Below are 286,593 nucleotides of genomic sequence, written 5' to 3' on the forward strand. Positions count from 1 at the left end.
CATGTTGCTGTGTCCTCACCTGGCAAAGGGGGTAGGAGAGCTCTCTGGGTCTCTCTTTCTTTTTTTTTTTTTTTTTTTTTTTTTTTGAGACAGGGTCTTGCTCTGTCACCCAGGCTGGAGTGCAGTGGCGCGATCTCGGCTCACTGCAACCTCAACCTCCCAGGTTCAAGCGATTCTTCTGCCTCAGCTTCCCAAGTAGCTGGGATTACAGGCACATGCCACCACACCTGCCTAATTTTTGTATTGTTTTTAGTAGGGACCGGGTTTCACCATGTTGGCCAGGCTGGCCTCAAACTCTTAACCTCAAGTGATCCGCCTGCCTCAGCCTCCCAAAGTGCTGAGATTACAGGCATGAGCCACCAAGCCTGGCCTGGGGTCCCTTTTATGAGGGTACTAATCCCATTCAGGAGGGTTCTGCCCTCATGACTTAATCATCTCCCTCTCCCATCTGACAAAGTCCTAATGTTCAGAATCTATAACTTAAATGAAGGAACAAGCAAGAAACAAATAACCCCATTAAAAAGTGGGCAAAGGACATGAACAGACACTTCTCGACAGAAGACATACAGGTGGCCAGCAAACATGAAAAAATGCTCATCATCCCTAACCATCAGAGAAAATGCAAATCAAAACCACAATGAGATACTCTCTCACACCTAATGCCACCACAATGGGGAGCAGGATTTCAACATACCAATTTTTTGGAGGAAACAAATGTTTATTCCATAACAACTTTTAAATTGTGTGACATATAAATACAGCAAATAATCATTAAAATACTATTTTTTAAATTACTACCTCCTTCATTGTCAATATAGCATCAAGTCCAAGCTCCCTTTTTTATAGAACAGTCACCTCTGTTATATTATCCCTAGTGATGGCTGAGTGTATTTCCTAAGAGTTGCTAGGTTTCTAATTTATAAGCTGTCACAATGCATAAACATAGTTATTGAAAATCTCGGCTTCTGCAGCATTACTTTGCTTATGTTGAGTTTAAATTTCATCTATCATTGTGTTATTCCAAAATCCTGACAGAGCAATCTGGAATTCTTTCAGTTTCCCTTTAACCTTCACTAACAAATAATTGTGTCCTCATAAAAATGCCAAAATCTAGTGTATACTTTTCTGTAATTTTCTCACAAAGAAATGCCAAAGATATAGCTTCACAAAATATTCATAAAATATCTAAATATTCATCTAAATTTGTTGTTTGTTCTGCCCTTAGTTTTCTGGTGTTTAAAAGCCATATCAAGGTGTTGCTTCCTTCTTCCCTCCCGCTGCCCACCCACTCTTCAACAGTTATACCAGAGACAGTAAGTAAAGTGTTGGCATCTAAATCAAATCATGTCTTTATTTTCTGTCCCTTTTATTCCTAGCATTTAAAAAAATTACTGCTTTTAAAAGTACTAATTCTTATCTAGACTCTCATTGCCTACAATAGCATTCTCATAAGATTGTCAGTGAGGGCACCTGAGAATACAGCTTTCTGAGGTTTCCAACTGGCAATCTGGCAATCTCCTGCTCTAAGAACTGCTCTCGGAGAGTGCAGAAGAGCTGTGGAGTCCTACATCATAGTTACTGTCTTTTTATCAGCCCTTCTTCCCTCTAGGTACTCATCTAGCTCATCTAAATGCATATGCGTAATCCCATCTATGAAAACCCACACATATCCCTCCACAGGACATAAGCTTAGGATAGTTTGTTTTCCCATAAACCTTCATACCCTGACAACCTAGATGTACTTTAAGAAGCACAAAAAAAGCTTCCTAAGCCATAGGGTTCATTGGCAACTCACTAGTCAGTCAAGCATGCTGATATCATGTCTATCGGGGGTCTGATGGCCTCCCATGCCCAGTGCAGCGGACTTCCACAGGGCCACTCTTTCATTTCTCCAAATTTTTCAGTCTCTCACATTTGTACCCCATTTCCTCACTCAACTAGACTAATTATCTGGGTGTCCCTTGCCCCCAGAATTGGGTGAGAAAAGACTAGGGAAACTAGAATGCTTAGACAGTGTAGTACTAAGAGTATTGTAAGTAAATATCCAGATACTACCCTGTGGCCTTTATTGGGGCTACAGATCACTAATACAGAGAACACACATGCTAGAGACAGGGACTCAAATCCATCAACACAGACATTTTTGAGGCCCAGTTAGGATAAAAGCAGTTAGTCTGGGACACCTGAATGTCTCCTTCTCAGTGACAGCACCCCTCGCCATAGTTAATTTCATTCTTTGTAGGCTTTTAAAGCACTTTTAAATTATATTTATTATAGTACTTACTGTTGCATTATGCTTCATATTTCCATGACTGTCTTCCCCATTAGACTGTGAACTTATCAAAGGGAGGGATATTTCCTTACTCCTGCCATATACTAGGTGTTCAATAAACATTAGTCAGTTGAACTGAGTGTAGAATAATGCCTATAACCAAGAATCATTCATGTTGTAAAGTAATTCTTCAGCCTAAAAGTGAATTGTGTTTTGTTTTAATTTAGACATACTAAAAATAAAAACATTTTTTCTTTGATTCTTTCCATTTAGAAAATTTTCATTCTCTTTACAAAATAAAGGTAACCTTTAAAAAGTTTCCTCCAAACAAGATAAATGAAAAATCAGACAACAGCTACATCCAAGAGCCCTTATTTATTTTATTAATCACTCAATTTTTCTTAACCAGGACTGTTTTCGAAATGTATGTGGTGCATGCATACCCCCTAGTGGGGAATCTATTCAGCAGCACAAATTCCACAGAGACAACTTTCATGGAAAGTTTTTATCAATGAACACATTTGACATTGTCAGCTCCCAATCCTTCCTGAAAGATTTCTAATGAGAAGAAAATTTAAATTCCTCAATTAAAAAATAGATTAAAGTAGCAATCATTCATTGAGTCAACATTAATTAATGAGTGTCTAATGCAAACCAGATATTGTTTTAGGAGCTCTGTTTTAAAAGGACACATTAAGTTTAAGATACTATTGGATTATTCAAGTGGAGATGTCAGCTATGCAGATACAATTTCAGGGGAAAATCTCCCAAGAGGAAAAGTAGTTACAGAAGAGTCCTGAGGATTTAACCGTGGGATGCACCAACATCCTGAGATCTTGGAGAGGAAAAGAAACCAACAAAGACTGAGAATGAGGGGGCAGTCAGGCAGGAGAAGAACCAAGAGAAATTGGATATTTAAAGTCAAGGAAAGAAAATGTTTCAAGGGGGTAGAAATTGACTGAGTTAAGTGCAAAGTAAGGCAAGAACTGTTTCAGTGCAATGGTAGGGGTAAAACAGATTGGAATGGATTCGAGAGATCAAAAGACAGAACATGGCAATTCAGAAGGTGGACAACTTTTGGAGTAGTTTTACTCAAAAGGGCAATCAGTAATTGGGGCAAAATCTAGAGAGATTTGTGGTATTTCAAGATAATCAAAATAGAAGTAAGGCTTTCATTGAAGAAGTGATAGGACACATCTTATTCTACAGTTTCTTTAGAATTTTATGAATCCTTCTATATTCAACAAAATGATATCTTAAAGTAAAATTACCATCACAGTCATATCCCATTTCTAGGAAAAACTATGCCTAATCCATTATTTTATTTGATTTGTTGCGACTTTTTTTCTCGAGATGGAGTCTCGCTCTATTGCCCAGGCTGGAGTGCAGTGGTGCGATCTTGGCTCATTGAAACTCTTCCTCCCGGGCTCAAGCACCTCTCCCTGCCTCAGCCTCCCAAGATGCTGGGATTACAGGCTCCTGCCACCACACCTGGCTAATTTTTGTATTTTTAAGTAGAGATGGGGTTTTGCCATGTTGGCCAGGCTGGTCTTGAACCACTGACCTCAGGTGATCCACCTGCCTTGACCTCCCAAAGTGTTGGGATTACAAGTGTGAGCCACTGCACCCAGCCTGATCCATTCTTTTAGTCATTCAATAAGCATGCCCTAGCTACATATTAATAGGCACTGTGCTAAGTGCTGGGGTCAATAAATAAGGCAGGTTCTCTGCTCTGCAGATGTTCATTGGTAGAAGAGACAGACGAGTAAATAATTACAGTACAATGTGAAAGTCTCCTAATATAGGTATGAACCAAAGGTATGAGAGCCCAGAGGAAAGAGGTATTAGCCCTGCTTGGAAAGACCAAAAAATTCACAGAGCTAACATATCAGCTCGAGTAGAAAGTTCATTAGAAGACTGAGGAAAGGAGAATGCAACGCTGACAGGGTCCATAAACACATGGAAGACTTGCCATAGCTGTGGAAAATGGCAAGGGTAGACCTTTGGGGAAGATCACAAAGAAACCTGTGTGCCATGCAAGGTAGGTATGAGTTTTACTCTGCGCAAGAAGGGTCACATTATTTTTCTAAAATAAGTTGTTGACTGACACTAATTGTTCAATAACACATTTAAATGTTTTTTCAAATACTTAAAAATCTAAAAATGATTCTTAGCTTGCGAGGCATACAAAAACAGGTGGCAAACCGGATTTCACCCATGGACCATAGTTTACTAATCTCCAATTTAGACTAATTACTGGCAAGATATTTGTAAAATTCTAGTGTTCCAATATTATCATTTTAAGTTCTCAATACAATGCACTGCTGTTCAAAAACTTCCTTTTGTAATTTTTATTCGCACTAGCAGTAGCAATTGAAAAAGGCAAATTAAGCAATATTATCATCAAGTCTAAAGGTTTAAATCAGAGTGTCTTTTTTGGATCATAGTCTTCGACTTCACAATTTGGTGCTGCAATAAAGGGTTAGTCCATAATTTTCATATCTGAAAACCAGTTTCAGTGCAAAAAATGGGCTAGATCATTCCTACCCAGATGAGTTTCCCAAAGATGTAATTTTGTTATATATGAATAAATCTGCTTATATGATTTTTTTAAGGGGCAGGGGTTATATCATCAACCACAAGAACCAAATCTTTGATTCAGCCATCACTGGTGAGCCAAGATGGATATTTTAACCTTGATGACATTAATAAGTAAATTTCTTTCAGCCGCTCAAAATTGAGTTCTCAACATCCACTGTAGCTATTTGGAGCATGAACTGTGTGGGCCATGGTTAGTGCCTTAGCTATTATTGGTATGGCTTTTAAATTTAGAGCTCAAAGTGGTTTCTTGTTAATGGTACAATAAATTGGCTTAAATTCTGTGTCTTGACAAAATCTTGTTACATCGTGCTTATATTTCATAAGTCTGATGGTAACACTGACCCCTACTGGAGTCCCATCCGTAGCCATGGTTACCAATTCTGAAAAGTGTACTTTAAAATTCTAAAAAAAACAAAAAACAAAAAAAAAAAAACCTCTTCTCCATACACAAAAATAAGCTACTTCCTAATGTGCCTTTTTGAAGCGCCATTTCCAAAAAAAATTTTTAGTCATTTCAAAATACTCTCCAACACAAATAGCTTTTAGGTTTCTATACACTTATCAGCTGCAACGAAAAAATGCCAGAAATAACTTAGGTTTTTTCATATAACTTGTCTTGCAAGCTCTAAGCCATATTTACAACATACTGAGCAGTAAAAGCTACAGATATTACATTTGTAAATGTTAGTTTCTGTTTAGGACTTGTGCTTTCTTTTGCCTCCAATAAACTTTCTTTTTAAACTTGCCTTTGATACAAAGTTTTTGTTGCCTGAGCAATTTTTTTTTCACTTAATATGTAAGCATTTCTAGACAGCATCACTGTGAAAGTTAATTTTATGTTTCAACTTGACTGGGCCATGGGGTGCACAGATATTTGGTCAAACATTATTCTGGGTGTGTCTGTGAGCATGTTTCTGGAGGAGATTGACATTTGAATAGGTAGACTGAGAAAAGCAGATTGCCCTCCCTAATGTGGGTGGGCCTCATCCAATCAGTTGAAGGCCTGAACAGAAAGCTGACTATCCCCTGAGAAAGGGAAGATTCCTTTGCCTGACTGCCTTTGATCTGGAACATCAGCTTTTCCCTGCCTTTGGACTCAAATTGAAATGTCAGCTCTTTCTTGAGCCAGCCTACCTGGAACTACACCATCAGCAATTCTGGTTCTCGGGCCTTTAGACTCAGACCGGAATGACACCATCAGCTGCCCTGGATCTCCAGCTTGCTGACTGCAGATCTTAGGACTTGTCAGCCTCCATAATCACTTGAGCTAATTCCTTAAAATAAATCTCTCTCTCGCTGTCACTCTACACACACACACACAAACACGTTGATTCTTTTTCTCTGGAGAATCCTAATACCATCATTTATTCTATTTGTTTTTCAAAAATCCTGTTGAAATTTCAGTCCTCTTCTTTACATTTAAGTCTATCATCATGCATCTTTTCCCTATACCAGTCATAATTCTTCCTTTGATTTCTTTCATAATGGCTCCTTAAATTGTATTTTTTTTAAAAAATCAGGCACACTTTACATCTTAAAGAGGTAGGACTACTCTTTATTTTCACAATCAAGCATGTTCTTATGCAAATTTTTGTAAATACAAGCCTACATCTGTCTCATTTTCCAATTTTTAATAGAAACATGAGTGTAAAAAAATTTCACTTTCATTTACCTGCACTTCAAAAGAAAACTAATATTGCAAGCAGGGGCAGATTACCCCAGCACAGAAAGTGGACAAATTTTTATGATATCAGGTCAGTAACAAGAGTTTCTGGGGGAAGGTAAGAAGATGAGGAAGGAATCACTGTGAGCTGTGAGCAGCTCCCTGGATTGGTGATGTCCTATGGAGTGCCACTAGAGTTCTAGGTTTAGCAATTAACCCCTCTGGTCTGCTTTATGAGGGCTTCTGGGAAAGGCTGGGCAGATGGTTCACTGCACAAACTTCCAGATATGTGATGAATAGGGCAACTGTAATATCAGCCTGGAGTTAAGGCATCTTCTTTTAGTCTCCCCAAGAGCTCCTATAAGTGTCCCACCATGTGGGACACAGAGGATGGTTCTGTTTCAGTTGCTGGTGTATCACACTAGTGCACCATGTGCACAGTTCAGTGAATTTCTGGCCAGGTGATTAAATAATACATCCAACAGTGCTACAATTCTGTTGATATGGGAACAAAGTCAAACAAGAGGCCATGAGTTCATTTATTCAATCAGTTACTTTTGGCTGAGTACCACCTACTTTGTGCCAGCTCTGGATATACCCTCAACACCCTAGATCTCTGTCTCATGTATGTTCCTCTTCCACTTCCATGTGTCAAAATTTAATTCAAGCATTACTCCCTCAAGGAAACTGCCATTTTTTCCCTTCAGATCTCCCAAACTTCCCTCTCAATCTGGGAGATAAATCTCTGCTTTGTGCTCCCAATACATCTGGCTAAATCATTTTATAATATGGTTTTCTTGCCTGGCTCCCCCTCGGCCTTAAGCTGCAAGAGGACAGGGGTTGGGTGGAGCATTTTTCAGTTCACTCAGGAGGGGTGAATGGAATAAACTTAGGATAAGGCCAAAGACTAATCAAGCACACACCCAAGCCCACACACAGCCCAGAAAAGAGAGCTCTTCTGGGAGGATGAGAAGGGCTCAATGATTGCGTTGGATGTGAAAAACCATCCTCTTTTTCTAGGCTTCCCGCAGAAGAAGAAATGACTCAAGAGCCATCCTATCTGAGCCCAGGACTTCTCCTTGATATAATGGGAATAACAATATCTCTCTCATTGGCTATTGTAAGGATCAAATCAGATAACTGATGTAAAATGCTTATCATAATTATACAGTACTTTTTTTTTTTTTTTGAGACGGAGTTTCACTCTTGTTGCCCAGGCTGGAGTGTAATGGTGCAATCTCTGCTCACTGTAACCTCTGCCTCCCAGGTTCAAGAAATTCTACTGCCTCAGCCTCCCAAGTAGCTAGGATTTTTAAGAGACAGGTCTCATTCTGTCACCCACACCAGGGTGCAGTGGTGCAATCCATAGCTCATTGTATAATAACATGGAACTCCTGGGCTCAAGGGATCCTCCCACCTCAGCCTCCCCAGTAATTCAGACTACAGGTGTGTGCCACCACTTCTGGCTAATTTATTTTTTGTAGAGACAGGGTCTCACTTTGTTGCCCACGCTAGTCGTGAATTGGCTTCAAGTGATTCTCCTGCCTCAGCCTCCCAAAGTGCTGGGATTACAGGTGTGAGCCACTGCTACCAGTCTTAAACAGTACTATTATCTTCCAGTCAGAAATTTCTATGGTCTTCTTCAAGGTGCAGATACTTGTTGCCACAGCCATCCCTTCAGGCCAACTTCTGACCCCTCTTCCCTGTTCATCTCCCCTATTCTGTCTTGTCTTTTTCTTCTCTCCACTTCTCTCTCCCCTCTTCCACTTCTTTCCTTTCCTTCCTTCTCCCTTCCTACTTCTCCTTTCCTCTACTCTCCTTCTCTCCTCTCTGGTCTCCCTTCTCTTCTTTTCTCTTCTTCTCCTCCTCCCTCCCAAACAACTCTAGTCTCTGCTTGCTTTGCTCAGGAAGCAGTACACTAGGCAAGAACTGAAACAAATTGCCTCCATCCACATGTAGTTCTACCACTAATAATGCCTTAGTTTTCTCAGATATAAAAAATGGATATTGATTTTAAAAACAAAATAACAAAAAGTAAAAAACAGTACTTCTGCAAGTCTAGATCTGAAAACAGTAATAAAACAAAAATAAAAAACAGCATTTAACACACAGCTGCTTTGAAAATAAGATACATACATAAGTACTTAGCAAATTCGCTGGCCCTCAGTATAGTGCTAAATACTGATTGTTATCTATTCCTATTCTTTCTTACCTCTTCTCTTCCTCTTCACCCAGGCTTAGGGTGCAGAGAAGAAAAGAAGTTTATATGGTACAGTCCACAGCAAAAGTTCTGTGACTTTCAAAGAAGCCCACTTTAGTCTCATACTAGCATCAGATAATTAAACAGTCTCCTAGCCACAGCAATTAGGCAAGAAAAAGAAATAAAAGACATCCAAATTGGAAAGGAGGAACTCAAATCATTACTGTTTGCAGACAACATGATCTTATACATGGAAAACCCTAAAGGCTCCCCCAAAAAAACTCCACCATTTAAAACTAGCAAGTAAATTCAGTGAAGTTGCAGGATACAAAATTGACATACAAAAAAACAGTAGCATTCTGTATGCTAATAGGGAACTATCTAAAAAGATCAAGAAAACAATTCCATTTACAATAGCTACAAAAAAAGATACCTAGGAATAAACTTAACCAAGAAGGTGAAAGATCTGTACAATAAAAAAAATTAAGGAAATAAAGATGACACAAATAAGTGAAAAGATATCCCATGTTCATGAACTGAAATAATATTGTTGAAGTAGACATACTATCCAGAACGATCTACAGATTCCATGCAATCCCTATGAAAATACCAATGACATTCCTCACAGAAATATTTTTTAAAATCCTGAAGTTTGTGTGGAACCACGAAAGTCCTCAAACAGCAAGAGCAGTCCTGAGCAAAAAGAGCAAAGCTGGAGATATCACAAAGCCTGACTTAAAAATATGCTACAAAGCTATAGTACCCAAAACAGCATGGTACTGGCAGAAAAACAGACACATAGACCAATAATGTAACAGAATAGAGAGACCAAAAATAAATGCATGCACCTATAGCCAACTGATTGGTATTGAGGGAGGGATTGAGGGAGGAGGATGGGGAGAGGTTGGTCAACAGGTACAAAGTTAGATAGGAGGAATAAGTTCTGATGTTGTATTGCACACAAGGTGACTATGGTTAACAGTAAGGTATTGTTTATATATCACGAAACAGCTAGAAGAGTTTTTTTTAATGTTATCACCAAAAATGCATGAGGTGATGAATATGCTAATTACCTTGATTTGTTCATTATACAACATATACATGTATCAGAACATGAAATTGTACCCTATAAATATGTATAATTACAATGTGTCAACTAAAAATGAAAAAATAATTGAACTATCACCTTATTCACCTTCACCACACATTGGTCATATTTCTGACCAATCTAGATTGTTATGGTCATAGGTGATGATGCCTGTGTGACCCTGCAAAATTAACACTAGATATTCTCATGAAAAACAAAGCGTTTGCTTCATATGACCTTATTCTATTTGCAGAAGTAATATTCTCTTCTACTCCCACTTAGGAAATATCAAGTACTGGAAAAGGCAAAATATCTCTTCTTTACAAAAGTTAACCAAGAAGAGAATTGCATGCTACTGCATGGAACAGATCCTTCCTCCCTTCTGAGACCGACAAGAAAATCGCATAAAGGAGTACTAGTTAAGGTGTGGTCCATAGACGAGAGACTATCTGTGAACTGTTTGTGATCAGTAAATAAGAGAAATTGATGGGTGAAGCATGTGGGTGGGCTCCTGTAATCACAGCTAGGAGAGAGGATTGCTTGCGTTAGAGTCCATCCTGGTCAATAACGAGATACTCTCTCTAAAAACAAAACAAAACGAAACGAAAACTCAGCAGGCCACCAACTAGGATACTCCCTAGGTCAAATGACCGAGCCTCTAATTCTGTGATTGTTGTTGCTGTGCGCACGTTAATAAAACAAACAAACAAACAAAAAGTGAAGATGTTTAGAAAGTTTACAGTACTTTGGCATTGTCCTGATAATCCAAGCTCCTGATCAGCAGATTCTATTCAGCCAGGTATAGGGCAGTTCGAGTGTTGTCAAATTTGTGATTCCCATGAGGCCAGGCTGCTTACTGGTAATGCATAAAGGACCACATCCTGGTTCGCGAAGAGTTTGGGGGTAGAGGAAAAGGAGGGAGAAACTGATCCTTCATCACAGGTAGTTTGAGAGCACTGATGTAAACTATAGTCACACTTTTGTAGTATAATTGATTATTATCCTCAATAGATCATTTACACTAAGTCGGAAAAAAGTGGAAACATCAGATATGTGGGATATGCGTCACCTTGTACATTTCTCAGCTGGAAAAGTGTAAAACATCTCAATTTTGCACCTCCCTTTTCAAACATGTCTTTGGCTAAATCAATGTTGGCTCTAACCGCTCGTCCTAGAGCGAGTCCCGCCATCTTGTGGTTGAAGATGTTGACTGCCACAGAGAATAGCGGGCTTTGACATCAACAGTTCTGATTGGGTAAAAAGACCCTCGTCTTGGGGTAGTTCTCTTTTGAAGTCCTAGAGTCCGTCACACACAAACGCCTTCTTCCCGGTAAGTCCATTGTAAACAACGGAATGGACTTTAGGGAAAGGAAAGGAAAACGTGTTCTTTAAGACTCTTTAAATAGCGTTTTCACCCATTAGCAGAATTCTCTGATTCATGAGCAGCACTAAGTAGATACCGTGTGCGTGCATTTTGAATGAATTCATTTCTACACTATTTTATAGGAGTATTGAATAGTTGGGAATTGGAACCCCTCCAGGGGGAACCAAACATTGTCGTTCAGAAGAAGACAAAGAGAGATTGAAATGAAGCTGTTGATTTCAACACACAAATTCTGGTGGTAGATGAAAGCAAAGCAAGTAAGTTTCTCCGAATCCCTAGTCAACTGGAGGTAGAGACGGACTGCGCAGGTTAACTACAGCTCCCAGCATGCCTGAGGGGCGGGCTCAGCGGCTGCGCAGACTGGCGCGCGCGGACGGTCATGGGACTTCAGCATGGCGGTGTTTGCAGATTTGGACCTGCGAGCGGGTTCTGACCTGAAGGCTCTGCGCGGACTTGTGGAGACAGCCGCTCACCGTGAGTTGCCCCGGCTTCGCGCCTGGCCAACCTCATGCCACCCAGACCATCGGGCCACACTCCGGAGTAACTATTTCCTGATGGGTCTCGGTCAGGTCTCCCAGAGTCTCTGGGATGTCCCTGGAGGCTGATGCCCGCCGAGGTGTTGGTCTGATTCCTAGCGCGGGAAACTCGAAGGTTCTGGGGGTTGTTATCTGGTTCAGCTACTTTCCTGCAATGAGGGAACTGAGGCCTAACGAGGGCGAGGGATTTGCATAGGGGCCTACAGCTGATAGGTGACAGAAGCCGGAGCTGGACTCCAAGGGTACAATCTTCTAAGCTTCTAAGTTACTATCAGCCCTTCCTGATTCTCACGACAGTGTCTAAACAAATACTGGAATTTGGGGCACGGACAGGAAGCGCCGTGGAGGCTCGGAGAAGGAGGAGGACGTGGGAGTGTTGGAACAATACTATCTAGACAGAGAGAGGGTAGGTGGGGGCAGAGGACATACACAGCGGAGTGGAGGTGGAGGAGGAGGATAGCATGGCCCAAATCGAAGGGAAGCGAAAGCCTTGAGAGACGAGAACCTGTTTTAACTATTGGAGTTAGTCATGGGTTCTGTATTCCGTAGACTGTAAAGTGTTGGAATAGAGAGATTAAAAAGAATCAAGAGGTTCGTGTAGTAACATCTGCTCCTCAGAGACAGTTTTCAGCTCATTGTGAGTTCTGATTACTGATACTGTTCAGAGGTGGTGCTAGAAATGACAACCACTTCTTGGCAAAGTGAATCACACCACTTTTTTATTGTTCTCTTTATGAAGTATCCGTGGCGAAATGACTGTCCCTTTCCACTGCTGCCACTAAATGAACGTTATCTCTGTGGTACTTTGCTCATCAGCACGAAGACGAAAGTAGACATGATGATCTGGGCCATTTGGCGCTAATGTTCTTTGATCCTGTAAAATAAGTTTTCCTAGGTGTAGTTTGTCGCAATTATTACCTCCTCAATGAGGCTTTTCCTGACGCCATCCCATTTTTGAATAAATCATGAGCTTCCTAAGAGAATTGCCATGTCTTATCCTTTTATTTACTGTGCTTAACACGTTCACTCTGCAGGCACCAGTACATGGCAGTTACTCAGTTAATGCTTGTGGAATAAACTGAACACATTAAAAAAATTAATACAAAAAAGAAAAGTTAATAATGATTTCTTTAGAGAATTTCCCCCAGTTTAAAATACACTTGGAAGAGGTGTGGTAATATATGTACATTGTTAGTGGTTATTTGTTTGTAAATTAAATGGAATTCATGGCATATAAAGTTGCCTCAACTTACAAGTCAAAGACAAAGGACTGCTCTGCTATTTGATGAGTCTGGAACTAAATAGTGGACATTTGCAAAGAATAGGAAAGACAGAGCCCTGGTTCTCAGTTTCTGATGTGATACAAGAAACCAATAATAAGCTTCAGAAATATACTGTGTAAATTAAAATACCCTAAAGCCTGATTGGGGAAGTAAGTACTCCTAAGCTGCCAGATGAGGAGTAGTCTAGGAAAAAGTTTTGTGGAGAAACAGATCCTAGTTGACATTTCTGTAGAACGGTAGGGACATTGTTTAGTAGCCAAAAGGATATCCTAAATGGGTATAACAAGGAAGTTTAGAGCAGATTTGGGAGTGTGGTAAAGAAGAATAGGGAGGAGGTGTGGCTGGTTGATTTGACTAACTGGGTGCAAGGTGAAGCCCAAGGTACAGGCATACTTGTGATTTTTTTTTTGTTTTTAAGGGTAACTTTCTTCAGGGAGCCTTTTGTGACCCCTACACCAGGTTTCACTGTGCTATGTACTTCCATAGAATCCTTACTTATAAAAAACATGTATTTATATACAATGACTTGCTTAATTGCCTTATTTGCCTTCGTTCTCCAACAGACTAGGCTGTAAATTTCTTGTGGAGAAGGATTATATTATTTATCCTGTATGCTCAACACCAGTTTAGGGCTTGTCAAGTAATGGATGCTCAGTAAATATTTGAGGGAGGAAGGGAAGAAGGAAGTTGGACAAACTGTTGAGAGTTTGGCATTGATATGTATTTTAATGTTAATATCCTTTCATCCCCATTGGTATTTTTAAAAATTAAAGATGGGAGTCATGATTTAGATTTTTTTTTGGTAGCCCAAATGTCCAGAACAGTGCTAACTGATGAGGATAATAAAGCAAGCCCTTGACCTCAAGGAGCTCCCAGTCTGTCGATGGTGTGCAGCTTAAAATGGGAAGCGGGCAGTGGTGTGAGGGAGTTATCACTCCATTTCTCCTTAGGAAAGGAGTCTCTGAAGGAAGTAGAAGGATAAAAAGCAAAAGAAATGAACGGGAATAAAAGTGACAGTGATAAAGTAGGAACTTGATGGGATAAAAATGAATATAGGGTCATGAAAGAGAATGACATTTGAAAAGGAGAAGCACAAAGTTAAGAGTCTTTAGTATCATTTTAATAATAATTCATAATGGTTAAACAAAGACCTGTGTGCCAGGCACTGTTCTCAAACACCTCATGTGTATTATTTCATTTAAATTTCATGACAGTGTATGAAGAAAGTGTTGTTATTTTCACCATTTGACAGATGAGGAACCTGAAACTTCATGTTAAGTAACTTGTAAGTGGTAGTGCATAGACTTTAAATCAGGCAGACTGACACTAGAGTTCACATTCATAACCACTCCTCAAATGTCCTCCTACTCTTGACATCTAGACTCAGGATGGACCTGTGTTACAGGAAGGAGAGGTTGTTATATTTAACAAAAGTGTTCAATTTTTCTTTTTCAGTTGGCTATTCAGTTGTTGCTATCAATCATATCGTTGACTTTAAGGAAAAGAAACAGGTAAAATAATATTTCTAAAGTTAATAAGTTCATAAATAAGTATTTGTAATTCTGTTTGTATTGGTAATTTGGAAGCTACAGATTAGAATATTTCTTAAATGCACCCCTTTGTGCACTACTACTTTTCTATTTTATATAGAAACAGTCGAGCTGATGCATATTTATACAATGATGATTTTTGTGAGGTAATATGACATAGTGTTCAGGATTCTTAAAGGTGATTTGAAATTAAGTTACTTTTCACTGTTCAAAAAGTGCATTGTTATTGGCTGGACTGTAATCAAAATATTTAGTCCTTTTTATTCTATTGTCATGGGCTTATTAACTACTTTCTCTCTTAAACATTACTAATAAGTATGTATATTTCTCTTTAGGCCAACAACTGTATCCTGTAGATTATTTCAGTCTAAAAATTAGTTTTCATTCTTCCTATTCACTGATGTTTACAGTTGCTTCTCTATTTAGCTTTCTTTTTAAAAATAATTTTTAAAAGTTTTTTTGAATACCAGAAATCACCTTGCTTTCTTTTTAAAAAAAATGCATATTTTTTCTGAGAACACCTCGTAATTTTTCCATTATGCCTTGTGCTATTAATGGATACAATCTGCAGTAACTATTTATCGTTTGTTGTAGGAAATTGAAAAACCAGTAGCTGTTTCTGAACTCTTCACAACTTTGCCAATTGTACAGGTAGGTGTTTTGTTGTTTACGAAGCATAATATCTATTTATTCAGTTAAAAGGTACCTAATTATTGTGCTATTCTCTAGCTTGAGCTGCACCTTACTCTGAGTACCAGTCTTAACGTTTTCCTCAAGGCTCAGCTCTTCAGGAAACATTCTTTTACTATCAATTCAGCATTGCTTTGATGATCTTCTTTCCTGAAGTCCTACAATTTTTAAATTATCTCGTTATGTAGTTTAAGATATATACATCTCTTTCTGTGGCTGTATTGTAAATTCCTAGAGAACAAGGACTGGGTTTTATTGATCTTCACTATCCCTTATAGCCAGTACCTTTTAATGAATACTTTCCACTGGTAAAAAGGAAAATCAATTATTGTCTTTTGTGCTTTTTTGACATCATGTCTTTTTTAAATAGGGAAAATCAAGACCAATTAAAATTTTAACTAGATTAACAATTATTGTCTCGGATCCATCTCACTGCAATGTTTTGGTAAGTTAATTATTTTTCTTCTCTCCTTTTGGCTTTGTGAGTTGTATTGATTAATGTTGAACAATGTTGCATTTTGTCTTCCCCATTTTACATTTTCCCTCGCCCCCGCCAAACCATGACACCTGCTTGCTCTCCTTGTCCTCAGAATTCACACAGTGTAATATGTCTGTTCCACTTACTCATGGCACATGTGTAGTGATACCACAATTAAAGAATCCCTTGGCAACTGTTACTCATTGAACTCACGTGCACCAGACTTAAGGTGGGTGCTGGGGGGTATTGCCATGAATAATAGCACAATCCTTGAACTTATAAAGCTTAAAGTTTAATTGGCAAGGCAAGCACTGAACAAATAATAATTACAAATGTAAGGAATGTTCCAAGGTAGGGAAGTGGTAAATAAAGGATGCTCTGGGAGTATGTAACCTGAGTAAGTTGATATTCAAGCTGGGAGACAGAAGAGTCAGTAAATGTTAAATAGGTGACAAGCAGGGAGCTAATGTTCCCAGATAGGATGGATTATGCATAGGTCCTGAAGCTAAGGAAAACGTGGTATTTTCTGGGAAGTGAAACAAAACAATAGGGCTAAGCCTAGTGAGCCGGTTACATGGCATAAGGTTAAAGATATAAATTTGGGTGAGGATTCCAAGAGCAGTTGGAAGCCCTTGAAGGTTTTAACTAAGGGAGTGAAATGAGGTTTGAATTACAGAGAATGGATTAGAGGGAGTTAAGGAGGGTACTTAAGAGGCATCCAGGAGGGAGAATTGATGGGATTTATTGGTTAATTGGGTGTAGGATGATTACTCCCTAGGTGGCCTGAGCAGCCAGGTAGGTAATGGTGTACCATTTCCTGAGACGGACCATACAAACCAGCAGGTTTGGGGGCATCCTGATGAGTTACTGTGAGAGTTTCAAAAGAGCCCGTCAAAAAAGATGTGCACAGTGGCTCATGCCTGTAATCCCAACATTTTGGGAGGCCTAGGCAGGCAGATCACTTGAGGTCAGGAGTTCAAGACCAGCCTGGTGAAAGTGGTGAAACCCCATCTCTACTAAAAACCCAAAAATTAGCAGGCCGTGCTGGCGGGTACCTGTAATCCCAGCTACTCAAGAGTCTGAGGCAGGAGAATCACTTGAGCCAGAGAGGCAGAGGTTGCAGTGAGATCACACCAGTGTACTCTAGCCTGCGCAACAGAGCCAGACTTCATTTCAAAAAAAAAAAGATGTGGCCTTCAGAAGAGTGATCCCAATTAAAGATGGTGCTTTGGAAGTGGTCACCTGCATGAGTAATTGAAATCACGGGAATGGATGAGACTCCCTGGCCAAAGTGCATTGTGGGAAGAAGAGGTTTAGTACAGAGTCCTAAGGAACTTCACTATTTAATGGTATGAAAGAGGATGAGCTAGGATTGGAGACTGAGAAGGGACTACCCTAGAAGTAGAAGGACAGCAAGCAAAGGGAAAACAGAAAAGGAGGAATGAAAGGTCAGCAGGGTCAGTATACCTGTGTGGTCAAGCAGACAGGCAAAAAAAAAAAAAGTCTGTCAGATTTATTGATGTGACAGTCCTTGGCTGCCTTAGCAAAAACCATTTCAATTGATATAATAGGGATGTGGAAAAATGCAGACTGTGCTGCTGACTTTGCTTAAGAAATTTGACTCCATAGGAGAATGGGAGGCGTAGGGTGGTTAGTGGATAAGAATCTGCTGCATAAAGAGATTTTGTTTCTTAAATGAGAGAGGTTTGGGTATGCCTACTATCAGGGGAGAGAGAAAGTGAGATTCCCTGAGAAGGTGAACTGTTTCATCTTTAGCTGGGATGGACATCTCCATCATATAATAGAAGTAATTAAGGAAAGACTCCCTTTATAACAGTTACTATTGCTAAAGAAATTGTGAAAAGCCAACTTTTGGTGTCTTACACACCTGCAAGGCAGCATTCTGGTTCCTTAGGCCCAGGTAGACATAAATGGAGCTGACTTTTGATAGGTTGTAAAGACTTTCATTTACTCTTGTTACCATGAACATCTTGGTGGTTCCTTTTTGTCTCCTTCACAAGTGGGAGTGGGCAGGTAAAGGAGAGCAAATCCCAGATCCTGGCTATTTCTAAGACCTGGACCCTGCCCTGCCTCAGCACAAGTCTGCCTAGCAGGCCCTCTTACCTGCTCAAGCACAGCACCTGCTGCTTCTCTTATACCCTCCTAACTTTTATTATACTTTTTCTTTTTACAAAATAAGAGATTGCAAAATTTTAGAAGATGCCAACAAGCAGAGAAGAAATACCACACTTTATTCCATAATTCAGAGATTGTATGTTTGTGTATAAATGTATTTTTTTCTAGTCTTTTCATATACAGACTCACACAATTTAGGTTTAAGATGATATTTTCTTTCTTCTTCTTCATTTTTTTTTTTTGAGATGAGGTCTCACTTTGTTGTCCAGGCTTGAGTGCAGTGGCATGAACGCGGCTCACTGCAGCCTCAACCTATGGGACTCAAGAGACCCTTCTGCTTCAGGCCCCTCAAGTGTCTGGGACATATGTGTGTACCACCACACCCAGCTAATTTTTAAATTTTTTTGCAGTGATGGAGTCTCACAATGTTTCCCAGGCTAGTCTCAAACTCCTGGGCTCAGGCAGTCCTCCCACGTCGGCCTCCCAAAGTGCTGGGTTTACAGGCATAAGCCATCATACCTAGCCTAATTTGATTTTTACATCTCAGACACAATGTTTGGTACATGGTTAAAGTATAACAAATGTAGGAAGGAAGGAGAATGATTGGTGAGATGGATATTTGTATCTAAATTCTCATGTGCTTATGTCTTTTCTGCCAACATACAAAGCAAAGCAGAAATGTCAGTATATTAGAAGTGTTCCATGATTGAAATATAAGTGTGAGTCAATCACTAGACAGAATTTCATGTGTATGGATTTTGTTATTGTATGATAACATTCTTTTTGTATTCCTAGAGAGCAACTTCTTCAAGGGCCCGGCTCTATGATGTTGTTGCAGTTTTTCCAAAGACAGAAAAGCTTTTTCATGTGAGTAACAGATAAGTAAAAGAAAGTAGTGTATATATGTTATATAAGAAGTCTGATGTTCTGACTTTGTAGATGACCTGTTTTGACTCATCTGGAAACTTTTAGGATTTGTTATTTATACTTGGAGTTTCTAGAACCCCATAAGGGTATATATAACTGGTATTTGTGGTTTTTTTGTTTTGTTTTGTTTTTTTCATGCTGCTAACCTTTGATAGGCTCAGTTTGAAAGAGCCCGTTTTCTTCTGTTTCTTTATCTCTGCTTCATTCATTCAAAACTTCTCTTAGCTAAGTGTTGATCCATCTCTTTCTAGCTCTAAAATCACTTCAGTTTCTGCCCTTCTTACCATTTGCTGCTCCTTGGGAGGGAAAGGAGCAAGGTTCTATTGTAGCATAAAAGTTTCTACCTCTGTTTCGGCTTCCTCCTTTGCATGCTCTGTGGTATAGCCCATATGCCAGCATGATTGTCTCAGCTTTTAGTCTTTCAGAAATTCTTCAAAATCAGCCATTTGCTAGTATAATCCCTCTTCTTATCTTGAGAGCCTTTATGAATTGAATTTCTTTTGTACTTGTAAAATTGCCATTTCATTGCCTTTGCAGAAGGGAAAGGAGCTTAACGTGTATGCTTGTTTGTCACCTTGAGACAGAACACCCTGGGCATTTTAAATGATTACAGTAAGGAAAAAACAACTGTAATGCATTTTACTGTGTAAAATGAGGTATAGCTACTTTTAGAAAGTTCAAAAGTTACCTTTATCTAGGTTCACTAAAGTGTCCATCCGCCAAAAGTATAAAATGAGGTATAGCTACTTTTAGAAACTTCTGAAAGTTGCCTTTTTCTAGGTTCATTAAAATGTCCATCTGCCAAAAATATAACCACCAAAGGTACTACTCTTTGATTTTTTTTTTAAAGACTAGTCAAGTGTCCTATTAAGAAAAGGGGAAAGAGTAGAACAAGGAATTCAACCTGTAACTGATTGTGAATAGTCAATTAAGATAACTGACTGTGAACAGTCAATTAAGATAACTGACTACCTTCAGAGCAGCCTGGTCTTTGAGGTTTTAATGTTACATCAGTTTTTTTTTTTTTTAAGCAAAATTCATTCTAAAATTGCAGAAAGATGTTTTTCCTAGATGTATCCAGTAGATGGAGCTGTTGACTAAGGATGCTAACGTGTGCGATAAACATTAATAGTTTTCAAGACATACTGTCAATTCTTAATTATTTATATTAACAGAGAAACAGCACAAATTATTTATGAGTGCCTACTCTTTTTGTTGTTGTTGTTACTTCCTTTAAAAAATGCAATTGTAGGCCGGGCACAGTGGCTTATGCCTGTAATCCTAGCACTTTGGGAGGCCGAGGCAGGTGGATCACTTGAGGTCAGGAGTTCAAGACCAGCCTGGCCAATATGGTGAAACCCCATCCCTACTAAAAATACAAAAATTATCCAGGCATGGTGGCACGCTCGCAGCTACTCGGGAGGCTGAGGCACGAGAATTGCTTGAACCCAGGAGGCAGAGGTTACAGTGAGCTGAGACTGTGCCACTGCACTCCAGCCTGGGCAACAGAGTAAGACTGTGTCTCAAAAAAATTTTTTTTAAATGCAATTATAGATATTCTCAAGAATTTTGTTTTAGTTAAAGGGGTAAGTAGAAGCAAGTGATTTTTAGTCATAAAAGACACCTGTAGAACTTTTTAAAATCAGGCACATTCAGCCCTCACCACTGGAGACTTTGTTCCAGTAGATTTGGGGTTGATTCTGGGTATCTGTTTTTTCATGTTCTGTAAGAAAGTATAATTCAGTGCCAAAACCACTAGTGTTTAATATAAGGAAGACCATGGGCATTTCCAAGTTTGTTACAAAACCAACAGCAACTTAGTTTGCTTATTAAATAATAGCAACTCAGTTGTGATTTAGAATAAAAGTTGCAGATGTACCAAGTATTTTGTTGTACATTTGATTTCTGGATTAATTTTGAAGATCATGCAACTTACATTTCCATATCCCTTTACTGATGATTAGAGAAACAAAAGAAGGTATACATTTGTAAAACCTTTCAAAAACGTTTACATATTTATTTCCTTTAACTTTTACGACAATCCCGTAGGATAATTGGGACAGATATTTATTACTATCCTCATTCTATAATGGAGAAAACTGAGATTCAGGCTGAGTGATTTGCTCTAAATCTCCCAGCAAGTTTGTTCTAAAGATAGGACTTTGGGTTTTAGACTATGTTGTAATTTCATATAATAGTTTTACTTGTTTATCTTACTGTTTTTCTCAGACTTAAAGTTTGAATTTGGTGAACACATGCTTGATGATAGTAGATGGGCCTGTCAAAAATACTTTGGAAGATGGAAGAAAGCACAAAGTATTGACTTTACACATATACTCAAAAAGTTAAATGAGAACGCAGTTTTAAAAATGGGAACATCTTCCTCTTCTCTATCCAAATATTACCCATTCCTTAAGATTAAATTGAAATTAGAGTTCTCCTTGTTTTCTATAGGAAATCAATTTTAAAAGACATCTTTCTTTTAAAGCTTTTATAGGTATATCATGGTTTGGAATCAGGTCAAATGCAAGCAGTTTGTGTCTTAAGTTACATTCTACAAGTGATTTTATTTATTTTGTTTGTAAGTTGATTATCTAGAATTCTAACAGGTATCTATCTCTGTAGGTATGGTATTCTAAAACTAAGTTAGGTCTCCAAGATGAGTCATCAAGCATACACACACAGACAGACACATGTTTATGTCAATAGTAGTATAAAATCGAACCATCTTAAATAGCATCATTTCCATGGGACATAATATACCATTATATTTTCTACTCAGAGTATCCGGAAGATGTCTCATAGAAACTCCCTCTCCATAGCTACTTAAGGAGATAAGGCAGAGATTAAAGATTTTGAGGGGGTCCATTGGTTAGGGCTCCTTGGGATGGGGGACAGCTGTGGAATATGACACAGAGAGAGAGTTGCATAGAAGCTTCTGGAGCTTCTGGACCAATTAATTATTCCCATTTAGGATTTAAAGCAGCTGAGCAGGTTGAGGAGAATTCAGGTTATTTAGTCCAGTGGTCTCTAACCTGCTTTGATTGTGCACCCTATCAGTTTAAAAAATTTTTGAGCCTGCTTCCAAATATATATATGTTTCTTATAAATTATTCGCATCTCTCATTATACCAGTGTGCCTTATAAAAACTACATACACACAAAACAGATCTTAAGATAGTGAATTAAAAATTAAATGGGCCAGGCATGGTGGCTCACGCCTGTAATCCTAGCACTTTGGGAGGCCGAGGCAGGCAGATCACGAGAGGCCATCCTGGCTAACACGGTGAAACCCCGACTCCACTAAAAATTCAAAAAATTAGCCAGGCATGGTGGCGGGCACCTGTAGTCCCAGCTACTCAGGAGGCTGAGGCAGGAGAATGGTGTGAACCCGGGAGACGGAGCTTGCAGTGAGCCAAGATTGCACCACAGCACTGCAACCTGGATGACAGAGCAAGACTCCGTCTCAAAGAAAAAAGTAAATGGAGGCTGGATCCAGTGCCTTGTGCCTGTAATTCCAGGACTTTGGGAGGCCGAGGCAGGATGACCACTTGAGGCCAGGAGTTCAAGACCAGCCTGGGCAACATAGTGAGACCCTGTCTCTATTTTTAAAAAATAAAAGTAAATGGAAATAAAAGTTTTATTTTCTTCCTGCTCCTGAAATTCATGCCTTTCCTTTGCAGAGGACTGTTGTAGTGTCTTGAGGAAGGGAGTGTCCTGGTGTTACTTGCAGTATGGTCTGGCTCCACTGGCTTTAGAATTACCTGGGATATTTATTAAAATGCAGATCATTAGGCCATACTTAATGAATCAATGGAGGTAGGGCCTGGTTGTCTCCATTTTTGATACATTCTTTAGGGGAGTTTTGTACACATTAAAGTTGAGTGCCACTGTTGATGGGCATCTCTCTTTTTCCTTGGTAAGCCTGATTGTCTCTTCACAATTTATCAAACTGATACCTTTGAAAGGGATTCAGGGAGGAATATGAACCCCTACAGTCCTATTCCTTTTGTGCCATAGAGGCAAAGATGTGTATATATGTGTGCATTTTTATGGGAATACGTTTTCTTTAAATTGTCATAGGAGTCTCTGGCCAAAAAAAAAAAAAAAAATTGGTATGGACAACTGATGTGAATTATTATGTAACCTACTAGTTTTCAGAGAAAACCATTATAAGATTCTTAACCCCAAGGCTCTATTGGGCATAATTTAATCTTCTAAAATGATATAGAAAGCGTTTCATTGTAGTGTGAACATTAACTTTTATTTTGTGGTTATCTAAAAGTATTGATTGAACATTTTGGTTAATAGAAAACTAAATAACAAAATAATTCAGTTTGGGGCATTCTAAGGTTGAAGTGTCAGAGGGAGCCATGTGGAGCTGTCCCTTGTAACTAAAAGTTTATTATAATGCATGTATTTGCACGTACTTAAACCAACATAGAGCCATTGTTTAATTGGCCACTCTTATGTAGGAAAAGGGAAGAAAGGAACAATGTGTAAGTAAAAAGTAACCTAATTTAGCTTTATTCTGGGGAGAATGTTTAACAGGCTTTTAAAGAATTAATCACCTTTTTAAACTGAAGAAATAATTTACATTCACAATGATTAATTTAAACAGTACAAAGGTACTGAAAAGTATGCCTTACTTCCACCTAAAATTCCTTCCCCATTTTTTCCAGAAGCAACCACTAGTAATAGTTTTTGTGTATCTTTTTAGAAATATTATTTACCTCGTCTTTTTTTCCTTTGTTCTCCCCTTTCTCCCTTCCTCTTTCCTTCCTACCTAACACCATGCTTCTTTTACCTTACAGTTTCTTAGAGGTTGTTCCATAATATCCATTAGAGATGTACATCATTTCCTTTAATGAGTTGGCATATTCCATCATATAAAGGGATCATAATTGAAGTAAAATTGAGGGATGTTTAATTGTGTCTAGTCTTTCATGATTGGTATTGCAATGACTGTCATTGTACTAATGTCCCCTGAGCCTTTGTAGGGTATATAGCTACGTAATATATTTTTAGAGTCTCTGCACTTATAGAGACTTCTCTATAGGAGACTCCACTTATACCTACTACATACCTATAAGTAGAATTGTTGGTGTGTGCATTTAAAATTTTGGTAGCCATTGCTAAAATGCTTTTCAAGACCTTATACTGATTTAAAGACCTTTTGAGTGCCTGTTCATTCATTCTCATGTCAGCAAGGTAGTACCAAACTTTTTTATCTTTGCCAGTATGATCGATAAAAAATGGTGAACAGAGCTGAATTTGTTTCAGCTATCATTCAGAGCTTTTCTTCATCCACTCTTATTAAATTTTCAGTGACTCTTTTATGAGTTGGACAGCTGTGGCAGTTGGGATGGGGCAGATTCTTTATGAGCCAAGTATTTCTGCCAAAACAACATTGCTTCCCAGGCTTACTAAGTTACTATGACTGTCTTAAAGCTAGCCAGCCTCTGATCTCTACTTCCTAAAGCCCTGGGGTTGGAGTAGGAGTGACTGAAGTGGGGATTCTGAAGAAAAAGGGCAAGATACGGTATTCCTGTCATTGCCGAAGGTTGGCACCAATCCTATAGGTCATTTTCTCCACTCTTCCTTACTCTGCCCTTTCCCCTGGTACATGCCACTGATGTTGTTTGTCAGCGTAGCCATCCTGGAAGTTTGAATTTGTCTGTCAAGCCTGTACACACTAGCATTGTCAGTAAGCTTTGTTTTTAATGTAATACATAACAGCCAAATATTTTTATCACTATAAATCAAATAATGGCAAAATCAGAGCCAGGTATGTTTCTTCCAGCAGTGTCTTCTGGCTTGCCCTCTACACTAGTAACCTTTTCCCAGCTTTATTTTTCTTCCCTGATTTTCCATTTATCCTGATTTTCTTATCTGTTTATTTTATCTTGTATGTGGTTTTCATAAACAGTTTCAAATCTCTTTGAGAAGAAAATGCAGAGTATTACTCAACAAGTCATAGCAAAAATTAAAACAACAGAAAGGGAAATTAAAAGTTGAGAAAATGCATTCATTATCATTTGCTTTGTAGTAGCTCTGCTTTAACTATTTATGTAGATTCCTTCTATTAGTATTTGAACAAATGTCATGAGGTGCTGTGTTCATATTTCTTTAGCTACTCAGTAGACTTGATAGGAGCCACAGCCCTGGGACAATTCTTGGCACAGAGTTGCTCAATAAATAGTGTGTGGGATAAATGGACTATGCATACATTCCATTTGGCTTATTTTTTCCTTGGGTTTTAGAATAGTCAGTTTCTTCTTTCTGGGACAGTCTGAAGTAACCTTCCAGAAACTGAGCCTCGCTCTGCAACCCATCCTTATGTAGAAGACCATATGAGTTAGAGAGTCTCCAGGCCCTATCTTTTGAGAAAGTCTGTGGACATATTCCGCTTTTGCTGGATTACAGTTAAACCATTTAAACCAAACCTAAAAGAGTAGCAAAACAGTTGACTTTGTAAAAGGTCAGATGTATTTCAACACAGAACCATCAAAACACCTATGGAGTGAACCATACTTTATATCGAGTTTGACCCTATCTCCCATTCTTACTTGTGCCAATTTTCCTTTTGGCCTTACCTATTTTTTTCTTCTTTACAGATTGCTTGCACACATTTAGATGTGGATTTAGTCTGCATAACTGTAACAGAGAAACTACCATTTTACTTCAAAAGACCTCCTATTAATGTGGTAAGTGTACTTTCCATTCTGTATTTGAATCTTAGAAACTTACATTAGCAAATTGGAAAAGAAGCAGAAGAAATCAGTGTTCTTAGAAGGAAAAACAAAGGCTAGGGAATAGGAGGCAGTTTTAGAAAAGAGAATTTTCGTTTTGAAAGCTGAACAAAGGGAGAAAGAAAGCTTAAAATTAAAAATATCCAGTTAATTATTAAGATGTTTTTAAAAGGCCATAGAACCCAAAATTTATAAAGGATATTTCTTAAGAGGATAGCTAATAATCATGGGTACTTATAACCTGAACATCAATTATTAAGGGAACAGAGCAGTCAAAAAAGAAGAGGAAGGGAAAAAATAAAAAGCAGAGGATCCTTGAGGCACCAGGAAGCTAAAGAGAGTCAAGAGGGAACAGGGCATGGCATCACATAGACGTGGTCTATGCAAAATTAAAATCTGTGTTGAAGCATGCTTATTCACAAAGAGCCCAGAGTTACTTTTATATGAACCTAATAGGATGGCCATGTGTTCAGAAAACTTTTTTGTTTCTCCCTCTGCTATAGAATTTTTCTCATTCCCCTTCTACATAGTTTTCTCTTGTTTTCCCATACCCTTCATCTTCTATCTGTCCATTCCTTCTTCTGTCTTAATTTCCTCCCATTTCCATCATAAGGTAATATTATTTCACACCAGTAACTATTTTAGTAGCAAAAGGTCAGCACAGCTGTTAACTATTTGCTTTGCCAGTCAGATCCTAGGAGGAGTTCAGATGCTATTTTAGAGTAGTGGCTTCCAAAACCCTAGTCTCCTGTTCTCAAAAACTGGTATCCAAGGAGAAAAAAAAGAGTTTAGCAAATACAGTCAAAATTACATATCCAATCCTGTCAGAATCAGAAGATTAATTTTTTTTAAGTTTTTCAAAGGATAATTCCCTTGCTCTTTTGCCTCTGTAGAATCATAACTTTCTCAATTTTAATTCTCTTTGGTGCTAAGGAATTGGCTTGAGAATTAGAGGGAGACAGTAAGAGGAGAAAATGGAAAATTAGTATGTGAAAATTCAGTGTGGCAAAAATTATTAGTAGTAGTAGTAGTAGTAGTAGAGACAGGGTGTCACTCTATTGCCCAAGCTAGAGTGCAGTGGCATGATCATAGCTCACTGCAGCCTCAACTTCCTGGGATCAAGTGATCCTCCTACCTCAGCCTCCTGAGCAATTGGGACTACAGGTGCATGCCACCACACCTGGCTAATTTTTTTATGTTTTGTAAAGTTGAGGTCTCACCATGTTTCCCAGGCTGGTCTCAAACTCCTGGGCTCAAGCAATCCTCCCACCTCAGCCTCCCAAAGTGCTCAGCTTACAGGCATGAGCCACCATGCCTGACCCACCCAATGGGGAAAAGTTTAAGTTAGCTTATGTTCTACCCCTAAAAATATGCTACTCAAACTAAAAATATATCATCATATATTTCAAGGGAAAAACATAAAAGCTCTTGTTGGGTAAATTTTTTTTTTTTTTTTGAGACGGAGTCTTGCTGTCACCCAGGCTGGAGTACAGTGGCACGATCTCGGCTCACTTCCACCTCCACCTCCCTGGTTCAAGCAATTCTCCTGCCCCAGCCTCCTGAGTAGCTGGGATTACAGGTGCACACCACCATGTCCGGCTAATTTTTGTATTTCTTTTTAGTAGAGATGGGGTTTTACCATGTTGGCCAGGCTGGTCTCAAATTCCTGACCTTGTGATCCGCCCGCCTCAGCCTCGCCAAATGCTGGGATTACAGGCGTGAGCCACCACACCCGGCCTAGGGTAAATATTGACAGTACTAGTGAACATAACAATATTGGCTGAGCTCAAATCATTGGTTCCTTGTGTTATTGCCAGTACTTATAAATAAATAAGTAAACAGTGAAAAACCACTGAATCACCACATTTTCGAGTTGGAAATCTATGTTGTGCAACAGTTCATTTGTCAAATGTGGGGAAATGAAAAACTACAAGAAGTCATTCAGTTCTGTAGTCACACAGGGTTAGGAAAGTTCTGATTGGTTGTCTGTCAAGATCTCTGATGTGCCCCAGGTACCTATGATAAAAGCCACAAATTAATACAGTACTCAAGGTTATGGCAGTCTTGTTGGCCTCACATATTGTTTCTCTCCAGAGGTAGCAATCTCTGTCTTTAGAAGTTTGCCTAACCTTTTTACCAGCCTCAAACTGCCAATACAGTTTCTGTGGAAGTAGCACCCCCAGAGTTGGGCACTATAGCTACTCAGCAAATTGCTAGTGAACTTGCAACTTTTTCACCTTTTTCTTCATCTTAATGAACTAGGAAGGTCATTTTCTAGATGGCTTTGCCTGAATAAGCCCACATACGATACTGTGACCTTTGATGGGAGGAGCTAGCATGTGATGTTAAGGCCAAGTCCATGGAATGGACAGCAATGCACAACAGATAATTCCTCATGTCTCACGACAGTGGTAAGATTCCCAGTGGCTGCTTTGGTGAGAGCTTTTAATTGGGGTTCTTAGGAACTTGTATTATTATTTAAACCAGAGTGTGAGCTCCTAGAGAACACCGGCTGTCATGGTCCTTTTTTAAGTACTCCACTATCTTGCGTATAATGAGTCCTCCTTACAGTTTGTTGAGTCAATAAGTACATGTTGAACTTAGCATATCAGGGTACAGCATAGGGGACCTGGCCAAATTCTGCTCGTTGTTAGTCACCAGCTGGATGTCCACATTCATCAGGAAGTATATGCCGTGAGGGAAGTGGGGCAGTGGGGCAACATGAGGAGGACAGTGGCACTCAAGACAGTTGACACCAGGACACCCCACCCCCTGATTCCATTGGGAAGTTCAGGAAAGCTCCTTTCGTTTGATGGGCATTTTTCGCTTAATTCCTACATTTTTCAATTTAAGAATTCTGAAAAGTAAAAAATTCTGTCAAGTGAGAGGGATATGCAGTTTAACATGGTGTCTGCTTTAAAAAAAATCTGGTGTGAACATTTTGCATATGTTGTTTAATAAAAACTAGATGATGGAGTGGAAAGAAAGGCTGCACAAGATTATTTTTAGTCTTCATCTAGTAGAAGAGTAGGCTGCACTGTGAATTGGTCAGGAAGCAGAAGAGTCCCTGTTAATTTATTCACCTATTTTTTATTAAAGAGAGAAAGTTGGAAACATACAGGTGTCTAGCTTGTTGTTCAGAGTAAATAATAGTTGTGGCATAGGTATGTATGTATTATTTGTAACATAATATCCAGTCTGGCTGTGGAGCTGTTTGTCTACATAAAGTATGGAAATGTATACATTGTGAGAGCACAGTCTTGGTCCTTGCATGTTCCCTTGGCTTTGAGTGTAAACTTGTTTTTGGCCTTGAGAAGTTCATAGATTGGCTTTAAAAGGATCACTTTATAAGGATTACTTTTTTTTTTTTTTTTTTTTTTGAGACAGAGTCTCGCTCTGTCCACCCACGCTGGAGTGCAGTGGTGTGATCTCGGCTCACTGCAGCCTCCGCCTCCTCAGTTCAAGCAATTCTCCTGTCTCAGCCTCCCAAGTAGCTGGGATTACAGACATCCGCCACCACAGCTGGCTAATTTTTTTTTTATTTTTAATAGAGTTGGGGTTTCATCATGTTGGCCAGGCTGGTTTTGAACTCCTGACCTCAAGTGATCCACCCGCCTCGGCCAGGATACTTTAAATTAAGCACAGATCTTAATTTTGTCACGATGTGGGCCCTTTTCTTTGGTTGTGGTGAAAAGCAGTATTAAGAAAGGTAAATCATTCATCTTTTACCAATAGGCCAGATGCCATGTGAGAATCATCAGCTTGGAAGGTTGGGATTGTGAAGGAGGGCCCAGGAGCTCTATAGCATACCAAACACTCCATTTGTGTACTTTGCAGCTCTTTTCCCTTTTGTCATCTTCACTGTATGCTTAGGGCACCATAATTTCAATTATGCAATTTCCTCTAAAATCTCCCACAAACCTCTTCTGGAGTCTAAGTAACTTGTCATCGCATTTCTGTCATGTGATAGATGTGTTTCTAAAAAATTGGATTCCACTCCTTTTCTTGAATAATCACATGACTTCAGATTATTTAGCATTTTATGACATAAGCAGTTTGATACCTGCTTTGGCCCAGCAGTTTTGGGATGGGGTAGATGTTAATTATCTCCATATGCAGGTAATACAGTAGAATCTTAGGTAGTTCATGGTTCACACAGTTAAATGACTCTCTCAAGGGGTTGACAAGGGATTTGTACTCAAGCTTTGATTCCAAATCTGCTGTTATTTCCTACTGGGAAATGCTTTTTAAAGTTACTTTACAGCAGAACTCTTTGTTAAGCACAGAGTAATTTCATATTTTAAAACATGAGCTTTATGAATTCAGGTTGTGAGAAGAAGGATGTTCTTAAAACAGCACGTATCTCTTTACTTTCCCTTTGATTTTTTTACAATGTTATTTCCATTTCAATGTTATTGTCACTTAACAATGACTTCAAGCTTATTGAGTTATTTTAAGGGATCTTATATGTTTTACACTCTCTCTGATGTTTTCCCCTCAGTCCTTCCTTTAACCCTAATCCATTTCTGTCTTCGTGGTCCGATTACTCCCCACTGAGAGATGTTTAGTAAGTAGTATCTAAACAGTGAGGTAGTTCCATGAATCATGCTATAAATACTTGATTTGGATGTGAGTGTTCTGTAAACTTTGTTTTATCACACATGAATCTAATGTGTTAAGTACTGTGTCCATTCAGTGCCAGCAAATTGTGCCAGTATTAAAAATTTCTGTGGAAAAAAAAAATGCAAACAACACCAGAAACAAGGTTAAAAGACAGATGACAAACTGATGGAAAATTTTCACTCATGTCATAGACAAAATGCTTATTCCCTTAACACATAAAGACCAAAGAGTGCCTAGAAATTAATAAGTTAAAAAAAAAGATGAACAATACCAAAAAATGGATTAAGAATATGAAAAAGGCATTTCACAGTAAAGGAAATGCAAACAGGCCTTAGACATATGAAAAGATGATTAAATTTATCATAGTAAGAGATTTCACATTAAAATCACCTGTGTGATTAGAGATACACTCTGTTGTAAGGCTGCAGGAAAGCAGACATTCTCATATTTTGCTCGTAACTGTGTAAATGAGAACAGTCCCTATGCGGAGAGTGGGTAATTTGGCAACAACTATTCAAATTACAAATACGTTTACTGATTTAAACAACAGTTTTAAACTGTATGATCTCACAGTTCTGAAGCCTGCAAGTCTGAAATCAAGGTGTCAGCATGGTCTTGTTCCCTCTGAAATCTATAGGACCACCTTCCTTGCCTCTTTTTAGCTTTTGGTGATTTTCTGGCAATCTTTGGTAATCCTGGGCTTGCAGCTACGTAACTCCAGTCTCTGCCTTTGTCTTCAGTGTGTTCTCCCTGTTTGTCTCTATGTCTTCACATGGCCATCGTCTCATAAGACACCAGTCATATTGGATTAGGGGCCTACCCTATTCCAATCTGACTTCATCTTAACTAATTACATCTACAGTGACCCTATTTCCAAATATAAGATTACATTCTGAGGTACTGAGGTTTAGGGCTTCATTGTATCTTTTGTGGATGAGGACGCAATTCAACCCATTATGCCTAGCAATCCCACTTTAGTGTTATTCTACAGATACACTGAAACCACCCAAAGGCTCTCAGTAGAGGTTTGGTTAAATACATGCTATACCTCTACAATATGATACTCTACAACTGTAAAACAGAGGAAGTTATGAGCTGACTTGGAAGAGCTTTCATGTCAGGACAACAATGCAGCAGACTACCTTTTGGATAGGAAAGAAAAATAGTATCTCTTCGTATTTGCTTATAGTTGTATGAAGAAACTCTGGAAGAAGACACAAGAAATTAATAAAAGTGATTATTGGAGGAAGGGATAGGGCAGATAGGATTGGAGATGCAAGTAGTACTTTTTATTGTTTTCTTATGTTGCTTTGTGAGTCATGTGGACAAATTACCTGTCTTAAACACTGAAAGGGTTTCATTCATTTGAATTGAATAAAGAACTAATTTTTATGAAATTAACAGGGAATCAGTATATTGTCCCAGTAATCAGCTCCTTACTTTCTTCTCGTCTTTCTCTAAGGCTTTGCTTAATACTTGGAATTTTAGTACCAATGTATCTTGATTCAACTGTCACACACCTGTCCTTAGTAGCATCTTTATGACCATTATTTTTCATTAGTAAAGAAATGTGATCATCCACCCATGCCAGAACCTTTGGTCAGACATGAGAACAAAAGCTAATCAGGCAGGCACTGTTAGGAAGAGGCTGTTAGGAACAATCATTTGATGAGCTTTAGGCAATTTGCATCAAAATGGTCTTACAGCAAGATCCCAGGTAATGAGTCTGTATTTTATCCATCTAAAAATTTAAAATAAGATGCTATGAAAGAAATATTCACAACCTTCAATAGCACATTATTTTTAATTTTTCTTTTTCAAGAATTCCTATAGCAGTTTTAAAGTGAACTTGATTAATGTACCAAGATGAAAATCAGAACTTTTTCCTTAAAAAATAATTATGCTGATAATATCCTTTTTTTCTCCCCTCCCCCCGCAAAAGTTGTTTTTATTTTGATTTGGTACCCACAAGGGTCTAGAAATTTAGATTCAGTCAATTAGGAATATTTCGAGATCTAAGCATCCAACTCTATATATCATTCACCTCTTTCATTTATTTCCCCTCTTCATCATCCTGTTGCCTTGTATTATCGTTCCACAACTAGAAGGATAAGGAAAAGAAATACAGGTCAGCCTCTTCAGCTAATTAGTAGTTTTGGTAAAATATATAGCCAAGGAGATGGCTGATAATATGGCTAAAAGGGATGTTTTTACTTATCTGTGGTTTTTGGTTAGCCAGGTGCACCGAGGTTCCTTTGATGATGGATCATCTATAATGAACAACGTTATCACAGGACATCTTCTCCATAAGCTGCTATTTATTCACTCAAAATATAAATATATTATACACCTTTTATGTAAAAGGCAGTCTAGCTCTCAAGAAGTGTGCAAGCTTGGCAGAGCCAATGAGATACACGTTCAACTAGGACAGAAATACTATCTTAACAAATGTCATTCCCAGAAATAATCAACACAGGTGAAAGAATTAGAGATGGGGAAAAGTCAAAAAATGAGAGAGGGAAAGGTTGCAGTGTGGAAAATAGCATTTAAATTCTAACCAAACTAGAATCAGACATATAGGAAAATCTAAAATAAAATCTGGGAGCCTTGAAGCCGGAGGAAGAATTAAGGAAATCTGTGTTCGGGAGGGAAAAGCAGAAGGGGCCTTCAAGTACAACTGAATTAAATCAAGATGGACTGCCAGTTCTAGAAAAAGACAAGTTTCTCCATTCCCCGTAAATGCTCAGGAGTAAACCCCAGTAGTCACAGCTGGGCCAGTCCCAACTTATACTCTGGGCAATCGAAACTCATTTGCCAAGCAGAGACTTGGACCATACTGCCTAGAACATGCCTACCATTCTTTCTTTATTCTTTTGAAAGAGTACTGCCACTCAAGTGACTTTTGCAATTGAGAGTCTGATTATCATCTCTATGCTGAAAATCCTTCAGATGTTTTCTCCATTAGGAATAATCCTCATCACCAGCTCTAAAGGCCTGCACAGTTGGCCCTTCCCATCCTCTTTAGCCTGTCTTCCTCATTATTTTTCTCCAGCATTTGACCTTCCCTACGTGCTGCCATGCTGCAACCTTGAAGACTTTTGCATGCTCTGACCTCCCTCTGAAAGTGCACCTTCCTCTACTATTTAACTGCTTAATTTCTTCCTCAACCCTAAACTTCTCCTTGATAGCACTTAACACAGTTGAAGTTTTGTATTTTTGTGTGGTTATTGATCATCTCCCCCACTAAAATGTAAGCTTTTAGAAGGGAGAAACCATCTCAGCTTTTGCACGTAGTGGGCTTAAAACATCTTTTGTGAATGGATGCAGACATTTAGGTGCTCATTAGGAAAGCTGAACAGTATGGTGGTTAATTTCAATATCATTTCCACTCATCTACTTACCTGTGGATCCCTCTGTAGTAAGAGTACATTAAATAAAGAAGTTTCTGTTTCTCATGAAAAAAGCCAAGCTTGTATGGTGAGCTGGGCAAAATCTTCAAGGGCACTTCCATCTTTTTTGCTGTGCGGCTATAAGCCCAGTGAAAAATCAGGGGCTTTATTACTAAAGAAAAAGGAGAGGACAGATATCTGGGCAATTTGCAGGCTTTGCAGTAATGCTTTATAAAGGTATTGTAGTAAGGATTAAATATTATATATAAGACTCTCTTAGCATATAGTCAGCACTCAATTAACTATGGCTGTTATTCTCTCTTCAACATATAGAGAATAAATTACTTACCTGAAAGACCTTCCTGCCCTTGGTTCTTTGGGCTTTTTTCAGCTCTTCATTTCTTTGTCTCTTTGTGCATTCATAGGTCAGATTACTTGGTTTACTATGTTTGTATACAGTTTACTGTAAATGTAGGGAGTACATTTCTGTTTTCCTTTTGATAGTTCATGGAGTAGTAGCCCCTCTCTCACGCCATTGGGACTTTGTTCTTCTTAGCCTCTTCATAATTCCTGTTTATGTAAAGTCAGCTTCCCCACAGCCAAGTTAAACTCTCTTAATCAAGTAGAGCCACGGATTTATTTTCTTCTCCTTGTGGGTGGTGCCATTTGAGTGTTGATCTGTCTTTCATAAAGCTGTACCTTGACATGTAAGGGGTCAGTAGTAGGGAGTGAGGAGGGATGTGAAGAGAGAATCAGTGAAAATGAAGTAGGCCAGTGCATGCTTATCTCTGACAGTTCTCTTTATTTCCTGTGAAGGCGATTGACCGAGGCCTGGCTTTTGAACTTGTCTATAGCCCTGCTATCAAAGACTCCACAATGAGAAGGTATACAATTTCCAGTGCCCTCAATTTGATGCAAATCTGCAAAGGAAAGGTATGGTTCTATAATTTTAGGATGTTTTTCGCATCTGGCAGTTTATTATTAGTAGTACACTGGAATTGTCAAACTGACTCCTTTTCCTTAAAGCAGAATGTTCTCATAGCATAGGAACAAATTCTGCCATTTCAGTGAGCTCTGCAAATTTTAAGGGAAAGAAAAATACCAAGGGAAGAATAATGTAAGGGAGAAAAAGATGTGTTGGAAGCCATATCTTTTGATAAAAATTTGCAATTTACATACTGTGAAAGAAAAGTCTAGAATAACAATGGTCCTCACTGAGTTGAATTAAGATATGTGACCTTTTCATCTTGTTTTTTAAACTTAATTCACCTTTACTAAGATCTGTTAGGAAAACATATTTTGTTTTTTATTACAGATTGCCTTTAGTTTGACATGAAGTCTTTTCATTTTTTTCACCTTAATTATTTACCTTATCTTTAAAAGAAGTTGGTATTTGAGCCTTAAATGTTAAAATATGATTACTGGCTATTTATATTATGAAACTCCTTTTTTTACATTTATCTAAGATTAATATTAGTCACTTTCTATTTTGTAGAATGTAATTATATCTAGTGCTGCAGAAAGGGTAAGTCTAGCATGAAGTACTTTGTTTTCATCTTTCAGGTTATAAAACTTTTCAGTTTCTAGGGGATAAATTAAAATAGTAAATGAATATTTGTTGCATTTTTTTCTATTTTAACTGCATTTGCTCATTGTAATTGCTAAATAGTAAAATTTATCCCCACTTTCTTTAGGCTTCAACTTTTGTTTATATAATCAGTTTTTCTTTTATACTGTTACAAAATGCCTTTCAAGCTTCTCTTATATTTTCAAAAGCTATGAAACCCATCAAAATTATAAGGACTTAAATTTATGTAATTTTTTTATTTTTGGATACTTAAATTTTCTATTAATTTGCTATAAGTCATTGAAATGTTATAAATAATTTTCTCATATCTACTCTTTGTTCATTTTATTTCAGCCTTTAGAAATAAGAGGGCCATATGACGTGGCAAATCTGTATCCTTTTCTGAGTAAAAAGTTGTTGACATTGTCTTTCAGGAAATTTTGAATTTGAAGTCGTATTATAGTTGAACATGTATTTTTCTCAACCTTTTACTGTAAGTTTACCAATTAATAACTTCAAAAATAAATTATATAACATTATAGAGAGCTTTATGCTTCTGTTTTTTAATTAATCATGAGATAGAAAAGAGGGAATGAGGGACTTCATATGATAAAAGCTTAGAGTTAAATGAGTCTTTTCTCAGATGCATGTTCCAGTTGGACTAAGAACTGCTGTTGAATTAATTAGCCTCTCAAGATGACCAGGTTAGCTGGCACTTTCTGTTATGTTTGTGTTAGTCTCGTGTCCTTGGGTGACTCTGGGTTGAAATCTTTAATGCTCCCCCAAGAGGCTTGCTGTTTGGGCTCTCTGAAAGTGACGCCAAGGCTGCGGTGTCCACCAACTGCCGAGCAGCGCTTCTCCATGGAGGTAAGCAAGTTCTTCCAGTACAAACTGAATGGTCATGTTAAAAGCAAGTCATTTTTACAGCCATACCTATTTTTATTGCCCTACCCTACAGAGTTCCTTTGGGATCATCTTTTCTCAACCTGTTCTAAACACAGTCATCAGTGTTTTCTCACCCTCACTTCAGGCTTTACTTTCTAAAGTTTGTAGAATGAATATAGTTTTCATTACAGAAATAAGTATTGAATAGTTCTTCCAGCTATACATGTGTGCTCCTGCCGACATTTTGATAGGCTTCTAATCTCCCTTCCTTCTTCTCCCTCACCAGAAGGCCATGCTTTCCCTGTTGAAAATCTCTGTTTTAGAGAACGGATATGTTAAAAATATGTGTTAAACTATTTATTAGGAAAACAAAACCAGCAAATACATTTTTAAAAATCCAACTAACAAAACATAGACTGTAACTTTTACATTTATTATAACTCAGAATGTTTCTTTTCTCATGTTTGCTTACATGGTCAAGTTGTGTCCAGACTGTACCTTTTTTATTTTTTTTTCTTTTTCTAAATAGAGACAGAGTCTCACTATGTTGCCCAGGCTGGTCTTGAACTCCTGGGCTCAAGCAATCCTCCTACCTCAGCCTCCCAAAGTGCTAGGATTACAGACATGAGCCACCATGCCCGGCCAGACTGTACATTTTTTACTCACATTTTGTATATGTACCTTTTCACTGACTGAGTTTCCTGCTCATCAGATGTTAAAAATTGAAAGTATGCTGAAACTTTGGAAAATGAAAGTGAAATTTTATTAAAACAATTTAAGCTTTTGATCACTGTTTTGTCTTCGTTATCTTTATAATTCTTAGGACTAGTTGTAGTGGTTAAGAAGCAATTTCATTGATATCACCCAAGTGAATTTTAAACTTCAAAGTAGATTGCTACATATAGACTGAGTTATTTGTCATATGAATAGCTAGGTTATTGAGGGCTTGTGTGTTGGGCTTTATTGATCTGATTTCCACTTGAGAGAACTGCTTATGTATTGGCTTGCCGTAAATTAGATGATTTTGCTTTTAGTTTCAACATTTTTAGTTTGAGATTTTTGTATTATGTAGCCTAGAACTCATCACATAAGCTTTGGGAGTGGTCAAATTAATGGAGATTTTGAATAATGATTTTCTTGAAATTAGGGAACAGTTGGTTCACACTTTGATAGTTCTGTCATTATTTTGATCTATTTTAAATAAACATTCATCAGGATTTTGAGTAACAGTTGGGGTTCCAAAATGGACTAAACAAGAAACAGAAACTAAAATATAAATACATACATAATTTTATATATAGGAAAATAGGAAGTCCTGCATTTGACTTTAAGAACTCAGCTATTCAGCATATAACACATAATATGTAAAGTATTTTTTTTTAGAATTTCTTTTTGTGGGTACATAGTATGTGTATATATTTATGGGGTACTGAGATATTTTGATATAGGCATGCAATGCATAATAATTACATCATGGAAAATGGGGTGTCCATCCCCTCAAGCATATGTCTTGTGTTATAAACAATCCAATTATGCTTTTTTAGTTATTTTTAAATATACAATTAAATTGTATTGACTATGGTCACCCTCTTGTGCTATCATATACTAGACCTTGTTCATTCTATTTTTTTTGTACCCATTAACCATCTTCACCTCCCTCTCAGCCCCCCACTACCCTTCCCAGCCTCTGGTAACCATCCTTCTACTTTCTGTCTCCAGGAGTTCAGTTGCTTTGATTTTTAGATCCCACAAACAAGTGAGAACATGTGATGTTTGTCTTTCTGTGTCTAAAATCAGGCTTTTATAGAAGCTAAACTTAAAGAAGACTTGTGAACTTTGGGTGGCATTACCATTCACCCCAGTGTACCCAGGACAGTTCTAGTTTATGCCTGCTGTTTCTGTGACCTTATTAGCACTTCTATTCCCTGAAGAGAGTCCTAAACTAGATGATAAAATATGGTTACCCTGGTTTTCGTTGCCATTGGGATCAGTATGAGACGGTAGTATGATGTGTTCTTAAGATTGCTAATTCAGCCTAGGTAATATTAGAAGAAATAAAGGATTCTGAGACAAGGAAATTCAAAGCCTCGTTATTATACTCTCATTGATGAAATCTCAGCCGGCATCTGTATCATTCTGAGTGCCACATTTAAGAAGGACAGCAGTGCACTGAAACACTATTGGAAAATGTCTACTCAGTCCTTAAAGGGTCTGGAAGCCTCATGATGAGAGGAATCACGAGGGTGGTGCAGACATGGATACCTGGCAAGCAGAAGAGTTGGGACACATGGTAGTTAGCTTTCAACTTGGAAGGCTTGCCACAGGAAATCAGAATTAGGTTCTTTGGGGGTCCAGAAATCTAGAAACCAATGAATAGCAATTCTGAGGAGGTTGTGGGGAAAGGACAGAGGAAAGAGGCCCAAGGTCAGGGTCTTTGGCCTGTGATTGATAAAGTTCATGCCCTCAATCAGCCCCTGGACCAAAATGAACCTGTTGGGGACACCTGCCTTAGCCCCTTGTGAACAAAATTATTCACTCGTAGATAATCCTTTAGATTTTCCTTGGCAAGATGATTAAAGGAAATACTATATGTGAAAACATTTTATAAACTAAAGCATACACAAATGTAACGTCTTGCTGTTACCAAGAAATGCATTTATTTTTAAAAGACACTAAAGAAATTAATGCATTTTGTTAAAAAGTGCTGATTTTCATAATGTTTATATTTCAGTTGATTTTTAGACTATGGGTACAGAATCAGTGACATAAATTAATAGCTATAAGTGTGACGTTTTTCATTTGGTGAAATGGAAATCATTGACAGTTTTTATTTTGAGGTTCTTATTATGTTGGCATTTTAATGACCTTGAGAGCAGTTTTATCCCTTTTACAAATAAAAGTGTTTTAAAATAATTGGCAGAGTAGATTTACTAAGTTAATCTTGATAAATGGGAAAATAATGCTTAACACTTTATGGTTGACTTTACGTTTATTACTTGAAATAAGGAATAATTCATAGCTAAATTTCTGTTCAAGTTCTTTTGATTCTGCCACCTTTGTAGCTAATGGGTATCTCTCTCTTTCTCCATAATCCCTTTCCATTTCTAAGGACAGAGTTTGGGTCTGTTTTCATGACACTATGGCCTTTCATAAGTTACCCTTCCAAACTCTATTTTCTCCTAATTTTTTTGTATTCCTACTTCACATCAGCCATATTGTCCCCTAAACTATTTTACCTAGGTTCTTCTTATCTTTCTCTCCATGCCTTTGTAAAGGAATATTTCTCTTTTTCTTACTCCGTTTACCCTATTCTGAGTAGTGTCACCTTTATATAATACCTCATTGCTTTAACCAGGCAGTTAATTCTTGTGGATGCCTCCATTCCTATTATATTTGCTCTTATTGTGCTTCTCGCATGCATGTAGTATAGGGAAAAGCACTGTCTGTTAGGAATCTTAATACCCTCTGTATGGACACAGTGCCTAGCCTATTAGTAGGTTTCTAGGAAAAATTGGTTAAATTTAAGTTGAACTCTGCTGCCAGCCTAATCTAAGCATTTAATAATTTCTATTTATTCTTTGTTCATTGTCACCAGTTAAAGAGATCAATAAATTTATGAGTGATTTTATTCATTAACTCAACTAGTATTTACTGAACACATTTTGCATAACCAGGCCATTGTTGAGTGTTGGCAATATAATGCAATTGATTCTTCAGAGGTACCTTGATGTTCTAATAAGAGAGATAGGGTACATGCTGTAAAATGAGGCAAGCATGTGCTCCACATGGGAGCCATACACTTGATTGCTGTGTTTGCTCTCTTGATTTGTCTGTCTACCATATATAAAGTGTCTGCTACATCAATGTCTGTGACTGGGTTCTGGCTACATAAGATGCCATGGACAGACCATTAGAGATAACACTGTCCTGCAGTTTTACCCATGAGGTAATCTTTAGGAATGAATTAGATGTTAATAATATACTGATATTTGTGTCTGTTGGGAAAAAAAGATAATGACGGTAAATGGCACTAGCAGCCATAGCAGTTCATTATGGCTTATCATTTGCTATTGCTGTAAGCCAAAGTAATATGTTAAACCACCTCATTTTAAATTATGTCTTAACTTCAAGCACAGTGGTTTCCCTGTTTGTTTTACAGAAACTAGAAAAACTGCTTTTGGAATTATCTCTACAGTGAAGAAACCTCGGCCATCAGAAGGAGATGAAGATTGTCTTCCAGCTTCCAAGAAAGCCAAGTGTGAGGGCTGAAAAGAATGCCCCAGTCTCTGTCAGCACTCCCTTCTTCCCTTTTATAGTTCATCAGCCACAACAAAAATAAAACCTTTGTGTGATTTACTGTTTTCATTTGGAGCTAGAAATCAATAGTCTATAAAAACAGTTTTACTTGCAATCCATTAAAACAACAAACGAAACCTAGTGAAGCATCTTTTTAAAAGGCTGCCAGCTTAATGAATTTAGATGTACTTTAAGAGAGAAAGACTGGTTATTTCTCCTTTGTGTAAGTGATAAACAACAGCAAATATACTTGAATAAAATGTTTCAGGTATTTTTGTTTCATTTTGTTTTTGAGATAGGGTCTTTGTTGCTCAGGCTGGAGTACAGTGGCATAATCACAGCTCACTGCAACCTCAATCCTGGGCTCAAGTGATCCTCCCGCTTCAGCCTCTCAAGCAGCGGGAACTACAGGTGTGCACTACCACACCTGGCTATTTTTTTTTTTTTTTTTTTTTTCCCTTGTAGAGACATGGTCTCACTATGTTGCTGAGGCTGGTCTCAAACTCCTAGGATCAAGCCATCCTCCCGCTTTGGCCTCCTAAAGTGCTGGGATTACATGAGCCACCACATGCAGCCAGATGTTTGAATATTTTAAGAGCTTCTTTCGAAAGTTTCTTGTTCATACTCAAATAGTAGTTATTTTGAAGATATTCAAACTTATATTGAAGAAGTGACTTTAGTTCCTCTTGTTTTAAGCTTCTTTCATGTATTCAAATCAGCATTTTTTTCTAAGAAATTGCTATAGAATTTGTGGAAGGAGAGAGGATACACATGTAAAATTACATCTGGTCTCTTCCTTCACTGCTTCATGCCTACGTAAGGTCTTTGAAATAGGATTCCTTACTTTTAGTTAGAAACCCCTAAAACGCTAATATTGATTTTCCTGATAGCTGTATTAAAAATAGCAAAGCATCGGACTGAACCAACTTTGGAAATAATTTATTTTTATAATGGGATCATGTTAAGTAGAAGTAGCTTTTTATGCAAATACATGCATTTATGCAATATTAATGTAAGGGCTCTAAAACAATGGAGTAGAGCCAGAGGTATAACTGAATAAGAAATTTTTTTAAGCAAGAGAAAGACAACTGTTCTGCGGGTTGGAGAAAATACAATTTTTTTTTTTTTTTTTGAGACAGTCTCGCTCTGTCCCCCAGGCTGGAGTGCAGTGGCTCGATCTCTGCTCACTGCAAGCTCCGCCTCCTGGGTTCATGCCATTCTCCTGCCTCAGCCTCCTGAGTAGCTGGGACTACAGGCGCTCGCCATGTATTTAGCAGAGACGGGGTTTCACCGTGTTAGCCAGGATGGTCTCAATCTCCTGACCTCATATTCCACCCGCCTCGGCCTCCCAAAGTGCTGGGATTACAGGCGTTAGCCACTGCGCCCGGCCCGAGAAAATACAGTTTTAAAAAGAGAAAGCTTTATAACCTCACCAATGAATACAAATGTTTAAATAAAATATTGATTAAAAAAACATTAAAAGTGCATCATGACCAGGTGAAATTTATTCTTTTTTTCTTCTTCTTTTTGAGACAGGGTCTCACTCTGTCACCCAGGCTGGAGTGCAGTGGCACAATCTCGGCTCACTGCAACCTTTGCCTCTTGGGCTCAAGCCATCCTCCCACCTCAGCCTCCCAAGTAAGTGGGACCAGAAGCATGCACCACCACATCCCAGCTAATTTTTGTATTTTTTTGTAGAGATGGGGTTTTGCCATGTCCAGGCTAGTCTCAAACTCCTGGCAGATTCAAGCAGTCTGTCCGCCTCAGCATCCCAAAGTGCTGGGATTACAGGCACAGGCATGAGCCACCATACCCGGCCTTCCAGTTCTTTTTAATGCAGTATCCTTTATCATATTCATAGGTCAAAAGAGAAAAATCAGAATATTTTTAATAGATGCCAGAAAGACATTTAATAAAGTTAAATCCACTCCTGATTTTTAAAATGACAACAATAAAAACCCATGGCAAAATTAAAGTAGAATAATATTGTATGCATACATATATATGTTCATATGTGTCTGTTTTTTGTGTATATTAAATGTGATGGCTCCAAAAGCATTTTTGACTACCGCTTGGCCAATTTGATGGATTAACCTACTCATTCCTTCTGTAAAACTGAGGCTGGTGCTGCTGAGGCCACACACCAAAAGTCTGCCACTTCCTTGTGTGCCAGTTTGCTTTTTTCCTTCACCCTGCTTAAGTTCACCAAAAGTCAGCTGTGTTTATTCACAAATCTGTTTAAGGCAGCTGTGTTTAGCATTGTATGTAAATTATTTTTTTAAATATGAAAATTGATGAGCTATTGGGGGCAAATGAAAAATTCCCGGGAAAACTAAGTCAACACTTTGGAAAGGTTTGGAAAAGAGTCATTACAAAGAACTGCTGTCAAATTAGATATGAGAAGGATAACAAATTTGGGGGTGATCAGTAAAAACTCTGCACTTGGATTGCTTCACTAATGTCAAGTTCCTTTTCTGCTTTAAAGGAACTAGAATTCAACAAAGACAACTTTTGATCTCTCATCAGAGAGATCATACTCCCAAGAACAGGCTTTGACCCTTCTTTAAAAGGTTGGTACCCAAGTATACATTTATCTATTTTAAGCTTAAAATGCTTAACAGGATGTATGTTCAATTTTTTGCGACGTCCCACCTTAATTTATGAATTAGTGATGTACCAGCTACAGTTGCACCAGATACAGTAAGATTTTCATGTTATAGAAAGGAGGTAAAATTATTTGCAGATACGACTGTCTTGGAAAACTCGTGAAATAAATGGGAAAAAAGTAGAAATACAGGTACCTTTCAGCTTACGTCCATTTACTACACATTTGTGTAGTATGTGTTTGCAGTTGTGCGTGCTTTCTATTCATACATGTTTATGCCATTGTTCATGATAGTAGGGCATGATGGCTGATCACCAGTGAATAGCAGAGGCAAGTTTCCTTCTAATATTTACTTTCGTTAGAATGAACCACTAATTTAATTGCTACAAGATGCCAATACCTCTGCCAAACCAAGATGAAGTTTGGCAGAGTGGCCAATTGTATAAATACACAAAAACCAGATTTTGATTAATAACCTGTTAAATAATTTTAAAAGATGACACTATTCACAAAGACATAAATTACCAAGAAATGTGTAGGGCCTCTATAAAGAAAACTTAATGAAAGTAATAAGAGAATAAAGGGAAAATAAAGACTAGAATACATGGAAAGAGACATTCTGTTTTCTTGAATAAGACAAATTGTAAATCAAATTCTCCCCCAAATTACGCATTTAACAAAATTTAAAATCAAAATGCTTATAAGTATTTTTTGTTTTCTTGTTTATGTATTTGGTCTTTGGACTTGGTATTCTGAAAGAGTAAATATGAGAATTGGAAATTTCAGGAAAAAACCTAATGGGAGGGACTTACAATGCTGAATATTACAGAGTATAACAAAACTCTAGTACTGTAATTAAAACTAATTGGTGCAGAAATTCAGAACAGTGAAAAGAGCAGGAAGTCCAAGATCATACTTTAGATATAAGAAGAAATGATGGATTGATTGTTCAGTAAGTGATACTGAAATAATTGGTTATCTATTTGGGAGAGGCAGTACAGCATACCAGTTAAGTGCATAGGGGAAAGAAAAACTAAATGCATTTAAAGCCCTACTTGCTAGTACTCATTAGCTATGACCTTGGGCAAATTATGTAACCTCTCTGTGCCTCGCTTCATCTGTTCTCCCTACCTGTCACATTATTGCAAGGATTAAGTAGGTTAGTATTTGTGGAAGGCTTACTTTGAACAGGGCCTGTCATATAAAATGTACCAACTACAGCCGGGTGCCATGGCTTACACTTGTAATCCCAGCCCTTCAGGAGGCCAAGGAGGGCGGATAACTTGAGGTCAGGAGTTCAAGACCAGCCTGGCCAACATGGCAAAACCCCGTCTCTACTAAAAATACAAAATCAGCCAGGCATGGTGGCCCATGACTGTAATCCCTGCTACTCGGGAGGCTGAGGCAGGAAAATTGCTTGAACCCGGGAGGTAGAGGTTGCACTGAGCTGAGATCGCACCACTGCATTCCAGTCTGGGCGACAGAATGAGACTCTGTCTAAAAAAAAGAAAGTACCAACTATTTTATTATTTATTACTTCATTATATTAATTTAAATATTGAAGTGTCAGCTATCATTTAGGAAAAAACTAAGTCAAATCTCTATCTCACACCCAATACACACCCATAGTAAATCCAGGTAGATTAAAGATTTAAATTTTTTAACAAACTTGTAAAATACTAGAGGAAAATGTAAGTTAATTAAAAAAATAATAATCTTGGATTGCAATAGACCTGCCGAGCATGGTCATCAAAGCCAGAAAACAAAGTTTGATTGATTTGTCTCTACATAACAACAAGTAGGAAAGTACATTTACAATACATATTCCAGGAAGGTTTCATATGCTTAGCTTTTAAGAATTTTTTTTTTTTAAATACCCAACATGACATGCTGTTAGCATCCATAGAGATCCCCATTCCCAGGGTGGTGTACCTATATTGCCAGTGCTTCAGATGTTGGGTACTAATGACTTATCTTCACCCTTTTCCAGAGGATTGTCCTGGGCTGATGAGAGTCACTTTACCTGAAGATACCTGGGAAGTTTTGTCTCCTCTGAGGTTGGCCCATGGCCAGTGACTGATGCAGGACATTACAGCCTGGCCCACTGGCCTCGGTGGTACAATTTATGCTCCTGAGCACCCCATGGGATTACGCTGTGTGTGGATTTCTCCTGAAACCACATATTTGCCTCTTCTGCCCTGTTCTGTTTTTTCTCATTCCCTTATAGAGGACTCTCAGTAAGTCACTTACACAAGAATCCTAATTTGAAATGCTGCTTCCAGGAGACCTGACTTAGAAAATTGGACAAATAAAGTTGATTTTTTTAAATGTCCAGTAACATGAAGATGCTGAACTTTCCTAGTCATTTAGGGGGAAATCACCACAAATATATCTGGCTGATCAGGTTGAAAGTTAAAAGAAAAAAAGATTTATAAAGTGGGTATTTTCAAGATGGTGTGGAGGGAGATACAATTTGATGCAAGTCTTATACTTTTGATGTCAATTTATTCTTCAGAAATAACTGGTTAATTATAAAGGGTGGATGGATAAGGATATTCACTGCAACAATGTCTTAAATGTGAAAATGGAAACAACCTAAATACCCAATAATAACAGGATTAAATAATTCATTGTACATTAAAAGAATACTGTCTATAAAGATGTCTAGAATAAGTTGTTCAGTTGAAGTTGTAAAGCTAAATACACAATACCCATAATGTGCACAGAAATAATCAGAATGTCATGAAACCAGGATTATTGGTGATGTGTTGCTTCCTTTGTTACTCATTTCTGTATTGGCATAATGAGTATTGGGTGTTCAAGAGGAGGGGGAAGGAAGTATGACAGATGTTATGGGGAAAAAGCAAAGTACAACAGGAAGACACCTTGGGGGAACTAATAGAATCTAAGGACTCAAGGATGGCTTCCTGGAGGAAATACAGCTAGAACAAAGGGGAGGAATGAGAAGTGATGTGATGGCGTGGAGTGGGCTGTAGTGGGAAGAAGAGTCTTCCAGGGAGCTGGCACAGTATGTGAAAACAGTAAAGCAAGTGCCTGGATTTTTTAAGGAACTGAAAATTTAGTTGAGTTGAAATTTAGAGTTTGGCTAGGAAGGTTATGAGAGATAAGAATAAAGAGTTAACAGCAGCCAGATTTTAAGGATTTTATAAGACATTTTTAGGAGTTTTTATTTCATCCTGAGAGAAATGTGAAGCCATCGAAGGGTTGAAAGAGGAGAGTGAGTTGATCAGCATTGCATTTTAGAAAAATCCCTCTATCTGCAACTTGAAAAACATTCTGGAGGTAAGCAAGCCTGGAGGCCAGGAGCCTAGGAGGGCTATTTGATCCAGATGAGAAGTAATGGTGACCTGAACTAGGGCAGAGGCACCTAGGATTGGAAAACATGGACAGATCACAGCACTACTTATGTAGTATACTTGGTAAGACCTGGTTGTTTAAAAGAGAAGGATGAGGGAAAGAAGGTCAAAAACAACTTCTAGGACTCTCCATTGGCCAGTGTGGTGTGCCCTTCACTGAAGAGCAAACACAAAATGAAAGATTGTGGGCAAAGAGTTGAGTCAGTGAGAAGGCAAGGAGAGAACCTTATAAAAAAATTGACTATGTGATTAAAAACTTAAAAATTTCCCCCAACGTGTTTATCTTTTCCATTAGCAGAAATAACTAAGAGTTGTCTTAATTCTAATGGGATTTATTCCATATTGTCTCTCATGCCCTCTACCTAGTTATTAGTGCAAATATTTATATGTGGCAACATAAAACTTTTTAACTCTTTATTCTCTTCTCTCGTGTACCCTCCCAGCTCTTTAGGGGAGGTGGATTTGAGGCAGATACCATAAAGAAAAGTTGGTCACATGGTGGTAACACGTTGAAGTTATGCCACATGAGACATCAGCACTGGCAAGAGAAATGTCTGTGTTGTAGATGTTTCACTTGGAAGAAATTGAAGGACCCTGAGCCTTAAAAGTCTGACAAACTTAAGCCAGGACCCCTGTGGGGAAGGTAGAGGGGCCAACAAACAAGATTGGGAGTCAGAGAGATAACAATGAAATCCCCAATGCCTGTGGGAGGTGGACTCCCTGGATTAGTACTAGACAGAAAAGGTACAAAAATATTTCAAACCATTCTCACAACTCTATATGTGTCTATGACCAGATAACTGGAAGACCTTCTGGTTATGGACTATGCGTATACACTCTCCCAGATAGTTAGAGGCATATCTAAGAGGTTAACATATATGATCTTATCCAAAATGGGTCTCTTGGTGCTAGTGTTTTACATCAGACTTCACTGGCTTTCATGTATTTCCACAAGTGCCAAACATTTCTCATATCCTTGCTGTATTCCATAGAGCAGTGTTCCTGCTACCTGGAACACTTGATTCTTGAATAACTCCTGTTTACCTTTCAGACAAACCCTAAAGGTTACCACCTCAAAGAAGTCTTTATAGAAGCCTCATCATCTTAGACACTCTGTATTGTTTCCTTCATCGTATTTACAACAGACAGATACTGTGCACTTACTGCCTCACTTAACGACAGGGATACGTTCTGAAAGGTGCATCATTAGGCGGTTTTGTTGTGTGAACATCACAGAGTGTTACTTACACAAACCTAAATGATACAGCCTACTAAACACCTAGGCTATATGAGCAATACAGCCTATTGCTCTTAGGCTTCAAACTTGTACGACATGTCACTGTACTGAATACTGTAGGCAACTATAACACAGTGGTAAGTATATTGTGTATCTAAACAAACATAGAAAAGGTAATGCACTGTACTATGATGTTACAACAGCTAGGATGTTGCTATCAATAGAAATTTTTCAGCTTCATTTTATTTTTATGGGACCACCTTTGTATATGTGGTTCATTGTTGGCCGAAACACCATTCTGTGGCACATGACTATGTATTTATTCCTCATTATTCCTTTAATATTCATCTCTTCCAGGAGGGCATGTCATGGACAATCTCTTTTTCTTACCACAGGTCTTAGGACCTGGCCTAGCACCTGGCCAAGAACTACTGGCATACCTCCTTTTATTGTGCTTCAATTTATTGTGCTTTGCAAATACTGAATTTTTTACAAGTTGAAGATTTGTGGCACCTCTGTAACCAGCAAGTCTATTGGTGCCATTTTTTCAACATCATGTGCCTGTTTCCTGTCTCGCTCATGTCACATTTTGGTAATTTTCACAATATTAAAAACTTTTTCATTATTATTATATGTGTTTTGTTGGTTAGTGTTCTTTGATTTTACTATTATAACTGTTTTAGGTAGCCACAAATTGCACTCATATCGGACAGTGAACTTAATCCATGAATGTTGTGTGTGTTCTGACTCCTCCATCGACCAGCTTTCCCCATTTCCTTCCCTCTCTTCAGGCCTCCCCATTCCTTGAAACAAAACAATATTGAAATTAGGCCAATTAATAACCCTACAATGGCCTCTAAGTGTTCAAGTGAAAGGAAGAACCACACATCTCTCTCAATCAAAAGCTAGGAATGATTAAGCTTATTGAGAAAGGCATGTAGAAAGCCAAGATAGGCTGAAAACTATGCCTCTCACTCAAGTTGTGAATGCAAAGGAAAAGTTCTTGAAGGAAATTAAAGGTGCTTCTCCAGTGAACACACAAATGATAAAGCAAAACAGCTCTATTGCTGAATGGAGAAAGTTTTTGTGGTCTGGATAGAACACCAAACCAGTTACAATAATGCCTTAATCCAAAGCCTAATCCAGAGGCCCTAACTCTTCAATGCTATGAATGCTGAGAAGTGAGGAAGCTGCTGAAAACAGTTGGAGAACTGCAGCGGAAGTTGGTTCATAAGATTTGAGGAAAGAAGCCATCTCTGTAACATAAAAGTGCAAGGTGAAGCACAAGTGCTGATAGAAGAAAGAAGCTGCAGCGAGTTATCCAGAAGATCTAGCTAAGATAACTGATTAACATGGCTACACTGAGCAACAGATTTTCAATGTAGATGAAACAGCCTTCTATTGGAAGATGCCATGTAGGACTTTGATAGCTAGAGAGGAGAAGTCAATGCCTGGCTTCAAAGCTTCAAAGCTTTGACTCCCTTGTTAGCTGGTGATTTTAAGTTGAAACCAATGCTCATTGACCATTCTGAAAATCCTAGGGTTGTTAAGAATTATGCTAAATCTACTTTGCCTGTGCTCTATAAATTGTACCACAAATCCTTGATGATAGCACATCTTTTTACATCATAGTTTATTGAATATTTTAAGCCCATCATTGAAACCTACTGTTCAGGAAAAAAAAATATTCCTTTCACAACATTACTGCTAATTGAAAATGCACCTGGTCACCCAAGACTGATGGAGACGTGCATCTGATGAGGATGTACAAGGAGATGAATGTTATTCTCATACCTGCTTACACAACATCCATTCTGTAGCCCATGGATCAAGGAGTCATTTTGAATCAAGTCTTATTAAGAAACACATTTCATAAGGCTATATGCCGTAGATAACGATTCCTTTGATGGATCTGGGCAAAATAAATTCAAAACCTTCTGGAAAGGATTCACCATGCTAGATGCCATTAAGAACATTCGTGGGTCATTGGAGGAGGTAAAAATATCATTAACTGGAATTTGAAAGAAGTTAATTCCAACCTGTGTGAATGACTTGGAGGGGTTCAAGACTTCGGTGGAGTAAGTAACTGTTGATGTGGTGGAAATAGCAAGAAAACTAAAAGTGGAGCCTGAACATGTGACTGAATTGTTGCAATCTTGTCATAAAACTTGAACAGCTGAGAAGTTGCTTCCTATGGATGAGCAAAGGAAGTGGTTTCTTGAGATGGAATCTACTCCTAGTGAAGATGCTGTAAACATTGTTGAAATGACAAAAAAAGGATTTTGAATATTACATCAACTTAGTTAATAAAGCAGTAACAGGGTTTGCGAGGATGTACTCCAATTTTGAAAGATGTTCTATTGATAGTAACATGCTATCAAATAGCATCAGATGCTACAGATAAATCTTTTATGAAAGAGTTAATTGATGTGGTAAGCTTATTGTTGTCTTCTTTCAATAAATTGACACAGCCATCCCAATCTTCATCAACTACCACCCTCATCAGTCAGCAGCCATCCACATGGAGGGAAGACCCTCCGCCATTAAAACGATTATGACTCACTGAAGGCTCAGATGATCATTAGCATTTTTTTTAGCAATAAAGTATTTTTAAGTTAAGGTAGGTACAGTGTTTTTTAGACATCGTGCTATAGCACAATTATTAAACCACAGGATAATGTAAACATAACTTTTGTATGCACTAGAAAACCAAAAAAAATTGTGACTCACTTTATTGTGATATTAGTTTTATTATGGTGGTCTGGAGGTCAAAAATCATGGACCTGTGTGTTCTCTCCTGGGAAGTCTTTGACATTGCCAGTCCCTGTCCACAAGAATTGTTAAATCTCCAGTTAATTTGCATTTTTCTAATGATCAGTGATATTGAGCTTTCTTTTCCAGATGTTTGTTGGCCACATGAATATCTTCTTTTGAGAAGTGTCTGTTCGTGTGCTTTGCCCACTTTTTTGATGGGGTTGTTTTTTCTTGTAAATTTAAGTTCCTTGTAGATTCTGGATGTTAGAGCTTTGTCAGATGGATGGAGTCTGAATGGCAGTTACTTAAAAAGTCAAGAAATAACAGATGCTGGCAAGGTTGCAGAAAAATAGGAACACTTTTACACTGTTGGTGGGAATGTAAATTAGTTCATCCATTGTGGAAAATGGTGTGGTGATTCCTCAAAGATCTAGAACCAGAAATACCATTTGACCTAGCAATCCCATTATTGGGTATGTACCCAAAGGAATATAAATCATTCTACTACAAAGATACATGCATGCATATGTTCATTGCAGCACTATTCACAATTGCAAAGACATGGAACCAACCCAAATGCCCATCAATAATAGACTGGATAAAGAAAATATGGTAGATATACACCATGGAATACAACGCAGCCATAAAAAGAATGAGATCATGTCCTTGGCAGGGGCATGGATGCAGCTAGAGGCCATTATTCTCAGCAAATTAACACAGGAGCGGAAAACCAAACACCGCATGTTCTCACTTATAGGTGGGAGCTGAACAATGAGAACACATGGACACAGGGAGGGGAACAAAATACACTGGGACCTGTATAGGGGGTGGGGTGGGAGGAAGGAGAGCATTACGAAAAATAGCTAATGCATGCTGGGCTTAATACCTAAGTGATGGGTTGATAGGTGCAGCAAACCACCATGGCACACGTTTATGTAACACCGCTGCACATCCTGCACATGTACCCCAGAACTTAAAATTTAAATTTAAAAAAGTCACTAGTTAAGCCTTAATGGGAACTTCGTAAGAAATGCGGGTTTACCATGCAGAAATCATTCTGACCACCAGGGGTCTCTTTCTACACACCACTGGGACTGAAAGCTCGCTAGAATTCCTTTGTGTCTTTATGGCTCTCGGCCTAGCTGCTCAGTGTGGTGGTGGCATTTCGTGGCCTGTCACCTGGGAGCTTGTCAGAAAAGCAGAATCTCAGGCCCCACCTGAGACCAGCTGAATCAGAAATCTGCATTTTAACCAGATCCCCAGGTGATCTGTATACATATTAAATACTGGGAGTGCTGTTGTACGGGACATTTCTAATCTGCAAAACTTGGAAAACAATGGAAAAAAAAAACCCTCCTATATAGCTTTTTTTTTCACATAGGACATTTCCACCACACTTATAGAAGGACTTAGAGGTTTAGAGTTTGATTGCCTTTATTATGAATATAAAATGTACATACAATACAATATACATTTATACATTTACAGTTTGCATTTCCTTTCATCTTTTTTGAGCAAATTCAATTCTGCATGTCCCAGTTTGCCGCTCCTTCCACTGATTTGCACTTACACTCATGACGTTCTCTTCACTTGGGTACTCTGTGTACTCGGTAAAAAAAAAAAAAAAAAAAAAAAAAAAAAATCCAGCCTGGGGGTAAAATAGCTGGCTTCACTGTCCTTTTCACAGAATCACTTTCCTTCCATTGTTTCCTTTCCTGTCCCTACATGCCTTCCCTTGCTTCATTCAAACTTCTGCATTAAAAATTCAGGAGAAAAGAGGGCTGTGATAATCAGCCCTCTCTTAAAAACTCTTACATGAGCGAATGACACATAAGTAGGCACTTGAACTTTGCTCTTTCACCTGGTTTAAGAACTACCTATGGGTGGGAAGGCTCTGAAAGTGTTATATACAAATGAAGCTCTGCTCACCAGATGGATGATCATGAAGGTCTGAATATCAGTAGCGTGGCAGTAAATAAATAAACAGGAATACATAAAAATAAATAAGAGTTTCACTAAAGGAAATTTAAACACCTATAACCCTGTGCTTTCTCAAAACTTCATTAGGTACATCTTCACAACACGTTGATAAATAGAAACTAGATTTTATGGCTAGTGTCTCTTCTCTTGGGCCATGCCTTCAAAATGCCAGTGAACATTTACTGATTAAGAGTCTGTCGTTTGCCTCAGAATGTAGCTATGCGAGAGGTCTTGTAGGAGTTCTCTCTGAGGCTGTCGAATATTGCTTTGGTTCCATTCTGCCAGTGTAGCACCAGATCCATCGGCGTCTTCCCAGCCTAATCAAATGAGATAAGGAAAGTTGACTTTCAGGTGGGTGACATCTGTAAATTCACATTCTCTGTGTGTGTTTCATGAGGTAAGGATTAGGTATATGTTATAACAGTGTTTTATGGTTTCCACCAGGAGTGATCTGCAGTTTATACTCAAACCAGTCCTTCACTGTTTCTCAGAGGGATGCTTTTGCCATTTTAGAGCAAAAATCTTTTTCACGTGGGACCATCCCAGGTATTGGTAAAATCCCTTGTCCCTAGACACTATGTGTCAAGAGCACCTCAAGTCATTTTGAAATTTATAAAATGTCTCCATACATCTTCCAGTATCCTGTGGAATGGACTCCCGGAGGTGGGAGCATGCCTCTTGGACCAAGAATCAGTGCCTATCCATTTGAATGATAGTTCTTTGATTGATAAGAAATGATGGTAAATGAGCTGCATCAATAACTTGGCTTAAGGACTTAGGTACTGCTTGGGTACTATTACTGTTCCTGGGAGCAGATTTTTCATAACTTGTCAGAATTTTCAATGGACTCTCCCAGGAAATGTATTTTTCTTGGAGTTGATGGCAATGACACATGTGAACAAATAATTTTTGAGACGAAATTTTGATTTCCCTTATGCACGTGTCTCAAGATTTAAAAATATTAAAACCATGTCATCTCTCAATTCTCATCTATAGATCTGAGAAGTCCAAAATTTTTCCATCTCTATTCATTGAGAAGTTTCTTTTTAACCCAGCGACTGCAAATTGGCAGCTTTGAGATGCAAACCAGAATAGAGACCTGTTTTGTTTTGACCCAAACAGAACTTAGATTTTTTTTAAGATTAGTATGAATTGGCAACAGTTGGAAACCAAGAGCTGGATTTGTGACTTCTATGAAAAAATCAGAAGAGTTAAAAACATGGTACCCATGGTTCCACAGAGCAACATAGACTGGGTTGGGGAAGGGCCACCTTTAAAAGAGTTATGTGCACAGACCCTGACAGCCACACATTGAAGTCACTTAGGCCATCTGCCCGGCACAGTGAGGTCAGTCTGCAGTCAGATTATGAGATCTGTAGGTATTTAAATTAGTGGCCCTATAACCTTCATTTTGGAACTTCCCCACCTCTGTAGTGTCTTTCTCTAGGAACAATCATCAGTAGACATGAATATACAGTTTTGGATAATGAGAAAATATTGTATGCTGCTCCCAATCTCCTTAAGATGGCATCAATAGGTTATTGATCTTTGGGGGAAACATCAATCCATTGGGTCAATGACATTAATAGTTCCATAAACCTGATGCTAATATCTAACTGATAATTCAGAACCCTAAGCCGTATTTGTATATTTTGGGCTACTCTTCCATAAATTCCTTGCACTTCTCTCCATTGAAATTTATATTGTGATTTTTCTGGCTACTTACACAGTCTCCCTAAACCTGTATGCTATTTGTCTCTGCTGGTAGTGTCTCACTGCCTGAAAAAAAATCTTCACATTTTCTGCAGCTTTCAAGATTTCATTTAACCTGCTCTTTTTCTGATAGTTTAAAAAAATATTAGATAGGATCAATTCCAATATCTAGACTGAGGAAGCCCTACTGTTAACACTTTCCCATCCCAAGCAATCTTCATTTATCACCATTCTTTGATCCTGTCACCAAGCCAGATTTGTTTTAAAAGATAAGATATTCCTCTCAGTCTTTGCAACACAAATAAGGGGAGAAAATTATTTGCATTTATATGATGACTGAGTTTCCCTCCCCCCCCCCCCACTCTTTTTTGTAAAGTGATTCTTCAAAAGCTTCTTTAAAATTATTTCTTCAGAAATTTATACCTGTTCCTCTGGGCAATATTTTTTAAGCTTATATTAGATGGTGTTTGTCTGGAAATTGAGACCATGAGGAAAAGTTGGTTATGTTCCCTGCTTACAGATGAAGTTAAATTAATATGTACTTATACAAGAATTTTCAGGGCCTAAATATAGGAAATTATTTTGAGAGATGTGAAGACAAATCCAAGTGGAGAATGGATAGAAATTATCTGAAAAAAAATACAGGCAAAAGCACAGCTACCCCTGGAAGAAAATGGTGACATTTCACATTGCTGTAAGGAGGAAAGGGACTTTCTGAATTACTCAGATTGGATATTGATTAACCTTAGTTCACTGGCTGCACTGACCCTTGTGGAATTTTAGGACATTTTGGAAATGGTGGATGCCTTTATTTCTAACTTCCTCAGCCCTTGCACAGACAGAAATGGCCAAAGCAGATTGGACTTCTAGGTGTTTGTGGGGATGAGCAAATTTTGACTATCTTTCATTTCCAAGACCAAATTGTAAAAGAATTACTATGCACTGTATCAGGCACTGAGGTCATAGCAGTATCTATGACTTCCCTCATCTCTGGCCATGTGAACTGGGTCCTAGCCAAGATAAACACTGTCCTTGGGGAAATGGGCAGGGGCATTTAGACCATCGAAGACCCCTCAAATACTGCCATTGTGGGAGTCGTTTCACCTATTTAAGAAATGCTCCTGGAAATTGGAAAGCTTGCAAGCGGTGTTTCTTGTTTCCAGTACTTACACAGTTCTTGATGTTGAGATCCGCGCCATACATAATCAGGAGTCGGATCATCTTATAGCGGTTCAGTCTCACCGCATCATGCAACGGGGTATCTCCTTCCTAGAGAAGCAGAGTCAACAGGTTCAAGGTGGGTCTGAGGCCAGGAAGTGGGTCCTGCAAGGGCACCCAGGCTTGGGGGAGTGATTCCAAATACAAAAGCAATGAAGCTTTGGGAAACCCGAGCGTGTCCAGCTACTCACTCTGTCTTTGGCGTTGAGGTCTGCCTCACAGGCGATAAGATGCTCCGCGCACTCATAGTGGCCAGTCCTCACCGCCACATGCAGCGCTGTGCTGAGCAACTGGAAAATTGGAAAACGCTGCTGATTCGCTAGGAATGAGGACAGAGGCTGTCCCAGACCCCAAGACATGTGCGAGGGGGAGAAGTGGTCACTAGGGTGCCTGCACACAGCATGGGCCTCCAGATGACTTTAATGGAGAGGCGAGGTTAGGAGATGGAGGGGTGGGGGAGGAGGGAAGGGCGGGTGGGGGAGAAGGAGGAGGGGGAGGGGGAAGAGTGGGAGAAGTGGAGAAGGATGGGGGACAGGGAGGGGGAGGGGGTGAATGAAGGGAGAAGGAGAAGAAGGAATACCTTATCTCGGGCGCTAATTTTTGCTCCTTTATTCAGCAACAATTTTAAAACATCCAGGTTTCCTCCACGGCTTGCCCAGTGGATGGCTGTGGATTCAAGCTATACCGGGAGGGAAGACCCGACAATGTGAAGGAGAATGTGGTCTGGGGAATTAGAACCTGGTTGCTAGGGCATCCGTGAAAATAATGAGTTGTCCCCATCTAGATTGACAATTCTAACTGGAGTCGAAGGTTCTTACCAAATGTGTTAGCTAAATTACATGTGTGTGTGTGTGTGTGTGCATATGTGTGTCTTATTAGGAGGCTCTTAATAAATCTAATAATGTTTTAAAAGAATAAGAATGGCCACTTATTGAGACATTTCTCATGCCAACATGGTGCTACACTTTAGACACCTTGATTCTTCCAGCAACATTTTGAGGTAGGTGTTGCTATGCACATTTTGCAGATAAGAAAAACCAGGTTCCAAAAAGTTCAAGTTTCTAGCCCAAGGAAACACAACTAATAAGAGGCAGAATACACAGTCAAACTCCCCTCTGCCTGGAACTTCTAACTTCTTTTGTCAAATGTACACAAAAGTTCTAAACACATGTATTTAAAAATTTTGGCAGAATAAAAGTAGTCCCTTCCAAAATATTTTAATCTGGATCTGACACCTCATCTAGGGTCCCTGTCGCTCTTTCTCTACTTCTGTGGGTTTTCTGCTCATTTTTGCTAGCACAGCCTCTGTACCTCAACTGTAGTCACTTGTGTCTACAGTTGTAACGTGTATAGTTACCCCTAGGAGACCCTCTCCTCACTGATCTATGTGGTTGGTATGCCCCTGGCCTTAATCCCACACTCATGATTTTTAGTTTCCATGCAAACTTCATATTTTGTTTCTTGATTTTTTTTTCAATGTGTTTATGTTTTGGATTCAATTTTGGCCAAGTCCCTTGGATTTCTTTGATATCCCGTTGCCGCTTTGCTATAAAGTCAAAATGAGCTGCATTTAAATACATAAAGAATTTTCCCAGCTCAATCTTCAGTTCATAAATTATGCTGCATACTGGTCTTCGTAGAAATCACAGTGATTGAATTATTGAGGTCTGAATAGCAGCTACTTTCCATAGATGCAATTCATTTCATATGCAGTCTAGCCCCAAATCTCATTGGTAGCAATTGGCATCTATCATATAAAGTGTGCAGCTAGAGAATTCGTATATGTTGCTGGCAGCCAACCATAAGCAGGCTGCCCTGTGAACAATGGAGGGACAAGGCTGTTGAAAGGCAAGTGTCGAAAATGAATGACTAACTCGCTGATGAGGATATTGAATTCAGTTTAACAGCTTTCACTTCCTTCTTTTCCCTGAAATATTCCTCTATTTTCAGTATGTATGGAAAATATTTTCACATGACCTACTCTCATCTCCCAACTTTCCTTTATTTGGAGAAATGAGCTTTTGCCTAGTTCTCTCAGATCAATTTTCAATCCAATCAGCTCGGTTTTGCATTGGAGGTTTTCCGGAGCTTCATATAGTCTACTTCTTTTGGCTCATTCCCAAGCAAAGAAATATATTTACCATATCACGGAATTCGATCTGGGCTCCAGCTTCCATTAACTTCTCCACAATTGCCAAATGTCCTTCCAAGCATGCTCTATGAAGAGCTGTCCGTTTATACTATCAGAACAGAGATTTTAAACAGAGATAGCAATAAATATAAAAATGTGTGTAAACCCTTTTAAGAGCTATGAAGCTGGAGATTCTGATGACCTAACTGATAGAAACTCAAGTGCTTCTTTATGAATAGAAATGTCAAAGTTAACTAAAATTGCAGAATCAGAACAATTATCCTGCAACTAATATTTGAGCTTCCTCCAATATACATTTCCAAGGGCTCAAAGGCCTACGTTGAGGAGTGTGAACTTAAAGGCTCAAAACTATCTAAATGCTGACATCTCCGTTTCTTCTATCTTGCACCTTCCTTGTTCATGTAGCATTACCATGCAGATCAGACAGCTTTCTTGCATCTGGGACTGTTGCTAGACTATCAAAAAGTTTCCATTCATTTTTAGGAGAATGGGAGACATGTTTTTAGTTCAACTTCAGAAGCGGTCCCCAATTTCACTTCATGGGGGAAAGAATACAAAAAGATTAGTGATTTCTGATAAATTGGCTTTATTTGAATGGGCTAATGAACTATTAGAGCTGGAACAACTTTAGGCGTTATTTCACTCCAATGCCCCATGTTTACAGATAAGGAAACCACAGCCCAGAGGATGCAAATTAGCTGCTCAAAACCAAATAGCCAAGTAGTGGTACAACTGGCCCCTGAACTCCAATCTCCAGATTTCTTATCTAGTGTTGACGTGCTTGGTTTTAATCAAAGATGATGCTAATAATATATCTCTAAAGGTGACTTTTTGGCCCACATTAAAAGTCTTATCCCAAGAATCTAAGAAGTTAAAGAAAAACTGAAAAATCAGCCAGATGTATATGAGTGCAAAAAACAATGCAATCCGTATCACTGATCTAATATCTATTTATTTTTTGGACCACTGAACTCTCCTATTAGGCTCCTGGCATACACAGCAACAGCTGGGGAAACTGTTTCAGGTGGAAGGACTTTGGCACTATATTAGCAAGACTGGAGTAAAGCATAAGAAACATAAAATTAATGAGCTGGATTTTGCAGTGCTTTGCATGAGTCTTACCTCATCACAAACATCTGGATTGTTCTTGTCTGACAAGAATTTTTCTACTACTGGCAGTTTATTCTCCAGAGCAGCCTTCAGAAACGTAGGCACATCCACAGGTTCCGTCTAAAGCCAAAATAAATAAATATATATATATATATATATATATAGCATGAGAGTTACCGTGAGCTTGCCAGCATTCAATCAAACCCTCCACAGATATTTGCTCCCCTGTAGCACAACACTGGACATGTATTACTGGAAACCAAAAAAAAAGCCCTTACAATGATTTCAGGTTCTGGTTCCTTTACAACTGGAACTTTAGTTTTCCTGTATTTTTTCCTTTTCTTCAGTTGAATGATTATTTCAAGGTCTTCTAAATTTTCAAGCTTTGATCTTTGTTCTAGTTTTTTCTTTTTGAGCTAAAAAAGAAATTCGTATTTCAAAAATATGGTGAGTTCTACTGACAAGCATTCTGGTTGTGTCTAAACTAAATCTGCAAGGTCTGAGATAAACATGTGAACAGTTTGAGCAAAAACATTTTTTAAAAATTATATAAATCTTTGACTTCATTTTAGGGATTTCTTATTCAGATATTTATCTGGGAGTCTAATTTTCAGCTAATTGCCATCATCTTTACTTCTGTTGCTTGTAGAATCAGCCCTTGACCAATTGAGGACACGATCTGGTCTCTAAGTGATGACTTTGTAATTAATGCCATAAGCAAGTCTTAGATTTTTAAAGGATTTTTAAAATTATGCTCAAAACTTGGTTTAATTTTTGAGCATGATAAAAAGAATCTAACAATAAATGTTAAGCTCTGAAATATCAATGTCATTCTCTTTCACTAAGCAGAGCCTTCTAAAACAGACTGTCCAGGGACCACAGCTAACTAAAGCAAATTTTATCTGTGTTAGTAATTAAGGAAAATTCACCCAGAAACACAGATTGTGTCAACACAGATAGCAGACAGTTAAACAATGATCTATGGACCACAGACCATGTTATTGAGAAAAAGAGATCTCCGTTGCTTGGGATTAACTACATGGTGTGTAACATCAGGAATTCACTGGACATGTGTATCTTTCAATCAAAACATGGTCACAGCACATTTATTCATTGATTCAGAATTCAGAGGTCATAGTCTTGTCAAAGAGTTATTTCCCAAAACCTGTTCCATACAAGTTGCCTCTTTACGGGTTAGAATCTGGTAAAGAGACATCTTAATGATTGGGTTTGTTTCTCTCTTCTCCTTCCCTGACATTTCCATTCCCTACCCCAGCCCCAACATCCTACTAGTGGATTCCACAGATGGCTCTCACCTCTGCCTCTCGTTGTTTCTCGCTTTTCCACTGTTGCTCCCCCAGGGTCACAGGGTGGGCTAGAAGTGTCTTCAGATCCTCCTGCTTCTCTAAAGTAACAGCAGCTTCATACTCTCCATCTCTGAAATCCTCAGGAAGGAATTCCCCTGCCTCCCCATTGCCATTCTTCTTTCCAGTGACCTATGAGGGAAGAAGATGGCAGCGTCAGAAGCAGCAGCCTCGTCCTGGGTCATTCTTCACAGACAATGCCGCAGGAGGCTCTTGGTCCTTCTCCCCTGGGAACAGCCACCTTTGAGCAGTGCACTCTCAGATCTCAAGCTGCGATGCACACTGCTACAATTGTCCCAGAATTACCTTCAGATGCTTGTCCTACTCTCTTGGTTAAATCAAAGCTTGGGTTAGGTTGACAGATTAAATCTACTTTTAATCTGCTTAATCACATTTCTTTTAGGAAAATCAAAAACCTTCTCTGCTTAATTAAAACTCAACTTTAGGTACTTTTGATGAGTTTCGCCTTATTGTAAAGTTTCCGGGCTTACATTCTTTCAATAACACTTCTTCCCTAAGACATTTTGATAACTACACGTGATTCCACACTGTAGTAATAAAACCAAAGGAGAAGATATTAAATAGGAAATATGCAGAGAATTCATTACTGGTAGCTCCATTTTTTTTTTCCAATTTCACTTGTTTCATCACATCAACCTTTTTCCATATATGACATTTTCAGAGTTCCCTTGCATTACACCTGAAAGCAAAGGGCATTTCAATTTTCAAATAAAAACCAAGATGAACCAGTTTTCATTTTATAAAATTAATGCATCTTACATACCAGTTCCTCTACTTTCAGTACCATCATGTTGGCTGAAGGAGTCTTGTATGTTTTTCTGTCGTGGAAGGAATCCCTGGAGTTGGCCCTGCTGGGCCCCTCCACACCGGTCAGCTTATATAGCTGGGGCCGGGTGAGATAATCTTCCAACCTGGGAACCGAAGTAACACTCCCACCCCCATTAGGAGCCAACTCAGAGGCAGGTGAATTTTCATTCCAGACTCAGTGTCTGGGAAGCTGAAGAGGGAGGGGAGGACAAGCTAACCCTGCTGAATATGTGAATCAGGAAGAAATGTGAGAGGGCCATTCCTTTGGTGGTGATCACATCGCTCAGCAATGCAAGTCATCCTATTTGTCAAGAGTCAGGGGACAGCTGTCTGTTGACATTGCACCACATCACTGCCCTTTTTTTCTTTGTCAGCTTTCATATGACTACCTATCAAGAAAATGTAGATGCCCTACATATCACACCCCCAGTAATATCTTTCTGATAAGCAGACTTATCAACACTTCACTTAGGGGAAACTTGTCCCAGGACATCCTATTCCCTGGGTAAACAGCCTGAGGGGAAGGGATCTGGGCCCTAAAGGCACTTGTCTATATCTGTTTGGAATTCTTTGGAGTGATGTCTGGGGCTAAATAGGCCCCATGACATGCCACCTTACCATCATTATAAGAAATTGAAAGCATTCAGTAATGCACTTTTCTTTTATGATGTCACTGGCCATAATTAGCACATGACATGCTTACCGTGTTCTAAAACAGCATAATAATTGGAGCATTTTTACTTCAAAATGGATCAGAGTGGTCAAGAAATAGAGTAAATGAAACCAGCTATCAGCCGGGTGCAGTGGCTTACACCTGTAATCCCAACATTTTGGGAGGCAGAGACAGGAAGATTGCTTAGCTTAGGAGTTCAATACTAGCCTGGGCAACATGGCAAAATCCCATCTCTACCAAAAATACTATATATATATATGAAAAAAATGAGACCAGTTATTAGCAATGGCAGGACTCTGATTAGGTCATTGAGCTGAAGTTCTCAAATGCTGTGGGGAAAGGAATCACCTGTGGGAGCTTGTCAGAAATACAGATCCCTGGGCCCCACTCCAGGGAATTCTGAGTTGATTTATGGTAACTCGTAGGAATCATCTTGAATTTCAAAGCACCCAGATGATTCTGATGCATCAAGATTTGAGACACGTGGCTGGAGGGATAATGCACTTTGCTTCCGGAAGGGTTGAAAAAGGTCTCTATTTCTGGTTTCTAATCTTTGAGGTGTAAATTATGTAAAAATACTGGGGTCTTTTTATAGTTTCAGGAAAAACTGGGTTTTTTTCAGTAAAAGAAAGGAGAGAAGAATGGGAGAAGGGAATTGTGAATGGAGGGAAGTGTTAATTAGGAAGTTATGTTTGACCTTTGTGTGTCTATTTCTCCCCAAACTCACCCAATCAACAAATGTGGCTGCCATTCTCCTCTTCCCCCTTGAATGCTCAGTCAGTGGATGGTGTTTCTGAAACTTTGAGAAGACATCGACTCCCCACCCCAAGACAAAACATTGACAAAGAGGGACCCTCCCAGTACCTCCTGTATCATATGTTCCGGTCTCCTAATATTCTATCTTAAAAGGGGGTTAATTAAAGGAAATCTCCTGGGCTTTTCTTTGAGATGGACACAGCTATCACTATTTTCTTTTTAATTTTTTCCTTTTCTCTTTATTATTTATTTATTTTTAATATATGGAATGTTTCACAAATTTGTGTGTCATTCTTGCACAGAGTCCATGCTAATCTTCTTTGTATAGCTCCTATTTTAGTATATGTCCTGCTGAAGCAAACAGAGTCATTACTATTTTCATTGGTCTCTTCATCTAAGTCAGAAGTAGTCATGGACACTTTTTCTACCATTTCGTATGCCTTTTTGTTCCAGGCCTGACCCAAACTGAGGGAGGTATTAGGAGGAGAAGTGTTTGGGGGAAGGACTGTGGGATGTTTAAGGGTCTTGGATATGAAATCCCAGAGCTGTCCATGCCCTCGAAGTTGGAGCAAGACTAATGCTCTCATTTTACAGAGAGGATGCTGAGGCAAAGAAACATTAAGTAACTTGCTGCAGATGCACAGCTAGTTGGTGAATGCTAGGTTGAAGAGTCCTGATTCCATCCAACAGAAGCAGACAATCATTGAGCCCAAAAGATTTCCTAGGGCAAGTCTCACCTAGACCCACTCAGGATGCAACCAAAACTGATTAAATGGCTCCTTACTGTTTCAATCACCTCAAAGAATGCAAGTGAAAGTGGGCAGGGAGGCTTACCAAGCCCTTTTCTTTCTCCAGGCATTTAATTATCCCTTGAAACCTAGCTGATTCTATAGAGAGGCTCCAGGAAGTCTTGAAGAAAACTTTGCAGAGGATGACACTTGAAGATGAGTTGATGGAATGGGCTGAACTTAAAGGAGCACGCTGGTGGATGCAAGGATGTCAGGGCTGGTGAAATCACTGCCAGTTCAACCTTTTCCCATGTTGATCCAGCTTGTCATTATAAAACATGAGAGGTACAACTTGAGGATAAGTGGTCAGAAGATGTAAAAAGAATATGACAACAAATAAAGAAAAAAAACATGAGAGAATCTGCTTTTTGAAAAGAGATTCTAGGCACCTTTAGCTCTCTAAAAAGATAAAAACAACAACCATTGTATTTTCAAATCGTTCTTATTCATCAAAATTGAGAAAAAAATTCCCCTGGCGGAGAGTTTTCTGTCATTTGTTTTTCAGAAGCATCCTTCCCATAAAAGTTCACCCAGTGGTGTAAATTCTTATATTTGTGTATTTGGCTTTATCATAGCCTCAATCTGGACATAATCTATCCTTACTAAGATGAATTAAAACAATAAAGGTCCTAGTTGGTTCTACAATCATAAAGCAACTTGGCATCACCCATCTCCAACCAGAAAGAGTAAAGGAAGCATCCCTGAGCTTCTCCAGTGTCACCCCATGAGCCTTTTCCCACTCCCCTCAGGATTTATGCATTTCCATGGGTGAAATGACATGTGACTAGAATTAGGACCATGGTTATAGCTGGAGAAAGTGAGAAGCAGAGAAGTAGCACCTAAAGCAATTACTGCTGTCACCTAGGGATTAAAAGAGGCGCTTGGACCCCACCCAGATCCATGTGCCATAGCTCAGCTCCAAGTCCAAGGGCAGTTTTATCTTTCTGTATAAAATATGAAGTTCCAGACGTTCTACTTCTACTCCAACTTTTCATTCTTATATTTTAACTATATAATAGACACATTATTGTTAAAAATAGCACAGAGAATGTTATTTAGTTCAGATCTTACTGTCGATTTGATACTTGATTATTTTTCGCTCAGTAACCGTGTCTTACAGATTGTCTCCTATCTGCACAAACAAATCTATCTTGCTATTAGAAACAACTGCATGAATTTCCATGCACGGACCTACCATTTCTTATTTAACCACTTTCTCATTTGTGGACATGTAGGCTGTTTTTTTAAAATGGGCATTTTTATTTTCTAAAAAGGCATTTTATAGCACATAAAATTTTATTGTTATTAACACTCCTTGTCCTTAGAACACCCAACTTGATACTAAAAGGAAGTGCTCCAAGGACTGTAGCCAGATTCTGACTTGGAAACCTCCTTGTTCCACTGTTGTACTTACAATTGCTCATTTTGCCATCCCTTTTAATAGCCTTCCCAGTCCCAGCTGTTACGCACCTTCCTTGGCCCAGAGAAGTGGCTGACTTAGCCTGACCAGCAAGCCATGGCTCAGTTACGTGTTTGAAAATGCCAAAGGAAGGTCATAAAAGTGAAGCAAATAAGGTTTAATGTTGTTTCCCCTCCCCTGCCAGGAATGGGATAACCTGTATTTGAAAAGCAGAAAAGTACTGGAAACATTTTCAGCAGGATTGTGGCACCTGCCTTCCTTGCCTCTCGAAAGGCAGAATCAAGACTAAAGTCCTTCTGCCCAGGACTCTGGATAGAAAGGGCACAAACTGCCCTAACACAGTTGGGCTGCCCACAGTAGGTTACTTTTTACGGATATCGGTGGCCTCCTGACGTTAGAGGTAGGTGAAGGCTGTAGGTCTCACCTCCACACCTTACAGCAGGTGCCTTGTTACAGTAAATAAGGTATCTCAGTGCAAATTCTGCCACACATATGAACTCACACCAGCCAACAGGCACAAAGGGCCACATGCACTATTCAGTAAACTCATGAAGCCCAGCCCTTTGTCCATTTAGGCCCTTGGACAGTGTCCAGCACAAAAGATTCGCTTGACTAGGCATGGTGGCTCATGCCTGTAACCTCAGCACTTTGCGAGGCCAAGGCAGGAGGATCACTTGACCCTAGGAGTTCGAGACCAGCCTAGACAACATAGCGAGATCCTGGCTCTATGTTTTTTTATTTAAAAAAAAATAAAAGAAAAAGTTTCACTTGAAGCAAATGAAACCACAACCACATTCTGGCAGCATATTTCAGCTAATTTTCTAGTCCACTCAAGGTGATTACAGACTCCTCCACATATGGCCTAACACAAGATAGGATGGAGTCCTAGCACTCACTATAAGCCTAGGACTCCAACTGCATAGAAAAGTGCCTGACACATAGTGGGGCTAAATAAATATTTACCTGAGACCCAGCAGGGCTCATATTCTTTTCTAACCAAACCACATATTTCAAATTCTCCTTTCAATGAGAAATAATTGGTAACATTTCTCATGCTAATTAACCATTAATCTGTCAATACTATCAAAGGTAAAGATAGGTAAAGTACTTGGGATTACCTCCACTGGAGTGGGGGCAGCTCATTAGTGTCTTTCAAATGCTAACTAACCCCAACAGTTGTAATCGCAGAGTCAGGGCTTCTCAGGTGTGAACTAACATTTCTTCAAGCAGTGATTCTCTAAGCTGGGTGCATCTTAGAATCCTCTGTGAAGCTTCTAAAAAAATGCTGATGCCCAGGCTTCAGCTCAGGCACATGAAATCCAAATCTCTGCTCAAAGATCCAAGGAATTGGTATTTTTTAAAGTTTTCCAGTTGATTCTAATTTCCTCCCAGCATTGAGAATACTGCTCGAGGGTGTAGAATTAAATGAATATGTATCTAAATACACGTGTATTTTCTCCAAGTTGTAGTGGACAGTCAAGCTATTGTTATTCTGGTCTCAGAATTTTGATTGTTGAAGACTCTTGCCTATGCTAAGACCATGGGAAACACACACATACAATTTACTCATTTATTTTTTATTTTATTTTATTTTATTTTATTTTATTTTATTTTATTTTATTGTTTTGAGACAGAGGCTTGCTCTGTTGTCCAGGCTGGAGTACGGTGGCACGATCTTGGCTCACTGCAACCTCTGTCTCACGGGTTCAAGCAATTCTCTTGCCTCAGCCTCCTGAGCAGCTGGGACTACAGGTGCATGCCACCATGCCCAGCTAATTTTTGTATTTTTGGTAGAGATGTGGTTTTGCCATGTTGGCCAGGCTGGTCTTGAACTCCTGGCCTCAAGTGATCCTCCCGCCTTGACCTCCCAAAGTGCTGGGATCACAGGCATGAGCCACTGTGCCTGGCCTACTCATTTAATATTTATTTAGCTCTACTTTGTGTCAGGCATTTTTCTAGAGCTGAGATATACTTATGCTCTCAAGAGACACACGACTCTGCCCTCACGGCATTCACACAGTTTTACTGAAGTATTTAACAAAAACTACAGACAATATAACATGCTTCTTCTGCCACAAATCAAGAAGAGTGAGGCGAGACAGTAGTTTTGTGGGTCTGGTGGGGATGGGATGAAGAATCAGGAGGCTTACCTCTAAATCCTGGCTTTGCCCTGTGTTCACTGGAGCAAGTCCTCTCACCTCTTACCATCTCAAATCCTGAAGTTATAAAAGGAGAGCTGAGAACAAAATGATTTCTAGGGCCCTAAAGTTTTACTGAGGTCTCAAAGTCACTGAATCAAAAGGTAGAAATAAACATTCATAACTGCAGCATCACGTGCGGACAGTGAAGTTGATTCTCCAATGCCTCTAAAAGAGGAAACGGTCCATAAAGCTTTCACTAGCCCAGGATATTTCCACTATCTTTAAGACATTCTCCCACTTGATAAACATAAAAATTTCACACTCTCTGTTACATGGATAGAAATTTCAAGAAGATCAACTTGGGGTCAAGATGAAATAAAAGTAGTGGTAATTTTGATTATGCCTCTTCAAACCTTCTAAGACCGCAGAGATTTTTATAAGGCCTCATCCTCTTTCTTCCCCTTCTGAGAATCCCTGCCCAAGCTCTTGCCTAGGCTGACATCTGTCCCCATAGAAAAGGTAGTGATAAGTGTCCAGGAAGGGATCTCAGTGACTTTCTATTACATTCTTATTTCCCCAAATAATGGGTTCTTGTTTAGGCCCCCTACACTGGTTCCCAGAACATTAGGAAGGCAGAGCCTCTAACAATCAACATTCTGGGATTGTGATAAGGACAACTGGCCTGTCTATTACAACCTCAAGAAGAATGGGTGTGAGTGGGAGAATCAGTTAAAATGTGAATGCATAATGGTTCCCCTCCCACCCCTCAACTTTCTCAAAAGCCAAATTTACTTCATGAGATTAAATTTCACTCAATGGACGGTGGGATGATGGAGAGTTTGCGTTGAGATGATTTTTTAAAAGGAAGTTTGATTGTCATAGTAACGCTCTGAAAAGATTTTGATGCAACTTTGGAATTACTTCACACCCAATTACATAGAACATCTACTTGGAATGAGAGATAAGTGCTTCTGTGACTGCAAACATAGATAGAAAATCCATTAACCTTTTTAGCCATTTATTAAAGCAGAGGAAAATTATTTTTAAAATGCAATTTCTGACTTCAAGAAGAAGTACCGAAAAAAATATTTTCTTGGTGTAGTTTGGAGTTTCCTAATAAAGGGCAAATGCCACAGAATATCTTCACTATGGATTCCTTGGGAATCAGAGAAATTTAGGGCCAGTAACACACTGAGTGGTCATTGAGTCCACTCCCTGACCAGGAAGGGCCAGAGTTAGGCAGGTAGAACCCTATTACTTTAAAAACTAAAACCTCCCTTTGTCGTTATCCTCATATTTAAAAATCTTACTGCAATACAGTTTCTTGTGGCTTACTTACAGCTGGGCAGCTTAGTCTGTTTGTCTCATTCTAGCTTCAGGAATGATCATCACCAAAAACACGTATTGAGCATTTTTTCCGATGACTTTTGCTAGTCAAAGGGAAAAAAGCTAAAAGGTGAAATTACTGCCATTGAACTGCCATTACTTGAACTGCCATTACTTGAACTACCTTCATCCACTGGATCAAAACCATTTTCATAACTGGGTATTGTTAAGCTCTTCAGAACATAGGCTTTTGGACCATTAGAAGGGCTTTCACATCGTCTAGTCCAGTTCTGTAACTGTACACACTGGAGCAAATGACACCTGAAGAGGTTCTATACATATGTATTATCTTACTCATTCAATACGTTTGTTTAGTCTGTTCCTGTGGGACAACTTGACATTATCCATTTCCTGAAGTGCTGCAACAAGAAATACCGTACACACCATCACTTATGTTCTTACCAAAAATTTTACCCTGAATCCAATTTCAGACAAATTCAGAATGTAGGACATTCAACAGGGCAACTATCTTGGGCTCTTCAAAAAGGTAAATGACTAGAAAAACAAAACAAAAAAGAAGTGAGGAATTGTTCTCTCTTTGATTAAAAGAGAAGAAAGAGCATGAACCTTGGTGGGATCCTGTAATTCAAGACACAAAAGCTGTAAAATACATTTTGAGGACAACTGGAGAAGTATGGAAGGTATTTTAGACAATATTATTAACTGAGTGATGATTTTCTTATGCATGATGATGGTTTTGTGGTAATGGAGGAGAATGTCCTTATTGTTAGGAGATGTATTCTGAAGTATGTAGGAATGACCTATGATGCTTTCAAATGGTTCAGCAAAAGAGGTATGCATGTGTGTAGAAAGAGAGAAAGATGAGAGAGAGTACAACTGTAAAATATTAACAATTAGCGAATCTAGGTGACAGTGCTCATTCTACTATTCATTCAACTTTCTGTATATCTCAAAATTTAAACATGAATAAAACATTTTAGTAAAACAGACACCCTAGCACGTAAGTTTCACGAAGCAAGAGATGTTTGTTTCTCCCACTGATGTAGACCAAGTGCTGAGAGCAGTCCCCAGCACATAGTAGGCACTCAGTAAAAACGTGTTTAAACGGAAAGCAAAAAAGGAGGTGGCCCCAGCATGGGGTCAGAGGGAGGGAAGGGACAGAAGCCAAGAAGTGGGCAAGTCTGCTGGCACACCACCCTGACATCAGTGTTTTTCAGAGGCTTCCCTAGAGCCACAGGAATGCTACAGAATAAGGCTCCTGTGGACAGTGCCCTCTCAGCTGCACCTGCTTTTGGTGCAGGCAGCTGGGCAGAAGATTAGGTAGAGAAGACTCACCCAGCCAGAATGTCTTACCCATGTCCCCACCCACCACGATCGATCTGGAAATGGCATGGAGATGTTTCTGATGAGAGTATAAAAATGTAGGCATCCGTCAGCTCGCACTGGTTCAGCCATCCTATGTATACAAGGGAAAGCTTGAATATATGTGAAACCTCAGGGATTATGAGATCCATTAGAACCCACTTAATATTATGATGCAAATGGTGAGATTGAAGGTCTTACAATTAGGCAAGAGCTGACTGCTTTCTTCATTTGATTTTCTTTAATGGCACCAAAATAATATACTGTTTTTGAAAAGACGAGTTTTCTAAGATTCTACTAGTTGATGATTTATTATCTCATTTCCAAATTCCAGGGTTAAGGAAACATGTATATTAAGAAATGGCTAAAATATGAATGAAGCACAAATGCTCTGGGAGGCTGATGGAGGAGGAGGAGGGTACCAGGGTGGGTGTGCGAGGTCATGGTCCAGCTGAAGGCCAATGAACCGAAGGTTTCTTTATTTTCTCCTCTTTTTCTTTTTATCTTTCTTTTCTCACTTTCTTTCAATGTCTCTTTTCTTCTTTCCTCCCTCTTTGCTTCCTCTCACCCTTCTTTCTTCTCTTCCTTCCTTCCCTCCTACCTTCCTCCCTTCCATCCCCCGATTTTAAAAACCACAGTGATTGAAACTAAAGAGCTGGCCTACGCACCTCAGGGCTGAGGACTTGTTAGCTCTCCTTGCCTCCTGGCAACCATGCCCCTTCTAATAGTGACTGGTTGAGAAAGAGGCTCAGAGTCTTTTAGCTAGAATAATCCCCTCAGGCATGTCATCTCTTTCCAGTGCAGACCTGCAAGGGAGGTGATCTTATTCCCACTGAGAAGGAGCCTGGCAGTGCTTCTAAACTGAATTCTCATAAGAAAGGGAAGAGCCTGTTTGCAAAAACATACTCTTTTGCTGCCAACACAAGCAGATCTTTTAGGGAGGAGGGGAACTGTAACCCCTCCAAGATCTTTGCTCTCCTTCAGAGCCAAGGCTCTCAGGTTTCACAAAGGAATTTATAGAGCAGACTGACGCCTCTGGGGTTGGAATCAGCTCAGGACTAAGTGGAGAATGAGGAGAGGGACAGGCACCCTTCTCTGCTCTGTGCAGGCTGGGGATTGTTTACCAGGGGATGAAAAGGTCCTCTCCCTGAAAAGGAATGTTTGGCAAGGAAATGACTTCTGGAGGCACAACTGAATGGCTCCCCAGGGAATCAGTTTGGGTTAGTTACAGATCAGACCCACCACCCTGGACAAATCTCACTGGGCAGGGGCGGCGGGGCTGTGATTACAAGAGCTTGGGGATGTTTAAAGCAACTCCTGCCTTCAAAAGACAGCTGTCCTCTTTTCCAGATAAGTTCTGTATGGTAAAAGAAGGAAAAGGAAAAAAAATAGAGGTTAGAAATCATATTGAAAAATTAAAGGAATGTTTGATTTGTCCATAAGAATTTCCTGACTGTGCCACTTTGCTCAGCGCTTGTCCTAGGTCCTTCCAATATCACATTTAGTGGGTAGTGAGAAGGCGTGGAGTAAGTGACTCTGGTTGCTGACATTCACACTTGGATGAAGTGGAGAAAGATGATGTCCTTCCTTATTTGGTGGCTCTGGAAGCCACATTCCCTCCTCATCCGCCTTCCCAAAAGAACCTTGTGGCTGCCCAGCGGAAGCCAGTGCTTTCAGCAGCCCCCACCCTTGGCATTTCCTTATCTAGGAGTCTTCACTGTGGAATTCCAAGGCCCACCCCAATGCTCCGGATGTGTTTCAATCCATGGCCTGCCACTTTGTTACTCTTGTGATGACAAGCAGATAACATAGCTCACATGCCTTCTTTTCCTGCATACCAACCAGACCCCAGTTCTGAAAAGGAAACAAACCACAAACCAAGAGAGATGTGTTATTTTTATGCAGACATTGTTAAGACACTGCAATAAGCCTAGAATTGTGGAGAGTGCTTTCCCATGTTGCTCCAGTTAATCCCCTCAGTCACTCTGGCATTTATACAAATGAGGAAACCAGTGAGTGTGGAGGTTAAATAGTCAAGGTCTCATAGCAAGTGTGTGTGTGTGCATGTATGTGTGTGTATCTTGGGGGGTGAGGGTTGCCAATTCAAAGTCCAGAATGACTCCAAGTCCACAGCACCTTTGTTGCAGTTAAATGCCTTTACAACTAAGCGTGACCCCTTTGGCAATCACTACTAAGAGGCTTTACCAACTTCTGACACTGTTAACTTCAAGACAAATATGCTTTTTTCAAGACATGGCATCAAAAACTGTATTTCTGTTATTCCTCATCACCATGGTTACAACCACAACTCATCTGTAATTTTCAAAGACCCTGCATCAGAGAAACAACAAAAATGTGGAGAAAATATTTGCTGAACATGTCAGTAAATAAATAAGTATAAAATATGAAAGTGGCCAGAATATACCCAAATCAATAAATATGAATGAGTTAAATGCCTCTTTTGAAAGACAGATAATGGCCGGGTGCGGCGGCTCACGCCTGTAATGCCAGCACTTTGGGAGGCTGAGGCAGGTGAATCACAAGATCAAGAGATCGAGACCATCCTGGCTAACACGGTGAAACCCCAACTCTACTAAAAATACAAAAAAATAGCCGGGCGTGGTGGCAGGTGCCTGTAGCCCCAGCTACTCGAGAGGCTGAGGCAGAAGAATGGCGTGAATCCGGGAGGTGGAGCTTGCAGTGAGTCGAGATCGCACCACTGCATTCCCTCCTGGGCAACAGTGCGAGACTCCATCTTTAAAAAGAAAGAAAAAGAGAAAGAGAGAAAGAAAGAAAGAGACAGATATTCTTAAAATCCAACAATTCCGCTTCTGGGTGTATACCCAAAAGAATTGAAAGCAGAGTCTTGAACAGATATTTGCACACCCATATTCATAGCACCATTATTCACAATAGCCAAAGTATGGAAGAAACCCAAGTGTTCATTGACAGATGAATGAACAAGCAAAATGTGGTATTTACACACAATAGAATATTATTCAGCCTTAAAAAGGAAGGAAATGCTGACATATGCTACTACATGGATGAACCTTGAGGGCATTATGCTAAGTGAAATAAACCAAAAAGACAAATACTGTATGATTCCACTTACATGAGGTACTTAGAGCATTCGAAATCATAGAGACAGAAAGTAGAGTGATGATTGCCAGGAGCCGGAGGGAGGGGGAAATAGAAAGTTATAAGAGTTTAGAATTTCAGTTTTACAAAGTGAAAAGAGTTATGGACATGGATAATGGTGGTGGATGCACACTATGAATGCATTTAATACAATTGAAATATACTCTTAAAATGGTTAAGATAGTAAATTTTTTGGGGGGAGGAACTGGAACCCTAAAAATGAAAGAAAAATGAATTTTCTTAGAAAGATACTCTTATATGATGTAAAACAATACAAACAATAAAAGTCTATGCCATTTATAAGAGATATACCAGGATGACACTGGACGGTTGAAAATAAAGGGATAGACAAAGGGACACCATGTAAATGCTACCAAAATATGCAGAAGGGACAGTATCAGTGCCAGACAAAATCAAATTCAAAGCAAAAAGCACTAAATGGGACAAAGAAGACTGAAAGACATAATCCAACAAGAAGTTATACTAATAATTAATTTTTGTGCAATAAACAACATAGCATCGAAATATATAAACACCAAGTCTGTGTACTTAGGCATCCTAAGAATGGGTAAATATAGTAAAAAGTACTGTTTTGGCCTGATAGGAACTTGCTGTCTCTTCCAGTGGATAATTTGTCTGTAGTGTATTTAAAGCAGGGAGCTTAAGCTCAGACTTCCAGATTGGAAAGTTTCTAAGTATTTCAGGGAGAGGTTATTTATGCTGTATGAGTATTTTACGTCAGGGAAGCATTATAACAAATAGACCATAAAAATCATACCACATCCAAAGGAAAAACAAAAAGCCACAGAAGGTTCTTGGAGTGTCTCTTCAGGAAATCCTCCACACTCAAGGCTCTTGCCAGTTAGGGTAACGTGTCCATAAATTTCCTCTAACAAACCCATTCCAGCATCAGAAAATGACAAATCAATCAAATTTTGGGGGATTGATAGCTAAACTCTTCCAGGACTGTGGGCATAAATCCAGGAAAGGAATTTATGCCAAAAATTGAACCCTTTCCTGACAGAAATGGAAACGCAGACAGAAATAAAACCAGTTACTTCATTTCAACTCATATCTACCACGTTTTAGGCAAGACAGTGAGGATACAGCTTACAGCTTCTCACAGGTAAGATAAAATTTCTAGCAAAAGTAAGGTGCTGGCCAGGCACAGTGGCTTACACCTGTAGTCTTGGAGCTTTGGGTAGTTGAGCTGGAGGATCCTTTGAGGCCAGAAGTTCAAGACCAACTTGGGCAACATGGTGAAACCTCATCTCTACAAAAAGTAAGATAAAATAAAATATTAGCTGAGTATGGTGGTGCATGCCTGTAGTCCCTGCTACTCGAGATGCTGAGGTGGGAGGGGGATCACTCAAGCCCAGGAGTTCATGGTGACAATGAGCTAGGATTGAGGTACTGCACTCCAGCCTGGGTGACAGAGTGGGACTGTTTCAAAAGCAAACAAAAGTAAAGTACTAAAACACTCTAAAGCGCTCAGTTGTTAAACAAATCTCATCTCCAGTAGGGATTGAGTTACTGAAGCAAAGGGGCCAGGGAAGCCAATGACAGGGAAGGAATGGACCGGGAACCTGGGTTTTGAAATATCTTTCTCATAATTTGAGTTATATTAAAGAAAAACCTAAAACTACTAAGTGCTAATCTAGCATTTTTTAATTCTGAAAAGTCTAAATTAGACATAAGCAATTGGTTAGAAGTGCTGGATAATAATTTTCCAAGCAAAGAGGGCTTTTTTCTTCCTGATCCTTTGTCAGATATACTGAGGCATGATCCCTGTTCTTGAAAGGCAGTTGTTGCAGCTGAGCTCACTAGTACCTTATGTTCTACATCCTAAGCAAATGCATACCTCTGAACTCTGAGGGAATGCGGAGTGGAGACCCTACTAGGTCGCTGGCCAGCCAGTTTTTTGGTGTGTGAATGGGTTGAATAAACATGCATGTACACATATATATTTATGTATATCTAAATGGGTAGATAGAAAATAGATAGATAAATGACAGATAGATAATAGACAGATAAATCATAGATAGATAATAGATGATAGATAGATGATAGATAGATAGATAGATAGATAGATAGATAGATAGATAGATAGATAGTGATATGGTTTAGCTGCATCCCCATTCAAATCTCGACTTGAATTGTATCTCCCAGAATTCCCACATGTTGTAGGAGGGACCCAGAGGGAGGTAGTTGAATAATGAGGGCCGGTCTTTCCCATGCTATTCTCATGATAGTGAATAAGTCTCACAAAATCTGATGGGTTTATCAGGGGTTTCCACTTTCTCTTCTTCCTCATTCTCTCTTGCTGCTGCCATATAAGAAGTGCCTTTCACCCTCCACCATGATTATGAGACCTCTCCAGCCATGTGGAACTGTAAGTCCAATTAAACCTCTTTTTCCTCCCAGTCTCAGGTATATTTTTATCAGTAGCATGAAAACGGACTAATACAGACAGATGCACAGAGAAATAGACAGACAGATGGATGATAGATGATTGCTAGCTAGCTAGCTAGATGATAGATAGATAGATAGATAGATAGATAGATAGATAGATAGAAGATAGATGGATAGATAGAAGATAGATGGATGGATAGATAGATAGATAGATAGATAGATAGATAGATAGATAGACAGACAGATATTACTTTCACTTCTTTCTATCTCTCCCTCTTTATTCCTGGTATTCTCTCTTCACTTCCTCCTCTCTCTGGTCTGTCTAGCTGTCTGCCTGTGTTTCATTTCCTTTGTGTCTGCCTGTAGGTAGGTCTTGTCTCTCTCTGAGCATCTCTCCATGGGACTCGGTGTATTTCTCCCCAACTGTCTCTGGCTGTCTGCCCTTCTTTCTTTCTCTCTCCATCTCCCTGCCTTCTTTTTGCCTTTCTTCTACTCTGGTGATGGTTGCTGCCCTTGCTGCTGTGATGCATTTTCTATTGATGGAGTGAGCATTAAGGAGGCCCAAATATGGTCATGGGTTTCAGGCGGAGTTGAGGTCACGGCAGCCAGGCAATGCTCGCCCCCAGCATGGTCCTTGGGAAACTCAGAGCTGTCACAAACACTGGCCCACCTTATATCCAGACACTTAAGGTCAGGAAGAGACAGAGTGATTCAGCCAGAGTCCCGTTCATAAAAGGCAGCAAAGGCTCTCTCCTGTCAGCTGCCACTTGTTACAATACAGTCAATTTTCCATTCCACAGCAATTTACATTCATGTCTGTTATAATCACTTTGCTGTGCACTTACTGGAAGGGAAACCATTTTCCTTAGTATCATTCAGATAATTAGAGCAAGTCCTCTGGATGAGGAAAGCTCAGGTACAACAATGAAACTATTGAAATGTCTTTAAAAAACCTCTCCTTTTAAAAGAATGTTCAAAGAAATTGCCACATCAAAGTTCTGAATGTCAAGAATTCCTATAATTTCCTTCTGTGGCTAATGACAGGAACTTTCTAGAATACTACAATTTCTTAGAGTACAGGATAAAGGATAATTTTGTTTGCCTGAGATTTAACTCACCTGAGAAGTATTTTTCCAGGGTTATGATTGAGCAAAAGACTGGTCGAGAAGCTTTCAACCAACCTATGGGGAAATAACTTTTTTATTAAAGCACTTTCATTAATTAAGCGTTCCTCCATGGACTTTTAGGGAATTCATTCTTTACTGAATTCTTCTAGAACTGCAGAAAATCTTCAGAATGGGCTGCAACAACTTTGGTCACAGAAGACAGCTGCAGCTGCACAGCAGAGAGACGGGCTAGAGAGCAGAATGGCAAGGGTTCAGCTCAATTTTTCCATGTTTCCTTTTTGCATGCTTTATTTTGCAGGGGAGTCTAAGCCAGAAAAGTAGAGATGCCTTTCCCTTAAATTCATGGTTCATGAAATTATTAGAAAAGGTCTAACAATCTTGTGGAAAGGTTATGTAGGGTGCAAAACTTTCCACCCAGGACAAATTCTAAACACTGTAATGGAACTTTTCCTTCAATCCAATCTATTTGTTATCATTTGTTGAGCAGTTACAATACATGGCAAGCCCTGGGATAAAGGTTCAATGTGCTCATTTAAATCTCCCAGTAACTCTTTAATGCAAATCTATTATTTTCCCCCATATTACAGATGAAGAAACTGAGCCTGATGTGTTAAAAAGGTTTGTTGAAAATCACACAGCTAGGAAGAAAGAGATCTTGGATTCAAACCCAAGTCGGCTGGCCTTATAGGCTGTGTTTTCAAGTACCTGCCTCATGGCCAGGCTCGCTACTCTGACTCCAACTAGAGAGAGCAAATGAACTCTGAAAACTGGCAGAAAATCAGCAACAAATGTCTTAGATGGGTAGCCTGCTTACTCTCCCCTGGGTCTGTACAGTAAGTCTATGTAGTAAATCCTGCACAGAATGTTACAGAGACCATAGAGTAGCAGGAACTATTTAGATTGGTCCAGCCCTATACCATTTGCAAAGCTTGACATCTGTGATCTCAGATGATCTTTTCTAAAACTCTGTGACTTAGAGGTTATTGTTTCCATTTTAGCAGAAAAAGAGACTAACACCCGAGTTGGTTAAGTGACTTGGTCAAGGTCTCATAACTAGTAACTGACAGAGCCAAGACTTGGGCCTAAGAAGGGTTTGACTCCTTACTCAATGCCCTTTGAGCTCCTGCTCCTGGGCCAACTCTGGTCAATTGATCATGACTGGCCTGTGGTGTTATTTGGGAGAAAATAGTCCCAGGATGTATTAAGACTCAGCAAGAAAAGGTGTCACAGGCCGGGCATGGTGGCTCACACCTATAATCCCAGCACTTTGGGAGTCTGAGGCTGGAGGATTGGCTGAGCTCAGGAGTTCATGACTAGCCTATGCAACGTGGTGAGACTGTATCTCTACAAAATTTTAAAATTAGGCAGGCATGGTGGCACACACCTGTAGTCCCAGCTACTCAGGAGACTGAGGTGGGAGGATCACTTGAGCCCAGGAAATGGAGGCTGCAGTGAGCTGTGAAAGCACTGCTGCACTCCAGGCTGGGCACCAGAACAAGACTCTGTTTCCGAAAGAGAATATAAAAAAAGAAAAGGAAAGAAAAAGAAAAAGTGTCACTGTTGATTAAGCATGTCTGCACCGACACCAGCGTGAGGAGCGATGGCATCCTTGCCACAATGACATCATCTCTAATATATTTAGTGCAGCCCCTTAATTCTATAGAAAAGGAAATGGAGGCGTAACTCAGGAATTCTGAGACTTCTGCAGGTTCTCTCAGCAAGTTGATGACAGTCAGGACAAAACAGCATTTTGAGAAGTTGTGCAGATCTCTTTTCATAGTACTTTAAACCTGGGACTTAGGCTTTTCCATGCTCATGTTTGCTTGTCTCTAAGTCCAAGGGTCCCTTATGAGTCGGGGACAGAAGGTGTTAAGCAAACGTAACAGAGGACAGAGAAAGCTGGGATTGGTGCAAGACATGGCTTCCACTTAAGACTGCTCAGCCTTCCCCTGACACCTGCCCTTCTCTCTCCTTCCCTCACTCTCACCATCGCCAACACTGACCTCTCCCACCCCTGCCCTGAGCTAATCCTCCTGCCATTGAGAAGGAGTTTTATCCTACCCCATCTCTCCCACAAGGCTGTAAGCCATCCAAGGTCAGCTGATGACACTGTCTTGTTCATTCGTATAGAAGCCTGGCATCTTACTCCACATAGGCTTGGCACACATGTGTATGGAACTCAATTGATTCTGCCCAAACTGGAATTGGAGTAAACTGAATTGAACTAAATGTACCTGCACCAAAGTAGGTAATAAAATAGGCCTACTGACTAATTTATTACAAAGCGAAAAGCGGAAATAAAATAGGAAGGAACTGGAATTCGTGAGAGGGAAAATAGCACCTTTCTATCTCATATTCCCAACATCCTCCCCAAAATCACCAGCACAATAATAGCAAATATTATCAGCTAATTTATACCTATAACAAGACATTGAGTGGCACTTGTCTTCTTGTCCTAGTTTTGGTATCTGGGGCCTATAGCTAAAAAGCAAAGAGAACATCCACACACGGTAAGATTTGGGGCCAAAAATTGTACCACAAGGAAGAGATGGTACAAAAATCGTACCACAAGGAAGAGATGGTACAAAGGTAACCACCCCTTTCATCCTCCGTTCTCAGTCTATATCAATGACTATCAAACCCATTGGACTGCAGATCTTCATTTAGTGACAAATATCATGCAATGCCAATTTGCAAATTAAAATGGATAGACAATAAAACTTTCTATTAAAAATTATATAGGTATATAATTTTCTCCCAAAGCCAATATAATCCCTAACTTTTTAGAAATAATATAAATAAAGGAGAGGTAAGTTATTAAAATAATATGTGTTTCCTGGGGCACCACAACTCTAGGAGACATAACAAAGTAGTCAGTGGTTTGGGCCTGTTTGTAATGAGTAAGTTTGCATTGAAAAGAAAATAGGCCAATATAAAGTTGAATATCATCAACACTTTGTCTTTATACATATTGAAACAAGGGGTAAATAAGTAAATTTGTTTTTATACATAGACTTTTTGCCAACTGAACAGATAAAATGCAGACTGATATTTTGGCAACTAAACAGCACAACTGGCTTTGCCATCAGTGATGTGATTGTTCGAATGCTGAACAGTCTTTGGCAAGTTTCCAAAAGGAACAAGTACTGTATAATCTTCCCTTGATTTACATGTTAGGTATGTTTCTGGAAAATCCAATGTATATCAAAGCTATACAAAAATACCCTGTGTTTTTTGCATAAAATAGAATTGAGTTCTAGGCCTATGTCATTATAAAATGTCTGGGAGGACACCAGAAAGATGTGTAGATGTGAGATGGTTCTTCTCCATGTGGAATTGTCTTGTGCATTGCAGGATGTCTGGAATCCCTGGCCCATTAAGTATCAGAAGATCCCCCAATCGCCGTGACAACCAATAACAGCTCCACATATTTCCAAAATGTCCCTAGGAGATTGTGTGACCCTCGCTAAGGACCACTGCTCACTATAAAAAGACAGGGAGAAGAAGGGGAGTCTAAGAGATGGTCATCCTTCCCGTGGTTGGATATCCACAGCAGACTTGCTCTTCTGCATCAGCGTCAGAGACTTGGAGAGATGTGGAGGTGGGGAGAGGTGGTGCAGCAGCTGCATACCTACCACTGGGCGTGACAATGAGCATGTGTTTCCCACGGGACCACTGGACACAGGGCATCACAAGGAGCTGGCTTGAGCCATCTTGCTATTATCCCACCCAGGAGGGTTGTCTCTTGGTGAAGATGCACTACAACAAGAGGATGTTGCACACAGGGCCCCTGTGGAGCAGAGGTGGGCGGGGAGCAGGGGAGCAAATGAGGTGGGGCTGGAGTTGGATCTTCTGGTCAGGGAATTAGGCAGCAAGGGAGGGGAAGGGGCCTTTAAGGGTCTCCAAAGAACTGCTGCATGAACTCCGTCACACTGGGGACATGGACGTTGGCTAGAGTGTGCTGGCTCCTCAGCAGCCATTAAAAACAAGTTGATTCTTTCTCCCTCCCTCTTCCCTACCCTGACCCAGTGAAGGAGTGGGAGCCCTGAGGAATGGAGAGGCTTTGAAAACATAGGAGATTGAAGTTTTGTACCAGACCTTTCTCTCTCTCTCTCCTTTTTTTTTTTTTTGAAACAGGGTCTCACTCTGTCACCCAGGAAGTGCAGTGGCACAATCACAGCTCACTATAGCCACAACCTCCCAGGCTCAAGCAATCCTTCCACCTTAACCTCCTGAGTAGCTGGGACTACATGAGATCCACGTGCCACCATGCCTGGCTAATTTTGTTTTGTTTTTTTTGGTAGAGACAAGATCTTCCTATATTGCCCAGGCTGATCTCAAACTCCTGGGCTCAAGTAATCCTCCTACCTCAGCCTCCCAAAGTGCTGGGATTATAAAAGCATGAGCCACTTTGCCCAGCCCAGACTACATTTTAACTGTTGAAAATGAAGCAAACGTTATGAAAGACTTTGTTAATTATACCTAAGATGTTGTTAAAGCATAAAGAATGATTTGATGGAGTATAACTGGGACTTGGGAGCAGCTAGTGAAAGAAATTGAAATGTTTCATGTCTTTCCCCCAACAAGTTGAGATTCCTCCATAACCCAGTTACATACTTGACTTTGTCCCACAATGGATTTAAAACAGCTAATAAGAAGCCATTTAACAAAACAGAGAATGAAAACTAGACCCAGAGGAAATATAAACTGCATAGAATAACAACCAAGCAAAAGGAAACGTTAGGTCAAAAATCCACAGGACTTTCAGTCCTGCTATGCCATTATGGTTAGGCCACCAATTTTGGCTCCCTCGAAGCCAAAACAGAAAGGAGAACACGATCCTTTGGCTGGTAAAAGGGATACAATATGTTAACAACTTCCAGAATAAAAATGGTCTGGGATGTACACAAAGTGGTCAAAGAATGAACACCAATGACTACCACTGTCCAATGCTCTTCCCCTGATTGCTTTAATGATTTAGGTAGGCCTTCCAGTTAATCACATGCTTTAGATTAATAATATGTGCTGAGTATAGTGCTAGTATCTCTGTTGTCACTCCTATTTTATAGATGAGGACCCTGAGGCTCACAGAGATAAATAACTAGACAATATTGTCCCAGCTAACAAGTGGAAGAACCAGAATTCGAAGTCAGGTCTGCTAGTTTCTACATCAAGCTCTTCATTAAACCCAGCTCTATAATGTTATGAGAAGTGAGAAAATACTGACAGTGCCGGCTTAGCTGGAGCCCTTGAGGATTGCAGCACTCTGGTAAACTGAGGAGTGAACCCACTTGTGCCATCTCACAGTTTGGAAAAGGCAACACTATGATGACAGTGGGTAACACTGGCCTGGCACATAAACACAAAATGTTTGAGAACCCCACCTGGTGAGGGGCATTCTTCATCATAGCTGCTTTTTCATGCCGTGAAATGAGAGTCCACACACCTCTCATCATATCCATGGCAGAAATTTGAAGATTGTATTTTGTTTGTTTGTTTTATCAAAGAAAGCACAAGATTGCTTTTATTTTTAAAAATTTTTTTAAGGATACTCATCATTGAGCTTTTACAGTGAAGTTTTGGTTTCACAACTTAATGCAAGATCTGATTTACCTGATTCTGTGGCCCAATCGGCTTTAAGTTCTGAGATGCTTTTATTCAGTATTAGGGAGGCTGCAGAAGTGTAGTAGGAAGCAGACTGAGTTTGGAATCTGAAGACCTGGGTGCAAGCTTTGTCACTTAAATTGATTATGTTGAGTGACCTTGATCTTCAATTTTCTCATCTACAAAATTGAGACAACAAATCCCAGTATCAGAACAAAGATGAAAATAGATATGTTAAAAAATCTTTAGGCCGGCTGCAGTGGTTCATGCCTGTAATCCCAGCACTCTGGGAGGCCGAGGCGGGCAGATCACGAGGTCAGGAGTTCAAGATCAGCCTGGCCAACATGGTGAAATCCCATCTCTACTAAAATACAAAAAATTAGCTGTGCACGGTGGTGTGTGCCTGTAGTCCCAGCTACTCGGGAGGCTGAGGCAGGAGAGTCACTTGAGCCCGGGAGGCAGAGATTGCAGTGAGCCGAGATCATGCCACTGTACTCCAGCCTGGCAACAGAGCAAGATTTTGCCTCAAAAAAAAAAAAAAAAACAAAAAAACAAAAAAAAGAAAAAACTTTATGAACCCTAAATTGAAATTAAAATATATAGTATTACTTTTCTGAATTGAATTAAAAAGGCAAGAAGCTGGTTGAAAGAGCATTAGGTTAAGGTTAACAAGATCACAGTATTTACCTAGCCTGGGTCACAGTAAATCACCTACCACTCTGTCTAACTTCCTGGCTTTAGATAAATCACAATTTTTTTTTTAAATTAAGATGGAGTCTTGCCCTGTCACCAGGCTGGAGTGCAGTGATGCGATCTCAGCTCACTGCAACATCCACTTCCTGGGTTCAAGCAATTCTCCTGCTTCAGCCTCCTGAGTAGCTGGGACTACAGGCATGCGCCACCTTGCCCAGCTAATTTTTGCATTTTTAGTAGAGACGGGGTTTCACCGTGTTGGCCATGATGGTCTCGATTTCTTGACCTTGTGATCTGCCTGCCTTGGCCTCCCAAAGTGCTGGGACTACAGGTGTGAGCCACCGCGACTGGCCGTAAATCTTTTAAACACCGTTTTTTTTTTCAGCTATTAAATAAAGTTAGATTGGTGTTACCGAAAGCCTCCTCTTCCCCCCACCCCCTTTTTTTTTAATTCAACTTTTATTTTAAATTCCAGGTTACATGTGCAGGATAAATCGGTTTGTTACATAGCTAAATGTGTGCCTTGGTGGTTTGCTGCACTGATCACCCCATCACTTAGACATTAAGCCCAACATCCATTAGCTATTCTTCCTGATGCTCTCTCTCCCACCACCTCTGACAGGCCCCAGTGTGTGGTGTTCCCCTCCTTGTGTGCATGTGTTCTCATCGTTCAGCTCCCACTTATAAGTGAGAACATGTGGTGTTTGGTTTTCTTTTCCTGTGTTAGTTTGCTGAGAATAATGGCCTCCAGCTTTATCCATGTCCGTGCAAAGGACATGATCTCATTCCTTTTTATGGCTGCTTAGTATTCCATGATTTATGAGTACCACATTTTCTTTATCCAGTCTATTATTGATGGGCATTTGGGCTGATTCTGTGTCTTTGCTCTTATGAATAGTACTGCAATGAACATATGTGTGCATGTATCTTTATAATAGAATGGTTTATATTCCTTTGAGTATATACCCAGTAATGGGATGGCTGAGTCAAATGGTATTTCTGCTTATAGATCTTTAAGGAATCGCCACACTGTCTTCCACAATGGTTGAACTAATTTACATTCCCACCAAACAGTGTAAAAGCGTTCCTTTTCCTCTGCAGCCTCATCAGCATCTGTTGTTTCTTGACCTTTTAATAATAGCCATTCTGATTGGCATGAGATGGTATCTCATTGTGGTTTTGATTTGCATTTCTCTAATGATCAGTGATGTTGAGCTTTCTTTCCTATTTTTTGGCTGCATGCATGTCTTCTTTTGATATGTGTCTGTTCATGTCCTTTGCCCACTTTTTAATGGAGTTTTTTCTGGTAAATTTGCTTAAGCTCTTTGTAGACTCTGGATATTAGACTTTTGTTAGATGGATAGATTACAAAATTTTTCTTCCATTCTGTATGTTGTCTGTTCACTCTGATGATACTTTATTTTGCTGTGCAGAAGTTCTTTAGTTTAATTAGATCCCATTTGTCAATTTTTGCTTGCGTTGCAATTGCTTCTGACATTTTCATCATGAAATCTTTGCCCATGCCTATGTCCTGAATGGTATTGCCTAGATTTTCTTCTAGGGTTTTTACAGTTTTGGATATTACATTTAAGTTCAACAGCCCCTTTTTAATCCCTAAACATTTTGGTCTTTGACTGTCAGCTTCCACTTATGTTTTCATGTTTGTGTAAGAATGTCAATTAAAATCAAGAATATTATGGTCTGAATTTCTATTTTGGAAAAGTATGAAATGTGAAGATTCTTAATATTTGTAACTAACACGTGTAAAATCTCTCAAATTGACTTTTGGAATAGTTTTATGTGTTAACAGATTTGAATAGTGGCATCTGGGCGATAAACTTCAAATTGTCAATGTGGTAAAACCTTTAGTTGATTTCCAGTTAGAGTTTCAGCTCTTGAAAAATTGCGTTTTTGCTTATGTTTACAATATAATTTTCTAAGGTCACCGTAACAAAGTACCACAAACAGGGTATTTACACAATAGAAATTTGTTTTCTTACAGCCGGGAGGCTAGAAGTCTAAGATCAAGACATTAGCAGGATTGGTTCTTTTTGAGGGCAGTAAGGAAGAATCGTTCTATGCCTTTCTCCTAGTTCCTGGTAGTTTCCTAGCTGTTATGGATCTCTACAAAATTCATTTTTTGAAGTTCTAACCCTCAGAACCTCAGAAGAAGACTTCATTTGGAAAGAAGATCTTTACAGAATTAATCAAGTTAAAATGAGGTCATTACGGTGAACTCTAATCCAGTATGAATTGTGTCCTTATAAGAAAAATAAATCTGGATACAGACTCATACAGAGGAATGATGATGTAAAGACACAAGAAGAAAACAAGCCATCCACAAAACAAATAGAGAGACCTGAAACAGATCTTTCTCCTACAGCCCTCAGAAGGAACAAGCCCCACTGACACCTTGATCTCAGACATCTAGCTTCCAGAGCTGTGAGAAAGTAAATTTCTGTTATTTAAGTACCCAGGCTGTGGCATAGTCAGCCCTCCATATCTGGGGGCTTAACCAACCACAGATCAAAAATATTCAGACAAAAAGTGATGGTTGTGTCTGTACTGAACATGTATAGACTTTTTTTGGTCATTATTCCCTAAACGATATAGTGTAACTACTATTTACATGGCATTTACATTGTACTAGGTATGATAAATAATCTAGAGATGATTTAAAGTATACAGGAGGATATATGTAAATTATATGCAAACACTGAACCATTTCTATAACAGACTTGTGCATCCACGAATTTTGGTATCTGAGGAAGGTCCTAGAACAAATCCCCTCAGAATACCGAGGGACAGCTATACTTTGTTACAGCAGTCCTAGCAAACTAAGAATCTGGCAATCTTTGGCATTCCTCGGCTTGCAGATGCATCACCCCGAACTCTACCTTTGGGGTCACATGGTGTTCTCCCTGTGTGCATGTCTGTTTCCAAATTTCCCCTTTGGATAAGGACACTAGTCATATTGGATTAGGGCCCACCACAGTCTAGTGTGACTTCTTCTTAACTAATCACATCTGTCACAACTCTGTTTTCAAAAACAGAGGTACTGAAGCTGAGGACTTCAAAAATGAGGGGGAGATGCCATTAAACCCATGAAAATTACTCACTGTGGTAAACTGAAAAACTCAGCCACAGTATTTCACAGCTCATCTCATCATGAGGTAGAGTCAGTTCCCTCATCCCTTGAGTCTGGGCAGGACTAGTGACTTACTCTGACTGAAATGGAGCAGTGGGGATACTGAGTGAGGTCTGGAGCCAGCCTCAGAAGTCTTGCAGACTCTCCCTTCCACCTCTTGGAATGCTGCCCTGAAAGTGCCATGAACAAGGCCAATTCAGACTTCTGGAGGATGAAAGGCCTTGTGGAGGAGAACCAGGGTGCCCCAGCCAGCTGCAACTGCCATGCCTGCGAGCGAGACTACCGTGGACCTTCTAAACTAGCGGCCAGATTTGGCCCACTGCCTAATTTTGTATGGCCTGCAAAAATAAGAAAGTTTTTTATAATTTTAATGGTTAGAAAAATTAAAAGAAGAAGAATGTTTGTGATATGTGAAAATCACATAAAATTCAAATTTTAGAGTCCACAAATAAAGCTTTATGGGAACACAATCACACTCTATTGTTTACATATTGCCTGTGGTTGCTTTTGTGCTGTAACGGCAGATTGAATATTTGTGACAGAGACCAAATGGCCATCAAAACATAAAATATGTATTATCTAGCCCTTTACACAAGAAGTTTTTCTACCCCTATCCTAAGCACAACCAGTTCTCTGCTGATTACAACTGCATGAGTGAGGTCCAAGGGCAACAAGCAGAGGAACTTTCCAGCCACTCCACAGATCACAAGAAGAGTAAGTCCTTATTTTACATGACCAAGTTTAAGGATGGTGTGTTATGCAGCAATAGATAACCACTTTTAGGTAATAGTTACCTGATTTCTAGTCATGTGAATTTTTTTTTTCAGACAGGATTTTTCTTTGTTGCCCAGGCTGGAGAGAAGTGGCACAATCTCAGCTTGCTGCAGCCTCCGCATCCTGGGCTCAAGTGATCCTCCCACCTCAGCCTCCTGAGTAGCTGGGACTACAGGTGCACCCCACCTTGCTTGGCTAATTTTTAAATTTCTTGTAGAGACAAGGTCTCATTATATTACCCAGACTGGTCTCAAACTCCTGGGCTCAAGTGATCCTCTCACCTTGGCCTCCCAAAGTGCTGGGATTGCAGAGGTGGGCCACTGCACCCAGCCTAAAAAGTAATTTTTAATATGCAGACAAAACAAAACATGTCTGTTTTCGGGAAAGAAAAAAAAATTAAGACATTGAGAATTTAAGAGTCAAACTTCTCAAACCTTTTTTCATATCCATAGCATTTTTTTCAGGTATTTCTTTTTGACTAACACTTTAAAGAGAAAATGACTAGTAGAACTAAAGCTCTCCACTAAATTTTGTTAAATGCCCTCAGTTTATATTGGATTTTATACTAAATTCTGATTTTCAGAATTTCATGCTATTTGACTAGTAGCTTAAGATTTTGACCAGGTCTACTGAAAAGAGCTTTCAAAAGCTCACTCTTTCCTTTGCCTACTGGTAAAAGAAGTGAGCTGCTCTGAAATGAGCCTGGGAAGAAATAGATTGTCAGTTTGTTTTCTGAGTATGTCTATGGTTAACTGACTTCCTGTGCAGGAGACACAGCCATAGTCTAACCACAGAGACATGCAGTTTCCAGCTCTAACAATGAGAGCTAGGACCCATGAGGTCTGGGAAAACCTGGGCCTGAATGTTCCCACTTCATTTGGAGCTCCTGCCTCAACAACAGCAGCCAAGTTCCCAGGGGGTGCCAGGGAAATGACTGAATGAAGAGTTAAAAGACCCAAGTCTCATCTCCTGCCACCTTAGGTATCTTCTCTACAAGTGAGGAGTATAGTAATACCTAACATGTCCTTCATTCAGATGTTGAATGTTAACAATGTGTCCAGTATTGTTCTAGGGACAGAACAGTAAGCAAAACTAAGCCTTTTCTCTTGCAGAACTCCTCACGGAAGAGAAAAAATTCTATAGTGAGAGAAGCTAAACAATACACATATAAACAAGCAAATACTGCATGGCGGTAAGCGCCATGAAGGAAAACAAAACAAGGTAAGAAGTGGCTCTGTGTTACACAAGGTGATGAGGTAACAGCTCAACACAGGCCTGAAGGAAGAGGGATCCATGTACATATCTGCAGAAAATGCCTTCCAGCCAGAGGGAACTGCTTATGAAAAGTCCCTGAGGCAAAAGCATGCTTAGCATATTTGAGGAATAGTGGAGAGTCAATGTGGCTGCAGTGAAGAGAGAGAAGAAAAGTAGTGAGGGCCAGATCCTGTTGGAATTTTTATTTATTGGTTTATTTTTAGAAACAGGGTCTCGTTCTCTTCCCCAGACCGGAGTGCAATGGCACAACCTTTCCTCACTGCAGCCTTGATCTCCTGGGCTCAAGCGATTCCCCCACCTCAGCCTCCCGAGTAGCTGGGATTTCAGATGTGCACCACCATGCCCAGGTAACTTTTGTATTTTTTGTAGAAACAGTCTTACTATGTTGCCCAGGCTGGCTTCAAGCTCCTGGGTTCAAGGGATAGTCTCTTCTTGTCTCCCAAAGTGCAGGGATTATGGGCATGATCCAGCCTGACCCTCATGTAGGACTTTTTTTTTTTTTTTGAGACGGAGTTTCACTGTTGTCACCCAGGCTAGAGTACAATGACTTGGTCTTGGCTCACTGCAACCTCCGCCTCCTGGGTTCAAGCAATTCTCCTGCCTCGGCCTCCCGAGTAGCTGGGAATTCAGGCATTAGCCACCACGCCTGGCTAATTTTTGTATTTTTAGTTGACAGGGGGTTTCACCATGTTGGTCAGGCTGGTCTCGAACTCCTGACCTCAAGTGATCTGCCTGCCTTGGCCTCCCAAAGTGCTGGGATTATAAGCTTAAGCCACCATGCCTGGCCATGTAGGACTTCTTTGATCATTGATGATACTTTGGATTATTCTGAATGAGATGAGAGATCCTGGAGAGCTTGAATAGAGGAGTGACAATTTTTTATTTAAGTGACACATTTATTTAGGTTTAAAAAGGATCTTTTGGCTGCTATGTTGAGAACAGATGGCAAAGCAGCTAGGGTGGAATCACAGAGACCACTAGAAGGCTAAAACAATAACACAGGTCAGGATTATTGCGGCTTGGTAAAGCGGAAGTGTAAAAGGTGAACACAGAATGGGTATGTTTTGGAGGTAACACCAACCAAGATTTTCTGATGGAAAAGTGGTGGGATATGAGAAAATGAGAAGAGTCAAGAATGAACCAACATTTTTCACTGAGCAACTGGGGAGATGAAGCTGCCATGCACTGAATTGGGGAAGGTTTTGGGAGAGACATGTTTTGGAAGAGAAGGAATCAGGGTTTGTTTTTGGACATGTTGAGCCTGCGATGTCTATTAGATCTCCAGGAAGGCATGTTGAGGAAGTAGTATAATTATAGGAGCTTGAAATTTAGGGGAACAGTGCATGCTTGAGAGACGCTTGAGAATTATCAATATGGAGATGTTATATAGAGATAAAATTTGCTGCTTTATTGGGCTGGTTACCACTTTGGGCAACTGGTCCCCGGTCTTGCTGGGTAAACTCTGAGGAGCTAGGTAGAAAGTGTGTCAGAACTGTCTGAGTGAGACATGGTACAAAGGACTAGCCATGAGCTTTTGTTCCCCTTGGTCAAGGATTGTTCATTGGGGTATTAATTCTCTCAAACCTCCAGATTTCTTTTCTTTTCTTTTTCCTTTTCTTTTCATTATACTTTAAGTTCTGGGATACATGTGCAGAACATGCAGGTTTGTTACATAGGCATACACATGCCGTGGTGGTTTGCTGCACCCATCAACCTGTCATCTACATTAGGTATTTGTCCTAATGCTATCCCTCCCCTAGCCCCCAACCCCCTGACTGGCCCCAGTGTGTGATGTTCTCCTCCCTGTGTCCATGTGTTCTCATTGTTCAACTCCCACTTATGAGTGAGAACATGTGGTGTTTGGTTTTCTGTTCCTGTGTTAGTATGCTGAGAATGATGGTTTCCAGCTTCATCCATGTCCCTCAAAGGACATGAATTCATCCATTTTTACAGATGCATAGTATTCCATGGTGTATATGTGCCACATTTTCTTTATCCAGTCTATCACTGATGGGCATTTGAGTTGGTTCCACGTCTTTGCTATTGTGAATAATGCTGCAATAAACATACATGTGCACGTGTCTTTATAGTAGAATGATTTATAATCCTTTGGGTATATACCCAGTAATAGGATTGCTGGGTCAAATGGTATTTCTGGTTCTAGATCCTTGAGGAATAGCCACACTGTTTTCCACAATAGTTGAACTAATTTACACTCCTACCAACAGTGTAAAAGCATTCCTAACTCTCCACATCATCTCCAGCATCTGTTGTTTCCTGACTTTTTAATGATTGCCATTCTAACTGGTGTGAGATGGTATCTTATTGTGGCTTTGATTTGCATTTCTCTAATGACCAGTGATGATAAGCTTTTATTCATATGTTTGTTGGCTGCATAAATGTCTTCTTTTGAGAAGTGCCTGTTCATATCCTTCGCCCACTTTTTGATGAGGTTGTTTGTTTTCTTCTTGTAGATTTGTTTAAGTTCCTTGTAGATTCTGGATATTAGCCTTTTGTCAGATGGGGATACATTGCAAAAATTTTCTTCCATTCTGTAGGTTGCCTGTTCAGTCTAATGATAGTTTCTTCTGCTGTGCAGAAGCTCTTTAGTTTAATTAGATCCCATTTATCAATTTTGGCTTTTGTTGCCATTGCTCTTGGCATTTTAGTCATGAAGTCTTTTTCCATGCCTATGTCCTGAATGGTATTGCCTAGGTTTTCTTCTAGGGTTTTTTATGGTTTTAGGTGTTATGTTTAAGTCTTTAATCCATCTCAAGTTAATTTTTGTATAAGGTGTAAGAAAGGAGTCCAGTTTCAGTTTTCTGCCTATGGCTAGCCAGTTTTCCCAACACCATTTATTAAATAGGGAATGCTTTCCCCATTGCTAGTTTTTGTCAGGTTTGTCAAAGATCAGATGGTAGTAGATGTGTGGCATTATTTCTGAGGCCTGTGTTCTATTCCATTGGTCTATATATCTGTTTTAGTACCAGTACCATGCTGTTTTGGTTACTGTAGCCTTGTAGTAGAGTTTAAAGTCAGGTAGCATGATGTCTACAGCTTTGTTCTTTTTGCTTAGGATTGTCTTGGCTATACAGGCTCTTTTTTGGTTCCATATGAAATTTAAAGTAGTTTATTCCAATTCTGTGAAGAAAGTCAATGATAGCTTAATGGGGATAGCATTGAATCTATAAATTACTTTGGGAAGTATGGCCATTTTTACAATGTTGATTCTTCCTATCCATGAACATGGAATATTTTTCCATTTATTTGTGTCCTCTCTTATTTCCTTGAGCAGTGGTTTGTAGTTCTCCTTGAAGACGTTCTTCACATCCCCTATAAGTTGTACTCTTAGGTATTTTATTCTCTTGTAGCAATTGTGAATGGGAGTTTACTCATAATTTGACTCTCTGTCTATTATTGGTGTATAGGAATGCATGTGATTTTTGCACATTGATTTTATATCCTAAGACTTTGCTGAAGTTGCTTATCAGTTTAAGAAGATTTTGGGCTGAGATGACAGGGTTTTCTAAATATACAATCATGTCATCTGCAAACAGAGACAATTTGACTTCCTCTCTTCCTATTGGAATACACTTCATTTCTTTCTCTTGCCTAATTGCCCTGGCCAGAACTTCCAACATTGTGTTGAATAGGAGTGGTGAGAGAGGGTATCCCTGTCTTGTGCTGGTTTTCAAAGGGAATGCTTCCAGCTTTTGCCCATTAAGTATGATATTGCCTGTGGGTTTGTCATAAATAGCTCTTACTATTTTGAGGTACGTTCCATCAAAACTTAGTTTATTGAGAGTTGTTAGCATGAAGGGGTGATGAATTTTATCGAAGGCCTTTTCTGCATCTATTGAAATAATCATGTGGTTTTTGTCATTGGTTCTGTTTATGTGATGGATTATGTTTATTGATATGCATATGTTGAACCAGCCTTGCATCCTAGGAATGAAGCCAACTTGATTGTGGTGGATAAGCTTTTTGATTTGCTGCTGGATTCAGTTTGCCAGTATTTTATGGAGGATTTTTGCATCAATGTTCATCAGGGATATTGGCCTGAAATGTTCTTTTTTGTGTGTGTCTCTGCCAGGTTTTGGTATCATGATGCTGGCCTCATAAAATGAATTAGGGAGGAGCCCTTCTTTTTCTATCATTTGGAATAGTTTCAGAAGGAATGATACCGGCTCCTCTTTGTACTGCTGGTAGAAGTCGGGTGTGAGTCCCTCTGGTCCTGGGCTTTTTTTGGTTGGTAGGCTATTAATTACTGCCTCAATTTCAGAACTTGTTATTGGTCTATTCAGGGATTCCACTTCTTCCTGGTTTAGTCTTAGGAGGGTGTATGTATCTAGAAATTTATCCATTTCTTCTAGATTTTCTAGCTTATTTGCATAGAGGCATTTATAATATTCTCTGATGGTAATTTGTATTTCTGTTGGATCAGTAGTAATACCCTCTTTATCATTTTTTATTGTGTCTATTTGATTCTTCTCTTTTTTCTTATTAGTCTGGCTAGTGGTCTATTTTGTTAATCTTTTCAAAAAACCAGCTCCTGGATTCATTGAATTTTTGAAGTGTTTTTTGTGTCTCTGTTTCCTTCAGTTCTGCTCTGATCTTAGTTATTTCTTGTTTCCTGCTAGCTTTTGAATTTATTTGCTCTTGCTTATCTAGTTCTTTTAATTGTGATGTTAGAGTGTCAATTTTAGATCTTTCCCACTTTCTCCTGTGGGCATTTAGTGCTACAAATTTCCCTCTAAACACTGCTTTAGCTGTGTCCCAGAGATTCTGGTACGTTGTGTCTTTGTTCTCATTGGTTTCAAAAAACTAATTTATTTCTGCCTTAATTTCGTTATTTACCTAGTAGTCATTCAGGAGCAGGTTGTTCAGTTTCCATGTAGTTGTGCAGTTTTGACTGGGTTTCTTAATCCTGAGTTCTAATTGGATTACACTGTGGTCTGAGAGACTGTTTGTTATTATTTCCATTCTTTTGCATTTGCTGAGGCGTGTTTTACTTCCAATTATGTGGTCAATTTTAGAATAAGTGTGATGTGGTGCTGAGAAGAATGTATATTCTGTTGATTTTGGGTGGAGAGCTCTGTAGATGTCTATTAGGTCTGCTTGGTCCAGAGCTGAGTTCAAGTCTTGAATATCTTTGTTAATTTTCTGTCTTGTTGATCTGTCAAATATTGACAGTGGGGTGTTGAAGTCTCCCAATATTATTGTGTGGGAGTCTAAGTCCCTTTGTAGGTCCCTAAGAACTTGCCTTATGAATCCAGATGCTCCTGTATTGGGTGCATATATATTTAGGATAGTTAGCTCTTCTTGTTGCATTGTAATGCCCTTTGTTGTATTTTTTGATCTTTGTTGGTTTAAAGCCTGTTTTATCAGAGACTAGGATTGCAACCCCTTGTTTTTTTTTTTTTTTTTTTTTTTTTGGCTTTGCATTTGCTTGGTAAATATTCCTTCTTCTCTGTATTTTGAGTGTATGTGTGTCTTTGCACGTGAGATGGGTCTCCTGAATACAGCACACCGAAGGGTCTTGACTCTATCCAATTTGCCAGTCTGTGTCGTTTAATTGGGGGCATTTAGCCCGTTTACATTTAAGGTTAATGTTATGTGTGAATTTGATCCTTTCATTATGATGCTAGCTGGTTATTTTGCCCATTAATTGATGCGGTTTATTCACAGTGTTGATGGTCTTTACAATTTGGTATGTTTTTGCAGTGGCTAGTAATAGGTTTTCCTTTCCATATTTAATGCTTCCTTCAGGAGCTCTTGTAAGGCAGGCCTGGTGGTGAAAAAATCCCTCAGCGTTTGCTTGTCTGTAAAGAATTTTATTTCTCCTTCGTTTATGAAGTGTAGTTTGGCTGGATATGAAATTCTGGGTTGAAAATTCTTTTCAAGAATGTTGAATATTGGCCCTCACTCTCTTCTGGCTTGTAGAGTTTCTGCAGAGAGATCTGCTGTTAGTCTGATGGGCTACCCTTTGTGGGTAACCCGACCTTTCTCTCTGGCTGCCCTTAACATTTTTTCCTTCATTTCAACCTTAGTGAATCTGAAGATTATATGTCTTGGGGTTGCTCTTCTTGCAGAGTGTCTTTGTGGTGTTCTCTGTATTTCCTGAATTTGAATGTTGGCCTGTCTTGCTAGGTTGGGAAAGTTCTCCTGGATAATATCCTGAAGAGTGTTTTCCCACTTGGTTCCATTCTCCTCGTCACTTTCAGGTACACCAATCAAATGTAGATTTGGTCTTTTCACATAGTCCCATATTTCTTGGAGGCTTTCTTTGTTCCCTTTCACTCTTTTTTCTCTAGCTTGTCTTCATGCTTTATTTCATTATGTTGATCTTCAATCTCTGATATCCTTTCTTCCACTTGATCAATTCAGCTATTGATACTTGTGTATGCTTCAGGAAGTTCTTGTGCTGTGTTTTTCAGCTCCATCAGGTCATTTATGTTCTTCTCTAAACTGGTTAGTCTAGTTAACAATTCCTCTAACCTTTTATCAAGGTTCTCAGCTTCCTTGCATTGGGTTAGAACATGCTCCTTTAGCTCGGAAGAGTTTGTTATTACCCACTTTCTGAAGCTTACTTCTGTCAATTCATCAAACTCATTCTCCATCCAGTTTTGTTCCCTTGCTGGCAAGGAGTTGTGATCCTTTGAAGGAGAAGAGGTGTTCTGGTTTTTGGAATTTTCAGCCTTTTTGCACTGATTTTCCCTCATTTTTGTGGATTTATCTACCTTTGGTCTTTGATGTTGGTGACGTTCAAATGGGGTTTTTGTGTGGACATCCTTTTTATTGATGTTGATGCTATTCTTTTCCGTTTGTTAGTTTTCCTTCTAACAGTCAGGCCCCTCTGCTGCACGTCTGCTGAAGTTTGCTGGAGGTCCACTCCAGACCCTGTTTGTCTGGGTATCACCAACGGAGGCTGCAGAAGAGCAAAGATTGCTGCCTCCTCCTTTCTCTGGAAGCTTCATCCCAGAAGGGCACTCAGCAGATGCCAGCCAGAGCTCTCCTGCATGAGATGTCTGTCAACCCCTGCTGAGAGGTGTCTCCCAGTCAGGAGGCCCAGGGGTCAGGGATCCACTTGAGGAGGCAGTCTGTCCCTTAGCAGAGTTCAAGTGCTATGCTGGGAGATCTGCTGCTCTCTTCAGAGCCAGCAGGCAGGAACGTTTAATTCTGCCAAAGCTGAGCTTACAGCTGCCCCTTCCCCCAGGTGCTCTGCCCCAGGGAGATGGGAGTTTGATCTATAAGCCACTGACTAGGGCTGCTGCCTTTCTTTCAGAGATGCCCTTCTCAGAGAGGAGGAATCTAGAGAGGCAGTCTGGCCTCAGTGGCTTTGCTGAGCTGTGGTGGGCTCTGCCCAGTTCAAACTTCCAGACAGCTTTGTTTACACTGTGAGGGGAAACCTGCCTACTCAAGCCTCACTAATGGTGGGCACTCCTTCCCCAACCAAGCTCAAGCATCCCAGGTCGACTTCAGATGCTGTGCTGGCAGAGAGAATTTCAAACCAGTGGATCTTAGCTTACTGGTCTCCGTTGGGGTGGGATCTGCTGAGCTAGACCACTTGGCTCCCTGGCTTCAGACCCCTTTCCAGGGGAGTGAACGGTTCCTTCTTGCTGGGGTTCCAGGTGCTGCTGGGGTGTGAAAAAAACTCCTGCAGCTAGCTCAGTGTCTGCCCAAATGGCTGCCCAGTTTTTGTGCTTGAAACCCAGGGCCCTGGTGGTATAGGTACCCAAGGGAATCTCCTGGTATATGGGTTGCAAAGACTGTGGGAGAAGTGTAGTATCCGGGCCAGAATGCACCATTCCTCACAGCTTAGTCCCTCATGGCTTCCCTTGGCTAGAGGAGGGAGTTCCCCAACCCCTTATGCTTCCTGGGCAAGGCAACGCTCTACCCTGCTTCAGCTTGCCCTCTGTGGGCTGCACCCACTGTCTAACCAGTCCCAATGAGATGAGCTGGATACCTTAGTTGGAAATGCAGAAATCACCTGCCTTCTGCATTGATCTTGCTGGGACCTGCAGACTAGAGCTATTCCTGTTTGGCCATCTTGCCAACCACTGCCTTTTTTTTTTTTTTTTTTTTTTTTGGATAGGGTCTCACTCTGTCACCCAGGTGGGAGGTGCAGTGGCACAGTCTCAGCTCACTGCAACGTCCACTTCCTGGGCTCAAGCTATCCTCCCACCTCAACCTCCTGAGTGATAGGAACACATGTGCGCACCACCACGCCTGGCTTTTTTTTTTTTTTTTTTTTTTGCATATTTAGTAGAGATGAGGTTTTGTCATATTGCCCAGGCTGGTCTTGAACTGCTGAGCTGAAATGAACTACTCACCTTGGCCTTCCAAAGTTCTGGGATTACAGGGTAGGCCACTGTGCCCGGCTAAAGTTCCATATTTTTTTGTGTGCACTAGAATGCCTGATCATGTTCCCTTAGGCATCCCATATGATGGTTGCTATGGTAGGCTTAATCATGGCCCCCAAAGGTATCCAGGTCCTAACTTTGGGAACCTATGAATATTACTTTATATATATATATATGTATATATATATATGTACATATATATACACATATATATACATGTATATGTATATATATAATGGACTTTTCAGAAGTGATTAAGTTAAACACTTTGAAATGAAGAGATTGTCCTTGATTGTCTGGGTGATCCCTAAGTGCAATCCCACATGTCCTTATAAAAGGGGTATTTGACTACACATTGAAAAAGAAGGCCATGTGATGAAACCAGATTCAGAGAAACAAGGTGCTACACCACTGGCTTTGAGGATGGAAGAAGGGGTCATGAGCCAAGGAATGTATGTCAAGAACCAGAAAAGGCGAGGAAGGAGATTCTCCCCTTGAGCCTCCAGAGGGAACATGACTGTGCCAACACCTCGATTAGCCCTGTAAGACTTAGTTTGAATTTCTGGCACCCAGAACTGTAAGGGAAAAGTTTTATGTTGTTTTAAGCTACCATGTTTTGTGGTAATTTGCTATAGCAGCCATCAGAAACGAGTACAGTGACAGAGAACGGTGTTTCCAGGTTATACCTGCATGTTGTAGCAGCAATGACCTGAGTAAAAAGTGGACTAAGAGGACATGAAGCAAGGAACAAGTCTGGACCAACATCCATTGGTCCCTTCACATTGCTTGGATCCATCCTTGCCCTGTTTTAAATCTAGTGCATCAGAGAGCCTTCAAGGTGCTGTGTGTGTGGTCTCAAAATCTATTAAATACTCAATTCAGGAGGATTGATGGAACAAGCTGGAGCCTCTGTGGCAGCCACTGCTCCTAGGCCATATTTGGTATTTATCGTCTTCTTCCTCTACTATCCTTTCCATATTTTTCTCACCTTTGGCTTCACTTTAGTAGGTATAGGATGCTTGTCTGGTGGGGTGACCTGACTTTCACTCTGAGGGATTGGAGCCCATGGTTAGTTTTTCCTTGTTGGATCATGATTCCTACAATTGCCCATTTATGGTTATCACTGAGCATGGAAACACCAAGAAATACCTCTGATTCCAGATGCTCTGACTATACAACATTAATCTTAGCTCCTCATAATAACCCGGGAAAAGAGTTATATTAATAATTCCTGAATCCACCTTTTGGCCCATTGGCTTTAAAAATCAAACATGACTAGATGCTAATAGTAGCTCCAGATTCAATAGAACTTTTACTGATTGCCCTTGTGGAAACATCCTTCTCCTACTGCTCATAAAAAAGAACCGATCACAACCTAAGACTGCAGGAATAGGAAGCACAAATTCACAAGTGAGTCCTTGAGAATTATGGTGAGAGGGGTCAATGCTACTCCCACCCTCTTGGTTCCCAGAATCATGTATTCTAGCTATTGGGTATACAACATCGTATGTCAGCTGTTGGTTCATTGTGTATACTGCATTCCAGAGGAATGCAACCCACTTCTGCAGGATATGTTTTTCTTGATATGATGCCATAGCTGAGCCTTTAATTGACCATTCCACCATTCTACCATTCTGGCTTCTTCCAGGTGATTTAGTATATAGTAGGACAAATGAATTCCATAGTTATATGCCAGAAATCACCTCCTCTTCACTGTAAAACAGGTCTGTTGGTCTGATACAATATAATATGTAAATTTCATGTCAATAAAGCAGGCATTCTATAAGACCTGGAGCAGGGGGTGCTGGAAGAGGCACCACAGGCAGCGAAGGCAAACCCATACCCAGAGAGAGAAATATCAAATCTGGTGAGGATGAATCATTGGATATGAAGGGATCCAGCATATCCTAGCCAATCGTAATCCTGAACGCCACAATCCCAAATGTTGAAATTCCAAAAGGTCTGGAAAAACTAATTTTTAAAATTATTTAAAATACACTTATTTATATTTTTAAAAGGGGATTTATTTAAGAAACACATAAAAACACATCTGAACATTTCATGGGCCACTTTAAGCAATAAAATGGACAATAATAACACACATATTTTTGCAAGCATAAATACTCAGGTATGCTAATGACAGTCACACAGATATAACAGGTATGAGTAGGTAAACTGTATGGTAAAGAAATAGGTCAAAAAGGGAAATGTATAAACAAATGTCACTATGGTTGGTAATTGTGTGCACTCAGCTTTATAATTGTGGTCATCTGAAGTACTGTGATGAACAACCTAAGTCTTTTGACAAGATCAATCAAAAATCGCCATGGGTCACCACTGCATATGGGGTTACCCAAAGAGCTGAGGTTTCGAGAAATTTCATCTTTCACAAATGCAGATGTACGAAAAGAAGGTCCCTTAATTTATTGAGAAAGTTTCAATGTTTTTATGTATACACATAATGCTCACACACAAAGTTGTGATAATGAACTTTTATGAGGTCAAGTTTGTAATAATGCGTAAGACAAATTAGAACTCTCAAAAAATCTCTACACAATGTCTACCTCCCATATCAGAAATGACGCGAAGATGAAACACATAGCATAAAAAATTGTAAAAAATAATGTTCACAATTTAAAGTAGTGAAAAAAAGCTAAAAAAGAAAAGAAACAACATAAAAAGAAAATTTAACATATGAAAAAGTATATTACAGGAATAGATTATGGGCATTTGCATGGCGATCATTCATAAGACCTAGCTAACTTTCACGATCATCAACTATATGTTGAAATCTTGCATCATGATGAATAGCTGCTATTTTTCTTTTTGGATATGGCTCTTCTTGGAGAATACATTCATATTCATTTTCTACGTGGCATGGCTCTGAACTTTTTCTATGAGTCACCGACATGAACGTTCCCTATTAAATTGTCCAATATTCTGTGTCATGCTTCTGTGTTGTTTTGGGTACTTGGAAGTCCATACTGCATGCATTCATATACAGGTCACAAATTTGGTGCAAACAATACTGGTGATTGAACAGCAACACCCGAAATAATGCTTTACCAGGTTTCTCTGTATTTTCCAATCCAGTCAAGTTGACACCTAAAATGAAGCCCACAAATCTGCCCCTTGTTAACTTGGCACCCATAGACATCTTCTTAAGCCGTACTTAATTTCCAAATAAAGACAACAACAAGGTAATAGTTCTAACATGATGCAACTATTCTGTGATTGTGATCTTCAGAATTTTAGGCATCAGGGATTTTAGACTTTAGGGATTTTGATTTTTCGTGATTTCAACATTTGGGATTACAGCGTTCCAGACTGTGTCTTGCAAGATTATGATCCAAACCTCCCCTTCTAGTAATATAGTAATCACGTGATCAATAATAAATGCTACCTTGTGGCTGGCTGGTTTCATTACAATAATAGTGCCATAGCAAGTGCCTAGTGTCAGTCTCTGTAGCTGTCAGGAAGGGCATTCATGAATGCCAGTGGCTGGAAGAACCATAACAAGAGGAATGCCATAATCTTGGGCTCATTGATAGCACCATCCCTACAACAATGGCCACTCATGGGCCCATTGCCCAAGTACTGAGGTGGCTGAGAGGAGATGCTGGCTTAGATCCATAGGACAACTCATCCTGCCTACCTGTTCAGTGCCTCCTCTTCAAAGATACAGGTGTGTTGCTCCCATTTCCATGACTCTTTCGCAAACTTTCTTTTATCTGGTCTTTCAATCTTTCTCTTCCCAGGATCCCTACTAGCCAGCCAAGCCATTTTTCACTTCTCTAGGTTCTGTGTATGTCTGTACCTCAAGCTGTTTTTTGCTTTATTTAAACTGAATGACCAATTACACTGCTGAAAGTCTTGCTGACTGGGAGGATTTTCCTTTTGCACTGTCCTTTGGGACTACCTCTGAGTATTTCTGAAATGTGATAGCTGTACTTACTCAGATATCCATCTCTATGCCAGGCTGGAGATTTTTCTTTCCTCTGTCAGTTGATTGCAGGGGAATCTCCATGAGGTCATAGGTGAGAACTGAGGTCGAGGAATCTGTGCAATAGAGCTAGGTAACATGAAGGTCTGTGTAATCTATTCATGTAAACTTATTTGTACCTTTTGGGTCTGCTTGGATCCAAGTCTAAATGTACCATTTCTATTGTACAATGGATTGCCTGATCTCATGAAGTGGTGAATCTGATAATACCCATCTCATGATCTGTAATTTTATGTCCCATGCTCAGGTACTTCACCTCTGCTAAGGCCCAGAACTACACCAGATGCTGCTTTGCAAATGGTAACTATCTCTCTGCCATAGATGGCATGGCCTTACTCCAGAACCCTTGGGTCTGTGATGTGACTCTTCTGTTGAACCTTGGCAGAGACTCCACACAGAATTTGTATCTGCCATAGCTATCTTTAGCACTACTGATCTGATGAGTCATATGTCCTGAATGACAGAACACTTTTCACTGCATCACAGCCTGAATCTGCTGCAGATTCTCTTGCTCTGGTCCCACTGAAAGCTGGAAGCATTCTGAGTCACTCAATAAATGTGTTGAGAATTAGTCCCAAGTATGGTATATGCTGCCTCCAGAATCCAAGGAAGCCTATTTAGTGCTGTGCCTGTTCTTAGTGGTAGGAGAAGCAAAGTACAACTTGTCCTTTACCTTGGATGGGATTTCTCAGCATGACTCAGACTGTTGGACCCAAAAACTAGACCAATGTGGAGAGTATCTGAATCTCCTTGGGATGTAGCTCCCTCCCTCTGGTATACATGTATTTTTACTACAGTGTCCAAACTACTTGCCACTTCCCACTTATTAAGTTCAATCAATATGAGGAACTGAATGATGCTCTCCGGAATGTCAATATGATCAAGGCCCTTTGGACTTCATTGTAACAGAGAACAGGAGATATTCCTGGGAACTAACCCTAGATAAAACAGTGGATATGTGCCACTCTCCAGCCTGAAAAAAAAGCAAGCTATTTTTGATCCTCTTTATTGGTGTTTGTTGAAGAAAAAGGTTTTACCAGATTAATTGCAAGACCTAGTAGACGCTCCATGATTATTTTATAGATGAAGAAACTGAAGCTATGGAGGGTTATAAAACTCCAAGCGTTGACCAGGCTAGGGCACCACACTACAGGATCAGAGACATCTGGGCCATCATGAAGTAGCCCAAAGTTACCTGGAGAGAGAGAAAAAAATGATGAAGGAAAACTGCTGACAGATTTTGCTTGCTGCACAGAGAATCACAGATCCTGGCGCTGAGGGTACTTTGGAAGTCACCTAGCACAACCTCTTACCCTGACAATGAAGTCCCTCTGAAACAGTGTTGGATTTAAGGTTATGCGTTTCATATAGTGAGGAGGAAAAAACACAGGTGTGCAGGTTTGGAGACATACTGTATCCAACAGCTATTGCAGTTAATAAAACACCCCAAAACTTACTAGCTTAAACAACACTTTTTATATTTTCTTTGAACCTATAGGGTTGGCTGACGGGTTATACTATGTTGAGCTGGAATCAGAAGGGCCTGCTTGCTCATATATCTGTAGTCAGCTGCAGGTTGGCTAGCTGGATGGCTTGCTGATCTTAGCTGGGCTCTCTCACTCATCTGTGAACAACTGGACTGGCCTGGTCGTTCTCTGTCTGTCTCATCCTCTAGGCTACCCAAGCATATTCTTATGGTAAAGTCAGAGAAACAAGATGAGTATAAGGGCAAGAAGTATAATTGGCTTGTATTCCATATGTTAGCAAATGGAGTAACAATGGCTCATTAGCCAAATATGTCATATGAGTCCAAAGTCTGGCAGAGCAGAATTCCCTGGCCACAATGGGAGCAATGAAGACTCAGGGCCTTGATGCAGGCAATCTACCACATATAACTCAATTCCAATCCCAGCCATGGCACTTATCAGATAACTCACTCTTCTGAGCCTTAGTTTCCCTAACTAAAAAAAATAAACAATAATAACATCTATTTCAAAGCATATTATAATGATCAAATAATATTTATATAATGTATCCAGTATAGTGCTTGGAACACGAGGGACCTGAAAAAAATGGATGGTTCTTCTGATTATGAAGAGCGGTGTCTTGAGTTGATAGGCCTTTTGCTATCTACAGCTCAGGATGCTCTGCGGAGGCTGCCAAGGTAGCCCAAAGCTCCAGTCTCTCCCCAAACACTTGGTCGAGGGGGGCTAACCTTCTGAGGACCCACGCTGGCCACAGCTAAAGGGTCTTAGGACTTTGGAGACTGAAGCTTACCACATCCCTGGGATGCAATATTCTCCAATGTGCTGCCCCCATCCTGACCCAGCCACCAGATGGAGAAGATGGGGAAAGCTCTGTGCCTCCTTCTGAAAAAGGCAGTATGAGTATTGGTAAGAGTCAGGCAGGCCAGCGTTTAAAATTTGGCTTGGCCACTTACTGGCTGTGTAACTTTGGGTGACTTAGGTAATGTCTTTAATCCCAGTTGTGTTCTATTCCACAGGCCTTATGTGAGCACTAATAAGGTGACATCTGTTTGGGATACAGGATTACAAGGATGATGTATATGTGGGGAAATGGAGGGTCGGAGACAGAGATAATCATCAGGAAGACATGGGCATGATTCTATTTTTCCCTATGGATGAGAACATGGTCTGCCTGACAGCAAGTTTAGTTCAAGAACCAGGAGAATCCAATATTTATAAACATATCCTTAAATATAAGCACTTTTTTATTATTATACTTTAAGTTCTAGGGTACAGGTGCACAACGTGCACATTTGTTACATAGGTATATACATGTGCCATGTTGGTTTGCTGCACCCATCAACTCGTCATTTACATTAGGTATTTCTCCTAATGCTATCCCTCCCCCAGCCCCCCCACCCCTGACAGGCCCCAGTATATGATGTTCCCCACCCTGTGTCCAAGTGTTCTCATTGTTCAGTTCCCACCTATGAGTGAGAACATGCGGTGTTTCGTTTTCTGTCCTTGTGATAGTTTGCTGAGAAAGATGGTTTCCAGCTTCATCCATGTCCCTGCAAAGGACATGAATTCATCCTTTTTTATGGCTGTACAGTACTCTATGGTGTATATGTGCCACATTTTCTTAATCCAGTTTATCATTGATGGACATTTGGGTTGGTTCCAAGTTTTTGCTATTGTGAATAGAAGCACATAGACTTTAACTGCATGTGTTTGCAGAATAGTAATGCAACCTCAGGTATAAAAAAGTGATGGCAGAGCAAGCCAAGAGCTTCTCAGATCTGTACAGACTTTGCTTTGTATGCATGCTGTCACCAGAAGTTCACCACTTGTTAGAGACTCTGGAGGCCAGGATCAAGTCTACAGATATAAAAACTGCACCTCGTCCCACCCTGTTGTGCTATCTGCTTCTCAAAGTTTCTGGATTCTTGGCTAGATAAATCAGGCACATAAGATAAGCACATGGTGGGTTTGAATCTATTTTTTCTTTGCTCATCCATCCACGACCCATCATAACTGCTGCAGCATACAAAACACTTGGCATAGTACAAAACACTTAGCATAGTACAAAACCCAGGAAGAGCACTCAGTCAGTGTTGGCACCTTCAAACCCTCCATTCCAGGGAGATAAGAGCATCATGGTTAGATTCTCTACTTTCTCATCACTTTTAGTTATTCAAACAGCATTATCAGGGTCTTAAAACTTAGATCTGGCCAGGCGCAGTGGCGCACACCTGTAATCCTAGCACTTAGGGAGGCCAAGGCGGGCGGATCACAGGGTCAAGAGATCGAGACCATCCTGGCCAACATGGTGAAACCCCGTCTCTACTAAAAATACAAATTAGCTGGGCGTGGTGGTCCATGCCTGTAGTCCCAGCTATTTGGGAGGCTGAGGCAGGAGAATCGCTCAAACCCAGGAGGCAGAGGTTGCAGTGAGCCAAGATCGCACCATTGCACTCCAGCCTGGCAACAGAGCAAGACTCTGTCTCAAAACAAACAAACAAACAAACAACAACAACAAAAAACTTAGACCTATTCATTTTGAAACAGCCACACCTTGTTCAATTCAAAGTTCTCTTCCTCCCAACCCTGCTGCCCAGCTCAGGCTGCTCTGGGGGCTCTGGTTGCCTAGGATGGAACAGTGGGATGGAGGGGGAAATGCAGCTGAAGAATGGTCTGCCCTTCACTTCTCTGCACTTAGTTTTCTGGTACTGGGATGTGGGACAGGGAAATGATAAGATCCCCAAGACAACCTCTCCAGATGTGGTCCCTCTGGCAAGCTCCTCTCCTGAATCCATGCTCCTTGTCCAGGGGTTGGACAAATTGGAAACACAAGGAACCTCACTGGCCAGTTATTCAGCCCCAATCAGCCCCTTCCACACCCAAAAAGCATTAGTAGCCCCTTTCAAAAACCCATTTCCTCCACCAGCTAGGGGCCTTGTGACTTGTTTTTCTCTGCACCCTTGACTGTGGTGACCCAGAAGCCCTGGAGCTCCTTCCTCTGTCCAACCTTATCTCTCCTCTGGAGACTTTGGCACATGAGGAATTGATTTTTTCTGCCTTTAGAGAAATGAGAACCTGAGGGAGATGTTCTTTCCCCTCTTTGTCTCCCTATCCTACCTCTGATCTCTCCCCACGGCTCAGCTACCACTGGGGTGGATCAGCATATCAAGAGGCTGAGGAGACATTCAGCTAGGGATGGAAATGACCATCTGCCCACCATAGTTTACAAGGCAGTTGTCTTGGGCACCACTTCAGTGCCTCTAGGGAGAAACTAGTTGGTGGCCTTCTCCTTGAGAGAGGGGCAGCCTTGCTTTAAATCTGAAGGATCTCCCCAAAAGCAACCTCTTTCCAGCTTCCAGTCTGCTTATATCTCTCCTCCCCAAGCAGCCCCAGGGTGGCCTCTACTGCACCCTGTGGTCAGTGGTGACAAGTGAGAGGGGCATCCTGTAGCCAGAAGTAGGACTTTCTTTGAATTCCAAAGGACTTGGATAACTTACACCTCCATAGTTCATTATCTCTGTGTCATAAATGAAAGTCAAGAGCAGGAAAAACCTCAGTCAGTACTTCACAACATCCTATCACACAGAAATGAGTTGTTGGCAAGGAAAAGACCCCCATTTGTCCCTAAAGACTTGCATCAAAGATGGGATCCCCTGCCCAAAGCAATTAGGGAAATTCCTACTAACAGAAGAGATGTAGAAACATCTGTTTCCCACTGATGTCAAGGCCAGGGGTGGAGGCGCTGGCCTAAAATAACCTTTCCTGGGCCAAACAGCCTAATGGGACATTTAACCTCTCTGAGACTCAATTTCCTGATCTGTAAAATGACAATTGAATTAGTCCATATGGCATTCCCAGTTCAGAGACTTTAAGAGTTAAGATAATGGAATGTGGTGATCCTGTATAAATAAAAGAAACAAGCAATTTTTTTAAAAGCTATTTGGAAACCCCCTTCACAATTTGTGACTAGAGATAGAATTCAGATTTATAACTGAAGATAATCTTTTCCTATCTCCCCAAATACTTGCAATTTACTTTTTGGCTTACTGTTATATTCTATTGTGGATAAGCCAAATGTATTTTGTTCTGATTACATGAAAGCAAAACCAAGTAACTACTCCAATTAGGTAAGTAAACTCATAAACCTAGAGCGGTACAGCAAAGATGTAAATGAAAACTCACAAAATGTAATAAAGGACTCTAGTGACAAATGGATAAAGAGCAATGATGTCTGTGTTCAGGACCATTAAAATGATCTTAAGACGAAAAGTGGAACCCAAGGGCAGACAGGACAGCAGGCCCCATGGGCACTGGCATCAGCAGCTGGGCCACCAGGACATCCCTCTTGCCAGCGACCCAGGCACATGGCCTCTTATCTCTACATATCTGCTTCCCTCTTATGAAGAGGGGGTGTGGGCAGAGTGGACAAACTGATGAAAAAGTCTGCTGCAAAGTGCAGCTCTCTCAGTGAGGCTTTTCCCTAACAACACTGAGTCTTGGGTTTTAGTTACTTGTGGTTCTGGTTTTAATAGACTTAGCTGCTGTGGGATGCCTAAGAAGCTTAAATTTTGGGTGCCTTAGGATCACCAGGAAGAAAAACAAACAAACCAATAAAGATTTGGATAACAAGAGAGAAGTTGATTGAAAACTGTCAACTCCCTGAAAGTTTTAAACCAGGCATGAAGCCTCCTGTGTCCCTCATTCATCATGTTTCTGAAGACAGTTGACCTGTTGACTTAAAGACATCATTTAAGAGAGTCAGCCAGAACTAATGACAGTGTGAAGACCTGCTAACCATGGTGAGTATTGAGAAAGAGCTAGCTCAATAAGAAAAAGTCAACCTTGGCCTATTACTCAGACATCTTTGGCTTAAAAAAAATAATTTCCAGATCTCACAATAATTTGGACCAGGAGTTAGAAGATCAGACCCTAGTCCAGGTTTGATGCTAATTTTTCAGAAACCTTTTTCCTGGAGCTATTTGGTTAATGCCCCAGAATCCCTTCCCTACTGCCTTCCTTGGCTAAATGTTTTGATGTTTTGGAGAGTGCTAGAATCCTTGTTTCATCACTTACCATCTATATGCCTTGTGTATGTGACTGAATCTCTCTAAGCTTTTCTCACTGTAAAGACTTAAATTGTTAGCTTTCTTTTTATGTCTATGCGATTTGTTATTTTTGTTATATTTTTTAACTCTTTAAGAGCAGTATTTCTCACCTATAATACTTTGTCCTGTATCTTCTACCACCATTAGCATAAAGCCAATCTGGGAGACTGTGCTCAATAAATGTTATTTTTTGATTTTGGCATAAATATTAATAATCATTTATTGCAAAGTCTCACTGGGCAAGATATTGAATCTGGTTACCACCTGAGGGGAGACAGGAAGGACAAACAAGAAATGAGCTTTTCCTTAAGGAAGGTTCAATTCATTATGGGACCAGACAGGTAGACATGCAGCAAACTACTTAGCCATCTTTCCTCTTCTCTCCCACACCATGTGACTCTAGGGAGCCATTTGGGAAGTAGAAACTGTTGGAACAGAGCTATTTTCTGGACAGACAATCCTGGCTTCCTGGATCCTGTTTCTACCGAGACACAGGAAGGGAGCTGCTGATGCTCATTCGATGCCCGTGCCCCATTTTCCTAAAACAAACCCATATTGGACATCAAAGAAGCTATGTAGTTCTTTTCTAAAACTTTCAGTTAGTTGCCTTAAAGGTCCCAACTAAAGGCTGGGTGTAGTGGCTCACACCTGAAATCCCAGCACTTCCAGAGGCTGAGGCGGGAGGATTGCTTGAGACCAGGAGTTTGAAATCAGCCTGAGGAGAATAAGAGACTCGGTCTCTATAAAAATAAAAACAAAACCATTAGCCTGCTGTGGTAGTGTGTGCCTGTAGTCCCAGGCTACTCAGGAGGCTGTGTGGGGAGGATCACTTGAGCTCAAAAGTTCAAAGCTGCAGTGAGCTATGATTACACCACTGCACTCCAGCCTGGTGATTGAGTGAGACCCTGTCCCTAAAAAAAGAAAACCAAAAAAGATCCCAAGTAGAACAAGCAGTGATAAGCAAGGATGTGATGAAGAAGAGAGTTATCCATGCCTTGTCCTTCTGGTCCCCCCATCCTCTAATCACCTTGCAGTCCTTACAGCCTGCGGGGACCTGGGGCCTCATGGTGGATGCCTCCCTCTCCCCAGCTCTCTCTTTCTTCTGGCCAATCCATGCTGATCTTGCAGAGTAGAAGGTGAGGTTGGGAGCATGAGTTCTGGTTTCCATGGATGAGGGGAGAGGATGCGGCTGAATGAGAACGGAGTGAAGGTAGAGGGACAGAAAAGACAGACTTCCATTTCAGGTTACCGTTAGCTTCCTCCTTAATATTTTAAAATCTGACACTATTCACCAGTAAGAGGACTTGTTTTCTTCTGGTAATACCCCAGTAGCCTATGTGAGCAGATCCTATTCCCATCTGAACAGAACTTTGGTCCTCATTCTTGTGAAATAATAACTCTGGACTTATGGAGCTCAGGGACTGTTTGTCCCTTCCATGCTCAGGGTTATCGTGAAGCTCTCTGGTGTTAACTGACAATGAGGAATCCTGTTATCCCTAATTTCTCCCCTTCCCAGGTGGAGGAAAGGAGGCAGAGAAGAGTAAAGATCCAGCCAACCTCGTAACAATGAAATACAAGTGCTAATGTTAATTCTAGCAGTATCCTTCTATAGGAGTCCAAGAAATGTTTGTCCCCTGAGACACTGTGAAGATATTAGCAGATAGTTGAATCTGAATGTTAATTACACTGCCTTCTTCATGATTTCTAGAGAAACTGCTCGAGTGACACTTTCCTATATTCTGAGAGTACAGCACAAATCCAGTGTAATTGTTTTATTCATTTCTACCACTCCCTATCTTAGACTGCTAGCCAATTGGTGGCAAAGCCTGCCCTATCACCACTAGCAACTAAGGGCATTCAACCTTCCAACTTGCCTCTGGCATACAACATTTGTAAAAAGAAAAGAGTAATCTTTCGTCTCCATTGTAAGTGTTTAATTGGTTCAACAGCATCCTCCCTACCCCTCAAGCTCTCGGAGTTAAATATAAATTCAGTCCGTGATTGATGTGACAAAATATATACAAAGACAAATAAAAGACAGATTGCCTTTCAGGTCTGAAGCAGCAAGGCCCAGGAATTCTAGCAACATTGGCTTGTCTGAAACAGCACAGAGTGAATAGTATTATCATAACCAAGAGGGGTCAGAATAGCTGGACAACAGTAGCTGTATAAAAGGAAAGTGCAGGAAGCAAGCACCTGCAATTTGTCTCCAGGGCTGACCCACAGATGTGATTTATCTGTTCCTAGTTGCACTGACAGATGATTCAGCCCTTAAGAGCCCAAAGCCATAAAATACTTGAACCATACACACAAATTCCTTTGTTCTGATTTTATTCTCCGTAAGCAACTGACAAATTACGATTTGATTTCCCATTTATTTTTCAATGGTTCACTTTGTTCTAAAAAGTTTATAAGGGGCTTATAAAAGTGTATATGCTTCAGTTTAAAAGTTAAAATTGAATGTAAATGGACACGGTGGGTTGTGGTTTTGCCTGCCTCATATCCATTTTACCCTTATTATTTTCTCTGGGGAAATGATCTACCTCTCAGGTGGAACTGGTACCATTTCATCACAAGCTCTGAGTGAAGGCATGTAATCCACACCTGCCCTATCGGTAAATTCCATCCATCTGGTCGCAGTGGCTTGGCCAAGTGACTCACAGAAACTCAATCCTGGGGACTTTGTCAAAATGATGGGGAAAGAGAAGCTCTTCTTCCACTGGAACTTTTTTTTTTTTTTTTGAGACAGATCCTCCCTCTGTCCCCCAAGCTGGAGTACAGTGGCTCGATCTCAGCTCACTGTAGCCTCCGCCTCCTGGATTCAAGCAATTCTCATGTGTCAGCCTCCTGAGTAGCTGGGACTACAGAAATGCACCATCACCACACGTGGTTAATTTTTGTATTTTTAGTAGAGATGGGGTTTCATCATGTTGCCCAGACTGGTCTCAAACTCCTGACCTCACGTAATCTGCCCTCCTTGGCCTCCCAAAGTGCTGGGATTACAGGTGCGAGCCACTACACCCGGCCTCCGCTGGCACTTCTAACTGTAGGACAATAGCCTGGTGCTGCCAGAGCCCCCGGGCAGGGAGGCAGGAATCTGAGAATGGAGTCAACACAGAAGAGAGAAGAGCTCTGAGATGGAGAGAGAGACAGCTTATAGCTGAAATGTGAGATTTTTTCATTTTGTTTGTTTTTTAGTTCCCAGATCCAGCCATGGCTGAAGCTAGATTGATTCCTGGGATTTCTTAGTAGATATCATAGATTCTCTCTCTTTTTTTTTTTTCAATTATGTTGAGTTTCTGACCTGGCTGAAGGTCCTGATTAATTCAGTATATGAGAAAAGTAGGGTGAAAAAAAAATAGTGAAGAAAAAAATGAAGCTAGTAGTCAAGTGAGCACACATTCACAAAAATGTTTGCCATGAATTCCAGGATACTTGCTGGTACAGGCTGATCCGTCTACTCAAACTTCACAGCCATCAGTACAGGGCAAAAGCTGCTTAGTCATGTTGGCCAGAGTGTCCACAAGATTAAAACTCACCCAGATGCTCAGAAGAAATAAAACTATATTCCCGATTATGATACTTGAAAAAAAATTCTACCTTGGGCTGCTTGTAAGGAAGATGCTGTGTAAAATGGTGATTCACACCCTCAACCATATTCCTACAATAAATGTGACAATGAATTAATGGATTTCATGGGATTGTTTCTTATAACATCCTGATGACAAAACACCAAAGCACAGTTTAATGAGAGCAGTTTTAAAGTCGGGAAATGATGCAGGCCACTTGTGTAGTCACTGCTAGAATGGTTAGTCAGAACAAAGGTGACACCTGCAGGATAAATGAGTGCAGGCTTGATATGGTTTGGATCTGTGTCCCTGCCCAAATCCCATGTTGAATTGTAATCTCCAATGTTGGAGGAAGGGCCTGGTGGGAGGCGACTGGATCGTGGAGGCAGATTTCCCGCTTTGTGCTGCTCTCATGATAATGAGTGAGTGCTCATAAAATCTGGTTGTTTAAAAGCTTGTAGCGGGCCAGGCGCGTTGGCTCACGCCTGTAATCCCAGCACTTTGGGGGCCGAGGCGGGCGGATCACGAGGGCAGGAGATCCAGACCACGGTGAAACCCCGTCTCTACTAGAAATACAAAAAATTAGCCAGGCGTGGAGGCTGGCGCCTGTAGTCCCAGCTACTCGGGAGGCTGAGGCAGGAGAATGGCGTGAACCCGGAAGGCGGAGCTTGCAGTGAACAGAGATGGCGCCATTGCACTCCAGCCTGGGTGACAGAAAGACTCCGTCTCAAAAAAAAAAAAAAAAAAAAAAAAAAAAAAAAAAAAAAAGGCGTGTAGCACCTCCCTGCTCTCTATCTTGCTCTTGCTGCGGCCATCTAAGATGTGCCTGCTTCTCTTTCACCTTCCACCGTGATTGAAAATTTCCTGAGTCCTCCTGACAAGCCGCTCTGCATCCTGTACAGCTTGCAGAACTGTAAGCCAATTACACCTCTTTTCTTTATAAATCACCCAGTCTCAGATATCTTTTTATAGCAATGCAAGAATAGACTCATACAAGGCTGTACCCCTAGGTGACCGAATGCTTTAGGGCCATAAAGCCACTTAAAAATTCATTTGCTTTGAGCAGCTGATCTAAGTCTTATATTCTATGGCAATTAGTTGACAGGAATCTTTGTCTATTGAAGCCATTTTTTACTCTTACTCTGATTCCAGAAAACCACATCTCAAGCAAAGAAAAGGTTGTTTGTTGGCCGGGCGCGGTGGCTCACGCTTGTAATCCCAGCACTTTGGGAGGCTGAGGAGGGCGGATCACGAGGTCAGGAGATTGAGACCATCCTGGCTAACATGGTGAAACCCCGTCTCTACTGAAAATCCAAAAAAAAAAAAAAAAAAAAAAAAAAAAAAATTAGCCGGGCGTGGTGGCGGGCGCCTGTAGTCCCAGCTACTCAGGAGGCTGAGGCAGGAGAATGGCGTGAACCTGGGAGGGGGAGCTTGCAGTGAGCAGAGATCGCGCCACTGCACTCCGGCCTGGGCGACAGTGAGACTCCGTCTCAAAAAAAAAAAAAAAAAAACAAAGGTTGTTTGTCTTTCTCTTTCTTATGAGGGGAGTGGGCTTCCCATCTAGTTTTCCTAGAAGAAATCCCTCTCTGAGTTAAAAGAGCCTTCCTGCCTACAATCTGGCTGAGATAGAACATTTTTCATTTGTTTGTTTGTTTGCTTTAATCTTATGACTGTCACCACTGAGTGACTAGCATACAAGCAGGCCCTGTGGAGTTGAAGGACAGTTCAGGCAGCCCCTGCTTGCTTACATAAAGTGTTGGAAAACACACCGGAGTTGGACATGTGATAATCACACGGAAGTATATGTAATAAAAGTTTTCTGTTCCTACTGAGATGGAAAAGTCTATAAAGTCCCTAATAACACTTGACCCTCTGGATGCAATTTTGGAAGCTGGGTTTCTAGCATTTTGTATGTCCAACCAATTCTTCTTATTTATATGAACATTATTCATTTAAAAAAAAGTATGAAAAGTTCATTTTAATAATCGCAAATTTTAATTTGTTCCTTTTCTCTCTTGACTGGTATTTCCATTCCATTTCTTCTGTATAATTTCATCCTAATATATTTTTAAATTTGAAAGTTCTTTTGTTGATAGTTATCTTGAACAAATATACTTCTGTCAATTGAAATTCATTATTTTTATTCTTGTGACTGTAAAGTTCTTAGTGTTAAAATTTTCATCGGGATTCAGTTAACATACAATAGATATTAAAACCTGATTGATCAAAACAACAGAACTGTATTATAAATTTTAGTGAGTACTTATTAAACATAAGAAATAAAATTTTATTGAATAGTCCTTTCTTACTGAAACTTAACAGGACTGTTTTTACAGTTGGTTTGTATATTTATGGATAAATATCACTTATTGCTAGAATAAGAGGATTCAACATCAATTCTATTTCTCAGTTTTGTTTTTATAAATATAAGCATTAAGAAACTTGGTTTACATAAATAATTAGAAGGAAATTAGATGGAAAACATTTTGCTTTCTCAATGCCACTTAATCATTTGAGTGCCTTCTAAGTTATATTCAGAAAATCACATAGTGATCCATGTTAAAGTAATTTTTAATGATCTTTGAAAAAAATATTTGGCCCTCTTTTAATTTTCCTGAAGCAAATCATTAAACACCATAATGCTTGGGAAACACCATAATGCTTGGGAAAAGATTTTTTTAAAATCCTGTCATTAAAGTCATTTACTTTTGAAATATTTTATTTTTAATTGCCCCATTTTTCCAGCCCTAGACTTTTTTATACCCACAGTAAGTTCAGGCTGAGTGAGTGGCATGTTCATAAGAGAAGCACGACTGTGACAGGGGAATGGGAAATGGAGAACCAGCGTAATGTCTCCATTGCAGGTAAATTTCATACGGAAATTAGGTATCTGGAAAAAGATTCCCTTAAAACTGATTCTTTATACCCTTATATCCTTAAAAGGCCTCATGTACCTCAGGAGGCCTGTGTATCTCAGTTTGAGGGCCAATATTCTCGTAGAGACAAAAATGTATAAAAATATATACAATGTGATACTTCTTGATACTAAAAAAAAAATGCTATAAAAGGAAGCATATGGTAAAAACCTGGAGGGAGAGTGCTATGTGAGATAAGGCAATGAGAGAGGCCCCTGTGAGAGGGGCTGCCTAACCTGAGCCTGAAGGATGAGCATAGTTGTTTTGCAGAGCTGGTCAGGCATGTTGTAAGTGGGAGGAACAGCATGTGCAAAGGTCCTGTTGGAAATAAGCTTGGCATGTTTGAGTGGCAGAAAGAGGATCTGTGGGGCTGGAGCATGATGACCAAGGGGAAGAGTGGAAGAAAGTGAGGTCCAGAAATGGGCAAGGCCATATTTATGAGGCCCTGAGGGAGCTGCACATTATTTTCAGCATGATTCAAAGCCATCTGAGGTTTTAAGCAGGAGAATGACAAGAGCTGAGTTTTGCTTTAGAAATATCTTTCTGGGTGCTGTGAGGTAGGGGCAGTGGATGATAGGGAAGTAAAAATAAGCTAGCAAGTTGCAAGATAGCTATAGACTACTGCTGTCATCCACGAGGGAAGTGACTGCAGCTTAGAACAGGGGACAACACTGAGGCTGATAAGAAGAACTCAATTTAGGAAAGCATTTGGAGAAAAAGCCAACGAGAATTGCTGATGGGTTGCATATGCAGTGTGAAGAAAGAAAAATAATCTACCTGTAGAATAAATTCTAGAGGTGGAATTGCTTAATCATGTCTATGACATATTTTAAAAAAAAAACATAAACTGAAGTGCTGGGCAGATATTTTGGACGACACACTAAGTGATCAAGAACTCCAGTCTGAAAATCTACCTGGATAAGCAGTGATATGGACCCTACTCATGGGCCATTTTTCCATATCACCATACATGCCCCAGGCACTGAAAACTGCCAAATAAACCTTCTTAAAATGAGGTCCATTTTCAAGGAACAACTCTTATTGACACAGTTCTGATCAGTCCAAAGTGTGCAACTATCTAGTCTTAAGTATGTTTTATTTAAATAATGCCAGTAGGGAGTTGTGAAGCTAAAATTAATGTTTTGAAACTATCCATAATTTTTTTAAATGAATTTTTTATTAACCTTGCAAGAGACGTGATCTAAATTTTTATCCTTTTCTTGCTATAGAACATATTATAAAATTGTTGTAACACAAAAAGGCAATCAAAGAGCAAGCAGCCAAAGGGTAGGAAAGAAGTATTATAGGTATTATAGAGAGTTGTCAGGCAGGTAATTAATAAAATTTAATTTTATCTTGCTTGACTTTGTGATTATTGTGGTATTTTTCAGTAATTAAAAATTTGTAATTCATTGTAGTTTCCTTTTCTCAGACTAAACAAATACTTTCATACTAAATATGTATTTAAATTTTGTATTTTTTATGTGAAAGAGGGCTCCCCAAATTGTTTAAGCTTCAGGACCATAAAACCTGGACCTGCTCCTGGCAAGTGTCATCACTTAATAACATAGGAAAGACTTGACATGGAGCAAATGATTGTTGTTGTTTGGGGAGATGTAATGTAGGGGGCAATTAATAGGGCTTTTTTGGCTTGGTTAAGCTAGAAATGTCCATTTACCATCTTAATGGATGTAGGCAGTTGGATAAATGGGTCTGGAGCTCAAGAGTTCTGGGTTGGACATGTAAGTTTTGGGTATAATTAGTGCATAACTTTAAGAGACTGTGAAGATTCCTAAGGTAAGAGTTTATAGAGAAGGAAAAGAAGAGAAGAGGATTCCTGACAAAGCTCTGAGGTCTTCAACATTTAGAAATTTAGTATAAAAACAGAATCAGCAAAGAGGGCCAAGCAGCAGCAGGCAATGCCATAGGAGGGAAACTAGGCAGGTGGTAGCCCAGAAACCTTGATAAAGGATTCCATGGAAGAAGGGGAGTCAGTCAGGCCAAGCCCAGCTGGGAGGTTGTCTTAGTTCATTTAATGTTGCTATAACAGAATACCTGAATCTGGGTAATTTATAAAGAAAGAAGTTTATTTAGCTCATGGTTCTGGTGGCTGGAAAGTCCAAGATTGGGCAGCTGTATCTGGTGAGGGGCTTATGCTTCTATAACTCATGGCAGAATGCAGAGCAGAAGAAAGCACATGCAAACAAAGAGGCCATGCAGGAGGAGTAATCTCACTTTATAACAACCTGCTATTGCAGGAACTAATCCATTCCTAAGAGAGTGAGAACCTACCCACGACATTAATCTATTCATGAGGGATTTGCTCCCATGAGACAAACACCTCCCACTAGGCCCCATCTCCCAATACAACTGAACTGGCAGTTAAACTTCAACATAAGTTTTAGTGAGGACAAACCACATCCAAACCATAGCAGAGGTCAAGAAAGTCAAAGGTGGGGTTGGTCAAAAGCCTCAGCCATTGGTGACTCTGACATGTGCCATTTTCTTAGAGTGGTGGATGAACAACTCTGGAGAGAATTTAGGATAGTCTTGGAGGTAAGGAAGCAATGGACCGGGTGCAGTGGCTCCCACCTGTAATCCCAGCACTTTGGGAAGCCGAGGTGGGCAGATGACCTGAGGTCAGGAGTTCGAGACCACCCTGACCAACATGGTGAAACTCCGTCTCTTCTAAAAATACAAAATTAGCCAGGCATGGTGGTGCATGCCTGTAATCCCAGCTACTCAGGAGGCTGAGGCAGGGGAATCGCTTGAACCTGGGAGGCAGAGATTGCAGTGAGCCGAGGTCACGCCATTGCACTCCAGCCTGGGTAACAGTGTAAGACTCTGTCTCAAAAAAAAAAAAAGAAGAAGAAGAAGAAAAGGAAAAGAAAAAGAGAAAGGAAGCAATGACAGTGGATATATTCATCCTGCTTGAAAGTATGGCTGCAAAGAAGAACAGAAAAGGGTGGTAGGAGCTGGAGGAGGTGTGGGTCCAAGGGGTGAATTTGGTTTTGGTTTTTTAATGAATAATATTAAGCATATTTATTTGCAAATGGAAATGAACCACTAGCAAGGAAAAACTGATATTGCAGGAAAGAATGGGGATAATTGCAGAATGATCTAGAGTTTGAATGGAAGCCTTTGCCTGATCCATTTTCTCTATACAACATGGAGAGAATTTGGAATCACAAAATGACTATTCTGACTATCGGGGATGGGGCACAGGAGAAGGAGTAATAAAGATTTGAGGTGAGAAAAGAAATGTGAGGTATTCTTGAAGGGAAACATGACTTTGCTGTTTCTATACTTTATTACAAAATTATAAACTCTTTAGGGGAGGCCCTGTGTGTTATACATTTATGGAAACCCCATAGAGTCAGCATAGCATCTTGCATACTCTAGGACTTCAATGCGCTCCTGTTGAGTAGGTGGATGGGTTGGATGGATGAGAAGTGCCTTGTAGGAATCCAAAGGAATAAATTAAAAGACTTCATCAAATGGGGGAAATTTCGAGTGATGAGGAGGATTCCAGATAGGAGGGTGGCATGAGTAAAGGTGCAAGTGTAGCTTCTCCTGGGAGGACTGTGCCTGGATCTGAGGAGAGATATGTGTGTTTGAGATGATGGGAGATGCATTCATATGTGTTGGTGGGATAAGCCCAAATAGGTTATGCCTTGCAAGTGATGTTAAAGACTTTGGATTAGCATGTGATTAGCATGTAATGCGGTATCCAGGTTGAGATTTTTTGGAACTTAGTTAATACAGCCTGGACAAACAGAACATTTAAAGCCACAAGTAGTTTTCAGTCATTCAAAATATAGAAATTTAAACTAGAAAGATAAAGACTTCTGTTTTTAGGGATATCATCTCAAGAAGTCTACAGTACGAAAATGTAAAATAAATACTACTTTCTAAAATGCAGCTACTATTACCCCAAGAGGCTGGAGATTAGCCTAGAAAGTACCATTATTAGACCAATGTGTTATCATTCAATTGCCTGGTAGGGAGTGGGGCACAGAGGAACATGTAAAACCCCAATAGACGGAGGGTGGTGTTTCTCTTGAAAGGAGTGAACATCACCACTGTCAATTGCCCTGGGAAGAAGTAGATCCTATGACAGGAAGTAAGGATTGAGAAGGTAGACTACAGACTAGAGAGGAGGAGAAACTCATCTCTTTCTGTGGGCCTCTGGTGATGAGCCTGATCAGGCTTTGAGTACTTTCAGTGGTGGGCATGAGCGTGTACTTTGTAAGCAGGTCAACATTTAGGCAGAAGGCAGTGGGTTGGCCTGCAGATTCAGAGAAATCACATCTAAGTTCTCTAAGTTCTCTTCTTGTGCTTCCCCAACCCTTGAGTCCATTTCAATTCACTTTCAGCCTGGCCTAAGCAAGGTGGTAGGGAGAGAAGAACATGCCTGGGACATGTTTGGGTCCTGGTGGTGAAGGGCAGAGCAGAGCCCTTTCCTGAGGCCTGAATGGTAAAAGCATCATACATGTCACCATGCGCCACAGGGCAGTGATCCCTTGGGACCACAGGCAGTAGTGGCAAGGGCATGAAGTATCATTATTAAACATAAGAGTCTGTCATAGGGGATTTTCTGAAATAACTGAGGGAAACTCTACAAGAGCAGGTGGTAGCCAAAGTCATAGTTTAGCAATTTAATGAAAAAATTCTTAGTGTTTAAGCAGGTGATGATAAGTCAGTCCTCTATCTCCACTCCCTGAATTTGGAACCTTTAGAGATTTAGATACAGGAGACTAAAGATGAAAACGTCAACTTTATTACTACTAGCACTGGCTTGGAAATTGTCATATACACACAGTAAACAACCAGACAGCAGACACACTCGCTCTGTTGGGGCAATATTCCTGGGGGAGACCACAAAGACAAGAATAGCAGCAGGTGTGTGGATCCCCAGTGCCCACTGCCTTCTAAAGAAGAACAAAGTGATCGGTGGAATCAGACATCAACTTTCAGGAAAGGGACTCTGCCCTTTGGGCTGAGAAATTTTAAAGCTGCATTAATAAAGAAATGCCAAGCCCTCCTCTGGAGTAAGTAGAGGTCACAGTACAGTATAAGGATAATATAAGGTTCTGGCATGGCAGCTCAGGGATTGTGGCTGGAGGAACATGAGCTCCTCCCATTGCATAACCAGAAAGCTAGGTCTATGCCTGGCCATTGCTGCTGTGTACTGTGGCAACTTCACAGTGTGAAGGAAAAATATCTTGGGCTCCCTAAATCACTAAGCTAAAGGGAAAAGTCAAGCTGGAAACTGCTTAGGGCAAACCTGCCTCCCATTCTATTCAAAGTTATCCCTCTGCTCACTGAGATAAATGCATATCTGATTGCCTCCTTTGGAGAGGCTAATCAGAAACTCAAAAGAATGCAACCATTTGTCTCATATCTACCTATGACCTGGAAACTCGCTCCCTGTTTTGAGTTGTCCCACCTTTCCAGACCAAACCAATGTTCATCTTACATATGCTGATTGATGTCTCATGTCTCTCTAAAATGCATAAAACCAAACTGTGCTCTGACAACTTTGGGCACATGTCAGGACCTCCTGAGGCTGTCACAGGCACGTGTGCTCAACCTTGCTTGGTAAAATAAACTTTCTAAATTAACTGAGACCTGTCTCAAATTTTCTGGGTTCACATTAGCATGACCTGTTCCCCCAGCATTCATGATTGGGAAGCCACTGCCTTTCTCCTGGCCTGCTCAGGAGGCTAGGTCCAACCCTTGGGATTCACTGGGATTGGCTGCCTTCCACCCACAGCTATAATTCATTTCCAAGGAGCTTTGCATCCAGCTCCTTTTCTAGAAGGCTGATGAGTGAGAATCAGTCTTGGACACATTAGGGCTTACCTTTCTGAGCCACCCCAAATGAGCTTCCCACACCTTCTTCCCAAATTGTCCTCACCTTCTCAGATCTGCAGGCCTTCCAGTGCAGAGGGAAGATCTGCCTAAGTAAGTTTACTGGTTAGAGGAGCAGAAAATGTATGTGTCCTGAAGCAAGATGCTGTGAAAGAGAAAACCCAGAAAAGGCTAAACCTCAGTCCTTCTTCCAAATCATCAGCTTAGTCATTCACCTACCCTTGGAGAGGGGAGCAAAGGATAGAGAAGCTGTCAGAAATATTCTAGTTTTTCCTCCTGGGGAGGGAAGCACAAGTTTCTTGTCCTCTATGGAAATGTGCAGCAGCTTTGGATCAAAAATAAACTGGACATGGATGGATGGTGGTGATGGCTTCACAACAGTGTGAATGTAGTAAACACCACCGAACTGTACACTAAAAACTGGTTAAAATAGTACATTTTATGATATTTACTACAATTACCCAATCACTGTAAAAAAGGAACTGGATCTAATCATGCTTTTGATTTTATTTTTGCTTTGTTTTGAATAGTTAATATATTCATATGATTTTAAATGTAAAAAACACAAATGGCCCCTTCATAATCTTTTCCTAGCTAATGCAGTTTCTTCTTCAGAGGCAAACAATAAAAACAGCATTTTCATATTCTTCCAGAGATATTTTACGCATTCTCTAGCAAATACATGTTTTAAAAATTTTTGACACAAATGGTATTGTATGTTACACACTGTTCTGCAATTTGCATTTTAACTTAATGAAATTTCTTGGGGAATGCTCCATATCAGTGTATCAGAGTTCCAGCATTCATAGAGCTATACGTTTTCCTAGAGCACAGATTTCCGTAGTTGGCTTAACCAGTCCCCCTTATGTGCAAATATAGATGTTTTTACTCTTTTGTTGTTCCAAACAGTGAATATCCTCTTATGTGTGTCATTTCTCATATTTATCTACTCATAAGATAAATTCATAGACATGGAATTGTCCAATCTTGGTTTTAATAGTTTTCATTATAGGCCAACTTGACTTTAATGCTGTTGAGTAGACATTTGGAATGCAGTACTAACTGACCAAGACCTCTAATCTAACAAGCTATCCAGAAAACTGATGATGTCTTTCTTACTCACAGATCATTGTTCCAGTTTCATATGTGCACTAAGGTGGGAAAACTGTCAAACAGACCCCAAGAAAATAATGTCCATTTTCAAAAAGCAACTCTTTCTGGCAGAGGTCTGATTAGCCCATAACACATAACTATCTGATTATAAATGAGCTTTCTTAAAATAATTTTTAATATTTTTTCCCACTGTAATTTTTCCATGTTTCTATGTATGCTATACATTTTTGTTTTGTAACAATTAAAGGGCCCTGACAGGTTAGCCAGAGAAAGTAATATTTATTATCTGTATATTAAGATGAGAAAACAAGGAACATAGGCCAAGGGAAGTTTCCACTTGTCCAAAGTCACCCAGCAAGTTAGTGGGAGAGCCTGAACTAAAATGCAGGTCACAACCTAATCCCATGCTCTGTTCACTGATCCATATTTGTCCTTTTTGCCAGTTCTCAAAAGTAAGTGAGCTGTTCCTAAACCTATTGGGTCTAGAAGTGGTCTCAGTTTATGGGCAGCTGACGATGTCTCACTATGAAGAACTTGTCCTGATGGTGTGCAGCTGCTGAAGATGTATAGCAGGGATCTTCCATGGGAGGTCCAAGAAGGCTGATATCTTCCAGGCTTGCCTATAGGTATATGTGGCTCACATGCCAAGATGGGAACAAGTAAGTCTGAGCTTGGAGAACGTTTGATACTGCTAAGCAGAGAAGAACCAGGGGTGAGTGAATTTTGTGCAATGGGGAAGAATTCTTCACATTGTGTGTACCAAAATGCTATGAACTATTAATATAGTCATGCTTTGCATAACGATGTTTCAGCCAACAATAGATCACATATACTATGGTGGTCTCATAAGATTATACTGGAGCTGAAAAATTCCTCTTGTCTAGTGAAGTAGCCGTCATAACGTAGTACACAATGCATTATTCATGTGTTTGTGGTGATGCTGGTGTAAACAAACCTACTGCACTGCCAGTCATATGAAAGTGTAGCACATACAATTATGTACAGTACATAATACTGGATGATGATAATAAACGACTGTGTAACTGATTTATGTATTTACTATGCTATCCTTTTTATTGCAATTTTAGACTGTGCTCCTTCTACTTATAAAGGAATAAAATTAACTGTAAAGCATCCTTGGGCAGGTCCTTCAGGAGGTATTCCGGAAGAGGGCATTGTTATCATAGGAGATGACAGCTCCATCCTGTTACTGCCCCAAAGACCTTCCAGTGGGACAAGATGTGGAGGTAGAAGACAGTGATATTAATGATCCTGACTCTGCGTAGGCCTAGGCTAATGTGTGTGTGTCTTAGTTTTTAAAAAAGTTTAAAAAGTAAAAGACAATTTAAAAATTTTTATTAGAATAAAGCTTACAAAATAAAGATATAAAGAAAGAAAATATTTTTGTTCAGCCATAGAGTGTTTGTGTTTTAAGCTTAGTGTTATTACAAAAGGTTCAAAACTTTCAAAAAATTTAAAAGTTTATAAAGTAAAAAGTTATAGTTGGCTGAGTGCGGTGGCTCACACCTGTAATCCCAGCACTTTGGGAGGCTGAGGCAGGTGGATCGTGAGGTCAGGAGTTCGAGACCAGTCTGGCCAACACGGTGAAACCCCATCTCTACTAAAAATACAAAAATTAGCCAGGTGTGGTGGTGGGTGTCTGTAATCCCCACTACTCAGGAGGCTGAGGCAGGAGAATTGCTTGAACCCGGGAGGCAGAGGTTGCAGTGAGCTGAGATGGTGCCACTGCACTCCAGCCTGGGCGACAGACCAAGACTCTGTCTCAAAAAAAAAAAAAAGTTATAGTTTAATTTTTAAGGTTAATTTATTATTGAAGAAAAATTTTTAATGAGTTTAGTGTAGCCTAGGTGTACACTAGGTGTTTATAGAGTCTACGATAGTGTACAGTCATGTCCTAGGCCTTCACATTCACTCATCACTCACTAACTCACACAGAGCAACTTCTGGTCCTGCAAACTCCATTCGTGTTGAGTGTCCTATGTAGGTGTATTACTTTATATCTTTTGTACTATATTTTTACTGTATTTTTTCTTTGTTTAGAAATGTTTGGATACACAAACACTAGTGTGTTACAATTGCCTACAGTATTCATTCAGTACAGTAACATGCTGTTGCAACCTAGAAGCAATAAGCTACACCATATAGCCTAGGTGTGCAGTAGGCTACACCATCTAGCTTTGTGTAAGTACATTCTTTGAAGCTTGCACGATGACAAAATTGCCTAATGACACATTTCTCAGAACATAACTCCATCATTAAGCTACATAACTTAAACCCCTGCTATGCAATGAAACTCAGGTAGCATATTAAAAAATAGATAACTCAAGCATTGCATACAGAGAAGCCATTCTTGGAACACCAGACAATAAGCATTGCATTAGATCAGAGCAGTTCTGGGCACATCTATGGTCAACAAGAAATATTCTCAAAGTCTGAACTTTGAGCTATAGTAGACAGACAAACTAAGAATTCCTCAAAGTTAGTATTTCCAACCGTGATGTAAGAGTCTATTCTGAGTGTTGTGACAAACTATCTCCAGATCTCGCTAGAGTAACACAATAAAGGTTTGTTTCTCACCCATCACAGTCGGGTATGGCTGTATGAGGGAGGCGTGAGGAAGGATCTGCTCCTCGCCCATCACAGTCGGGTATGGCTGTATGAGGGAGGCGTGAGGAAGGCTCTGCTCCATGCATTCATGGAAGTGGCCTTGATCACCAGCCTAGCACTTCACTGGCAGGGCTCAGTCAATGACATCTAGTGGCTGGGAAGCTCGGAAATGAGCTTTCCTTTGTGCTCAGAAGTAGGACTTGGGCGAACACATAGCAGTATCTCTGCTCCATCCACATAAACGGGCTCAGAACTTAAATGGAAAGAGACGCTGAAGAGGGCATCAAATATATGAGAACTGGAACAGGGAAAGGAACAAAGATCTGAACAGGATCAGATAGAGATATTTGCCTACAGACAAGTCCTTGGTTAAAAGACCGTGGAAATTGATTCTAGAACTATATATTATTTATGGCTTGTGGGACGCAGAAATGTGTTCTGGTTACCTGTGCAATAAACTGTACATACTTCTCATTTCAGAGTTGGAGTCAATCACTCTCTGTTGGCCTTTTTTGCTGTCTTTACAAAGTCATGGGTTAACGAACCCTACTGGGTACTTCTAACATGAGGTGTCTGGGCTGGGAGAGTCTTACTGGCAATTGATGTCAAGATTCTTCGTCCAGAGGCACAGAGCAGAAAGGTTCTTGGTCCACAGACACCTTAAAACAAGGCCACCCTGGCCAGGTTTATTCCCGTCTGGCGGCCTACACATTTCTTATATCCTGGAAAAACTGGTGAGCAAGCAAGTGTCGACCTCAGAGTCTCTGACAGGGCTATTTTGAAACCACACACCATGAAAACTCTCAGGGAAGTTAAAAAACAAACAATCATAACCAAGGCAGTTTAGCTGTTTTGAAAAGAGATGGAGCTTCATTACTTCAAACCCAAATTTCTGCAAGCCTGACAACCACCTTACATCAAAATAAACGTCTACCTGCTAGCTGAAATGTTTAAAAACACAGGTGAGCTCTATTCTCTGAAATACAAGCCTTCTCTAACCTGAGAAATGTAAATACCTATGAAGGTGGGTCCATGAAGGGGAGGTTGATGAGGATGGGCCTATGTAAGAGTGTGTGTCAAGGTTGTTACTTGTATTTGTGTTACCCTGTGGATGTGTGTGTGTGTGTGTTTGTGTGTGTGAGAGAGAGATTCAGAGCAGGAAGAGGAAGGCAACTCACATGGATCCATGTTTTTCGTAACACTGTGTGAAACTCCAGTTAATTGACTGTAAAAAAATAGGAACCCACAAGTAACTGACATTAGTACCGCTGAAAGGCTCCCAGAAGACCTAACTCTTGCTGGCTCCATAATCACAAGCACCTGCAAAGCTCTGCCTTGGTGAGGAGAGGGCAGAGCACACCTGCTAACCGACATCTGCCTGGAGGAAGGAAAGACAGAGCTTCAACCCTGAACACAGAGTGCTGGTCTCTCTTATGTGCTTGACTGTCATGCTCAGTTGCATTGTGCATGAGTCTGCCTGTCAGCCTGCACTGAATTTTGCAGCACTGTTCCAGGGTTTACTATCTGCACTCTGTTCCCAAAGACCTGTTGCCCCTACCTGTGTGCTCCCGGAGGAATCTGGTTTCTATAACAACAGACCCCATCACCAGCGTGGTGCACAAGGCCACCTGCCAATCCATTCTGATTAAGCCCAGCCCTCAGCCTGTCCCCTCCAGACCTGTCACACCAATTCCCATTCAGGCACCAGCACTGATCATCAGTATTTCCCAAGAGTGGAAAGGGGAAAATAGAGACTCAGTAAATATATGTAAATAAAAGCAGAGTTTTCGTAAGCCATTCTAATCTTGATATAGTTTGCATTTCCTTCACTGTTGCTTTATAAAAGCCCTCTTAAGCTTGCAGCAAGAAGAATAGGAAGTCAGCTGTCAATTAGCTTACTATGATGTTTTCTCAGTCATATTTTGAAAGAGAAGTTGAATTCAACATTTTCCAAAAATCTGCAAACAGCAGCATGCTGCATTTATGGAGATGACACCTTTTGTGGGTTTTTCTCTTTCATGGGTAGGATTTTTCGGAGAGACCACACTGGGAGAAGAGAATAGGTGAGGAGTTGCTCTGTGAGCTTGCTGCAATCTGGAAGGAATAAAGTTGCAGAAATAGGAAATTGGAAGCAGAAATAGGATATAGGAAAGTCTTAAGGACTACGATTTTTGTATTGCAACTAGATTCACCTTTGCAGCCATCCTTTTAACAAGACAAGCCACTCAACTAATACATGCTCTGAAGGAGCGAACAGAACTGACTAAACTAATACAGAAGCAGGGGCTCAGTGGCTGCAGGTTGCATGAAAAATTACCCATTGCAGTTGCAGGGCCCCATTGTGAGCACCGGTCCTCTAGGAGAATGCTGGGCTACTTCTTTCTTTACCAATTGTTGCTAAGAGCAGGTGACCTCACATGCTGTTTTAGCAACTCTTACTACTGAGAATTATTCTCTTGGGAAGTTCAGAAGCTGGCAAAATAAATCTTTGTATTCACTCTGCTTATATTCTGACAACACTGACTAAAATCCTCTACTTTGAAAAGGAAATATTCTTCCCAGGCAAATGCAACTGATGAAATAGATTCTCTGTGTGTGGATTTGAAGGTGTTAAAGTAATGATACTAATTGCTTTCATTTTGATAAGCTTTACAGGCTCCAGAGTTCTCTCACGAGTTCCATTTCATTTGATATTTGCAGTTACCATGTGAGGTAAGCAGAGCTGACCTTGACTGGCATCTCTATCAGCAGCTCAGTGGGATTAAATGGCTTGCCAATGTCACAAGGTGAGAAGTTGACACGAATTGCAATGCAAATATTCTGGCAAATAAGTTAGCAGGCTTTCTATTCTACCATTCTGCTCAACTTAAAAAATAATCCTGTGGATTTTTAAAACTGTAATGGCCACTCATGCACAAGCCCCTGGAATATTCACAGGCTGATGAAAGCAATCTATTTTGGTGATTCAGGGAATATTGAGCTGCTGGTTTTGAGCAAAAGCAGCTGATGCAAATAAGCATGATATATTCATATATTCATCCATTTGAAAGAAATCTGATGGCAGGAATTTTCTCCCAACAAAGCAGATTCTAGGATGTGCAAGCATCTGTACACACGCATGTCATTCTCTGCAACCTCCATGCTTATAGGAGACTCCTTGAGCATTAAGACTTGACAGAATCTTAGAGGTAATTTTATTCAACTTCATGCTACAGGGGAGGAAAGCAGGTTCAGAGAGCAGCGTTTGCCCAGGTCACACAGTTTATAGTTGTCAGACGTAGGACAAGACCCCAGACCTTCAGATATCACACTCAGTTCAGAGTGATTCTTCTGAGTCCCTGGGAGGTTCCAAGTTACTACAGTACCACTAAATTACATTCAATGCAGTATTTAAGCAGATGAGGCCTTTTAGCAGGATTTAGAGCAACAAAGGCTGAAATCAAAGGCCTTTGATTAGCTTAAAGTTGTTCTGACAGTGGATCTCTCCAGAGTATGGGCTCACTGGAAATCAGTGTCCTACAGCCTCAGCATTGGAGTGTGAAGCTGGAGTTGGCTGATGCTTGGTGTGGTGTGATGGTTGGGATAGGATTTGGCTCTGTGATCCTGTGCTTTCTACATGGCTTAGTTTATCAGCCAGAGCACAGTGTGAGTCCCAGAAAACCTGGCCAAAACAATCCTAACCCATGTAGCAAGGGGCTACGGTATTTATTCAGGGGCTTTCTCAGAAGGCTTTCCAAATAGTCCATTGGAAGGTCTATTTTCAAACCTCAGTCCAAGACCAAACCACTTAGAGTTATGTCAGCAGCTTTGCCCTAGGTGTCCCTGAGCTGTTGTCAGCAGGTTTCTAAAAGAATCACACTAGCTTGGGACTCGCACTGTGTCTCTGAAGGAAAGTCCTGAGAGGAGGGTCAATAAGAAACTTTCCCTTACATCTCTGCATCAGGAAATTTATCAAAGTAGGGTTGAGGGATGCTTCTATGGTGTAGCAGATACTGTGTGGTGTGCTGTCCTGACCCATCTCAGGACAAAAGCACATACCCTCCCAGATGCTGGGAATGTGGCCTGCTGATGGCCCATAGCTGAGTTTCACCCCAGGGATTGTCCTTGATCAAAGGTTGCTGCCTCAAGATTGCAATGCCTTCCCTGGGAATAGCCTGCATCTGACCACAAGTCAATGTAGGGGTACAAAAGTTTGGCCCCTTTGCTCAATTTGGGCCATCTTTGAAGGACTACCCCAGCTCCACAGCTCCCTGGGGGTTGGGCTGAGGCCTCTGTGCTACTGCCTCAGAGTGCAACTCTCCATCAGTTCAAGCCTTCACCACCCACCCTTTTACAGATGTTGTTTCGCCACAGCACTCCCCAGTAAACACCTGCGTGCAAATCTTTGTCCCAGAATCTTTTTCCCAGGGACCTTGACATACCACAGACACACAGACATGCACACACTCAGACATATTCTCTTTTGCCTTCTTTAGTGCCAGCATCTTGTCACCTGATGGAGAATACTCTATCAACAACTACATATCAAATGTCTGCAATGATCTTTTCTATCCAAACAGCTAAAGAAATCTGTATTCCTTTCCTATGGCTGCTGTAACAAATGACAACAAACTTGGCGGCTTCAAACAACACACATTTATGCTGTCATAGTTCTGGAGGCCAGAAGTCCAACATCATCATTTTTACTAGGCCAACATCAAGGTGTCAGCAGGGCTGGGCTCCTCTGGAAGCTCTAGGGGAAAATGCAGTTTCTTGCCTTTTCCAGCTTTTAGAGCTGAATTCTTTGCATTTCTTGGCTTGTGGTCCCTTCCTCCATCTTCAAAGCCAGCAGCGTAATGTCTTGCTTCAGTGGTTATGCTACCTTCTCCTTCTGTGTCAAATCTCTCTCGGCCTCTGCTTTGTAAGGACATTTATGATTGCATTTAAGACCCACCTGGATAATGCAGGCTAACCTCCCCATCTCAAGACCCTTATCTAATCACACCTGCAAAGCCTCCTGCCATATAAGGAAACAATCACAGGTTCTAGGGATTAGGACCTGGAGATCCTTGTGGGCCATTATTTAGCCTACCATGGAATAATAGAGCAAGTTCTGAGACATATACATTGTGATTTCAATCTGTAGTTTATCTTCACCCCAAAGTGAGGTAGCCTCAGAATCTTCTTTTTGCCATCCATTTGCTATTGTCCCAGGCAAACTGGTCTCAGCTGGGATGTCTACTTCTTGATTTAGGCCTTTATTAAGAAACACCAGTAATTGTTACATTTTTACCTGCTGCTGCTAGAACCCCTCTCTCTGTCTCCCTCCCTAACCCTGCCGGGTGGCTGCCTTTCTACCCCCTCTACTCACCAGATTGTATCTGCACTCACTGAGTGACCCTGTTGTCTATGTGGGAATAACACTGTGGCCACACTATGGCATTGGGCGGGGGGCAGGGTGCAGGTGGAAGAGGAGAATAGAATAGTGTTTTAAGCCTAATCAGCAGATTCCTGTGTCACTTCCTTAAAGGATTCTCTGTCAGTAGCAATTTGGGATGATACCGCGTGACCCTTCAGAATGGAATTGGAATGGCTGATCTTCACATACTCATTGACCAGAAATAAGACCAAGAAATCTGCAATCTCATTTTTTCCCACCCCCAATTATCTATTTTTTAAAAAGTTGTATTGATTGGTTGAAAAGTCTTTTTTTTTTTGAGAGATAGAGAGAGAGAAAGAGAGAGAGAGAGAGAGGGTCTCACTCTGTCACCCAGGCTGGAGTACAGTGACGCAGTCATGGCTCACTGCAGCCTCGACCTCCTGAGCTCAAGTGATCCTCCCAGCTCAGCCTCCCAAGAAGCTGAGATCACAGGCCAATGCCACCATGCCCAGCTAATTTTCTGTAGAGATACGGTCTCACTTTTTTGCCTAGGCTGGTCTCGAACTCCTGGGCTCAAGTGATTCTCCCACCTGGGCCTCCCAAAGTGCTGGGATTACAGATGTGAGCCATCATGCCCAGCCTCCTACCCCCCATTCTTTTAGCTTGTTGTTTCTACCTCCTCTCTGGACCATATGGCTTGATCTACATATTTGTCTCCCCCACTAGAATGTGAGCTCCTTTCTTCATCTTTCTGCTCCAATGTAGCAACTACCAAGGGGCCACCTGACAGAACATGGCCGCTGCAGAGGAACCCTGCTACCTGCAGTTGGTGACATGGCCTAGGTCCCAGAGGCCTCGTGGTGCCACACACACAAGAACAGGCACCAACAACCAGTGACATTTTGACAGTCAAATGGAACCTGTGACTGCCATCTGTAGATGTGCCAGCCAAGAATGTGACCCTGGGGAAAGCCCTTCACACAGGTCTTTCCTTGGTGTATTTATATTTAGTTCCAGCGAAAAACTGCAGTTGTTTTTCTCAGTGACAGGCATCAAACGATAACCGAAAAGAATGAGAAATAATTGTTCCCTTTCTCCCTGTTAGGAGATTGTACTCTTTGAATTTGGGACCACAGCTCTCTGAACAGCTAGCTCTCCCATGCCTGGCTCATGAGACATCATAAATGTTGATTGTATTAAAGACAATTTAGAGGGAAAGGACTTGAATTCTGGTTCTAAGCTATTAAAAATATTTCTACATTTTAATTTTTAAATTAAGAAAGATTTTGTACATATGGAAAGGTGCAGAATATAAAACAGACAACCATATGCTTACCATCCAGATTAAACAACTGTTAACGTTTTCTCGTATTTACTTCAGATCACTTGAAACAAAAGAAAGACAAAAAGATACGGCTAAAGCCTTGGCCCCCTTCACTCACATCCCTCCCCTCCTCCCCTCTGCAGAGCAACTTCTGCCTGAAGCTGGTGTGTGTCATTTCCATGCATGATCTTGTGCTTTCAGTACATATTTGTATATCCAAAACAATATTTACTATTGTTTTGTGTGCATTCTTAATTTACATAAATGGCATCATATTGTAAATTCTCTTGCAACTTGGCTTTTCTTACTCAACAGTACATTTTAGGGACTTATTTATGTTGTGTGGATACAGTGTAGACCTAGTTCATTCATTTTAACTTAATTGTGAAATACCATAGTTTACTTATCCATTTCCCTATTGGGTAAAATTAGTTATTGCTTTATTGTCGTTGTTGTTTATTGCAATGAACATGCCTGTGCATGCATCTTTGTGCACGTGTTTGTTAGTGTAAATGCCCTGAAGTGAAATTGCTAATTAGTAGGAAATATACTTCTGCACCTTCCTTAGCAGAGACAAATTGTTCTCCCAAGTGGTTGTACCTATTTGAACTCATGCTAGATTAGAAATCCCTGTGTTCCTACATCCTTACCATCATTTGTGAGGCTTTCAATTTTTCTTATCCAATAAGTACAAATGACATTTTATTTTTTTAATTCACATCTCTCTAATTATTCATGAGCTTAAGCATTTTTACATGTTTACTAACCAGTTGTGTATGTGCATGTGTGTGCATGTGAGAGAGAGAGAGAAATAGGTTTTAATCCTTTGTTCTTTTCTTATAAATTTATAGTTGTATTTATTCTGAAGTTCTTATCTGAGTTGAAAAGTGTTCTCACAAATGGTATCTTGCCTTTTAATTTTGTTTATGTCATGTTCTATTATAAATAGCTTTTTAATTTTCATGTAGTTAAATTTATATGTCTTTTCAAGGTTTGTGGGCATTTGTCCCTTAGTTAATAAATCTGTTTCTAACTCTACATTCAAGATATTCTCCCACATTGTTTTCTAAAAATTCTAAATTTTTTTTCCCTTCACATTTAAATTTTTGTCCATCTGGAATTTACTTTTGCTTATGTGATGAGTAGGGATCTAATTTTATCTTTTTCCAAGCAGAAAGTTAATTGTCAAGGATGATCCAGACTTTCCCGCTGTTTGAAATGTCATTTCTGGTGTTTTTTTTTTTTTTTTTTTTAGATGGAGTTTTGCTCTTGTCACCCAGGCTGGAGTGCAGTGGTGTAATCTCGGCTCACGGCAACCTCTGCCTCCCAGGTTCAAACGATTCTCCTGCCTCAGCCTCCTGAGTATCTGGGATTATAGGCGCACGCCACCACGCTCAGCTGATGTTTTGTATTTTTAGTAGAGATGGGGTTTTGTCATGTTGGGCAGGCTGGTCTCAAACTCCTGACCTCAGGTGATCCGCCCACCTCGGCCTCCCAAAGTGCTGGGATTACAGGTGAGAGCCACCGCGCCTGGCTGAAATATCATTTCTGTTAAATACAAATTCCCATATATAAGTGGATCAGTTCCTAGACTCTACCATTCTGTTGGTTCATTTGTCTATCCCCACACCCATACCAGAATTTTAACATTATTATAGCTAAAGAGCAAGTCTTAATAGCTGGTGTGGTGTTTGCCCTTATTTTTTTTGTTTTAGCTCACATTTGTTTTTGTTTTCATTAGTCTTTCCTCTTCCAGTATTTTAGGATCTGATTGTGGATTCCTGTGAAAAATGCTATTGGAATTGATAAAGGAAGTGTACCTAAATAGGTTAATTTGGAAAAATTTTGCCACTTGTACTATAGTTATCTATGGTAAATGTGATATATCTCTCTATTTAGGCCTCCTTTTTATATTTATATCATTTAATATGGATTTATAATTTTTTCTGTAAATATTTATACATTTTTATTACCCATATTATGAGGTATTTATAGTGCTTGCTACAACTGTAAATAGCAGCTTCTGAAAAATGATATTTTCTCACAATTTATTGTAGATGTTCGGGGACCATCTTAAAAATCAGTTTTTAATTAGGTAACTTGTTGAATTTCCTTATTCCTTTCAATAGTTGGCTGTTACTTATTTTGAATTTTTTAAACTAGATAATCATAGCATCTAAAATCATAGGTGGGAATTGAACAATGAGATCACATGGACACAGGAAGGGGAACATCACACTCTGGGGACTGTTGTGGGGTGGGGGGAGGGGGAGGGGTAGCATTGGGAGATATACCTAATGCTAGATGACGAGTTAGTGGGTGCAGCGCACCAGCATGGCACATGTATACGTATGTAACTAACCTGCACAATGTGCACATGTACCCTAAAACTTTATAATAATAAAAAAAAATTAAAAAAAATTAATAATACTGTGGCTCACGCCTGTAATCCCAACACTTTGGGAGGCTGCAGCGGGCAGATCACCTGAGGTCAGGAGTTCGAGACCAGCCTGGCCAACCTGGTGAAACCCAGTCTCCACTAAAAATACAAAAATCAGCCAGGCATGGTGGCAGGCACCTGTAGTCCCAACTACTTGGGAGACTGTGGCAGGAGAATTGCTTGAACCCAGGAGGCAGAGGTTGCAGTGAGCCAAGATCACCCCACTGCACTCTAGCCTGGGCAAAAGAGCGAAACTCCGTCTCAAAAAAAACCACCCACACGAAACAAAAAACAAATAAACAAGTCCCAAAAAACAAAACAAAACAAAACAAAACAAAATTAATGATACTTTTATTTCTTCCTTTTGAATCTTGCTTTATTGTATTTCTTTACTTGTTATCACTTTACTGAATAGGACTTACAAAGCAATGCTAAATAAGGGCTTTTGATAGTAGGCATCCTTCCCTTATTCCTGAACTTAACTGGAATTATTTTAGAGATTCACAAAGCATAACTTTCACTGTAGATTTGTAGTAGATCACTTTATTGGGTTATTATTTTTATTTCTAACATGCTAAAATATTTTGGTTATTAATGGGTATTGAATTTTATCAAATGCATTTTCTGCATCTTTTGAAGTGATCATATTTTGTTCTTCTTTATTGTGTCTGTGTAGTAAACTACCGTAATGACTTTTCTATTGTTAAACTTTTACTTCTTAAGTAATCCAGCTTTGTCATAATGTAATATTTTTAAACACTACTAGTTTCAGTTTGCTAATATTTGATTTCAAAATGTCACGTTTATAAGTGACATCAGCCTGCACTTTTCCTCTTCTGTATTGTCTTTTTCAGTTTTTGTTTTCAATGTTATATTAATATCATATAATGGGTTGAAAAACTTTCAATCTTTTCTTTTTTCTGTATCAGATTATACAAAATAGAAATCAAATTTTTCTTGAAACTTGGGGAAAACTTACCTGCAAAACTATCTGAGGTAACAGCTATTTTTTTTGTGACTAAATTTTTAATTATTGATGAAATATTTAAGGCCATAGGTTTATTCAGCTTTTTTATTTTTTAGTTACATTTTCTAGAAATGTTTTTATCTAAAAGTTAAATATTAGTGGCATAAAGTCATATATAGCAGTCTCATGTTTTTGTAAATGTGTGTTACATCTATTGTTACATATTTTTCTTTCCCAGTATGGTTCATTTGTACCATTTTTCTTTTTCTTCTAATCTTAGACCTTCGTTGGCCATCTCAGTTGCTTAATTGTTTTCTATTTCACTAATTTTTGCCCATATCTGTGTCTTCTTTCCTTTGTATTTTCTTACATTAACAGTTTTTTTTTTGCTGACTTCTTGGATTGATTACATGTGTTCATTAGTTATCAACCTTTCTTCTTTTCAGGTGTGTGTATGTGTGTATGTATATCTACAATTTTCTCTCTAAACTATTGCTTTAGCTACATCTCCAAAATTTCTATGTTCTGTTTTCCCTTTGTCATTCAGGTCTATTTTAAAAATCTCCATTATGATTTCTACTTTGACTCATTAATTATATAGAAATGTTTCAAAATTTCCAAACATATGGTTCCTTTTTTGGTTTCATTTTTGTAATTTATTTTCAGTTTAATAGCGTGTGAAAAGGGAATGCGGTCTGTAGGATTGATTCATTTTTTATTTTTAGATACTTTTTTGTGGCCAAGTATGTGGTCATCCAAAAATAAGTTCAATGTGTATTCTCTAATTGTTAAGTACAGAAATGTTATGCTCGAGTTATTAAAAATGTTATTTCAAATTTTGGTATGTTTACTAATTATTTTGTTTGCTTGTGCTATTTAGTATTGAGCATTGTATTAAAATATCTTATTGCGGCTGTGGATTGCTTGACTTTTTTGTGATTCTGGTCATTTGTGGTTTATATATTTTGAGACTACATTCTTAAAAGTCTACAATCTTGGAAGTTTTAGATCTTCATGTGGAACGGTGCCTTGCCTACCTGTATGATTATACCTCCGTTGTCTTTAACTCTTCTTCCTCTTGGAACTAAGTCAGGTCCAGGGGGACCTTGATGCCATTGCTTATGCCCCATTCCCGCTGCTCTTGGATTGAGGGTTTTTGTTTTGTTTTGTTTTGTTTGTTTTGTTTTGTTTTGTTTTGTTTTTGAGACAGAGTCTCACTCTGTGGCCCAGGCTGGAGTGCAGTGGCACAATCATGGCTTACTGCAGCCTCACACTCCTTGGCTCAAGCGATCCTTCTGCCTCAGCCTCCCAAAGTGCTGGGATTACAGGCATGAACCACCACACTTGACTGGATGAAGTTCCACAGCCCACTTTTGAGAAGCTGGTTTTGCTAACTTTGCTCCAGGATACCCTTTATGCTGCCACCCATGCACTGCCTTGCTCCATGTCCACTGCTGTAAGGGAGCGTTTCCACTTATTTTGTGATTCAACTTTTAGCCATCTCCAAGCTTTGTTAAAATTAGAGATTGAATTTTATTTTTCATTCTTCTTGGTGCTTTTGGATGCTTTCCATGAAACACCAATTTTTGCTGGCATCTTCACACTGGAATTTTGACATGAAGCCTAGAGTTAATCAATATCTTTGCCCTCCTGCTGGACATTACCATAGTACCTATTCATTCTGGTCACTCCTTCTTGAATCACATGCTCTCTTTGCCTAGCATGTTAGTGATACCTCATTTTTATAACCCCAAACTAGTCACCATTATATTGTTTTGGGATCAATGCCTGTTTAGATTTGCCTTTGTATTTAATATTTACCAGTCTCTGCTCCTCTTTGCTTCTCACTTCCTGTGCCTTCTCCCAGAGAAACGGAGCTTTTGGAATTCTTTCAGCAGGGAACTGTGAGTAGTAATTTATTTAAATCTGTGCTTGCTTGCCTGATGATGTCCTTATTTTGCTCTCAGTCTTGAATTTTAGTTTAGCTGAGAATAGAATTCTAGGGTGTCAGTTATTTTTCCTCAGCACTTTGAAGTTGTCTCATTACTTGTTTCTATTGTTGCTATGAAGAAATCAGCTGGCAGTTTAATTTACAGTTTTACAAACTTTGTTTGATTTTACATTCATATAAGTAAAACCAACTTTGTGCTCATCCTCTAGAATAAGTATTTTACACCTAAATTTATCTATGTATTAATGTACTAATATGTACATAATACAACATATGTAAAATAAAAAAAATGACTACGTATATGAAAAAGTTTTAAAATCAAAATAAAAAGCATTTGCTTTTGCTAAATTGTTATTAGTTATAATTAATAATATTTTAAAGAGTTAAATGTAGATATTAATGCTTCATTGATTTTAAAATATCTTGATTTAACATTTAATTTGACACTGCTTTAACATAAAGCAATAGGAAGATCTGGGTTTATGTTTGGCTTATTTTGATGCTGGTTTCAGTGGCAATAATTGCCAATAACAAAAAGTTTAATTACCTCACAAAGGCGTGTGAATACAAATAAGAAAAGCAATAGCTGCACTTACTAAGTCATGATGCTTATTTTTTAAAATCCCATTTACCAACTGTACCAACGTTTTTCTTTAAAGTCAGCTATTATATTTCTGTTTCCCTTTATGTCAATCAATTCTTGTGACAAACAATTTGGAATTTGTTGCATTTTTACATATTTAAAAAATGTGTTCAACCCACTAAAACTCTGAAACATTTAGAAGCATTATAGACAGATTAGAAAATTCTGTTTCTAAATTTTTTTGTGTTTTTTTTTTGCAAATATGAAAAAATGCTCAACATCACTAATGATCAGGGAAATATAAATCAAAACCACATTGTGATATCACCTTTCTCCTGCAAGAATAGCTATTAAAAAAAAAAAGATGTTGGCGTGGATGTAGGGAAAAGGGAACACTTCTACACTGCTGGTGGGAATGTAAACTAGTACAACCAATATGGAAAACAGTGTGGAGATTCCTTAAAGAATTAAAAGTAGATCTACCACTTGAATCAGCAATCTCGCTACTGGGTATCTACCCAGAGGAAAAGAAGTCATTATTTGTAAAAGATATTTGCACACACGTCTACAGCAGCACAATTCGCAACTGCAAAAATATGGAACCAGCCCAAATGCCCATCAAGCAACGAATGGTTAAAGAAGTTATGGTGAATACTACTCAGCCATAAAAAGGAACAAATTAATGGCATTCTCAGCGACCTGGATGGAACTGGAGACTATTTTTCTAAATGAAGTAACCCAGGAATGGAAAACCAAACATTGTACGCTCTCACTCGTAAGTGGGAGCTAAGCTATGAGGATGCAAAAGCATATGAATGATACAATGGATTTTGGGGACTTGGGGAAAAGGGTGGGAGGGGGTTGAGGGATAAAATAATACAAATTGGGTGTAGTGTATACTGCTTAGGTGATGGATGCACCACAATCTCACAAATCACCACTAAATGACTTACTCATGTAACCAAACACCACCTGTTCTTTAAAAACCTATGGAAATAAAACATTTTAAGAAATATATGCAAACATGAGGCCTGTGACATCCTTACATTGTTTTGGTGACCAAAAAAAACCACATAATTATGGAAAATGTTTGACATCCCTAACAGCAGGAACTACTTTTGTTAAGTTTCTGTGTCACTTTAGGCAAAATGCTTCCATTCTGTGTACCAGTTTTCCTCATGTGAAAAACAAGAGGGCTGGCAGATGAGTTCTGAATGTCCTACCAGCCCTAAGGTGCTCAGATGCATTCCTAACCTGCCCTAGCAGAGCCCAGCAGAAAACACAGGCTCTTGGGTAGATCCTGTTACATGAAACATTGCACATGCCCATGGTGGAATACTGTGCAGCCATGAAGAAATAAGGACACTCGGTATGTGCTGGTCTGGATGGAGTTCCAACGTATCATTTAAAGAAAACAGCAAAGCAAAGAAGAGTATGTAAAATGGGATCCCTTTTGTATACTTTTTTTTAAAAAAAAGAACAGATGGATAAATGGATATGGAGTTGCTGGTATAAACACTTTTGGGTACAGAGATTTAGTGGTTAACAGTTAAGAATGGTTGACAGTTATGAGAAGAGAAGTTAAGGCATGGAAGCTCGCTCTTAGTCACTCTCTTTTTTCTTTGCACTTTTAAAAAATATTTGAGGCCAGGAGTGATGGCTCTCACCTGTAATCCTAGCACTTTGGGAGGCTGAGGCAGGTGGATCACTTGAGATCAGGAGTTCAAGACCAGCCTGGACAACATGGCAATACCCCATCTCCACTAAAAATACAAAAATTAGCCAGGCATGGTAGCAGGTGCCTGTAATCCCAGCTACTCGGGAGGCCGAGGCAGGAGAATCATTTGAACCCAGGAGGTGGAGGTTGCAGTGGGCCGAGATCATGCCACTGCACTCCAGCCTGGGTGACAGAGTGAGACCTTGTCTCAAAAAAAAAATTTTTTTTGAATGGTGTAACTCAGCATGTATAATACTATATACATATATATGTATATGTATGTTGTATATGTATGCATGTGTATATATATTTCAGATATCATATATACTATATATATGTATATATCAGCAGGAGTTTTCACAACAGGGACACTGAACATCATTTTTTTCTGCTTTATTTTCTTACTTCTACTTTTCTATTTAAAAAACTTGTAAAGAAAAAAGAAGTAAAAGACTAAAGTCCTCATAATATACCTGTATTCATTGGCTAGGACTGCTGTAACAAAGTACTACAAACCGGGGGTCTTAAACAACAAAACCGTATAGTCTCACAGTTCTGGAAGCTAAAAGTCTGAACTCGAAGTGTCAGCAGGGCTGGTTTCTTCTGAGTGCTGTGAAGGGGAATTTGTTCCAGGCCTCCTTCCTTGGCATGGGGATGACCATCTTCTCCCCGTGTCCCTTCCCATCATCTTCCCTCTGTGTGCATCTGTCTCTGTATCCAAATTTCTCCTGTTTAGAAGGACACCAATCACATTGAATTAGGGCCTGTCCTGATGACCTCATTTTAACTTGATTACATCCGTACAGACTCCATCTCCAGATAAGGCTGCATTCTGGGGCACTGGGAGTTAGAACACTAACATATCTTTTATGGAAGGAAACAATTTAACCCACAAGTATACCTAATATGACAAAATTCATAGAAATAGAGAAAATAAATACCTTATTTTTCTGGAGAAGGTAGCATTGGACTTCATTCTTGAAGGATAAATTGGCCTTTATCCTTGACTAGAGAGAAGTAGTTAATTTCAATAGCCCTTTCCCTTCTTTCCCTGGAGCAACATGAGGAAATGTGTGGTTGGAAATGAAGATTACATATGACCAGTACACTCAAGAAAACTGTCTGCTTGAAAATCAATGTTTCATTAAGTTCAGTGAACATAACATGAGACAGAACTGATGGGGCCAGATTAAGGGAGTAGATCTAAGTGGAATACAAGAAAGAACGTCAAAATACCCAGAGCTGTCCTGGCATGGAAATCGGCCATCCCATAAGTAAGTGATGCCTGGGGAAACGGAGCCTGTTTCACTGGAAAGGCAATTGGATTAGATCAATTCTTGTCTTCTCGTCAAGTCCGGCCTGGCCCAAGGTTACAGGGAGAAGCCTTGGGTAGGGGACAGGTGTAAGAGCGTTATGAACCAGTAACTCTCCCACTTGGGGAGAAACAAAACCCCAAGTACAGGAAGAGTAGTTCTTTTCTAAAATCTGAACTAATGACAATGGAGGGGACAAAGGATTAGGGGGAGAAGATGCTTACTTTAATGAGGAGGCTTTGATTTTTCAGAACAAAGCTTTGTAGCCATGTTTTTGGGGAGCCACAAAATCCAGGTCCAATACATGGGGTCAAGAGTATGAGAATTTTGGCCCAAGATGGATAAACCTGGGCCTCAACAGCTGCCACCCACTCTGGAAATTGGTATGTTCAGAGAATGTAAGCACTTGAGACTATTTCTAGTTCCAGCTGCTCCATGGTATTAATAAAGGTCTAATTGCTAAAACCACGTGGAGTGGACATGGTGTTCATTTTCCTGACACATGCAAAATGTGGTTTGGAGGCTGAGCTGTCAGGCCCAAATCGCCCCCAGATATTGCCTGTTGCAAGCACATTTTATCACCACGCAAGGCTTGCTAAGCTTGGTGGATGGCCTCATTTGGGCTATTTGTATCCTAACACTGGGGCCAATGTGACAGGTTAGCGTTCCTATCAGAGCAACATGGCACAAAACTTCCTTCTAGCCCCATTCCCCAGGTAATGTGGTGTGGAGAAAGTCCATCAGACTGTTACGCCGAAAGACAAAGGAGCGGTTTGTCCAGCATATAGAACAGGTTTATAAAGCGTCTCCCCGTTCTCACCAGATAATTGAACATAGAGGATGCCAGAGACTGTGTAGACAGTTAGGCTTCCTTTGCAAATGGGGGTGGACAGGGATATAGCTACCTGTCTGTGCCGGGAGAGAAACGAGCTGTCCCCTACTCAATGCTGGTAGGGGACAGTTCCATCTTCTTGTCCCACCCTCCCCACAAAGAGTGGTTGCTGTCTCTCCTCCAAGTCTAAATGTATTTTACTACCTTATTGCCTTATGGTACAACAATACACATTCACAAAAGCTAGTCATAAGTTGCCCCATGCTAAAAATACTAAATTCTATAAATTTATATTTTAATACATATCTCCATTTTTTAAAAATATGGAATGCCTCACGAATTTGCATGTCATTTTTTTAATGGGGAATCTCCCTCTCTAAATTTACTCATTTCTATTTTCTGGCACACAAGGGGAGTTCCCAGCTAGGGCTTAGTTCCCTATTGGGTTTTCCATGCAGGGTTTAGATTTAAAGCATTAAATGACCCTTATGAGGGATTCCATAGAAATACGCATTGCTGACTTATGGGCCTGCATCCATGGACACATCAATCCCTGAGTTTTAAGAAGCCCTGGATATTGATTGACAAGCTGTATAACATGGTAATTATGAGCCAGAACTTTGTAGTAAGACTACCCGGGTTAAAATACTAATTCCCCCATTTATGCCTCATGTGACCTTGGGGAAGTCTCTTAAGCTATCTATGCCTTGACTTTCTTAAATGTAAATCAGGAAATAGTGCTTCTGCATAGAGTAGTTGTGAAAATTAAGTTATCATGTATAAAACGCTTTGCCGTAAATGCCAGTCATATTATTATTGCCTCCACAAAAAGCATGTGGTTAGACCAAGTAAAAGTGAGGCCCTAGTAGCATCCTCTTGAACATGAGGATTGAGCTCAACATCCTCTGCTACTGGAGACCCAGTAAACAAATGCTGAAGTTGCACAGGTGATTCTCAACAGAGTTACACTGTTTCCAGTGTAACTGGTGTGTAGTGGTCATGAAATGGTTAAACAGAAAAATCAAATATGGTTTCTATTACTGGAGGAGTGGATGTTCCACGATGCTGATTAGGAAGTCCAACCTGAAAGAGGCTCTCTGAAGGGTCCTGGCCCATCGTAGCCAGAGACAGCTCAAAGAGAGACAGATATCCATGATTTATAGTGAGCTCAGCAAAGACGGATGAAGAGAGACCATCCTTTGACCAAGTGGCCAGCAGGAATTTTGCGGAACATTTTGTTTTGTTTTGGAGCTCAGCAGTGCCTGAGTCTGTGCAGTAGTCAGTAGGGACAGCTACAGCAGCTAGGGATAAAGAAGGTCCTTTAAGCCTGAGCGTAGTGGAACTGCTAGCAAGACAACTGGTGTGGTTCACAGGCCAAGTCCAGCAATTGATGTCAGAATGATGAAAGAGGATTCATACGTGGCCACATTCAGATGTAATCTGTTCAGAGCTATCTGCTCGGAAGACACTGTCATGCGCACTGTGGAGTGCTGAGAAGAGCCTCCCTGATCCTCCATCAGGGGTGTGAGCAGGACTTACTCCCCAGCTGCTGGTGCTTAGCCCTCAGGTGTGAATCCCTTCTGAAATTGCTTTAGTTGAGCTGCCTCACTCAGGGTCACATCGTTTCCAATGACTGACCGACCAACTTAGGGATACCAAGGTCTAGCCCTTTTGTCCCAACTCAGAATAGCCCTGAAGTTATCTCATCTTCAGAACTCCCCACAATAGCAGCTAAGACCCCTGAGATGACCCTGAGGCTTGACCTCTCCCTCTGCCCAATCCTGCTTCCTTTCCCTCCCTTCCATAGCTATATCTCCGACAGCACTCTCTAGTAGATGAGTTGTGTGCTAATCTCCAGGTCAGAATCTCCTTCCCTGGGGCACTGTGACTCTCAACTCATTGGCCATGGGCTGCTCTGCATTTCTTACTGGGTAGGTTGGGGCCATGTGACAGGGCTCTGGCCAATGGGAAGGGAACTTGCCTGTGGGATCATCCTGGGCTCTCCTCTTGTCATGGTGCCCTTGAGGGCAATATGTGTAAAGTGGTCCCATCAGCAGGGAGGAGAAAATAAGCCTTCACTCTGTTAAATCTCTGAGCTTTGGGTTTTGTTTTTGGTTTTATTTTCTTAACAAAGCCTAACTTATTCTGTCTTTTCTAATGCATCAGTCATGTTCATTTAAATACTTTTCTAATTCCAGAGTGAGAAGCAATGAAAAGTTAGTATCTGAACATACTCTGAAATATTAGTTATTTTTCATATATATCTTCTTAGGTTTAACTGTTGGGGAAAAATAACAGTTCATCCCACATCACAGATTTGGTTATTTTCAATAATAATATCTCTAATGAATTCTTTTCTTGGGTTTGTAAGTTTTAGTTATTATGAGGATAACATTTCTAATGAATTTTTTCTTGTGTATTTATAAAGTCTCAGGTTAAATGAATCATTTGTGTATTTTAACACGTGAATCTGAACAGAGTAGATCCAATTGAGAATTTCAGTCAGCATTCTGATGCCCTGAATAGAAAAGAGCCAATAAATATAAATGTAAATATGTACACACACACACACACACACACACACACTGATGGACTCTTAACTAACGCTAGTAAGTGTCTATTATATATACCGTGTTCCTGAAGTTCTGCTACAAGGTAAGGACTTCCTAGGTTTAGGGAGCTAATTGATCCATGAAAGAGGCAGACCATTTCCAAGCCTGCCATTGGGATGCAGTGTCGTGAGACACGCCAGGGTGCACAGGCAGCTGAAGGGAGGTGGTACTAAGCTTTGCCTGGGGAGGGCCAGAGAAGCCTCCACAGAAATGACTCTTAAGCTGCAAATTAGAGGGAACAGTCGGGGTTCACCAGGTTCATGAAGGAGGGAAAGGCATTCCAGGCAGAGATGTGCATAATAGCATAATGCATTCAGGACATGACAGGGCTGGCAAGGTGATGTTTGCCAGGTGCTATTGTTTGAATGTCCCCTTCAAAACTCATGTTGAAATTTAATTGCCATTGTGATGGTATCACAATGGGACCTTTAAAAGGTGATGAGGTCATGAAGGCTCTGCCCTCATGAATAGACTAATGCCATTATCAAGAGAGTCGCTTAGTTAATGAGAGAGTGTGTTCGTGATAAAAGGATGAGTTTGGCCCAATTTCCTGTGTCATCTTGTGTGTACACTTCCTAGCCATGGGGTGCTTTCCACCATGTTATGATGGAACAAGAAAACCCTCACCAGATGTGGCTATTCAATCTTGGATTCCCAGCCTCCAGAAGTCTGGGCCAAACAAATCTCTTTTCTTTATAAATTACCCCAGTCTGTAGCATTCTGTTGTAGCAGTAGAAGAGGGAGTCACACAGGAGGGTGGTGGTAGGAGACGAGCTTGGAGAGAAGGCACAAGCTGAGTTCTGGGTGGTAGGTCTGTATGCAGTGTCATGGGACTTGGACATTTCCACTTTATTTCGTTTACTTATTGCCATTTTTATTCTGGCCTTTTAAATTGTTGCTCTTCTCTTATCCAATGCAGACACAGTTTATTTCTGAGACATATAGTTTGCGAAATCAGAAACTTTAGGCATCATCAAAATAAATTTCCCACATTGCATACCAGTAAAAATAAGATTGCAGTGACTCTGAGCTGCCAGCTGCCACATGGCAGGCACTTAGTCCTTGGCCCCTAAGGCAATTCTAAAGATCCCTATAAGATGCTTTCTTATGTGTATTATTAAGACGACCAACTCATCCCAGCTTGTCCAGGACTTTCCTGGTTTTACCACTGAATGTTCTGGGGTCCAAGAACCTCTCAGTCCAAAGCAAACCAGGTTGCTCATCCTAAGTGTGTTTGGAAACATGTCTGACCTGCTCACGTGTTTTTGCTCAGGGCCCCTCCTCAAGCTGCCAAGCCACTGCCTCAGCCAAACACCCCAGGGAGCTCTGATAACCTCCAGCAACTCTCCCTGGCCAATCTCTGTTAGGCAACAGATGCCACCCTTCTAGCTTTGGGGAAGGAGACATAGCCCTCCTACACTGAGTTCCAGACATGCTTACCTACCCCCTACATCAACTTTCCAGAGCTCCACTGTATTAGTCTGTTCTCACATTGCTAATAAAGACATACCCAAGACTGGGTAATGTATAAAGAAAAAGAGATTTAATGGACTCACAGTTTCACATGGCTGGGGAGGCCTCACAATCATGGCAGAAGGTGATGGAGGAGCAAAGGCACATCTTATATGATGGCAGTCAAAAGTGTGTGTGCAGGGGAATTGCCCTTTATAAAACCATCAGATCTCATAAGACTTATTCACTACCATGAGAACAGCACAGGAAAATCCGCCCCCATGATTCAATTACTTCCCACCAGGTTCCTCCTACAACATGTGGGGATTATAGGAGCTACAATTCAAGATGAGATTTTGGTGGGGAGACAGCCAAACCATATCATTCCACCCCTGGCTCCTCCAAAATCTCATGTGCTCACATTTCAAAACCAACCATGCCTTCCCAATAGTCTTCCAAAGTCTTAACTCATGTCACCATTAACTCAAAAGTCCACAGTCCAAAGTCTCATCTAAGAAAAGGCAAATCCCTTCTGCCTACGAGCCTGTAAAATCAAAAGCAAGTTAGTTACTTCCTAGATACAATGGGGTACAGGCATTGGGTAAATACCCCCATTCCAAATGGGAGAAATTGACAAAAACAAAGGGGCTATAGGCCCCATGCAAGTCCAAAATCCAGTGGGGCAGCCAAATCTTAAATCTCGGAAATTATCTCCTTTGACTTCATGTCTCACATCCAGGTCACGCTGATGAAAGAGGTGGGCTCCCATGATCTTGGGCAGCTCTGTTCCTGTGGCTTTGCAGGGTACAGCCCCGCTCCTGGCTGCTTTTATGAGCTAGCATTGAGTGTCTATAGCTTTTCCAGGCTCACAGTGTAAGCTGTCAGTGGATCCGCCATTCTAGGGTCTGGAGGACAGTGGTCCTCTTCTCATAGCTCCACTAGGCAGTGCCCCAGTGGGGACTCTGGGTGGGGGCTCCAACCCCACATTTCCCTTCTGCACTGCCCTAGCAGAGGTTCTCCATCAGGGCTCTGCCCCTGTAGCACACCTCTGCCTGGACATCCAGGTGTTTCTATACATCCTCTGAAATCTAGGCAGAGGTTCCCAAACCTCAACTCTTGTCATTTGCACACCCACAGGACAAGCTCCACATGAAAGCTGCCAAGGCTTGGGGCTTGCACCCTTTGAAGCCATGGCCCGAGCTGTACCTTGGCCTCTTTCAGCCATGGCTGGAGCAGCTAGGACACAGAGCACCAAGACCCTTGACTGCACACAGCAGAAGGGCCCTGGGCCCAGCCCACAAAACCATTTTTTCTGATTAGGCCTCCAGGCCTGTGATGGGAGGGGCTGCCATGAAGTTCTCTGACATGCCCTGGATACATTTTCCCCTGTCTTAGCGAATAGCATTTGGCTCCTTGTTACTTCTGCAAATTTCTGTAGCTAGCTTGAATTTCTCCCTAGAAAATGGTTTTTTCTTTTCTACTGCATCATCAGGCTGCAAAATTTTCGAACTTTTATGCCCTGCCACCTCTTGAATGCTTTGTTGCTTAGAAATTTCTTCCACCAGATACCCCACGTTATCTCTCTGAAGTTCAAAGTTCCACAGATCTCTAGGGCAGGGGCAAAATGCCACCAGTCTCTTTGCATAGCAAGAACGACCTTTACTCCAGTTCCCAACAAGCTCCTCATCTCCATCTGAGACCACCTCAGCCCAGACTTTATTGTCCCTATCACTGTCAGCATTTTGGTCAAAGCCATTCAACAAGTCCCTAGGAAGTTCCAAACTTTCCCACATCTTCCTATCTTCTGAGCCCTCCAAGTCTCTAGGAAATTCCAAACATTCCCACATTTTTCTACCTTCTTCTGAGCCCCAACTGTTCCAACCTCTGCCCATTACCCAGTTCCAAAGTTGCTTCCACATTTTTGGGTATCTTTACAGCAGCTCCCCACTTTCTGCAGCACCAATTTATTGTATTAGTCTGTTCTCACACTGCTAATAAAATACCCAAGACTGGGTAATTTATAAAGAAAAGGAGGTTTAATGGACTCACAGTCCCACATGGCTGGGGAGGCCTCACAATCATGGCAGAAGTTGAATGAGGAGCAAAGTCACGTCTGACATGGCAGCAGGCAAGAGAGCATGTGCAGGGGAACTCCCCTTTGTAAAACCATCAGATCTTATGAGACTTATTCACTATCATGAGAACAGCACGAGAAAACTCACCCCCATGATTCAATTACCTCCCACCTAGTTCCTCTCACAACATGTGGGGATTATGGGAGCTATAATTCAAGATAGAGATTTGCATGGGGACACAGCCGAACCATATCACCACCAGACAATTAACAAAACTTCTTCAAAGGCTTATGGATAATGGAAGGAAAGCTCAGCCTCAAAGGTAATTTCAACTTTTGGCAAAGCAGCTACCTGAAACACACCTACCAGAGCCATTCTCAGTAGCAGGTCCAGCTCCACATGAGAGTCCAGCACATGTCTGCCACCAGAAAGTTTGGGCCCAGCTGTCAAATGGCTTTGAGAGAGAAAAGACTTCTCTGTCCCTCTAGTTTCAGGCTGGCTTCCCAGAGAGGTAGAAACTACTACTGCTGCCTGGCATTCATTCCCCCGCTTTCTTAGTAAAAAGCACCCTGATTTACTTAGGAGGGTAAAGTGCCCAGATAACAGGCTTCATTTCTCAATTCCTCAGCCAGCTGTGGAAGTGTTTGGGGGAATGTCAGAAAAGCTATTTAAAGGGAGAATCAGTGAGGAGGTCTCACTCCAATACACATACACTCACACATGCTATTAATTTTTCCTCTTTCATCTTTCTTCCTTCTAGGCTTCAATGTGGATATGATGGCTGGAGCTCCAGCAGCCATCCTGTGACCCTGAGAACAAGCCATTCATTGAGGCTAATGAAGCAGGAAGAAGGAATCCTGAGTCCTTGGGAAACAAGGATCTACCTGAATAGCTCCGAATGCCTACTTCTAGATGTCCTTTTAGAAAGAGAAGCACACCCTTGTGTATTTCAGCCACTGCTATTTAAGGTTTAACCTAATCATGATATAATTGGTTTTTCTTGGAATGATTCAGTGGTAATTTTTTCTTCCATAAGAAGCAATCCCAACCCCTACCACTAGGGGGTGGCCTTGCCCTGTAGGCCTCAACATGACAATTACATCACTGCATATCAGAGTCCAACATCAGTGCATTCTGTGTAATTCAGTCTCAAATAACAACGTGCATGTGACAGCAGTGGTCCAGTCTGAGCTAAGCTGTGCCAAACTCCATCCAGTTCCTTTAGCATGAGATTTGGATCTCATGCTTTTCTTCTCTTTTCTATATCCAATTCTTCAGCTTGGACCCAAAAAAGCAAGCCCCAGGACCAAAAAAGTATGCAGAGAAGCAGCTCTGACTCTAGCAAACACACAGTTTGTATTTCCAAACAGAACAATGAGCTTCTAGTCTGAACAACATCCCATTTGATGGTAACTTGATACTTTCCTCTTTTTGTTTTTCCAGCAAGAAGCAATGGGTAGGTACTTGCTTTACATTTGTGAAAAGATACCTGGCTGGTGGGTCTGATAAAGAGAGACTCTACCCTGGCAGGATTATTGATATCTCTACCTCCTACAAGATGGAAAATCACTTGCAGCATTTAAGTGACTGTTTTTCCAGTTTATGCTGATCAAAGTTTCAAAAATCTCTAGGCAGAGTTTTAGTCACTAATAATCTGAAGTGAAGGGAATAATTTATCTAATTATTGCTCAGGCTAAAAGCAAGCTGCTGTCTCAAAATGAAAGTACAGTGCTAGTTCTATAAATACCCACTCACAACTAACCAACAAAGGAGTTTGTGGTGTGAGAAGTGGAACTTTTGATAGTTTCAGATTGCATTGCTTTGGTGTCATCTGTGCTCTCCTTGTCTACCTCCATTTACATCGTGATGCTGTATAGTTAAGACTTGGGCAGAGGGAGGAAAGGGGTTCATGGGGAGCTAGTAATCCTGCATTTTTCCTCAATTTTCTTACTAGACTGCCATATTAGATAAGAACAAAAAATGTGCCTATTGAATAGTCTAACCAAAGAACTTAAGAAAGAATCACTTTTTTTCCTCCATTTCGGTAAAGACCGTGCCGAAAGTTTTCATATGTAATAAAACCAGTGATCACCAGTTAATCTCAACCTAAGAGAAAGAACCAAAATGAACCACTCACAAGAATAGAAACAGGCATCCCTTGGGAGTAGGGTTTAACAAATGAAAATACAGGACACTCTGTAATTTGATTTTTCTGCAATATTTGGGACGCGCTTATATGAAAAAATTATTTGATATTTATTCAAAATTCAAATTTAATGGTATGTCCAGGATTTTATCTGGCAACCCTACTTGGGGGTAAAGAATCTGTTCCTTCCTTGTGGGGGATGGGAAGAACAGTACAAAATGAGCAGATTCTGAAATATATCAAGGAAACTGTCACTGGAAAAGTCACTGATTAAAAACAAAACACCCACAAACCACTAGGCCCTGTGCACAGGTTCCTCCAAGAAGCTAAGTCTTCTTGTTTTTTATCTTTTGTATCTTCACAGAGTCTAGATGCCCTCCTGCTCTGGGTATATTGAGAGCTCAGTGAGGAGTGCTGACCAACTGGATAGTCAATGACCACTGAGGAGGAGGTGGCTATGCAAGCCCCAGATCTCTGGGATCATGTGTTCTGTACTTTCAGATGTGCATCTGCAAAGGCCTGGAGTGCCAAGTGTCCTCTCCTTAGAGAGGCAAGGCAACAGCAAGGCAATCAGTTGTTACCCCAATGTCCAGCCTCCCCTATTGTCTTTCAGAGGGCATTTTGTCCAAACTATGGGGTAAGAAAAGGGTTTGGTTTTACACTTTTAGCCAGAGTTTACCCTCCGGGAATACTCCTTCTACCACATCTGCCAGGGATCTATTTTCCAAAGGTACTGGTTGGTCACTCAGAATCCACTGGGTGCAGACACGCAAAGATGTGCAACTTCTCCTCTGTATCAAATAAGGATACAGGTGGGCAGTGCTCCATTTTTCTGCCTTTTCACTCTCCACACTAGGCTTTGTAGACATGGACACATGAAAGCACAGAACAGTAAGTCAATGTCAGAGGGAATTATAGGTAAGGACCCCCACCTTCATTCCAATTCTCTTCTGACATTGACCATGCCATTCCGTAAGGCTAGAGGTCTCACTTACTTTTAACTTTCTTGAGTTTTCACAGTATGGGTACCTGAAAACTTAGACTCCTCTCCTCAGTGAGTTCCTCTCCCTGGTTCTCTCCCACTCCTGACTTGGTTTACTTTGAGCCCCCTCCCCAATCACCTTAAGTATTGTCTAAATTTTTGTCCACCTCCCCACCCTTTTTTTTTCTTTTCTTTTTCTTTCTTTCTTTTTCTTTTCTTTTTTTTTTTTTTTTCAAGACAGGCTCTCACTCTGTTGCCCAGGCTGGAGTGGAGTGACACAATTATAGCTCACTGCAGCCTTGCTCTCCCAGGCTAAAGCAATGCTCCTGCCTCAGCCTCCCACATAGCTGGGACTACAGGTACTTGCCACCATGCTGAGCTAATTTTTTAATTTTTTCGTAGAGCCAAGGTCTCGCTATGCTGCCCAGGCTGAATTCGAACTCCTCATTCTCCTACCTTGGCCTCCCAAAGTGCTGGGATTACAGGCGAAAGCCACAGCACCTGGACTCCCCATTCTTACCTACATGGAGAAGTCTTATTCTTTGGATTCATCCTTCTTCCCCATGCAAGGCCTCAAGTTTGCTTTCAGTCTGAAATAGCGCTGCTGGGTGATCAGAAATGCCCATTGCCACCCAAATCTTTTTGTTTTGTTTTGTTTTTTAATACCATCACCATGGATAGATGTGGCTCCTTTGGGCCACAATTCCATTTAATTTCAAGCTGCAGGCATAGCAGCCCTTTTAGTCACGGACCTGCTAAATTAGGCACATGGACTGTCTCAGGGAGAGTGTGGTCTGAATTCACATTGAGAGACACCTGTTTTCTCCCTGGCAAGACAACTAAGCCCTCTGGTTCCACCTGGGGCAACCCATTAACAAATGCTCCCTAGAAAGACCAGGAAGAACTCATTTAACTCAAACTGGTTTAATTTAGGTTCAGAGTGTCTGCTTCTGTGGGAAAGGGAAAGGGAGTGAGGACTGATTGGCAGTTCTTCCCACACACAGCTCAACAGCAAATGTTCATGGAGTCCTTAATTCTCTTAAGAGTAGCCTCAGAGATGTTGACTCTCTCTAAATTATGATGTTGCTTTTACAGCTGGGTTATTATAAGATTAGTGTAAGTTTGGTCACTTACACTTCATCTTACTATTCCTTCCTCACCTTATTTTTTATGAGAGCTCATAGGATCCCATTCTCCCACCTTCTGTTTCTCTTTTTTCCTTCTATGGCTCCTCATCTCTAACCCCTGTGTTCCCCACATACCACCAGCTCCTCCCATGGATCTGGTTTTCTTGGACTTCCTGATCTTGGCACAGACTTTCCCTTCAGGCTAGAACAGCCTTCTCTCACCTTCCTGCATCTGACCTACTCACCCTTCCAGACTGAGTAAATGTTACTTCCCTATTTAGACCATGCAGACCCGGGTGGCAGGGCTTCTCACACTTCAGTATGCATGAGAATCACCTGGAGAGCTTTTTCAACTATAAATTCCCTCTTCCCATCTCTGTCCCCTTCACCAAATTGTGATTTAGTAGGTCTGGGATGGGGCCCAAGAATTTGCATTTAAACAGCCTCCAAGGTATTCTCAATAGTGCTGGTCTGCAGGCCACACTTTGGGTACCACTGCCCCAGACTGAATTAAATCTCCCAGCTCTATGATCCCGGAGCTCCCTGTATTACTCCATCAAAACATATTATTGTTAATATTCCTATAATGTCTTTCCTCCCTGATAGGCTGAAAACACAGTGAAAGCAGGCCGTGTCCATTTTATTTGCTGCTGAATCCTCATCAATTAACACAAGGCCTGTCACACAGGATGTGCTTAATAAATCCAGGATTTATAAAAAAGGAAGTAGAAGAAAGGGGAATCTTTCCATGCTGAGAATCTTCAACATGTGAGCACGTTGCTTGGAAGTCAGTTCCCAAAAAGGAATCCAGAATGTATTGATGGTGGCCTTTGGAAGAAGGGTCTAGACAACCCCAGTGGTAATTTGCAATGTCATTATTTGCATTATATCTGTTATCTTTCTGGGGTGGGGTTGGGGGAATCTATGAGGCAATATTTTCAGTTATATCTAATAAAATAGCTTTGCAAATATCTACTCAACCAGGATGATGAATATATCCGAGTAATTAGCCAGGAGAATTCACCCCCTTTCCATTCCAGGCACTCCTTGCAGGGAATTCATGGCTGTGGAATAATACATGGGCAGAGCGGAGGCTCTGGAGTTAGACCCAGAAGGCCAGCTATACCATTTCCCAGCTCTGGGGCTCTGGCCAAGGTAACTTAACTGTCCAAAGCCTCAGTTTCCACTCATTTGTGAATGAGGATAAAATGGTACCCATGGACAGGCAGTAGGGTGTAATAGTTTAGAGCACAGACTGCCTATGTTTGAATCCTGGCTCCTCCACTTACCAGCTGCGCGACCTTGGGAAAGTTATTTAACCGCCATATGCCTCAATTTCTTCTTCTGTAGTCATTTCTTCAAAAATGATTGTATTAAATTGAACTACTTTAAACTGCTATTTTGTAGGTCAAAAACAGTCGAATGTCAGTGATTTCAAATGATTCAAACTAACACCTACCTTACAGGCTTATAAAGAGAAGCAAGTGCATGAGTCAAGTTTAAGTCAACAGGCTTAAAATGATGACTGTTACATATTAAGCACCGTAAAAGAGTCAGCTCTTATTGCATAGCTGAGTTTGTTGGGGAATAAAATGAATATGATAATGTGATAAACACTTGGCAGAGGAGGATTGTAAACATTCAATAAAATGCTACTTGTTCTTTTTTGTACTTATGTAACCCCTTCTTAAGAATATCTGACTTTAAAATTACTAATGTTTTCAAATGGTTGTTTTTGCACTGCCCTCAAGTCCTCCAGCCCCTGAGCACATATAAACTTATTACCATGAATTTCAGAAGGAGAGTGGGTGAAGCTATGAAGAGAAGGGACAGCTCAGGACAATGGACCTCGGAGAGATAGAAGCCCAGGACAAGGGTACTCTACAGTTAGCCTCTTGCCTCCCCAAATATTAGGTTGAAACATATGAAACTCATTTATATAGGCCAAAATGGAAAAATATTCACAATTTCATATGACTAAACGTACTAGATTCCCCTAGCCAGCCTGGATTTCTTTCATATTCTTGACAGTCTATCAGTTAATACCATGTCTTTTTTTTCCTTTACATTTTAACATTTTTGGCATTGGGATGTATCCTACAATCATGTGTGTCTTTAATATGGTTGAATTTCTTTCCCTTTCTCCTTCTGAGCAACTAGGTTCTGGTAATCTCACTTTTTGTCTAGTGTCCTCAGGGTGGTAGCTGCTTTACCTCAGCCCTGGGGGAAATAACTTCTTCCAACAAGTATTAATAACCAGTTGCTTCAACTTCCTGTTTTGCTCTTCCAGCCTTCCAACATCTGTGAAAAAATTCCCTGTATTAAATCCCCTCTGTTTGAAATACCTAGCAGGATTTCTATTTCTTGACTATGCTGACTATTGCATATATTAATTTTAAAAGAATCTCTTCAAATGGCAAATGAGAGAGTTAAGCATTCACATAGTTGCGTAAATTGTATATATCAGATTTCTTTCACTTTATCATGATGTTTTACTCATCAGACATTTATTGAACATCTAGTTTATGCCATAGCCTATGCACCCATCATTGGTAAAAAGGTGAAAAAGACAATTTTTGTCCCAGAGGAGCTTAGAGTGGGGGTAGAGCTGGGACTACAGCAGAGACAGAGATCACAGCATGATAAGTGCCATGGGAGGACATGAAGAGCACTTAGCCTAGTCCAGTCCAAGGCAAAAGAACTCAGAGAGGCCTCCTTCAATCTGTCTGTCCTGCATGTACAGCCATGGAGGAGAAGGAAAAGGCAGGAAAGACCTTCTAGGCAGAGCAAGGAGCAAATGCTAAGGCTCAGACTTAGAGAGTAGGGTTTGCTTCAGGGCATTGAAATGTTTCAGTATAGTTGGAGAAAAGTTGGAGGATGACAACAACTGAAGCTGGAATGGTAGGTAAAGGAACAGATCATGAAGGATGATGTACACCATGATGAGGAACTATGTAAGACTATGTCTTTACATCGGGGTCAGTGGAAAACAATTGAAATTAGTGGCTTGATCAGGTTTACAGTTAGGAAGATACTGCTCACTGAAAAAAGAGGACAACGTACTTTCTAGAAGCTACCAAATGACTAACTGCCTAGTCATAGGGGTTAAGGCAGCAGTTCCCAACCTTTCTGTCACCAGAGACCAGTTTCATGAAAGACAATTTTCACGGGTGGGGGATGGTTTCGGGATGATTCAAGCACATTACATTTATTGTGCACTTTGTTTCTATTATTATTACATTATAATATATAATGAAATAATTATACAACTCACCATAACGTAGAATCAGTGGGAGCCCTGAGCTTGTTTTCCTGCAACTCAGCGGTCCCATCTGGGGGTGATGGAAGACAGTGACAGGTCATCAGGCATTAGATTCTCACAAGGTAGTGTGCAACCTAAATCCCTCTCATACACAGTTGACAATAGGGTTTGTGCTCCTATAAGAATCTAATGCTACCTCTGATCTGACAGGAGGTGAAGCTCAGGTGGTGCGAGCAATGAGGAGTGGCTGTAAATACAGATGAAGCTCACCTGCCACTCACCTCCTGCTGTGTGGCCCAGTTCCTAACAGGTCACGGACCAGTACTGGTCTGTGGCCTGGGGGTTGGGGACCCCTGAGTTAAGGTGTTAATGGCTTCTTCTTTCAGTCACTAAGCATTTAGTGAACACTCACTATATATCAGACACTGTGACTGATCCTTGTAAGATAAATAAGCTTCATGCCCTCCAAGAGCTTACAGTCTAATGAGGGAGAAAAACATCTTAAATAATTATGAGAAGTATTACAGAAATACAGATGAGGGAGGAACCAAGTAGGAGAAGATGGAAGATTCCACAGAGGACATGACATTGCCTTGGATTTTGAAGGAAAAATAAGGACATGCTAGATAAAAGAGCAGAAATACAGCATTTCAATTAAAGGGAGCACCATTTGCAGCAGCATGTGGACATCATGTTCTTGGTGGTCTCAGAGAATAGAGAAGAGTCTGATGTAGTTGGGCCACCAGGTTTACAAATGGGTCGAAAATAAGGTCCTAGGGCCCGATTCTAAAAGACTTTGTGAGTCTTGTTGGTATGAGGCATCTCCTCTAGGTAACAGGGAATCATCAAAGGTTGTTAAGAGAAATGGGGGTTGATAAGATAAGATTCATGTTCAAGCTTTAAAAAATTATGTCACAAATAGAACTGAAGAATAGAGACTGGCAACATGGAGATTCATTATGAGGCTGAGGTCATAGTTCGGGTGGAAGCTGACCAGAACTTGAACTAAGAGAGAGGCAATTGGGACGAAGAGGAGCAAACCAATCCTGGGTCGATATACTCCATCCTAGAAAACATTTTCATGTTAAAGCATTCATTAGTGCCCAAAAGGAGCTTCAAAACTAAGTTTCATTCATCTTTCTCAAAACTTTGTTAGAGTCTGTTTAACTGTGTTAAAATTCATGCCCTAGTGGAGCAGACTTTTCTCATCCCAAATTATTTTGGAAAGTATAGGCTGAATTGCTAAGGAAAATGCTGAAAGGGAAGTGTGAGGACATGGGACAAAGTGCAAGTAAACACTCTGGGATGCAGGAAACGAGCTTTTCAAAGAAGAAAGGGCAGGAGCCTGGGGTAGAGAAGTGGAAAAGACCTGAGTCTGAAAGAGATGTGACACCTGGGAGGATTTTTCTTTCTTCTTGTAATTGAAGGGGAGAGACAGAGGAAAATTCTGGAAGCAAAGGCTTAGAGGTTCCCAAAGGCAAAGATCTCCAGGAGCCAGCAGCAGGTGACAAATAAATAAAGCAGACTTGCTTTAAGAACATGGAGGTGATCTCAGCAATTTGGGAGGCCAAGGCGGGAGGATCATTTGAGCCCAGGAGTTTGAGACTAGCCTGGGCAATATGGTGAAACTCTGTCTCTACCAAAAAATACAAAAACTAGCCAGGTGTGATGGCACATGTCTGTGGTCCCAGCTATTTGGGAGGCTGAAGTGGGAGGATCAACAGAGCCTGGGAGGTCAAGGTGGCAGTGAGCTGTGTTCATGCCACTGCACTCCAGCCTGGGTGACAGAGTGAGAGCCTGTCTCAAAAAACAAACAAACAAACAAACCCATAAAACAGACTGGGCACCATGGCTCAGGCCTGTTCCCAGCATTTTGGGAAGCCGAGCAGGCAGATCACCTGAGGTCAGGAGTTTGAGACCAGCCTGGACAACATGGTGAAAACCCATCTCTACTAAAAATACAAAAATTAGTCAGGCATGGTGGCAGGCGCCTGTAATCCCAGCTACTCAGGAGGCTGAGGCAGAAGAATCGCTTGAACCCAGGAGGTGGAGGTTCCAGTGAGCCAAGATCACACTATTGTATTCTGGCCTGGGTGACAGAGTGAGACTCTGTGTCAAAAAAACAAAAACAAAAACAAAAACCACAAAACAAAACATGGAGGCCAGGTGGCAGAGGCTCATGCTTGTAATCCTAATGCTTTGGGAGGCTGAGGTGGGAGGATCGCTTGAGCTCAGGAGTTTGAGATCAGCTGGATAATACAGTGAGACCTCGTCTCTATTTTTATTTCTAAAAAACTTAAAAAAATGTATGGAAGTGCATGGTTTATGAACGGGGCAGATTCCCACAAGCTCCAGCCAACTGTTGTCATGTGGAAATGCAATGTTCCTGATCTTGTGATTTTTCAAGAGAAGTCAGAAATCTAGATATTCCTGTAAAATCATCCACTGTTCTTTAATGTGGGCAACAAATTCGTTTTTTTTCTAAACAGCAGGCTGGCCAAATAAAACATATGTGGCTGCATTTGGCCCTTGGGTGGCCAATTTGTAACCTCTGGTCTAGAAGGAATGGTAGGTTATTTGAATAAATCCTACCAGCCATGGTGGGTATGCAGCCTACTTGTGCTAGAATGTAAACAAGTCATGGGAGGATACCATTTCCCAGAAAAGCAATTCCCATTAAATCCACTGGCTAAGTTTGGAAAGATAATACAGAACGTACTGATATGTAAGTTTAGTTTTGCTTTGTTGGGAAAATTTTTATGAAGCCGAGCTAGAAGGAAGCAAACTGATCTTCCCTGAAGTCATTTCTATTGTATATCTTTAAGAAGTCAGGGTTGAGGAGAGAGTCACTTTGGAAAAGATCATAGCCTAATGTCTTTTTCAGGAACTAGCACTGGAAATTAAAGTCAATTATTTCAACCTGTATCACAGACTGTATATAAAGAGTTCCCATGAATCAACAATGAGACAACATCCAAAGGAACATGAACAAAGAATATGCATAATTCTCAGAAGAGGAAATATTATAGGTTTCTACCTATAAAAATGCTTGACTTCACTTAGCATGTGAGAAATCCAATTTATAAACAATGTTTTTCACCTATAATATAGGAAAAGTTAACAAGAACTTCATATATATAATACACTGTGTAGGCAAAGGTGTTGGGAACTTGGCACTGTCATACATTGGTGGTGAAATTTTAAGTTGGCACGACTGCTAAGGAGTGCAAATTGGCAGGATCCATTAAAATAAAAAATACATATATGCCTTGACCTAGACATTTCTAAATCTAAGAATTCATTACCTACCCTTATTCACACTTGTGAAAGGACATATATATACACACATGTGTATATAAGAATATTCATTATAGCATCATTTATAATAGCAGATGATTTGAAATAATCTAAATGTCCATTAATATGGAAATAAAATAAATGATAATAGACCCAAACAATGGCATCCACTGAAGCAATAAAAAAAGAAGCAGCTCCATACCTACTGAAAAGAACGCCTCTCCTATATATATATATTAAGAGCAAGGTTAAGAAGTGTAAATTGTATAACGCCATTTGGTATTGCATAAACATATACTTAGATATGCACAGTGTATCTCTAGAAGGCTTAAAAGCATCTTTTAGAAAGGGATGCCTCTGGGGAGGGCTGAGTGGTGGGAGACAGACTTGGGAAGGAAAGGTTTTGCTCTATACTCTTCCATATATATATATACACAATAATACATAGATAATACATTATGTATTGTATAATGTGGTAATATGCATAATATAATGTATATAATTTATTTTTATATCTATATTTACATTAATCCATGAATTTTTTTTCTTTTGAGATGAAGTCTTGCTCTGTCACCCAGGCTGTAGTGGAGTGGCGTGATCTTGGCTCACTGCAACCTCTGCCTCCCGGGTTCAAGTGATTCTCCTGCTTCAGCCTCCTGAGTAGCTGCAATTACAGGCACTTGCCACCACGCCCAGCTAATTTTTGTATTTTTAGCAGAGACGGGGTTTCACCAAGTTGGCCATGCTGATCTCAAACCTCTGACCTCAGGTGATCCACCTGCCGCAGCTTCCCAACCCATTAAAATTTTTAAGAAAAAAAGTTATACTAACATTTTAAAAAATCACTAACTTATTGTCAAGCCTCTCTAAAATCTCCTTTCATTTTTGAATTCCAAGGTCAAAGTTTAGGTTCAAATTTTTACTCTTACTTTTGAATTCTGAGGTCAACCTTTTGAGTTACTAGTAAGTCTACCAAAATTTTAGCTGTTGAACTAATTGCAGTTATTTTTCTTTTGCTATCTCAGATTCGGATTCAAACCGCCATTACTTTTTCTATCCAACATGCTGGTAAAAGCACATCCAAACCCACAAATGTGAAAAACAATGAGACCTAGAAATATAATTCATCTGTAGAAAAGTTCTGAGTCAGTTCCTTTTCAGGGAGTCCAGACGGTTCCTGAGCTTCTCTCTGAATGATTTCTCTGAGTCAAATAAAATGACAAGGCAGGCATTTAAATGACAAGAAGCCAACCCTGGGTCTGGTGTGCTGGGAGTGGAAAATTCTGTGAAGTTTTTATGTTCCCACTGTGTACAAGCACAGATTATCTTTCTCAAGCAGACACAGAAGCATATAGAAGACCCAGAAATTCCATTAGTTTCACAGTCTAGTGCCAATAAATTTAATAAGAAATGGAAGCAAGGTTATTTATTTGTTTTACAGCATTCTAAAGACTGCACAGAAAGAAACTCTTAGAAGAGTTTAGCTCAGTAATTGACTAAAACATTCGTGATTATTCACCAAATCCCCAAATATTCCCTGAGCACCTTCTAAGTACTAAGTCACTGGGCTAGCCACCATGGTAGGATTAAAATGATGGGTAAGGAGTTTCTAATTTAATTCCATGCTTTCCAAAGACTCCTCTGAGGAGCACTAAAATCTGAGGAATATTAATATTATTATAAGACAAAAAGATTTTCTTGGTAATTAAGAATCAGAAAATAATCAAGCTGTTTTAATTGGCACAGCACTTTTCAGATCTTTTACTATGCTCACACACAATGTGAACCTTCTAGAGAGGGGTATGGTATGCAGTCTTTCCTAAAGCATACCCCAAATAATTCTAAAATTATTCAAACACAATTAACTTTTTTGTTTTGGGCAGCTGCAGGAACTAATATCTATGTAACATACATTAGGAAAATAATAACCTTAAATGCCGAGACAAACATAAATACATATGTGAAAACAAAACTGTCCTAAAGCAAACTGGGGTTAACTGCCCAAATACTTGACCTGGATGTAAGAAACAGCTTGAGTTTAAAAGATAGCAGTGGTCTAGAGTTATAGAAGCTGGGTGGAGCAGGAGGAGCTGGGTCTAAGCCTGAAAAAAAGGAAAGTGTCCGTCAAGGAGGAGAAGCAGCTGAAAAGTGATGGAGCTATTTGGAGGATGAAGGAGACCAGCCAGCCAGAGCAGAGGGTTCATCATATAGGAAGGACAAGGAGTTAAGTCTAGATAGGACCAGATTGAAACAGGTCATGACTGTCAGGTTAGGAAGTCTGAACCTTACCTTGCAGGCAAGAGGGAGGCTTTAAAAGCCTCTAAGCAAGATACTGAAATGTTCAAAGTGGTCTTCTAAGAAAATCACTCTGGTGCTCATTTGAAGAAAGGCATTGGAGTATGAGGGTGAGTGGAGCGGGAAGAGAAGATGGAAGCCTGGTGCTGACTGTGAGATGAAGGTCTAGAATAGGGTTAGTGCACAGACTAAGAAGAGCATTTTAATGAAGAATTGACAGAAAGGGAAGACTGGATGTCAGAACTGTATAAATGGGTCATGGGGTTTGGCTTCTGGGTGATAAAGTACCATTTTTATGGGGAGTATAGTTTTTGAGATGTCATATTGCATCTTACTCCTTCCCCATCTCCAACCCCCCACTAATTCCACAAAAGCAGGGAGGCCTTTCCTATTTCTTTGTCTGAAGAGCTGTCAGCTCTACCTGTCTTTTTTAAAAGATGAAGCTCACCAAGGGATGGTGGTGGATATCCCAGAATGATGACCAATAATAGCTGAGAAAGGAGTTTTTTCAATGTCAGGGGAAGAGAAGGCAGCAGAGGTGGATTTGAAGAGACTAGGAAGAGAGTCCCATGAGAAGCGTGCACCCGTCTCAGCTCCCAGCTGCCTTCCAGGAAGGTGGCTAAATTCAGAGAGGAGGGCTGTAAGGTGCACCTGGAGAAAACTAAAGATAGGTCCTCCCAGGAGGAGGAGTTGAAGATTCCCATGTCTCACATTTAGAAGTGTGTATGGATAAGGAGCAATGGAAATGCTAACTGCTATGTGAATATAATCCACTTTGGAGAGCCATTTAGCTCTAGCTAGTAAAACTGAAGATTCCCAGAAAACATCTAGGTATATACTCACATATAGGCCCAAGGAAAAAGGTGTAAGGATGCAGAAGGGCAAAGTTGTTTGTAAGACTGGAAAATTGGAAACAGCTTAAAAATCCAAGGGTAGGATGTTTAAATACATTGTGTATATTCACAAAATGGACTGCTAAATGAATGAACTAGAGAAACATGGATACATTTCAAAAAACAGTGTTGAATATAAAGAAGAAGTTTTGGGAGGAAGTTACCATTTACGTTAAGATTTCCAATATATAAACCATATGCAAGTATACTATGTATTATCTATGGGCATACAAACAAAGCATCTCAAACCCGCATGAGGTCCACAATCATTAAAGTCAGGATAATGCTTGCATTTGGAGTAAGGGAGGTAAAAAGGAAATTGGATTAGGAAGGATCATAGAAGTTTCAGGTATATCTAATGATTTAAATCTAAAGGAACCGTAGAAAAATGTTAAGATCTGTCAAAACTTAGTAGTGGGTACACGGATGTTTGTTATAGTATCCTTTGTTTATCTGCACTTTTGAAATATTTTACAAAAGTATTTTTAAATTATTTTAACAGCTCTATTTAGGTATAAATGAAGAAACTATCATGTTAATAAAGATAGTGAACATATCTATCACCCCAAAAATTTTCCTCATGCCCCTTTTGAGGAGATCTGGCATTTGGTATTTGTTCATGCCTGTAATCCCAGGTCTTTAGGAGGCCAAGGAGGGCAGATCACTTGAGGTCAGGAGTTCAAGATCAGCCTGGCCTACATGGTGAAACCCCGTCTCTACTAAAAATATAAAAATTAGCCAGGCATGGTGGCATGCGCCTGTAGTCCCAGCTACTCAGGAAGCTGAGACAGGAGAATCACTTGAGCCCAGGAGGTGGAAGTTGCAGTGAGCCGAGATCGCACCACTGCACACCAGCCTGGGTGACAGAGTGAGACTCCATCTCAAAAAAAAAAAAAAAAAAAAAGATGGGGCCTTGCCCTTATGATAAATGAATTGAACTTCCTGCCAGCTTGGGAGAAAGGGATTGCAGAGTCAGATTTATATTAATTTAAAGAAAAATAAGTAATGTGATGTTTCTTGACCTTTTGAGTTTATGATTAAAATTCATACTTGCTACAAACAGCTAGGGAAATTGGGTGGAAGAAAGAGTTTAAAGGTAACAGTGGAGACATGGAGTGGGCAATTAAACATGAAGGCTAGAGCTGCAAGGAGAGGTCAGCACTGGAGGTTGAGGCTTTGGTGGACATTTGCCTGGTGCAAATAGTTAAGACCATGTGAATAGATGAGATCTCCAAAAGAATGAGGGTAGGCAAAGAACAGCCCTGGATGTAGGTCCCTGCCTTGGCATGTGCAATTGGGATGGGTACAGAAAAAGGAGATAGTAAAGAAGATCTAACTGTGGTGAGGCAGGTGGTGAATTAGTATATACTAATGGTCAGGAAGCCAAGGGAAGAAAGAGTAAGGCAAATAGCATCACATACCTTAGAGAAGAAAAGCAAATTGAGGCTGAGGAGCCATTAGATCCAGTGACTGAGAGATTGCTGATGTCCTAAAATGTGCAATTTCAGTAAAATTGTGAAAACAGAATTCCACTTTAGACACTTAAAAAGAGAGTGGAAATGAAGACACCTCCGAATAAATATAGATCATTCCAAGAGTTTTGCTGTGTAAAGCTGAGAAATGCAGGAATGGTGTGAGCAGGACCATTAGGAAAAAGTGGAAGGATTTACTGACAGAAAATCCTAGGATGTATGTTTAATAATGACCACCTTCTCCATCCTCAAGTATTACTATTGTAAAATAATTGCCATAATTCCAAAGCTTTAGTTTTAGAGAGTTAATTCACTCAATTCATCCACCTAGAATAAAAAGAAATAACATTTGCATTTAAAACACAACTGTCATAAGCAATGGATGTTGCTTTCAAACCCTTAATACAAGTGGAAAAATTTTGAAAACCTTGCTACTCAGAGTGTGGTCCATGGACCAGCAGCGTGAGCATCACCCAGGAGCTTGCTAGAATGAGAAAAGCAGAATCTCAGATCCTATCCCACATCCACTAAACCAGAATGTGCCTTCCCAGGTGATTTGTCTGCATGTTCAAGTTTGAGAAGGAGAGCTGTTGAAAACATTCAGAAATTATGACATGACTGATACTTTGAGAAGTTCTCTAAGGATCAGACAGCAGAGGAGCAAAACTAGTCTGTCTGGAAGAAATCATCAGTTGATTAGTGAAACATCAATCAGGGATTAATCAAGGATTTGAAAGAGAACAGGAACCTGGCAGCTAGGGAAACAGTGTAAGAGGCTGAATCTAAGAAGCAAGCATAATCTTACAAAAGCAAGATAGACCAGACTTCAACTTTCAGAAGCATAGTCTTTACTGGAAATTCTTTATCCCACTTGCTGATTGCAGGAAACAGTCACTTCCAGCAAGGTAAGGGGTGGTAGGAATGTGGTTGGCAGGAAGTCCCTTTGGGGACTTTGCAGGCAGGAACCTCCCTCTGTGACAGAGGGACATTGCTGTTATCTCAGGCTAGGCTGGCCTCCATACTAGCAGGCCTGGGCTACCTGTGCTTACACCTCTTCCTTCTTCACTCAGCCTCAGCATCACTGTGCCATATGGTCAGGCCTCCAAAATCTGCCTTAGCTGTATTCCTCCGTCGTCTTTCTTTTAAAGGTTGAATTTCATCAGGATTTATTTGAAACTCTTGTTTAAAAGCCTGATTCTTGCCCTCCCAACTCCAAGTCCTCAAGGGACCTGATAGTGAAGGTCCAGGATGGGATCTAGAAAATACATTTGTAATAAGCACCATATGTGATTTTGCTGCAGATGTTTCCAGACTAGATTTGCAGAAGCAGCCTTCCTTCAGTCGCACTCCTTTGCTGCTCAGAGTCTTACCAATTGAGAGGTGAGGATATGGAGACTCTCAGATACATGCTGGATCCTTTGTAATATCTACTCCCTCTCTAACTTCTCCTTTGCAGCGTCAGTTTTCCAGACTATGTTCTTCTTCCCTACTCCTTCATCACTTTTTCCCTCTGCCCTCACTGCCTTCCAGTGACCTTCAGACAGGTACAGGCTACCCATCCACAAATATTCAGCCCTCACCAACTCTCACCCACTCTAAATTCCTCTAACATGGTCTCTTTCTTGCTATCTCCAATTCCACTTGTGGAATTCTCCTCTGGATTCCAGCCAGCTTGTACTCTTCTCTTCTACAGTTTCTCCAGGTCTCCAATTACTTCTTTGAGGGCATATTAAAAAGCCTCTTTATGCTTCTCCTCCTTGACCGCACAGCTGCATCTGCCACTGCCAATCACCCTCTTCTCTGAGCACCCTAGCACTGCTGGGATGGGCATGTTCAAGGCTGCATCACACTTTGCCTTTCGACAGAATCAATGAGCCTGGCTCCTGTACTGTAGATAGATCTCAGGATTCAGCAGGTGTTCCTTCTCACTGCCTCAGGTGCTTCCTTTAATCCTCTGGAAATTGTAATACTGCTGGGGAAGCCTAAAAGCTAAACTATCTTCACAATCGACTGTATTAGGACTGTTTGAAGATCTGATCTTACAGTCAGGACTGGCTACATGGTTTGCAAGGGCCAGTGCAAAAAGAAAATGTGGACCCTTTGTTTAAAAGGTCTTAAGAAATTTCCAGATGATGGTAGCAGAACTTAAACCAGGGGGAGGGCTTTTTATTTTTAAGTGCAGAGCCTGTGTGACTTCGTAGATCACATGCTCAGGAAGCTGGCTCTGCTGATGGTTGACCCAGCCTGTTAGCTTGGTGACCCTCAGGACCAGATAAGTTAGTGAGAACATGGTTAAAATTCAGATAAACTCATAGCTCACATTCCCAATATACCAGCTAGTTTTCCCAGTGCAACACCCTCCAGGGTCACAGTCTTCACTTCTCACTTCTGTAGGTTCCAACATGGGCCTCGTCATCACCAGAAGGACAGGGGAGCATGAGAATGACACAGCACAGCTACTCACCAAAAGGATGGGGAAGAAACAGCCCAACAGGGCAGGTCAGAAGCATCATCATCGTTGTTTTCATAATTGGAGTACCGAATAGTATAAAACTCAATCCTAAATGCTGTGCTCTAGCTCTTCCCCATTTCCAGCCCCTAAACCCCACAAGACCAGACTGGAGACAGAAACTGGAATCCAAGCAGCAACAAGCCTCCCTGCTTTCTTTGGGGCAGAGCCAAAAAGAGATAAAGAACGTGTTGTATTAGGCAGCAGTAAACAGGCAAGGGACAAGCAGGCCTTTAATAAAACAGACCTTTATTGGGGCTAAAATGGCCCAGGGCTGACCCTACCCTAAATCCTGGCAGTGTCCAACGACAGGAATTCAGAGGAACAAAAACGCTGGCATTGCCTGCTGCATCCCATGCATACATAACAGAAAGCACTGCAGAACCTCACAAGCAAGGAATACATAAATGCCATTATCCAGTCTTTCAGCCAAAACTTATTTTTTAGTCTGGACGACTATGCTATTCTGCTTTCTCTGCCTCCAATTTCTGTCCTGTGACTCACAGGGAGGGCTTTGGGGAAATGAAATATCCCAAGACCTAAAATAGGTCCTTCTCCCTCCCTCTAATATCAGGATGAGTTTCCTAAGGCATTTGTTTCTTCCTTAATTAACCAGGCATGAATGATAATATTGCCTGGGTTGAAGAACTCATCTCTGTCACTGGTAAATATAAATAACGAGCCCTGTTCATAGAAAAGCGTGCCAGAATTTCATTGATTAACATCCCGTGCCACAGCCTCTCTTTGAAATTAAAAACACTTTCAATGACACTGAAAAGACATTGCACAAAAAAAAATATTTCTAAGACAAGGTTGTCATTAAAGCATGCCAGAAATAGAACTGTTTTTATTTAACCATCCTCACTCCTCCCCGCCCCCTCCCTTGCTGGCTGTGAGGCTGCACGCAGTTAAATCACAAGGATTACAGAAAGTAATTTCATCCATTTGAATTTTAGAAGCTTCAGAAGCAGACCTATGGATAATGCTTAGTTGATGCGTCTCTTTGCCCCCATGGCAAGTGATAATTAAGGAAGTGATATGAGCAGATTTAAAATCCAGCTGTTTAGTAATTTACAGAATTTTTTTATTTCTTAACTGCACATCAGATTCTACCCCACTGTCACTCTCTTAGTCCTGACCCTCATTGTTGTCCCCACACAGCCTCCTAATTGGTCTCCTTGCCTCCAGCTTTAAGCCCCTGTTTCATGGGGACACGACTGCTGGACAGAATATGAAAACTGGTGATTGGAGGGCCAGAATCACTGCAGACTTGTTTATAAGTACAGTGGGTTGTTTGGTTTGGTTTGGCTTTTTAGATTGCAAAGCCTTTAAATGAGTTTAGTGTGCTTGCTACACAGCCTCCTCAGTGTTCCCCCTGCAATCTCTTACACGAGATTCTCCACCACATGACCCCCGTCACTTATGTATCCTGATGTGTCACAGTTCCTTTGCTTCTGTGGCCTCTGGTCCTGTCTGCCAGCCTTGGCCATCTATGCATTGGGCAGGAAGTGCTCTTCAGCCCACCACAACTCTTTGGCTTTTCCCAGTTCTGCTTGAAATCTAATGACAAAAACCACATGATTATCTCAATACATGCAGAAAAGGCCTTCGATAAAATTCAACGCCACTTTATGCTAAAAACTCTCAATAAAATAGGTATTGATGGAACGTATCTCAAAATAATAACAGCTATTTATGACAAACCCACAGGCAATATCACACTGAATGTGCAAAAGTTGGAACCATTCCCTTTGAAAGCCAGCACAAGACGAGGATGCCTTCTCTCACCACTCCTATTCAACATAGTATTGGAAGTTCTGGCCAGGGCAATCAGACAAGAGAATGAAATAAAGGGTATTCGAATAGGAAGAGAGGAAGTCAATTGTCTCTGTTTGCAGATGACATGATTGTATATTTAGAAAACCCCATCGTCTCAGCCCAAAATCTCCTTAAGCTGATAAGCAACTTCAGCAAAGTCTCAGGATACAAAATTAATCTGCAAAAATCACAAGCATTCTTATACACCAATAATAGAAAAACAGAGAACCAAATCATGAGTGAACTCCCATTCACAAATGCTACAAAGAGAATAAAATACCTAGGAATCCAACATACAAGCAATGTGAAGGACCTCTTCAAGGAGAACTACAAACCACTGCTAAAGGAAATAAGAGAGAAAACAAATGGAAGAACATTCCATGCTCATGGATAGAAAGAATGAATATGGTGAAAATGGCCATACTGCCCAAACTAACTTACAGATTCAATGCCATCCCCATCAAGCTACCATCGGCTTTCTTCACAGAATTAGAAAAAAACTACTTTAAATTTCATATGGAACCAAAAAAGAGCCCGCATTGCCAAGTCAATCCTAAGCCAAAAGAACACAGCTGGAGGCATCACGCTACTTGACTTCAAACTCTACTACAAGGCTACACTAACCAAAACAGCGTGGTACTCGTACCAAAACAGAGATATAGACCAATGGAACAGAACAGAAGCTCAGAAATAACGCCACACATCTACAACCATCTGATCTTTGACAAACCTGACAAAAACAAGCAATGGGGAAAGGATTCGCTATTTAATAAATGGCGTTGGGAAAACTGGCTCGTCATATGCAGAAAAGTGCAACTTCCTTACACCTTATACAAAAATTAACCCAAGATGGATTAAAGACTTAAACGTAAGACCTAAAACCATAAAAACCCTAGAAGAAAACCTAGGCAATACCATTCAGGACATAGGCATGGGCAAAGACTTCATGACTAAAACACCGAAAGCAATGGCAACAAAAGCCAAAATTGACAAATGGGATCTAATTACACTAAAGAGCTTCCGCACAGCAGAAGAAACTATCATCAGAGTGAACAGGCAATCTACAGAATGGGGGAAAATTTTTGCAATCCATCCATCTGACAAAGGGCTAATATCCAGAATCTACAAATAACTTAAACAAATTTACAAGGAAAAAACAAACAACCCCATCAAAAAGTGGGTGAAGGATATGAACAGACACTTCTCAAAAGAAGACATTTATGTGGCCAACAAACATAGGAAAAAAAGCTCTTCATCACTGGTCATTAGAGAAATGCAAATCAAAACCACAATGAGATATCATCTCATGTCAGTTAGAATGGCCATTATTAAAAAGTCAGGAAAGACCACTGTGCAATCAAACTAGAACTCAGGATCAAGAAACTCACTCAAAACTGCTCAACCACATGGAAACTGAACAACCTGCTCCTGAATGACTACTGGGGACATAATGAAATGAAGGCAGAAATAAACATGTTCTTTGAAACCAATGAGAACAAAGACACAACATACCAGAATCTCTGGGACACATTCAAAGCAGTGTGTAGAGGGAAATTTATAGCACTAAATGCCCACAAGAGAAAGCAGGAAAGATCTAAAATTGACACCCTAACATCACAATTAAAAGAACTAGAGAAGCAACAGCAAACACATTCAAAAGCTAGCAGAAGGCAAGAAATAACTAAGATCAGAGCAGAACTGAAGGAAATAGAGACACAAAAAACCCTTCAAAAAATCAATGAATCCGGGAGCTGGTTTTTTGAAAAGATCAACAAAATTGATAGACCTCTAGCAAGACTAATAAAGAAGAAAAGAGAGAAAAATCAAATAGATGCAATAAAAAATGATAAAGAGGATATCACCACTGACCCCACAGAAATACAAACTACCATCAGAGAATACTATAAACACCTCTACACAAATAAACTAGAAAATCTAGAAGAAATGGATAAATTCCTCGACACATACACCCTCAAACTAGAAAATCTAGAAGAAATGGATAAATTCCTCGACACATACACCCTCCCAAGACTAAACCAGGAAGAAGTTGAATCTCTGAATAGACCAATAACAGGCTCTGAAATTGAGGCAATAATTAATAGCTTACCAACCAAAAAAGTCCAGGACCAGATGGATTCACAGGCGAATTCTACCAGAGGTACAACGAGGAACTGGTACCATTCTTTCCGAAACTATTCCAATGAATAGAAAAAGAGGGAATCCTCCCTAACTCATTTTATGAGGCCAGCATCATCCTGATACAAAGCCTGGCAGAGACACAACAAAAAAAGAGAATTTTAGACCAATATCCCTGATGAACATTGATGCAAAAATCCTCAATATTATACTGGCAAACCGAATCCAGCAACACATCAAAAAGCTTATCCACCATGATCAAGTGGGCTTCATCCCTGGGATGCAAGGCTGGTTCAACATATGCAAATCAATAAACATAATCCAGCATACAAACAGAACCAATGACAAAAACCACATGATTATCTCAATAGATGCAGAAAAGGCCTTTGACAAAATTCAATAACTCTTCATGCTTAAAACTCTCAATAAAGTAGGTATTGATGGGACGTATCTCAAAATAATAAGAGCTATCTATGACAAACTCACAGCCAATATCATACTGAATGGGCAAAAACTGGAAGCATTCCCTTTGAAAACTGGCACAAGACAGGGATGCCCTCTCTCACCACGCCTATTCAACATAGTGTTGGAAGTTCTGGCCAGGGCAATCAGGCAGGAGAAGGAAATAAAGGGTATTCGATTAGGAAAAGAGGAAGTCAAATTGTCCCTGTTTGCAGATGACATGATTGTATATTCAGAAAACCCCATCGTCTCAGCCGAAAATCTCCTTAAGCTGATAAGCAACTTCAGCAAAGTCTCAGGATACAAAATCAATGTGCAAAAATCACAAGCATTCTTATACACCAATAACAGACAAACAGAGAGCCAAATCAGGAGTGAACTCCCATTCACGATTGCTTCAAAGAGAATAAAATACCTAGGAATCCAACTTACAAGGGATGTGAAGGACCTCTTCAAGGAGAACTACAAACCACTGCTCAATGAAATAAAAGAGGATACAAACAAATGGAAGAACATTCCATGCTCATGGATAGGAAGAATCAATATTGTGAAAACAGCCGTACTGCCCAAGGTAATTTATAGATTCAATGCCATCCCCATCAAACTACCAATGACTTTCTTCACAGAATTAGAAAAAAATACTTTAAAATTCCTATGGAACCAAAAAACAGCCCGCATTGCCAAGTCAATCCTAAGCCAAAAGAGCACAGCTGGAGGCATCATGCTACCTGACTTCAAACTATACTACAAGGCTACAGTAACCAAAACAGCATGGTACTGGTACCAAAACAAAGATATAGACCAATGGAACAGAACAGAGCCCTCAGAAATAATGCCACATATCTACAACTATCTGATCTTTGACAAACCTGACAAAAACAAGAAATGGGGAAAGGATTCCCTATTTAATAAATGGTGCTGGGAAAACTGGCTAGCCATAGGTAGAAAGCTGAAACTGGATCCCTTCCTTACATCTTATACAAAAGTTAATTCAAGATGGATTAAAGACTTACATGTTAGACCTAAAACCATAAAAACCCTAGAAGAAAACCTAGGCAATACCATTCAGGACATAGGCATGGGCAAGGACTTCATGTGTAAAACACCAAAAGCAATGGCAACAAAAGCCAAAATTGACAAATGGGATCTATTTAAACTAAAGAGCTTCTGCACAGCAAAAGAAACTACCATCAGAGTGAACAGGCAGCCTACAGAATAAGAGAAAATTTTTGCAACCTACTCATCTGACAAAGGGCTAATATCCAGAAGCTACAATGAACTCCAACAAATTTACAAGAAAAAAACAACCCCATCAAAAAGTGGGCAAAGGGTATGAACAAATACTTCTCAAAAGAAGACATTTATGCAGCCAAAAGACACATGAAAAAATGCTCATCATCACTGGCCATCAGAGAAATGCAAATCAAAACCACAATGAGATACCATCTCACACCCATTTAGAATGGTGATCTTTAAAAAGTCAGGAAACAACAGGTGCTGGAGAGGCTGTGGAGAAATAGGAACACTTTTACACTGTTGGTGGGACTGTAAACTAGTTCAACCATTGTGGAAGTCAGTGTGGCGATTCCTCAGGGATCTACAACTAGAAATACCATTTGACCCAGCCATCCCATTACTGGATATATACCCAAAGGATTATAAATCATGCTGCTATAAAGACACATATACACATATGTTTATTGTGGCACTATTCACAATAGCAAAGACTTGGAACCAGCCCAAATGTCCAACATTGATAGACTGGATTAAGAAAATGTGGCACATATACACTATGGAATACTATGCAGCCATAAAAAAGGATGAGTTCATGTCCTTTGTAGGGACATGGATGAAGCTGGAAACCATCATTCTCAGCAAACTATCACAAGGACAAAAAACCAAACACCACATGTTCTCACTCATAGGTGGGAATTGAACATTGAGAACACATGGACACAGGAAGGGGAATGTCACACACCAGGGCCTGTTGTGGGGTGGGGGGAGGGGGGAGGGATAGCATTAGGAGATATACCTAATGTTAAATGACGAGTTAATGGGTGCAGCACACCAACATGGCACATGTATACATATGTAACAAACCTGCACGTTGTGCACATGTACCCTAGAGCTTAAAGTATATATAAAAAAAAATCCAACTCATCTTTCGAGGTCAAGTTGAAATGTTACCTTCTCTATGAAGTGCCTGTTAAGTTTTGTAGTCAATCTAGTGTGGCAGAGAAAGCAAGGACTCTGACATCAGGCAGACCTGAGTTTGAATCCCACCTCTTTCATTTATCAGGTCTGAGAGCTTAGCTATTTTCTTAATATCTTTGAAGCTCCACCTATTGATTTGTAAAATGAGAGTCATTTATACTGCAGGTACCTATTATTATCATTATGTGTTTTGCTTCTTTTTTTTTTTCTGTTGCCCAGGCTGGAGTGCAGTGAACAATCTCGGTTCTCTGCAACTTCCAACTCCCGGGTTCAAGCGATTCTCCTGCCTCAGCCTCCTGAGTAGCTGGGACTACAGGTGACTACCATCACACCTGGCTAGTAGAGATGGGGTTTCATCATGTTTCTCAGGCCAGTCTCGAACCCCTGGCCTCAAGCAATCCACTCGCCTTGGCTTCCCAAAATGCTGGAATTGCAGGCGTGCTTTGCTTCTTTCACAGAATATTGTATAGCACTTTCTACATTTGTCTTTTAATACGGTATGTGTGCATCTCTCTTTCTCCTCCACTGAATCACAGCACTGGGTTGTCATCACTGCATTTCCACAGTGCCCTGCATGGACCTCAAACTTTGGCACTCAGTGGACATTTATTAAGTGTGTGTTTGTTCAAATTGTCTGCTTTGCGTTAATGAAACTGACAGTCATTTGTTTAATAACTCATGGGAGAGACAGATCTGAAAACTTTGCCAATTCATACCTGTACTTCTTTTCATTCCTCATTTTTAGATTTTTATTCACATGATTTAGATTTTGACCCCTTAAATTATAACATAGTGGTAACAACTTATTACTTGTGTGTGTGTGTATATATATATATATATATACATATTTAAATTTTATTGTAGTTATATAGTGTTTCCTATTAGCAAGGAAGAAGTCTAAGTCCTTCATATATATTTCATGTGTAATTCTCACAACCAACCTGGGAGGTAGATACCACCCTAATCCCCACTTTACAGATGAAGGAACTGAGGCTTGGCAGGATGAAGGTTAAGTGATTTGACTGAAGTCTTGCAGCTGGCGCATGGTGAGCCTGGAGCCAAACCCAGGAAGTCAGGCTCCGGAGAAGAAGATTCTCACCACTAGCAAGTAATGCCTTTGACATACTATCACCAGCTAAACCAGAAAGCAAAAAGTAAATGGAAATGATCTAATTGGTTACTGTTTCACACACACAAAATAACCTAGTTCAACTGATGTTCTGGTTAGCTAGACCCCCAGGTGCCCATATGTGAGTTGTGTGAGAATAAAAATGACTGACAGAGGTTTTGCATAAAAATGACTGACGGAGTTTTTGCCCACCCAGCTGCTTCTGTGGCCTCTGGCAGGTAGTGCTGGGTTTCCTGAAGACCCCTTCTCACCTTTCCCGTAGATCTAGATGTAACTTGCCAAGAAAAGCAGTTGTAGGACACAAAGATGTGCAGCACCAGGGGGACACTCCGGTCAGAGATCCAGATCCCTACAGAAGCAAAAGTCTCCAGGAGGGAGGAAGAGGATGTCTGCCACAAACCCCTAGCTCAGTCAATGACAACCAAGATGGCCTGGTCCTGAAAATGACTCAAAACTCAGAGCTGAAAATTTTTGGAGGATTCATGGAGTTGATAGCAGCAACCTCAGGCTTGAAGAGCACACGGCCATTCTATGGCTGTGAAAACCACCCATGCTCATTCCTGTGCTCCAGGATCTCCAGACATACCCACTGGCAGTATGCTGCTACTTCTATTCCAGACTCAAAGACCATAGGATGCCATTTCCATATTGTAATCTATGGTTGTGCTTCTCAAACGAATTGCAGACAAATAACCTGGGAGTCTTGTTAAAAATGTAGATTCTGACCCAGTAGGTTTGGGGTTGCCTGAGATTCTGCATTTTTAAAAACAGAGATGGGGTCTTGCTATGTTGCCCAGGCTGGTCTTAAACTCTTGGGTTCCAGGATTTTCCTACCTCAGCCTTTCAAAATGTTGGGATTACAGGCACGAGCCACTGAGCCTGGCCAGATTCTGCATTTCTAACAAGCTCCTGGGTGATATTGATGCTGCTGGTCCAGGGATTATACTCTGAGTTGCAAGAGCCCACGGATACTAGCCTGTAATGGGCTAAATTGCACTGCAAATCTTTAAAAAGTGTCTGTAATACACAACATTTCCAGGATTTATTTGCCCAAGGGACCCATTTTAGTAGAACATTTATTAAAATCTCTATTAGTTAATTAAGATTAAGGTTTAATTTTGAGTAACATAAAATTCAGAATAGCTGACATTTTTTCCTTTATTACACATAAAAGAAATCTAGATAGTCTAGGGTTGGCCATGGCCCCAGACAGCCTCAGGAACCCTGTCTCCTTCTGTTGCATTGTTCTACCCTCCACAGCTTGTAGCTTCCACATCCATGTCCAAGATGGCTGCTCCAGTTTCAGCCACTACAAACGCATAACACCGGCAAGAACAAGGAAGGACAGCAGAAGGACATATGCACTCTCCTTTCCAATGACACTTCCAAGGAGTTGCACATACTACCTATGCTTTCATATCATTGTCCAGAACCTCATCACTTGGCACAGCTGCAAGGAAGACTGGTCAGTGTGGTCGGCATTCTGAGTACCCATATCCACAACCAAAAATCGAGGGCACTAGTACCGAGAAAGGGAGGGGAGTGTATATTTTCCTTACACAGTCTCTTAAAGAACTAGTAAAAATAGGGAAAGAAGTGATGCTCTGGTCTGACCCCTTCATTTTGCACAACTGGTTGGCAAGTGTCCAGCATAAGCATCTGTGTCTCTTGGCTGCTCTTTCACATCTTGCTCAATTACTCCGTGGTTCCTCTTCAGATGATATCCTTCCTATCCATGGTGGCAGAGAGGAGACCCTAGGAAGTCCCTGTCTTGGCTGCTTGAGAGCTGTAGCCCTGTTGGGAGCATGTGATTGATAGACTACTCTGCCTAGCTCCCACTGGGCTCAGAGAATGCATTAGTGTCACAAAAGAGAGGCAAGAGCACGGGAGAATAAAACCATGGTCCATTATTTTGCCATGTGACACATCTGTACAGGCATCAAAACGTCATAATATGTATGCAGTTTTATAGTGAACCCAGTCTTTGTGACAGCATTTCTGCAAGTTTCTCAATTCTGCATCTTTGCTTCACTGTCTTTGAATATCAGTGACCTGCCATGGGAGGAAGGTAGGCTCATTCTCCAACACTGAATCATTGTACAAAGTCTCTTATGACTTAGTACTGAGATTGCTTGCTAAATAAGAAAAGAATAGAAAGGGATCTGGGAAAAGGCAGATTTAACATTTATTGACTGCCCACTATGTGCCAGGTATGAGGCTTGGTGTTCATATACGTGTCTTTTCATGCTAATTACAATTTATGACACAATACAATTTGGTCTGGTAATGACCAAGCTGGGAGTTCAACCAGGTATCTATGCCTCTAAAATCCATCTCTTTTTATCAAAACAGAAAACAGGAGCAGCCTTCTGTGCAGCTCACTCTCTTTGTCTCCCTGATCTAGCCTTCCCCCTACCACATTCTTTCACACATTGACTTTGTGTTCATCTTTTCCCAGTAATTAGTAAATTATAACCCCCACATCTCAAATTCTTGACATTCATTTGCTGTTTCCCAGTAATTCATCCCATTTGGTATTTGCCTTGAAAAAGGATCCAAAGTGCTGGCTAATGCGGCACGCACTCCCTTGCCTGGATGCAGCCCTCCACCTCATTTATCACATTGAGCCGCTGGTCCTGAAGTCTGACAGGCAATTCAGGCTTTCTGAATGCAATTCAGGCATTGATTTTAATCTATAAAGCTTTCGCGTCTGGGTCCTGGCTGCCATGGAAATGAAATAGCTTCTTGGATACTTTTCCCCATGCTGCTGCTAACTATTCTGATATGCAGGGTTTTGAGAGACAGTTCTGTATTTCTGATGTACAAATGTCCAATATGAATAGCCTCGTAACTTTAACCATCATTGTTAAACGGAATGGAAATCTTAAACAAGGACAAATACATGGCACACACTTACACTTACGGCCCTAGGCAATGAATTTATTGATAACAATATCTGGCTAAAAACAAATTTAAAAATACAGACCACAAGGTGGCAAACACATTTGGTTTTCAAACAGGAAATCTCGAAGCCCAGGAGGACACTGGGTACCAGGAAACCAGTGGAGAAGCACGATGTTTAGACTTTGGTGTGTAATCTGATTTTCTCTCACCCACACAGGGGAAGTTGGTGGCAAGGAAATGATTCTAAGATGTATGCTTTGTCAAGGTGGGGGCAGGAAGAATGAAAACTTGGTGCTTACACTAAAAGTATGGTGGCAGGAAATGAGCTATCATTTCAAGTCATGAAAAGACACAGGGAAACTTAAATGCTCATGACTAAGTGAAAGAAGCCAATCCAATAAGGGTCCATACTGCATGATTCCAACTGTAGAATCTTCTGGAAAAGGCAAAACTGTGGAGACAATGAAAACATCAATGGAGGTCAGAGGTCAGAAGAGAGGGTTGAATAGGCAGACCAGAGAGGATTTTAAGAGCAGTGGAAGAAGCTATTCTGTGTAATATTATAATGGAGGATACATGTTATCATATATTTGTCCAAACCGTGGAATGGACAACAGTAAGAATGAACCCAAGTGTAAACTGTGGACTTTGGATGATAACGATGTGCCGATGTAACACATGCACTGCTCTGGTGGGGAGTGCTGGTCATGGGGGAGGTTGTGACTGTGTTGGGGCAGGGAGTATATAGGAAAGAAGTCTCTGTACCTTCCTCTCAATTTTACTGTGAACCTAAAACTGCTCTAAAGAAAAAAAAAAAAAAAAAAAACTGGAAAAAACAAAAGTGCAGTGGCAGGCAGTGTGCCCAGGGAATATGACACCACCTTTGTTCCAGTCGGCCCTAGAGGCTGGGAAATGGGGGAGGATGACGGGAACTGTAAAGGGGATTTAAACTCTTCCACCACAGTTCTGCTTTCATTCACTTCCCCGGAAGGTTCTGGCTGGCTGCCCTTACTGCTCACGTGGCTTTCATTCCAAAACGCAATTCCTCACTTCAGCTTTTTAAATTCTGATGACATTGGCGTTAGCAAAGAATGTGACAAAGCAGTTGATATGTTGACATATATCCCTAAAAGGATAGAGTTTTAATTAAAAAAATTAAGAATGTGTCCAAAAAGACAGAAACTTAAGTAAAAGTAGAAATAGAAAAAGATGACTCTGAGGCATTTTCAAGTAGCAAATGATGGTTGAATCCACTCATGGAGTTTTATTTTGCCATGGAAGAAGGCTGGTAGACCATGACTTATCATATAGAGAGAGCTGGGTGAAACATAGATTTAATTGAGTCCCTGAAACAGAACTTCACATAAAATGTTCAGTGGCACATATAAGTTAGGAGGCGGATGCCAGTCTCTGCTCTTATGAGCAGTGAAGCATAAACTCAACTACAGTTTTTCAGGAGCTTCCCCCTGTCCTTTTCCAATTATCCAGCTCTGTTTAGAAAGTGATAATTCTTCCAACACTAAAAAATACAAGTTTAATATCATAAGTATACTTTTTAGGGTCTGGTTTCAGCAAAGCCCAGCGAGACCGGGAGATGAAGCTGCCATCAGCTGGCGTCAGGTCAATGCACACATAAATTTTTTCCAAACTAAAAACTGTGGTTGTCTGTGTGATATCAAAACAATTGTATGATTAAGTCAGTTCCATCAAGAATCCCTCACAGCAGTTGCTTGGGATGTAAACAGAGACTGACCACATTTTTCCTTTTCAAATGTGAATTGGGTGGCCTTAGATGTGTTATCTAGGAGGGACCAGTAGGCAGGAAAGGTAAGCTACCTTTACATTTTCACAGTTCCAAGCAACAACCAACATCCTTGGCTCTTAGGCGGCTTTGGTGCCTGTTGTCCCTGCCACAGGGCCTCCCTAAGCTCAAGTCCTCCCCATTGTCAGGTCAGCACAGTGGGCACTTGCCCGTGCTCACCAGCACTTTATACGATTGAGTTTGTAACAAGCCCCCTTCAACTCCACCATTGTGGATTGCTCACAAGCATCCTGGGATATACCCAGCGGTGATGAGGCATTGTCCCGGCCCTTCAGGGGCTCCCGGTAATACTGTTCTCTCAGGCCAACTGCCTTATTATCAGGAATGGCAAAACACGGTATATAATATTGGGGCTCCTACCTGTTTCCTCCCAAGGAAAAACTCTGTGCTCCAATTCCCATCCAGATTCTTGGATGTAAAAGACACCAACTGAAGCTCGAAGTGATTTTTCCTTCTCTGAGAACAGCAAGGACTCAGGGAGATGAGGCTCCAGGGCTGTGTCTGTTTTACACGGCCTGTTACATGCATGTCTGACAGATCCAGAGGAGAATGAACCCAAGGTGGATTGATCAGGACCCCACCTCTCTATCCACAATCGATCACCCCAGGAGTAGGTAACAATGTTAGCTATTTGTCTGCAACTAGCAATTGCCTTTTTAAATGGTCAGAAACTTAAACTGGGACATCTGACCTGGGAAAGCCAGGCTCATTAGATTATTTCCACAGAGTTGGAACTAAAAGAAGAGGACCATCTCCCCTCTGGGGGTAGAAGCCACAGGACATAAGACTTTAGCCCTGTGAACAATCCTGTTCCCCGATGGGTTGAATGCTGGTCCTGATTCAAGGTAGTGATGCCTCTGCTCTTCAGAGAGAAGTAGAGATGAGAGACAGAGACAGCCCTGGGGACATTTGATCACTGGGTCAGAGCTGCCCCTTCCCCACTTTGTTGGCAGTTATATGAGGCACCCCCTTATTCCTCCAATAAATTCTCTTTTTGCCTGAGCTAATTAGCATTGGGTTTCTATAACTTGCAGGCAAAGCGACACACTGGCAAATTTTCTTGCCCTGACAGCTGGCCTGTCCCATAATTAGATGACCCTTCCTGTGTTTTTTGGCTCAAATCATCATCCATGTGTCCCTCTTTCCTAAAGGCTGTGTCTGAGTCACAGCCTGGTGCATGAACCACCCAGGTGCTCAAGATTTCTGGAGAACACCACTCGCTTGTTACACTCAGCTCACCATGGAATTCTTCTCCTCTACTATGGCCCACATTCTTACCTTCTCTCTGTGATTAGAATTCTGGATCTTGGCTCAATACCTTTCCATCCTTCCATTACATCCTTTCTCTGTGGTTGCTTGGAATTTCTGGCAGATGATTGTGCAAAATTGGCAGATGTTCCCCTTCTTCCATCCAGGACTGTGAACTTCCCTGTCCCTAGGAATTTTAAGTAGTAGCCTTTCTTCCTCCTTTCCCTTTCCTCTTTTAGCATTAGACCCAAAGCCATGGACAATTAAAAATTATCTCCCCTTTCTAGAAATCTGAGAGACTCCTGCTTTAAGGCCTTATTTTGAAATATTTGACATTGATTTCGATAGACATTAAGAGATCTTATTTCTGAAAACTATATATAGAGGTCCTTGACATTCTCAGATTTAATTCTCATCACCTCCCCATGTAGCAGATATATTTAGGCTGCGGAGCATTTGAATTTCTTTCTGGCTGGGCTCAGTGGTTCATGCCTATAATCCCAATACATTGAGAGGCTAAGGTGGGAAGATTGCCTGAAGCCAGGAGTTCGAGACCAGCCTGGGCAGCATAGCAAGACCCTGTATCTACAGAAATAAAAAATAAAAATAAATAGCAAGGTACGGTGATGTGCACCTGTAGTCCCAGCTATTTGGGAAGCTGAGGCAGGAGGATTGCTTAAGCCCAGGAGTTCCAAGTTGCAGTGAGCTATGATTGTGACACAGCACTCCAGACTGAGTGACACAGCGAGACCCTGTCTTAAAATAAATAAATAAATAAATAAACGAATAATTAAAAAAAGAATTTCTTTCCTGTGATTGTAGACAAAAACCACTTTCTTCTGTAGAAGCTGAAAAGTGCTGATATTCACTCTTCCAGCTTTGCTTGCTACTAGAGCCTACGCACCCAGAGTAGGCTTGGCCCATCAGATGCACACATCTGGGGCTTAGAATTAGAAGCTAATTAGGCAAAGAAGGGGGAATCATGGATTGTCCATCTGTTAGTGGCAGCAAAAGTGGCAACACCAACCAGTCTGTGGGGCAGTCATGGTCACGGTGCCCACCATGGTGGACCAGTGGAGTTCAATGCCCACCGGCAGAGGCATTCAGTGTCTGAATGGGACAACTGTGACATTGATCTTGGCTGTGGTCTGGCTGCCCAGGCCCACTTTTTGCCTGTCACTGTCTAAATCTTGTTCTCCAGCCTCCCGCCAAGGATTCTGTATGTCTCCAGTGTCCTTTCAACACATCACTTTTTTATTTAAGTTGCTCACAGCAAGAAACTTTGAATGGTCCACCCTTATGGGGTTCACTATAGGCAGTCATTTATTTATTCCTTGTGGTGCAAATTTGAAATATGTAGTCTGGAAGGCTGATATGTAAGAGCTGGTCACTTCACTAGTGAGAGAGCCGAGCAGATCTCCAGTTCCGTGACTCAGTACAACTTTAGTTTTTCCTTGTGAGATGATAAAAATATTTGTTCCTTTTTGGGGGTGGGTATGAAGCATAGCTGTTCAATTGAAGCTGTGGGAGAAGTGCAGAGAAAGGGAGACATAGTTCTTACCTGGAAAATAACTTTATAAATGACTTAAGTCCTGTGCACAAAATATCGTCAAAGGTGTGACAGGATCATTTCCAGTTGGCTTTTTTCATTTTATGACAGAAACTATATTCTGTAGTGATCGTGTGACTATTCGGTTTATCAACTAAACCAGGGTAACACTGACAGTGAAAGGGGATGCTATTATTTATCATTCCATTAGAAACACTAAGATAACAGACATAATAATGGTCACCCTAAGTGGTAGAGTGGAGATTGGAGATTCTAGATGGTCTTGGAGTCCCTCAGACACTAAGCTATCTATGGTGGTGCCTGCCCCACAGCACTCTCTCCATGTTCCTCAATCACATTCTAATTCTTTCTCTTCAGGACCAGTGCTGGAGACTGACAGGTGTCAGCCTGCCTGCCCCTTCCCCACACTTCCCTATTCATGCAACTGGCAATCCATTCTAGATTTGCACACATTTCTACAGACACGATTTCCATAGCAACAGCAGGACTCTATAAAAAAGGCACCTGAGCGATGCTCAAAGATAAATCACCCTCTTTCAGAGTCCTCCACTCTAGGGAATTACAGGCTACTGCCACTCACAATTTCTTAGCTCCTTTTCACATATAGACATATGTACATTTCTAATCCCAGTTTACTGTCTTTCAGTTTAATTAATTACGAACATTTTAACCTCTTTTTTAGGCCAGAGATGCTTGCTGCGCAGCAGTGGTTCAGAAGTGTTTTAATGAACTAAGAAGGTAGGAGGAAAAGAAGTCTCATGTTAAGAGTTCCTACTATGCACCAGGCACTTTTACCTAAATTATCTCCTTTTCATAGAAACCCAGGCAGAACAAGGACACCTCTGCAGCACAGGCTGAGCTCATGCTAAATTGGCAAATGTTATGTACAACATCCCACTCCCATATCTCATCACCAAGGAAGCCAGAGAAAAAGAGGGTCTTCATGGGGGAAGGGATAGGAGTGGGAGGAGTGGGTGGCAGGATTGCCAGTTGGGGAGCTGGAAACACAGGGCTCAGGCTGGAGATTCTGTTTCCAAATCATTTGTCTCATCAGAGCAATGGGGAAGGAGGTGGGAATGAATGATATTGATTTATTTTCTTATCTGAGGAGAATGATGCCCTGAAAGCAAAGAGTATTAAGTAATTGGGCCTTGCTTCCTTGAACCTACCTGTCAGCCCCAATGAAGTCTCTCCTCCTTTTTTAATTTCAAGAAATCTCTACACAGTGCTATGATTAAAACAAAATTAGCAATTGTTTAGCTCCCTACAAGAATCTTTCAATTTTCATGATTTCAGGGTCTTATTTGTTTGGTTGGTTTTTGTGCTTTGGAGCAGATATGAAAAACATTTGTCTTACCTGTACTTGAAAATTCAATTCATTCATTTGTCGTTCATTCATTCATACAAGAAGTATTCCCTCATCTCCTTTTTGGCCTAGTCATGGGGCTTTGGGCTGAGAAATGCACACAGTCATGGGCCTTATTCTCCTAAGCTTGTCATCTAATTCAAAGAAAGAAATTAACTAGTTCACTATACAATTATGTGATTAAAAACTATATAAGGGCAATGAAAAAAAAGTACATGACAATATTAGAAGTGCAAGGGGTGGCCCTTGTTCCCACACTGTCCCACCATTAAGATCTATCCATTTGAAAAACGCGCATCTTAATGCGTAAGTCACCCAACTCATAGCATAAATAAGGTCAATCAGATTTTTTTCCTCCAAATGGGTTCATGAGATCAGTGTGCTGAGGAAGTGGGAGGATTTATGGAATCAATGAAGAGTAAAGGAATAATCTAGGAACATAGGACATCCATCGGTGGGCAAACCTGGTTAGGAGTTCCAAACAGCCTCACTGGAGCAAGAAAGCAACAGGTGCCAGAGAGAGAGAGGGAGAGGGACACAGAATGAGAGGCTGAAAGCACAAGGAAATAGATCTGTCCTAAGGAGGACCTTACCCAACGCTGCACACACCTAGACAAAGGGCAAATATAAGATATAGGGAATGACCTTTAATTCATTGATCATTAGTACCCAAGCTACTCAAAGCCAATTTTCAATAACTTCATGATTAATAACAGACACAAATATTTGGCATTTTCTCTGAAACCAAGTGGCATCTTTTTATTAGAGATTTTCCAGATGGCTGTGTTTGATGCTGCCAACTATCCCAGATGGAGAGGGTTTCCTCACCTGCACCCAATCTGTATGTACCTCTCTCCAGTTGTTTCCTGTCAAGCTTGGACTCCTGAATGAGATAACACTGGAAATGGCTGAGTTAAATGAACAGTTGTTATTTCCAGTTATGACTTAATCCCTGATAATGATTTATATCTGGTTTTATCCTTAATCCCTTTCCGCTCATTTACCTTAGTGAATCAGATCAAATCATTTATAAACTCGATGTTTCTTTCCCATTTTCCTTTATTTTAGCCAGAGGCCAAGCCAGAGCTAGGTATGAGAAGCCAGTCCCCAGGGTTGCTTTTCCCTCGGCTTCTACTTGGCTCTGCATATTCCTCTGGATAAAAACAACACCCAAAATGATGGCTCAGCCAATGCTGTTTTATCAATCTAGAGGCAGAAGTGAAAAGAGAGTTCTCTGGAGTTATTTGTAATCCATTTGCCCTTTCCATCAGAGTCTCTATTGCCAGGTCTTGAAGAAGGGTATGTGGACCCTCCACTAAGCCCATGTAAAACTCCTCCCTGAGTTGAGGGAAGGGAGTGTCCAAATGCTTTCCAGTTTGGGGTCAGTTGGGACAGTTTCTGCAAGGGCAATTATCTTCTCCTCCATAAAGAACTAATGTGGATTACCTCTAGAATTTCCCCCTTCTCATAACTCAAGCAAGAATCTGAACTTTTTCTTGGAGTCTGAATCTCAATGGGATTTGGTTTTCCACAGATTGGAACCTTTGTATGTAATTCAACACTTCATTTTGATTTAAGAAATGTCAATGAGCTTCCTCTATGCGCCTGGGTTTGAGTGATCCTGGGACTGTAGGACTATGTCTACATTTCATCTACAATGTACCTTGGCCATAGCCTTTGCAAACAAAAAGTTTATCAGTTGCTCACGTTTAAGGCAACTTCTCTGCTTTCAGAAAATTTATAATCTGGCAGAAGAATAATAGCGAGCACACACAAAACAATACATAAAGTAGTATGATACAACGGGAAGTGTTTTAGGCTGGAAATCAAGAGCTCATATCAGAGTGGTAGCTCTGCCATCTATAGATGGTGACACAACATTTCTTTACTTCTCTGAACCCCAAAGTTCTCATCTGTAAGGTGAAGTTGAACTAGATAATATCAGAGGGCTCCCTATGGACTCTACCTATGATCATATTCAAAATATCTTCTCTTGTCTCCATCTTCACCACTGTTCCCATCCAAACTAGCACTGTCTTGCTTCTCTACATCTGTAAAATTTCCTAGTGCTGCTTCCAGTCTTGCTATCCTAGAATTCATTATTGCAGTCAGAGTAATGTTTTGAAAACACGAATCATATCTTGCTACATGCCCCTCCCCCTCTGCCTAAAATCTTCCAACAGCTTCCAACTGCCCTTAGAATAGACCATAAGCTGCACAGATGGCTTTCCACACCCTCCGTAACCCGACCTTTCCTCCTGTGCTCTCTGACCTCACTGATTGAGTGTGTGCAGGAGTGTGTTCTCATCCTCACTCACTATGCTCTTACCACTTCTTTGTCCAAACCATGTCCCAACTAATTCTACCTGCTATTCCATCTAGAAAATTTCCTTTTCAGTGGACTCATATTTTCTGGTCTTTTTGCTTCAGGCACACTTAATTCTCTCTCTATCCCTCGAAGTGCAACCAGGGGATCAATGAGGTAAGGAAGAGAAATCAAGATTGGATTCTAGTCCAATCGAGAAATTAAGTCGAGGATGACATTAAGGTTTCTAATTTGGGAGACTAATGAAGGCTGGAACACAGAAGAGGAAGAGCAGGTTTGGAACAAGTGGAAGAAATTTCCAGTGGATAGTTTATTAAATCTTCACCCTTCTTTAGGTCCCTGTTCCTTACCTAGGACATGCAGCCTTCTTTTTTCAGGAAGAAGATGCTAAGCATAGTTAAAGCTAAGCTGTTTGCTATGCTCAGTGTTTGGACTATTTGGCCAATGCTCTTTGCTATTAGTCAGTGCCCAGCTGATCCAGGTGTTAACATTTTTCAATATCACTGTTACTAGTGATCTTTCAAGTTCCATGCTTCCCACTCTGAACCTTCCCTTGCTCTATTCTAGAAGGTCATCCCCAAGAAGCGCTTCTCAACATTTTCCTCCCCGGGACTTCTAAAGGCAGAAACTCCTGGATTTGAGGGTTTAGAGCCATCCAAGAAACAGGCCAAATTTATTTGAAAGCTCTTCTCTTAAATCCTTACAATTCATGAAAATTTATATTCTGCTTCACAAGAAATCTATACTTGTTTCAATATAAAAATAATGTTTAAAAGTACTATCAAGCATCACAGTTTAGAGAATGGGCTTCGAAGTCAGAAAGGTCAGAGTTTGGCTTGCGTCTCTGCCAATTACTTGTTGTTGGACCTGGAGCAAGTTCTTTGACCTCTCTAGGCCTCTGTGTCCCTCATGTGGTTGTTGACCACGTGGTCAATGTTCCATAGATTTAGCACCCTGAGGGCCAGAGTCTATCTTCTCTTCATTTGTGTCTCCCACACAGACACCAGAGGAGTGTCCTGTCCGCAGAAGGCCCTTGGTGTGTGTTCATTCCTCTACATCAGACATTAGTGCACCTAGGGTTATCCCGTTTTTACCACTAGATGGAGAGCACGTATCCTAGAAGTTTTAATCCATTAGTAAGTGAGAGAGCAAACATTTGTCTGTCTTGTCTTCACCAAATCAACTTATTGAATGATGACAGAATCATTAAAACTAGCTTTCAATAAATGCAATTATAAGGTAACTTTATAACTTTCAGAACTATTTCTTTTTTTTTTTTTTTTGAGAAAGTGTCTTACTCTGTCACTCAGGCTGGAGTGCAGTGGTGCTATCATTGCTCACTGCAGCCTTGACCTCCCGGGCTCAAATGATCCTCCCACCTCATCCTCTGGAGTAGCTGGGAGTGCAGTTGCATGCCACCACTCTCAGCTAATTTTTTTTATATTTTTTGTAGAGACAGGCTTTTGCTGTGTTGCCCAGGCTGGTCTTGAATTCCTGGGCTCAAGTAATCCACCTGCCTCGGCCTCCCAAATTGTTGGGATTACAGGCGTGAGCCACTGTGCCCAGCCTCAGAACTATTTATGCTTAAAGTAATGAAAAGGTGAAAGCAAGGGAGAAACATTAACTTCAGGATAGTGGCTACCTCTGGGGATGGGATAAAATGGAATTGGGTAGGACGAGGAAACTCTAAATGTATCTGGCAGCTTATTTCTTACTTAAGAAAAGATATGAAGTAAAAAATGTTGGCCAGGTGCAGTGGCTGACACCTGGAATTCCAGCACTTTGGGAGGCCGAGGAGGGTGGATTACTTGAGGCCAGGGGTTCGAGGCCATCCTGGCCAACATGGTGAAACCCCATCTCTACTAAAAATATGAAAATTAGCCAGGTGGGGTGGCACGTGCTTGTAATCCCAGCTACTTGGGAGGCTGAGGCAGGAGGATTGCTTGAATCCAGGAGGCAGAGGTTACAGTGAGCCAAAATAACATCACTGCACTTCAGCCTGGGCAACAGAGTGAGACCCTATCTCAAAAATAAATAAACAAATAAATAAAATCTACAAAATGTCCAAAAATATTAACTTTGGGTGAATTCTGGGTAGTAGGGGAGAAAACTTAGATGTCTCATTACTTTCTGTATTTCTCTGTTTGAATTTTTTTGTAATTGTAAATGTTTTTTAAGTGAGGGAAAAACTCAAAGGTAAAATTTATGCTTACTGTGTCTAGCTCTATTTATGCTGCCTAACGAGCTCTTCAATGTTCTCAGAGATATGCAATTTGCAAAAGGAAACAACAACAGAGCAAAAACCATACGGATGTCTCTCTACTTGGGCTCTCATGTTGCCACCCTTCTACTGAACCTTACATTTTGCCCTGAAGTTAAGTCTTTTAACGGTCATAGCTTAACTCAATTGCTAATTAGCTCTTGTCTCCAAACTGTATTGTTTTCAACTAATCTGAAAGGTGAAGAAAAGTTGTTTCCATACATCTGTTCAGGTTGGTATTCCATGTAACAAACTACCCCAAAACTTAATGGCATAAGACAACCATTTTATTATGTTCCTGGATTCTGTGGGGCAAGAATTTGGACAGAATACAGTGGGGATACTTTGTCTCTGCTCCATTATATATGGGGTCACAACTTGGGGGTGACTTGACAGTGGGGAGTAACTTACTTGATGACTGAGAGCAAAACTCATTGGGAGGTGTATTCACTCCTGTGTCTGGTTGTTGATACTGGCTCTTGACTGACACCTCAGCTGGGGCTGTCTACAGAGTCATCTACTCATTACAATCATGTCACTATGGTTGGCTCAGATTCCCAGGGAGAGGTCAGAGACTCCCACCTCTCAATGGGAAGGGTGTCAAAGAATTTGCATGCATATTTTAAACCCCCCACAATATCCTTTTAACTCTGTTGTTACAATGAAGTGGTTTGATAAGTCTGGACCCCACTTTCTCTTTGTTTACTCAAGTAATCCGTAGGGGGAACATTTAAGTGTATCCACTAAATTGTCTAGGAACATGTCTGGTCAAGTTATAGCAGCTCAGATTATAAACTAATAAGAGTATTTATTTTATTAGTACTATTCCTTGTGAAAGCAGACTAGTTTTTTAAAAAATGACCATTCAACATAAAGGTATACATCATAAATAACTCATAGAATGAAATTTTCACCACCAATGAAATATTGTCCAAGGCGGACTCCATTATCTATTGCTGCACAGCAAATTACTCTATAATTTATGGCTTTGTGGATTTAAAACAACAAACATTTATTATCTCACAGCCTCTGTGGGTCAGGAATTTGTGAATAGTTTAACTCGGTGACTCTGCCTCGGGGTCTCTCCTGCAGTTTCAGTTAAGATATTGTCTAGGACTGTGTCATCTGAAGGCTTGACTGGGGCTGAAGGAGCTGTTTCCAGCATGGCTCACTCTCATGGCTGTTGGCAAGAGGCCCCAGGTCCTACCATGTGGACTTCTCCATAGGACTGCTTGAGTGTTCTCATGACATGACAACCAGCTTCTTCCAGAGTAAGAGATCCCAAAGAGAGCAAAGAGGAAGCCAGAGGTATCTTTTATGTCCTAGTCTTTGTAAGTGACATGCTATCACCCCTGCCATATTCTCTACATTAGAAAGTGAGTTACTAAGTCCCACTCACATTCCAGGCAAAAGACATCAAACTCCATCTCTTGAAGGGAGGCATAGCAAAGACTCTGTGATGATATAGTAAGACTACCACAGGGAGCTGAAAAAAGGCCTCTCTCACTCCATCTTGAAGGAATCTGCCTTAGGGCATCTGTCCTTATTGAGGAAATGAATGTGGGGAAACAAGTTGTTTCCATATGGAAAATTATACATCAATTTCCACTTTGTCATTCAGGTAGGAAACACACCTGGACTACTCTCTTCTATTCTGCTCCTATCTTCATAGGATAAGAACTATGATTCTTGCCAATAACAGCCTGGGGAATGCTTTGCATGTTTTATATTTACGTGCAACTGTGGTAATATCATGGAAGTATGGGTATTCCAGGGCCTATTCTAATGCCCTCATTGACACGAGGGTTCATTTGGTCAAGTCTCCTGGACAGGTTTGCTCTTTCTTGTATTCCATTCTATTGTGTATCTTTCAAAACTACAAACTTGAATGGTCAGGATGATAGATGGGGCTGTGCTTCAGGTCAAGGGAGATCATAAGATGCAGAAAAATTGCCATCTGCAAAAAGCAAAATGCAATGAAGTGAAATGCAATCCTGAGTGACTGTTTCTCATCTTTAGTGAGGCATTGAAGAAAAGATGCAATTACTCATTCATCTGAGAAAAGGAAACCTAGGGTGCACCCAGTTCAGAAACCTAAAAGAAGATCTGCTAGAATTTCTAACTTAGGAAATACCAGTCTTTAGGATGGGGTAGCTAGGTCACTGACAGGAAGGTGGGGGTCCCTCCCTTCAAAGAAAAATGGTAGGATTGTATCTGGTTCTGGATCTAATTCAACTTGACTACTTAGCAGTAAAGATAAATTGGACCCAAAGAGAAAACTGAAAATCACATTTTCCTGGCAAGTCCTTCAATGGGCTTAGTGTGTTTAGATTTATGAGGGAGTGAATGACCTTCTCTGCCACAGTTTTTTACATTTTCGTTTTTCCAGGACTGATTTTCCATCTGGCCTAACCAGAGTCTGAAGTTGCTGAATCAAACAGAGCCAATAGGTCGGACTTGAGCTGACTGGAGCATGCACAGAGCTGGGAAGCACAAGTATGTTCCTTTTGTAAAGGGCTATCAACCAGATGCCTCCTCCTCCCTCCTCCCAGCCTGCCTCAGATCATGGCCCTGAAAGAGAAGACATCCTGTTTTTCCAACTCAAGAGACACCACTGCAGGGGGAGCAGTAGCAGGCTTGGGGACGTTTTCCACTCAAGAAGCTGGCTATGGGAAGAGGTGGGATGACAGTATTAAATGCAAGGACATTGTCAGACAGACCTGGTTCCTATGCCAGATTCCCAGGTTGGTGGGGGGCGGGTGGGAAGGGTCAGGGAAGGCCAGGGTTTTCTACTCATCTCTAGCAACCCCAGAGAAAACGTGGAAGAGCAGTGCAAAGTTTCCACACACTCGAGAAGAGTTCAAGAGTAGCAGAGCACTGATAAACCCAGGTATCCGGCAGAAGTGAAAAAGTACATTATAAGAGAAAGCCGCAAGACCAGGTGAGGTAATGAACATTGCTGGAGTGCTAGTAACCAGAGGTGGGATACATCTCAGGAGAGGCAGGCTTTGCCAGAATACCATGTAGGCTACCCCACACAGGTGCCATCTAAAGGAGATGGAAGACAATAGAGAAAATCCAGAATTAACTGAATTTTAACATGAAAAGATTGAGAAAACAGAGAAGTTTTCTATAAATAATTAACATTGCATGTTATAATGTTAAGTAAATTAAGTTACATTATACAAAATAATATTATCAATTTTGCACACTCAAGTTTGTGGCTTAAGAAAATTCAAACCTGCTTATCAATGTACCATTCTCTATTGTTCCTACAGCTTACCCTGTATTTCATGCAATACAAAGGAAGATGGCTGTTTGGGGTTGCCGTGTCTCTTAGCAATTAAGGAGATGGCTACAGCCAAGCAGTGTGAAGTGACAGCACCAGAAAGTTTTCTACACCAGAGGTTAGAAAATATTTTCTTTAAAGAGCCAAGTAATGAATATTTTAGGCTTTGCCAACTATACAGTCTCTGTTGCAATTCTTCAACTCTGCCCTTATAGCACAATACATAAATGAATGGGCCAGGCTATGTTCCCATTAAATTTTATTTATGGAAACTGAAATATGAATTTTATATTATTTTTCTGTTTCACCAAATATTATTATTCTTTTGATTCCTTTAAAGTAATATAAAAATGTAAAAACTATTCTTAGCTCATAGGCCATGCAAACACAGGAGGTAGGCTGGATTTGACTACCGGAAGTAGTTTACTAGCCCTTGTTTTTGGCTGGTCACTGATCTCCACACCATGGAAGGAATTAATGTATTCAGGCTCATGGCCCTGGGTAAAAAGGTCCACCTGCTTAGGAAAGTGCTCAGGAGATAAAATCCTCCTGGGAATCACATAATCTTTTTTTTTTTTTTTTAGCATCTTTTTCTTTTCCTTTGTCCTGTGGCTTTTCACGTGGTTTCAAGACAAGTGTCAAACTTTACATTTGACTTAGAAAAGCCACAACTCATATTCAGACTCCTTCTGCAGTGGCAGAAGACTGCTGGGCTCTAAGCCCCAGGAAGACGGGGACTGTGTGTCTTTTTCCTTGCTACTATATTGCTGGGGTCTAATGTAGCATCTGACAGAGTAAGGCACTAAATAAATGTTTGTTGATTGAATGACTAAGTGATTAAAAAGTCCCTTTAAAGCACTTTTTTTTTGGTGTTTTTTGTTTTTTGTTTTTGAGATGGAGTCTCGCTCTCTTGCCCAGGCTGGAGTGCAGTGGCACGATCTTGGCTCATTAGAACCTCTGCCTCCGAGGTTCAAGTGATTCTCCTGCCTCAGCCTACCGAGTAGCTGGTATTACAGGCGCCTGCCACCACATCTGGCTAATTTTTGTATTTTTTAGTAGAGACGGGGTTTTCCCATGTTGGCCAGGCTGGTCTTGAACTCCTGACCTCAGGTGATCTGCCCGCCTCAGCCTCTCAAAGTGCAGGGATTACAGGCGTGAGCCACCGTGCCCAGCCCAAGCACTTTTAAAAACTGTTTTGTTACTCCATCTTACATGTGTTACACAACTCTCACTTTAAAAATGTCTGTAACAGTGATTTAGAATTCAGAAGACTCATCACGCATAAATAGATTTCCTTCAAAAGCTGGACAAAAATTTTATGTCAGTGTGAAACTGCAAAATCATTGTTAGCTATGTTTAAAAGAAAACCTGTTTGCACCAAGAAGTGAAAGAAAAGTAACTGCAAATATCAGAGACTGGTCTTAGTAAGGAAGCAGCCACCTGGGCCTCTCTCCTGACATTAATGTTGTGCCTGCCATTTGGCCTATGGAGGTGGTTTCTACCATTATGCCCATGATATGAAAAAGCTACCTGGGTAACAAAAGACTGGGAAACTTACCAGAGACCCACGACATGGGAGGAGCTGATGCTGAAAATCCTTCTGCTCTGTTCTAAGCTGGCAGCTTCTCTCCCCATTAAGCCACACAACATCTAGGCAGAACAGAGCAAACTCGGAGAAAACCACACAGATTTTGGCTGTATGGATTCAGCATTTTATCTGAACAATCATCTTAGCTCTCCTTTTAAAGTTTTCTTTTCTTTTTAAAATCTCAAGTGAATTTGCAAAGGGAGGTATGAGAATGTGGGGGAATTGGGGATGAAAACTGGTGTGTGGTACCAAGAAGAGGCAAAAGAAAAAGATCAAAGATTAGCTTTCCTAAACTGGGTGGCACCTTGGCACTGAATCCTGGGAACAGATGCTGGCTGATTTGAATTAAAAAAGAGCAAAAGTAACCAAAGATAAGAAATAATTGGCTAAAAAATACAAAACCATACTTCTGACTAGGGACAATAAAATGTTCCAAGCAGATGTTAGAATAACTGACTTTTAAAAACCAAGCTCAAAGAAAATAGGGAAAGAGACTCATTGCTAAATATTTTTCCCTCAATTGTGAATTAAGACATGGTCAGAGGAGAAGAGACCCTTTCCAGAATCTCAGCAGGATAAATCAACCTTGTGGAGGCCTTTGTGTTCCTGGAGAATGATGTCAGAACCCACCCCAGGAAGAAGAAAGAAATGTTTGCACTAAAGGTCACTTGAGAACTATAAAGAAAAATGCTATTTGTGATGACCTAGAAATCCTTCCAGGAAGAAGAGGAGTCAACTCACTGTTTTGGAATCAGTGGGGAAAAAAACAACAAAACTTTTCTGGTGAAAAACATTCCGAGGGTCATTTAGACATTCTAAGAAAGTCAATGAAACTTTGAGAGAAAAGAATCCCGGAGTAGGATTATGGGAAAATTATGTTTTTCTTAACTGTTTAAAGCATGTTGTGCATTTACATATGTGTTGGTCATACAAAGATAATTGGAAAGGTTTCTGGCAGTAAGCAGAAGGCAGGGACTGACGGCCTCTCTACCCTATTTATTGTTGACCCTGAGAATCCTTGGGGTAATCAGATATGCGTGGCTCACAGAGATATCCAGGGGTTTAGAAGAAAGAACACTAGCCTGTGAATCAGAAGACCTGGCGTCACATTTCAGCTCTATGGCCTTCTAACAGGAGAACTGCTGCATGCCATTTAACCTTTCAAAGCTTTAGTCTCCTTATCAGTTAAGTGAAGATAATGTGTGTTCCTTGTGGGAATATTGTTAAATGCAGTCCCTATACAGAATAGACACATAGTCGGAGCTCAGTAGTAGTAGACTTGAATCTGTTGCCTGCCTCAGAATTAACTTACTAGCTATCTATATTGAGCACTCGCTATGTGTAAGTCTGTTATTCACACCGTCTTGGTTTTCCCAACAGCCCTATGACTAGGGGCAATTGTTATCCCCTTTATACAGATAAAGTCACTGAGGCTGGAGAGGTTAAGAAACTTGCTAGTGGTAAGTGGTCAAGTCAGGCAGCCTGGCTCCAAGCCCCTGCTCTTATCTGACCAAATATGAGGGGAAGATTTACTGAACTTATACCACCTTCTTCCTCTTTGTTTCTGTTATGACCCAGGGAACAAGATGAAGAGGTTTTCCTCTCTCAGAAGCATAAAAAGCTACTGACCTCATCCCAATAACAAAAGTTAAAAAGAATGACTTTAAATACAAAAGATACGGTAATAATGACGCTTTATGGTCCAGGCAGTATTCTAGGTGCTTTTTTATATAGGCTAATTAATTAATTTAACAACCTTCTTAGGTAGGTGCTACCATCTCCACCATGTTATGCGGGGACTCAAGCAAATGTGCAGAGCCCTTGGAGCTCCAAAGACTGCTTTCAACCATCGTACTATACAGGCTGTCCAACACTGGGCTCTCAGAGGCAAGCCAACAGGCAATTATGGATGCTGCCTTGGCTAGGTATCAGGGGTGGAAGGCATATGGTCAGCAATGTAGTCTCAGGGCAAACTGTGAATTGAAGTTAAAAGAAAAGTGATATTTATTGACAGCTTATAATTTAAGTGAGTAGGAATATTTTAAGTTAATAATGCCCTAACTGGGGATCCAAGTCCTTGGACTTCACCAAAGAAAATAACAGGGGTTCAGGAGCTATTTTTAATATTTCAAAATGCCTGTTAGTATGTCACTAATCATATAAAATATAGTCTTTGTGTATGGTAACAGAGTCTTAAAGGAGAAAACTTTTAGGGAAAAATTCATAGACTTGAGCAAATTTTCAAGTATTCCTAATTCTGGAAACAAGCGAATTTCTCTCCTGTCAGAGTTGAAATAATCCTTATGCATGTCAAATTTACCCTAATAGAGAAGATACTCATTATCAAAGCAAATGCAACAAGACTCAAAGACTTCAGGAAAGAAGTTGCCGGCAGACATTAAAGGCAATTTTAGCCATTTACTTAGAATTGCCAGTCACTGTAGGAGCAGAAGAGGCATTTTTCTGCCAACTGGTTGAAGCTTGTGCCAGAATGATCCTGCTGTTTCTTAATTGTCCTAAAAGCTCGTAGCCAGCAATTTCCCTGCCAAGCCTGACCTCACTTTCATGTTTTTTGTAATATGCAGATCACGAAGTGTCCCATTCAGAGTGGGAAAACAAGAAATTACTTCCTCATCCTTACTCTTGGAGCTCATCACATAATCTGTATGATGTCTCTGTAAAATAATACATCAATGGCCATCTCAAAGCCTTCTGTGCCATTTTTTAGTACCACTGTCCTTGCCTATGTTTGAACATATGATTAATCCTCATGGCAAACTTGTAAGAGAGGGGACAACAGTGTTGTTCCCATTTATGAGTGATAAACCAACAGAATTATGACTGATGGACATACGAATCTATGTGTGGTGTATTAAGTTGAAAGCTGCATAATGAAATTTAGAGCATGCTTTCTTTTTTTATATAAAAGAAAAGGCATGTAACTGTGTATGTCTGTGCATGCATATGCAGGTGTGTACAGAGGTGAGATATAAAAGCTCAGAAAAGATTTTGTGATATACAATCTAGTTACTTCCTAAGGTGGTAATGTTACCTCCTAACAGTTACCTCCTAAAATGGGAGTAAGTGAAAGAAGCTACCGAGAATGTTCACTTTTATATCTATGCACCTCTGTATTGTTTTAATGTTTTGCAATAAGCATATATTGTTTTTATAATGTCAAAAAGAATTTTTAAAAAGAGAAAAGGTATAAAGTTAGTGATAGATGTTCTCCACAATCAACAGCCCTATCTAGTTTATTCCATTGGATCCAGATTTTCAGAGCAATTTTAAATAGACATTAGAAAAACCTTCCTCAACTCTGGAAGAAAATATTTGCTTGGTATTCGAGTCTTGGGGAAGCAACCTTCTACTTAATGCTTTTTGGAGGCCCTTGCTCCTAGATGGAATGGAGACTCAGTTGGGATGACCAGAGGCTTCCGTCAACCAGCTCCTTGGGTTCATGGAGTTCTTTGAGGAGCAAAATCAATATGTAAAAAATGGGAATGCAGAGCCGTACTGTGGCACCGCGGTCTAGGCACTTCTTGGACAGCATGTCTCACCTGCTGATGAAACTCCTGAGCAAGGAAATGGAGAAGCAGAACCTCAAATTGTGGCAGTGGAACCTAAAGTTGCAGGGGGCCTCAAATCTGACCCTACCAGAAACTCAAAATGGAGATGTGTCTGAAGAAACAATGGGAGGTAGAAAGGTTAAAAAATCAAAACATTCTATAAATGTGGCCTTATCAGAAGCTCAAAATGGAGACGTGTCTCAAGAAACAGTGGAAAATGTAAAAGTTAAAAAATCTCCCCAGAAATCCACCATATTAACCAATGGAGATGCAGAAATGCAGTCTCCCAAGTCAGAATCAAAAAAGAAAAAGAAGAAGAAAAAGAGAAAAATGGCGAATGATGCTGGGCCTGATAAAAAAAAAGCAAAAACTGAAAACAAAGGAGAATCTGAAGAATAAAGTGCCGAGACTTCTAAAGAAACAGAAAATAATGTGGAGAAGCTAGATAATGATGAAGATGACAGTGAGGTGCCCAGCCTGCTCCTGGGACTGACAGGAGCTTTTGAGGATACTTCATTTGCTTCTCTATGTAATCTTGTCAATGAAAACACTCTGAAGGAAATAAAAGAAATGGGCTTTACCAACATGGCTGAAATTCAGCATAAAACTATCAGACCACTTCTGGAAGGCAGGGATCTTCTAGCAGCTGTAAAAACAGGCAGTGGTAAAACCTTGGCTGTTCTCATCCCTGCTATTGAACTCGTTGTTAAGTTAAAGTTCATGCCCAGGAATGGAACAGGGGTCCTTATTCTCTCACCTACTAGACAACTAGCCATGCAAACTTTTGGTGTTCTTAAAGAGCTAATGACTCACCATGTGCACACCTATGGGTTGATAATAGGTGGCAGTAACAGATCTGCTGAAGCACAGAAACTTGCTAATGGGATCAACATCATTGTGGTCACACCAGGCCGTCTGCTGGACCATACGCAGAATACCCCAGGGTTTATGTATAAAAACCTGCAGGGTCTGGCTATTGATGAAGCTGATTGTATCTTGGACATTGGGTTTGAAGATAAATTAAAGCAAATTATTAAACTTTTGCCAACACACAGGCAGACTATGCTCTTTTCTGCCACCTAAACTCGAAAAGTTGAGGACCTGGCAAGGATTTCTCCGAAAAAGGAGCCATTGTATGTTGGTGTTGATGAAGATAAAGCTAATGCAACTGTGGATGGTCTTGAGCAGGGACACTTTGTTTGTCCCTCTGAAAAGAGATACCTTCTGCTCTTTACATTCCTTAAGAAGAACCAAAAGAAGAAGCTCATGGTCTTCTTTTCAGCTTGTATGTCTGTGAAATACCCCTACGGGTTGCTGAAGTACATTGATTTGCTGTCTTGGCCATTCATGGAAAGCAAAAGCAAAATAAGCATACAACCACATTCTTCTAGTACTGCAACGCAGATTCAGGAACACTATTGTGTAAGGATGTGGCAGCAAGAGGACTGGACATTCCTGAAGTCAACTGGATTGTTCAGTATGACCCTCCAGATGACCCTAAGGAATGTATTCATTGTGTGAGGAGAACAGCCAGAGGCCTAAATGGGGGAAGGCATGCCTTGCTCATTTTGCACCCAGAAGAACTGGGTTTCCTTCACTACTTGAAACAATCCAAGGTTCCATTAAGTGAATTTGACTTTTCCTGATCTAAAATTTCTGACATTCAGTCTCAGCTTGAGAAACTGATTGAAAAGAACTATTTTCTTCATAAGTCAGCACAGGAAACATATAAGTCATACATACGAGCTTATGATTCCTATTCTCTGAAACAGATCTTTAACATTAATAACTTAAATTTGCCTCACATTGCTCTGTCATTTGGCTTCAAGTTGCCTCCCTTTGTTGATCTGAACATGAACAGCAATGAAGGCAAGCAGAAAAAGCAAGGAGGATTTGGCTACCAGAAAACCAAGAAAGTTGAGAAGTCCATAATCTTTAAACACATTAGCAAAAAGTCATCTGCAGCAGGCAGTTCCCTCACTCAAGAGATGCCTGTCTTTATCTTGAATAACTTTGTCCTGACATGAAATTTTCCCCCTTGATCTAACAGGATTTTTGTAGCCTTTAGAATTTGGACTGGTCTAACAAGAGTATAAACTGACTTGGGTTGCAAGCACTGAGCACTGTTACTTCTATCAAGTCTCTTTTATTTTTGGGATATAAAACAGGCTTTAATTTTCTTGGTTGCCCAAGGGCAGAGCAAGGAATGTCTGCTCTTTCTTGTGATGATATAATATTTTAAATTTTTAAATATCCCTCCTTCATACACACAAATGTACGTTATTGTTTTAATATAATTCTTTTTGTACCTTTCCTTCTTGGTTTGTGAAGATTTTTGTGGCATGGGTTGCTTTGCTTACTGCTGTAAAAGGTGACCTAGTGTGCTGGGAAGCTGGTGGTAATGCAGAAAAGAGTCTCAGGTTATTTTTTGTTTTTAGTTATTTCTTGGACCTTGGGAGTACCTAATGACTCCTCCTGAAAATGCTGTAGTATAAAAGAGCAAAGAGCTTTGGAAAATACCTAAGAAGCACCTTAGGATTGGGGTGGCATTGCTTTTACAGATTCTTGATTTTTTTTTTTTTTTTTTTTTTGAGACGGAGTCTCGCTCTGTCGCCCAGGCCGGACTGCGGACTGCAGTGGCGCAATCTCGGCTCACTGCAAGCTCCGCTTCCCGGGTTCACGCCATTCTCCTGCCTCAGCCTCCCCAGTAGCTGGGACTACAGGCGCCCGCCACCGCGCCCGGCTAATTTTTTGTATTTTTAGTAGAGACGGGGTTTCACCTTGTTAGCCAGGATGGTCTCGATCTCCTGACCTCATGATCCACCCGCCTCGGCCTCCCAAAGTGCTGGGATTACAGGCGTGAGCCACCGCGCCCGGCCCAGATTCTTGATTTTAAAGCAATGAGCCTTTCTCAGGTGTTTTGTTTTTTAGAGCAAAAACTATGGTTTGTAATTTGAATAAAGTGTCACTAGCAGTCATAACATTTGATGAGTGTGGGGTAGGAAGAGGGTGGAATTGAGATGTTTGAGGCTCGTTTACATCAATAGAGGTATAATATACTGCATTTCTTCATTCAGTAACACAGCAAAGACTTTAAAAACACACATACAAAGAATGGTGCCGCTCCTCATTCAGATTTCTTTAATTCAAGGTGGTTTGGATTTTGGTAAGCCTTTTCGCTCTGTACAGTACTTAGAAGACAAGGGCAACTGCCCTGGACTTAGAGCCAAGCCATCAGACAGTGCCCAACACATATTAATGTTTGCTTCTTTCTGAGAAAAATTACCTCTTCCAGTCCCTGAAACAAAAAATACATTTGTTGTGAAGATTGAAAATGAACAGTCAGAAAAAAACAGCGAAGTCAGATGGTTTTTTTGTTGTAGGAGCATTTGATTTCTAGTGTGTTTTGTATAATGTGTAACTACAAAATAATAGATTTTGTAGCAATTCAAAACAAAAGTTGCTAGCATCATTTTTCTGTTGTGCCAGTTAATCATAGCATCCCATTAAATGTAAGTGTGCTAATATCTAATGTAGAGGAAACTGTTTGGTAAAGAATATTCCAGTAGGAAAAGAAAAGAACAATCTTCGATTTCTGGGCTTGGCCATTATCACCCTGGTCACACTTGTCCTGGGCTTCCAACCTTGACTGCTGGGCTCCTGGTTTGGCTTCTTGGATTCCTAATTCCTCATGTTTAGTAACTCTCTCCAGGATCATGTTTTCCTTTTTTTTTTTTGTTTCAGAAGTAATGTTTTTTAAAAGACAAAAGCGAAGGGAAGAATATTTAATTACTGAGCAGAAGTAAATACTGTTGGTATTTTGTACCTAATCTAATTTTTATATGCATGTTCATGCTTTTTAATTTTTTTATCAAAAATGGAGTCATCTACCTACTACTTGTAACCAGCTTGTTTCATAACATATTATTTTCCTGTGTCATTTAATAATAACCTCAAAAAAAAAACCAAAAATGAGAATGCAGTCTTAGTTATTTATTTAGATTTTTGTACAAGTTTTTTATAAGGTTCCATAATAAAGGCAATTTGGGGATGAATAGTCTACATAGCAAACTCCTTCCATCCAACTAGGAATGTGACCTAGGAATGGTGGTATAGTAGAAACAGCAAAAATTTGAATTTTGATAGACTTTTATTCACATCCTAACTGCTATTTAAGAGAGGTTTGGCCTCAGACAATCTACTTAGTGTCTCTGAAACTCTGCTCCCTCAGCTATAAAATAGAATAATAGAGACATGAAAGGTTATATGTAAAGGGCATCACATAATACCTGGCTCATGGAAGGTGGTCAAAAATTCCTAGGCTAATAAAAAGGTGTAAATGATTTTTAATCTATATTGACATTTGTAGTGAACAAATAAGAAAACTTAGAATTGTGGAAGATTGTCAGGAGATAGTGATGATTCTGTCCATGGTATAGTCACTCCATCATATTGTCTATCAGGCCAGGTCATTCCATCATACTGCACAAAAACTACTTGAGATGTATATCTTACTGAGGAAGAGCCAATAGTGTCAACTCTGCATATGAAACACCCAACATGCAAAAACTAGAAAGTGATCCATTTGTAGATTTAGTTGTAATTGGGCCGTGTTTGCAATTGGAGGTGTCTAGCTCTGGCATCTTCTCAGACATTCTGCATCAAACAGAGATGACAAAATCTATTAAATTTCTTAGAAACATTTCTCTGATGACTAGACTTGGCCGTGGAGAGTGAAAACCAACCAAAGGAAAATTTCTTGGTACTTGCTGAATAACAGGCACACACTGGTGACTGAGGAGTTCCAATGTGGCAAATCCAAAGAAGACACTTGAGAAGAACTAAACCAAACTGTATTTGTAGGAAGATAGGTTTTAGGTTCTCCAACATACCCCTGGAAAGACACCTGGATGTCTGTCTTTCATTCACCTCATATTTGTAAGCAAGACACCACATTAGGCCCTATAGGAGGTTTAAAGACTCATAGTCCAAAAACTCATAGTCTCATAAAATTACAGAAGACAATGACTCACTAGGTCATCTAAGATTCAAATGCACTGATTGTAATGATCATTAAATAGCTTCCCTGGAAAGTGTTCCCTGTAATGCTTCTACCATTAGCTGATATCAAATGCTACGTTTTCACATGGAAGAGCCCTAAGTCTTGCAATAAACCATCAAAAAGATACAAAAGAGGACCATGAAGACCCTCTTTGAGACCATGGTCTTGGTACTGAAGTTCTTGCTCTATAATTTTTCATCTCCCTGTCTACTGGTTGACCACCAGCAGCACTACTTTCAGGTCATTGATGAAGAGAAGTGACTTTACAAGAGTGTGAGGAGTACTGGGACATGTTTAAAGAATGCCTGTCTTATAGGATGAGGGCAGTTTTTAGAGTCCAGCCCCTTCCTTTTTCTGTCTGGCTTTCTAAATCTGAATTTTTCTTCTTAATCCCACTTGCTGCTGTATCTCTTCAAATACTGACGACTTCCCCTCGGCTGTCCTTGTCCTGAAGCAATAAGACTCTCTGATCTGCCCTTCAGAATTCCCACTCCCCAGATCCTAGGAAAATGGGAACCTTGGGTACTATGAGGAGTTGCTAATTGGATGATGATACTCCCTTGTCAACACACCCCAAAATTTTCCCATAGACTAGCTTCTCACAGACATCATCTTCCATACCTTCTGCTGTTTTTCATGATTCTCTCTTTCCCAAATGGCTGCTAGCAACCAAAGCCTGCACTCCATCTCAAAGCTGTTGCCCAGCCAGTGTGAAACTCCAACACAAATTACGCTTTATTCATTTAGACTGTTAATTGGTGGATTGTGTTCTCATGATGCCTCCATGGCCACGATTGAGTCAGTTCACTTCTCCGAGCTCCAGGTGACTAGATGAGGAAAACTCCATCCTTGACAAAGCCATGTTCATTGGGCACTCACATGCAAACACATGTACATACATGTAATTTCAGAATGAGTTATGAAGGTAGTTTGCATTTCCAGCTTCATTGTTTACTAGAATGTATAATCGTGGGCAAGTTAGTTCTCTGAGTCTCAGTTTCTTCACCTGTGAAGTGGAGAAGATGATACCCATTTCTATGTTCTATGAGTAGAGAATGAAATTATATGGGAGAAGAACTTAGAAGGGCCCAGGCTCAGAGAAAGGATGATTCACAAATATTAATGGTGAATAAACATCTAAAAGTATTTTAGCATCACTAATAATCAAAGAGGAAGAAGGAGCAGGAATGTAGGGCAGGCAATATCAACAAAATTGTAAACAACCAAAATGGCCCACAATAGGCAGCTGGTTATATCTGAATACAGTGGAATATCTTGGAAATTTCAGGTTACAAAACACAGGGAAAGATTTAGTAAATGTTTGTTTCCATCATTGCTTTTCTCTCATTCATAGGATCTTGCAAGTGTCGCATGCTCTCCAAAGGCCCCAGCCCACCCTGCCCCCCACCACCCTTATTTTCTTCCTTCTTTTCTATCATATTAACTAAATGATTCTTCAATTTTCCTCTATTTTTCTCCATTTGCAGTGAAAGTGATAGAGGGCTGCAAAGAGAATGGATTTGCGCCCTTTAAATGTGCCACTTCCCACTAACTAAGGAATTATAGCAGTTGTACTTATACTTCTTTAGCCTTGGTAGCCAGTAAAAACAATATGATTAAACTGTAGAGCTGACCCTGAATTTCACTGAGACCAGTCTAACCATTTAAATCATAACTTTATGAACAACTTTTTATTGCCATCACATCATATTCTTGTGAGGAAAAGCCAACAGCAATATTAGATGACTTCCTGAAAATATTTTCTCAAACATTTTTTCTGTGAAAATTATACTATAGGAAAAATTTGTGTATAATTTTAATATCTCTTTTATTTTTTCTTATAATTTATTTTGATTTGGCTTTCCTGTTTCATGTTTATTCTAGAAAATTGGAAATTACAGAAAAATATTTGGAAGAATTAAAATTATTCATAGTTATACTTCCAAAAATAAATATTGTTGATATTTGGAGAGTATTCTTTTTAAATGCTTTTATTTTGAAAGCTAAGAACATATTTGCATATATAGTTTGTGACCTGATTTCTTGATATTTTATGATGCCAATACAATTTTTTTATTAACAGAAATTTCCAAGATATTCCATAGTATCCAGATTTAACCAATTGCCTGTTGGGGGCCATTTTGGTTGTTTTCAACTTTATTGCTTTTGCCTGCCCTACATTGCTTCTCCTTCTTCCTCTTTGATAATTAGCGATGCTAAAATACTTTTCTGTGTTTATTCACCATTAACATGTGTGAATCATCAGTTCTGAGCATTTTAAGTATCTCTTTTATTTATTTTTATAATGATGGTGGTGGCCATAATCACTGTCTTCATTGTGGCACTTGGGACCAGGAATTATCAAGGCCAGGTTAGCTCAGAGACCCAGATGAAGAAAAGAATTGCAGACAGGAACAGATTTGCTCTCATTCCCAGCATTGACCTTCCCGAAACTGGCATTCCCTGGCACCAGGTGGTTTTGAAAAGAGTTGTTTTTGATGCCACAGAAATCTATTGGAAAGTGGACTTCCAAGCACACCCAGTCCTGGTGTGTATTCTGCAGCTGGATGAGAAGCTGAGCAAGTCATGGGTCTTCTGAAGACAGCTTTAAGTTCAGCTAGAGGAATGAAATCCTAGGAAATAGTGAAATAAAACACAAAACATATTTTAAAATTTATAAACAGAAATTGTTCCTCAAGGGAGGAATTAATTTTCTTCTAAATTATTCCTTTTTTGCCTGGATTGTTACCTTAAGGCCCAGGTCAACTCTCTACATGGAAATCTTCAGAGGACAGAGAATAGAAAATAAACACTCATGCTCCAAATTTGGGCTTGTACACCAACCAGGACCTTTTCACGGCCACCTTCCTGCCAGGCTCACTGATAACCAGGTTTCACAAGTCAGGGAAGGCAAGTCTAACGTGGAGGACAATTAGAGATGTTGGTTCTTTCTCCAAGGATAAAAACCAGTTATTTTACCTGTCACCCTAAAAAGTTTCTGGGATGTCATCTGGCATATGTCCTAGCCTTGATGTTTCATAACCTCTACAACTTTTGGGCACACAAAAAAAATTCACATAGTCTCATCTATAAGGACATAACACTCTTGAACTTAGAAATGAAATCTTCAGCTTCTTTAGAACTCCCACTGCACAGAAGCTGCTCTAATCTGTCAGACTAGGAGTCACTCTGAAGGTGTATTGCTTTGCTAGGTGCAAGTACCCTGGAGGGCTGGCAGTCCCCTGGAGGGATGGATGTCACTGACTGAAAGGAAGGAAGTGGGCTGGAGCAAAGTCAAAGGCTGAGAACTTGAATCAAACATGAATTAGCTTATGCCAGTGCCCACTCAATGCCCTCCTCTCACCTCATATCACTTTGAGTAGAAGCCAGTGTTCTTACAATGGCCTACAAGGTCCCCCATGATCTGGGCTACAATACTCCCTGCTTACCTCTCTCTCCTCCCTTTCCTTCTACTATCCATTCCACTCTGCACAATGACAGAGAGTGGAACAAAGTTGTTCCCCCTGCCTATAAGAATGTGGGGTCAGCTTGAAAGCTAAGGCTAATCCTGAGAGCCTAACAGCTGGATGCTATCAGATAACTGCATTTCTAGAAGCTGAACAGCACGTTCTTTCTTGAAGGGAAATCCAAGTGGTTTATTTCCATGGCTGCCACTCTCCCAAAAGTTATTTTTCCCAAGAGACTTTCCCCATAACCACCCCCTAACCTACCAACCATGTCTGGGTTGGATGTCCCAACTATGTGCTCTCTCAGCATCCTGTGTCCCCGCATTACTGCACATTCACACAGAGTGCAATTGCTCATTTACTTATGTTTTCTCCCACTAGGCTGAGAACAGGGGCTGTGCAGTCATATTCAATATTGAGTCCCCAACCCTAACCCGGACCTGGCACATACAAGACATTCAGCAGATGGCTATTGAATGAAAATATATAAATGAATCAACGATTACCAGCTGCCTCCACTCCCTTAACCTGCTACAGAATTAATAAACTAATCTTGAGCATAGTGGATATATAAAAATAAAAGTATCGTTGAGGACTGTCAGGCCAGCCTCTCTGTACTGGTTGCTACATTCTGCTTGTTGATTTATGCTACTAATTACTGTCACTTTTATTTTGGATTTGGACAGAAAACAAGAGTGTTACTTAAAGGAAGGCTTCCAAATTTCTAAGTGTAGGGAACCCTGCTAAGGACATGGAGCTTCAAAGGGCTCACAAGAAATTTATCACACATATGTGTGCACATGCATATGGCACACACACTCAACTTTGTAACATGTAGTAGACCACATCTAGAATAATATAAAATTTCTATCGCAAACAATCAGCTCTTGACCCTCCAAGCCCATGGCTGAGTTAAAGATGATATGGCATCCCTGTAAAGATCAGAAGGAAAATAGTAGAGAAGAACCCAGAGTTTCCCTCTAAACCAGGGTGTGTTTCTTTTTTTTTCTTTCTTTTTTTTTTTTTTTTTTTTTAGCATGTGTTTCGAAACCTTGGCTTTACAACAGAATCACCTGGTGGGCTTTTAAAAATGTCAACACTCAGACCACACCTAAGACCAATTACATCAGAATTTCTAGGGAAGCGAACCAGGGAATTATTTTTTCAAGTACCCCTGGTGCTTCCACCATGCAGCCAAGGCTGAGAACCACTGCTCTAGATTCTTCCTCCCCTTGAGCCCTACTATGTGCCGGCGTTATATGGGGCAATGTCTTTTCCTTCAATTTATTGATGTAAAATGTTATCCACTTTACATGGCCAAGCCTACACCCTGGAAGGGAAGCAATTTTATAAGCCCTCATTATTTACTCTATATGGTCGGGGCACTAGGAAAATAAGAAAAAAAATGTTTTTTTTTTTTTTTTTTTTGCACTCACTTGCTTAAGCTATCCCCTTAATACCTAAAGGGAAGCCTTTAGTATAATTTTTTATAAGAACAGTGACAGTAAGACTATTTGGGAACTGAAGCCATTCCATAGATGAACTCTACAAAGTTTAATGTACACACTTCAATTTACATGCGATGAGATAAAATTGTTAATGTTTGGAGGTTCGCAGCTTTCTCCCTCCATCTTTGCCCACTAAGCTCCTTATTTCTCCTTCACTTTCTATTAATAAAAGGGAAAAAGTCAGATGCTCGTGAACAATTAGCATAGAACCAACCCTCAATCTCCAGGGTGCTTCTTGGAGCTGGGGATATGATTCATCTAGAGCCTGTGTAGACTTACACATGGCCCAGAGAAGAGAAGGGATCAAGGGACCAAGGGGGCAGAGACATGGCAGAAGAAATAGAAGCCCAAAGGAATATAGGGGTGCTAAAGATAGAAGCAGACAAGAGATTTTAATGAATTTCTAAGGACTAAGTGTTTGGACTCATTTACATGTTTTTGAGAGTGCGAAGTGTAAAGACTAAACCTGCTGTGTAGGCCATGCTACTGAACTCTAACCACCCTCTGGACAGGATGGCAGGGTCATGCCTTTATGTGAGTTGCATGAATGCACTGAGTGGGCAGGTCCACCACTGGAGCACTCAAAATGTGGCTAGTACAACAGAGGTACTGCATTTTCACATTTTGTTGGTTTTAGCTAATTTAAATAGGCAAATGTGGCTAGTGGCTACCCATACTGAACAGTGCAGGCCTACAGTGCTTAATCACAGGACACACACCTATCTGTTTATGCATGTATGGACACCTACTTACATAAATGGTTTTGTATTTGCACATAATTATATACCCTCATATCTCAAGAATATACATACAGACACAACTAGACACAATTGCAAAAACAAGACACCTAGTCTTGTGGAAAGATAAAAAGAATAAAAATTAAAATTGGAATTATTGCATGGGTCCATGTAGGGAGATTTGACACAAGAAGAATTGGAGCAAAAAGCACATGGGTGTGTTGGACAACAGGATGAATTTGGGATGATGCTTTGATAACAAAAAATGAAGGAAAGAAAATCCTGTGAGACCACCAGTGGTTTAGGAATACAAGCAGCTTTGTTTCCCTTGATCTTTTAATCTTTCAGCAAAAGACCTTTACAAATGACATACATCCTTCAAAGGTGGACTTGACTGTCAAGGATTGCCCTGATAACTGGGAAGAACTCCAAAGGGCATAGATAGAAAAGGGAAGAAAGCACTTCTTAACAAGGATGACCAAATTCTCTAAATGATATTCATTCACCAAAAACATTTTAGGCACTCTTGTTTCCAGGAGAAGTATTTATTCCAAAGTTATTAAAACTGTATGAGATGGACTAGATGAATTTCCAGTTGTCAGAATTATTAGTTTACCTAAAAGTTATACCAATTCATGGACTATAATATTAACTTTTTCCCTATTGAACAGGTAACTGAATTCTACCCATATGAACTAAACAATAATTCCTCCACCCAGAAGTGGTATAATTGTTGCCAGCTAGAAATATTATGATTTGCTTTCCAGTTCTCATATTATCCATCTCAGTCTCTTGATGTATACCGTTTACTAATGCTTGCCTTGCAGGTCTTTCAATATGCTGTGCTCCTGCCTGCCTCTTAGTCTTTGCCCATGCTGTCCCCTGTACATGAAACGCTCTTCCCAAACTCTTACTGAGTTAACTTCTGCAGATCTTCCAGGTCTCATCTTACCATCCTTAGGAATGTCATCTCCAACCTACCCTACCTGTCCCACATTAGATCAGTCCTTCCTGTTTTATGTTTTCATAATACCCTGTTCTTCTCTTTCATAGCCCTTTTTTACAGTTATAATTACTGAATTATTTGTGTCTTTATTATTTAATTTTATTATTTAAGTTTATCTCACTCTCTGGATTGTGAACCCCATGAATACTTTGGTTCAGATATTGTAATCTGCCTTATTCATCACAGTACTATGTCCCCAGGATGTAATACAAAACTCAGCCAATAGTTGATGCTCAATAAATACCAATTAAATGTTCAATAAATGAATAAACGTTTCACTCTAGCTTTATTTATCTAATTCCTCCCTTTCTTCCATTTTTCTGTATCATAAGCTATACTATTATACAGTCCTACACAATGGTAAACAACTAAAAAAACTCCTAAGCCCTGTACACAGTTGATTAACTCTGATATTCCTCGTTCAGTTCCCCTTAAGATCTGATAGACCATCTGGTGGTATATCATTTAAGTCACGGCAGCTATAAACATGTTAAGGCCCAGCATGAACCTGGTCTGACATCCAGCCAGTCTTCTGGCTGTCACAGAAATGCCTCCATCCATTTTAGAAATGTGCTTACTACAGAAATACGATGCTAAGCTTGCTGTATTTATGAGACACTGAATTTTCAGGATGCCTTCAATCAATAGAAAATAGACATTATATTCTTACCTGAAGGCAATAGTAATATGACTGGCTGTGAATTAGGGAGTGAGGGAAATAAGAAGGCTCTCAGATGATTATTTTAATATAGAGATGTGCTAGCTTACCTTAAAGAGCATGGCTCACAGAACAGTAGACTTGATTGTAATGAGAATGACAGAAAAATGTAAAATATATGTTGGTCCAAAGGGGATTGATCAGTGATGCAGACACAAAAAGGAAGAAACAAACACCAGCAGAGGAGGTCACAGGCAACAGAACTTGAGGGACTGTGGTCACATTGGCAACACTTTTTCTTCCCTAATGAGTGAATTGATCACTACCTGTGTCTATGGAGGTTTAACATCCATTTTGTCTAACCCCCTGCTTTGACTCTATGCTCACCAAGCTACCTTTGATTATAATTCAGTTTCTCACATGCATCTGTCTACTGGGAGAGGGAATGTTCAGCTTGCCAATGTGCACTTCCCTGTTGGCATCACTATTTTGTTTCTGATTGGGAAGACATGCACTGGTACATCAGTCTTGGAAACTTGGTTAACCTGAGTTCTCCCCTGAGTGGTTCACCTCGCTAGGTGGACAGCAAGAGTCAGGTGTCAAAGCATGTACAGCTGAGGCCAGCCAGAAGCCAGAGCCTCCCCTACAGAAGGCTGCCCTGGCAAGCTTCCAAGAATTTTTTGCCCTCCAGATGCTCCAGACAACATTCCAAATCTTGCTCTACACTACTTCTTTTCCAAATTTAAAATGGAGATCGGGGGAAAGTGAAATGTCTGTTAGGAACAGCCACAGACTCCTAGAGATCTTTTTGAAGACTTCAGTGATGAGACTTGAAATCCTAGTCACATGCCATGATATAAACGAATGGCTCAGGAAAGACAATGCAAACTGGGAGGTGGCCAGGAAGGAAAAGGGTGGAAGGAAAGAAAGAGGGGCTGATATCCTTATCTCAGAAACTGAGGAGACAGTAGACACTGTCTCAAAGACATGAAAATAAACACAGAGAATATAACTAAGGTACAAATAAAATCAAAGTAACTAAAAATAGTCATAGTGATTACATTGGAAAGATGAGGAAAGTGGAGGTGCAAGTGTGTCACATTCAGCTCTATCATAGCAGGGCATCATTAGATAATGCTGGCAGCTGATAAATCAAGAAATGTAAGTAGAAGTATGTCATTTAGAGATCTCAGGACAACTAGCAGAAGACATAGCTTAAAAAATTACAAGTGGTTACCTTTAGAAGTATGACTTAGAAGGTTTGGGGAAAAAGAGATTTTTTGTAAGTCATTTATTATTATTATTATTATTATTTCTTTATTATTTGATGTTTGGTCATCTGCATTTTGATTCATTTATTTGTTCAACAAATATTTGTTAAGTGTCAACTATGGGCAAGGCAGAAGATAGGTTCTAGAAATACAACACTAAACATAAGCTGAGTGTGGTGGTAAATGCCTGTAGTCCCAGCTACTCGGGAGGCTGAGGTGGTAGGATCACTTGAGCCCGGGAGGTCCAGGCTGCAGTGAGCTGAAATTGCACCACTGCACTCCAGCTTGGGTGACAGAGCAAGATGTCACCTCAATAAAGAAAAAAAAAAAAAGATTAAACATCTAAACAAAAATCCTGCCCTCAATAATCTAGTAGAGGAAATAAAATATATAAACAAGTAAAATATTAATATATGATATGTTAGATGGTGTTACGTGCAATGAAGAAAAATAATGCTCTTTTATATCAGGCAAGAGATTTGGACACAGACTTGAAGGAGGTAAGGCAGGAAGCCTTGTGAATTCCTGAGGGAAGAGTGCTCCAGGCAGAGGCAACCGACAGTGCAAAGGCCCTGAGGTGGGAGTGCTCAATGAGTTCGAGGAACAGCAAGAGGCCAATGTGGCTGGAAGACACTGAGTGAGGAGTCACACTGAGAGAGGTGGTGGTGGCAGGATGGAGGGGAGGCCACTTGGCATAAGGCTTTGTAGCTATAGCCAGAGTTGGTCTTTAGTCTGAGTGAGGCGGAAAGCCCATTAAAGGGCAAAGGAATAGCATCTAAGTTTTGCATTTGTTTTAAAATTCTGCCTTTTTTGAGGATAGACTTTTCTGAAATGGTCTGAAGATGGAGCAGAGGAATCAATAAGGATGAAGACTCATTGATATGTTTTTTTTTAATTACAGATAAGTGAAGTTAAAAAACACTCTCCTAATTTATTACTAAATAAAAAGTCGTGTTTTCTTGTTTTAACACGTAAATATCTACATGCTAAGTATTTTTCATGACACAATAGGAGAACTTCCTATAGTTGCCCTTGGAGGTTCCTTTAACAGGGTTGTTTTCAATGATCGTCCATCTACCAATGATTACAACATTGTCTTCAATGACAGTCCATCTACCAGTGATTACAACTAAGAATGGGTTTGAAGAGTTGAGCAGCTCCTTGGATATCCCAGCTTCCGCTCTTGACTTTGAATCATAGCTATTTGTGTCCCTTTTGTTCCCATATCAGCAGCTCCCAAAACTGGCTGATCATTAGAATCACATGCAAGAGCTTTTCATGAAAATAGACTCCTGGGCCTCACCCCCGAGAAGATTCTTAATATTTTGGTTTGAGATGGGATCCAGGCAGTGGCATGCCAAGGGCAGAGATGATGGGAGCAGTACACACAGGTGCAGGCAATAAGTGGGTGCATTCTCTGAGAATTTAAAGAACAATCATAGAACCAATTGAAATCAGTCTGCTTTTTATTACCACTATGTGCTAGCAGTACTAAATGATATCAGTGATGAAATACCTCTCCCCTCCCCTGCCGAAAACTGTGTGTGTTTTTTTATTTTCTTTGAGACGGTAACTCTGTGTCACCCAGGCTGGAGTGCAGTGGTACAATTATGGCTCACTGCAGCCTCCATCTCCTGGACTCAAGTGATTCTCCCAACTCAGACTCCTGAGTAGTGTAGCTGGGACTACAGTCATGCACCACCACCCCTGGCTGATTTTTCTTTCTTTTTTTTTTTTTTTTGTAGAAACAGGATCCCTCTATGTTACCCAGGCTGGTCTCATTCTCCTGGGCTCAAAAGATCCTCCTGCCTCGGCCTCCCAAAGCACTAGGATTACAGACCTAAGCCACCACACCCAGCTCTGAAAATCTTTTCTTTTTTTTTTTTTTTTGTGGGGAGTCTACATTCTAAGCTGCTACTGTTGAGTTTAAGTAATACGTATGCAAGTTTTAAATTGCATATCATTATCACTTATCCTTTCATAAACATTATATTTAACATGGAATTAATTTGAGGAAATTCCAGTATTATATATGTTTAATATATACAGTCAGCCACATGGTCTCACCTACACATGTTCATTTGAAGAGAAGGTTTTTAATGGTTGGGAGTTTGATTTGCTTTGGGTTTAATTTGTGTCCTCAACATCTGTGGTACAACATTTTCTTGCATTCAAACAGTAGGTTCTAAATAAACAAGAATAACAAGTGGTAATAGTCTCAGTCTTATTACAGACTAAGAAACAGAACTTGAGTTACTTCAATTCTGTTATTCTGTGTAATTATCTGGAGGTTTTATTTGTGTTTCAAATTTAAAATAACAAAATAAGGCATAAATTATGGGTACGTTATATTTTGGAAAGAATGAATTTTGTTTCATACATGAACTATTTTATCGAATAATATTTCTACGTAAAAGTTGTTCTCTCATTTTTATTTTAATTATTTATAAACTAAAAATGAGTTAAGGAAATGTTATTTCATATATAACATTACTTATGTTGTTTTTATTATATGTACATGGTGTATAACACATACACACATTAGATATAACATTTATATGTCTTTATATAACATATTTAGTGGTTACTGATGATTGCATAATTACTATTAAATAATTTTGTCACATAGAGGAAAAAAGTGTTTATCTGCTCCAAGTGTCAAATGTACTAAGTACTAGGGGTCTTTATCTTTTTAAAAATTCATGTAATCCCAGAACTTTGGGAGGCCGACGTGGGCGGATCACGAGGTCAGGAGATGGCGACCATCCTGGCTAACACGGTGAAACCCCGTCTCTACTTAAAAAATACAAAAATATTAGCTGGCCGTGGTGGCAGGCGCCTGCAGTCCCAGCTACTCGGGAGGCTGAGGCAGGAGAATGGCATGAACCCAGGAGGCGGAGCTTGCAGTGAGCGGAGATCGAGTCACTGCACTCCAGCCTGGGCTACTGAGCAAGACTCTGTCTCAAAAAAAAAAAAAAAAAAAAAAAAAAAAAAAAAATTCAGCAGGTAAGCTGAATTACAGCTCACACCTGTAATTCTAGCACGTCGGGAGGCCGAGGCGGGTGGATCACCTGAGGTCAGGAGTTCGAGACCAGCCTGGCCGATGTGGTGAAACCCCATCTCTACTAAAAATACAAAATTAGCTGGGCGTGGTGGCGCATGCCTGTCATCCCAGCTACTCGGGAGGCTGAGGCAGAAGAATCGCTTGAACCCGGAAGGCAGAAGTTGCGGTGAGCCGAGATCGTGCCATTGCACTCCAGCTTGGGCAATGAGTGAAACTCCATCTCAAAAAAAAAAAAAAAAAAGAAAAGAAAAGTTCCGGAGGTAATTCACACATGCAGCCAGATGTGGGAATCATAATCTGTAGCGTGTTTATTACTTGCTCTAACTCCATTTCTGTATTCCCCATCTTCCTTCTCTACACCTACTCTTCCCCCAGTTTTCACCACATTAGTTCTACTAAGGTCCCTGGTACAGGTGAAGAAGTGGTAATCAGAACCCCTGTTGCTTCTAGGCAATGGTGTGCTGGTAAATACTTAACAATGAGCTCTCTGGGGGATTTACACATTTACTGATTTTCATAGTGTAAATATTCCCAACGTGTTGATTTCCAACCACCAATGAGATGTCAGTCTGTTTGGGAAGTTCCAGATAATTTAACAGTTAGGTCTCCATGCTGGTGCAAGTCCCCAGTGTTCCAGGGATTCCTAAGACTTTCTGCTAGACGAATAATGGAGTCCCCTATGGAAGAGTTTTGCTCATTTTTTTTCTAACTAAAGTTCAGTTTTCTGGATTATTTCTCGAATTTGTGAGCTCATCTTTAAAAATTAGACCACCCTTATACACATTCTCCCTACAAGGTTCGGGAATAACAACCTCCATGTTTCTTTCTTTATCCACATTCTAGGACACACTCCAGCCCTATATCCAGGAGTGTTTTCAAATGAGAAGTTGACTTTCTAGCAATCTGTGTGTAAACACCCACCTACAAAGTCTTCTTTCTCCCCTTAAGTTTGTTGGAGGAATGTACCTGAGAGAATTTATGCTGCTTCCTCTGTCTCCAGCCAACCTGTTCCTCCATATAATTCCACTGTCTTTCTTCATTCTTTCTTCTCAGAAGGAGCTACTAAGGGATGAGGAAAGTTCCTATCCTGACTTTGGTATCTCACTTACTGGTTAGAAGCTGAGACCTGGGTTCAAGTCCCAGCTCTTACCACTTACAGGATGTGAGACTGTCTATGCTCTCTGAGCCTCTGGAATAGTTGCTCCTTTATAGGGTTGTTGTGAGATTTAAATGATATAATATGAGCAAAGTGCATTGCCTGTGCCCGAAACATAGTTAGCCTCAGCATATGCTATTATTATTCTAATTCCCCTGATAAGTATTAATGGTATTACTCCCTTAGACTTTTCAGTTACTGTGGAAATGAATAGCTGAGGTGCTGACGAGGTGCTGATGAGGCCTAGATACATACTCCACTGGACCCAAAACAATTGAAGGATCTTTTAATACTTCTCAGTCCTTACTCTTATAATTGTTTGCAAAGCATTGTTTAGAAACAATTCCAATATACAATTTCTCTGTATTACTTTGTATAAACAAAGTCATAATACTAAATTCCTCCTTATTATTAAACTGTTCACATATTGTGCTTTGTGGAATCACAGGATCCATGCCTTATTTATCAGTGAGCCCTTTCACAGCACTTAGCAGGGTACCTGGTATGAAGTGGATATTCAGTAAATATTTGATTGACTATGTTCTTTATAGAAAAGGTTTGCACTCTACTTTGTTTTCTTGCTTTCTTGTTGCAAATCTGTAATACTTACCTATTCTTGATTGCCATGGACTAAGAACTGTGGACAAAGCAAAGCAACACCTGCCCCCATCAACAGGAATGTACGCTATTTATATCAATACAAAGTGCACACATATAGGGATATATTCAGTTAATAAAAGTGATTAATGGCAACAATTCCTGGACAATGCCCTAGAATAAAGAATATAGCTTTATCAAAATGATAAGAATGAATTCAGGATCCTCAGACCTGTTGCATCTCTCTGTGCCTTTGTGAGAAACTAAGCAGCCCACAAAGGGCACTTTGGGAGTTGACCTAAGATGTATGCATGACTAATTGTTCAACATCTGCCTGCCTCCAGACAGATCTTCCCATACTGTTCTTATAGTGGAGTCAGGAAGAAGGAAACCTAAAGAAATCCCAGACCCTTTGTACCAGCTGCATGGCTGTGGCTAGACATGAGTGACAGTACATGCTGAATGATACGTAGGGGATGAAAGACAGGGAGGACCATAGATGGAGCCAGGTGTCTGACTGAACCATGGGATGGATACAGTTGACTGAATTGGACAATTCTAGGGGGAGAAACAAACTTCAGAAGAAAGAACATTGTCTAGTTTTAGAAACATCAATTTTGAGATGCTTATAAGTTAGCAAAGTGCAGTTGTCAGGGAGGAAATTGGATATCGGACATAAGAGACCAGAACCCTAAAGAGAAGTCTTAGCTAAATACGTAAGTCGAGGGGTCATCAACATAGAGATGCCATTTGAAAACATAAGAGCAGATAAATTTGCCTGGGTAGGGAAATGAGAAACTCCCATTTAGAAAAGGCAGAGAGAAGAGTGAAAGCCTGCAAAGAAACAGATATGGACAGGACAGAGAAGCGGGAGAAGGACCAAAAGAAAGTGGAGTCACAGACACCAAAAGAGGAGCACTGGAAGAGGAAGGTTGTCCGGGCTGGCTTCCTCAGGAAGCAGACTCTGAGACAAGTTTGGTGTCCCAGGATCCTTATTCAGGGGTGTCTTTGGGTTCAACATCATGGAAAGGAAGGGAAGAAGACAGGCGTGGGTAGAAAGAGAAGTTGAGCTGCGATGCAGAACTAAAGGCACCTTGGCCCACCTACAGGTTGTCTGGAGCTAGAATGGCTGTTCAGAGATTAGCTGGGGTGGCCAGACCTTTACCCTCCCACACGCAGTTATATTGGATGTAGGCTGCCTGAGAGGAGGGGATGGCTGAGGGGATGTCTGCGGCTGGGGTCATCCCTAAACAGGTGCACAGCCCTCCTTATCCTCAGTCGCTGAGGCAACAGCCCCTCACCTAAGGGGGATCTGGGTGGTGAGTCACAGTGTCCAGCCAGACAGCAAGTCATCAGCAGTGCTGAGGTTCAGGTACATTGAGAGTGTGAAGACATACGTTGCTCTTGACAATCTAGTTTGGTGGCATTATTGGCTAGAACTCGGTTTCAGAGGGTTTCAGGAGTCCTGGAAGTGAGGGAATGCAGAAGGGTGTGACCATTTTTGCATTTGAAGGGGAGCTCATAAATGGGGTAGAGACTAGAGAATGGAATATGGGATAAAGGAAGTGTTTTTGTGTTGTTGTTTTAATATGGAAGAACTTCCCCTCCCTGTGACCGAATTGCCTTTCCACACTTGGATTCCATGAGATACTCCCACATCCTTAAAATAATTACCCTTTCTAGGCTTAGGCTATGTGAAGGTGGTTTCTTATTACTTGCAACAAAAATGTCTCTATCAGTCAGGATATGATCAGAGAAGCAGTCTACTATGAGTGCTGTAGGATAAGGGATTTATTATAGGATTTAGATCTTACACAATAGTGGGATGTGTGAAGTCTATGTAAGGCTGTTGCCTCTGCTTCTGACGTTGGACCTAAGCCACTATAGATCAGCCAGGCTGGCAGGAAGGAAAGCTGCACAGGAAATGGGGGAGAGTAAGGACAAACTAGAACCCATGCAGACAAATGGAACTCATGAGGACAAACTGGAATACACAAGGACAAAACACCTCCAACCTTGGCAGCATGAGTGACCTGTGGGAGAAGCCAATGCCCTTAGCCATGGTGCTGCACACATGCCTGGCTCGGGCTTCAGAGAAACTGAAGGAGAAAATCCAGTGGGAGATGGAGGAGCTGGGAGCCTGGATGCTGCCCGTGCCCACAAGGGAGCCAGCAGATCAGTGACAATGTGTGCAAGCTGCCACCAAGCCTGGTGTGGAAATGGCTGCTTCACTTCTGTCTTCCAAATCTCATCCAAATTTCTCTTGTGGCCAAACCTAATCCCAAATCATATAAAGATGTAATTTTGCTTCTCTAAATGTACACAATAAAAAGCTACCACAGAGTCCCCAAAATAACACGAGGGCTATAATTTCCTTGCAGAATTATTGTAAAGGACTAGAGATAATGCAAGTAAATCTGACACAGAGACATGCACAAAACTGGCTCTCAATAATGGGAGGGGAATGATAATGCTGTTGATGCAAATAATAGAAAAATTTGTTAAAATGTTAACTTATAATTTCTTTTCCTTATACTTCCCCTTATCTTTTAAGATTGCCCTAATTGAACTCAAACAAATTTACAAGAAAAAAACAAACAACCCCATCAAAAAGTGGGCGAAGGATATGAACAGACACTTCTCAAAAGAAGACATTTATGCAACCAACAGACACATGAAAAAATGCTCATCATCACTGGCCACCAGAGAAATGCAAATCAAAACCACAATGAGATACCATCTCACACCAGTTAGAAGGGCCATCATTAAAAAGTCAGGAAACAACAGGTGCTGGAGAGGATGTGGTGAAATAGGAACACTTTTACACTGTTGGTGGGACTGTAAACTAGTTCAACCATTGTGGAAGTCAGTGTGGCGATTCCTCAGGGATCTAGTACAAGAAATACCATTTGACCCAGCCATCCCATTTCTGGGTATATACCCAAAGGATTATAAATCATGCTGCTATAAAGACACATGCACACGTATGTTTATTGTGGCACTATTCACAATAGCAAAGACTTGGAACTAACCCAAATGTCCATCAATGATAGACTGCATTAAGAAAATGTGGCACATATACACCATGGAATACTATGCAGCCATAAAAAAGGATGAGTTCATGTCCTTTGTAGGGACATGGATGAAGCTGGAAACCATCATTCTCAGCAAACCATCACAAGGACCAAAAACCAAACACCGCATGTTCTTACTCATAGGTGGGAATTGAACAATGAGAACACATGGACACAGGAAGGGGAATATCACACACCGGGGCCTGTTGTGGGGTGGGGGGAGGGGGGAGGGATAGCATTAGGAGATATACCTAATGCTAAATGATGAGTTAATGGGTGCAGCACACCAACATGGCACATGTATACATATGTAACAAACCTGCACGTTGTGCACATGTACCCTAAAACTTAAAGTATAATAATAATAAAATTTAAAAAAAAAGATTGCCCTAATTGTCCCCCAATAGGTCCTCCTTAGTACTAGAATTTCCTCCAATACTGTATTTCTTTTGAGCTAGGTGTGGCCTTGTGAACTAGTTCAGTCAATGATTCAAGAATAAAAGTGACACAACAGCTTCTAGATCATCTTGTTAAAGACAAGTTTGCCCTTTCTGCAGGCTGTGCCACAGACATAAAGGTGACAAAGCTTTGGCCATGAAGATGGGGACATGGCAGAACTAGAAGGTGGAAGGAGCCCTGTGTCCCTGCAGGACCACATGGAGCAAGAGATGCCTCACTGGCTCAGTGACTGGCTGCTTTTTGAGTCATCTTACGTTTGTGTTTCTTGACACAGTTACTCGGCCTAATACCCTAACTAAAACTCATGCTATTTTCTTGTATCTAAGGTCTTCTTCTGAAGGCCTAAATCACAAACTGCTTGAAGTCTCCCCTAGACTTTAATACCTAAATTTATTGAAAAGATGTTCCTGGGAGAGGAAGAGAGAATAAGAAATGAACTTTGGACAAGAGGAAAGAGAAGGGATTATTTCAGAACCCATAAACAGAAGGGACCCTCTCTCCACTCTCTGGCAGAGTCCCACGAATAGTATGTCATAGGGGGAACTACTGCATTGTGCCCCAGGGAAGCTCCAAGCCTCATCGTACAATACCATGTTTGGAGGTGGTGGGGGCAGAGATGCCAGATGCGAGGGGAGAATTTGAACTGGAACAAAGAAAGGCTTAGCAATAACCAGCCAATCAGTTAACAAAGGGTGCATGCTAATGCTCTACCATTGGAAAATCCAGGAACATTTAATCCAATAGCTATCAGTGTGGAGCCTCAATACTAAGTAGGATGGATTTCCCATTTGCCTGGAAGGATGGAAACACTGAGATAGAATTTACTTTTAAATAAACACAGAAGTATGGTATTTCTGGCACTCCAAAGTTTGTGGGTATAGAGTCAATCAAATACATCATCATCGTTGTTGTTTTACCCAAGAGTCACACCAGGTTTTGTATCTATACCAGGGTAATCCCTGCCTTGGCCCAGGGACTATCTAAGGCTGAGCTGCAGAGTGAAGGCATTTGTGTCTCCAGTGAGGAGGACAGGGAAGGCAAGGCAGGAGGCAACCTCATGCTTTCAAATGACTATGGCTCTATATCTGGGTGCCTCTAATGTCTACCAGGTTATCTTTCTCTCTACCACAGTACTGAGCTTGACAAAATCAAATAGGGGTAGCTTGGGGACAGTGATTACTCAGTGTCCTTCATCTAAAGCTCCTTGGGAACAGTGAACTCCTGGGTATAAGCATCACAAGAGGATGGGGGTCTTTAGGGCCTTCCTTAGAATTGCAGATGAGCTGTAGCCAAGAAAGACTCTAGAGATCCTACAGTACCACCAGTCCTTTACCCACATGAGCAAACCAGGACCCAGAGAGAATAGACTTGCCCACATTTACACAGCTGGTTGGAGGCACACATGAGACAGGGACCAGTGGTCTGGATTCTCAGACTAGTTTCTAATTTGTTACACATAGGAGGAACCTGGAGAAAATTTTGTCCACTGCTTTCACTGGGGGCAACTTAAAGGAGGATGAAATGTCCATATTCCTCCTCCATAGTCTTGCCCAAGGTGCCATAAATTCTCAGTATTTATTTCAACACTTGAAGCCTTAAGCCCATAAGCTCTTAAATGGACATAAGCAGGAACAAAATTCCACGTGAATGCAGAAGGGCATGTGGAAGACAAAAAAGTGCTGACAGGTGGGCTTCCGGAGGACTCATGGGAGAGCTGTCTTCCAGCTGTGTTCCAGCATCTCTCTTTCATTCTCTTCCTCCCTCCCTCTATCCCCTTCCATCCCTCTCTCCTTCCCCCTTTACTCCTCCCCTCTGTCCCTTCTCTCCCTTTCTCCCCTCTGTCTCCCTGAATGACAGACATGCACATCTTTCCTAGTTGGGGGAGGTGTACAAGAGGAGCTAGGGTTAATAAAGACAAGAATTTTTCTAGTGGCCAGTGCCTCCTGGAAACCTCTGAGATGCTTTGTAAATTACAAAGGGCTAACAAACTGTGAAAAGGCTCACTAAAAAGGCCTGAGATTTTATGGCCCTAAGTCAGGTGTAACAAACAGCTAGAGAAGGCAAACAAAGCTGCTTCTTGGCACCCAAGTGCACTGGTCCGGAGAAGTGAAGTAGCCAGCCCAACTGTCTGTTCTCAAACTCTTCCTTCCTCTCTTCCTTTCACCGTCTCCCCCTTCTTCCCTCCCTCCTACTTTTCCTCCCTTCCTTTTCTCACCCATTAACTAATCCAAAAACATGTATTTGAGTTTATTCCATGAGCCGGGAACCCTGAGTAGATTCTATGGTTACAAACACAACCTTTAGTCTCTGCCCCAGAGGACATCGTACCATTTTTGTAGATTATTCATTTATTTATTCAACACACATTTAAGTGTCGCTGGGTTAGGACAAATACGGCCCCCCAGGATTGAAGCTTACACGGATACACACCCTACACAATTAGTAACTCCCTTCTACTAAGCATCCAGAGAAATACACGGTTCTAAAGACTGATTACAAAATCGTCTTTCCCTTTTCCCACCCCTTTCTCAACTCCTCCATGCCTGTGTCCACTAATCTTTCTTCCCAAAAAGGGAAATAGTTTGTGCCTGAAATTCTAAACTCCCTGATTTCAGGCAAGGCCTGGGAGAGTATAAATAAGCGTATGAATATTTAGCAAAAATGACTGCTATGCAAAGCTTGAAGCACTGTTGTCATAATGCAGAGCCCGCTTTAATCGCAGCCACAGGGAAAGCATTTGTCGCTGTCTTATCACACAGGAATGATTTTCCCATTGGCAATGGCAGCCTGCCAGCTGGCTGTAAAGCCAGCGCCTTCCTGGTCTTTCAGGTCGCAATCTCAGATGGCATGCACCACCACTGCCAGGCACTGACATTTCTATTTTTGCAGGACATGCTGGGTCAGGAAACAAAACTGCAGAATCACAGACTATTTCTTATTTACATTGAATGTGAATCTCATTTTGGCTCAGAAGCCTACGGATTTCCAACTCTTATAGTTCAATACACCAGAGATGGCTCAGAGCTTTGCTGATTGAAGTCAGCTGATGGTCTTTGGATCTTATCATTCCCTTTAAATCCCCAAGGTGGTTCATAGAGTGCATTTCTATAAATCTGCAGTAATTTGCCATTTATAAATAAAGCAGCAACTCAGCTGGGGCATCACTTTCATCCAAGCCCAGCTCAGAACAAACACAAAAGAGAGATGGCTTATATGGGAAAACAAAGTTCTTTAGGAGAAGGGTTTGGAATAACCATTAGTTGCCTCTCCCAACAAATGCTGCTAAGAGCTCCTTCAAATCTTTATCTGAGACAGTTCTTAGCCATTTATACGCCATGATAACTGCCCCTTGGAAATCTTTTAAAATTAGATCTGCACTTCTGATTCTAGCCAAGATGGAATAACAGAGATCAGATTTACTCTCCTACATAAAAACAAAACAAAAATATGGACACAATATATGAAATAACGAACACCAAACAGCAGGCAGTAAAGGATCCCTGAGAACTGAGAAGCAAACAAGATGAGCACCATGATTGTCTGACTTGAGAGATTTCAGGTTGCAATTCAGGGAGGGAAAACACAGGCAGAGTATGGTGGGCTCCCTAAATTGAAAGATGGGGCTGAGAGTCTGAGAGACCAAGGCAGCTAGAATTTGTAGGACAGAATACTGGGGAGGAGAGACCAGCATGCAGAGAGCACACTGAACATCTCAAGAGAGTCCCCTTCGAGTATTCAGCTGAATAATGATCAGTGCAAACATGTGAAGAAACCACGTGAGGCTGGGGAAGGAATCACCTGAAAGGATTAGAGGTAATAGTGTCCAGCAATTACATACAGCTCAGAATAGTACCTGTTCCAGCTAGCCAGACTGAAAAAAACCTCATGATTCGTAAGCATTGGATAAAGTACACAAAAGAAATTTACTTCAGTAGTGGGGAAAAGTTAGACCTCCACTGTGCACTGCTCCAGTCCTGCTTAACAAGTTTTAAAAGCAAGACTCAAAAGGGTCAGAGTATTTCCAAATAACTTAGCTGTACCCCAAAAAACAGCTCAAGAATATTCACAGGAATACAAAAATATCCATCACTCAACAAAGTAAAATTCACAGTGTCTGGCACCCAGTCAAACATTACCAAGCATTCAAAGAAACAGGAAAACATAAGTCATAAGAAGGATAAAAACTAATCAATTAAAATTAATCCAGAGTTCAAAGGGATATTAGAATTAGCAGACAAGGACATTAACACAGCTATTATAACTACATTCTTTATGATCAAAAATTAAGTAGAAACTTAGAAGATTTTTTAAAGACTCTCAATTAAGCTTCTAAAGATGAAAGCTACAATGTGTGAGATGAAAAATACTTTGGATGGAATTAATGGCAGATCAGACATTGCAGAAAAAAAGATCAGTGAATTTGAAGACAGAGCAATAGAAACTACTCAAAATGAAACATCCAGTGAAAAGAGAATTTTTGAAATCAGCAGAGCATCAGTGAACTGTGGGTCACTTCAAACAGTTTAATATAATTGGAGTCCCTGAAGGAGGAAAGAGACAGAAAAATATTTGAAGAAATAATAGCCAATATTTCCAAATTTGCTAAAAACTATGAACCCACAGATCCAAAAAGGTCAATAGACCCCAAGCACAAGAAATGTAAAAACAACAAGTGCTATAGGGTTATAATAATCAAATTGCTCAAAATTCAATGATACAGAGAAAATCAGAGGAACAAAGCAAAGGATACCAGCAAATTTTTCATCAGAAAAAATACAAATGAGAATCTAGTGAAGAAACACTTTAAATTACTGAAAAAAAATTAAAACTAGAATTCTATACTCAGAGAGAAAATTTATTTTTCAAAAACAAGGGCTAAATAAACACTTTTTTACAAACAAAAAAGCTAAAAGAATTTATCATCAGCATATCCACACTATAAGAAATGTTAAGGAAAATTATACAACATGGAAATACGGATGTATACAAAAGAATAAAGAGCTTCAGAAATGGTAACTACATGGGTAAATATGTAAGATTTTTTCTTATTATTTAAATCTCTATAAAATATAACAATTTAAACAAAAAGCATAACAACGTAGTATGGGATTTATAACATACATGTGTGTTTAGAAGTGTATAAAATGTATAACCATATCATAAAGTCTGGGAGGAGACAATTGGAAGCATATCGTTGTAAGGTTCTTATACCATTCATTAAGTGTGCATTAAGTAGCATTATAGTGTCATTTGAATGTAGACTGTGATTAAGTTAAAGATAAATTTTGTAAACCCTAAAGAAATCACTAAACTAACAAAACAAAGAGTTATAACTAATAAGCCAACAAAAGAGATAAAATAAAATCATAAAATTTAATTAATTCCCAAGGTATATTGTCTAAGAACCTAAAAACAAATCCTACCAAAAATTGAGGCAGAAATTTGCAGGACCCAGAAAGTAACAGAAGGGTGGAGGGCTATGAGAAGGAGTGGAATCAACTGATAGAAGAGAATGCTGAACAGAGATGCTGAATAGTATGGAAGAGTATAGAACAAGCTGAGGAGAATGCAAATAAAATTAGGGAGATGGAAGGTCAAGAAAGAGGGGCTTGAGACACCTTCTATGCTTTACCACTTAAAAATGATAAAAGCTTGCCCTTGGATTATACAAAAAAAAAAGTTAATCACTACATCTTTCCTCATTTCTCAATACTGTCCTACCCCTACATTTCCCTGGTGACTTTATCTCCTAAGACATTGAAGAAGATAGCAAACATTGGGCAGGAACTCTCTGATCTGCATATGAGCAATTCTACCAACCTGCTACATCTGCCCCTAACTGCTGCTTCCTGCCTCCTGGTTCATATGAAAAAATATCCATCGTTCTCCTCCTCATCTTACCCAGGACTTTGTCTCTTTCTTTTGTATCATGGTCTCTTCCCCATTAACATATCATTCTTTGTGGCACAGATGTGTGGTCTATTGTTCCTTTGCACCCTGCTTCCCACCACATAATCATGGGCTAAACCTCCTTTTTTGTTTTTATTATTTTGTTGTTTTGAGACAGAGTTTTGCTCTTGTTGCCCAAGCTGGAGTGCAATGGCTCAATCTCCACTCACTGCAACCTCCACCTCCCGGGTTCAAGCGATTCTCCTGCCTCAGCCTCCTGAGTAACTGGGATAACAGGCACACACCCGGCTAATTTTTTGTATTTTTAGTAGAGACAGGGTTTCACCATTTTGGCCAGGCTGGTCTCAAACTCGTGACCTCAGGTGATCCACCCACCACGGCCTCCCAAAGTGCTGGGATTACAAGTGTGAGCCACCATGCCCTGCCAGGATAAACCTCCTTCTAACCCTTGCCATGCAGACCCAATTTTGTGGCCAATCTTGCTCCTTGGTTTCCTGTTGAGTGTCCTGTCCTTTAACTACTAGCTATTTTGACTATAGTTCTGAATCTCACCGACATCACGCACATTCCATCCACAGCCATGGTCTGTCTTCTTTCTTGTTCCTCTTAATTATACTAAAATGATTCTATGATATATGCCAAGAAAATAATATCTCCATTTACAGATAACAAGACTGAGTGAGGTCAGATGATTTACCCAAGGTCACATAGTAAGTGGAACAGCTTGAGATTTAAGCCCAGGTGTTCTGACTGTAAATAATTTCATTACACCAAAGCAGCAGAGATAATGGCAACGACCACACTCTTGGGTGAGTTTTAAAATTCTGACTCCTCTTTAGATTGTACCTCTCATGGTAAATTTCTAGGAGGCTGATTCTTTTTCACAATCAGGAGAGTTCTCCTGTCCCATCTGGTATTCTGTTCTTCCAACTCTTCAGAAGCCCACAACTCTGGGGAGAAAGAGTCTCTGTTCTGTCTTTGGCCATAGGTTATTTTGATTAGGGGTAAGGACATGAGGTAAGAAAATCAGTGTAGATCAAGTTTATGCAAAATATCCTAACTACATTAATTCACAGAACCATGATAACAATCATGTGAGTAGGGACTCAGGATACATTTATGTTTGTATGGGTGTGTGTATGCATGCATGTATGTATCTATCACTTGAACTAAGATGTAATCCATTAGCTACTTAACAGAAAATAAAAACAACACAGCAAGTTGGAGGACTCACAGTACCAGATATCATAACTTATTGATAAGTTTAATGAAAACAGTGTGGCATTATTATAAAGGCAGACAAACAGAGTAAAGCAAAGAAAACAGAGTTCATACAGTGTAAGATTTTACTTAAGCTCTAGGATGGAAAAGCATGCAGTCATCTTGCCTACCACATATAAAATAGAATGATGGATCTAATTTCAAACATGTCAGTCATAACAACTGTGATATGGTTTAACTGTGTCCCTATCCAAATCTCATTTTGAATCGTAGTTCCCATAATCCCCACATATTGTGGGAGGGACCTAGCAGGAGGTAACTGAATCACAGGGGCGGTTATCCCCATGCTGTTCTCGTGATAGTGAGTGAGTTCTTACGAGATCTGATGCTGGGCTCTTCTGATAAGGGGGTCTTCTGCCTTCGCTCAGCACTTCTTCCTGCCTCCATGTGAAGAAGGACGTGTTTGCTTCCTCTTCTGCCATAACTGTAAGTTTCCTGAGGCCTCCCCAGCCATGTGGAACTGTGAGTCAAGTAAGCCTCTTTCTTTTGTAAATTACCTAGTCTCAGGCAGTTTTTTTATAGCAGCGTGAGAACAGACTAATACAAACTGGAAATGGACTAAAATAATCTATTATATCAAATTGGTCCTCAGAGAAAGATCCAACTATATGTTGTTTGTAAGAAACATTTTACAGAGGAAACAAAAGAAGACTTGAACAAGTGAGCTACATGCCTGTTCTTGGATAGGAATCCTCAGGTTATAAAAATGTCAACTCTCCCAAAGTTTAATTTATAATTTTGAAATACTCTTCAATAAAATTACCAATAGGAATCATTTGAAACTAGACAAGCAAATTCTAAAGTTCATATGGGAAAATAAATCTAAAATAGCCAAAGACATTAAAAAAAGAAAATTAATGAGTAGAAGTTAATGCATATTATGAAATGACAATAATTTAAGCAGTGTGATGCATGAATTAATAAACAGTGGATTAGAATAGGAAGCAAGATATGGATCCAAATAAATTGAGAGATTTAGTAAATTGTTAAAGGACCATTTCAAATTAGTAGAAAAAAACCTATTAGTCAACGAATAATGTTCAGACAAGTGGGTGGCTACCTGGAAAAAATAAATTGACTCATGGACCTCATACCATACACCAGAATAAATTCCATATAGCTGAAGGTTGAAAGAGAAAATGAATTCATAAAAGTACTAGAAAAATAGACTTTTGTAAGTTTGATAAGAAACCCAACCATGAACAATAAGTTCTTAAATTAACTCTTTAAAAACATGCACGTAAGCACATACATGTATATTTACATGTCAAGAGACACTGCCATAAAGACAACATATAAATGGCAAAGTTGCAGGAAAAAAGAAAACTATATTTAGGCAAAGGCTAACAGTCTTTATTTTATTTTATTTTATTTTTTGAGACGGAGTCTCACTCTGTCACACAGGCTGGAGTACAGTGGTGCAATCTTGGCTCACTGCAACCTCTGCCCCACCAGGTTCAAGTGATTCTCCTGCCTCAGCCTCCTGAGTAGCTGGGATTACAGGCATGCACCACCATGCCCGGCTAATTTTTGTATTTTTAGTAGACATGGGATTTTGCCATGTTGGCCAGGCTGGTCTTGAACTCCTGACCTCAAGTGATCCTCCATTCTCGGCCTACCAGAGTGCTGGGATTACAGGGATGAGCCACCGCACCCAGCCAAAAGTCTTGATTTCGTATTAGTAAGTATTAGTTTAAAAAGGGGCCAGCAATAGAAAAGTGGATAAAGTTTACTTATGTAAATATATATTTTATTTTTCTGTTTGTTTTTATTTGTACAAACTCATGAGGTTTATGTGCAATTTTGTCACCTGCATAGATTGTGTACATGGTCAAGTCAGGGCTTTTAGATTATCCATCACCCAAGTAACGTAAATTGTACCAACTAATTTCTCACCCATCTTTCTCCCACCTCCTCAACCTTCCAAGTCTCCATTGTCTATCACTCCACTCTCTAGATCCATGTGTACACATTTTTTACCACCCATTTATGAGTGAGAACATGTGATATTTGACTTCCTATGCCTGGCTTGTTTCACTTAAGATAATGGCCTCCAGTTTCATCTATGTTGTTGCAAAAGATGTAATTTCATTCTTTTTTGTAGCTGAATGGTATTTAATTGTACAGACATACGACATTTTCTTTATCCAATCTTCTGCTGATGGACACTTAGGTTGATTCCATATCTTTGCTGTTGTAAATAGTGCTGCAATAAACATACCAGTGTGGGTATCTTTTTGATGTATTGTTTTCTTTCCCTTTGGGTAGATACCTAGTAGTGGGATTGCCGGATTGAAACAAATGGTAGTTTAATTTTTAGTTCTTTGAGAAATCTCCATACTGTTTGTCATAGAGGTTGTACTGTTTGAAAATAATTTGTATTATTTTCGTCCTTTTAATAATAGTCATTCTGATTCGGGCAAGATGATATCCCACTGTGGTTTTGATTTGCATTTCTCTGATGATTACTGATGTTGAGCAATTTTTCTGTTGATCATTTGTCCTGTTTTGAAAAATGTCTATTAGTGTCCTTTGCTCACTTTTTAATGTTATTCTTTGTTTTTGTTGTTATTAAGTTGCTTGAGTTCCTTGTCTAGATATTAGTTCCCTGTTGTATGAATACTTTGCAAATATTTTCTCCCATTCTATAGGCCGTCTGGTCACTCTTCTATTTCTTTTGTGGTGCAGAAGCTTTTTAGTTTAAATAAGTACCACTTGTCTATTTTTTGGTTTTTTGCCTGTGCTTTTGAGGTCTTGGTCAGAAATTCTTTGCCTAGACCAATGTCCATAAAAGTTTTCCCTAGGTTTTCTTCTAGTATTTCGGTTTTGGTTGTTGTTATTTTCAGTTTGTTTTTGTTTTAGTTTAGAGGCAGTGTGGAGTGCAATGGCAGAATCATAGCTTGTTGCAGCCTCAAACTCCAGGGCTCAAGCAGTCCTCCTGCCTCAGCCTCCTGAGTAGCTGGGACTACAGTCACATGCCACCATGCCTGGCTAATTTTTTTTATTATTATTTTTTGTAGAGTCAGGGTCTCACTGTGTAGCCCAGACTGGTCTTGAACTCCTGCCCTCAAGTGATCCTCTTGGTGCAGGCTCCCAAAGTGCTAGGATTGCAGGTGTGAGCCACTGTACCATGCCTCTTCTAGTATTTTTATAGTTTCAGGTCTTATATTTAAGTCTTTAATCAATCTTGCATTGATTTTTGTACATAGTGAGAGTTAGGGTTCAGTTTCATTTTTCTTCATATGGCAATCTAATTTTTCCAGCACCATTCATTGAAAAGGGTGTTCTTTCCACAGTGTATGTTCTTGTCAATTTTATCAAAGATCAGTTGGCTAAAAAAAAATGGCATTATTTTGAGTTTTCTTTTCTATTTCATTGATCTATGTGTCTATTTTTATGCCAGCACCATACTCTTTTGGTTCCTGTAGCCTTGTAATATAGTTTGAACTTGTAATGTGGTAACTTTAGCTTTGTTCTTTTTGCTTAGGATTGCTTTGGCTATTCTGGCTCTTTTTTTTGGATCCATATGAATTTTAGGATTTTTTTTCTAATTCTGTGGAAAACGACATTGATATTTTGTTTTATTCTGTTCTGTTCTGTTTTGTTTTGTTTTAGATGGAGTCTCACACTGCTGCGCAGGCTGAATTGTGAGTGGCACGATCTCAGCTCACAGCAACCTCCACCTCCCAGGTTCACATGATTCTCCTGCATCAGCCTCCCGAGTAGCTGGGATTACAAGCGACCACTGCCACACTTGGCTAATTTTTGTATTTTTAGTAGAGACAGGGTTTTGCCACATTGGCCAGGCTGGTCTCAGATGATTGACAGTTATTATCTGAAGGGATGCTGAATTTTATCAAATACTTTTTCTGTGTCTATTGAGATAATCATATAGGTTTTGTCCTTGATTCTGTTTGTGTTTATGTATCGTATTTATTGATTTACATATGTTGAATCTTCCTTGCATCCCTGATATAAATCCCACTTGTTAATGGTGTATTATCTTTTTATTGTGTTGTTGGATTTGGTTTGCTAGTATTTAGTTGAGGATTTTTGTGCCTATGCTCATCAGGGATATTGGCCTGTAGTTTTCTATTTTTGTTGTGTCATTTTCTTGTTTTGGTATCAGAGAGATACTGGCCTCAGAATGAGTTACAGTAGAATCCCTTCTCCTCAATTATTTGGAATAGTTTCAGTAGGTTGGTACTAGTTATTCTTTATACATTTGGTAGACTTTAACTGTGAGTTCAGATAGCCCTGGGCTTTTCTTTGTTGGGAGGATTTTGTTTTCATTTTAATATTGATTCAGTCTTGCTGCTTGTTATTGATCTGTTCAGGTTTTCTGTTTCTTCCTGGTTCAATCTTGGGAGGTTGTATGTTTCTAGGAATGTGGCCATTTCCTCTAGGTTTTCTAGTTTATAAGTGTATAGTTGTTCATAATAGTATCTGTTGATTTTTTTATATTTTTTTAGTATTAGTTTTAATGTCTCCGCTATCATTTCTGATTTTGTTTATTTGGGTCTTCTCCTTTTCTTGGTTAGTCTAGTTGGTGGTTTATGATTTTATCTTTTGGAAGAACCAACTTTTCATATCATTGATCCTTTGTATTTTTAGTCTCTATTTCATTTGGTTCTGCTCTGATCTTTGTTATTTCTTTTCTTCTGCTAATATGAGTTTGATTTGCCCTTAATTCCTTGAGGTACATGATTAGATTGTTAATTTATAATCTTTCCACTTTATTAACGTAGGCATTTAATGCTACAAACTCCCTTCCTCGCACAGTTTCTGCCATATCCTACAGGTTTTGTTATGTTGTACTTCCATTTTCATTTGCTTCCAAATGTTTTCATCTCTGTTTTAATGTATTCATTGAATACAGTGGTCATTCAAGAGCATGCTGTTTAATTTCTATGTATTTATATAGTTTCTGAAGTTTCTCTAACTTTATTCTACTGTGATCTGAGAAGATGCTTGATATGATTTCAATTTTTAAAAATTTGTTGAGACTTGTTTTGTGGCCTAACATATGTTCTATCTTGGAGAATGTTTCATGTTCTGATGAAAAGAATGTATATTCTGCAGCTGTTAGGTAGAATGTTCTATAATTTGGACTTATATTTTTAAATTCCCTAATGAAATTTTTTTTTTTTTTACATTTTCTGGTCTCTTTCTATAACACCTTTAATATAATAGTTGTTATACTTTATTGAAACCTTACTTATTCTTTCAAATGCTTTTCCTTCTATATATTCCCTGTTTTTTTCATTTAGCCATCCTCAGACACCAGATACTCAATTTAAATTTCACCATCACTGGCTTCCCTGATAACCCTTTAAAGACAAGTCTAGGCTTGAACAGTAATTTCAGGTCTACTACCTGCTACCCAAGGAGACCATGGAGCTTGAACTCAGGTCTCTTTAACACCTAAACCTGGGTTCTTCTCATTTCTCCACTCTCTCTTCCAATCAGCGGGTCTGTTGGATGTATCACAAATATGTGCCTCATGTCCTAATATTACTTTTTAGTGGGCATGAATAATTTATTCTATCTCCCTTTCATGTGGAGCTGTATACATGTGAAACTTATACCTGTGGAGCTGCACTCTTCTTCAAGACAGATTACAGGCACTTCAAAGAGGTGAAGACATTCACAATTCCAGCCAGGGGTGGATCTAGGCTGCTTACATCTTGAGTGGCATTTACCATGACATTCAAGGCCTTCATTCACCCCTCCCCTGAAGGTTCCAGCTGCACAATGCTGATGTGCTAACTGGTGCCCTTCTAAGTTCGTGTCTTCCAGTGTTAATGGAAAATAGTAACATGTTTTTACCTTATTTTTGTTCTACTTTGAACACAGAGAAATCCCTAAGCCCTTCTGTTTATAGGACCCCTTTTAGGTTTCCATATTTGTAGTTTTGTCCAGAACCAAAGTCAGCCTGGATTTATATTTGAAATTTCCTTAAATGTAGAGAAGAGGAAGAGGAAGGAAAAGGCTGTTGTTGTGGAATGCCTATGCACTGAGAACAGCAAAAGAACCATTTTTGGTTTTGCCCAAATTAGCATTGCTAGATAAATTGGGAGCCTTATATCTTTCCAGTTGCCAGGAGAGCATGCCAGCTAATTTTAGCCCGTTGTGTAAATATAACCAGCACTGGTATGCACTGGCCTTTAAGATTCACAAGGGTCAATGATGTCCTGCAACAGCCAGAGGAGTGCCTACACTCGCCCAATATTGACTGAACTTCCTGGGTCCTTAGTTTCCTGTGTCTCCCAGACATATTAATTTTCCTTGGAAGTGACCTTGGAGATCCCTTGGCCTGACCCCCTGCCCGGGGCATGGCCTTTTCCATGTCTTTGGACAGAAAATTGCCACAGCAAAGTAGCAACATTCTGCAGCCCTTAAGGCAGGTGCAGCCTCGTTTTCTCTCAACAGTGTAACTCTCAGGCAGAAGAGCTAAGAATAAAGTTTTAGAAGGAAATACTGAGTATGATCCTATTTTGTCTTCCTAAAAAATGCTTTTTTTTTTTTTTACTCAACTCCTGAAACACCCTGTTCCCCAATGAATATGCTATAGCTAAATGTAATTGTTTTCTAATCTAATTGCCAGAAGAGGTCACAATAGAGCTTATACAACCAACTCTCTGAATCCTATCTGCTCTACAACTAGCAGGGGCAGATGATAGTCTCTGGGAGGTGAATACGACTGAAGCAGAGGAAAATCACAAAGGAGGAAGCCGCTCCAGCTCCCACCGAGAGATCAGGCTTTAAGTTGTACTGTCCCTCAGTATCCTTATCTGCTAAATTGAAGTGTTTATATATTGTTCCTACCTCTCAGAGATTTTATGGAGTTTAAATGAGTTAATGCATGCCAAACTGTTAGAAGAGCTCTTGGAAAATGATAAATGCTTAATACATGTTGGTATAGTTTGGACGTTTGTCCCCTCCAAATATTATGTTGAAATGTAATCCCAAATGTTGGAGGTGGGGCCTGGTGGGAGGTATTTGGATCATGGGGGTGGACCCCTCACGAATGGTTTTGTGCCTTCCCCATGGTAATAAGTGACTTCTCGCTCTGTTAGTTCATGTGAGAACTGGTTATTTAAAGAGCCTGGCACCTCCCGTCCCCACCCCACTACCTCCTGGCTCCCCCTCTCACCATGTGGTGTGCCAGCTCTGTTTCCCCTTCTGCTATGATTGTAAACTTCCTGAGGCCATCACCAGAAGCCAAGCAGATGCCGGCGCTATGCTTCCTATATAGCCTGCAGAACCATGAGCCAGTTAAACCTCTTTTCTTTATAAATTACTCAGTCTCGGATATTCCTTTATAATGATGCAAACACAGCCTAATACAAATGTTGGCCATTGTTTTATTATTGTTATATGGATTGAAATCACAATTCCCATTTACTAGATGGAGGACCTAAGGCTAGATTTCCTCATCTGCAAAATGGGCATAAGGAAAAGTCCTGCCTCATAAAGTTGCTGTTAGGATCAAATGAATTGAAAGGTATAAAGCTCCTGGCTTTTGCCTGGTCCTTGTGTGTGCCCAGAGTGTGGCAGTTCCTCTTGTTATTTCTTCAGGTGCTTAAGAATCTCTTCACTCGGCAATCACATCTGCTTGCAAACCACTCAGATTGTTCCAAAGACAATTTCAGAGTGGCTAAAGACATTGAGCAGGAGATGTGTACTGTTCATTTTCAGTATTTTTTCTTGATGGCTACAGAGAGTAAAGTAATGATAAATACAAAATGGCTACAAAATATGTAAAGACATAAAATATGTTAAAATAACCATGAAATAGGGTTCAAGAGAGAAAAGGAACATTTCCTTTGTCTTGTTTCTGGGTTTTGCTTTGAGGGTTTCATCTTGTTTGTTTGGGTTTTATTTGTTTTTATCTTAGAGTTAATCACAAGGGTGAGAGTGTGATAGAGTGATTAGCCAAAGTAGACTAGCTATGCTGCTATTCTACCCAAAGACCCTCGGCAGACATACATAATAACAGAGACAAGTAAAATTGGAGTATTATTTCTCTATAGATGACATGTCCCTAAGAAAGCCCTGCTGGGCTAATAAACACTATGGGATAATCCCCCATGTTCTTCTCATTCATTTAAGTATGTGTCATGGTATTTCTTTTCAGAAGCCAATTGATCCTGCTCTATTTTTGCTTAGACTAATATTAAAATTAGTTTGCATTTCCTAAGGTAGCCAAGCAATTGGAGTAAGATAGTGACATGGAGAGGGAGTTAGCTCAGACTGTTAAAAGTGGCAGCAGAACAGCTAAAAGCAAATAACCTAAAAACAGAAATCAGGAGGAAATTCCTTCTTTAAGGTGGAATATTGCTAGATTATTTTCTTTTCATGAAAGAAGCACTTCTTTTAGGTAAACCATTGCTTGTATTAAAAACTCCCAGTTTTTCCTCATTTGTTTCTAAAGACTTAATTCTAATGATAAAGTTACAATGTGTGGTCCTCAGCAAACACTTCTCACTGTAGATCTTTCCACTCTCCCCATGACTCTCAGGGGAGTTGCAGTCAAACTATGCTATTGTATAATAACGGGCTGTGACAAACAAGTAGGGAGAAATTGCTCCTGTCTAACCTCAAACCTCCATATGAAAAGGTTGCATGTTTATGGAGCTAGTGAAAGGAGCACAGGCCCAGAAATCAGACATACTTTGAGTTTAAAACCCTGTTCTCTAAACCACAAGTTATGTGACCTAGGAAGAATTTCTTAACTCCTCAGAACTTTTTAACAAGAACTGTTGTCCTACTTTGCATTGCTTGCTTTTAGCTCAGTAAAAGTTAGTGCTTTGCATGCATGATTCTTTTTAAGCTTTATGACACCTCTGTGAGGTTGGCATTATTATTAGTCACGTTTTATAGATGAGAAAACCAAAGCTACTGATTCAAAAGTCATGCCTTGCTACCGTAAGCCTTCTATAGTGCTACTAATGAATGCTGCACACGGCTTGAATGGCCCTCATGAGAGGATACTGACATGCATGGAGATTTGGTTCACAGATACTCTAAACAGACTGCACCGGTATTTGCCACTAGTGGGAGCAGACAGCAGAAGATGAATTTAGTGTCCCTGCATTTGTCCTCCTCTCAGCCCATCTGTCTCTCTCCCTTTTCCCCACTCTATGTTGATAACAATTTTTCTGACCTGCAGGTAATTTAGCTGACTAGAGTGGCTATTCTTTTTTTTTTTTTTTTAGACGGAGTCTCACTCTGTCACCCAGGCTGGAGTGCAGTGGCACAATCTTGGCTCACTGAAACCTCCACCTCCGGCTTAAAGCAATTCTCCTGCCTCAGCCTCCTGAGTAGCTGGAATTACAGGCACATGCCACCACACCCGGCTAATTTTTGTATTTTTAGTAGAGATGGGGCTTCAACATATAGGCGAGGCTGGTCTTGAACTCCTGATCTCGTGATCCACCCGCTTTGGCCTCCCAAAGTGCTGGGATTAAAGTAGTAAGATATCCACCTCATTTCTTCTGTTAATAGAACTTCTCCCTCACACCCCACAAAGGCACATATGTACATATACACACACATGCATACACACATCCATACACACACAACTTCTCACCATTAATACCCTGTCACGGCCACAGAGGTGGACACATGACTTTTCTTTGCTGTGATACTAAATTTGGCCTGCTGAAAACCCAAAGTCCAACAACCTGAAATAGGCTTGTTTGTAGCAGGAAATTAAAAGATCAACAAAAAAGAAGCAGAGACCAGCAGAAATGAGAGATGCACAGAAGGCAACTCGTGTGAGCCAACCAATAGCACCTCCTAAGGAAAAGGCCAACAAGTACCTGTTTCTGATATCTCTGGTGTATCTGGGCCCAGGCTTCCCTTTCCAATATCCTGATTGTTCATCTCTTTTTTTTTTCAATTCTGAGAGCTTCTCAGTATCCTTCCCAGCTACCTGAACCCATCTGAGAAGGCAAACGTGAGTTGGGTCTCTTTATGAGTCCATGCTTGCATTGCTATAAAACAAATACCTGAGACTGGGTAATTTACAAAGAAAAGAGGTTTAATAGGCTCATGGTTCTGCAGGCTATACAGGATGTGTGGTGGCTTCTGCTTCTGGGGAGGCCTCAGGGAAGTTTTACTCATAGTGGAAGGCAAAGCAGGAGCAAGCATCTTACATGTCTAGAGTAGGAGGAAGAGGGGTGGGGGAAGTGCTATACACTTTTGAACAACCAGATCTCATGGGAACTCTATCATGAGAACAGCACCAAAGGGATGGTGCCAAACCATTCATTCAGGATCCATTCCCATGATCCAACTACTTCCCACCAAGTCCCACCTCCATCACTGGGGATTACAATTCAACATGAGATTTGCGTGGGGACACAGATCCAAACCATATCATTCTGTCCCTGACCCTTCCCAAATCTCATGTCCTCCCATTGCAAAATACAATCATCCCTTCTCAACAGTCTCCAAAGTCTTAGCTCATTTCAGCATTAACTCAAAAGTCCAGTCTCATCTGAGACAATGCAAGTCTCTTCTGCCTATGAGCCTATAAAATCAAAAGCAAGTTAGTTACTTCCAAGATACAATGGATGTATAGGCATTGGGTAAATACTTGTTCCAAAAGGGAGAAATCAGCCAAAAGAAAGGGCTACAGGCCCCATGCAAATCTAAAACCCAGTAGTGCAGTCATTGAATCTTAAAGCTCCAAAATAATCTCCTTTGTCTCCATGTCCCACATCCAGGGCACAATGATGCAAGAAATGGGCTCCCAAGGCCTTGGGCAGCTCCAAACCTGTGGTTTTGCAGGGTTGGGCTCCCAAGGCTGCTTTCATGGGCTGGCATTGAATCCCTGTAGTTTTTCCTGGTGCACAGTGCAAACCATCAATGGCTCTACAATTTCAGAGTCTGGAGGATGGTGGCCCTCTTCTCACAGCTCCACTAGGCAGTGCCTCAGTGGGAGCTCCAACCCTACGTTTTCCCTCTGCACTGCCCTAGTAGAAGTTTTCCATGCAGGCTCCACCCCTTCAACAGGCTTCTGCCTGGATATCCACGCTTTTCCATACATCCTCTGAAATCTAGATAGAGGCTACCAAGCCTCAGCTCTTGCATGCTGTGCACTTGCTGGCTTAATGCCACATGGAAATTGCAAAGGCTTATGCTTGCACCTCTGCAGCAGTGGCCCAAGCTGTACCTGGACCCTTTTGAACCACATCTGGAGCTGGAGCAGCTGGGATGCAGGGAGCAGTGTCCCAAGGCTGCACAGGGTATTGGGCCCCTGGGCCTAGCCCAAGAAACCATTCTTTGTTCCTAGGCCTTCAGGCCTGTGATGGGCTGGGAGGGGCTGCCACAAAGGTCTCTGAAATGCCTTTGAGAACTTTTCCCCATTGTCTTGGCTATCATTATTTGCCTTCCTTTTAGTTATACAGACTTCTGCAGCTGGCTTGAATTGCTTCCCTGGAAATGGACTTTTTTTTCTATCACATGGCCAGGCTTCAAACTTTCCAAACTTTTATATTCTGCTTCTTCCTTAAATATAGTTTCTGTTTTATGCCATTTCTTTGCTCATGCATATGAGCATAGGCTGTTAGAAGCAACCAGGCAACATCTTGAACACTGCCACTTAGAAATTTCTTCTGCCAGATACCCTAAATCATCACTCTCAAGGACAAACTTCCATAGATCTCTTGGGCACGGGAACAATGTTGCCAGGTTCTTTGCTAAGGCATAACAAACATGACCTTAGCTCCAGTTCCCAGTTAATTCCTCATCTCCATCTGAAACCCTCTCAGCCTGGCCTTCATTGTCCATATCACTACCACCATTTTGGTCACAACAATTTAACGAGTCTCTAGGAAGTTCCAAATTTTCCCTCATCTTCCTGTCTTCTGAGCCCTCCACACTCTTCCAACTTCTGCTTGTTACCCAGTTCCAAAGTTGCTTCACATTTTCAGATATCTTTATAGAAATGCCCCATTCTTTGGTACCAATTTTTGGTATTAGTCCATTCTTGCATTGCTATAAAAAAATACCTGAGACTGAGTAATTTATAAAGAAAAAGGGTTTAATTCACTCACAGTTCAGCAGGCTGTACAGGAAGCATGGCAGTTTCTGCTTCTGGGGAGGACTCAGGGAGATTTACTCATGACAGAAGGCAAAGCAGGAGCAGCCATATTACATGGCCAGAGAAGGAGGAAGAAAGAGAGGGGTATTTGCCACACTCTTTTAAACAACCAGATCTCATAAAAACTTTGTCACAAAAACAGCACCAAAGAGATGCTGCCAAACTGTTCATGAAGGATTCAACCCCATGATCAAATCACTTCCCATCAGGACCCACCTCCACCATTTGGGTGGGATTACAATTCAACATGAGATTTAAGTGGGGATACAGATTCAAACCATATCAGTCTCTGCTGTTTGCAACCAAAAATGTTCCAATTTAGCATACTTAAGTTTAACATCAGAAAGTTGAGGAGAATGAGAATCCTAAAGGTAAATACACTTTTCATTTTTCTGAGGATGACCCAACACTCATTCATTCAACACTCTTACTGAATACCTGTTACATGTCAGGCACTGTGCTGAGAGTATGCAATCCAAGGATGAATAAAATATGGTTCCTGCTCCCAGTCTAGAAGACGAAGACAGACACTGATAAAAATGCAATAAAAGGTCACCAGTGTTTTGATAAAGGTCATAGGAAACTGTAGGTACAGGAAAAAATAGTAGTCAATTATTTCTGGAAGGTTCAGGGAAGTCTTCAGAGAGGTGATAATCCTTTGTTGACATTTGAATGGTAAGTGTTATCTAGGACTTTGCTATTCAAAATGTGGTTTGTGAGCCAGCAGCATCAGCATTACCTGTTAGAAATACAGAATAGGGGCCCCACTCCAGATGTAATGAATCAGCATCTGAATTAAAAAAAATTTTCAGGTGGTTGGTACCACATTAAAGTTTGAGAAGTGCTGATCCAGACAACAAGAAGGGTAGAAGAAGAGTAATTTCAGACAGAGGGACGAGTTTGAACAAAGGCTGGCAGACCTGATAGAGCATGATGTATTCATGAGATTGTAAGTCACAGCAGAAGATGTGAGGGAAGATACAGCACAAATTATAGCAAGTCCAGACCACAGAGAGCCTTGTAATCCATGCAGAAAGGACTGGACTTTATCCGACCAGTAATGGGGAACCAGTAAAGTGAAAGTGTGATGTAATCAGAGTGTATATTTAAAAGTAGAGTAAAACTTTTCTGGCAAGCAGAGTAATAAGATGAAGTTTGGACATGATCCCGGATAAAAGGGAGATTTGAGGGGAAAGAATAACATGATTTGATTGATTTGATTTGATGCAATTTATTTTAATGTTTCAAAGCTAAATGCCTGACAACAGTGTGGAAGATGGATTGGAGAGAGGGCAATACCAAAGGCAGGGAGACCAAGTGACATAGTCGTATACTGGTAAGAGATGATGAAGATGAAAACTACAAAAGTGTAACAGGAGTGGAGAGGAAGAGATGGCTATCAGAGTGAAAATGGGACAGAATCTGCAGACCTTATTCAAAAGCTGGAAGCTGCATATGGCAGCTAAGTGGGGCAAGGAAATCTGGAATATATGATAGAAGAGACAAAATGGAAGAGTCCATAGTGGAACAAAAGAGAGCAAGTTCTGTTCAGGGTCTGCTGAGTTGAATCCCCTGTAGGACATATATATGGAGGTAAGCAAATATGGACACATTAGCAATAAGCACTGACCTCACATCCAAGGTCTCTCTTGAAATTCCTCAACTAGAAACTAGTTTGTTTACTAGAAACCATTTAGCTAATTTTAAAAAGAATTAACTCTGATGAATAATTCAATGACTGTGAACTCAGACCATACAACCTAGAGTTGATCTTCCACCCGTTACCTGATGTATCAGTCCATTCTCATACTGCTAATAAAGACATAACCAAGACTGGGTAATTTATAAAGGAAAGATGTTTAATTGACTCACAGTTCAGCATAGCTAGGGAGACCTCAGGAAACTAACAATCATGACAGAAGGAGAAGCAAACAAGTACTTCTTCACATGGTGGCAGGAAGAAGTTCAGAGTGAAGGCAGGGGAAAGCCCCTTATAAAACTATCAGATTTCATGAGAACTCACTCACTATCATGAGAACAGCATGGAGGTAACCACACCCATGATTAAATTACCACCCACCAGTTCCCTCCGTTGACACGTGGGGATTATGAGAACTATAATTCAAGATGAGGTTTGGGTGGGGACACAGTCAAACGATATGATTCCACCCCAGCCCCTCCCAATCTCATGTCCTCACATTTCAAAACATAATCATGCTTTTTTCAACAGTCCCCCAAAGACTTAACTCATTCCAGCATTAACTCAAAAGTTCAAGTCCAGTCTCATCTGAGACAAGGCAAGTCCCTTCCGCCTATATGCCTGTAAAATCAAAAGCAAGTTAGTTACTTCCTAGATACAATGGGGCTACAGGCATTGGGTAAATACACTCATTTCAAATGGAAGAAATTGGCGGAAACAAAGCTACAGGCCCCATTCAAGTCCAGAATCCAACAGAGCAGTAGTTAAATCTTAAAGCTCTGAAATAATCTCCTTTTACTCTATGACTTACATCCAAGTCATGCCAATGTAAGAGGTAGGCTCCCACGACGTTGGGCAGCTCTGATCCTGTGGCTTTGCAGAGTACGGCCCCATCCTGGCTGCTTTCACAGGCTGGCATTGAGTGTCCGCACCTTTTCCAGGTGCACAGTACAAGCTGTCAGTGGATCTACCATTCTGGGGTCTGGAGGACAATAGCCCTCTTCTCACAGCTCCACAAGGTAGTGCCCCAGTGGGGACTCTGTGTGGGGGCTCCAACTCGACCTTTCCTTTCCGCACTGCCCTAGCAGAGGTTATGCATGAGAGCTCCGCCCCTATACCACACCTCTGCCTGGACATCCAGGCTTTCCCATACATCCTCTGAAATCTAGGCAGAGGTTCCTAAACCTCAATTCTGTCTTCTATATACCTGCAGGACCAACACCACATGGAAGCTGCCAAGGCTTGGGGCTTGCACCCTCTGAAGCCATGGCACAGCCTGTATCTTGGCCCCTTTTAGTCACTGCTGGAGCAGCTGGAATGCAGGGCACCAAGTCCCAAGGCTGCACACAGCAGGGGGGGCCTGCAACCAGCCCAGGAAACCATTTTTTCCTTCTAGGCCTCTGGGCCTGTGATGGGAAGGACTTTTGTGAAGGTTTCTGACATGCCCTGGAGACATTTTCCCCATTATCTTGGTGATTTAACATTTGGCTCCTTGTTACTTATACAAATTTCTGCAGTCTGCTTGAATTTCTCTGCAGAAAATGAGTTTTTATTTTCTACTGCCTGGTCAGGCTGCCAATTTTCCAAACTTTTATGCTCTATCACTTCTTGAATGCTTTGCTGCTCAGAAATTTCATCCGCCAGATACCCTAAATCATCTCTCTCAAGTTCAAAGTTCCACAGATCTCTAGCGTAGAGGCAAAGTGCCACCAGTCTCTTTGCATAGCAAAAGTGACCTTTACTCCAGTTTCCAACAAGTTCCTCATCTCCATCTGAGACCATCTCTGCCTGGACTTTACTGTCCATATCACTATCAGCATTTTAGTCAAAGCCATTCAACAAGTCTTTAGGAAGTTCCAAACTTTCCCAAATCTTCCTGTCTTCTGAGACCTCCAAGTCTCTAGGAAATTCTAAACTTTCCCACATTTTCCTATCTTCTTCTGAGCCCTCCAAGTCTCTAGGAAATTCTAAACTTTCCCACATTTTCCTATCTTCTTCTGAGCCCTCCAAACTGTTCCAACCTCTGCCTGTTACCCAGTTCCAAAGTCACTTCCACATTTTCGGGTATCTTTACAGCAGCACCCCACTCCTGGTACCAATTTACTATATTAGCTCATTCTGATGCTGCTAATAAAGACATACCTAATACTGGGCAATTTATAAAGAAAAGAAGTTTAATGGACTCATAGTTCAGCATGGCTGGGGAGGCCTCAGGAAACTTACAATCACAGCAGAAGGGGAAACAAATATGTCCTCCTTCACATGGCGGGAGCAGAAAGAAATAGAGTGAAGTTGGGGAAAAGCCCCTTATAAAACCATCAGATCTCATGAGAACTCACTCACTATCATGAGAACGGCATGGAGGTAACTGCCCCCATGATTCAATTATCTCCCACCAGGTCCCTCCAACAATACGTGGGGATTACGGGAAGTACAATTCAAGATGAGATTTGGATGGGGACACAGCCAAACCATATCACCTGTGTTTATTGTACACTCAGCAGGAAAGCCCATTGAAGAGTCAGCAGAACTCAGAGTGTGATTCTGGGGACACAACAAGAGGACTTCTCTCTGTTCTCCCTAAATGCCCACTGCTCCTTGAAGCCCTAATTACAGTTCACTTTAAGAAGTAACAATGGACACCTGCCATAAGCCAAGCCCTGTTAGGCACTGGGGATATGACAATAAACAAGAAAATTCTCAGCCTCATTGGGCTTACATCTAGCAAGGGAGACAACAGTTAAACTGAAAATAAATGTGGCAGATGCAGTTCTGCCTTCAAGAAAGTACTTGCTGCCCAGCTATCAAGAGTGTGGCTAGCTGACAGCCCCCAGTACTTAGCACTTTTGGGTCTACCCTGGCTTTCAAGCCAAGACCACACTATTCTTACAGTGACTCCTAGACAATGGCTGGGCAAAGCAGTGGTATCTAAGAGCATGTACATCTTGGAGTGACCCCCAGCTAGAGTTGCCAGATTTAGCAAATAAAAACACAGAGCACCCAGTTAAATTTGCATTGCAGATAAACAATGAATGTTTTTTACTATAATTGTGTCCCAAATATGGCATGAGAAAGACATACTTTAAAAAAAACTCATTGTTGGCTGGGTGCAGTGGCTCACACCTGTAATCCAAGCACATTGGGAGGCTGAGGCAGGTGGATCACTTGAGCCCAGGAGTTCAAGACCAGCCTGGACAACATGGTGAAACCCCATTTCTACAAAAAAAATTTTAGCTGGGTGTAGTGGAGTACTCCTGTAGTCTCAGATACTTGGGAGGCTGAGGCAGGAGGATTACGGAGGATTACTTGAGCTTGGGGCAGAGGTTGCAGTGAGCTGAGAACTGCACTGCACCCAACTTGCAACAGTTGGTACCAAGAAAGGTTTGAGAAATGATGTGGTAAGATAAAGACTTGGGAACTAGATCACTCACCACTTCGCTGGTTTTAAGGACATCATGCCTGGTGGTAGGTAGTGTACAGACAGCCCATGGCATGAGATGGAGGTCCAGTTATTTAAAAGGTTCACCAATGGTAGACCAGGATGGCATGTAGGAAAAGAGGAATGCATTGTTTCAAGCATTAGAATGTAGGGGAATCTCTATGTACGAAAATAATAGAATTTGCTGATTATTACTAAGTTACATTGATGCCCTACTGGAGGATAAAGAAAAGCTGAGAATACTTAAGAAACCACTGAAACTAAGTGTGCAAAGAGTTTCTACAAAGAATCTATGACTGTGAGTGAGCAGCAAAAGCTGAAGATGAAACACAGGATTTAATAGAGCTACTGAATTTCAAAGACATTTGAATGCTCAACAAAAGCAGGGCTGTTAGACCAAAGTCAGGGCCCCAGTTGGCAACAGCTGGGACTCTAACACATGGGACTGAAACATTCCTAGATTCCTCTGAACCTTCTGAACCTGTAGGGGTGGCTCACCCTTCTCAATTAAGAGCTAGCACATTCCTTGTGTAAAAAGATGATACAAGGGGCTTTCCCCTAAAAGGCAACAGGTGGCTCCCTCCTCCACTCCTGGACATCAGCACACATCACAACACATCTGAACCAGGAATATGCTGGGCCTGATAAGGAGTAAAGTGACCATGGCACAAATGAGCTGCAAGATGGCATCAGAGTGAGCCATCAGGGATCAGGGTGCTTGATCAAGATGGCTGCAACATAAGTCTGGATAAAGGAGAGTTGCTTTTTGTTTTTGTTTTTTTTTACTTGGGGTCACTTTGTTGAGATACAGGATTTAACACCCCAGGAAATGATGCAAACTTGCTTCTGCGAACTTGCTGCTAGGGTACCTCCTAGAAGCCTAGAGAAAGTGGTGGCCCCCACTGAGAGATTGAAATGCCTGCTTGCCATGGAAGACATAGGGGAAGTGGTTAAAAGGCTCGGGGAGGTAGGATTGCAGGAATGGGTGTATTAGGAGAGGCCAGAAAGCCAATCAGAGGACACACCATTTACCAAGGCCATCAGGAATGTGGGGCCAGGGCTGACAATAGAAGAGTCTGTCACAGAACTTGGCTTTCTGATGACAGTGGGGCTCTTGGGTGCTCCCAAAGCAATTTGACACCAGGTGGTGGTACTTAACTGCCAGAAGCCAGGAGATTGTAATTATCATAAAAAACAATAAGAACAGAGTGGCAGTCAAGAGGGCCTAACCTATAGATGGAGACGGTGAATAGAACTTAGCATTCTTAGGGACAAACTAGACAGCCAGCAAGAGTGCTGTTTGTCATATGTTTGACATATATTACATACATGTTATATATGTAATCAGAAGAGAGGAAGAATGGGTTAGCAGGAGGCTGAGGGCAATTGCCTCAATAAAAAGTAATAATAACTTTGCCAAATTTCCAGGCCTGAGCTGATTTTCAGATTCAAAACCTGTTGGCTAGGTCTGCAAGGAGACTAGGTGACCAGGTGACTAGGTCTGCAAGGGGAAGAACCCTACAATACCTTGGCAAGTGCACACTGTGATGATTCCCAGTGTCCTTCTCCAAAGGAACCTATTGCCATTGACTTGATTGACTTTACACTGAGAAAAGAAAAATAGCCAAACCTTCCAACAGCTGTTGGAGGCAGGGTCTGAATCATCATTGATACGTAAAGACCTGAAGCATGATCATGGGCTCCTGTGAGAAGCGGAGGACATGGATGTTAGGCAATAAATAGATTCCTGGCCAAAGAATGGTTTATAGTGAGTCCACTGGTCCATGGGCCCATACAGGGGTCATTTTTCCTGTCCAAAAATGTATTATTGGTATTATTATACTTGGCAGTTGATGTAACTCCCTCACTAGGTCCTTGGCTTTTAGACAAGAGTTGTCATAATGGAGAAGGCCAAGTGTAGGGCTCAGAAATTGCTGGCTACGATAAGTAAATCAAAAACAGTATTACACCCTGGGGGAATAGTAGAGATTAAAGAGGCAAGGATGCAGGGATGGTGGTCCCTGTCATATCTCCATTGAATTCCCTAGTCTGGTCCTTTCAGAAACTGAATGGATCCTAGAAAATGACTGAAGACTACCACAAGTACAACCAAGCAATGACCTTGATCATATCTGCTGTGTCCAACATAGTGCCATTGTGGGAGCAGATAAATATGGCCTTGGGTTTATGGTACCCAACCACCAATTTGGCAAATGCATGCTTTTCAATCCCCAATAGAAAAGGCCATCAGAAACAGTTCACATTCAACTAGAATGGGCAATATGTGTAGAACCGATATTCCTGATGGACCAGGGGACCTCTTAGTACTCCCTCGACCAGTTGTGACTATGAATGGACAAAAGCAGCAATGCTGGTCTAAAATAGGTATAGTTACCAGGGGCTCAGAGTCTGGGGCTCACCACTGGGTAGGCTACCCAGACCAGAAAAGGTAGTAGCTGAGGGCAAAGAGAATTTAGAATGGTTGGTGAAAGAGGGGACAGTGAGCATGGTTGTAGCCCCAAGACCAACTGCAGCAATGAGGGGCTGCAGTTTGTCCCTCCTTCTTATAGGTTTTCCCTTAGGAAGAAGGGCCCACCAGAGCCTTGGAAAACTGCCCCTTGCACAGTTTAAGGGATGGACTGTGGCAGAAATGTGGCAGAGATGTGCTGCTCAGATCCCCCTTCAAAAAAAAAAAGCTGGGTTTTAAGGACTGTCATTGGCTGGTAGCTTTTAGCTTCTTCAGAGTTGATTCTGTTTTCACGGTAGCCCCTAGCCAAAGGCAGAGCAAGGCCTGGCCAATTCCATCCAAAGCTCTAGTGTGTAGTCTACTCCAGAGATCCCTGTTGGTCGGCAGCGATCTGCCGCATGGTCTGGCAGCTGTTTCTAGTTGCCTCCCTCCACCAGACTGAACAATGCTCCCCCTAAAAAGATATGTCTGCATCCTAATTTCTGGAACCTGTGAATATAACCTTATTTCAGAAAAGGGTATTCTTTACAGATGTGATTAAGTTGAGGATTTTGAGATGAGGAAACCATCCTGGATTACCCAGGTGAGCCCTAAATGTAATCACGTGTATTCTAATAAGATAAACACACAGAGGAAAAAGACACAGAGAAGAGGAAAAAGCCATGCGACCACCTAAGCAGAGACTGGAGTGATGCAGCCACAAGCTAAAGAGTGCCTGGAGCGGCCAGAAGTGAAAGGAAGAGATTCTCCACCCCACCCCCAGCCTTTGGAGGAAATGCAGCCCTACTGATACCTTGATAATGGACATCTGAACCTGAATGCCTCTAGAACTTCAAGATAATCAATTTTATTGTTTTCAGCCACCAAGGTGATAGTGATCTGTTGTGGCAGCCCTAGAACATGGATGCGCTCCTCTTTTCTTTTCAGAATCTCTCCTCAATCTTTTCTGCTCCTGACTATGACTCTGTTTCTGCTTCTTGGAGCAACCTGTCTTGCAGCAGGCTGAACAGTGCAGTAGGATCACAATCAGAGCAGTAGGATCACAATCAGTAACACAATCAGAGGGTATGATTGAAAGGGCATGGAGGAAGGGCATCTAGCCCCAAGGCAGAGGGTGGAGGGGCAGGGAGGACAATCTAGAGCAAGTGACATCTCAAGTGGCCTGAACGATGGCAGGAGCCAGCTAAATCAAGGGACACTAAAAGGAGAAAGTGTCACACCTTCAAGAAACTAAAAACCACTCAATGAAAGGGAAGGATGAGCTGTGTGAGGTCGGAGCGGCAAGGCAAGCAGAGGCTGGATCCAACTGGCTTGGTGAGTGATCTCCGGTCTTTGTATTTAATCCTAAAAGGATTTAAACAGAGTGCCCTGAGCAGCATTTCACTAATAAAGATGAATTCATTTGGCTTAAAAGAATTGCAAGGATACAACTATTCTTGAGAAAAAGATACCACAATAAAGCCTGCTCATTTATTGATGCCCTTGTGGGAACAGCTGTGTCTCTGATCGCATGCTAAGAATGTTTCCACCGGGGAGATGGAGATATTATGAGGGCCTCAGGCAGCTTTCTCTTCATAGTGTGATAAGGACAATTTACAGCCTTTTCTCAATCAGTATTATAAAGCACTGTGTAAAGGCAGCTTCAAGTTCCACCTTCCATGCAACCAGATTGTCAGCCCTAAATCCTTTCTAAATAGAAATGCTGGAGCTGCCTTTGGCCATGAGTACCTTCAGGACAAGAAGAATTTTCAACTAGGGAGAAGTGGAAGGGATGCATGAAATGGCAGAACCATTTGCAGCCTTGGACTTCTCCTTAGGAACTGCCCAGGGGACTGTATGCGTTTATTATCTCACAAGAGCAGCTGTGGGGTATGACCAGCCCTGGTGAGGGAGAGGTGTCCGCACCACTGCACTCTAGGACGGCTCAGCCTACACAGGAAATTGTTATCTTACCTCCCTTGGGGAACAAAGGAGAAACTTTGTTTGATGCAGACTTCAAAAAAGAGTGGCCTAAGGGCCACATCTGGTGTATTTTCTTTGGTCTCCAATGCTGTGCTCTTGTTTTTAATTGAACCAACATTCAAATATTAGAAGAGTTCCCATGACAGTCCAGACTGCTAGGTTCCCTCATCAAATCAGGAGTGCTGGCTTCAGTTCACCCCCATTCCTGCAGGGATCAGAGCCCAGCAGCAGCCACCCACACTTCGCTCGGGACAAGCCTGCTCTGAGCTACACAGCGCCTCCCCACCCTGGGGATTTGGATCCACAGTACAGAAGCCAAGAGTTTTGTTTTCCTAACACGCGCATAGAAATATTTATCTGGACCCATATTCCCACCGTAAGTGGGAAAATGCAATGCTACATTGAAAGAGCCAGAATTTCTAAACAAATAGGAAAGATTCTATAGTATTTTCCCTCTGACACCAGCCAGCTTTATTTAGTTTACGTGTCTGAGCTTGTGACCCCTGACTTCAATGTTTTCAGGGTCTCAGTTCCTCTTCCCTCTTGGCCAAGTTCATCTGTTCTGCCTGTAGCACCTCGTCATTCTTCCACACTGGGCGGGCAGCCCTTGGTCCACACTCGCAGGTACCACATGGGAGACCATTTCTAGGAAACTGGGGGCTCCAAATTTCTCCAGAGAAGAAGCCTCAGACAAAATCCTGGGGGAAAGGCAGGGAGAACTTCAGCAGAAAGGCTCTGATCTCAAAGGAGATGTTACTATTTTGTTTCAGGTGCCCCTCTCTCTTCCTCTCCTCTGTTGACACACCCACACACCCAGTCTAGACCATGCCTCACTATTAAAGATACCAAGAATTAAAGTCGGCTTGTGAATTATTCTTTGTGCTAACACTCCTCCCTGCTAGGGAGCTGCTCCACTCCCACACCCCCTCTCACTCCTACCCCAGCCTATAGCATACTCTGGCCTGAAGAATTAGCAGAGGAAACGGCCACCACCAGATTCTCATCTCTTTCCCAAATGGGCTGCCGCTCCTCTGAGTGGAGAGAGGAAACTACACCTTCTCCCTCCCTGCACAGGGCCGGCACTATTTGTTTCCCTCCCAATGCTTTCGAATGAGAAGGAAGAATAATTCACAAGCCGACTCTAATTCTTGGTATCTTTAATAGTGAGGCATGGTAGACCAGGTGTGTGGGTGTGTTAACAGAGGAGAGGAAGAGAGAGGGGCACCTGAAACAAAATAATAACATCTTTGAGATCAGAGCCTTTCTGCTGAAGTTCTCCCTGCCCTTCCCCCAGGATTTTGTCTGAGGCTTCTTCTCTGGAGAAATTTAGAGCCCCCAGTTTCCCAGAAATGGTCTCCCATGTGGTACCTGTGAGTGTGGACCAAGGCCTGCCCGCCCAGTGTGGAAGAATGACGAGGTGCTGCAGGCAGAATAGATGAACTTGGCCAAGAGGGAAGAGGAACTGAGACCCTGAAAACTCTGAAGTCAGGGGGCACCTCTGCAGTGCTGGCCCTGTGCAGGGAGGGAGAAGGTGTAGTGTCCTCCCTCCACTCAGAGGAGCAGCAGCCCATTTGGGAAAGAGATGAGAATCTGGTGGTGGCTGTTTCCTTTGCTGATTCTTCAGGCCAGAGTATTCTATAGGCTGGGGTAGGAGTGAGAGGGGGTGTGGGAGTGGAGCAGCTCCCTAGCAGGGAGGAGTGTTAGCACTGACATTGTTTAGAATTGCTGGTTGCAACAACACTTTTCTTCTTCTCCCTTCTCCTTCTTCTTCTTCTTTTTGATTTCCAATTTTTATTTTAAGTTCAGGGGTAAATGTGCAGGATGTGCAGGTATGTTACATAGGTAAATGTGTGCTATGGTGGTTTGCTGCACAGATTATCTAGGTATTAGGCCCAGCATTCATTAGCTATTCTTCCTGGTGCTCGCTCTCCTCACCAACCCTTTGACAGGCCCCAGTGTCCAGAGTGTGTTGTTCCTCCCATTTGTCCATGTGTTCTCATTGTTCAGCTCCCACTTATAGGTGAGAACATGTAGTGTTTGGTTTTCCGTTCCTGCGTTAGTTTGCGAACGATAATGGCTTCCAGCTCCAACCATGTCCCTGCAACTGACACTGTCTTGTTCCTTTTTACAGCTGCATAGTAGTCCATGGTGTATATGTACCACATTTTCTTTATCCAGTCTATTATTGATGGGCACTTAGGTTGATTCCATGTCTTTGCTATTGTGAATACATGTGCGTATGTCTTTATAATGAAATGATTTATATTCTTTTGGGTATATACCCAGTAATGGTATTGCTGGGTCAAATGGTATTTCTTCCTCTAGGTCTTTGAGGAATCGCCACACTATCTTCCACAATAGTTGAACTAATTTACACTCCCAATTGTGTAAAAGTGTTGCTTTTTCACCAGAACCTCACCAGCCATCTGTTGTTTTTTGACTTTTTAGTAATAGCCTTTCTGACTGGTGTGAGATGGTATCTCATTGTGGTTTTGATTTGCATTTCTCTAATGATCAATGATATTGAGGTTTTTTTCATATGTTTGTTGGCCGCATGTATGTCTTCTTTTGAGAAGTATCTGTTACGTCCTTTGCCCACTTTTTTTTTTTTTAGTAGTGTTGTTTGGGTTTTTCTTGTAAATTTAAGTTCCTTGTAGATGTTGGATATTAGACCTTCTGTAGGTTGTCTGTTCATTCCAATGATAGTTTCTTTTGGTGTGCAGAAGCTCTTTAGTTTAATTAGATCCCCATTTGTCAATTTTTGCTTTTGTTTCAATTGCTTTTGGCATCTTTGTTATGAATTCCTTGCCTGTGTCTATGTCCTGAATGGTACTGCCTAGATTTCTTCTAGGATTTTTATAGTTTTGGGTTTTGCATTTAAGTCTTTAATCCATCTTGAGTTGATTTTTGTATATGGTGTAAGGAAGGGGTCCAGTTTCAATTTTCTGTGTATGGCTAGCCAGTTCTCCCAGCACCATTTATTAAACAGGGAATCCTTTCTCCATTGCTTGTTTTTGTCAGGTTTGTCAAAGATCAGATGATTGTAGGTGTGCAATCTTGTTTCTGGTTCTCTATTCTGTTCCATTGGTCTATGTGTGTGTCCTTGTACCAGTACCATGCTGTTTGGGTTACTGTAGTTTTGTAGTGTAGTTTGAAGTTGGGTAGCATGATGCCTCCAGCTTTGTTCTTTTTGCTTAGGATTGCCTTGGCTATTCAGGCTCTTTTTTGGTTTCATGTGAGTTTTAAAATGTTTTTTTTTCTGATTCTGTGAAGAATGTCAATGGTGGTTTAATGGGAATAGCATTGAATCTATAAAATGCTTTGGGCAGTATGGCCATTTTCATGATATTGATTCTCCCATCCATGAGCATGGACTGTTTTTCCATTTGTTTGTGTCATCTCTGATTTCTCTGAGCAGTGGTTTGTAGTTCTCCTTGAAGAGGTCCTTCACTTCCATTGTTAGCTGTATTTTTAGGTATTTTATTCTTTTTGTGGCAATTGGGAATGGGAGTTCATTCATGATTTGGCTCTCAGCTTGCCTGTACAGCAACAGTTTTTATTTCATTTTATTACTACTTTTAAATTCTCTACATAAAGGGCACCCAGGGTAGCAATGCCATGGCCCATCACCACTTGATATGCCCTTGGGGTTCCCCACTCCCATTGCAGTCTCCATTGCATTGAAGCTAGATGGTCAGGCTAGAGCCACACAGCTGAGCCTGTTATTAAGCCAGGCCTACACTAACATGCATGTCTGCCCCTGATTGAATCTTCCCAACAACACTGTAAGGTTGTATAATCAAGCTCATTTTTCAGATGAGGAGCCAAGGCTTAGGGAGGTGAGGAGACTTTCCCAAGATCACACTAGGGAGTGGTGAAGCACGGATAAGTCCAGGTTTGCCTGACTTCAAGCACTTGTCCTTTACTGATCTGCACACCCACTTTGTTTCTTTCTGGTCAGTTTCCCAATTTTCTTAGCTTCTGGCCTGGGATCTATAGTTTCTGTTTTGGCCTTGGCTCATTCCCTAGGCTGGGCTACTGGGGTATCCCTTCCCTGACTCGGACCTTTGATTTTCTGATCAACCATATTTAGGAATCTCCCTCTTTCCATGCTGCCCTTAGCTTTCCCAAGGAAGATCCCCCACCTAATCCAACCTAGCCTGTAGGAGGTCCTTGGATCTTGGAAGGTTTGCCCTTTTTCTTTTTTTTTTATTTTTATTTTATTATTATTATACTTTAAGTTTTAGGGTACATGTGCACAATGTGTAGGTTAGTTACCTATGTATACATGTGCCATGCTGGTGTGCTGCACCCATTAACTCGTCATTTAGCATAAGGTATATCTCCTAATGCTATCCCTTCCCCCTCCCCCCACCCCACAACAGTCCCCAGAGTGTGATGTTCCCCTTCCTGTGTCCATGTGTTCTCATTGTTCAATTCCCACCTATGAGTGAGAATATGCGGTGTTTGGGTTTTTTTTCTTGCGATAGTTTACTGAGAATGATGATTTCCAATTTCATCCATGTCCCTACAAAGGACATAAACTCATCATTTTTTATGGCTGCATAGTATTCCATGGTGTATATGTGCCACATTTTCTTAATCCAGTCTATCGTTGTTGGACATTTGGGTTGGTTCCAAGTCTTTGCTATTGTGAATAGAGCCGCAATAAACATATGTGTGCATGTGTCTTTATAGCGGCATGATTTATAGTCCTTTGGGTATATACCCAGTAATGGGATGGCTGGGTCAAATGGTATTTCTAGTTCTAGATCCCTGAGGAATCGCCACACTGACTTCCACAATGGTTGAACTAGTTTACAGTCCCACCAACAGTGTAAAAGTGTTCCTATTTCTCCACATCCTCTCCAGCACCTGTTGTTTCCTGACTTTTTAATGATTGCCATTCTAACTGGTGTGAGATGGTATCTCATTTTTTGCCCTTTTTCTATGAACAGGATCTGAACAACAGGAAAATACAAGTATGTGTTTATATGGACTCACATGTGTGCCTGTGTGTGCATGTGTGTATTTGCAGAAGTATAAGTGGAGATCTAGAAGTGTGAAATGGCATGGAGGTGCATGGAATGGGGCAGTCCTATTGGGACAGAGTAATTAAGAGAGATATGGGAGAAAATCTAGGAGTGACAGATGCTGACTGGATGCCCTTGTACACTTTATATTTCTTCCAGATAGATTTCCTGCCTGGAAGACCATTCCCCAGGTTAGCATTTCCTTTTCCTGCCTGATGCTCTTCAGGAACAGTTCCTGTGTTTTGCATCTTGAACATCCAGTCAGTGCTTAATCTAGCAATGCAATTTCCCCCATTTGCAGAATAAAGAGGCACTCTTCATTGATTCTTCACTAGGTCCTCTCTCCTTTATCTTTCAGACTCTGGACCTTAAGACACAGGCCTCAGCACCTGCTGTTCCTGTGCCACTGTGCAAATAGGAAGCCTTCCAGGGCACCAGGCTGCCAATGTCCTGATGCAAAAGATGGAACTGGGATAAAGGTATATTTTAAATTAACAATGCCATTTAAGTGCTACAAAATGGTTTTAGAAATGGATTTTTAATTTCATAAGTAATGCATATTCATTGAAGAAAATTAGAAAATCCATTTGTGCAAAAAGATGAAATCTCACCAACCATACAGGGAACCGTTGATAACCTCTTATTGCATAATCCCAAAGCTTTTTCCATTAAAGCGAACGTGTGTGTGTGTATGCATGTGTTTTCATAACAAGCATATACAGTTTTATAATCTGCTTTTCTAAGGGATTGATTATTATGGCTTGGTATACTTCAATAATTTTACAGAAATGCAAGTTTCTCTATATTATACTTCCTTAACTTTTTATATAATAATTTAATGCATTGTTTACCAAACAAGTTACTATGGGTGGGTCAGGAGCAAGAAGAATCAATTTTTTAAAATTATGTTTCTGACCGAAGGTCAGCCTATTATGTACTGGCAGCTGTACATGCATCATTTCCTCTAATCCTTACATTAGGTTGATTTCATTACTTTCATCATATAGATAAGGAAACCCAGGCTTAAGAGGTTAAATAACCCACCCAAGGTCATGTAGCTGAAAAGCAGCAGATCCACTCAGGTCTCTCTGACATCAAAATCTAGCTCTTTCCAACTTGCTTATCTATCAGTGAAATAGAATTTGACTTGGGGTGAGCAGGAAAAAGGGGTAACAATACTGATAATGTGATTTTTTACATTTATTTTTATTTTTTATTTTTTATTTTTTGAGACAGAGTCTCACTCTGATGCCCAGGCTGGAGTGCAGTGGCGCCAGCTTGGCTCACTGCAACCTCTGCCACCCAGGTTCAAGTGATTCTCCTTCCTCAGCCCCCCAAGTAGCTGGGATTACAGGCGCACGCCACCACACCTGGCTAATTTTTGTAATTTTAGTAGAGACCAAGATTCACCATGTTGGCCAGGCTGGTCATGAACTCCTGACCTCAGGTGATCCATCTGCCTTGACCTCCCAAAGCGTTGGGATTACAGGCATGAGCCACCGCGCCCAGCCATGATAATGTGATTTAGATAGTAAAAGAACATGTCCACCATTATCATGAGGCCCATCTGTAGCATTTGGTGTGAATGTCGCGAATGAAGGCTCATACAGAAGGTCAATCCTAGGATTTAAGTCTCTACTGATTAGCCTACTTTTTAAAAAAATTCTTCAGCGAAGATAGCAGAAGAGATGACTTATATAGATGTTACACTCAGCCACAACTGAGAGCAGAACTAGTCTAGAATATCACAGGTCCAGGGCAAAGAACCAACAGGAGTTGTTTTGGTGTGAGCAGGGTGGGTCTTACAGAAGTGGTCTTGGTGATCAGTTGGTGATGGAAGTTCTAGATCCATTGAGAGACAAGTTCCAGACAGTGGCACGCAGTCCAACAACTTCTACCAGAATCCCCAGCCTCCGGCATTCCATGTTTCTGCTCCTGTGGCCTCCACGGTGCACATGCTAGCAGTTTACCTGGACCTCTGCCTCATCTTTCTTCTTTCACGCTTCAATCTGCGTATTCGCTTCTTCCTCCACATGGCTCTCAAGGAGCAAAGGTGTCTAAGAAGACGGTAATAAGGCTGAGAGCTGAGCCTACTCAAGCAACCCAACCTGCAATAGTATGCTTGTTGGAGCAAGGAGGAAACTGGGGAAACAGGCAGCCAAGCAGATTCATTAAAAGGCAGTACTATCTTTGCCTTCTTGGTACAGCAGGCAGATATTTTTAACTGGGGCTCTGCTGACTGAAGATGATTGGCAACAATGCCAGCCCTAAAGTGGACCTCAGGGAATGCCAAGCAAATACACTCAGGGCCTATTAAATTTATATTCTTCTTCGCAAAAGGGTCTCTTCTATTTTCTATAAAAATTCAGGGTAAAATAAGTGAATTTCCCTATGGTCGCTATGGACATTGGCTGATCACATTCTGAAAGAGCAGGAGAAACAATGATTCCACGTTAGGAATTCTTTTTTCTTCTGAGAATGAAACCAGAGAGTGAGTGTATGTGCTCACTTGCAGATTTTGGTATTTCTGCTATAATAGTTGGAGGATTAGCACTCTACAACTTTACCCTTTCCTTGAAAGATACACAGTTATTTGCTAGAACTTCAGTTATTCATTTCCTTCAATGCTATAGTCATAATTCTAAACTAGTTTAATGCCTTTGAAGAAAATTAATTAGCTCTTGTGTTGATACTTCTAAAGTGCTTTAATGCAGGTCTGGTTTGTACTCAGCCTTTAAAAGAATTTCCATGGCAGCCATTTAACAGATAACAGACTTTTCTGGAAATGCCCAGTGCTTTGTAGCATTTGAAAAGGAACATGTTTGATGGACATTTGTGCAATTAAAAATATAATTACTCACTGATAAAAGTGTACTATTAATTTAAAAAATTCCTTTAAAAATGAAAGGTATGTCTTATAATTCATCAGAAAATAATTCCATGGCCAATTTGTTTAATTATAAGGAGACTTTAAAGTATACAGCAGTACTCAGTAATCAGTGCCCAGAAAATCACAAATCCCCAGAGTGAAATTCATTTGCTCTTGGTAGTATATCCCTATGTTTGACAGATATTTTTATTCCAAATGTTCTCCATTCATTCTGAAATCAGATCTATCAAAATCCTTGAGCACCTGCTGTTTGCCAGGTTAATTTGCCCATCATTGTTTTAAATAATCCTCAAACCCAATGCCACATAACAGGTAGTAGGAAAGTAGAAAAACATCCTTATTTTCCAGATGATAAAATTATACTTTGGGAAAATTAATTTACATGGCTAAAGTCATTCAGCTAATAAGGATCAGAACCAGAATTTGAACCCAGACCTTCAGCCTGCAGTGTCCAAATATACGCCCACTTTGTTAAGGGGCTGCTGTGAAAATGTGACCAGCTGCACAGCCACATACATGCCCATCCCTTCTTTTTGCCTCATCTCTATGCCAGGGCTTAGAGGAAAGTTCCCAGACCTACTGATTGGAATCCAAGTCCCTTCTGTGCTGCTGCAACAGAATACCTGAGACAGGGTAATTTATGATGAATAGAAATTTGTTTCTCAGAGTTCTAGAGCCTGGAAAGTCCAAGATCAAGACACCAGCATCTGGCGAGGGCCTTCTTGCTGTGTGATCCCACGGCAGAAGGTGAGAAAGTGAGAAGGTAAGAGAGAGACAAAAGGAGGCTGAATTTGTCCTTTTATAAGGAATCCACTCCCATGATAATGAACCCACTCCCACCATAACATCATTAATCCATACATGAGGGCCAAATACTCATGGCCTAATCACCTCTTAAAGGTCCCACCTCTTAAGACTGTACAGTTACAGTGGCAATTAAATTTCACATGAGTTGGGAGGGGACAACCATTCAAATCATAGCAGAATCCTTGCCTTGCACCCTGGGCATGTGTATTTTAAAAGCTTTTCAAGTCATTTTCATGTAGAAAGAGTTGAAAAACATACTTACAAATCTATGAATCCAATTCCTTTGGCCTCTGCTCATAAATCTCATTTTCTACAAACCATCTTCATTTTGTTGTTATTTCCTTTGGGATCCATTTCTCATACTTAGTGTGGAGTAGGCCTGTAAGAAACTACCAGCTCCGGGAGACAGAATGATAGAATTGTGGCTTGCTTCCTTTCTGTCAGACTTCCTCAGTATCTTCTCACTTATTTGAAGTTTATGTGAAAAAGCCAGTGACATTTTTCCTAAAGCTAAGAGGAGGCAGTAAGTGTAACTGTGGACTAAAAAAATATTGGTAATTGAAAGAACATGAAGAAAAGTCCCAAAGACTTTTTTTTTTTTTTTTTTTTTGAGACAGAGTCTCACTCTGTTGCCGAGGCTAGAGTGCAGTGGTACAATCTCCACTCACTGCAACCTCTGCCTCCCAGGTTGAAGCAATTCTCCTGCCTCAGCCTCCCAAGTAGCTGTGATTACAGGCATGTGCCACCATGCCCAGCTAATTTTAGTAGAGACTGGATTTCACCATGTTGGCCAAACTGGTCTCGAACTCCTGACCTCAGGTGATCTGGCTGCCTTGCCAGACTTTTATTCAAATCCTTGTGACATGACTTGGTTAAGCCAAAACCATAATTTTGGTTTATCCTCTCAAACCTGTAAAGTAAGGATGATCATAGAAACCTCTTTGAGCTGTTAGGAGATCGTGTGTGGGTCTCAAATAAATCTGGGCCAGCTTCCTCCCATCCTGTATAGCCAGGGCGTCACACTCAGAGGAAACAGAAATCAATTCCAAAATACTTTGAAAAGTAATACGTATATATTAAGAAGTCTCTTTAAGTGGCAAACGGGACTTAGAAGGGGCAACACATGTGTGATTAAGCCATGGACTTAAGAGCCAGATTGCCTAAGTTCAAATCCTGCTTTTCCCACTTACTGTGTGTGTTCCCTTGAGCAGGTTACCAAGGTCATCTCTGTGCTTCTGTTTCTTCATCTGTAAAATGGAGGCAATGATAGTATTTACCCTGTAGGTCTGGAAATGACAAGAGATGGAATGGCTAAGTTAGGACGAATGTTCTTCAGGCCTGCTGCATTGTTTCTTGGAGACCTATCTTGATTTTAGGTAGGCTAGAGCTTCAGAATTTAGATGCAAGACCTGTGTTTGTGCCCATTCTTCTTCCTACCACCCTCACCACCACCCTCACTTCTGCCCTAACATTCAGTCTCAATGGTCCTGAACCTGTGAGGACTCAGCTTCTCTTAAAGCCGAGGCCTAGAGGCTCAAGATTAAATATATTAATAGATATAAAGAACAGTGCTGGGACATAGTACTAAAAAGTGTTTGCTATGAAAATTATTATTGAAGTACCTAATACAGAGCAAAATATCCTTAAAACTCTTGACACAACCAAGTCCCTAAAGTCCCACGTTGGGTGGCAGGTGCCCCAACCTCTCATCTCTTTCTCTCCCTAACACTCCTGACTCCTTTGCTGATACCCTCTACCTGCCCTTCAGGTATCTTCTTCACATTTCCCATCCCTGTAAGCTCAAGCTCTTTCATATATAATATAGTTTACCTGGTCTCTACTTCTCTTGTTTCTTTAGTAAGCAACCTTTTCTCCTATCAGCCTAACAGAAGTTATCAAGGGGTTGGGGAGGCAGAAGATTGTGGAATGTTTTTGTCTCAGACACATACATATATACATAATATAATTATGATGCTTTCACCTGGTGGGGACTCTGTAATATGAGTCTGCTTCTCACTTTAATGTCAATTACTGAACAAGGGCAAAGCGACCCATTTCAGATATTTATGGAAAGTCTGATACTACCAATTCCTCCTCATTAACAGTGTATTAATTCACCTGCCCAATGACTCTGGTCTGAAACCAGGAACATAAGTTGATCCACGGGAGTGGGGCACATGTCATCTGAGACCTAGAGTTATGCTGTCCAACATGATAGCCACCAGCCACATGAGCCTATTTAAATTTAAATTAATTAAAATCAAATAATATTAAAACTTCATGTTCTTAGCTACACATGTTAAGTGCTCAATAGCCACATGCGACTGATACACTCCAGTCCATTGTCACTCCATTGGATAGCACAGACATGGAATATTCCCGATACAGCAGGTTGTTGTATTGGGCAGTGCCAGTCTCCAGAGAGATCAACAGAGCTTGACTTGGGTATTCACAGAACCTCATTTCAGGCCTTCCTAGGCCTCTAGGCCATGCCTACAAAAAAGGCTGAGCCCCCAGAGGTTCAGGATCATTGGAACTGGAAGTTAGGGTGAAGGTGAGGATGGCAGTCAGGATGGTAGGAAGGAGTATGGGGACAAACACAGGCCCTGCATGTACATTCTGCAAGCTCTAGTCTACTTAAGATCAAAATGGGTCTCCCAAGAAACAAGGCAATAGGCCTCAAAAAGATTCATTCTGTCCTCAACCATTCCGCCTCTTCTAACTAAGCTGCTTGGGAAAGGAGCTCAGAGGTTATTTATTGCCTTTTAAATTGAAGTGGAAATTGGAAGTAATCATCCGGACATTTCAAAAAGAAAAATGCCTGAAATAAGTGAACAAGATTGATGCAAAAGAAAGTTTTCTGCCCTGAATTATCCGGACTGCTGCTTTGATTCCCATGTAGACACAGACTGAGAACTTGCTGCCCACCCTTGCTTGTGATTTCTTCACACTGTGAAGTGAGAACCATAAGCGGTGGGAGTGGCAAAGACAGCAGGGAAGATGGGCTAGCAGACATGGGCCAGGCGGGTGGCAGAATATGGTGGAAGATCTCAGTATCAGTTGGTTCTTGAGAGATTCCCAAGACTGCTGCAACACTGACTGTCAAAGGCATTCTTTCCTCCGCAGGGCGTCCTGCCTGGAGGCCTTTCTCTGCCACTGTCCCTCAGAAGTTTCCACACACAGAGCTGATGAGTGGGTACTTCTATCCTTTTCTTTGTATGGCATTTTTAAATTATTGTTTTAAAAAATGTTTAAATAAAACAAACTGAGGCAGAAGCTTCTGAACTCTCTTGCCTCACTTTCCCTCCTTTTTGTGCACCCTTTCCTACTGCTCCACAGAACCAAGACAGAAAGAGACAGACCCTGATGCTTATCCAATAAAAGCTTTTACTTGGGGAGGATCTGAGCTCATGCTTGATGGGCATGAGTGGCATCTCAGGGTGCTCACAAGTCAGGACAGCAGCTGTTCGAACTAGTCACGTGTCTGAGGAAGGGCCAGGAGGGTGCGTAGGCCCCAAAATCGCTGTGGAATGTGACTTTCCTCTCCAGGGAAGAACTATGGGGTACAAAGCAGGCCGGCAGCTTTGAGGGCACTTGGGCAGCTTAAGGAAGCTTCTGAAGTCTCCTGCCTCAGTTTCCCTTCTTTTTCTGCTCCCTTTTCCACCTGCTCCACAGAATCAAGACAGAAGGAGACAGACCTTGATGCTTATACAATTTGTAAGGCCTTCATTAGAAAAAAAGCATTAAAAAAATGTGAAAACAAATCAGGTACAAAAGTGAATATTTATTTAGACTTTCAAATTCCTGGAATCTTAGAAATTCAGAACCATTCCTCTGAGAATGGTTTTTAGGTGGTTTTCCAGAAATGAGTACATAGGAATGTTTCCTGATGGCGATGTAGCTTTTCTCTCCATCTAGAACATTCTACAGCTCCTTGCAGCAGCTATCATTCACAGAAGCTGTGCAAGTAAGGATTTCTGGAGGTGAAACTTTATTAGCTTCACAGTGAATCCACCTCTGACCACAGATTGTAGGCCTGTGGGATGGAGTTGGAGGTTGACCCCAGGTTTTGTAGCCCTCCGTTTCTTCCTTTACAAATAAGAAAATGACGCCAGAAGAGTAGTTTCTCCCACTATCCCACAGCTTTAACACTGGGAACGAGAACCCAGGTCTCCTCTTCCCAGCCTGTGTTCTGGCCTCTAAACCACCGAGTTTGATAGGAGGTAGTATCAGAAAGTGGTCAGAGCTCCAAGCTTAGAGTCAAAAATCCCTAACCTGCCTTGTTAGCAGTGAGATCTTGGGCAAGTCCCACAGGTCCTCTGAACCTTAGCTCCTTATTAAAAATAGAGTATCCTCGGCCCCTTGTTGTTGTGTACATTAAGTGAAATAATATATATGAAAATGTATACAGTGTAGTAGGTGTTTAATAAATATCAATTGCCTCATTGTCTCCAATGCCATCCCAAGAAGTATGCCTTTCTACCAGGAGAGTATGTGTTTAGGGAAAGAGAATGTGAAATTAAATGATAAAACTAAAATTTCTTAAATTTTTTTTGCAAGTCTAAATGAAAAGGAGCCACATATCCTTATATCATCTTTGCAATTCAAACAACCTAGGTGTCGGTTCCTCAGAGTAAAAAATCGCTATAAAATTAGCTCTAACCACAAAGAAAATAAAGTACGAAAATGATTTGCAATTAATATTTTCTGCATTCTTCTTATGATAGCTTCATGGCGACTTTCACATTTAAAAATATGAATTTAAACAAATATTTAAAACATAAGGTATTGGTTCTATTTCCTGTTTTCCCTCATGCCAGAACAGATTTCATGCTGTCATATACACATTCAAGCAGAAAGCCATTTCGCTTTTTCCATTTGTTTTCATTACTTTTTTTCTATATTTGTTCTTTGACACTGTTTGTATTGAAGCCAGGGTTTGCCTTCTTTTCACTTTATCTCTCCATGGCAACAGATAGATTGCAATGCCACACACAAAAATGCAGAATTACAACCTCCCTGACAGATCAGGCAGAAAGAACTGTGTACCGTATAACCAGTGATGGAAACAGGATAGTTAATGAAGAAGCCAAATCTTTCCTTTTCAGGAAGAAAATAAATCATAATTCCTTTTTGCATCTTTTCTTTTCTCCCTAGGAAAGACCCCTAGGAAAGACCCCTGGTAGGCACTCAAGAATTATTTGTAGAATGAAGGACTGATTGGCTATTACCGCTTCCTTTTCTAAGTGCTTGCCAGTCATGTGCTTAATAAGCAATTTGAGAAATTGTAACTATAATTGTTACTGTTTATTGAATGCTCTCCATCTACTGTGCACTGTACTAAGTGCTGTATATACATGAGTTCACTGCACCTTCACATCCCTATAAAATGGTCATTTTCATCTGTTTGCAGATGAAGAACCTGAGCCCAGAGAGGTTAAGTGATGTGCTCAGGGTCAGAGCTCACAGCTAGGAAGTGGAGGAACCCAATTTGCTCCTTTGCAGTATGTCTGGCACTAAGCTTGGGCTCCTAACCTGTCTGTTGGCACACTAGTCCAGAAATTGGCAGGGAGATCAATATCAGTTCTATTGACCTGTTCTTTTCATAAGCTACCACTCCCATCTCTATGTTAAAAGGGAGTACATTTGTTCATCACTAATGTTTTCCCCATGTTTTCAGAGAGTTCTGACAGTGGTTGTCTATTACAGTCCAAATCTCCTTCAGTGTCTAGGACTTGTCTCAAGCCAGAGAACTGAATTCATCTGAAGTAGCTACATGTCCTCTTTCTTTATAATGTCTGCTATAGTCCTTCCAGGATCAAGTCTAACTTCTTTGCTAAAGATTATTTTCTTTGACGATTAATTCTCCTTAGAGATTATTAATGATTATTAATCATCTCCTTAGAGATGATTAATACCTGTAAGTGATGTCAATCACTTACAGGTATTGACATTGTTTGGGCTCATGATGTTGAATTCTGTGTAACATTGATCAGGTTGTTACTGAGCTTCAGTTTTCCTCATCCGTAAAATAAGAACGTGGTCATATGGTATCAAACTCCTTGTAGTCTTCAGTGCTTAAGAAATGTTACTTCCCTATTTTATTCCTCTTTGGACAGCAAAAAAGAGATTAGGTTTATGCTTTAGATATGTCATCTTAAATATCACCTAAATAGGTTTTATCTGACCACTCGCTCTAAGTAGAAACCCCTCCCTTGTTATTCCCTATCATCCACACACAATTTGTTTCCTTGATAGCAATTACCTGGAATTTGGGTATTTGTCTTGCTTATCATCTTTCTTCCTTCCTGGACCAAGCTCCAAGAGGATAGTAACAACATATATTTTATTCCCCCGCTGTATATTCACCTCACCATCTAGTAGTGACTGGTGCATAGTATTTGCCCAATAAATACTTGTTGAATGGATTTTAAAAGTGAGTGAATGATTCTTCTTGCCTCCCCACTCATTCCTTATTAAAGTCAGTATAATGTGCCACCGTTATCTTCAGTCACCAGGCTCACAACTCAGGTGCCATCTTTGATTTTTCTACAGTACTTACTCCAAAGTCCTGTTGATTATTTTATCTGCAACGTATTTCAGACCAGCTCTTTCTTTTCCAGTTGTGTAGCCTCTATTGAGTCTAGACACTTTTATGTGACCCCTAAATTATTGCAAGAGCCTCTTGAATACATTCTCTGTAAGATCTCTATCCCACCCAGTTCTCCTACAAATGCATTCAGGATTCTTTTGTTTAGGAATTTACAGCAGCTTTATGTTTCTTTAAGGATAGTTTTGAAATCCCTTCACTGTCATTGAAATAGCCCATTTTCTCATTCTTTTCAAAACCAGACCTAAACTAGAAAAATCCATAGGTCCCTGATATAGGGCTTACTCATTTCTCTCCCAAACTTTCTTTTATACTACTGTCCTCCCAACTGAAATCCCTTCTCCAATTCTTTCCGTCCAAACTTATCCTTTCCCTATAAACCCCTACTTTGAAATTCATTTTTCATGATTTGAGATGTAGCTTTTCTCTCAGCTCTATCATTAGCTAGTTTGGAATCACAGATAAGCCCTCAATTTCCATCTGTTTAGGCAATTTACTGAAAATGCTTACATAGAAATGCTCCCCAAAGATCAAATGTCCTAGGATTCGTGGTGCTATTTTGTTAATTAAGGCCTTCCTTTTGCTTAGTGCCCAGAGAGCTTCACAACTTGTAATAAGGCACCAAAGTAAGATCTTAGGTGGGTGAGGAACATGTCTTTCTTTTGTAAAGTGGGAAAATGACTACTGTGAACAGGAACCACTTCTTACGCAGACCTAATTTAATAAAACATAAAGTTTAATAATAATAATATGGAAGTTCAGGATCTAGAAATGGATCCTCTTCAAATATCTGTGCTCAAGTACCCTTTGAAAAATACTTCTACTCCTCTAGAGATACAAATGCTCCAGTTTGAAGATCACTGGACTAGAAGATAATTGAAGTTCTTTTTAATATAAAATTCCATATAATTCATATTCCATATAATTCACATTTAAGGCGCTATCTGGGCACCCTGTAAAGTGCAAGTTCTGGAACCAATCTGCATGCAGATACCAGAGTATTCTACCAATTACCAGGGTGTGATCTTGGGTATGTTACTCATCCATTCCTTGGCTAAGTGGAAATAATAATAGTACCTGTCTTACAAGCATATTGTGAGGAATCAATGAGTTAATGCAGATAAAGCACTTAGAACAATGTCTGTCACATACGTTAAGTGTTTAGGAATTATTTGCTATGATTGATGCTGCTGCTGCTACTAATATGACTAACATAACTAGAGAGATGCCCTGGCAAGAGTCTGAGAAGTCAGTCATATCTGTATGGTTGAAAAGGTGTCTGCACACAGGTGGTAATGAGACTGTATGTAATGACGCTTCTATGGATATTCTTTCATTGAACAAATGCCTATAGATCAACCACTGGCTCTGTGCTAGCTGTTGAAAAACAAATAAGTCAAAGCTCTTACACTCCAGGAGCTACCGCCCTGAAAGGGAAAGTTAAGTCAGCGCACGCTATCATACAATTAAGGGACAAAATGATGGATTAGAAAGGAAGTTACAGGAAGTTAGAAAAGGGGAAAGCAGTAGGAACTGAGGCCTAGGAAACTGAGCTATGCTGTAAAGGAAAATTTGATTTGGATAAATGTGGGAGGAGCTAAACACAGGGAAGCTTTCATATTTCACCCACAGCCATAGCATCTGGGGAAGAAGAGCTAGTATAGAAAGCTAGGTTGATGAGAGAAACAAAACTAGTTCAGTCAGCCCGCATTTAATTTTAGCAAGAAAGGAATAATGGTCCCAAGCCAGCAAGATGACAATTGATAAGGATAAATGCAAAGTCCTGTTCTCATGTCCGAAATGTGAACTGCACAAGTTCAGAACTGGGTAACCCTAACATGACAGTAGTTCATATGACAAAAATTCAGGAAAGGGTAAGTTAGGGATCAATTGATTGCAAGCTCAGTATGAATAAGAATTTTTCAGCCTGGGCTGAAATTAGCAACCCAACCTAGGAGGCTGCTGACCATCAGGGAGATCATTGTTCACTGTGAGGTTTTTCAGTACCCTTGAAGTGACTTTTGAAAAGACTACTCGAGGGATTAATTTTGGTTCTAAATTTTAATATATGATACTTTAAGATATGTATTTTAAAAATCTATTTCTTAAGCTTTTAAGTTAAGGTGACAAAGTCTATCACTCAATTCTAGTAAATTTAAACAATCTTGTTTTAAACTTTTATTTTAGGTTCGGGGTACATGTGCAGGTTTGTTATACAGGTAAACTCGTGTAACAATCTTTTTTTTTTTTTTGTATTTTTAGTAGAGATGGGGTTTCACCATGCTGGCCAGACTGGTCTCAAACTCCTGACCTCGTGATCTGCCTGCCTCGCCCTCCCAAAGTGCTGGGATTACAGCTGTGAGCCACTGCGCCCGGCCTTAACAATCATTTTTAAAGGGACTTTGAAATAATACTTGGCCCTACTTATAAACTTAAAGGCCTTAAAACATTTGAACTGTATTTATAAATTTAATATAGCTCTTATTTTTTGGCAAATATCTTTATCCACTGATTTAGAAGACAAAACTTCCTAGGCAATTAATATTAAAATAATATATTTATAAATATGATGTCTCAAATTTTCTTAAATGTTCTAATACTGTATGTAAATTTAGTAAGATTTTCAGTTAAAATTGTAAGTCTAAGTCAAGTTCTCAATTACACATTTTAAATTGGGTTAACAAGAATGACCCTCAAAAATTTTTCTAATTATTTCAAATATGCAAATTGCTAACTATACACCAATTTCATGATATAAAAATATTAATATACTACATTTGATTCTTCTTAAAACATATCTACACACTTCTAAATCTTCCAAGATAGGAAAGTGTTTAGCCTTTAAGTTAATTATTTTATTATCCTGTACAAATTTTGGGATTACCCCCTCATATGTGTATAATGTGGAAAATTACCTTCTCAGAATGAAATTACAAAATGATCAGAGATTTTAGTGGGGAGCCATTTGTATTTTCTTTTTTGGAAAACTCGATGAAATGCTTTGTACCCAATTAGTTTTTATTGTAATACTACATAATGTGAGAGTGTTTATGGGATGAGAGAAGAGGGAGAAGGGAAGACAAGAAACCCGTTTCCCTGAATCCAAGTTCTATACTATCCCTAGTTTTTATTATCCGCCTAGATATCTGCAGTTCCTACCCAAACTGATCATTTGACTGGATTTTGCATTTCTTTGGTTCTTAAGATAATTAAGTGCTTTTTCATCTAACTCTAAAAGTCCTTGTACTTGGTGGAACATCCTAATTTTTTTCATATACTGGTGATTGCTTTAGGATCACACAACTTTTGCAATTTGTATTTACAACTAAATTCTCGGTATCTCTCCAGGTTTTGCCTTGCTTTTCATCCCAATCTGCAAGGTCACACTGCCGATAGTCCAAATCTATGTAATTTGGTGCTGGGCAGACCATGTAAAGTATTTTCTGTCCAGCACTGCTCCAGGTGCTTTAAAAGAGATCATGACAATGAACTGAACTCCTTCCAATGATAGCTATCAGAACTGTCATGAGGACTGGACACAAATGTCTATGTGGAAGGGCGGAAGGGAGAGTTTAGAAAGACATAGTGACAACCTGCAAATGTATGAATGACTATCCCGTGGAAGAAGGAGTAGGGTTTTTTATTTGACTCCTGAGACCGCTGGATAGATGTAACAGAGTGGCAAACTCTTAAGGAAGAGCTTTTTCTAATAGTTGGCTTTCTCACAAAGGAATAGATTACCTTGGGAGAAAAGTGAGCCCCTGGACACTGGAAGCATCCAAATGAACCTGGGTACCCATGGGTCAAGGAGGTGCTAGAAGAGTTTCTAATAATAGTCATGAGATTGACTTAAAGAATGTATAAAATCTCTTCCACCTTTGAAAACCTCTGATTTCAGAAAACAGAGTTCACAAAGCTAGATGGCTCATAAAAGGCATCTAAATGTCAAAAACGTAATTGTGTCGTTATATTGCCCCACTTACTGGAGCATGGGCATGGCAAACCTCCTATGCTGAAAGCCTTCTTTTTTCCCGGGACAGAAAGCCCTTTGAGTTTTACAGAGAGATCAGAAATGGAGATGGATTAGGGAAGTGAGGTGGAGGGAGAAGGAAGGGAAAGATTTGCAGCAACAGCTGGAAGAGATTAGAGCCACAATAGAAATCAAAAAGAATGGATATGCTGAGCAGAGAAAGAAAACAGTACTAAGCTGCACTTTAAGAAGGGGAAATGGTGAACAAAGTTTTATCTCAAGACTGTTGCCTTCGAAGACGTAGGCATGTGTATCTATGTGTGTGTGTGTGTGTGTGTGTGTGTGTGTGTGTGTGTGTGTGTAGAAAGAGAGAGAGAGAAACAAACAATGATAATTTGACCTAAGGATATCAAGGACAAAGTAAATTATTTGGACACTTCATTATTATAAATCATTATATTTTTATAATAATCTTAGCTAACATCTATTAATCCCTGCTTAGTGACAGGAGCCACACCAGGCATTTTCTGTGCTCTATCCTATTCTACACCAGCTACAGATTCACTACAGTTTAGGAATCTGAGAAGACGGGAAGGCCTAAAGAACATTGTAGAAAGATGTCTATTGACTATTCATCAGATCACGCAATTAAACCTTCAGGTTCTCTGGTCAGAAACCTGGCTTTGAAACTCAGCTTCACCATTTTACCAGGTATCAAAAATTTAACTTCTCAAACTTTTCATTTTCAAGATGTAAAACATAAATAAATTACATACCCACTATTTCATAGGAAAAGTTGGGAAAACTAAATGAGGAAATGCATGTAAAGTGATTACTACAATACCTGGCATGCAGTAAGTGCTCAAGGCGTGGGAGCTACTCGTCTATCACAGGGGTAGACAAATGTTTTCTTTGAAGTGCCAGATAGTAAATATTTGAGGCTTTGTGAGCCACACAGTCTCTGTCACAACTACTCAACTGCCCAAGTACTTCATTTATAGACAATGAAATATGAATGTAATAAAAGTTTCACATATCACAAAAGATTCTTCTTTTTTTTAACTATATAAAAATACAAAAAACATTCTTAGCTCACAGTCTGAGAGCCATAGTTTGCTGACCCCATGCCAGCATTCAGAAAACCTTTGCCTCCACTCCACAATAGCCACAAGGCAGGCTTCTCAGGCCATAGACCTTGTCCCCAGAAGAATACCCTTTCCCCTCTAATATCTCATTTTCTCTCTTCAGCTACAAAATGAAAAAAAAAAATCTTTGCTAAGTGTCCCTACTGTGCTGAATCTTGCAAGGAAAATAGACTACCCCTTTGGCATTTTCAACCCTGGTAAGGGGCAAAGAACAAACCGATGGAAAGTTGATGGCCAGAGCCTGCAGAATCACGCTGGCTCCCACCCTCCACACACATCCATCAGAACCTGGCTGCCTCCTCACTAGGGCATCTGCACACTCTGTTGTTTTCTTCCCAGTGCTGCAAGATTCTCTCCCCAATCTAGATCCCATGGCAACTGCTTGAAGCTAACCTTTCAAGCAACGGGCTCCATTAAAGTTAGAAAAGTATAAATTGATCAATAGAGGGAAACACAGCCTGATAAAGCCCCTTTTGTGAGATTTTTATTATGGCTTTTTTTATCAGAACCGTGTTAATGGATGAGTTCTGAAATAAATTAACATTCCTATCCTAATGCAAATTTAAAAAGGGATATCAGCAAGGCATTTTGTGACACATAAAGATATGCATTCTACATTTTTCCTGGACAGTTACTTGGCAATATATATCAAGATTTTTAACCTCACCCTTTTTTTTGACCAGGTAATTGACCTTCCAAGAATGTGCCCTAAGGAAATAATCATACATATAACACAAAAATTTATGAACAAGATGTTCACCACAGCCTGTGTGCCTCAGGCTAAAATCTTGAAACCAACTGATTGGCATAGTTGGGCCCATGTTTTTTCTCCCTTGGCCTATCTCTGGTCCAAACAGCTATGACTGAAAGGGTTAGGAGAGGAGAAGCGTCTTACGGTAATCAGGGTGGTCCCTTTCGGGGACTGTGAATAGAGTGATAACACTTTTCACACAATAATACTTAATGGCACAGGAAAACAGTCACAGTATAATGGCAGATGTGAAGAGCAAGCTATAAACTGTACATATGATAGATCTTAACTTTGAAAATACAGTTATTCATAAAGAAATGGATATTTACCAAAATGACTTATTCAGTAACTAAGTTGTATGTGAACATGTAATCAAAATCTATTTGTAAAGAAACTCTCAGAGTTATTTCTCTCCTCTTACAAATGTTTCATACGTGCCCCTTCTGCCACATGTCACTCATCAGCTCTGTGGTCTATTCATCCCAGCATATTGCCACCACCAGTGACAGCCAGGATTTGTTCTTTGTTTCCTTAAGTCTACAAAGAAAAGGCAGTACAAACATAAAGTTTTTGATGTATATCTACAAGTAGAAGTTGTACAGTACAATGAATTTTGTAATGTGTTCAATTATTTTTTAAGTAACCTGTAGATATATAACACAAAGTTACATATACACCTTTGCACACACACACATATACATACACACGGACAAAAACACTAGAAGGAGAAACACCAAAATGCAAATGGTTATTATCCCTGGGTGATGAGATTAAAGATTACCATTGTATTTTGTTTCCTTCTTCCGATTTTTCTGTATTTTGTTGATTGGTTGCATCTACAAATTAGTGTGCATTTATTATAATAATAAACAGTAAACTTTTAAAAAAGATACAAGTATTAGTATTTTTTTACAAAAAAATACGTAATAATCTTGACCATACCAGGCCCCAAGCCACCACCCATCCCCACATCTCCACCCTGCCTTTTCTCTGCTTTTATCTTTAGAAGGTAGAGCCTCATTGTTGGAGGAAGATGCAAAGCCATACTGTCTGGCCCTGCTACGTACTCTGTGCTGATATCTTCTACTTGATTCCCCAGTTCCACTCTCCCCTCCACTCCACTCTGTGGCCCTGTAGACTGATCTGTAGAGGTCTGCGTTAACCAGGCTCCTCAGCCCTCTGGCATCAGTTGGATTTGGCCAAGGTGTGGTGTGTATCAGCAGGGTCTCTGGAAAGCCATAGCTTCACAGCTCCTGTCAGGCAGCTTTCTCTGTACTTCTCATTCCTTAAGCCCTTGTAATTGGTTTTTCCCCTTTCCCCTTTAGGCTGGTAAAGGCTCCCTATTCTCTCATTGCTTCAGGATTCTGCACCATCCCTTGTCACATTCCCTAAGCCCTGTCCACACCACTGAAATCAACCTTTTATTAAACTCTCTTTAATTACCCAGCTTGAGTGGGCCATCTCTTTCCTGCTGAGTCACGGACAGATAGATACTCACATTGCTGTACACATCTTGGCCCTTAGTACTCACTACCTGCTTACATTAATCCTACTGACTCTCCAGGGCTCTCCCACAATAATGTCCTTACCACAAGCATAGCTGACTCCTGCGATTCCTCAGGCCTCATCAGACTTAATTTCCCCCTAGACATCTATCCTTGGGATCAGAATGAGAGCTCTCACAGGTTCCATATTGTCTCTTTCCGAGTGCTGTCCCAATATAGGCCCACTGACCAGACTGCAGTGATACCCCAGATATTCCACCACTGTTCCTTTTTCCTTTCCATTGTATAAGACATTGTTCACTTTTGTTCTTAATCCCCAAATCCAAGCTTTGGCAACAGTCAACTCCCGGATTGAAGAAAATTCCCTCAACCCCAACTAATGTGTCCAGCTCATAAGCAGTTTCATCTTGTGTTCCTAGTTTCTCCATTTAGTTCAGAGGTTGTGATACCTCTTCTTGTCATCGTCTCTATGAAGGTTCTGGCCTAAATCCTAAAGGGGTTGGGATGTGGCAGGAAGTAGGAGAGGAATCAGGGATAATCCCAGCCATGTATGCTGGTATATGACACGTGAATTGTTCATGACACTCACTGAAAGAAATAGCACTTTTGCTCACTTTTTCTAAATGAATGAAATCTGACTCTAAGTCTACATATCCTGAGGCTAGAGGTGTCTGTTATAAGTGAGTGGTGGTAGCTCCCATTTAGCAGGCTCATATAACAACCCTTAAGCTCATAAAGCACCTGGAAAACGGTGGCAGTACTTGGATCTAATTCCAGGTAGCTGCTATTATTATCATTGGTCTTTCTACAGTGTGATGCCTCTGTCCAGTGCTGATTCTCCAATGTCTGTCTGGCACAAGGCACTCCTCTGGGTGGGCTGGCTTCATGTTCTTTTATGGGGAACTTCACCAATCGCAGGTTCTACTATGGGGGACTGTACTCGTTATCTATTGTTGTTTAATAAACCTCCCCAAAACTTAATAGCTGAAAACAACAATGATTTTCTTATATCTCATGATTTTGGAGGTTGGCTGAATTATTCTTCTGCTGGTCTTGCCTGGGCTGACTCATGTGGCTATATTCAGCAGGTGCATTGGCTAGGGGCTGGCTCAGATGAGAGAGCTGGGATGACTGGGCCTCTTTTCCCACATGATCTTCCCTCTGGCTGTATTCATGGCATGGTGGGCTCAGGATTCTAAGAGGGTGAGAACAGAAGCTGTGTGTTCTCTTAAGGCTTAGCCTCAGAATTTGCACAATGTTATTTTCACCACATCCTGTTGAGAAAACCAAGTCACAGGGTCAACCCATATTCCAGGGGCAAGAAAATAGACTCCACTTTTTTTTTTTTTTTTTTGAGACAGAGTCTCACTCTGTTGCCCAGCTGGAGTGCAGTGGTGTGATCTCGGCTCACTGCAACCTCCGCCTCCCGGGTTCATGCCATTCTCCTGCCTCAGCCTCCCGAGTAGCTGGGACTACAGGCGCCCGCCACCATGCCTGGCTAATTTTTTGTATTTTTAGTAGAGACAGGGTTTCACCGTGTTAGCCAGGATGGTCTCGATCTCCTGACCTCATGATCCACCCGCCTCAGCCTCCCAAAGTGCTGGGATTACAGGCGTGAGCCACCACGCCTGGCCTAGACTCCACCTTTTGATGGGTGACATGGCAAAGTCATATTGCAAAATGACATGCAAAATAGAAAGCATTGTCCCATGTTTGGAAACAATCTACTAGAGAGGAGGGGGGATATAAAATATCTCTTAATTTTTCATGATAAACTTCTAGCCAACAAAGAAAGATGCTGTTAATTTCTTAATCAAATTATTTTCCAAGTTATAATTTTATCATAAGCTGTATTATGTAAGAGTATACATAATGTATAATTTAAAAAGAATAATAATTTTAAAATTAAACTAACCTACCTTAAGAAATATAACATTCCCAATACCTTGAAAGTTACCTAGATGCTTCACAATCAATGCCCCTCTCTCCAGTCCTCTCTAGTGGTAACCACGACCCTATATTTCATGCTTGTTATTCCCTTGTGTTCTTGTTTTTATGACCACAGCTCACTGCTGTGGTCATAAAACCTCAGTCTCCTGGCCTCAAGCAATCCTCCCACCTCAGCCTCCCAGGTAGGTGGGACTACAGGTATGCACCACCACACCTGGATAATTTTTGTATTTTTTGTAGAGACGGGGTTTCACCATGTTGCTCAGGCTGCTTCCAAACTCCTGAGCTCGAGGGATCCGCCCACCTTGGCCTTCCAAAGTGCTGGGACTACAGGAACGAGCCACCGTGCCCAGCGCTTGTGTTCTCCAGGGTTTTACCACAGGAGTTGGTATGCCTAACTATGTATTACTTAGTTTTGCCTGTTTGTTGAACTTCACATAAAATAAATCATTCAGTGGTTTGATTTCATCACTCAGTATTGCTTTTTAGTTTCATTCATATTAATGTGTATAGCTGTAGCTTTTTCATTTTTATGGAGTTTTCCATTGTGTGAATATACATTAATTTATACATTTTACGGCTATTGGATTTTAAGTTTTTCCAATTTATTAAAAAATATTATGAGCAATGCTGCCATGGACTATTTTTTAACATCTTCTCAGGTATGCATACACAAGAGTTCATCTAGGGTATATTCCTACTCCTAAAATAATTCCTGGGTCATAGTGTACACAATGTTCAGCTTTACTAGATAATACCAAACTATTTTCCAATTTACCCTCTTTCTAGTATTGTATGAAAAGTCTCATTGCTCCATATCTGGGCCAACATGTGACATCATTGAGCTAATTTTTTCCAATTTGGTGATCATTAATTATTATCTCATTATGGCTTTAATGGGCATTTTACTCATTAATGGAGTTGCTAATATTTTCTTAAGCTTATTAATCCTTTCTGTTTATTCTTATGTGAAATGTCTGTGCATATGTTTTGCTCAACTCTGCTGAGTTTTTATTTTTAACAATTCTTTACATAATCAGGAATCTGTCCTTTGTTAGTTATATGTATTGAAAATAGCTTCTCTCCCAGTTAATGGCTCATCTTTTTAGACTTGTTAAATTCTTTCCCTAAATCACCCTGCTATACCTCTAATTATATTGAGAATGACCCCACTTCTCCAAACCCAATCTCTTGTCTTGGAACCAAGTTTGTACACCTCAACTCCCTTTCTTGGGAAAAATTCCTCTCCATCAGGCTAGAGACACTTATTCAAATAGACTCCCAGTAAGTTCACTCATTCTGCAACATGCCCAGAAAGTTATGAATCCTTGTTTCTTGGAAAAGGCCCTTAGTTCTCCAAGTTGTGCCACCATGAATGGGCCAAACAAGCCACGAATGGAGTGAGTGAATGGAAAAGGCCTTCCAGTGCCACAATTGGAGTGATGAGGAGACCAACAACCTGCAGAGAGCTGGAAGGATGAAGTATGGGTTTGGTACATACACTGGAAAACCACCTCTCTCTCCCACTCTTCAGTCTCCATTGTTTTTGTTGTTTTTCTCTGTCTCTTTATTAGGGTAGTCCTGTTTCTTCTTCATGGCAAACCCCCAGCAGCCTGGCATAAGGCATTTTTCCATCACATTGACAAATAACCAAGTGTCCAACCAAAATCTTGGTGGGAACTATTGAGCAGGTTTTGACATGCCTGCTGTCACACAGCCTGAAGGTCTGCCTTCACTTAGACCTTTTCAAAGTATTGCTTTTAGGAAAGTACCTGTCTGTAATCTTGTTTTGTTTATTTTCTCCTTCATGTTCAACAGAAGGAACATTATACTCTATCTCCTTCTGAACCTTCCCAAGCAGACCTTCAGGGTCACCTTGGAGTATTCTTAGGTTTTTCTCCTCTACCTCTAAAAGCTCACCAACTCTCCATGAACCCACAATATTTTTTAGAAAACAATATGGGGAGTGCCATCTAGGTGGGAGAGGCAGTATAGCCACTGCAGAGTATGCAGAGGATTAAAAGAGCTTTCTAGCTTGTCAGTACATAAAGACATCTGGAGTGAGAAAGTTAAATAACCAAGTTTAGAAACAGTTTAAGCAGGTTCTCAGGGCAGCCACTAGACCCTCATCACCAGGGTTCTGTTCACACAGCGCCTGACTCATAGTGGTCGCTCCATGAATGTTGGTTCAGTAACAGACACAAGGCAGCCTCCCTCGGTGCCCCCACAGCCAGCCCCTCTGGGGTCCCACCCTCTGCCTGGAGCTCTGCCTCACCAACTAAAGCCCTGTTCCATATTCAGGAATTGCTTCCTCTCACCTGCTTTGGCTTCATGCTTCCCTATGTACGCCACTTGGCATCATCCTCTCAATTTAAACATTTAGGCTTTCACAAAAGTAAGGAAAAGTGTGTGACCTCAAGAAGCTTCTGAGGTGTAGCCCTGCAAACACACTAGAGGCTGGGACCATCAAGGAAGGCCTAGCAGGAACAAACACATGTTCAGAGCTCCCTAATTACCCTGCCACACCAGTCTGGAGAAAGCTTTTGCCTTGCTAGTCTGAAATCTCACTGGTGGCAGAATTGGGTGGAAGGGAGGTTGAAGGTAAGGGCAGGCTGTTGGCAGTAAGACAGCAGCTCTATCTTGAGACTAGGACTGGTGAGATTCACCTGGGACTGCAGAGCCCTGATCATCTGTACCATTCATTAAGCTTTGAATCACATGTTGGCTTGTGGCAAATTCTGATATTGTTGTCTTATGTCTCTATTTAGTTCTTGGATTCTCATTTCCCTTATTACAGTTACATATCCTGCCTTACCAACTACACTCAAGTTCTCTTATAAGAGCAGGGCCCTAGGGATATGCCTCTTTATATAATACATAGAACTCTACAAGTGCTTGAAAAATACCAAACAAATGAAATCATGACCTTTTAAACTATAGACAAACCCCCTCTCTTTCTGAAGTAACATTTTAATTATTTTAGTCTTTCTTCTCTTATAGGTGGTTCCTCCAACCCTGAATAATTATAGTTACTTTTCTCCAAATCATTGTCCTATGTGTAAAGACAGACATGTCAACTATAGAAGAGACGTTTTTAGAGGAGCAGATTTTTTTTCTTATGAAATTCCTTGTATTTAGTTTCTAATACTAGTCTGATGAGACTGAACATTTTCTTGGCTATCTTAAGTGAAGCAATGTACACAGTGTTTAAAGTGTGGTACACAACACTTCAGGTCCCTGAGACCCTCTCAGATGATCACTAAAGTACAAAGTATTTTCATAATGATACTAAGAAATCATTTGTATTTGTTGCTGTGCTGGATTAATACAGTTGGTGCAAAAGCAATGGTGGATAAAACTGCTGGTGCCTTAGCACTAGTCCTCATTGTATTTACCACCATACACTCAGAGTTTTTTCAAAAAAATCTAATTTCATTTAAGATGTCCTTGATTAAGCAGTACAAATAATTAATTTTATTAAGTTTTGACCTTGAGAACATGTCTTTTCAATATCCTGGGTGACAAAATGAGAACGACTCATAAATCACTTCTGCATCATTAGAAATATGAATGTTGTCTTGAGAAAACGCACTCGTGCAATTGAATTGTGAGCTACACTGGTTGTTTTTCTTTATGGAACACAAGTTTTACTTGAAAGAAAAACAAAATATGACTATAGGAGCTGGCACACATTTTTTCCAGAATGAAGGAAGTGAGCCTATCACTTCGAAAAAAATAAAACTGAAGGAATTTGTTGGCAATGACAAAATTCTAGTTTTCAAGCAAAAATTAGAGTTTTGGAAAACTTGTATTCTTCACTGACAACTGAACAGCTTCTGAATATCTAAAGACTTTCCTGATGAGATCCACGGTAGTAACAAATGCATTTTTTTGATATTTTAGAATGAAACATATTAACATTTGCAACACCTATAGAACTCAGTAATCAATAATTTCCAAATGAATAATTCACTATGTTACAAAAATTATGTACACATTTAAATATTTTTAAAAACATTCAAAATGAAAGATAAACCAATAAATTTTAGTATAACAGAACATGAAAAGTTAATTGATATGATTACAGATTCTACACTGCAACTAAAAAACTACCACTTGTTGAGTTTTGGTGTATATCAAAGAAGAATATCCACAATTATCTCAAAAGGCTATGAAAATAAACTCCTTTTCCAACTACACATTTCTATGAGGCCAGATTTTCTTCATATACTTCATTTAAAACAGCATCGCAACAGCTTGAATGTAGAAGCAAATGTATTCATCCAATTCTTACATACATTAAAGAAATCTACAAAAATACAACTCATGTCATACACTAAAGAGACTTTCAAAAATAAACAATACAGGGCCTGGCGCAGTGGCTCATGCCTGTAATCCCAGCACTTTGGGAGGCTGAGGTGGGCAGATCGCTTGAGCTCAGGCATTCAAGACCAGCCTGGGCAACATGGCAAGACTCTGTCTCCATAAAGAATAAAAAATTAGCAGGGAGTGGTGCACTCCTATAGTCCCAGCTATCCCAGCTACTTGGGAGGCTGAGCTGACAGGATTGCTTGAACCCAGGAGGTCGAGGCTGCAGTGAGGCAAAATTGCGTCACTAAATTCTAAGCTGGGTGACAGAGTGAAACCCTATCTCACAAGATAAAAACAAAAAACAATACCATTCTTCTCACTATTTTTTCATTTGAAAAATATAGTTAATTAAAATTGTTTTATTTACATTAACAGGTAATGGGTTTATTGTGATTCTTGAATAAACTAATAAATAACTCTTTGGAGTCCTCAATAAATGTTAATGTTTTGGTTCTGGGACCAAAAAGTTTGAGAACTACTTATCCAGGGGACTTTAATTTGTAGGTTTCCTTCTTTGATCAGACTAACAGGGAGGGAGTAACATCTTTAAAGCACAAGCCCAACATCCTTAAAGAATAAACCAGATTATTTGGCCCATGTGCATATCTAACCCTTGCTTACCCTGAGGCTCCTGTGGTGTGCTTACACCAGGTTACAAGGGCTCAACTGAAGAACATCCTAGGTTTCATTTTCACAGAGTAACTGTTATTTGAAAACTTGGAGGTTTTGCCTTTCCAGGTCATTCATAAAGAAATTGAGTAGGATTGCCATCTGTATTTATCACCCCTAAAAGGCATCCATTTATTTAGCTTTACATGTTTCCTGTCTCAAAGACAACTATCTGCCCTTGACTAAACATTGTCCTCAGTTTCACAAAATCTCAACATGTCTATAGTGTGTGAATCTAGACAAAGGCTGATAATAGACCAAATCTACCACATCCACAGTTTCCCTTCAATATAAGTAGATGTAACCCCTTGAGGATTCCTAAGGGATTTTTCAAACATGATTTCTCCTTACGGAAAAACTTCCCCCAAGTAGTTTATGCTTAATTTAGTAGTCCTTGATCTCACAGCTCAAGTGACTTATTCCATAGGGTCCTAGTCACTCACAGCTGGTTCATATTAAAAATGGTATTCTTTGTTCTATGTGATTCTTTAATTTCTGCCTAATTGCTAATATGAACTTGATCTGACGGAAGTTATATGCTTTTCTGTTCTTTCGTTTGTAGAATCTTCCCCTTCTCCCATGAAACCCTTTTATTTTACCTCCAGTGATTTCCTTTAGTGAACAAAATGTGATTTTTTTCCTCCAACATCTAATTTGTAAAATTGGTGACATTCATTTCTCACAAAAGTATTTTTAAAGTCTTCAGATTCTCTTTGTATTATTTTAAAAATGTAACTACAGGTATTTATTTCAATCTAGCACTTTAGCTTCATTTCCTTTTAAAACTTAAGCATCTTAATGGGATTTAAAAAAAAAACTCCCCCCTCCCTTGCCAGATTCTGAATTCAATCATTTTGTCATTGTTATGTAACAGTTCACCCACAGCCACTTTCTGTAGCTATTCCTGATCACCACTCAGGATAAAATGCAATATATTTCTTTCCTTGCGGATTTAAAGGCTAGCTTTTCTAAGAAAGAATTAGTATTATCCCAAACTTTTTATTTCTGTATGTGGTCCTGATTCAGGAATTGCTACAATTTGTTTAAATCCTTCTTTGGGGGTAAGTTCCTGGCTCTTATCACTTGGTCTAATTTTGTAGCTTCCCTCCTTATTGTAACATATCAGTGCAGGCTCATTGCTGAATTCAATAAACCTGTGTCAAGCACATACTGGAATAAATGCTATAGGAAACACAAATATAGAAGACAATATAAAAGACTGAACATGCCTCGGCCTTTAACCTTCAGGCATTCAGTCTAATGGGAGAAATAGAGGCGATACGAGCAACTCCAATTGGCACATACCCAGTGCTTTGGGGAGCACAGGGGAGGGTGCAGGAGCTCCTCTTACCGTGGCTGCATTACTGAAGGTGACTGCTTGTGCCTTGAGGTTCTCTATCACTCTCCGTCTAGTCCTTGTTTCCCTGAGCTACACCAGTCTTGGCATCCATGAGGCGTGGGTAAAAAGTGCAAAGACACTTGCATCTATCCATCTCAAAAGGTTATATTGGCGCCCTAAACTTCCCAGCGTATCCTCTTCCTGTGAGCACTTTGATTGTTGTTGTCTGCACTGCCTCCTCTACCCGTGGCTGGATCCCACTGCACACTCTCGCTGTGGCCATGCCTGCCAGAGCCTGTGGTGCTGGGCTCTGCTGCCCTTGCTGCCATCACTGAAGAAGTTCCAGAAGCTGGGACAATATTTTCATCCAGTTTTTGAGGTCTGGGACAGCCGTTGATTACAGTTATTTTTATGCTCTTAGGATGCCCTGCCTCTCTTGCTTAGCCTACTTTGTAGAAGAACTTGAAACGAGCTCTGGAGTGTGGGGATGGAGTGGGAGAGCCAGCTTAAGAGTCGCCAACCACATCCATGTGTTGAGCACTCAGAAATATATTTTTTCTCACGGTAAATTATCTGCCTTCCTGGAGCCATACTGATCCGAGGTTGTGAACCTTTTTATGTCCTCTCGGTTGAGCTGTGTGACGCAGGGGTCCCAGGATCTGATCATCAGCTTCAGAGGCCTTCACCATGTATCCCAGGTCCCCATGCTAATAGGTGTCTTGAGGGATGCCTGACTATCCCAGCGTTTCTGAGGCAGGCATTCCTATTAGGTCCGCACCCCATCCTCTCTGTACTTTTCTAGTAAGATTTTTCAATTATCAGGACTTTAGTTAGTAATAATGTGTCAATCCCGGTTCATCAATTGCGGCAAATTTGCCATATGGATGAAAGATGTTAATAGGGACTACTAGGTATGGGGTGTATGAGAATTCTGTGTACCAGCTTCTCAATATTTCTGTAAATCTAAAACAGAGTTTATTTTTAAAATTACCAAAAAAGTAATACATGTTATTTTTCAAAATTCAAATTGTACTCAAATTATATATAAAGTAAAAGCGAAAAAAAAGGTCCCATCACATCCTCCCACTAATCTTACTCCTCGGAGTTTTAGAGATAGCTACTATTTCAAATTTGGTGTCTTTTTTTTTTTTTCTATTTTCACACGCATGCACACACACATGCACATATATATTCACATATTTTTTTAACAAAATGATATATGCATATTGTTTTAAAACTTCTCTTTTTCCAATAACAATATGTTACTCTCTTACCATGTCAATTCATATCATTCTGCTTCTTGTTTTTTTGTTTTTTTTTTTTGAGACGAAGTCTGGCTCTGTCGCCCAGGCTGGAGTGCAGTGGCAGGATCTCGGCTCACTGCTACCTTGCCCGGCTAATTTTTCTAGTTTTAGTGAAGACAGGATTTCACCATGTTGGCCAGGCTGGTCTCAAAATCCTGACCTCAGGTGATCCACCCACCTCGGCCTCTCAAAGTGCTAGGAACACAGGTGTGAGCCACCAAGTCCGTGCCCGATTTATGGAATTTCATAGTATGGAAGTACCATAACTTATATAATCCTTCTTCCACTCAAATATATTTATATTGTTTCCATTTTTTTCAAACAATACTACAATGAATATCTTTTTTTTTTTTTTTTTGAGATGGAGTCTCGCTCTTTCACACAGGCCGGAGTGCAGTGGCGCTATCTCGGCTCACTGCAAGCTCCGCCTCCTGGGTTCACGCCATTCTCCTGCCTCAGCCTCCCAAGTAGCTGGGACTACAGGTGCCCGCCACGGCGCCCGGCTAATTTTTTGTATTTTTAGTAGAGACGGGGTTTCACCGTGTTAGCCAGGATGGTCTGGATCTCCTGACCTCGTCATCCGCCTGCCTCGGCTTCCCAAAGTGCTGGGATTACAGGCGTGAGCCACCGTGCCCGGCCTACAATGAATATCTTGTATGACCAATTATGTATATACATATGTTTATTTAAAATATCTATTTAAAATAGATAATTCCAAAATCACAAGATTTTAAGATTCTTACCAATCATGCTGCTCCTCACATACAATATGTCAACCCCTTCTATATGTCGGCTCCCATCCTTCATCAAGAGTTTTTCATAGCCTGGTAGTTCTCTGTTCCTTTGTTTGCCCAAAATCTGAACTACGCGTCATCATTTTATCCCTAATTCCTAGCACAATGCCTGGCACTTAATAGGAACCCAATAAGCATAAAGGAAGGGAAGAAGGAAGGAAGGAAGGAAGGAAGGAAGGAAGGAAGGAAGGAAGGAAGGAAGGAAGGAAGGGGAGGGGAGGGGAGGGGAGGGGAGGGGAGGGGAGGGGAGGGGAGGGGAGGAGAGGGAAGGGAAGGGAAGGGAAGGGAAGAGAATGGGAGAGGGAGGGAAGCAGTTTCTTCCACGCAGTCGTTGTTTTATTAACTGCGATTTGTATGTCTTTAATGTGACTTTTCTACCACTCTCCATGAATGTAGGCTGCTTAAAGGGATCTTAGTTTGGTCTAGGAGCCAGGCTATGAAGGGATGGAAAGTATTGTAAGAAATTTTTGTCCTTGTCCTTAGAAGGCCTAGAACTATCTCAGGATCAAGGAAGAGTCAAGATGTGGTAAGTTATTTGCAAAAAGGACCACCATAATTCCCATTCTTTGTGTTATCTTCTCAGGTGTCTTTGGGCTTGGACATGTAACTTGCTTCGGCCAATGGGACACTAGCAAATGTGACACAAGCAGAGTCTTGAGAAGTTTACATATTTTGGCTTGATTTTTCTAGCTGATCTTGGGAACCCTGGACCACCATGTGAAAAAGCTAAACTTTGGGCTAGCCTATTGGAGGGTTAGAGACCAAATGGAATAGAGATAAGCTTCTCAACCAAGGCCTCCTAAATCAATCATCCAGCCAAGCACCAGACATATTAGTGCCATTACGTGAGGTCATCTGGACCCCAGCCAAGCTGCCACTTGACTGAGCTCAGACCAGGTAAACCACCCACAGCTGGCAGAAAATTATATGAAATAATATATGTTTATGTTTCAAGCCACTAAGTTTTGAAGTGTTTTTTTATGCAGCAAAAGCTAACTGTACACAAGAATTTTCTGGAAAAAATGGCATGAGACACAATAATTTTAGATTAACTTTATATGTTGACAAAAATGCAAAAACACAAACATACATAAACATTAGCAAACTGAATCCAAAAATACACACACGCATACACACACACACACACACACGGCATCATGAACAACTTGGGTTATCTTACAAACACATGATTTGAGACCAGCCTGGACAACATGGCTAAACCCCCTTTTTACAAAAAATAAAAAAATTGGGCCAGTAGCATATGGTCCCAACTACTCAGGAGGCTGAGGCAGGAGGAGGAATACAGATTTGTCACATAAATCATTCTATTAACAGCAAAATGGGAAAATGTTTCTAATTCTCTTAATAGATACAGAAAAATTATTCAATGAAATTCAAAAGCAATTTCTAATACAACTATTAGCAAATAGGAACAGAAGGAAACTTTGATGTTATAATGATTATCTTCCCAAAAACTCACATCAAATATCAGAGTTAATGGTAAAACTTAGAACTTTCCCTTTGAGTAATAAGATTAGGATATTTGTTATCACTGCTTCTATTCAATAGTATTCTGGAAGTCCTAGTCAGAGCAATAAGATCAAAAAAAGATATAAAAAATTTGACAGAAAGAAAACTTGTCATTCACAGACAATATGATTACATAATATAGAAAAATCCCAGAGCATCTAAAATCATTAAAAGTTTAAAAGATGTAAATGTGTTGGCAGGATACAAAACCAGCATATAGAAATCAATGGGATCTTCTTGAATAACAACAGTAACTAATTAGAAAAAAAAAAAGGTTTTTTGAATATTAATTATCACAAAGCCCGGTCTACCTCAGCACCCTTCCCGTGTGATCCAGATGGACTAGCTGCATATTTCTACGTTCAATGAAGGCGGGAATGATATCTGTGTTGTTCACCACTGTGACTCTAACGCCTGGCACGTAGAGGATATTCAATACATATTTTTGACCAACAAAGCTGATAGGGTGACCACTGTCCTGGATTTCCCTGGATGGAGGGCTTCCCAGGACATGGAAATTTCAGTGCTAAAACCAGGACAGTCCTGAGCAAACTGGGACAGTTGGTCACCCTACCTGTCAATAAAATCCAAATGGAAGGGAAAATCTGAGTGTCTGTGGTTAACCAAGGAATAAGTTGTTGCTTTCGGGGTTAACAAAGCAAGAAAGTGAATGAATTTTGGGTTAACGGGTTATTAACCAAATAAAACTAAAGTGAATGAGTGGGGTATGAAACAGTGCCTCCCTATAATAAAACTTGTATAGTGATATTTTGGAATCTATGACACCATTAAAACCACCAAGATCATGTAGAGCTTATAAATATGATTCTTCCTACACCATCCTAACACAATCTAACAGCATTCCAAAGTGAGAAGCCATAAAAGAATTGTCTTCATTAAATTGCAAGTAACTGCAGTATCTTTTCTCCCAAAAGAACCTGAAAAAATCAAAAGGCTCTGCTACTCTGAAAATAACAGTGAAAGAGTATTTGTCTGATCAAACAACTACTCTGATGAGAAAGATAAGTAATTAATTTCCATTACATTTAATACCTGAAAATTATTTTTTCTAAAACACCTTCAAGAACAGTACAGATTTTCTATTTCAAATTAATATTCATTACATTCAAAGTGCAGAGAAGGGAAACAGTGACATAGACTATTCAATAAATAAATAATATTGCTATGGTTTGAACGTATGTGTCCCACCAAAATTTATACATTGGAACTTAAACCCCAAGATGATGATATGAAGAGGTGGTGCTATGGGAGGTGATTAGGCCATCAGAGACTAATCCCACCCTTATTAATGGGATTAATGCCCTAACAAAAGAGGCCTCAGAGAGCTTCCTTGCCCTTCTGTCGCTTCTGCTATCTGAGGACACAGCAACAAAGCACCATCTTGGAAGCATAGAATGAGCCTTCACCACTAATTGAACCTATCAATGCCTTATCTTGGACTTCCCAGCCTCCGGAATTGTGGAAAATAAATATTTTTAAAGACAGGGTCTCACTATGTTGCCCAGGTTGATCTCAAACTCCTGGGCTGAAGTAATACTCCCACCTTGGCCTCCCAAAGTGCCAGGATTACTAGTGGGTGCCACTGTGCCTAGCCTGCAAAATAAAATTCTGTTGTCTACAAAGTACCCAGTCTAAAGTATTTTGTTATAGCATCAGGAGCAGACTAAGACAATATCGCTTACCAGAAAATTGTCCTGTCATTTTCCATGACTTACCTATTCACAAATAAACACAAATTTCTTCAGCATCTGTGATATTGTGAAACATATATTTGGTTATCATCCCTGTTTCCTGACATACAGCTTCTAAAAACACTTGGAATCTCTGGAGTGGTAAGAGTGTCTTTTGTATGCCGATGATATGACTGGTGATTGGTATCCCTAGACAGCTTCAGGATGGAGACTAGTCATTAGAAAGATCAAGGCAGTATTACAGTGCTGGGACTTTCATCCCCAACCGCCAAACTCCAGGGAGAAGAGAGGGGATGAAAGTTAAGTTGATCATCAATGGCCAGTGATTTAATCAACCATGACTGTAATGAAGCTTCCATCAAAACCCAAAAGAACAGGCTGAACACATGGAGGTTCGTGAGGGCAGCTCACCTGGAAAGCGCGTGGAAACTCCAAATGCATCCGCATATACTTTGCCCTATGCATCTTTTCCATCTGGCTGTTCACCTATATCCTCTGTAGTATCTTTTATAATAAATGGTAAACATAAGTAAAGTGTTTCCCTGAGTTTTCGTGAGCCACTCTAGCAAATTAATTGAGCCCAAGGAGGTCATGGGAACTCCAACTTAGAGAGCTGGTCAGTCAGATGCATAGGCCACAACTGTGGCTTGAAATTGGCATCTAAAGTAGGGGGCAGTCTTGTGGGACTGAGTCCTCAACTGGTGGGATCTCATTCTATCTCCACGTCGTACATAGTGTCAGAATTGAATCGAATTGTAGGACACCCAGCTGATGTCTGCTGCAGAATTGCTTCATGTGTAGGGGGAAATCCCCACACATCTGGTCACACGAGTGTTCTTTCTTGAGTATTACATATATAACTATGTAACAGAGTAGGAAAAAACAGTTCGGTTTTTCCTGTCACTGATTGCTTTGTGTATAGAGAAACATTCCCACACCCATTTTGGTGTCAGAAGTGGTGAGTGGTTTATGAGTAGAAAAAGCACATTAGTTTTTCCTGTATCTTTACAGCATCCCCATGGGACTTATCAATTCCAGCTGAAATCTTTATTTCATATGTGGCTTCTGTCTCATTCTTCCTCTATGTTACACACGTCTTGATGACTCTACCTTTATAATACTTTTATAATTCTTTTCTTCTGCCTATGTTGATTCTCTGTCTGTTATAATGGGAATGGAAACAGAAAGCAGATAAATTTAGGGTACTTTGGATGGATTAGCCAAGCAGTGATGGAAAAAGAAAAAAAAACACATACTAAGTCTCCACAGTGTGCTACTAAACAAGTTGTCTTGTTTAATCTTTAAAGTAACTCTGAGAGGTAGGTATTAATGTCTCTGTTTACTTACCAGGAAACTGAGGTGCAGTAAGTTTGAACATATTGAGCAAGTTCATTCAGCTACTGAGCTACAGAGTTCAGATTCAACTTCAGTCTACCTCCAGAGGATGTTCTCTCCTGCTATATCTCATTCCAGTGAATACTCCAAGTTGGTTTGGGTAGACTATGATAAATAAATGATGTGGACCCAGATCATTGAAAAGTGAACGTTTCTGGCTTTAACAAATATGCCATATAAGAAAATTAACTTGTGTAAATGTGTAATCAATTTTAGATTTTATGTCAGACATGGTTTTTAACTTCAAATTTTTATTAACCTCAGATAACGTTATATATAATACAAACTTTGCCTGTCCCCTTCAAAAGAATTAGACTCACTACTTTGTAGATAAACCTGTTCTCTTATTGCAGCTTCAATGTATATTAGTAGCTTCAGTTGGGATTTTATCTTATTTCAAAACTTTATCTAACTTAGGTTATCTCATTTTGCATCAAATTATGTGACAGATGATGCAATGCATGAATCACAAAGCCACAACTGCTAAATGTTTCTTACATTTAAAAAAAAAACAACTTTTGGCCAGGCGTGGTGGCTCATGCCTGTAATCCTAGCACTTTGGGAGCAGAGGCAGTTGGAGCACCTGAGGTCAGGAGTTCAAGAGCAGCCTGGCCAACATGGCAAAACCCCGTCTCTACTAAAAATACAAAAATTAGCCAGGCATGGTGGTGTGCGCCTGTAATCCCAGTTACTTGGGAGGCTGAGGCAGGAAAATCGCTTGAACCTGGGAGGCAGAAGTTGCAGTGAGCCAAGATCATACCACTGCACTCCAGCCTGGGCAACAGAATGAGACTCTGTCTCAAAACAAACAAAACAAAACAAACAAACAAAACACTTTTAGCTGGGTGCAGTGGCTCACACCTGTAATCTCAGCACTTTGGTAGGCTGAGGCGGGTGGATCATCAGAGGTCAGGAGTTCAAGACCAGCCTGGCCAACGTGGTGAAACCCTGTCTCTACTAAAAATACAAAAATTAGCTAGGCATGGTGGTGCATTGGTGCATGCCTGTAATCCCAGCTACTCGGGAGGCTGAGATGGGAGAATTGCTTGAACCCAGAAGGCAGAGTTTGCAGTGAGCCGAGATGGCACAACTGCACTCCACCTGGGTGACACAGCGAGACTCCATCTCAAACAACAACAACAACAACAACAACAACAACAACAACAACTTTGCCTCAAATGCTTGGCTTTATTAAAATTTACTTTACCCTGTTCAAGTGATACTGGTAACACCATATTATTTGTTAGATTACTTAATAATACTAATTTTATTTATTTAAAATTATTTTTAGACTATGAAATAAATTTATGTAATTATAACAAATCAAAAAATGTAATTGGGTGTAAAGAAAAATTTAATAGAACAGATGAGGTTAGAGAAATAGGCAGGTGTCAGTTTATATAGGGTCCTATAGGTCAGATTTAAATGCTTGGATTTATATTCATTGGGAAGCCAATGGAAGATTTTAAGCAGGAGAATAACATCCTCTGGTTTATGTTTTAAGAAAAGCACCCTGGCTGCTATATGAAGGGTGGATTAAAAAGGAAAGGGCAAGAGTGTTACCCATGAGGCCAGTTGAGAGATGTGGTGGAACAATATCTCAGGGAAAGACAGTGGTGACTGGGAGTGGTAAAGAACGGTGAAAATAAAGAGAACCGTCATTTTTAATATCTTATTGGTGGACTGGATTAGGGGGTTGGCTGGCTAGAGAACAGAGTCAGAGGTATCTCCTGGGTTTGAGGACTGAGCAATGGATGGCAGCATTTCCTGAAATAGAGAATAAGGGAAAAACCTAATGCTCCCCCTGTTGCAAAAGTTTCTTTCTCTTTCTTTCTCTGTCTTTCTCTGTGTGTGTGTGTGTTGGAGATGGTGTGCCTTCTAGAATGTTATCCTACTCCACTGCTCTTGTACCTTTTGTAGTTTTCAGATTGCAGTAGACAGATGCTCTGGTGGCCCCCATGATCCTAACTTACTGGTGCTCATGCCTTGTGGTTCCTCTCCCTTGAGTAGGGATGGGACTTGTGACTTGCTTCTGACAAATGGAGCAAGCTGCTATGTTGTGAGCTGGCCTACAAAGAGGGCCAAGTGGCACACAACTGAGGACAGCCTTTGATTAGTAGCCAGCAAGAAACTGAGGCCCTTAGTGCAACAGCCTGCCAGGAACTGAATGTGGTCAACAACCACATGAGCTTGGAAGCAGATCCCTCCCCAGTCAAGCCTCAGGTCAGACAGCAGCCCCAGGCAACACCTTGATTGCATCCTTTTGCTACCCTGAAGCAGCTAAGCTACCCCTGAACTCCTGATCCACAGGACCTGTGAGATAATCAATGTGCATTGTTTTAAGCCATACATTTTTGATAATAGCGCTAAGCAGCAATAGATAACTAATATACCAATTTTCTTAAAATACCTTCTTAAAAGAAACTATAGCTATAATACGATTCAGGTTTCTGACATACATAAATCCTTATTCCTGTTTTGAAAAGGTTACTTTTTATAAATGTATAATATTTATAAAAGTGTAAGTCTATATACTGTCTCCAATTATGAATGCATAAAATTGTTGTGTATATCTGTCAATATAACACTTATAGAATTATAAGTTCTAAGGAAACTTGGATAGGTGAAGCAACTTGCTCAAGTTCCTATAGCTAGTGACAAATCCAGGAACAAAACTTACCACACTGAAATGTGGTTTTTAGCATTCAAGTGACATATAACCATGGAGAAAGTCTTGACAATCTTCCATTTCTTAAAGTGTATACTATCAAAACCTTTCAAGAACTCCTAAAAGGCAACAATTTTCTCACCTAGAAAGTATACTGCCATATGTAAATGTTAGCATTATAAAACTCATCAGAGCTGAATCAAATGGCTTTTATTTGTATTTGACTCCTTTATTCACTCTAAATTATTTAATGATAAAGGAAAAAATGTTTCTTGGCTTTTCTATTTCACTTGGGTTCTTACTACATATATATGCAGCCATAGTAGATGCCAAGAAAGAAGAAAAATTGCTGCTGGACTCAAAAAGCTGCGAGTTTGAGGTGGCACACATAGATTTTTCTTTGCTAAACAAAAAGCAATCTTAAAAACTTTCCTTTGATCGGGATAAGAAGCATTCATGATAATGCCTGCATGGTACCTGGCATGCAGTAAATGTATGTTATTGTTACTATTGTGCAGCAATGAAAAGGGAGGTGCACAGGGACAGTGTGTACCAAACTTTAAGCAAGTGATGAAGCAAACCACACCACCCTGTTACTTTGTAATTCCCATAATTTTACTTTCATCAGTTTGTCATCCTATTAGATAAAGGCCCTGATAAAAAGAAGAGAATGTTCAGCAGCATGCTGAGAATAACTGGAACGATTCATCAAAGTGAACAATTGCCCAACCATTGCTAGATGAGAAAAGTGGCAGAAAGTTGCACCAACATGAACAAATACTCTTGGACTTATGCTAAAAAGCCCCAGCAATGTTAACAGATAAAACTGTGGTGTTGAGCAGACAAAACCTCTATCTCTTCTATGCTTTTTGGTAGACATTTATTGAGCACTTACTGTAGATCAGACACTGCACTAGACACTGGGAATGTAAAAATGAGTAAGACACAGCCTTTGACTTCAATAAAAATAAATTATAATGGAATTCAACAATAGAGAAATATATAAGGACACACAAAGGAATAAAAGATTAACTCTACCAATGGGAGTTAGAGAAAGCTTCTTAGAGAAGGAGACGTCTGAGTTGAGTTTTATGGGATGAATCCGAAAATTATCAGAAAAAAAATAAGGAACAACCAAGTGCAAAAGCACGACAGATTCTTCCCAATTTGAAAACTTACCACAGTAATTAATACAGTGTGGTATAGGCATAAGGATAAACATAACAGATCAATGGAATCGAATTGAGAGTCCAGAAATAAACCTCACATTTAGAGAACTGATTTTTGACAAGAGTGCCAAGACAATTCAATGGGAGAAAGAACAATCTTTCAACAAATGGTTCCGGGACAACCAGATAGCCACATGAAAAAAAAATGAATTGGACCCCTGCTTAACACCATATACAAAAGTCAACTCAAAATGGACCAAAGACCTAAAATGTAAGAGTTAAAACTTTACAACTCTTGGATGAAAATATGGGGGTAAATCTTTGTGATTGTAGATTATGCAACACTTTCTTAGATATGAAACTGAAAGCACAATTGACCAAAAATATTTTTAAAAATTGTATTTCACCAAAATTAAAAACTGTTGTGCTTTCTCAGACACACCACTAGGCAAGTAAAAAGACAGCCTACAGAATGGGAGAAAATATTTGCAAATCATATATTTAATAACAGGCTTGTATCCAGAATATACTAACAAAAACTCTTACAACTCAATAGTTAAAAGATAATTAACAAATTAAATATGCACAAAAAATCAGGATAGACATTTCTCCAAAGAAGATATATAAATGGTCAATAAGCACTTGAAAAGATGCTCAACATCGTTAGCTATAAGGGAATGTAAAACAAAACCACAATGAGACACCACTTCTTGCCCACTAGCATAACTCTAATAAAAAAGACAGACAATAACAAGTGTTGACTAGAATGTGGAGAAATTACAACCCTAATACATGACTGTGAAAATGTAAAATGGTGCAATCACTTTGGAATAACAATTTGGCAGTTCCTCAAGGTTAAACATAAGAGTTACCATATGATCTAGCAATTCCACTCCTAGATATAAGTGTATACCCAAGAGAAAAGAAAACATATGTCTACACAAAAACATGTATGTAAATATTCATAACAGCATTATTAATAATAACCAAAAGTGGAAACAATCCAAATGTCCACCAATTAATGAATGCATAAATATGTGATATAGCAGTACAGATAAATATTATTTAGCAATAAAAAGCAATGAAGTACTGATATATGTGACAACATGGAAAAACCCTTGAAAACATGCTAAGCAAAAGAAGCCAGTCACAAAAGATAATTCGTTGTATGATTCAATTTATTTTAAATGTCCAGAAAAGGCAAATCCATGGAGACAAAAAGTAGATTGGTGATTGCCAGGACTGGAGGGTATGGAGGGAGAAAAATGGGGGTGACTAATAATAGGTGTGGGGTTTCTTTCTGGGGTTTGACAATATTCTACAAAAGAGACTGTGGTCTTTGTGGCACAACCTGTGAGTACAGTAAAA

The 286,593-nt window shown here is 40.4% G+C and overlaps 2 protein-coding genes, 6 long non-coding RNA genes and 2 pseudogenes across 11 annotated transcripts, besides 8 other annotated features; 7 read left to right on the forward strand and 3 right to left on the reverse strand.

The window, feature by feature from the left end:
- Positions 11,425–11,719: an enhancer, noted in NCBI's record as "tiled region #7939; HepG2 Activating DNase unmatched - State 1:Tss, and K562 Activating DNase unmatched - State 1:Tss". NCBI's record gives its function as "activates a minimal TATA promoter and a strong SV40 promoter by Sharpr-MPRA in HepG2 and K562 cells {active_cell/tissue: HepG2 | K562}" and the evidence as "EXISTENCE:reporter gene assay evidence [ECO:0000049][PMID:27701403]".
- Positions 11,438–11,707: an enhancer, noted in NCBI's record as "active region_3756". NCBI's record gives its function as "activates an Ori minimal core promoter by ATAC-STARR-seq in GM12878 lymphoblastoid cells {active_cell/tissue: GM12878}" and the evidence as "EXISTENCE:reporter gene assay evidence [ECO:0000049][PMID:35858748]".
- RPP30 (ribonuclease P/MRP subunit p30) lies at positions 11,587–48,169 on the forward strand. Of its 2 annotated transcripts, NM_001104546.2 has the most exons (14): positions 11,587–11,681; positions 14,482–14,537; positions 15,171–15,227; positions 15,637–15,711; positions 18,676–18,747; positions 25,425–25,514; positions 34,388–34,504; positions 35,067–35,096; positions 35,493–35,530; positions 35,926–36,005; positions 40,183–40,281; positions 41,856–41,957; positions 42,805–42,889; positions 44,915–48,169. In NM_001104546.2, exons 1-13 carry the CDS (start codon positions 11,600–11,602, stop codon positions 42,873–42,875), a joined length of 969 nt encoding a protein of 322 aa, NP_001098016.1. In that variant the 5' UTR covers positions 11,587–11,599; the 3' UTR covers positions 42,876–42,889; positions 44,915–48,169. The 2 variants fall into 2 exon arrangements, with proteins under 2 accessions (NP_001098016.1, NP_006404.1); NM_006413.5 differs by lacking the exons at positions 41,856–41,957; positions 42,805–42,889; positions 44,915–48,169 and having other exon boundaries at positions 40,183–41,804.
- Positions 11,838–11,897: an enhancer, noted in NCBI's record as "active region_3757". NCBI's record gives its function as "activates an Ori minimal core promoter by ATAC-STARR-seq in GM12878 lymphoblastoid cells {active_cell/tissue: GM12878}" and the evidence as "EXISTENCE:reporter gene assay evidence [ECO:0000049][PMID:35858748]".
- ANKRD1 (ankyrin repeat domain 1) lies at positions 51,709–60,700 on the reverse strand. The gene is made up of 9 exons (NM_014391.3): positions 60,614–60,700; positions 59,782–59,961; positions 58,744–58,881; positions 58,478–58,585; positions 57,345–57,443; positions 55,784–55,882; positions 55,395–55,493; positions 55,156–55,254; positions 51,709–52,589 (listed from the first exon to the last, which is right to left on the reverse strand). Exons 1-9 carry the CDS (start codon positions 60,638–60,640, stop codon positions 52,479–52,481), a joined length of 960 nt encoding a protein of 319 aa, NP_055206.2. The 5' UTR covers positions 60,641–60,700; the 3' UTR covers positions 51,709–52,478.
- RNU6-740P (RNA, U6 small nuclear 740, pseudogene) lies at positions 62,344–62,448 on the reverse strand (annotated as a pseudogene).
- Positions 64,903–65,789: an enhancer, noted in NCBI's record as "OCT4-NANOG-H3K4me1 hESC enhancer chr10:92685047-92685933 (GRCh37/hg19 assembly coordinates)". NCBI's record gives its function as "activates a minimal SCP1, AML or CMV promoter by ChIP-STARR-seq in naive and primed H9 embryonic stem cells {active_cell/tissue: H9 hESC(naive and primed)}" and the evidence as "EXISTENCE:reporter gene assay evidence [ECO:0000049][PMID:30033119]".
- Positions 69,877–70,530: an enhancer, noted in NCBI's record as "VISTA enhancer hs495". NCBI's record gives its function as "enhancer in: hindbrain (rhombencephalon)[5/5] | midbrain (mesencephalon)[5/5] | nose[5/5]" and the evidence as "EXISTENCE:transgenic organism evidence [ECO:0001131][PMID:17130149]".
- On the forward strand, positions 86,913–131,745 carry XLOC_008559 (uncharacterized LOC105378427). The gene is made up of 6 exons (NR_131214.1): positions 86,913–87,021; positions 87,153–87,261; positions 87,545–87,662; positions 125,073–125,158; positions 130,311–130,335; positions 131,689–131,745. It is a non-coding gene; the product is annotated as an uncharacterized LOC105378427 (long non-coding RNA).
- Positions 87,004–87,063: an enhancer, noted in NCBI's record as "active region_3758". NCBI's record gives its function as "activates an Ori minimal core promoter by ATAC-STARR-seq in GM12878 lymphoblastoid cells {active_cell/tissue: GM12878}" and the evidence as "EXISTENCE:reporter gene assay evidence [ECO:0000049][PMID:35858748]".
- Positions 100,203–100,262: an enhancer, noted in NCBI's record as "active region_3759". NCBI's record gives its function as "activates an Ori minimal core promoter by ATAC-STARR-seq in GM12878 lymphoblastoid cells {active_cell/tissue: GM12878}" and the evidence as "EXISTENCE:reporter gene assay evidence [ECO:0000049][PMID:35858748]".
- On the forward strand, positions 105,635–120,889 carry LOC107984252 (uncharacterized). Its single transcript, XR_001747547.2, has 3 exons — positions 105,635–105,967; positions 120,188–120,456; positions 120,833–120,889. It is a non-coding gene; the product is annotated as an uncharacterized LOC107984252 (long non-coding RNA).
- Positions 131,746–137,091: 5,346 nt separating the features above from the next.
- LOC124902479 (uncharacterized) lies at positions 137,092–163,091 on the reverse strand. Of its 2 annotated transcripts, none has more exons than XR_007062238.1 (2): positions 162,936–163,091; positions 137,092–137,441 (listed from the first exon to the last, which is right to left on the reverse strand). It is a non-coding gene; the product is annotated as an uncharacterized LOC124902479 (long non-coding RNA). The 2 variants fall into 2 exon arrangements; XR_007062239.1 differs by lacking the exon at positions 162,936–163,091 and adding an exon at positions 152,527–152,584.
- A 9,687-nt stretch (positions 163,092–172,778) lies between these two features.
- LOC105378430 (uncharacterized) lies at positions 172,779–180,868 on the forward strand. The gene is made up of 3 exons (NR_134319.1): positions 172,779–172,807; positions 178,966–179,021; positions 180,416–180,868. It is a non-coding gene; the product is annotated as an uncharacterized LOC105378430 (long non-coding RNA).
- Positions 180,869–185,420: 4,552 nt separating this feature from the next.
- LINC00502 (long intergenic non-protein coding RNA 502) lies at positions 185,421–201,772 on the forward strand. The gene is made up of 4 exons (NR_047467.2): positions 185,421–185,543; positions 186,625–186,731; positions 187,514–187,642; positions 201,592–201,772. It is a non-coding gene; the product is annotated as a long intergenic non-protein coding RNA 502 (long non-coding RNA).
- On the forward strand, positions 192,622–196,638 carry DDX18P6 (DEAD-box helicase 18 pseudogene 6; annotated as a pseudogene).
- Positions 201,773–242,752: 40,980 nt separating the features above from the next.
- On the forward strand, positions 242,753–277,770 carry LOC105378429 (uncharacterized). 2 transcript variants are annotated; one of them, XR_946203.3, is made up of 3 exons: positions 242,753–242,965; positions 249,005–249,125; positions 277,442–277,770. It is a non-coding gene; the product is annotated as an uncharacterized LOC105378429 (long non-coding RNA). The 2 variants fall into 2 exon arrangements; XR_946202.2 differs by lacking the exon at positions 277,442–277,770 and adding an exon at positions 252,090–252,290.
- Positions 243,406–243,455: an enhancer, noted in NCBI's record as "active region_3760". NCBI's record gives its function as "activates an Ori minimal core promoter by ATAC-STARR-seq in GM12878 lymphoblastoid cells {active_cell/tissue: GM12878}" and the evidence as "EXISTENCE:reporter gene assay evidence [ECO:0000049][PMID:35858748]".
- Positions 277,771–286,593: the final 8,823 nt, after the last annotated feature.

This window comes from Homo sapiens, chromosome 10, assembly GCF_000001405.40.
Source record: "Homo sapiens chromosome 10, GRCh38.p14 Primary Assembly".
Classification (NCBI taxonomy): Eukaryota; Metazoa; Chordata; class Mammalia; order Primates; family Hominidae; genus Homo; species Homo sapiens.

Excerpts from the sequence above, each read along its gene's own strand:
- RPP30 (NM_001104546.2), top strand. The coding sequence starts at position 11,600 with ATGGCGGTGTTTGCAGATTTGGACCTGCGAGCGGGTTCTGACCTGAAG. Across the intron at positions 34,505-35,066 it reads TGCAAATCTGCAAAGGAAAG|AATGTAATTATATCTAGTGC; the intron begins GTATGGTTCTAT and ends TCTATTTTGTAG. Across the intron at positions 35,097-35,492 it reads TATCTAGTGCTGCAGAAAGG|CCTTTAGAAATAAGAGGGCC; the intron begins GTAAGTCTAGCA and ends ATTTTATTTCAG.
- ANKRD1 (NM_014391.3), bottom strand. The coding sequence starts at position 60,640 with ATGATGGTACTGAAAGTAGAGGAACTG. Across the intron at positions 58,586-58,743 it reads AACCAGAACCTGAAATCATT|ACGGAACCTGTGGATGTGCC; the intron begins GTAAGGGCTTTT and ends TTTTGGCTTTAG. Across the intron at positions 55,494-55,783 it reads AAATTAGCGCCCGAGATAAG|TTGCTCAGCACAGCGCTGCA; the intron begins GTATTCCTTCTT and ends CCAATTTTCCAG.